At 52.1% G+C, this 278,985-nt stretch overlaps 7 protein-coding genes and 1 non-coding gene across 20 annotated transcripts; 4 read left to right on the forward strand and 4 right to left on the reverse strand.

Moving 5' to 3' along the window:
- Nucleotides 1-23,251: 23,251 nt before the first annotated feature.
- KLHL28 (kelch like family member 28) lies at nt 23,252-33,183 on the reverse strand. 2 transcript variants are annotated; one of them, XM_032112760.1, is made up of 5 exons: nt 33,099-33,183; nt 29,653-30,551; nt 26,921-27,364; nt 25,118-25,326; nt 23,252-24,325 (listed from the first exon to the last, which is right to left on the reverse strand). In XM_032112760.1, the coding sequence occupies exons 2-5, from the start codon at nt 30,549-30,551 to the stop codon at nt 24,162-24,164; spliced, it is 1,716 nt and encodes a 571-aa protein (XP_031968651.1). In that variant the 5' UTR covers nt 33,099-33,183; the 3' UTR covers nt 23,252-24,161. The 2 variants fall into 2 exon arrangements, with proteins under 2 accessions (XP_031968651.1, XP_031968652.1); XM_032112761.1 differs by lacking the exon at nt 33,099-33,183 and adding an exon at nt 32,995-33,068.
- Nucleotides 33,184-33,541: 358 nt separating this feature from the next.
- Nucleotides 33,542-74,496, forward strand: TOGARAM1 (TOG array regulator of axonemal microtubules 1). Of its 5 annotated transcripts, none has more exons than XM_032113269.1 (23): nt 33,542-33,851; nt 33,888-34,991; nt 41,040-41,160; nt 41,663-41,797; nt 42,370-42,666; nt 43,846-44,108; nt 52,462-52,694; nt 54,660-54,760; nt 55,416-55,496; nt 55,768-55,913; nt 56,708-56,882; nt 57,010-57,144; nt 59,301-59,448; nt 60,511-60,616; nt 60,960-61,195; nt 63,946-64,104; nt 65,078-65,204; nt 65,348-65,466; nt 69,426-69,615; nt 71,451-71,670; nt 71,960-72,046; nt 73,508-73,775; nt 74,206-74,496. In XM_032113269.1, the coding sequence occupies exons 1-22, from the start codon at nt 33,552-33,554 to the stop codon at nt 73,756-73,758; spliced, it is 4,734 nt and encodes a 1,577-aa protein (XP_031969160.1). In that variant the 5' UTR covers nt 33,542-33,551; the 3' UTR covers nt 73,759-73,775; nt 74,206-74,496. The 5 variants fall into 5 exon arrangements, with proteins under 5 accessions (XP_031969160.1, XP_031969161.1, XP_031969159.1 ...); XM_032113270.1 differs by having other exon boundaries at nt 33,542-33,843; nt 33,907-34,991; XM_032113268.1 differs by having other exon boundaries at nt 33,542-34,991.
- A 903-nt stretch (nt 74,497-75,399) lies between these two features.
- On the forward strand, nt 75,400-90,442 carry PRPF39 (pre-mRNA processing factor 39). Of its 5 annotated transcripts, none has more exons than XM_032113273.1 (14): nt 75,400-75,463; nt 78,731-79,082; nt 79,448-79,573; nt 80,209-80,327; nt 81,066-81,233; nt 81,909-82,065; nt 82,824-82,931; nt 84,814-84,978; nt 85,287-85,413; nt 85,499-85,767; nt 86,312-86,496; nt 87,744-87,818; nt 88,434-88,554; nt 89,761-90,442. In XM_032113273.1, exons 2-14 carry the CDS (start codon nt 78,753-78,755, stop codon nt 89,809-89,811), a joined length of 2,001 nt encoding a protein of 666 aa, XP_031969164.1. In that variant the 5' UTR covers nt 75,400-75,463; nt 78,731-78,752; the 3' UTR covers nt 89,812-90,442. The 5 variants fall into 5 exon arrangements, with proteins under 5 accessions (XP_031969164.1, XP_031969167.1, XP_031969166.1 ...); XM_032113276.1 differs by lacking the exon at nt 75,400-75,463 and adding an exon at nt 79,919-80,081 and having other exon boundaries at nt 78,725-79,082; nt 79,448-79,815; nt 89,761-90,053; XM_032113277.1 differs by lacking the exon at nt 75,400-75,463 and adding an exon at nt 79,919-80,081 and having other exon boundaries at nt 78,861-79,082; nt 89,761-90,053.
- On the forward strand, nt 85,851-85,936 carry LOC116446232. The gene has a single exon (XR_004241098.1). It is a non-coding gene; the product is annotated as a small nucleolar RNA SNORD127 (small nucleolar RNA).
- A 296-nt stretch (nt 90,443-90,738) lies between the features above and the next one.
- Nucleotides 90,739-94,995, reverse strand: FKBP3 (FKBP prolyl isomerase 3). The gene is made up of 7 exons (XM_032113279.1): nt 94,804-94,995; nt 94,611-94,712; nt 94,418-94,525; nt 93,775-93,910; nt 92,782-92,849; nt 91,715-91,812; nt 90,739-90,968 (listed from the first exon to the last, which is right to left on the reverse strand). The coding sequence occupies exons 1-7, from the start codon at nt 94,912-94,914 to the stop codon at nt 90,914-90,916; spliced, it is 678 nt and encodes a 225-aa protein (XP_031969170.1). The 5' UTR covers nt 94,915-94,995; the 3' UTR covers nt 90,739-90,913.
- Nucleotides 94,996-95,302: 307 nt separating this feature from the next.
- FANCM (FA complementation group M) lies at nt 95,303-150,386 on the forward strand. Of its 4 annotated transcripts, none has more exons than XM_032111524.1 (23): nt 95,304-95,856; nt 96,620-96,792; nt 97,673-97,750; nt 98,219-98,377; nt 118,481-118,612; nt 119,413-119,545; nt 119,742-119,870; nt 120,297-120,398; nt 121,857-122,038; nt 122,755-122,961; nt 125,840-126,074; nt 130,134-130,291; nt 130,834-130,986; nt 138,908-140,810; nt 141,543-141,622; nt 141,723-141,791; nt 142,317-142,439; nt 144,645-144,801; nt 145,588-145,694; nt 146,277-146,828; nt 147,524-147,950; nt 148,331-148,622; nt 150,175-150,386. In XM_032111524.1, exons 1-23 carry the CDS (start codon nt 95,427-95,429, stop codon nt 150,302-150,304), a joined length of 6,111 nt encoding a protein of 2,036 aa, XP_031967415.1. In that variant the 5' UTR covers nt 95,304-95,426; the 3' UTR covers nt 150,305-150,386. The 4 variants fall into 4 exon arrangements, with proteins under 4 accessions (XP_031967418.1, XP_031967415.1, XP_031967416.1 ...); XM_032111525.1 differs by having other exon boundaries at nt 121,860-122,038; XM_032111527.1 differs by lacking the exons at nt 148,331-148,622; nt 150,175-150,386 and having other exon boundaries at nt 95,303-95,856; nt 146,277-146,425; nt 147,524-147,630.
- LOC116445190 (heme-binding protein 2-like) lies at nt 99,663-110,253 on the reverse strand. Its single transcript, XM_032111528.1, has 5 exons — nt 110,000-110,253; nt 106,869-106,960; nt 105,698-105,839; nt 104,143-104,326; nt 99,663-103,171 (listed from the first exon to the last, which is right to left on the reverse strand). Exons 1-5 carry the CDS (start codon nt 110,235-110,237, stop codon nt 103,000-103,002), a joined length of 828 nt encoding a protein of 275 aa, XP_031967419.1. The 5' UTR covers nt 110,238-110,253; the 3' UTR covers nt 99,663-102,999.
- Nucleotides 150,387-151,289: 903 nt separating the features above from the next.
- MIS18BP1 (MIS18 binding protein 1) lies at nt 151,290-165,848 on the reverse strand. Its single transcript, XM_032112851.1, has 16 exons — nt 164,413-165,848; nt 162,970-163,095; nt 162,203-162,714; nt 161,316-161,392; nt 160,571-160,701; nt 159,546-159,636; nt 159,172-159,335; nt 158,346-158,509; nt 157,773-157,878; nt 156,241-157,087; nt 155,232-155,401; nt 153,847-153,986; nt 153,197-153,345; nt 152,512-152,596; nt 151,917-151,959; nt 151,290-151,784 (listed from the first exon to the last, which is right to left on the reverse strand). Exons 1-16 carry the CDS (start codon nt 165,626-165,628, stop codon nt 151,690-151,692), a joined length of 4,116 nt encoding a protein of 1,371 aa, XP_031968742.1. The 5' UTR covers nt 165,629-165,848; the 3' UTR covers nt 151,290-151,689.
- Nucleotides 165,849-278,985: the final 113,137 nt, after the last annotated feature.

A 278,985-nucleotide genomic window follows, 5' to 3' on the forward strand; every position in this document is an offset into this window, starting at 1 on the left:
AGAGTGTCCCAGGCGGGGGCTCCATCTCCTGCAAGAATTCCATGCCAAACCATGGAAAATGCAGCTCCTCTTCCCGTGTTCCTTCCAACCCTGTCCCTCCTAGAGCAGCAAATGACCAAAAAAAGGTGTTCAGAACTCATTCCCGTGCCCTGCAGGCTCTACCCTCGTCTCCAAAAGCCAAGGCTGATGTGTCCCACGCCAGATTAAATGGGAGATGTGTGCAGCAATGGAATTCCATGGAAATGCTCCCTCTGGAGCAAAAGGGACCAGGGTTAATCAGCTGTGCAAAAACAGCAGTGTCAGGGTAACTGAACTTTTCTCCCCAAATGCTGAAGTGTCTCACTGGAGGGAAGGCACTGGCTCGAGATTTGCATTCCAATTAAAAATTCCTCTAACAGAATTAATAATTACTCTTGAAAGGGGCAGGAAGCATCTCCCAAGGGAGGGGACGGAGCAGGGTGGGATCCCAACAGCGGCAACCCCAAAGACACTCCAGGATTAACCCAAACATTACACGATGAGGCATCAACAAAAATTGCCATCACCCTCAGAGCTTTTGCTTCCAGCACAGCATAAAGGATCTTGCAGCTTCGCCTGTGATATCCGACCTATTTCCATGAATTCCCTGCCACTGGCGAGCTGCAAACGAACCAATGGGCACCACCCAATGAGTACCCAAGGGAGGGCAGAGGAAAACAGATCCCAGGCCAGGGGAAGCAGGGATTAAATGCAGTTATTTGGGGTGAATCCCACAGGGCTCGGTGTGAGTCCAGCCCAGTCCAGCCCTGTCCAGCCCCAGTCCCTCCCACCTCAGAGCAAAAGGCAAGGAAGGAAAGGGTAAATGGTATTTTCCTGCGTTTTTGGAGTGAAACTGTGCACGAGGAAGCGGCAAAAGGAGCAGAACCCAGCTCCTGGCAAACCACAGTGAGCTGTGGAGGACATTTAGTGGTGATTTCCCTTCCAAAGGGAAAGCAATATTAGAGATCTGCAGGGCCTGAGATTTGCATCTTTCCCGTCCTCATCTCCATTCCCCCTAAATCTTTTATGGGATCGTTAAAAGGCGTTGTGTGCTACCAGCGTCATCACAAATACACTTCTGCCCATTTCCCAGCGCCTGGGGCACCGCGGGGACTCGGAAAGATCCATCAGAGCCCTGTGCACAGCAAACCTGCCCCGGGGAGAGCAGGGCTGTGAGTGGGGAAGGAATTCAGCCTTGCCCTCCCAAAACCCAGCCTGCTCCCTGCTGAGCTCCCTGCTGCCCCTGGACCCAGGGCTCGGCCCCATCAGCTCCTCTCAATCGCTGCACAAAGAACTCCTTAGAGCTCAGTGCAGCTGGGAGGAAACAGAGTCCTGCGATGGTTTGGGATGGGAGGGACCACCCAGTGCCACCCCTGCCATGGCAGGGACACCTCCCACTGTCCCAGGCTGCTCCAAGCCCATTCCAGCCTGGCTCTCCAGATCGTGGGCTGCACTTGGAGCCTGGGATCCTTCCAAGAGGAGCTTAGCACCAGCACAGGCTGCTGTAACCCCAGTTTGCGCTGTTGGATCCTCCCAAAACCAAGCAAGGGCTTTGTGCTGAGTTTGAAGAGCTGTGCCCGAGCCCAGTGGGGGAAGCACCTCAGGATTTATTCGGATCCTTGCAAACAAATCTTCATAAACTCCAAAAACCTGCCCGTGGGAAGTCCCGCCCTGTCAGTGCTGGGGCTGTTGAATGATTCTAATGAGGCAGCCAGCACAGACAGGGCACCCCGAGCTGGGCTGTGACTGCCTTCCCTCCTCCCACCTCACTGATCAGCGTCTTCAGACTCCTGCAATCATGGCCAGTGTCACGGAATCCTGGAATATCCTGCGTGGGAAAGGAACCCACAGGGATCACCCAGCCCAGCCCCTGGCCCTGCCCAGACACCCCAACAACCCCAGCCTGGGCATCCCTGGCAGCGCTGTCCAAACGCTCCTGGAGCTCTGGCAGCCTCGGGGCCGTGCCCATTCCCTGGGGAGCCTGGGCAGTGCCCAGCACCCTCTGGGGAAGAGCCTTCTCCCAATAAAAGATCTTCCCAGAACTCTGTCCAAAGCTGGTCCGGGTGGTGCCCACCAGCCCCAGCGGCTTTGTGCTGTTCCCATAAATCCTCCCTGTGCCTGGGCTGTGCCCAGACAGTGCTCGGAGCAGTTTAGACCCCTGGCTCAGCTCCTGAGGACATGAAAACCACAAGTTTGTAGCCAGCTTAGCATCCATCATCCGGAATAAAGAAAAAATCATGGCATTATCTTTGCCTCATTTTCAATGCAGTTGACAAGAGCGATTTCTCTGCTCCAGGCCAAGCAAATTACACACGATACAGGATTGCAGATAAAATATTGGGCTGCATTCAAAATTCACTTTCAATTTTAATGCATTTGAGCTTGAGCAGGCAATTCATGGGGAAAGAAATAATAGAGCCGAGCACCATGGTTGGATGTGCTCAGTGCAGAGCCTGAAGGGGAAATGGCTCTGCTTGGAGCTGCTCCTGCTCCCTCTGTTTCCCACAGAGCACAGGAGAGCTCCAGGGCTGAAGCCCCTCTGCTCCAGAGCCAGGCTGGGAGAGCTGGGAATGTTCACCTGGAGAAGGGAAGGATCCAGGGAGAGCTCCGAGCCCCTTGCAGGGCCTAAAGGGGCTCCAGGAGAGCTGGAGAGGGACTGGGGACAAGGCCTGGAGGGACAGGAGCCAGGGAATGGCTTCCCAGTGCCAGAGGGCAGGGCTGGATGGGAGATTGGGAATTGGGAATTGCTGGCTGGGAGGGTGGGCAGGGGCTGGGCTGGAATTGCCAGAGCAGCTGGGGCTGCCCCTGGATCCCTGGCAGTGCCCAAGGCCAGGCTGGACATTGGGGCTGGGAGCAGCCTGGGACAGTGGGAGGTGTCCCTGCCATGGCAGGGGTGGGATTGGGATGGGATTTAAGGTTCCTTTAACCCAAACCATCCTGGGATGATGATTCTGTGACCCTGTGTGGACAGGGGGGTACAAGAACCCCACCCCGATGGAGATGCAGTAAGAAGTAGAATTTTTGGCTTGAAATGTTCAGGTTATTGGAGCCCAGGCCACTTTGGGATATTTCTTCATGGAGAAGATGGACTGGTTTCTCCCAGAATGATTTGGACTGGAAGGGACCTTCAATCCCACCCATCCCACCCCTGCCATGGCAGGGACACCTCCCACTGTCCCAGGCTGCTCCCAGCCCCAATGTCCAGCCTGGCCTTGGGCACTGCCAGGGCTGGGATAATGCCAGAATGATGGAACATCCACGGCATCACCACAGCTGGGAAGATCTCCCAGCCTGTCCCCAGCAGCTCCGAGCCATGATCCGAGCGGCCTCCCTTCCCTGCACACAGCCAGCCCCGTGCCAGCCCTTCCATGAAGCTTTCCATCTTTTTACATTGAAGTGTTTCTCATGCCTGCTCACACACCTCTTCCAGAGCCCTGATATTTATCTAACATATTGAAAAATTATTTTAATTTTCAGGATTTTTTCTTTTCCCCTCCCTCCCTCCCTGGCAACCTGGCAGAGATAACAAAGCCATGAACAAGCCTCATTCATTTCATGCATTTCTGAACATCGTGGCAACCACTGTCAGAAAATTTAATCATGTTGCTTTCATAACATTTATTTTGCATATTTCTGCCGTCGCTCCGTGGAGCGTGGCCGTGGCAAACACGACTTGCCTAAGGTCACAGGCGAGAGAGGGCCCAGCCCGTCAGCACAGCACAGGGCTGGCAGCTCCTGCAGGACTGAAAACTCAGGATGTGAGAAGGAAACACTCCAAACACTCCTTGCACCCTCCTCGGGCTCCGCCCTGCACTGCACTCAAAGCTTCCTGCTGGGAAATCAGTCGGAGTCCACTTTTCCTGCTGTTGCGGGGAAAAGGGGAGCAAATCTCAACAGTATCATGGAATTATGGAATGCTTTGGGTGGAAGGGACCTAAAATCCCACCCAGCCCCAGCCCTGCCAGGGCAGGGACACCTCCCACTGTCCCAGGCTGCTCCCAGCCCCAATGTCCAGCCTGGCCTTGGGCACTGCCAGGGATCCAGGGGCAGCCCCAGCTGCTCTGGCAATTCCAGCCCAGCCCCTGCCCACCCTCCCAGCCAGCAATTCCCAATTCCCAATCTCCCATCCAGCCCTGCCCTCTGGGTTGTGTCTCCCCAGGCCCTTGTGAGCAGTCTCTGCCTGCTCTCCATGAGATAAAACTCCTCTTGGAGCTGCTGGCTCTGGTATCAGATGTGGAAGTGCCTGGGGTTCACAATCAGCTTCACTTACCTGGAGTTGGCAGACAATGATAAAGGAAATAGCCTGTGCCTGCAGCACCATCTGGGCACATTCCCTGCTCAGCACCACTCATTAATTCCATCTTGAAGAGCCTTCTGGACCAGCCACGAGGACGTGTGGGTACCAGTCCCAACTCCCAGGCCACTTTTCCTTCGAGGCAATTCATCTGCATTTTGACATTTCCAAGTTCTCCAGCTCCATAAAATTTATTTCTGACTGGTTTCATGTAAATCAAATTGCTTGAGACTTCTGCCTTCAGATTATAAGTGATCACATTAAACCACAAGATGCTCTTGGCCACAGGGAGACTAAAAATGAGATTTTGTACAGTTGTTCTGTCTCGTTAAATTCTTTTTTTTTTTTTCTTTTGTGGGAACAGACAACTTTGTCATTCCCAAATCATTTGCTTGCACAGTGTTCTGGTGAGATCCAGCTTGGAATATGGCATCCAGCTCTGGAGAAACCAACATCAAAAAGACATGGAGCTGCTGGAGAGAGTCCAGAGGAATCCACGGAGCTGCTCCAGGGCTGGAGCTGCTCTGGAGCCAGGCTGGGAGAGCTGGGAATGTTCACCTGGAGAAGGGAAGCCTCCAGGGAGAGCTCCGAGCCCCTTGCAGGGCCTAAAGGGGCTCCAGGAGAGCTGGAAAGGGACTGGGGACAAGGCCTGGAGGGACAGGACACAGGGAATGGCTTCCCAGTGCCAGAGGGCAGGGCTGGATGGGAGATTGGGAATTGGGAATTGCTGGCTGGGAGGGTGGGCAGGGGCTGGGCTGGAACTGCCAGAGCAGCTGGGGCTGCCCCTGGATCCCTGGCAGTGCCCAAGGCCAGGCTGGACATTGGGGCTGGGAGCAGCCTGGGACAGTGGGAGGTGTCCCTGCCATGGCAGGGGTGGCACTGGGTGGGATTTAAGGTCCCTTCCCACCCAAAGCATTCCATGAATCTCTCCTGGCGTTTGGCACGGAGCTGCCCCCCCTGCCCTGGTCTGTGCTGAGGCTGCGCCCCCAGGATGTTCCCAGTGCCTGGGAACGGTTTTGGGAGCTCCAGCTTTGGGGACAAGTTAGTCCTGAGGTCACACCTGGGGTGGGAAACTCCTGTGCTCAGGCACAGGAACACCTGGATCCTTTCCCATGATCCAGGTGGGATCACCCAGTGCCTGCCCCTGGAGAGGGTCCCCAGGCCCAGTGGCACCAGTCCAGCCTCTGGATGCCCCAGTTCCCCTCACGCTGCTCCAGCCCAGGCTGCCTGAGGCTGCCTTGTTGCTGTTGTTTCCTTTAATTAGGCAGGAAATCATCTCCCTGGGCTGCAGGTAATTGGAGGAGCAGCTCGGGCACTCGGGAACTTGGGGAAAATAAATGCAGGAGGCGAAATTAGTTCCAGCATTTTTAAGTTGCAGAAGTGCAAAGGCAAAATAAAAAAAAAACCACCAAACCCAGCAGCAGAGGCAACAAATATTCCCAGAGAGCCGTGTTTGCTGGAGGCGCAGGAGGGAGGAGGGAAGCTGGAGGAGGATCAGGGAATTCTGGATCCGCAGCTTCCAGCCAGATCAGCACAGAGCCACATCCTGAAATCCAAGATCTCCTGGGCCTGTGGAATGCCAGAGCCAGGGCTCCGGGCTCACCTGCCCTCGGGCACATCCACGGATGGCCTGAGCCACGCTGGCAATCGTTCGCATGGGTTGGAGCCCAGGGAATTCCTGGACGTGGCACTGGGGGCTCCGGGCTGGGGACACGGTGGGCATCGGGCACAGCCTGGACTCGGTGACCCTGGAGAGCTTTTCCAGCCTCAGGGATCCTGGGATTCCGTGACTGACCCTGGGGCAGCCAGAGGGTTCTGGGAGGGCTTTTCCAGGGATTCTGGGATTCTGCCTTGGTGCCTCCTCTCCAACAGCTGCTGGGGAGGATTCCAAGCTCCTGTGGGTTTGCCATGGAAAAGTGGGGCTTCCAGGGGGGTATTGGAGCATCTCCCCTGGGACAGCTCTGGGGATACCGATCCATCCCTGGGGGAGGCAGGGCTGTGCCAGCCTCTGCTCAGCCCCTGGCAAAGCCCATCCCGTGCCCTGAAGCAGCAGTGGGAGCAGGGGTGAGATTCCAGCAGCGCTGCCCTTCCCAGGGCAGCTCCAGGCAGGAGGAACAGTGCGCTGGGAAACAGGGAGCAGCTGGAATGTTCTGCAGAGGAGCTGTGCAGCCAGAGCTGGGTAAATACGCATGGATGGGTTATGTAACACTATAACCACACACAAAGCATGTTTTTACTTTCTCTTATTTGTATTTTGGGGGGAAAACACCGGACACGGTCTCTGGTTATTAAATCTCAGTCCTGGAGGGCTGAGACCCCCCGGGGCAGAGCGTCCCCTCAGGGCCTGGCCGGGGTGGGGCTCAGGGGGCAGAGTCCCCTCCCTGGCACACAGGGACAGCCCCAGCCCCTGTGGGTCTGTCGGGGGCACAGGCTGGGCACGGAGGGGCTGCTGGGTTCCACCTGAACCGTTCAATTGTGCTTTCAGTGAGGCTGAACTAAAAGAGTCCGGGTTGAGTCCATTTGTCAGAGATCACAAAGGTTTCTCCCTCTTAATCAGGCTCTTGCAGCAGCACAGTTTAATTATTCCCATGGCTGCTTTCCCCTGCAGGCAGAGAGAATCCCAGAATCCCAGAATCCCAGACTGCTTTGGGTTGGAGGGACCTTAAATCCCATCCCAGCCCATCCCATGGGCAGGGACACCTCCCACTGTGCCAGGCTGCTCCCAGCCCCAATGTCCAGCCTGGCCTTGGGCACTGCCAGGGATCCAGGGGCAGCCCCAGCTGCTCTGGCAATTCCAGCCCAGCCCCTGCCCACCCTCCCAGCCAGCAATTCCCAATTCCCAATCTCCCACCGAATCTCCCCTCTTTCAACTTAAACCCCTTCCCCCTGTCCTGTCACTGCTGGCCCTCACAGAAATCCACTCTCCAGCCATGGCAAGATGCTTTTATGACTTCCAAACCCACTGAGAACCTTTGATTCCTGAGCTGAGCCACAAAGAATCACCAAACCGAGCCGGCAGATTGCTTTTGTTCTCCTTTCCTGCAGATTTCCCCCGGAACAGACAGAAGCAGTGACACTGATTACTTGTTACATCATTAATATTTAATGGCTTGCCATAATAAAATATTTAAACTCAAATATATTGATTTTTAGCACGTTAATACAGTTGCAGCACAAACAGGATTAGCAAGGTCTCATATGCAGAACTTTAATTAAATCCATAAAGCACACTTTTTTAATAAGCTCTCACACAAAACTTAACTTTCAATAAATGCTTTATAATAGGCAGGGAGGCTCTGCAGGACCTGGAGAGGTTTTATGGACCTGAGCATGTCCCACGCTTGCTGATGGGAATTCCTGCCCTCCTGGGAACCTCAGCTGACATTTGAACCTGCTCCAAGCAACCTAAATGTTGTCTTCGAGAGAGAAATAAGAGTTTTGTCAAGAAATAATAGCACTTTGGCAAGGAGATGAGCTTTAAGGTCCTTCCAGCCCAACCCAGTCTGGGATTTTATGGTTCTCCAGCACAAGGAACGGGACTGGAGAGCTGGGAACACACTCAGGGATCACCTTCCATGGCCCAGGCCAACCAGGACCTTGCACGGGGTCAGCTGCCAGGACCTCTGGGTGATCCATCCTCCCCCTTCTCCAGGGACACCCCAGCTCCCATCCCACCAATTGCCCTGGCAGTGAAAATATCCATTTTCTACCTTTCTTGGAAGATTTTCCTGTGCTGCTCCCACCAGTGGATGCTCAAATATAAAGGCAGCAGGCAGGTGGTGGCTGCAGCCATACTCAAATTCAATCATGAAGCTTTTGAGGGCAAAAAAGGCCATTTTTAGCACCTTGCATTTCCCTGTGGCAGCAGCTGAGGCCTGATGGACACCTGGAGGTCACAGGAAAAGGTCAGAACCTTTCCCCTCAGTCCTGTTCCATCAATCCAAGCTGCCAAGGGACTTCTCCAAGAAGTTTTCCTAAAATCCTTGGTTCTTAGCAGTGCTGGTGCTGGGAGAATGCCAAATTATCCCGCACGAGCTGAATCCCGACCACGGGGCTGTGATCACAGTGTGAGAGAGCCGAGGTTATCCACAAACATCATCCCAGAACCCTGGAACAGCCGGGAAGGAGCCCCTTTGCTCGCCATGGAGCCCTGATTCCAGAGGCAGCCAGCCTCCTGCCCTGCCCTGCCCCTCGCAGGCAGCACCCGGAGAGGGGATTCCTGCCCGGAGCAGGGGTGGGTGCTGATGTTCCCAGAGTTCTGGGAGAAGGAGCAGCCCAGCCGGCCCCTTGGAGCACTTCCCACCGGGCATTGTTATCCCTGGTTTTAGAAAGTCCATCCTGAGCACTGCCACAACCTCTCACAAAGGGGGGGATCCAGGTGGGGGTCGGGCTCTGCTCCCGGGGAACAAGGGACAGGCCAAGGGGGAGCAGCCTCAGGTTGCCCCAGGGGATGTTTAGCTGGGATATGGGGAAGTTCTCTCCATGGAGACGTTGTCCAGCCCATGGTGTGGGTGGGGTGAACACCACCCTCAAATCCCTGAATTCCTGCCTCACCTCTCCCCAGCACTGTTCCAGAAATATTATTTCTGCATTTCAGTTTGTGTTTTCCGGGGTGTTTTTTTTTTCCTAATAAAACGGAACAGTGGGGGGGAAATGACCTTTTCAGGTTTTAGATGTTCTGGAAAGGGGAAAAAACCCAACCAAGTGATTGTGCTTCAAAAGCCTCCGATGGAGGAGGCTCGGGGAGCTGTGGTTACTGCCGTGGCAGGGGTTATTTTTCCTGCTCTTGTTAGAACCTTCTCCACAACTAACAGCCTCCCCCCAGCCAGATGAGATCCTCGGCCGTTACTGTCAGGGCTTTCTGTGAGGAGAATCAAATCCTTGCAACTGAAATGGGAGCCAAACCCCAAATTCCTGAGGGACATGGGCGCCACTCTAGCTCCGGGTGCAGGCTGGGTGCCCCAGTGAGGAGGGTGGAGGGCCCAGCTGGTGGGACCCCAATCACCCAGCACCATCCCAGGGTGGGATTTCAGGGTTTTTCCATAGTTTTCCTCCAGGATAGCAGGAATACTCACTCGACCCTGAGCCAGCAGCTCCACTGGGAGCACTGCCAGGAAAGCCCAGCCTGGCTGAGCCTGCTGGTGACCACTGTAAATCCTAATCCCTGCTGCAGCCAGCCCCGTGCAGCTCCCTGCCAGCACTGGGATGGCAAATCCCAAATAACCTCTTCCCTAAAGCTGTTTAAAACAGCCAGGGACAGTCAGGTGCTGCTGGAAATGCCTTTTCATCTCCCAGCGCTGCTGGCTGTGGAAATCTCTTCCCAGTGCTCGGTGTTATGTTGTAAATCTGCCTGGGCTGGGTTTAAGGGGATCAGGATTGTACTGAAACCCCCTGAGCGACCCCTCCAGGTAAATCCTGGCTCCTCCTGAGCAGCCAGTGTCATCAGTCTGGGATCCATGCCATGGATCTGCTCCATCAGCCCAGGATCCATGCCGTGGATCTGCTCCATCAATCCAGGACCCATGCCATGGATCTGCTCCATCAGCCCAGGATCCATGCCGTGGATCTGCTCCATCAGCCCAGGATCCATGCCGTGGATCTGCTCCATCAGCCCAAGATCCATGCCGTGGATCTGCTCCATCAATCCAGGATCCATGCTGTGGATCTGCTCCATCAATCCAGGACCCATGCCATGGATCTGCTCCATCAATCCAGGATCCATGCCGTGGATCTGCTCCATCAGCCCAGGATCCATGCTGTGGATCTGCTCCATCAATCCAGGATCCATGCCGTGGATCTGCTCCATCAGCCCAGGATCCATGCCGTGGATCTGCTCCATCAATCCAGGATCCATGCCGTGGATCTGCTCCATCAGCCCAGGATCCATGCTGTGGATCTGCTCCATCAGTCAGGGATCCATGCTGTGGATCTGCTCCATCAGCCCAGGATCCATGCTGTGGATCTGCTCCATCAGTCAGGGATCCATGCCATGGATCTGCTCCATCAGCCCAGGATCCATGCCGTGGATCTGCTCCATCAATCCAGGATCCATGCTGTGGATCTGCTCCATCAATCCAGGATCCATGCCGTGGATCTGCTCCATCAATCCAGGATCCATGCTGTGGATCTGCTCCATCAGCCCAGGATCCATGCCGTGGATCTGCTCCATCAATCCATGGTACAGGCCATGCATCTCCTTCCCTAGTCCTGCTCCATCCACCTGGGTTCCATACCATGGACCTTTTTCTCAGTCCTGCTCCATCAATCCAGGACCCGCAGTCACAGAACTCCTTCTCTGGTCCCACTCCATCAATCCAGGGTCCACATCATGGATCTCCTTCCTCACTCCCCCTCCATCAGCCCCAGGTCCAGCCCATGGATCTCATTCCCGGCCGTGCAGCGTGGCCGAGCTCACGCTCCGTGGCCAGAGCGAGCAGAGGCCCCTTTTCTCTTCTGGAAAGAAGTGCGGGAAGCGCTTTTGGGAGCAGTGGAATTGCGGGCCCTGGCAGCGGTGGCTGCGGTGGAGCTCTGCTACCACCTGCAGGGCTCCTGCCGGGCTGCTCCGCATCGCAGCGCCTGGAAGCGCTGGAAGGGCAGGCAGGGCGGCTTTGGTTCTCCCTCGGTTTCATTCCCGAAGGCAAATCCAGTCGTTCTCCCAGCAGAGGCTCACACGCATCCCGGGCAGCTCCCACATCCCGCTGACCTGGTTCGAACAAGACGCCGGCACCAGGAATCCCAGGAAATGCTTTGTTGGTGCCCAGCAAAGCAAACACCGATGCCAACACGGAATGGCATGGAATAACCCCTTCCCTGGCATGGAAACACCCCTTCCCTGGCCCTGCCCCTGGCAGGGGCCACCTGCCCGCTCCAGGCCCGCAGGCCCCCCAGCTCCAGCCCCGCTGCATTCCGCAGCCCCAGAGCTGGCTCCCAGCCCCGGCACAGGGCGAGGGATCATCTCCAAGGAGATGGAGCACGCCACGGCTGCGATTCCACATTTCCCTCGGGAGAAACGGGGCAGGGCGGGGGCGGCGGTGCCGCGGGGCTGGCGCGGCAGGGGATGCCCAGGTGAGCTCAGCCGCGCACCTTTCCATGCCCTGAGAGCCGACGGTGTTCCCTGATTTCCTGAGGCAGCAGCACCTCCCAGCCGCAGGCGTTTCCCTTCCCGTCTCCGAGTGACCGACACCCGGCAGCACCGAGGAGCAGCCCTGCCCCGGCCGGGGCTCTGGGAGCCTTTCCAATTCCCTGCTGGAAGTCAGCCCCTTGCTGCCCACTGCGGCTCCTGTCCGAGGATGGCAAACACCTCCCGCGAGGAAGTTTCCTGGTGCAGGAGGGAGTGCCGCTGGAGTGTCCCCGGCTGTGCCCGGGTCCCCCGTGCCCCTCGCCCCGTGCCCACCCTGCCCGCACGAGGCAATTCCCGTGGCACAAACCCGGATCAACTGGAATGGGAATGGCTACAAGCGAATTCCGGCGGCTGAGCCGACACCGGCGCCCGTCTGCCGGCGTTATCCCCCGGGAGCTGGAGAGGGAATCGGAGAGGGAGGGGGGAAGCAGCTCCTGAACGTCATTGCCCTGGGACTGGACTGGGAATCACCGCTCTCTGTGCCCCGCTCCTGGCCCCCGCCGCACCCCGCACCCATCCTGCATCCCGCACCCATCCCGCACCCATCCTGCATCCATTCTACATCCTGCATTCATCCCGCATCCATCCCACATCCCGCACCCCGCACCCATCCCGCACCCATCCCACATCCATCCCGCAACCCGAATCCATCCCGCACCCATCCTGCACCCATCCTGCACCCCGCACCCATCCTGCATCCATCCCGCACCCATCCTACATCCTGCATCCATCCCACATCCCGCATCCCACATCCATCCCGCACCCATCCGCACCCAGCATCCATCCCACACCCTGCACCCATCCCGCACCTATCCTGCATGCATTCCGCACCCCGCATCCATCCCGCACCCATCCTGCACCCATCTCGCACCTATCCTGCATGCATCCCGCACCCCGCATCCATCCCGCACCCATCCCGCACCCCGCATCCATCCTGCATCCATCCCACACCCAGCACCCATCCCGCACCCAGCACCCATCCCGCACCCATCCTGCACCCATACCGCACCTATCCTGCATGCATCCCGCACCCCGCATCCATCCCGCACCCATCCCGCACCCCGCATCCATCCTGCATCCATCCCGCACCCATCCCGCACCCAGCACCCATCCCGCACCCCGCATCCATCCCGCACCCATCCCGCACCCATCCCGCACCCATCCCGCACCCCACCCCGTGTCGCTGCCGAGGGCGGGGATTGTGCCGGGAAGCAGGACCCAGCCCGTGCTGCTCCTCAGGGCGAGCCCCGACCCCTCTGGGCCCCGGGGTGCGTTCGGTGCCCTCGGAGCCCCCGGCCCCTGCCCGGGTGTTCCAGCATCGCGGGGCGCGGGGTCCCGGCGCTGCTCCGCAGCTCTGCAGCGCCGGCGGCACGGTCCCGTCCTGCCCCCCCGCCCGCCCCGAGCCGGGCAATCGCCGCAGGAACGCCGGGCTCGGTTATTATTATTATTCAGCACAATCTCATCATTTTATCCCTCAGCAGTGACCTTCCGAGAGCGCGTTAAGCCTACAGAAAGAGCACTTGTAATTAATCTATTTCCATAAGATTAGCATGTCAAATGTCACAGGGATCCGTGTAAGATCCTTTCGGAGCCTCAAATCCTTTTGTCCCAAAGGCTTTGAACGCGTGCCGGTGTCAGCAGCGAGCAAACAGCCCGGCGGGGGCGGGGGCTCCCCACGGACCCTCCCCTGCCACGGAAATCCCGGCCTCGGCTCGGGCTGCCCAAATCCCGGCCCTGCTCCATCCCCCGGCGCGGGCGAGGCCGAAGCGCTGCGGAGATCGCCCCGGAGAGGGGACAGGCAGGGCCGAGGCGGGGCTTGGCACCCTCACCCCTGCTCTGCTCCCAGCTCCCCCGTCCCATCCCATCCCACCCCACCCCATCCCACCCCACCCCATCCCATCCCATCCCATCCCATCCCATCCCATCCCATCCCATCCCATCCCATCCCATCCCACCCCACCCCACCCCATCCCATCCCATCCCATCCTATCTGCCCCACCCCATCGCATCCCATCCCATCCCATCCCATCCCATCCCATCCCATCCCATCCCATCTCCTTCCATCCCATCTCCCTCCATCCCACCCCATCTCCCCTATCCCATTTCCCCCATCCCTGCTCTCCCATCCCATCCCATTTCCCCCATCCCAGTTCCAGCACCGCTGCTTTGGGATGAGTCGATGCCATCTCCGACCTCTCCCGCTCCACCACGGCTGCATCGTTTACAAACCAGCAGCAAAATAATTCCAGGAGCTCCAGAGGGATTTATTTTCTCTTCCTCTCACATGCAGACGTCTTGCACCGAGTCCTTCTCACCTGTGAGGAAAATCCCTGTTCCGTTCCAGCATAAGGCATTTTTAAGTTTAATTCTGTGTATTCTCCCGGGGGTTGGCAGGGAACACCCCAGGTCCCACCAGGGCTCTGCTGTCGCTCCCAGGAATTCTCTGCTCATCCCAACATTTACATTTCAGCTCCGCCACAGCTGCTCTGGGCACCCTGTGCTGGGGCCTGCCCACCCTCCCAGCCAGCAATTCCCAATTCCCAATCTCCCATCCAGCCCTGCCCTCTGGCACTGGGAAGCCATTCCCTGGCTCCTGTCCCTCCAGGCCTTGTCCCCAGTCCCTCTCCAGCTCTCCTGGAGCCCCTTTAGGCCCTGCAAGGGGCTCGGAGCTCTCCCTGGATCCTTCTCTTCTCCAGGTGAACATTCCCAGCTCTCCCAGCCTGGCTCCAGAGCAGCTCCAGCCCTGGGAGCAGCTCCATGGATTCCTCTGGAGGAGGAGATGGAACTTTTCATTTGGACTTTTATACTTTTGTGGCAAGAGGAAAAATCTCCTATTCTCTAAGCACAATCTTCCTCTCAAGAACTTCCCCCTTTGATCAGGTTCTCTGTTGAGTGTGGCTCTTTCCTTCTGAGTAATTAAAAGATATGACCTTTGCTAATTAAATTTAATAATTAAAAAGTAATTCTGAAAGCAGATTCCTCAAATAAGGTTATTTATTTCTTTTCTTTCTGCAGAATAAAAGAAGTTTTCTATCATCAGATCCTCACTGAAGGTGATTATGGGGGGGGAATGCTCCCTTCTCATTCCAAGAGGGGGATTATCCCTAATCCTGGTTTCTGTCACCTCCCCGGCCCCAGGCCGTGCCATGGGCAGCCAGGACAGGCATGGCCAGGCCCGGTCACCCACGTGCCACCTCTGCACCCCTTCTGTCCCCCTGCCCTGCCATGTCCCCATCCCAAATCGCCCCTTTCCATCCCTTGGGTACTCCTGGAACATCCCAGAGTAAATCCCGTGCAATCCCACGGTATTCCCCTCACATCCCGCAGCGTGTCCATGCCCCAGGGCTGTCCCAGAGCACCTCTGGGGTCCTGCAGGCCCGCCCAGCTCCCTCCCAGGGTGTCCCCAAGGTGCAGGGGACACCGAGCTCAGCCCCACCCGCTCCCCTCGCCCGTCATTCCCCAGGGACGCCGCAGCTCCCGGCCCTGCCCTGGCACCTCTGATGCCGTGAAGACTTTTTTGCCTTTTCTTTTGTACCCCTGTTATACCTTTTTACAACCTCTGTATTCTCAGTGCTCTTTGCCTCCATTCTTGGACTTGTTTGCTCAGCCAGGAGACTCAACATCTCAGAAGCTTCGTAGCCAGGGATCAGTGTGCCCCAGAGCCCAAGGTCCTCTCCAGAACACATTCTGTAACCTGAGATAGAACCATCCAGGGGAAGGCTCCTTGGGGAGGGGGGCTCACTCGAGCCTCTCATTGGGGAATCTTTGATAGATCTGCTAATTAGTAACACCTCTAATGACATACCCAATCTTTGGGGTGTGCATTGTGGTGTGCATTGGGGCGCATTCCACCTGGGCGTGTGCACCTAAGGATCCTTAAAATAAATACCAAGGTAAAATCCCTTTTTCCCCTTCTAACCATGTCTGACTCTTGATTTTAAGACCAGGAAAAGGCATCCCCACCACAGCCCCTGGAATTCTCCCCCCCACCCTCCGCAGTCCCACCAGGGCTTTCCCAGGCTGAGCTCCCCCAGAGCTGCTGTCACAGTGATGCTGACACGGAGCAGGGCCCAGAGCTGGCTCCACGTGTCCCATATTACCCCTGTGTCATCTCCAGCACCTCCAGGCCATATTAAAATGCTTTTTTCCCCCCCTATTTTCTCCCTCTCCTTCTCTTCCTCCTGCAGGAAATTCAGGATGGCACCGTGCGACAAGCTCTGTCACTTCGAATTAAAGCAGCCGGGCTGGGGTTATCTGCAATCACGTGGGAGCTGATAAAATGTGATATCCCTGGGAAGGCAGGGGCCATCGGGAAGCAGAGAGGGACACAGCCAGAGAACCGGACACTTCCCGGGATTAGCTGTGGACTCTCCACCTAAAGCCTCCCAACAGCTTCTTGGGAACAACAAAAATCAGGTTTTGTTGGCTTCAAATACTCCCAGAGCCCTGTGGGGTCAGGGTTTGGGGTCCCTGGGGAGGAGTGTGGGGGTCGGGAGGCTGTGGGGTCCTGCCAGCCCCAATTCCATCTGCCAGAGCCAGGGTGGGCACCATGTTTGGATCATTAGGGAGTCACTGCCAGCCTTGCTGGATTTGGGATGGTCATGGGAATGGGAATGGGGCATCCAAACCTGTGCCACGCACCTAGGGAGCTGCTCATCCAAAATTTTGGATGGATTTGGAAAACTCATCTTAAAGCCGTAAATGAAATCTTCCACTATCCCGGGCTGCTCCAAGATCTGTCCAGCCTGGCCTGGAACACTTCCAGGGATGGGCACTTCCAGGATGGATTCATCCTGTCAAAGGATGAGTGTTTCAAACGCTGCAGTGATTCCTGGTGACTGGAGAAACTCTGGCAAACGTTCCTTCCCTTCCCCAGCGTCTCCATCCTCCCCGTGCTGACGCAGGAACACGAAGCATTCCCTGCTCAGGATGATGGGAATCCCCTCACGTGCCACGGCCGAGGTGGGCACGGGGCTGGGGGTCCTGCCGAGGCTCCAAGGTCTCCAGCAGGAGCATCCCGTGGGGCCATCCCAGCCCTCCTGGCACGTGCAGGGTCACCTCTGGCCTGGCACAGCAAACCAGTGTCCTCCCAGTGCCCCTCCTGTCCCTGGCGCTGTCCTGCACCCTCGGGCACGGCAGGCCCATGGGAGGGATTTTGGGGAGGAAGGATGGGAGAGGTGCCCTCTCCCAGGAGCCAAGGGGAGGCTCTGCAGGGACCATCCTGCTCCCCTGCCACCCCTCCTCTCCTTCCTGTTCCCATTCCCTTTCCCACTCCCATTCCCATTCCCACTCCCATTCCCATTCCATATCCTGTTCCCATTCCCGTTCCCACCCTGCCAGTGAGCAGGACCCAAATCCAGCCCCCTGGGTCTGGCCACATCCAGCCTCCCTCTCCCAGGATTTCACCACCCTTCACTCCATCCATTATTTTCTCTGCTTTCTCCCTGTGCTGGGTGAGGACTTGGGAGGAAAAGTCGGCCTGTGTTTGCTCCTAGCTGGGCACCAGCCTGAGCTGAATTAGTTTAATCTGAATCACCACAAACCCCTGGGGAAATCCAGGGGAAATGTATAAATTATTATTGCCAGCTCTCTGAATTAATCTGCACAAATGAGTAAAGCACTTTTTCATTTAGGATTTCAAGCGAGCAGGAAGGCAGAGAAAACTCAGCACGCACCTCGTGCCTGCACCAGCACAGCTCCAAACATTCCCTTGGAATTCCAGGGCCGTGTGGGGGTGGAGCTCCAATGGAAGTAGAAACAACTGGCACAGGGTGCCCAGAGCAGCTGGGGCTGCCCCTGCATCTCTGGCAGTGTCCAAGGCCAGGCTGGACACTGGGGCTTGGAGCACCCTGGGATAGTGGGAGGTGTCCCTGGAATGAGTTGGGATTTAAGGTCCCTTCACACCCAAACCATCCCAGGATTCTGGGATTCTTTTGAGATTCACTTCCCCTTTCTCTGTGCAACCAGGAGAAGCAGATCCCAACCTGTTCCCAACCTCTGCCTGCCCAGAGAAAGGCTCTTGGACACCAGAACCCCTTCACTGATAACACTCCCTCATTCATCCATAACCTGGCAGGGAGGAGGAGGAGGAGATGAGCCAGAAACCCAGCTGAGGACTGGAAGAGCCAGTGGAGCTCCTTATGGAAACAGGGATCTGAGGAAGGAGTTCCTGGGGCTCTCAGGGGCTCCCTGGAGCTGTGCCGAGGGCAGGGAGAGCCCCAATTCCACCTGGGAGAGCCCCAATTCCTGAAGTGTGACCTGCAGGGAATTGAGGGATGGGACAGGACAGGAGGAAACAGCCTCAGGTTGCACCAGGGGAAGTTTAGATTGGATATCAGGGAAAATTCTTTCCTGGAAAGGGCCGTCCAGCCTGGCACAGCTGCCCAGGGCAGGGGTGGAGTCCCCATCCCTGCAGGGATTTCGAAGCCCTGTGGATGTGGCACCTGGGGACATGGGGCAGTGTGGCCCTGGCAGTGCTGGGGGAGGGGCTGGACTCCATCTCAGAGGGCTTTTCCAACCTCAACAATTCCATGATTCCATGATGGGGTACCTGCCATCCGTGCCCATGGACCGAAGGGGGAAGTGCAGTGTGGTTTGGATTAATTGAACCCACATCAGCAGGAATTTCCCCATGGAAAGGGTGCTCAGGCCTTGGCAGGGGCTGCCCAGGGAGCTTTGGAGTGCCCATCCCTGGAGGTGTCCAAGGAATTCCTGGAGGTGGCACTCAGAGCTCTGGGCTGGGGACAGGGTGGGCAGCGGGCACAGCTGGGACTCGATGGGCTGGGAGGGCTTTTCCAGCCTCAGTGACTCTGGAATTCCGTGACTGAGCCTCGGGCAGGGGTTCCAGGGGCTCGGGGGGTCAGCGCAGCCGGGGGGGCTGGAACCGCCCGTGCCCGTCCCTGTGCGGGCCGACAGTGACATCCAGAGCCCGTGTCCCTGTGCCAGCCTGCGGGGACATCCAGAGCCCGTGTCCCTGTGCCAGCCTGCGGGGACATCCAGAGCCCGTGTCCCTGTGCCAGCCTGCGGGGACATCCAGGGCGATCCTGCAGTGACATCCAGCGCCCGCCCGGCCCCGCTGCAGCCCCGCCGCCGCCGCTCCGCCCCCAGCCGGCAATTCCAAAGGAAAAGCGGCTTTTCCTTTTCCCGGGAGCAGCCTGTGACAGCCGGGAATGCTCGCGCCGGCTCCGCTCTTCCCGAATTCCCGGGATTAACGCGGACAAGGCACAGACGGGCGGCTCGGAGGAGCCTCAGCCCAGCCCGGCGCTGCGGGGCCGCGGCACGGGCACCGGCACGGCCCGGATCATCCCCGGTACCGGCACTGACACGGCCCGGATCATCACCGGCACCGGCACCGGCACCGGCACCGGCACCGGCACGGCCCGGATCATCCCCGGTACCGGCACTGACACGGCCCGGATCATCCCCGGTACCGGCACTGACACGGCCCGGATCATCCCCGGTACCGGCACCGGCACCGTCCGGATCATCTCCGGAACCGGCACCGGCTGCATCATCCCCGGTACCGCCCGAATCGTCCCCGGTACCGACACCCGCACCACCCGGATCATCCCCGGTACCAGCACCATCCTCATCCCCGGTACCGGCACCGCCCGAATCATCCCCGGTACCGACACCATCGCATCTTCCCCTCGGCACCGGCACCACCGCATCTTCCCCTCGGCACCGGCACCACCCAAATCATCGCACCGGCACCGGCACCGGCACCGGCCGCACCCCCTCCCGTCCCGCCCGGGGCAGGCTCCAGCCCCGTCCCCGCCGAGCAGCGCAGGCGGGATGGGACACGGGGGCAGCTCCAGGCTCTGCCCGGTTTCCTTCGCCGGGGGATGGAGGAGCTGAAATCCCTTCTCCTGTCCGGAAAGGCTGGGAGAGCTGGGAATGCTCACCTGGAGAAGGGAAGGGACCCCTCAGAGCCCCTTGCAGGGCCTAAAGGGGCTCCAAGAGAGCTGGAGAGGGACTGGGGACAAGGCGTGGAGGGACAGGAGCCAGGGAATGGCTTCCCAGTGCCAGAGGGCAGGGCTGGATGGGAGATTGGGAATTGGGAATTGCTGGCTGGGAGGGTGGGCAGGGGCTGGGCTGGAATTGCCAGAGCAGCTGGGGCTGCCCCTGGATCCCTGGCAGTGCCCAAGGCCAGGCTGGACATTGGGGCTGGGAGCAGCCTGGCACAGTGGGAGGTGTCCCTGCCCATGGAAAGGGGGTAGCACCGGGTGGGCTTTGAGGTCCCTTCCAACCCAAACCAGTCTGGAATTCTGTGCTTCTCTCAGCAGGCGCAGCAGAGCTCAGGGATGGTTTGGGCTGAGACTTTGATTGTAAAAAGCATAAACTGGAGCATTTGTAGAATATTTTCATATTCTGCCTCCATCTCTCACTGTGCTGACCCTCCCTGCTCAAAGGGGGGTGTCTGTGAGCCCCCTGTACCCACATCCACACCCTGGGCACTTTGAAGCTGCTGGATCCGGATTTCCAGCATCCCCTGGTGACTCAAACATTTCTCTGCGCTGGGAGCAAGGAAAGCAAACCCTTCCTCTCGCTGTGATTTCCTGGCAGGACACATATCGGTAATTTGAAGACATTACCTTTTAATTTAGAGAATTTAGGGGAATATGTCCATCTGTTCATCCCTGAGACACACAGGGAGGGGCAACTGAAGCTTCAGGTGCATTTTTAACCCCAGAGCTGGGCTCAGCACCTCTCAGCCTCTCCCCATTTAACCCCGTGTGACAACGGCACAGCCTGAGTTCCAACCCCAATCCCACCCCTTTTCCATGGGCAGGGACACCTCCCACTGTCCCAGGCTGCTCCCAGCCCCAATGTCCAGCCTGGCCTTGGGCACTGCCAGGGATCCAGGGGCAGCCCCAGCTGCTCTGGCAATTCCAGCCCAGCCCCTGCCCACCCTCCCAGCCAGCAATTCCCAATTCCCAATCTCCCATCCATCCCTGCCCTCTGGCACTGGGAAGCCATTCCCTAGGTTCTGTCCCTCCAGGCCTTGTCCCCAGTCCCTCTGCAGCTCTCCTGGAGCCCCTTTAGGCCCTGCAAGGCCACACTGAGGTCACCCCAAAGCTTCTCTTCTCCAGGCTGAACAATCCCAGTTCTCCCAGGCTTTCCATGGATATGCCCCACTTCCCAGAGCAATAACCGGAGTTAAAATCCCCATGCTCTGATCCTGTGTGTGCTGGAGCTTGTCCAAGTGCGTTAATAATAAATTAAAGCAGCATGGGGGTAAAAACCAGGATTTGATCGTAAACAACCTGGAAAAGTGGGGCAGAAGGGGCAGCAGCCATGGAATGAGGGCAGAGGTGGGAGCAGCTCCAGCGGCTCCAGCAGTGAGCACCAGACAAACCAGGATTTCCCGGGTTTATTTTCCTAAAGGGCTTTACCTCCAATGAAATCATCACAATAACGCTCCGAGAGCACAAGGACAACACCTTGGGAACTGCCAGAGAATCCCAGCACAGCTCAGCTCTTGTCCCGTGGAACTCAAAAGCTGCTTTTGGAAACAAAACCAAAACAGGATGTGGCTGCTAAAACAGAAATAACATAAAGATGTACAGGTAAAACCACAAAACTCCAGGGATCAAAAATCAGGGAAATTTTTACCCCAACCAAAGCACTCCAGCCAAGCCTAAATACAAAATTCCCTGTACAGTTACTAAACCCTGCTAAAAATCCGAGTTTTCCTTGGGTTTAAAACACAGCACACCGCATAAGGCAAAAATACAAATAAAAAAATAGGAGTTACCATCCAGTTCTTTGTGTTTCGGATCAGTGGAAAGAATTTCAGGCAATTCTGGATGTTTTGCAGCTTCACACAGCGAATGGGGACTTACAGTGAAGTTCACTGAGGTAATGTTATCTCCCAGAAAAAACGTTTGTACCACGGACAAAAACTCCAACCCGTTCCTGGAAGGAAAGCATTCCCAGGGGGAGAGGCTGGCAAGCAGCCCGCACGTGGATATCTTTAAAAAGCAGAAATTCCGAGCTGTATGGACACAAAGAAACCCATTGAAACCCCGCTGTGAAGGGCTTAGCAGACAATCTCAGAGATAAGGAACCGGAACTGGGAGATAACTGGGAGGTAACTGGGAGTTGTGACAGCTCAGCTGCAGGTCCTCGCTTTTCCAGCTCCCAGCCAGACATTCCCAGGGCATTCCTGAGTTTTAACCCAGCTTCACCCTGATTGCTGTGCCTGATCTCCCTCTGCCCAAGCGCTGAAGGGACAGGACAGGGGCACCCGGACAGAAATAGGGGTGGAGGGAGTTTCAGGGACGTGATCCCTGAGCTGATCCATCTTTAGGTAAGGAGTTCCCCAATAACAGCAGGGAAATTCATCAGGCATTGCTCCTGAGGAGTGAAAAGCAGTTCCTGCTGCTCTCTGCAGCGTAGCAGTGTCACATCCCACGGCACAGGGTCAGTCATTCACCTCAGCACCTCCTCTGACCTCATTCCAAGGGAGGAATGCCCCATGGAAAGGGGTGGAACAAGGTGGTCTTTGAAGCGCCTTTCACCCCAAACCATTTTGGGGTTTATCATTCCCACTGCCTGGGGAAAGGGAATAAAACATTTTGCAATTTCCAATGCTTTGACTTCCATAAATGAGAGATGTTGATATAAATAATCACCATAATATGGATTTTTCCTTCTGATTGATGGAGTTTTTTTTAATGATGATTTTGTTGTTTATGGATTTTCTGTTGTGATCCATCCCTGGCAGTGCCCAAGGCCAGGCTGGACATTGGGGCTGGAGCAGCCTGGGACAGTGGGAGGTGTCCCTGCCATGGCAGGGGTGGCACTGGGGGGGCTCTGAGGTCCCTTCCCAGCCAAACCATCCTGGGATTCCAGGATTCCTCCTCCTCCCCACACACTAACCTGCAAACACAGCCATGGAGCCCCTCCTGTCCTGCCCACAGATGCCCTGGAATAATTAAACCAGGCTTTTATGGCTGTCACTGGAATTCCTGGGGGTCAAACGAACAACTCCAGCATTTTCAATGCAGTTTCTCTCATTTACATTCAAAGTCCTGCTCAGTTCCACCAAATCTGAAGGAGGCCTCCCGGATTTTATGGTCTGTGCCAACACCCAGGATCTCTGAATGATGCTTTATGGTGCCAGCACCCGGCTGGACTGGTGAAATCCCAGTGTCTGGGATGGAAGAGCAGGAGCAGCCCTGGCTGCAAGCAGCTCTGCAGAATTCAGGCTAAATCCAGAGCACTCAACCCTCCCCATTCAGCAAAATCATAAAGAAATGGCTTTTAGAGCAACTACTTCAAATATTATTGCACCTTTCAAAATAATACTGTGTGGGCTTGGAAAACAAACCCTGAATATGTCAAAATAACGGGAAAGGAAACTGGAGGCAAAAAAAAAATCCTCAGTACCACAATGGGCAGACAGACACCACACAAATTCAAGGTGACTGAGAGCAGAAGACAACCCAAAAAGGTGCTAAATTAGTTAAATTCCATTTTACATGATGGTTATAACCCACAGCATCACTTTCTCTCTCTCTGGCCCAGTTTTCAGTGAGTTCAGGGCTGTCACCCAGTGGGATTTGGGTTAATCCCAGGATCTGCCCCTCAGCAGGACACACATTTGGGATGAGCCCTGCCTTCACTCCCTGCACTGGAGTCTGAGGAACCCGAGCTGGGCTCCCCCTGTTTGTGAGAATGGCGACAGCGACCCTAAATCCGATAAAAAACCCCACTGAAATACCCAAGAGAGGGAGCTCGTTCCATAGGGGCTGAGGCTGCAGAGCTGCAGAGGCACGGGGGGGGGTGGAGCAAAGAAGAAACCAAACCAGTGGAACAATCCAAACATGCTTTATGCACTGAAATCAGGAACAGCCTCGTGGGTACCCCTACATTTAGCACCATTGTGAGCTGGGAACACTCAGAGGAAGCAATCATACAGCCCTTGAGCAAAGGGGGAACACGGACACGAGTGCGCTGGGGACGAGGACGGGATGGGCTGGCTCGGAGGTTTTATTGGATATCATGCTAGGAATGCTGCTGCTGTGAGCTCTGCTCACATTCCAACTGCAAGCACACAGCAGGATAGAGTCAGTTCATCTAGCACTCGTTTCTCCACAAGGAAACAGAAGGGAAAAGTTAAAAATGCAAATTCTCTTCATCAGATCCAAAAACGTCACAAGGAAGCAACAAATTTGCCTTGTAAATGTCTCCAAGGATCATCCCAGCCCTCCTAGCAGGAAGCAGGTGACAAAGGAGTACAGGCAACATCCTATGGCATTTATTATTTACAAACCTTGAGATACAGAAACAAGGCAGCCCTTGAGTTACTGGTCATAAAAAACCCCGTGAAGCACTGGCGCTTTCCCCACGTGCACACACAGCCAGGGGTCAGCACCCCTGCACTCACCCCACGCTCTCACCCCGCTTCACCCCAGCACAGGGAACTCCACATTCCAGAGGAGGAAGAGACAAAAGCTCTAGGAAGGGTTGGATGGACAAATTCCCAACTGGATCCCAGTTCTCTCCCAAATCCACTGCCACGAGCAGGGTGCCAGCCAAACCCAGCTGGACACTCCGCTTCCCACCCTCTGCTACTGCAGTAACAAAGGAGAACTACGGCAAGGACCGAATCCCTCCTCGTTTCCATGGCAAGGCGAGCTGCAGCGCCGGGGCCGCCGCTCCGCGGGATCGCCGTGCAGCAGGATCAGCTCCGGCCGAGGCCAGCGGCGAGCGGGCAGGGCCTCAGAGGGCGGTGAGGCCGAAGTTGCAGCGGCAGTACATCATCCCCGCCGAGTCCAGCCACGAGTCCGAGATGGGCTCGTACCTCTGCACCGTGTTCAGGTAGGACGAGCCCGAGTGCCCCCCCACCACGTACAGGTGGTTATCGATCACCGCCGCCCCCACGCCTGCGGACGAGAGCACGGCATCAGCACCTCTGGGAACCACTGCCACTTCTGTCCCCAGCTGGAATCGCCCCCCTCCACCCAGGGGCTGACCCCAGAGTGCTCACTGTCTGAATAAAAAGGTCTGGCACTCCTTTTGTGCTCTTCTCATCCCCTTTCCTAGGATAAAACAACATCCCTCTGTCCCAGTGCCCCTTGTCAGGGACACTATGGGATAGGATCAGGGAATATCCTGAGCTGGAGGGACCCACAGGGATCACCCAGCCCAGCCCCTGTCCCTGCCCAGACCCTCCAACAGCCTCACCCTGGGCATCCCTGGCAGCGCTGTCCAAACGCTCCTGGAGCTCTGGCAGCCTCGGGGCCGTGCCCATTCCCTGGGGAGCCTGGGCAGTGCCCAGCACCCTCTGGGGAAGAGCCTTTCCCTAAAATCCAACCTAAACCTGCCCTGGCCCGGCTCCAGCCGCTCCCTGGGTGCTGTCCCTGTCCCAGGCAGCAGAGATTGGAGCTGCAGCACAACCCTGCGCCCCTGAGCCTCCACACTCAACAAAATACAACAGAACAGTGACCAAGAACTGCAGAAACTCATCACTGCTGAAATCACTGATAAAACAGCGGGTAGAGCAGAATTACTACTTCCTATTACTTTTGTTACAGCTCAGCATTAATAAACTGAACTTGGAGAAATCAAGATCCTCTCACAGGGCTGGTGAAGTGACCTTCACCCACAGATGGAGTCCCTGCCACTCTCCCTGCAGCTTCTACCAGCTCAGAGGGTTCATTTCTGCCATGTCCCACCTGTCCTAGGCTCCTTCATGGGCCGGCACACCGTCCACTGGTTCTGGTGGGGGTCGTATCTCTCGATGCTGGACAGGTGGGACACCCCATTGTGTCCCCCCACCACGAAGATGAAGCCCAGCATGACCCCCACCCCAAAGTTTATCCGTTTGTCAGCCATGGAGGCCACGGTTTCCCAGGAGTTCTTGCTCGGATCGTAGCGCTCCATGCTGCAAGGAAAACACAGCTGTGATCCCGGGATCTCAGGGGTGGGGATTCACTGCAGGGGTGTCACAGGCACAGCCCTGATCCTGGGATCTCAGGGATGGGGATTCACTGCAGGGGTGTCACAGGCACAGCCCTGATCCCGGGATCTCAGGGATGGGGATTCACTGCAGGGGTGTCACAGGCACAGCCCTGATCCCGGGATCTCAGGGATGGGGATTCACTGCAGGGGTGATCCTGGGATCTCAGGGATGGGGATTCACTGCAGGGGTGATCCTGGGATCTCAGGGATGGGGATTCACTGCAGGGGTGATCCTGGGATCTCAGGGATGGGGATTCACTGCAGGGGTGATCCTGGGATCTCAGGGATGGGGATTCACTGCAGGGGATTCACTGCAGGGGTGTCACAGGCACAGCCCTGATCCCGGGATCTCAGGGATGGGGATTCACTGCAGGGGTGTCACAGGCACAGCTGTGATCCTGGGATCTCAGGGATGGGGATTCACTGCAGGGGTGATCCTGGGATCTCAGGGATGGGGATTCACTGCAGGGGTGATCCTGGGATCTCAGGGATGGGGATTCACTGCAGGGGTGATCCTGGGATCTCAGGGATGGGGATTCACTGCAGGGGTGATCCTGGGATCTCAGGGATGGGGATTCACTGCAGGGGATTCACTGCAGGGGTGTCACAGGCACAGCCCTGATCCCGGGATCTCAGGGATGGGGATTCACTGCAGGGGTGTCACAGGCACAGCTGTGATCCTGGGATCTCAGGGATGGGGATTCACTGCAGGGGTGATCCTGGGATCTCAGGGATGGGGATTCACTGCAGGGGTGATCCTGGGATCTCAGGGATGGGGATTCACTGCAGGGGTGATCCTGGGATCTCAGGGATGGGGATTCACTGCAGGGGATTCACTGCAGGGGTGTCACAGGCACAGCCCTGATCCCGGGATCTCAGGGATGGGGATTCACTGCAGGGGTGTCACAGGCACAGCCCTGATCCCGGGATCTCAGGGATGGGGATTCACTGCAGGGGTGATCCTGGGATCTCAGGGATGGGGATTCACTGCAGGGGATTCACTGCAGGGGTGTCACAGGCACAGCCCTGATCCCGGGATCTCAGGGATGGGGATTCACTGCAGGGGTGTCACAGGCACAGCTGTGATCCTGGGATCTCAGGGATGGGGATTCACTGCAGGGGTGATCCTGGGATCTCAGGGATGGGGATTTACTGCAGGGGTGATCCTGGGATCTCAGGGATGGGGATTCGCTGCAGGGGTGATCCCGGGATCTCAGGGATGGGGATTCACTGCAGGGGTGTCACAGGCACAGCTGTGATCCTGGGATCTCAGGGATGGGGATTCACTGCAGGGGTGATTCCGGGATCTCAGGGATGGGGATTCACTGCAGGGGTGATCCCAGGATCTCAGGGATGGGGATTCACTGCAGGGGTGTCACAGGCACAGCTGGTGCTGCCAGGCAGAATTACCACAGAGGAATACAGAGGGAAAGGGCTGATGGGCACAGGGATTAATGAGGCTGCCCAGGGGGGTTTGCTGGTGCCCAGGTGGGCACAGGGACCCCCCCAGCACGTACCTGTTCATGTGGGCAGGTCCATACCCCCCGATGGCATAAATCATCCCGTCCAGCACGGCAGCAGCGAAGCAGCTCCGTGTCCTGCTCATGGGGGCCACCAGCTGCCACTCCTTGACCTTGGGGATGTACTTCTCCACGCTCCTCAGGTAGGACTGGCCGTCGTAGCCACCCAGGGCGTACAGCTCCCCGGCCAGCACGGCCACGCCCAGCGTGCTGCGGCTCTCGAACATCCTCTCCAGGGAGCTCCACGTGTTGGTGTCGGGGTCCCAGCACTCCACGGAGCTCTCGTGCTTCCTGTAGCTGATGCCCTGGCACACGTGCGTGGCGATGCCGCCCACCACGTAGATCTTCTGCTCCAGCACGCAGATCCCGAACTCGTAGCGGGGGATGCTGAGAGGGGCCAGGCCGATCCACGAGTCGTTCTGGGGGAAATACATCTCCATGCTGGAAGGGAAGAGCAAGGAGCAGCTGAGCAAAACGTGAACCAAAACAGGAACCAAAACAGGAACCAAAATAGGAACCAGCTGCAAATATGACCCAAAGGGAAGAGAAGAGTAAACACAAAAAAAAAAAACCAGCCACAGAAACGGGAGAGAGAAAAGCAAATTAGAGAGAGGGAAGCACAAGATACCTATACTTAAAAATATACATTTAGAAACTACAACTTGCAGTGTATAAATACGTGTTTTACATGCACTCTATAATTTATAGTTTTTTATAATTAAACAGAATGTCAGCGTAGCACAAACTAACCTGAAAAATCTGTCCTTAAAACGGCTTATTTCTTTTAAACAGCACTTGAAATCTTACATTTAAATCTTACATTTAAATCTTAAAATAGCATTTTCTTTTAATTACACTCCGTGTGAGAACACGGTTGGCCTAGCTTGCCCCATATAAAGTCTAACCAATCCACCTGAATAGTTTAATTAATAAATTACCTAAATAATTAAGAGGCTATCTGGTACAGAGGAAACATGATCTGTTCAAAAACCATACAGGAGCATGAGGCCCCTGGAGAGCTGACAGGCACTAAGAGCCCAGAACCAGGAGCTGCTGAAACACCAGAGAATAGAGATTAAATATATTTTATGTAATTTTGTTATTATGAAGCACCAAAAAATTTAAAATAATCCAAATTATATTGGTAGACTACATTTTTATAATCATTGAAGAAGGTGGGAAAGAAGCAGAGCTGAAGAATATCAGAGAATGACTTCATTCACTCAAACACTTCTTATGAAGCACAAACCCCCTTCATTTTTTAAGGCTATAAACCAAACAATTCCCAGCCCCAACACCTGGTTTAATATCAGTGACTATCATTGGGAAAATAAACTTTAAATGATTTTGACATCTGTGAACACAGGGAAAAGAACAAGCAGCTCTTCCCAGCTTTTTAAATGTGTTTCTCTCTGCAAGCACAGAACTGTCCCAGAAAAGAATATCCCAGAATATTATCCAGAACCCAGCTGTGGAACCAGTTCAGGCAGTCTGGCTGGGCACAGGGAACATTCCTGGGGCTGATAAGGGCACACAACATCAAAGCTCTTTCTGTGTATGTATAAATGTCTGTATGTATGTATGTCTATACATGTACACATGTATATAAACAGCCTCCCCACAGCTTAACCACCAGCTCTGGGAATGTTAATCCCACGTTCTAAGCAAACCCAGCCACACCATCTTGGGGCACAAAGTTGTTTGTCTCTCTCTTCGGTTCCTTCTGCTCCCAGGATGAGCCTCAGGGATGCTCTCCAGGAACTGAGGAGGTTCATTCTGGAATGCAGGTGAAGGAGGAGGGGTCAGAACTCACCCGCTCCTGCCAGCACAGACACCTGCTCGGCAGCTGGGCTTAAAGCCACGGTCACATCATGATCCAGAACTCCTTCATGGAATCCCAGGATCATTGAGGTTGGAAAAGCCCTCCCAGCTCATGGAGTCCCAGCTGTGCCCGATGCCCACCTTGTCCCCAGCTCAGAGCACTCAGTGCCACATCCAGGAATTCCTGGGACACCTCCAGGGATGGGCACTCCAAAGCTCCCTGGGCAGCCCCTGCCAAGGCCTGAGCTCCCTTTCCATGGGGAAATTCCTGCTGCTGTCCACCCTGAGCCTGCCCTGGCCCAGCCTGAGGCTGTTCCCTCTCCTCCTGTCCCTGTTCCCTGCCAGCAGAGCCCGACCCCCCCGGCTGCCCCCTCCTGTCAGGGAGTTGGAGGGAACAGTCCCCCTTGAGCCTCCTTTCTTCTTCACTGTACTGTGATTAAGTCTGTTTTAATTCCAAGGACTTTTGAATTATCAGGAAGCATATTTGTCATATATTGAGTTAATCTTTATGACTTGTTTGAAATAGTAATAAATCGGGGGAATATTAAGTAAAACAAAAATACCTGGAGGGAAGACTAAGAACTGCACAAACTTTAATTAGCCACGTTATTAACTCAATCAGCAGAAGGAAAATTATTTCAGAGCTTTTTGTTTGCACAAACAAACGTCTGGCACAAACAAAACCCCCTCACATTGCAAATTACTCATGAAACAAAAAAGCATTTAAGCATTTTGAATTTGGGGCTTGTCCTTGCCAATAAAAACCTACTGAAGAGGTTTTATGAGGGACAGCAGCACCTACACCTCGCAGACTCTGGTGGGACTCACAGGTCTCTTCCAAGCTCAGTGACTGGGGGGATCCAAGCCCCCAGTGCCTGCGTCCCACTGCCCCCTGGGCCATTCCTCACCTCTCCAGGCAGGCGAAGAGCCCGGCCTTGCCCCCCACGGCGCAGAGCACCTTGGGCGCGCAGCGGGGCCGCGTCAGCAGCATGGTCTGGTGGGACAGTCTGTGCTCGGGCATGAAGTGGTACTTGAGGGCCTCGTTGAGCAGGTGCTTGCAGGTGTGGTCGTCCCGGATCAGGTGGTTGGCCTCGTAGAGCCGCGTGAGGAACTTGACGCTGAGCAGGGGCAGGCGCACGCAGTGCAGCAGCTGCGCCAGGTACTTCTGCCGCTCCTGCACGTCGTACTTGATCCAGGACTCCAGCGCGTAGAACACCGTCTCCTCCGTCACCACGTTCAGGCAGTCGTTGGACACGATCTCGTCCAGCTCTGAGTGCGTCAGCTCGAAGAACTCCTCGGTCTGGCACACGTCCTCGAAGTTCTGGCAGATGAACTTGTTGGCCGCCAGGTACAGCTCGTGGCAGCCGTAGGTCTCGGCGAAGCGCGAGATGCCGATGCAGTTGCCGGGGTCCAGCTGGCTCTCCAAGAAGGCGCAGCACTCCTTCACCACCAGCTTGACCTGCAGCAGGTTGGCGGCAGGCAGCAGTGACTCCACGGTGTCCTGCGAGATGAAGACGGTGCCGGTGTAGGCGTACTCCACGATGGCCTGCAGCGCCGCCTCGTCCACGCACTGGAACTCCACCTCGGCGTTCTCCTTCTCCGACAGGTTCCCGGTGAACATGGCCTTGAAGTAGGGGCTGATGCTGGCCAGCACCACCTTGTGCGCGTGGATCTTGGCCTCGCCCACGCGCAGCACGATGTCGCAGAGCTCCTGGTGCTGCCGCAGGAGGTTGAGGCCCTGCAGGAGCTGCTCCGAGTGCAGCGGGGTCAGCTTGGCCAGCAGGAAGGGCGGGGACGACGGGTCCATCTGGGAAACACAGTTTGGGATGTGTCACTTCACATTTATGTTACTGAGACATGCCACACGTAACAGTTAAAAGGTATTTTTCCATTTTGGCTTTTATCTTATTAAGGTTTGTTACTTCCCAGCTCCCCTTTCAACCCTCACAGGCTGCACTTTTTCATGCAACTTAAACCCAGGACTTCAAGTGTTCATTAACAGTCTATGCTAGATTCGACTCTGAATTAAAAAAACCACACAATCATCTTTTCTTTTTTTTCTGGAGTAAAATATCTCTGATTTGGTTGTTGGGCTGTCTGTGCAGACACAGGAGCTAGATCGATGATTCCTGTGGATCCCTTCCCATTCAGGATATTCTGTGATTCTACATCAAGGATTCACTAGAACTGAGCAGTGACTGAAATAAAAATAAACAGAAATAACTAAAGAATACCACTGGTTTGAGACAAAGTTTTAAAAGTTCTCAAACTCCTTTTGTTCAGTTCAATTCCTGCCTACTTAGCACTCCTGGGGAGCAGCCCAGTCCTGCTGTGCCTTTCTCTGGCCAGGCTCTGGCAGGGAGCAGCTTCCCATTCCCATTCCCTGCCTTCCCTCTGCAAACCACCCCCGCAGAGCCAGCAGGGCTGGAGCAGATTCCCGTGCTGTGGATGCACAGAGGAGCACGGGAGAAGGGGGAGATCTGATCCTCACCTCCCCTCACCCTGGGGCTGCCACCATGACAGGAAATCCCTGCTGGGACGGTCTCAGCCTCTGGAGAGTTCAGGGCTGCCCAGGTAAGCAGGGCCCAGGAGGACAGGCTGAGCACCCTGGAATTCTCAGCATCTCCCCAGCGCTGCCAGCTGCCCACGCTCCCCTGGAGTGCAGAGGGGAGGATCCTCACTCCTCCACAGCTCCACAAAACTCCTCTTCCCCAAAGTTCCCGCGTGCATCGTGACACTGGAGCACTCGGATACCTGCTCTAATTTCAGCTCCATGAACGTTCCCAGGGTGCAGCAGCTCTTTATTCAGCCCCCAGCACTGCACTGGTGAGAGGTGGAGGGTAGGAACGTGTCAGGATCCAGGGCCACGAGGAAAGAATCCCATTGTTCTGCAGGGAACACCGCAACCACCCCACTCCTGAGCTGAGCTGCTTTTGATTCGCTGAATGATCTTCAGGATCTCGCTTCTTTTATCTTAATAATAAGTTCATCATTTGTACAGCTCCCTAACTGACACCTTGCTTGCAGGGGAGCCCACTTAAAAGTGCTTAATTTGAAATAATCAAACGGGTTGCCAACGTTTAAATACAGAACACAATAGCAGTGACAGGGAAGGGAAGGCTCCCAGCTGGGGCTGGAAAACCTCTTACCCATGAAGAGATAAATAAGTTCTCCTATTATCACTCTGTACTGGAAAAAATAACTGAAGGAAGCTAATTTAAGCACATCTGCAAAAGGCAAGATCATAGACAACATTATTCTCCCTGTCACAAATGTGCAGCACAAATTATACACGGAAAAATTAAAAATTTAAGATGATAAAAAAACTGTCCAGTAACAAAACCCCTTTATTCCCCTTTTGTGTTTGTGTTCAGAAACACAACAAACACACAGAAATTAGGAAACACAGGAAGGAAAGCACCACATGAAAAAAGGAATGGTCACAGCTCAGCTGCAAAACCTGCCCAAACACCTAAAAATAACCATATTTAAGTTATTTGGCAGCAATAAAGCTTGATGCACCACCCTGGTAGAACCTCTCACACTCCCTGCACAGCCAGGCTCGCCCATACCATGGATTCGCTGTTATTTATTTGAATGTCCAGCAAGCGATCAGCAGCTGGAACGTGAAGCAGCCCTGCAACTGCATCCCAGCCCGGCGGTCTGTGCTCACGGCACACATCAAACGGACACCTCCGGGGGATCAGATCCTTTCAGCCTTTCAACCTCACCTCGAGCAGCAGCAGGTACTGTAAGTTAAGAGGTTAAGCAGCAGAGGAAGCACCTGAGCGGAGGCATTTGGGCGCGCAGAGCAGCAGCGTGAGCCGGGAGCGCAGCGGCTCCGGCGCGGGGCAGCAGCAGCGGGAAGGGCTGCGGGCGCTCCCCGGCCCCGAGCGCGAACCGGAGCTAGGACGCGCAAGGCTCGGGGCAGAGCAGCCGCTGGGCTGGCTCTGGGAATGCCCACACAGCGCCAGCCCCGAGCACCCGGCCCGGGCGAGAAGGAAAATCGCCAGCAGGACCGGCCCGCGTACGGGATTCCTGCTGCCCCGGCGGCCGTGCCCAACGCCGCTGCCCGAGCTCCGCCGGGGGCACGGCCGGTCCCGGCGGGGGACGGGGCTCGGAGCACCCTACTCTGTGAACGCTGTCCCTGCCCGAGCTCCCTTCCAGCCCAAACCACTCCGGGTCTCTGCGGCTCCGCCACTCTCCGCTCACACGGGGGTCTCCCCGTGCCTGGCTGGCCCCCCGCGTACCGGCAGCCGCTCCGGCTGCATCCACACCCCTCCCGGGGACGCGGCGCTGCCGCTGTGTCCCGGCGGTCCCGGTGTCCCGGCGGTCCCGGTGTCCCCGCTCCCACCTGTGCCGGGGTGCCCCGGGCCCGGCCCGGCCGCGCCGCCGCCTCGTTCCGCCGCTCCGCCACCGCCCGCGACGTCACTTCCGGCCGCCCAGCCCCGCGCGCCCCGCCAATCAACGGCCGTGCGGCCGCGCACACCCACACCCGCCGCTGCCCGGGCGGTACCACACCGCGCACCGCGCGGGAGGGACGCCGCGGTTTTCGCTTCCCCGGCGGTTTCGCTTCAGCTTCGTCCCCGCGGCTCGCGCGCCGCCGCTCTCCGCTTCTCCGCCACCGCATCCGCGCCCCGTTCCGCCCGCTCGCAGCTGGAGAAGGCGGCGGGGGGGGAGGGCACCGTGTCCCCCCTCCTTGTCGCGGCGTGGTCGGCGCCGCGCCGGCGCAGCACGCGGCGCCCCCTGGCGACGGCGGCGTTGCTGGGCGGGGCCTGCGGGCGGCCCATGGCCGCGGCCTCGGGCCATGGCGGAGCCGCCGCCGGGACCCGCCGCACCGCCGGGCTGCGGCCGCGCCTGGGAGCGCGGCGGCTCCGCGCAGGAGGCTGAGGACGGCACGGAGCCCTCCGGCCCCAGCGCCCTGCAGAAGGGTCCGGGCACGGAGCCCCCCGGCCCCGCTTTGAACGGTCCGGGCACGGATGCCCCCGGCCCGCAAGAAGACACGGAGCCCCCCAGCCCCGCTTTGAACGGTCCGGGCACGGATGCCCCCGGCCCGCAAGAAGACACGGAGCCCCCCAGCCCCGCTTTGAACGGTCCGGGCACGGATGCCCCCGGCCCCATTCACAACGGTCCGGGCACGGAGCCCCCCGGCCCGCAAGAAGACACGGAGCCCCCCGACCCGCAGGAGGACGCGGCTCCCCCAGAGGGGCCGGAGCTGTCGCTGGTGCCGCCGGAGCTCCGCGCGCGGCTGCTGGACCGGCAGGACTACCGGAGCCGTGCCCAGGCCGTGGAGCAGCTGCGGCGGGCGGTGGAGGGCTCCAGCCCGGCCGCGCTGAGCGCCGCGCCCGCCGCCGCCGTGGTGGGGCTGATCGCGCTGCTGGACACGCTGCTGCACGACCCCAACTTCGCGGTGGCGCGGGGGGCGCTGGAGGTGACCCGGCTGCTGGCGCTGCGCCTCGGCCGCCGCGTCCCCGCCGTGCTGGCCCCGCTGGTGTTGGCGGCCGCCCGGGCGCTCGGGGACGCGCAGCCGGCCATGCGGCGGGACGGCGCCCGGCTGCTGCTGCGGCTGATGGCGGCGGCCGGCCCGCGGCCCGTGCTGCGCCTGCTGCTGCAGGAGCGGCTGCTGCGGCACCGCAGCGCCCGGCTCCGCGAGGAGCTGCTCAACACGTGCATCGCCGCGCTGCTCGCCTACCCCGCCGCCGAGCTGGACCTGCCCCGGCTGGCGGCCGCGCTGGCGCCGGCGCTGCTGGACGCGAAGCGCCGGGTCCGGCACGCTGCCATGGAGGCGTTCGCCGCGCTGGCCTCGGCGCTGGGCCCCGGCAACTCCGGCGCGCTGCTCCGCGCCCTGGATGCCGTGGAGCTGCGGCCCGGCGGCGCGGGGGTCGTGCACGCCGTGCAAGCCCGGCTGGCCAGGAAGGTGCTGCCCAGGCTGGGCGAGCAGGGACTCGTGGAGTACGGCGTGCCCTTGTCCTCCTCCGGCCACTGCCGCGGGCCCTGCCACCCGCCCGGAGCCGACACCGAGTGGCTGCTGATGGGCAGCAGGAGCCGGAGCGCGCACAGCCACTGTGGCCACCCCGCCGGCCAGGCTGCGCTGCACGGCCCCGCGTGTGCCGAGCGGGGACTGAGCCCCAGGAGAGTCCTGAGTGCCGGCAGAGGCAAAAACAAGCTGCCCTGGGAGAACGAGCTGGCTGCGGACAGGGAAGGTGGCTCGGCGGTCAGGATGCCTGTCACGAAGGGTGTGGAGCAGGTATGTAACTCCCTGGGTGCCTTTATCCTTAAGGTATTTCTAAAGGGAGGAGGGAAAGTTGTCAGAGGCTTGTTAAGTGAGAGGTATTTGGAGGTATGGCTGCTGTTTCATGTTTCCTGGATCTGTACAGTCAAATCGCTCTGGGAGGGTAAATTTGGGAATTCCTTATGTCAGATTCAACCAAGTAACTTACCAGACTACCTATCACTTACAAAAAAATATATGAATCTTTTTTTGAGGTTTGTTGGACTCCCTGAGACACTTCTCAGGTCCTACAGTAATGTCATGATGCTGCCATGTCAGCGATGACAGGTGAACCTCTGGGAATGAGCACAGAAGTGGGGAAGGCATCCTTTATTTGTATGTTTGCGTTGGAGAGCCTGGGACTGACTGCAGACACTTTCCTGTTTGGCGGAAAACTGAGCAATTCCTTCAGCTCAGGCTCTGAAGGCAGAGCTCTGGGGTGGGGTGAGCCAGGGCGCTCTGGGATAAACCTGGGCACTGCCAGATGCCTGGGTGGCTCTTGCTCCTTGGGCTGATCCGAGCAGGAAAAATTCCAGGTCAGGCTGGAATAACGATTTTGGTTGAGTTTGGGTGTAATCACCTACTGACCACGTCGGCAGCTGGAAAGGGGAGGAACCTCTGGAAAATTGTCCAGGTCGTTTTTCCTTTGCCAATGGTTCTGTGACGTGTTTTGGATACCACACGTGGAGGTGTATCTTTGTGTGGTGGTTTTTCTGTTGTGTTTTGGGGGGTTTTTTTAAAGTGGACACGTTTGATTTATCGTAACTTGATCTCCTGTGTGGGAGCTGAAGCAAACAGAAATCCTCAGGAAATCAGAGGATGTGCAGAGGAGATTCCTCAGTGCCACATTTACGCACTCAGATTTTAATTCTCAGTTGCTTGGTAACTTGTTGCTGTGCTGGATGAGGTCATGGACAGCGAGTGCTCCTCTGCAGCCTGGCTGTGGGGCAGGCTCTTAAAATAAACTCAGTGAATGTCTCTGTACTGTCAAACCTTGACGTTCATGCCCAGACTTGGAATGCCGACGTGCTCATCCCTTTCCTTGGTGCCTGTGTTACCTTTCCTGAGGCTCCTAAAGACATCTGTGTCTTCCCGAGCTGATGAATCAGGCAGTAAGTTCCCTTGGGATATCTACAGACAGGGTCTGGACAAGAAGATGTGTAGGAAACACCTCTGGAGCAAGGAGGGTTTCCTTTTTTGGACAGTTTTTCGGTACTAACTAATACAGCCTGTAAAAAACCCAGTTATTTGCCAGTGTTCTCCTGGGAGGCTGGGCCGAGCCCTGTGCTGCTGCTGCTGGTGGTGTTTTTCTGCAGCTGTGAATAAAAAGCAAGTTAGTACAGGCACCAACACCTGGTTGGGGCTTGGGAAGGGGGAGCATTCCCTGCCTGGAACAGCCCCTCTCCAAGGAAGTCAGGGAGGGGCTCTGGAAAGGAATGAACCTTTTGTACATGTGGTTGTGTTTATCCCTGTACAGTGGGAGGAGTTTTCTTCCTCCCCTGCAGGGAGGGAGAGAAAGCAATCAGCTTATGGGTTCTGTTTGGTTGGTGTGTAAAGTGCATTTAGAGGTGGGGAAATCATCAATTCCCAGAATGGTTTGGGTTGGAAGGGACCTTAAATCCCACCCAGTGCCAGCCCTGCCATGGCAGGGACACCTCCCACTGTGCCAGGCTGCTCCAAGCCCCAATGTCCAGCCTGGCCTTGGGCACTGCCAGGGATCCAGGGGCAGCCCCAGCTGCTCTGGGCACCCTGTGCCAGCCCCTCCCCACCTTCCCAGCCAGGAATTCCCAATTCCTGATCTCCCATCCATCCCAGCCCTCCAGCCATGGCAACCTGATTTGGCACAGGATGAACTGGAGTCCTGTTGGCCAGACCCCAGTTACTGCAAAGGAAACTTAAAACATCGGGGTGGTTTAATAGTGGAATATTTACCTGATTGCTGTAGCTGACACCTTTGCTGCTCCTTCACATCCTGTGCTTTGTCTCATCACATCTGACTGAAGCTCTCTGGGGCAGGGGACAGTTTGTCCAGTGATGCTGGTGACCAGAGGGACCTGAGGGAGCAGCTGCAGCTGTGCCAGTCTCAGGCTGGATACCAAGGAAAGGCTCTTCCCCCAGAGGGTGCTGGCACTGCCCAGGCTCCCCAGGGAATGGGCACGGCCCCGAGGCTGCCAGAGCTCCAGGAGCGTTTGGACAGCGCTGCCAGGGATGCCCAGGTGGGGTTGTTGGGGGGTCTGGGCAGGGCCAGGGCTGGGATGAAGACATTCCAGGAGCTCTGTAAGTCAGGCTCTTGTCCCTGGGGCATTCAGCAGTCAGGGTGTGTGGGAAGTTAGCCCTGGATCTGCCCTTAACTCCTTCAGTCAGGAAAATGCATTTATCATGCGTGAATCTCAGGCAGTCCACTTGTTTCTGTACGTGTCAGATATTAATTATTAATTCAGACATTCCTTTGAAATGATTTTGCTTAAAAATTAACTTTTGGAGTCATTCAGTGACTGAAAGGATGCATGAAAGTAGCTTAATGTTTAAAGCTGTTTCCCTGCCAATATTTTTAGGGTCATGTTACACAGTGATTGTCCAAGGCTGTGTCTAGACTTTCCTCATCAGATAAGATGTGAGTAAAACATGTGTAAGTTAATGTGTACTAAAAATAAAAGGTAGATAAGGCACATGGACTTCAGGGGTTTGTCTGGCTTCTCTGGAGAGCTGTGGATTCTCCATCCCTGGAGGTGTTCAGGTGTCTAAGGGCAGGTTTGAATGTTGGCTGTTGCTGGGTAAGAGTTACCCAGGGACACACAGACCCTGCAGGCCCTGGCCCTGCTGCTGGAGATACCTTTTGGTACCCAAAGGTTCCTTTTGGGGGGAACAAGAGCATTTGAACATTTCACTGGACATTTAAGCCTTGTCACAAAGTTCATGTGAACTCTGGGATCTCCCCTAACTGCGGTGTTGGCTACACGGTGTGGAACTCTCCTCGTTTCCATATTGATCTGATAGCTGGAGAGCTTGATAGCTGGGCTTTGTGGAGGCCTCCAAGGGTTCAAATGCCCTGGGGAATCAGATCTATGGAACAAGACCTCTTTGTTTTCCAAGGATCAGAGGGACACAGAGGGTGCCCAGTCTGTGGGAGATAAAGGTGTCCCTTCCTTGGGAGCTGGGGTGTCCCTCTGGGACCTGAGCCCTGGTTTTTCTGGAGCTGGGAGAGGATTTTAGGGGGATATTGTTGTCTTTGCGTGGTGCTGGTCTCTTCCCTGGGAGCAGGTTGTTGATGCTGCTGGTGTTGGATTAGGAGCACCTTTAGTGTCATCCAGTGGCACAGCTCCACAGGGAAGGGATGCAGGAGGGAATGTTTGCATGTGATTCCAGGCCAGGCTGGACACTGGGGCTGGGAGCAGCCTGGCACAGTGGGAGGTGTCCCTGCCAGGGCAGGGCTGGCACTGGGTGGGCTCTGAGGTCCCTTCCCACCCAAACCATTCCCTGATGGGCCACTCTCACAGGCTGTGCTTTGATAACCAAGTTAACAATTCCTGTGGTGGATGGATTCAGGTATTTTCCAGCATTCGTGGAATTTAAAGGAAATCCCTTTCTTTTGAGAAATCCCTTTGCTGGGATCTGTCATCTGCTCCAGGGAAGCATCTGGCAGCCTTGGGTTTGCTTTATTTCCCACCACCCTCAAGCCTGTGTTTAGTGAATTTGCAATGCTGTAATTATAATTTGTGTACAAGGAAGCAGAGTTTTCACTCCTGGAGCTGTGATGGGAACAGCTGAGCAAAGCTGCACAGTCATGGCAGTGTTGGAATTTACTCCTTCTGCACATACTGCTTTATCTGTAGGGAAAAACGGGATGAAAGTTTATCCTGTACCAGCTCCTAAGCAGAAAATTCCCACAACCCCAGCCGAAACCAGGCTGTGGTGATTTGTACAAGGAATATTTCATTATGGACTGGAGGATACGTGGATGGAAAATGTTTGCTGATCACAGGGGCAGGAATGCCAAGGTCTCACCTCTTTTATCCCAGCTTGTCATTACCTGGAATAATCCACTTCATTTTCCTGCTGTTCTTTTCCTCCTGTGTCCCTCGGAGCCTGGTTTGGATGGAGGCTCCCGAAGTTTTCCCTTGTGTGCTTTAAGCACTTGTCCCAAAATCCTTCCAGGGAGAGCCTAATCCCTGCAGGGTGATTGAAAACCTTTAGCTCTGGCTGCCAGGGAATTTTGATGTCAAGTTTTCAGCTTTTGGGCATTTTGGTGGCTTTGCTTAGGCTGCTTCAGGCTGGAGGCTGGGACATCAATCCCGCTGGAGCCTGGGAAATGCTGACAGTAAATCCGAGCATGGTTTTGTAAGCAAAACCAACATTTTGGCCAATTTGTTAAGCACAAAACCCCTCCCAGGCCCAGGGAAGTGTTTCCTCCAGGAGCTGATGTCCACGTAGCTGTGGGCCTTGGAGCTCAGCTCCCTCTGGGAATTGCTTTTTAAAGTACTGGATGGAAAACCAGGGAAGTTGCTGCTTCCCTTATTTACTTCCTGTCACAGGTACCCATGTGTGAGTGAAAGTTTCCATTTTTAAGAGGAACAGTCAAAAAAGAATTGGGAATATGTAATTAAAAAGTTTGAATTGGAAAGTTTATTATTCCAAGAGGAGTCTTGTTGGTAGGATATGGAGATGGAATTTCTCTTGGCGTGGATGTGTATGTGGTGTCTCCTCTTTACTTGGAAAGGACCTGGAGGTTTTGTTGGAACTCTGAGGTTTTTCTCTATATTCCACAACCAGTTCTATTTCTCAGCTCCTCTGTGACACAGTAAATGTTATAAGGAATTAAGAACAATTAGTTTGTGCTCATTGTCATGATTCTCATCCCAATGAGAATCCCATCCATTCCTTTGCTTCATTGTGTGATGCCTTTGTGAAACCCCATTGCAATATTAATTAACCCCTCAAAGATGTTCAACCAGAGCCTTTGGCTGCTGTTTGTGTGTCCCAGGCACTGAACTTGGCAGACAATCTGTTCAGTCACCCTGAGGTTTCTCCTGGAGCAGGGAAGGTTTGGGACATCTGGGAGCTATCCCAGGGGTCTCTCCCTGTCCAGCACAACCTGGGCTGTGTGGGCCAGGCTGGCTTTAGGAGATAATGGAATTATAGGCTCATGGAAAGCTGCAGTTCCATATTCCAGGAGTTTTCCCAGTCTGAGAACCCACCTTTGTGGTGAACTGAGAAATTCAGTGAAATAAAAAAATAAAATATAAACATGTTGTGGATATGTTAGACTACAGATTCCCCCATTCACCTGGGGAATTGGGATAAACACCGAATTTGGAACACCAGGATGTTGGATAAAGGAGTTTTGAGGCTGAACCTGGTGCTGCTCCTCCCACTACTGAATAAATAAATATTTCCATTTCTGCTCAGACTCTTCTGTGTGCCGCCTGCTCTGTGAAAGAGGAGAGCAGAGTAAATGCAGCCTGGGAATGACTTAAACCACTGATTTTACTAATTAAATCAGAAATTTATTTAAAGCATGACCTTTTCTTTGCTAAATACTGGTATTATTGATATTTTCTCCCTACCTGTGGCCAGTTCTCAGTAAAAGCTGCTGGTGTTGCCAGGTACAGCTTTGAGACTGACTCTGGTGTGTGTGGTTTGCAAGAAACTGTTCCATTCTGGGATTTTGGGGTTCTGTTGTCTGTTTAAACCCTTCCCCATCTAAAGCACATAATTCAAAAGGTCAGTGTTTAATTTCTAAAATTTAATTTTTAAAATAGTGCAATTCTCTACCAGGTAATTTTCTTGGGCTTTTTTTCCCCTTTCAGTGTGAGTAGTTTTAACCTGTATTTTAGTAAGATCTGGAAAACAGCTAAAATGCTTGAAGTATTTGAAAATTGGGTAGCTGGGAAAGTAAAATTTGTATCAAAATGTTTGTCATTGTGCTGTTTGCCCGGAGCAGGACTGTGCTTTCATTTCACACACCGTTTATTTTGCTTTTCCCTACAATTCTCTGCATCCAATGATTTCCTTCACTCCCCGAAGCTCCGGCCCTCCCAAGGAATCCCAGCCAGTGAAGAGTTATTTTTCAGCAGGAAAAGAGCTTCCAGGACTTTATTGCAGCCCAGTGTGGAGCTGAGCTCGGAGCCTTCTGCCCGTGGTGCTGGTGAGTGGGGGCACAGGGACGTGCTGGAGCTGCCCAGGCAAAACAGATTTTAGTGCTTTAGTAGCCACAAGGGTCTGAAAAGCCTGGGCAAGACCAGACCTGAGTGATTGTGTCCCCATGGCCCTGGGTTCTGCCCTTGTCCCCTTTGAGGAATCCTGGCCTTGCCAAGTTTGCTCGCTCGCCATGGTTTGGGTTTTAAGGTGTTTGCTCCCCTTCACTGTCACAAACTCAAAGAGGGGATTGTTCCAGGGGGTTCTTTCGCCTCCCTGCAGTTCCCAGCTGGAGCAGTGCCCTGGAAGAGCGGCCAGTCCTTTTCCCTTTTTCCCTCGGAGCTGCTCTGTGAGGTTGCTTAGAGACTCTGGAATTAAGTACTTGGAGTGAGTTTGGGTTTCACACTCAGAGCCACACAGAGTCTCTATTCCCGATGAAGTATCAGTGGATATTCTCTGGTGGACACCACGTGTGAAGTATTGATTTAGTTCTTTGTGTTCCCTTTTGAAAGGTGCTGTGGGCTCTCATCAGCCCCAGATTTCAGGGAAATGTGGGACACTTGGATACCCACAGGCACGTGGGAAGAGTGGCAGTGTGGACTCTGATTTACAGCTTTTGGGATTAAATGACTGTCAGCAGGACAAAGGTATGTGGCTGCTGCCGGTGGCCTAAGGCAGGGCATGTCACTTTGGAGTTGTCTCTTTGTTCCTTTGCTTCCCTAAGAAATGAAAACTGTTACTGAAAGGTTGTTCAGTCCCTCTCCAGATGGCTCCTCCTGTGTGATTTAATTTGTGGTTGTTAATTTCCAGCCCCACCTTTGATCTCTGCCTGTGTCGGGGTGTTAGAGCAAAGGTGCTGCTGTGGGAGAATCAGAGCAGTGTTTGATCTACTTGCATCACTCTTTTGTTTGAACTAGAGTTCTCCAAAACATGCCAGAGAAATACTTTTAAGGCTTAAACTCACATTTGGAGGGGGAGTGCAATTTGCAGAATGAAGTTGTTTGGTTTGTCTGCTTGCTTGGGCAAAGCCTTCAGGCTTTGGCTGCCTAATGGTGCTTTATTTCATGGGACATTATCCTAATGATGTATCATTTCACTGGAAATTATTTTTATGGTGCATTATTTCACTGGAAATCATTCTTGTGGTGCATTATTTCATTATAAATTATTATTACAAGAGCCAGTTACCACAAGTACTGTTCTCTTTTCCTTTGTTCAGTTTGTTCCAGCCTCAGTTTTTTCAGCAAGACCCAGAGAAGTTTTTGCACTCAGGCAGAGCCCACCGTGTCCTTCCAAGGTCCCAGTGCCAGCCAGGGCACCTTCATCCTGCCCTCCTTCCCCCTGTCATCCCCCAGGAACAGCCCCAAGCACCTCTCCTCCCCAGCTGCCTCCCCGAGGAAGTCCCAGGAGGATCCCATGAGCCTCTCCAGCTCCTGGCCTCTCAGAAGCTTCGAAGGGCTGCCTAAGCCTGGGTCCCAGAAGCAGCTGCTCAGCCAAAAGCCAGGAGAAAACACAGGTGGGAACGTTCTCAGTGTGATAAAAAGGGATTTGGGGGTTGTCTTCTGAGTGATTTTTCAGTGGTCAGAAAATCCACAGAGGCAGGTGGGAGGGAATTGGGCAGTGCCCCAGGTGCAGTTAGGAATGGGAGGGGTGGATTGATTGATTGATTGATTGATTGATTGATTGATGGCTTCACTGGTCACATCCCTGCAGGCTTCTCCTCAAAAGTGGAGCCTTTGGATTTGTCATAAAGCAAAATATGCTACAGCTCTGCTTTTCTTCTCAGCAACATCTCAGGGGCTTCAAACTGAACTAAAACAAACCCCCAGAGGAGCACTTTTAGGGAAAGTCAGTACAGAAACACCTGTTAGTGTTCATACCCTGGTTCATACACATGCAAGAACAGGGTTACTCAGTGCATTTTGTCTTTTTGCTTCTTTATTTGAATCATGGAATCCCAGAATGGTTTGGGTTCGAAGAGACCTTAAAACTCATCCAGTTCCAACCCCCTGGGTAAAAACAGCTTTGCTCTCTGTTTTGGTTGATTCCTAATCACTCAGGAGGCTTCTGAAACAAAGTAACAGTTTCCACACCAAATTTTGCACTGATTAAAGAGGCCTGTTGGAAACTTTATCTTCACTGAGACCCATATTTTTGTGCATGTGTGGAAAATTTCCAGCTGAATGCTTTGGGAATTGCCTGTCCTGCAATGTGACTCTGCCTTGTAGATGTATTTATCGCTTGCTTTATTATTGTATTTATTATTTATTATTGTATTTATCACTTATCAGGTTTTGCATACGCATTTTGATTTTTTTCTGGTTCTTTGGAGTACCTTTGTTGTTACAGCAGCTTCCAGGGGAGTGTGGAGATGAGTGTTTTTCTCTTAATGAAGAAAGTTAATTACTTTTTAAAGGGACTAAGGACATGTGCATGGACTTTGATGATCCTTGTGGGCCTCCTCCAGCTGAGGCTATTTTGATTCTATGTTGGGATGCACATGCATGAAACACTGATTTATATTTTCCTAAAGGAAGGAGACACTAGAAGTGGAATAAATTGGTACCTGAGCCTGCACAAGTGTGTTTTTAACACTCATTCCGTGGCACAAGGGGTTTTGTGGACACAGAAGTGAGATGTAAAGTTTGTCCTGGTGCTGTCCCTGCCCAGCCCTGACAGTCCCTGTGTGTTTCAGGGGATAGCCCGCTGGAGAAGCCCTCCCTGGTGCTGGAGAAGCCCTCCCTGCCTCTGGAGAAGCAATCCCTGCAGCTGAGGGCCCCCCTGGGGAGACCCCCGGTGCCCCAGGGGAGGCTGCGAGGGGCCCGGCCCGTGCCCCCCATCCCGCGCCTGCCCAGCCCCAGGGAGCCCCCCGGGGCCAGGGATGGCAGCGAGGGCACGGAGCTGGCAGCGGGGCTGGCAGAGCTGCACGTGGAGCCTGAGGACGTGGACCTAGAAGAGGTGGGTGAAATGTGAAAGATGCACTTTCACAGTGTTGTCCCATCCCTGGAGGTGTTGAAGGGTGGATGGGGCTTGGAGCAGCCTGGGACAGTGGAAGGTGTCCCTGCCCATGGAACAAGGTGAACTTGAAGGTCCTTTCCATCCCAAACCGGTCTGGGATTCTGTGACTTCCTGGCTTTGCCTTTTTGTCTGTACCTTCCATCCTCTGGTTCCCACTTGTGAAGGGTCCCAACCCCCAAATGTCCTCCCCAAATGGGGGAGAAAGTCCTTGCCAGGAATAAGAGATGAGCGGGACTTTTGCATCTTCTCAGTCTTCAGGCTGTTTATTGTATCTTATCAGTGACTTAAATGCCAACAGCACAGCGTGAAGCAGAGCAGATACCAAAAGGCAAATGCAGGAAAACTCAAGACCTTTTAAAGGTAAACTGAGCAATGGTCACTAAAAGTGTGCATTGTTTTGACTCTTCCACCAATGCCTAATGAACTGTCCTGTCACACAGCCTGTGCTGCAGCCTTTCCTCACCAATCACTCTGTGCTACCAACACTGCAGAAAATGGAGTAGGTGAAGAAGAAGGAAGAGACCTGACAAACCCCAGGGATCCTCCATCTTGCCTTCATCTACTTACTGTACTAATAAACCTAAAATCTCTAAACTATGTATTATACTACCAGCTAACTCCCACCCTTGTAGATTCTAATTCATCCCAGAGCCTTGGCAGCCCTCTCCATGGACGAAGGTTAAAAACAGTGTTTTCCAGGGGGGATGGGTCCTTCAGGACAGGCAGAGAAACACTCCCTGCACTTTGGGTTCCAACATCTCCCCCTCCTGTTTGAACCATGAACACTGCTTTAACTGCTCTGTTAGAACATTTTTGGATACACTGAAGCAGACAATGCACAAATACTGTGATAACTAAAATGACAATCAAAACGTACACACCCCATTTCAAAAATTCCCTCCATACTGGAGTGAGGCTTAACCAATCAGACAGATCATCCAACCATGATCCCCTTTCAGCTCTGAGTTTGGTGATGCCTTCTTCTAATTGTCAAATGCTCTTGTGTATTGATACCGAATGGCCAGAAAGGTTCATGCAACACATTCCATCAAAGTCTTTGCATCCATGTCCGTGCACTAACAAAAGATGATCTGTCACTGCTCTGTTTGGCAAGGTTGCATGTCTTACACTTTGAACATCTATTAACAGATTGCTCAATGCAAGAGAAATGGCATGAGAGTTCTTACTTAGCCAACAGCCTAATTGATCCAATTGTTTCAAGGCTGCTCCTGCAGCAGCTTGAGGTACAAAGAGAGCTGCAGCAAACCTTCTTTCAAAATTCCAAGCTTTGAATTTATCATCACAATCGGGTGTGTATTGCTCAACAAATCTTTTTTCTCTATGCTTGTGTTCTTCTATCATTTCTATGTTAGGTGGTAGTAAAGTAAGATTCCCAATGCTACATGGACCACCTTCAGGGTTTGATGGAATGGCAGGCCAAACTCTATCTCCACAAATAAAAAAATCTTCTTGTGGTAACTGTAAGGGAACATGGTTGGGTGCTGTGTGCAAGATTGAGGTGAAACTGCACCAAGATGTCACATTTTCGTACAATGCATGATTTGGAGTGACATCTGTGGTTGTGTTTTTATTCTGACTCAGGAGAATCAAATATTATGCAAGAATCCATTCTTACTGAGCCAAGGATTTCCAATTCTTGAGGTTCATAGGGTGTCTCAGGGAGAAATTTAGTCCACACACCCCATTCCTCTGTGGGATTCGAGAGGAATCGTGAAAGATCTGAAGAAACATTTTTTGTATTGGCCAATTGTCTGCCGGTAATCCAACCAAACAAAATGGCTTTTCTGGACTTGACTAAGTCAAACAAATGGTATCCAAACCTGAGGCATTGGCTAAGGCTACCCAAACATTGGTTTTTGGTTGACTCACGGGCAGAGTCACGTTACTCAAGGCAAATAATGCAATAATAAGGCACAAGTATGGTACCTGACTTAGTTCCATGGTTTTCTTTGGTTTCTTTTCTCAGTCTCGTTTTGAGACACACCAATCATAGGGAGTAAGGCACAAAAGTTATTTCTTTTGCAATCAATTTTGAAAATTTGGACTTTTTTGGATTCACTCTAAAGTTCTCTCCAATTACCATGGAGACAAGGACTATGTCCCCTCTCATAACCCAATTAAAATTTCAGTGGCCTTACACTTTGTATGTAATTCTGGATCATAACACGATCTCACCACACACTTGTCAACAAGGCTTTACAATACCAACCATTCCCACACTATCAAACTGGCACAAAACCCAAAGTTCACAGCTTCTGCATGTGGGATGAAAGATGTTAATCATCAGCTGCAAGCTTTCGGCAGTTCACATCTGTGTGCTTGCTTCTCTGCTCCGGGGGCATCCGGGTATTCCTGTGGCTTGTAGGGCTTCCCGTTCTCTGAAGGAATCCGCTTTGGACCAGCACCTGTAGAGACACAAGCGTACCTTTTGCCCCAGGTTATTAGTTGAAATGCACTTTCAATTTTCCCTGTCTCTGGATTTCTGATCTAAACCAAAGGGTTTGCCTTTAACTTTGCCTATATGGTGTTGGAAAAATGTCTAATTATTGGTGAATTTGATTCTGCAAAAGAGCTGTTTAAAAAATTTGACGTACAGCGCTTTATTCAAGCGCATTTAAGGCGTAGCTTCTGCCTCCCCCTTTTTTTGTTTATCCAAAAGGGATTTTAAAGTGATTGCTTATGATTGCTTACCCTGTAAGAGAATGAGGAATACTGAAGAAGTGACGTGCACCCCAACTCATTAAGAATTTTTGTAGCTCTTTTGCTATGTAAGCTGGATCATTGTCTGGTTTTATTTCTTGAGGAACACCTAATGATGGAAATGCTTGCAGAAAATGCTGACATGCATGTTTCACTGTTTCTCCTGTGTGCAAGGAAGCAAAGACTGCATTGGAAAATGTATCCACTGGCAGATGGATATTTTTATATTTTCCAAAAAATGAGTATTTGGCATTTGCCACTCTGTCAAGGGCCTTTTGAGCCTCAGGAGTAAGAGTCCTGGGAGACATGATGTCACAGTCTCCTCTTAGCAAGTCAAAAACTGGAGCAAATTCATCATTGGTGGTCTGCAAAATCAGCCTGATTCAGTTCATTTTCCCTAAGAGCTGCTGTAGATTTTGCAGGTTGTTGACGCAGGTTCTAATTGCTGCATCTTGCGCTGTGATTCGGTGCTCCTGCATTCTCTGCAGACCGGGCAAAACCTTGTGATGTCTCCAAATTTTTCACACCTGAAGCATGGCCTTCTTGAGAATTTTGTGGCCACCACTTCTGTGGAGTTACTTTGTTGTAAATCTGGACGAAGCTCTGTGAGAGTTTTTGAAAGGAGTTTTCTGATTTCTTGTCCCAAAATGCTTGCTTGGATTGTTGCAATATGCTCAGGTGTGCCCACCTCGCTGCATGCCTCTATCATTTCAGTCACGCTTGGTAGACCAGGCATGGCACTGATTATACACTTGCACTCTGCATTAGTGTTTTCAAATGCAAGACCTTGTAGCAGATGTGGTTTTGCTGCTTCATCACTGACTTGTCTGTCCAAGGGTTGCTTGAGACAATCGACAAATGAGGTGAAGGACTCAGGAGGACCTCGTTTTACTTTTGTGTAAGCGCCTTCTGGGGTTCTGTCTGGTGGAATTTCTAAGATTGCGTTTTGCGCTGCTTCTTTGATGTCCACAAGCACATTTCGAGGCAAGAGCACTGCCTGATCTTCTGGTCTTTCATGAGGTTCATCCCCAGCCAATTGCTCCAGTGTGAGAGCTGCGTGCGGTCCTCCCGCGTATCTTCCTCTCAGCTCGTGAAGCGCTCTCCTCCATCCTGCCTCCCACAGCAGGAGTTGTGTGTCCATAAAAATTATTGAGGCAATATTCCTACAGTCAAAAGGTACCAAATCGTAATTGTTAAATGTGCCTCTTAAAAGCTGTTTAAAGTATGGACTTCCCAATCCATCGTTTCTCAGTGCGTCCGTTAAATCTTTGATGACTTGATAATCCAGAGGTTGCCATGCAGGATTTTGATTGTGTCTCCCATATGTCACTGGCAGTACGATATTATCTGTTCCTGCCATAGCAAAGTCTCTCTCTTTGACTCCTTTTTTCCTGATGCTTGCCCAGTCTGTTAAACCGGACGTATGTCTTGAAACATACTTGTTAAAGGGCACCGAATTCATACCAGCATTCTGTGGATCTGGAACTCGCCAAGATGCAGTTTCTTCTTGACTGAAGAATCCATGCATTCCATCTCCTCTTCCCTCTCCTGGCTGAAGAATGGGGAGGGGTATCTGTAGTGGTGCACCGTGAGGAAGTAGGGGTGGGATGGCTGAAGCCACCATTGCCGGAACAGTAGATGGCATTGATGTAGACATAGAAGGGATATTTACAGTGGATGCAGGTAGGGGCCTGCCATCGTCTTCCAAGGATGAGGGTTGGGGACCCAGTGCACAATGTTGAGGTAGAAATTCTCTAGCACATTCTATGGGTTGGAGAAAAAGCTGACATACAAAGTCTTTTGAAAATTGAAATTGATGTTGATGTGTCGAGGAGGTGGAATGTTGTTGTTGGAAGTGAACTCCAGGAATGGGCATTGAAGAAACTGGAGTGGTACTTGTTACATTATAAAAATAAGGTGAACCTTGCGATGATATAGGAATGCCTTGTGAGGCTGTGATGGTTATAATATTTTCATCACCGAGGTGTTGAGCAGGTACTTGTGGTTGTAAAAGTCCTATAACGTCAGCTGAACGATCTTCAGTAGTTTGCAGAGGATGTGCTGTAAATGATAGGTCTCCCTCCGAGAATTCCCGTTTAACCGGGACAATATTTATTTTATCTTGTTCTCCTGGTGAACGAACAGAAGGAAACGTGGTAAAATTTGGACTCGGCTGCGTTGGCGGCGTCGGCTTCGATTGCGTGGTGTCGAATCTGAAATACGATTGAGTTTGCTGCAGTTCTCGCGCTGTTCCACCGGGAGGCGCTGCCGCCCCACGCCCTGCCTGCCGCGGGTCCGGTGCGGGTTTGCCATGGACGGCCCGGGGCGCGGGCAGAGGCGGGACGGGGCTGGGACCGGGACCGGGGCTGGAACCGGGACCGGGGCTGGGGCTGGGGCTGGAACCGGGACCGGGGCTGTGCCGGGGCTGGGGCTGGAACCGGGACCGGGACCGGGGCTGGGGCTGTGCCGGGGCTGGGGCTGGAACCGGGACCGGGACCGGGGCTGGGACCGGGGATGGGGCTGGGGCTGTGCCGGGGATGGGGCTGGGGCCGGGGCTGGGGCTGTGCCGGAGCTGTGCCGGGGCTGGGGCCGGAGCCGCGGCTGTGCCGGGGCTGGGGCTGGGACCGGGACCGGCCAGAGCTGAGGCTGTGCCAGGGCTGGGACCGGGACCGGCCCCAGCTGAGGCTGTGCCAGGGCTGGGACCGGGACCGGCCCGAGCTGAGGCTGTGCCAGGGCTGGGACCGGGACCGGGACCGGCCCGAGCTGAGGCTGTGCCAGGGCTGGGACCGGGACCGGGACCGGCCCGAGCTGAGGCTGTGCCAGGGCTGGGGCTGGGGCTGGGACCGGGACCGGCCCGAGCCCGAGGCTGTGCCGGGGATGGGACCCAAGCGCGGCGGGGCGGGGTGGCCCAAACGGGGAAGAGATGCAGCGTGAGACGGAGGAATGGCAGTGGCGGGGTAATCGGTAGAGACGGGAACCTCGCAGCCCGTGGCGCGCTGTAGGAGCCGAATTCGAAGTGGGCTGGAGAATGGGAAGGGGCAGCGCTCCGGGACCGTCCCCGGTTGCGAGGGGCCGGCAGGAGCGGTCAGCGCTGCCCCGAAGCCGCCTGCGGTGTCGGAGGAGCGGGCTGACAGCTGCGGGCTGACGGCTACCGAGCCGCTCGGGGAAGGAGGCCGGCAGACGCCGCTGGATGTGCCCCTGTGCCTTGGGAGGGGGAGCAGGGGCGGCGAGGGCTGTGAGACCACGCTCTCGGAGACGAGCTCCGCTGTTCTGGAGGCAGCAGGAGCCACGGAAAGGGAAGAATCAGCCCCCTCCCTTTCCCTCTGAGCACGCGTGGTTGGAGAGGGTTCGAAAAAAATGATATTATGTTCCTCTGTGGGAGCGATTGAAAGTTTTAACTGCGGGTCTGAGACGAGACGCTTTTTTGGTTTTACTGCGGCTGTCCCCCCGCCTTGTACCGATCCTCCCGCCTGCAGGCACGGGTCATCATCGTCCGCGCTTAGAAGGGCGGAGATTTTGTCCCCTATTTCGGGCGGGGTGTCTTCCCCCGGAGCTGGGAGGGGGGTCTGAGGAGCCCCTGCCGCTAGCAGAGGCTTTTGGGCAGTTTCTGCAGCAAGTTTAGAGGTTCCAGATTTTAGTGGAACGGTTTGGAGGTCCTGGGGAGTTTGCAAAGCCTCTTTTTTAGGAGAAGTGGATGTTTCTTGCCTCCTGTATCACTTCATAAAGTACTCTCCCAGGTGATAATAAGCTCGCGGCACATTTGTCATTTAAGGTTGCTAAATGATATAATAGCATATTTACATTTTCCAAAAAACCTGGATCGAAAAGATCCTTTACTGTAGCATTTGGGTATTTCTTTTTTATCCAGGATACCAAGGTTTCTAATTGCTTTCTGGTTATAGTTGCTGGGTGTTTCTTAATCATCGATTCTAAGTTATTGGGAACATAGGTCTCTGTTTTCGAGAGACCCCCTCCCATTTCTAGTTTTGGACAGCTTACCAGCTCTCAGTTGTTTCTTTCGCTCCTTGGAGTCCCAGTCCGGGCTGTGGCCAGCAGGTCATGGCGTTCTGGTCCCTGTGCACCAGTTCATGAGGTCCTGGGCTTCCAATTCCGCCTCCGGACGTATTTTGGTTTTGGCTGTTGGCTGCTGTCCAGTGAGCTCCTGGCAGGGTGCGCCCCAGTGAGGGCACCAGATGTGAAGGGTCTCGACCCCAAATGTCCTCCCCAGATGGGGGAGAAAGTCCTTGCCAGGAATAAGAGATGAGCGGGACTTTTGCATCTTCTCAGTCTTCAGGCTGTTTATTGTATCTTATCAGTGACTTAAATGCCAACAGCACAGCGTGAAGCAGAGCAGATACCAAAAGGCAAATGCAGGAAAACTCAAGGCCTTTTAAAGGTAAACTGAGCAATGGTCACTAAAAGTGTGCATTGTTTTGACTCTTCCACCAATGCCTAATGAACTGTCCTGTCACACAGCCTGTGCTGCAGCCTTTCCTCACCAATCACTCTGTGCTACCAACACTGCAGAAAATGGAGTAGGTGAAGAAGAAGGAAGAGACCTGACAAACCCCAGGGATCCTCCATCTTGCCTTCATCTACTTACTGTACTAATAAACCTAAAATCTCTAAACTATGTATTATACTACCAGCTAACTCCCACCCTTGTAGATTCTAATTCATCCCAGAGCCTTGGCAGCCCTCTCCATGGACGAAGGTTAAAAACAGTGTTTTCCAGGGGGGATGGGTCCTTCAGGACAGGCAGAGAAACACTCCCTGCACTTTGGGTTCCAACACCACTGAAAGGAACTTGAGGTGTTAAACAGAGGAGGAATTTCTGACATGAAAAATATTCAGCAAAAAGAGGGAAGAATGCTGCAGCATGAAACTCTTAATATTTATAGATTTCCCTGCTTATTTGTGTAGGACCTCTGCTTGCTGGGCACTGATTGCATGATTTAGAGGTGGTTAGATGGGATATTGGGAGGGAATTCCTTGCTGGGAGGGTGGGCAGGCCCTGGCACAGGGTGCCCAGAGCAGCTGGGGCTGCCCCTGGATCCCTGGCAGTGCCCAAGGCCAGGCTGGACATTGGGGCTGGGAGCAGCCTGGGACAGTGGGAGGTGTCCCTGCCATGGCAGGGCTGGGATGGGATGATCCTTAAGGTCCTTTCCAAGCCATTCCATGGTTCTGTTTCTGTGATGAGCAGATTTGCTGGGAAAAGCCTGAGGTGCCACTGTGTGTGCTGGCAGCCGTCAAACCCCTCCTTTAATCTACTGAAAACCACGGAGCAGTTGATGCATTTTAGCAGGAATCTGTCCCTGTGCTGTGGGAAGGGCAGCTGGGGTACAGCAGTGCTGTGAAGTTGTATTTGCTTGCAGGATAATTATTCTTGTGAAATAAAACAAGGAATCATTGTAATCCCACAAAAACCGTGTGAGTGCTGATCACACTGCTCAGCAGTGCCTTGTGCACCCCATGGACTGAGCGGAACACTCAGGAATAGACATTATTTAGCTGAAAAAAGCTTTTTCCCTCTGCAGTGACTCCCCCCTGTCATTTTTTCCCTGCTGTCCAGATGCAGAATTCCCTGAGATCCCTGCGGAACAGCGCAGCCAAGAAGAGGGCAAAGCTGAGCAGCAGCATCGCAGACCTGGAGAGCCCCGACTCCGATGTGAAACTCGAATTTTCCGGGGACTGCCCCTCCCAGGGCTCCTCCCCCAGCGCCGCCTCCACCGGCGAGAGTGGGATTTATAGCCAGGAGTCCCTGAGCTCCCCCGTGGCCGCCCTGCCCCCCAGGAGGAGAGTGATGTGAGTGTCACTTGGTGTCCCCTCAGCCTGGAAATCCCCACGCAGCCTTAGTTAAATCATGATCTCAACTGGCACATATTTTATATAGGGTTGCCTTGCTTAATAGCCTGATTTTTCTATGTGAATTATGTTCCTCTCTGAAAATACAAGAGCTGCTTAATGACATTATTCTATTTTTTAATGGCTTTTAACATGAATTTGCAGTGCCCAGGGCAGGGAGGCAGTGCCAGGGGCAATAAATATTTGATAAAGACTTTCCCTGGCACACCAAGAACATGACCCAGAGCTGAACAGGGGAGTGAGAAGGACAAGAGTGAAGAGGAAGGATAAGTTTGGGTTATTACAGCCTGGAAATTGAAGGAGGAATGGCTTGGGTTTGTTGAGAAGAGGAAAACAATGCGTGTGTTTCTTATTGTGGATCGAGATCTGGTTCTGTTTATTCCTGAGAGGTAATTGTGAATTTAAAATGCCTTTCCAGAGCTCTTCTAAATAGAAATTGTGTGGTAACAACTGCTGCTCTGGTTGTAAAGGGCAACAACCCAGCTGGCTATGAGAAGTATAAACTATTGTTCAATGAAATAAAAAGGAGGTTGAGGAATTTTGCAAATTTCCCAGTCGAAAAAATTTCCTTTTCTGCTCCCAGAGCCCATGATGAAGCTCTTTGTAGCTCTGCTCTGAAGGTATTTTTGTGTGTCCTAAAAGAATCTTTTCTAGATTCCCAGAATCCCAGAGCAATTTGGGTTGGAAGGGACCTGAAGAATCACCCAATTCCAAGCCCTGCCACGAGCAGCCTTCCATGTAACTGATGTATGACTGCGTGAACAGAACAGAAAGCAAAATGAGGAACGTAAAAAGGAAAGGGTTTTGAGGCAGAAGGAGCCTGGAATGATTCACAAACAGAAGGTGTTCAGTTGTGCAGCCCCGAACTAATTTATATTCACATCCCTTCCCTGTGTGCATTATTGCTGAGTCACATTTTTAAAATAATCTTTAAAATACCACATTCAAGTGCTGGAATCCTTCAGAAGTCAGGGCTGCAGAGTCCTGGGTGTGCTGGTTTGGGCTAAGCCATGCTCTGTACAGCGTTGCCATATCCATTATCCAGTGCTCAATATTCTACTGGATCCTCAGCCAGAGGAGTTCTGAACTAGCCAGCAAGAGAGGGGACATGTGGCAGTCACACTGAGCTGGGAGAAGTGACAGAGTCCATCCCAAATGACACTGAAAGCCTTGGAATGCTCAGAAAAATGCCAGAGAATTTAGCTCCGGGGGTTTGTGAGCACTGGCACAAACGGGCATTGTCTGTTCACAAAATCTGTGCCTGGGCACCAAGAGTGGGGCTTTTGGTGTGTTTGCTTTTGGAAGGGTTTGGTTATCTGCTGATAAACTGCCATGAGTGATGGGAGCTGGATACAGGAATTAGGGACATTCCTGGAGCAGGGGCCTTCCCTTGGAGCTTAAAAGAGTCTTTGGTTGTGGGGATTGCACTGGCTCTGGGTTCCATCATCGTTCCTATCCAGAGAATCATTTGAAATTTAAAACCATTTAGAAATTGTTCTTGTAGATCGGAGCACTTTCCTGAATGTCTCTGCTGGACATTCTTCACTTCCAGCTCATCCCTGGAAGTGGCAGGAGGATTTGGTCACTGTCCTTGGCCAGGTTGGAGCCAGCACCATCAGTCCCCAGGCCAAACAATTCCTCACTTTATGGATGTATCCTAGATTTACTCCTAGTGTAAGGTTTCCTCATAAGGGCTTTCTTTATGTTGTTCTTCATAATGGACCTGCTCATCAAATAATTCCCACTGAATTCCTTCTCTGCTCAGTGTGAACATTCCTGGAAATACTGGAAATAGTTTTTCCATGGAGAAACTGAAATCTGTTTTTGTCTTTGCTACAAAGTGTTTTTGGCTGGACTTTGACGAGTGTGCAGGACTGTATGTATGAAATGTGTTTATCTGAACAGGTCAGACACTTTCCCAGCACTTGGCAGCAAATCCCACCCTGCAAAATTATCTCCAGCAAGGCCCAGGGACGCAGAGGTGGCAGAGCATCACCCTGGCACAGGTATGTTCCTGTCAGCACTCCCCTGAGGGACCGCAGTGGCCCCTTGATGTGGCTGTTCTCCCTTGGCTGGTGAGTTACATCCCCTCAGCGCTCACCAAAGGGAATTTCTGGCTGCTCTGGGGCCAAACTGGGGTTTCAGGGTCCTCAGGTGAGGAGTTCCAGCCTTGCAAGCTGCTCATTTCCTGTGGGAGCTGAGGTTAAGCGGTGCTGGTGTTTTACCCTCCCAGTGCAGTACAGATCCCTGAAATGGGCAGGGACCAACTGCTTGTGATTATTTGTGTTTCATCAGTTTTGGTGCTGCTGGATGGAGGAAAGGAGCTGAGGGAGCTGTGTCCACAGGCTGTCCCTCCAGGCCTTGTCCCCAGTCCCTCTGCAGCTCTCCTGGAGCCCCTTTAGGCCCTGCAAGGGGCTCTGAGCTCTCCCTGGAGCTTTCTCCTCTCCAGGTGAACATTCCCAGCCTGGCTCCAGGCTCAGTGGGGTATGAGCATCCTTCATATGAGTATTCAGTAAATCCTGTTGACTTCAGTAACCTGACCATACCCCGGTTCAGGAAGGGATCAGTTCAGATGAGGGCTGATGTTTTGGGAGGATAAAACGTGCCCCAAAGCATAACCAACATGATTTGTTCTACAGTGAGTGCTTTTTGTGCTTTCAGGCCCTGCAGAGTCAGTGTCTACTTTTGCACCGAAGAATGACCTGGGCTTCACATCTGAAGATGTTGTTGTTGTTGGTAAAGGTACCACAGACCCAAAATCATCTCCTGTAGCTCTTTGAGTTATGAAATGAGGGGAAATGTGCCTTTTTGGAGTGGGAAACGAACAAATAGATCCATACAATGTTGTATGTAGATTGTTGACAATCCCCAGTTTAATGGGAATACAAAGAGTTATGCATGGAAGTGCTGCAGTTCCTGGATAGACAATTCCAGTCACAGCATCTCTGGAATGAGAAGGTTTAATGTCCCTTCCATCCCAAACCAGTCTTTGACCCCGTGTTCTGCCCCCCAGGTGTTTTTGGGAGCCCTCCTGCCCGAGCTCACATGACCAATGGGGATGACCAGGCTGCCAGGGAGGGAGCTGAGGCAGCCCCAGGGAGAAGCTTCCAGCAGACCAGCGCTTCCCACTCCCATTGCCATGCAGAGAATGAAGGAGAGGTAGGAACTGCCCAGCTTGGTGCCATCTCATCCTGGTCTTGTGGGGGTGAACCCAGCCCAGCACAGCCGCAGTCTCTGTGCTGGGGCAACACGAGATTGATGGGAACAGCCAAAGCCATCGAGCTGCTGCTCCTGGCTTTTCCTCTTGGTGCCACCTGGATGGCAAATGGATGTGCCAGGAGCTTCCCACCACGCTCAGAAATCCATGGAGAAGGGCTGCAGGAGGGAGTGGAGCTGGAAAATGCCCTCCCTGACTCCCACAGCACGTGCAGATGTGGAAGGAGGGATTGGCTGGGTTGGATCAGGTCCTGTTTTCCCCAGGGATGAATTAATCCAGCTCCATTCCTAAATTTTTCTTAAAAGCCTCCCTGAATATCTGCCCATAACCTGGTTTCCTGAGGAGTGGTGCTGTTTGTTCAATACTCTTTACAAGTGGAAATGGAGGAAGATTTATCTGAGTGAAGTGTGACACAAAGGCAAAAAAAATTGAAATGAAACTCTTTCTACAAGCCTTTAAAATAACATTTGACGAATACTAAAACTTGAAGTTAATGATTAACAATGTCTTAATTTTCTGATTTCCACTGAAGATGTGAACCCTTAGAGGGATCAAAGGAGGAAATGGGGGAATGTATTAAATGTGGCTGAGCTTTCCTGAGGCACAAAAAGTGTCATAAACACATGAGAGAGAAGGGTCAGATCAGAGGAAATCCTAATTTTCCGTGCTGACCTTGGCCAGCATCAAGAACTGGGGCATCAGGTCTGGGCTAACTTGTGCATGAATTTTGTTGCAGATAAAAGTGACCTTGTCCAAATCTGCTCAGGAGAAGCTGAGGAAGAAAAGGAAAGAAGACAAAGAGGACAACCATAAAGAGCAGCAGGAAGTCAAAGACTTGGAAGGGAAGGAAGAAAACCCTTGGGAAAGGATTAGACTGAGTATGAGTGAACCAGAGAAACTCACAGCAGAAAGTGAGGATGAGGGTTTGCCTTAAATGAATATTCCCTGTTCAATGCTGCTGAAATGGGCTGGAAGTACTGGTTTTTAACTTGGTTCTAATGGGTTTTATTGTAGTCTGGACATTTCCTTCTTTCCTAGGATTTAATTTCTGTGGGGATTTATTGACATCACCAAGAAATGGATCTTTGTCCTTAGACAATGTGGCCTTGAACCCTTCCCTGAAAAGAACATCCAGTTTGAAGAGGTCAAAGTGTTCATCCTTGCTAGATTCTGGTAAGCTGGGACAGTAAACTCTTAAAATTATTTGGGTAGGTGGAGTGGGACAGTCCCAAATTACAATTTATTTGTGCAGTGGACAGTCCTGAGATGCTCTGGAAGATCAGCACTGTGAGGCTGGGGCTGGAGGGGATTTAATTCCTCATTGGGGATTCAGTTGATCATTTTTCATCTAGAATCTGTTAGGGAGATTCATGAACCATCAGAGGGTTTTTGTTTGATCGGGATCTGAAATGACACAATGCATTAACAGCAAACTGAGTCCCTCCTGTCCCCCAAAACCCTTTTCTGGGTACATTTTGGCACTGAGTTGTCTTTAAAATAAGCAGTAGAAAAATGTTAAAAGCTCCTACTGATGGTGCTTAAAGATGGCCAGAATTTCTCAAGTGTCTCTTCAAGGTTTATGATGTTGTTTTAGCACACTGTGCATCTGTTTTTGCATGAAACAACCACTACCTTTGTGTTTGTGACTCTCAGAAGTGAAGGTTGTGTGCAAAATCGAATTTACATGAATGAAACTCTGAGTGATTGAGGCTTCCCCATCCCTGGCAGTGCCCAAGGCCAGGCTGGACATTGGGGCTGGAGCAGCCTGGGACAGTGGGAGGTGTCCCTGCCATGGCAGGGGTGGCACTGGGTGGGATTTAGGATCCTTCCCACCCAACTCATTGTGGGATTCTGTGTCCTTTGGAAAACCTGCTTCCCGTATTGACACTGAACCGTGCCTTAAATCAAGTCCCTCCTGATGGGAGAGAATTTGCTGAAAGTCCTTGCAAGGAGTTTCAAAGATAAACAGAGACTTTTCCTGGAGTTTCAATGCTTCCAGATAGTTGTGTATTAAGTCTTATCAGAGGAACAGAGCCACCAGCGTGACCCAGGTACAGCACAGAAGACAGAAAAGCAGGAGTGAGCTCGAGTCATCCAGATTTACACAGCTTTTAAAGATATTTTAACCAATAGTTACTAAAAACGTCCATTATTTTCACTTTCCTACCAATTATTCAGTAACACAGGCAGGAACTGCAGAATTCTCTATCCAGTCATTCCAAACCACTTTTACTGCAGAACATGGAGTAGTAGAAGAAGGAGAAGAAGGTTTAGAGAACAACAACAATCCTCCATTTTGGTACTTTTTACTCTTACCTATTTACTACAAAGAGAAGCCCAAAACCTCTAAATTTTTCACCCTGTGACAATCTCACATAGTAGTCTATCACCTAATTAGTCTATCACCTAATTAGTCTATCACCTAATTCACACCACTGTGTTTTCTAGTTCTTGTCTGACTGTTGGTAATTTTTTCCAAGGTTTGAAGCTAAACCAGTGTTGTTCAGGGAGGCAAGAACCCTTAAAAACAGGCAGAGGAATCCTCTCGGCACTCTGGGTTCCTGCACCGTAGTGTTATGAACATAGATTATATTGGCTTTTTGCAAGTATAAAGGTAGATATTATATAATGTTGGAAGTGCTTTTTGCTGTGTGGATGTAGTTTTCTCTCTTTTTAGCAAGAATTTAGCAAGTGTGAGCGGGTAAGAGAACCTCCAAGCGAACAGAGGATGAGGCCCGAGGAGCTGCTGACCAACACTTTGTCCAGAGAACAAAAGGGCCCAAAGGCTGCTCTGCCCGGAGAACGGGCGGCCAGGAGGGTCCGAGAGCCGCTATCACCGCTCTGCCCGGGGAGCAAAGAGGCCCAAAGCTGCAATCAGCCCTGACTGTCTGGAGAATTAAGAGGCCCACTCTACCATCGACTCTTACCTAGCGGGCCCAACCCCAAGAATCAAAAGAAATAAAACCACAAGGCAGAAGACTACGCATGCTCTAAAAAGGCGGACCCAAGGAGTGGCCATGCAGAACAGCTCCGGGAAAAGTTTGAATATGAATAGAGAACAGACAGTAAAAATGGTATAAAAAGGACTCACCTCGAGCATCAGGGGTGCTCTTGGCAGAGCGCCAAGGCACCCGGCCGTTATCCCTTTGCTTTATTTTATGTGTCTCTTCTTGTCTCTCTATTAAACCCTTTAAATTCTCACAGGAGAGTGCAGCTCGTTTTCCACAGCAGCAGCAGCATTTTGCAGCAGGCTCTGCGCTGTGCCCTGCTCTGGCTGACACAGCGTGCAGCGCTGCTGATGCTCCCTCCCTTCCCTTCCGTTCCCGCAGAGGAGCCGTGCCCGGCGCCACGGGGCCGCTGCCGGGAGCCGCCGCTGCCGCCGAGCCCCGAGGTGCTGGACCCCGCCGAGCTGCAGCCCTTCCCCAGGCCCGACACGGCGCTGGCAGAGGCGCTGGCACTGCTGAATGACCAGGACTGGTGCGTGCACAGGGGGCCTGGGCACGGTGGGCAGCGGGGGAAATCTCTGTAAAATGCAGAGAAGTGGGTGCAATGTTAAAAAACAGTGAGGGGGTGCTGTGGGTGAGAGAGGAGAGGAATGGGGGAGTTCGGTCAGATTTGAGATTAAAGGAACTTTGAAGGGCCAGTTCTCAGCCCTCATTTACAGAGACTTGGAGGGTCTGAGTTTAAGGACTGGAGAGGCCTCACAGACACCTTCCTGGTGTTTTGTGTGGAATTAGCAGCATGTCCTTGGTGCTTTGTGTGGAATAGAAGCTCCTTCCCAGTGCTTTGTATGGAATAGAAGCTCCTTCCTTGGTGTTTTGTGTGGAACAGAAGCTCCTTCCTTGGTGCTTTGTGTGGAACAGAAGCTCCTTCCTGGTGCTTTGTGTGGAATAGAAGCTCTTCCTTGGTGTTTTGTGTGGAACAGAAGCTCCTTCCTGGTGCTTTGTGTGGAGTAGAAGCTCCTTCCTTGGTGCTTTGTGTGGAGTAGAAGCTCCTTCCTTGGTGCTTTTTGTGGAGTAGAAGCTCTTCCTTGGTGTTTTGTGTGGAATAAAAGTGTCTCCTGACTTTGGAATGTGGTTACAGAGCTGCTGCCTTCAGTTTGGGGAAGGAAACAGACCCTTTAATCTCCACTGGTGCCAGCTGGGAACAGAACTGTGGGGCACAGCTGAGAGGCTGCTGTGCTAAAACATCCCACAGGAAAGAGTTTCCTGCGTTATTTCCTGGCTGGGAGGGTGGGCAGGCCCTGGCACAGGGTGCCCAGAGCAGCTGGGGCTGCCCCTGGATCCCTGGCAGTGCCCAAGGCCAGGCTGGACATTGGGGCTGGGAGCAGCCTGGGACAGTGGGAGGTGTCCCTGCCATGGCAGGGCTGGGATGGGTGGGCTTTGAGGTCCCTTCCAACCCAAACCACTCCATGATTTCTCATTGCTTTATTTTACTATCTAATTTGTTTGCTGTTTGATTCCTTAGAATTCCACACTTTAATATTTTAATGAAAATTTTCAAATGGATGGAATTTAATTTTTTTTTTTTTTCACACAGGGAGAAGAAAATTGAGGGTCTGAACTTTGTCAGGTGCTTGTCTGCCTACCATGCCCCTATTCTGACTGCAAAGCTCCACGAAACAACTTTGGCTGTGGCTCAAGAGGTTGAATTTTCCTATTAGAATATTCCACTGGCTCTCTGTGTCTATATATGTATTTTATAGCTCTCTGAAGTGATTTATGCCGCTCACCTGTGGTGAGTTTTCCTCAACTGGGTGGTCTCAAGGATGATTTGAGACTCAGAGACTGAGAAAATGTAGATTGTAAGTTAATAACATTTTTATGAGTGTGTATTTTAATTCTCACGCATTGTGAATCAAATTAGAAATGTGTTTCTCAGTTGCTTGTAATGTTACTTAAAAATGACAAAGGGGAAACATGAATATTTATTTTAAAGTCTATTTGATAAACATTATTCATTGTTTTTTGGGTTTTTCCTGTGTGCAGGTCAAGAATTTACGCTCAGGTGTTTCTCGAGCTGCTGTGGTCTGTTTAGGGGATTTGTTCACCCACCTGAAAAAGAGCATGGATCAAGAACTAGATAATGCAGTAAAAGTCCTTTTGCACAAAGCTGGGGAATCCAACACTTTTATAAGGGAAGAGGTAGACAAGGCACTGAAGGCCATGGTTAATAATGTGACTCCAGCACGTGCACTTTGTTCTCTTATAAATGGAGGGCAAAGGTAATTCCTATAAAGACTTTATAAAGAATATTGTGAATAGAGTACATTTATCAAATGTAGGCTTTTTAACATCACATCTGAGTACAGTAAACAGAAATTTGAAAATCCAGTAAATCAGCTCTGCTAAACCTCTGCTAAAGCCAGGGCGATGTTTGTTGGCATAAATTAAATTAAAGCCCCTCTGTTCCCTTCTGTGCACTGTGTGAGAGGCTGGCTGTTGATTTTGGAGCTTGGTGTATTTTCTGGCGGCTTGCACCACTTCAGTAATTTTATTTGCTGTCATTGTATATGCTTGGGGAGCTGCTGTTTTGCTTTGCCTGGTAAAGCTGACATAATGTTCTTTTCCTCCTTTGCTCTGCAATCAGGTCCTGTCTTATCCAGTTCTCAGCACCCCTCTTTATTTGGAAAACTGATTTATAACTTAAAATTCTCTAGCTGCATCTATCTTGCTGGATGTCCTGTTCCTCTCTAGGCTGAGCCTCTGTGTCTGCATTTTAATTTCCTTCTCAGTGCTGCTGGCCATTTTTTTCTGGAGTTAATTCCCGTCTTTCCCTGGCTGTTCAGTCTGTTTTCCTTTTCCATCCTCATTCACTGCTCACCACATCTGAGCTGGGTGCACCCCCTGGTGCTTCCTCTCTTCTCTGCCACCCTTGGTGACATTTCCCAGGCTACATTTCCCTTCATGGCACATTTCAGGTGCTCCATTGGAAATCCCTCCACAGATTTCCTGCACAGCTCCAATCCTCAGAGTTAGTCTTGATTCAAAACGTTCTCTCTCCTCTTTTCTTTCCCTGGAAGCTGGTTGGTGTGGGATACATGGGTTCTGTCTCCTGACAGCTGTACTGCAGTTTCCTGCTCTTTAAACTGAAAGGCAGAAATCAGCCTTGCGATTTCTGTTCTTTATGAATTCCTGGGATTCAAACTGACTTGGGATGGATGCCCCATCCCTGGAAGTGTCCCAGACCAGGCTGGACAAGAGGCTTGGAGCGGCCTGGGACAGTGGAAGGTGTCCCTGCCCATGGATTTATGGTCCCTCGCAGCCCAAACCAGGCCGATCCCATGATTTGGTGAATTTAGGAGCAGCAGGCAGCAGCTACCCCTGGCTTTCATTCAGCATCCAAGGGAAGTGCCCTTTTTGGGTTCTCCCTTCTTGGCTTCAGAGACCCTTGGCCCTCCTGGTCAGAGTTGTCTGTGTCAGACCTCCCCACCTTCGCTGGCAGATTCAAACTCACCTGCTGAGGGGTTTGCTGTAAGGACTTTCCCCCTCCAGTTTGTGAATTTGTATAGGTTTTCTGCTCTCTCAAGGCATCAGAATTGAGCTGTGAGGCTGAATACAGCATTTGGGCACAAATGAATCTGTTCACAGCTCAGACTTTCCTAACTCATGGAGTACAGTATGTTTTTAATGGGTAACACATCAGGCACGGCCTAAAGGTGCAGCTTTTCCAGGCCTGGCTTCAGGAAACTCTGGCCCTGTCAGCAGGGAAGGCCCTGGAGCACAGGGCAGCTCCAGCTCCAGAGGCTGTGACCAGGAATATGGGAATGACCCTTCAAAGGGGGAATTTGTGTCTCTGTAGGAAGTGAAAAGGGTTGTTTGACACAACTGCAATTCCCCAGGGGATGTTCTCTCTAAATTGGGCTGAGTTGCTTCAATTCACCACAACAGAAACCTTCAATTATGGTGACACTTATAATTCATGAGACCTCTTAAGATGCACCTGGTTTCTGCTCAGCTCCTTTCAAGCCTGCTGTGATCATGACTGTTAATTCTGACTAGACAGAAATACTGATTCTTCATCAGCTCCAAAACTGGGTTTGACTTTACCAACAAGAATAATTCCAGTGGGAGGTGTCACTGCCCATGGCAGGGGTTGGAATAAGATGAGCTTTGAGGTCCCTTCCCCACCCAAACCGTTCTGTGATTAGATACATGATCCAAGAGCATGATTCCAGGGACAGAGCTGAGAGTGGCTTTACTTCAGGAATTTAAAAATCCTGCTTCTTGTCTGTAGGAGCTGTGTTTAAGGTGTTATGTGCACACAAATGTTTTCCAGCTGTTTCCATGAGCAGGGGCTTTCCTGGGAAGAAGGGGTTTGTTTGCTTCATGGCGTGAGGTCTTTCAGCCTCACAGTTATTGTTTTCCCTTTGAAAGTGCAGCAGGAGTTACAAACTGTCCTCGAAGTAGGATTTTTAATCCAAGTATAAAATTGGAGACGTTAGAGCTTGCAGGATTGTGTTCTTGAACACAGGTGGGATCAGCAGGGGAGGCAGGATTTAGATAAAAGGGTCGTTTGCTGCACAAGTTTGAAAGCTGATTCTGGCTGTTCTCTCCTTTGCATCAGCACAGGTGTTTATTTTATACAAAACAGGGATCGTGAGACTCCCGCAGGGTCTTTAGAAGTCGATTGAACACTGCTTTAGTCAATTTTACAGTGATGCCAAGTCCCCAGGATGTGTCTCTGAGCACAGGGCCTGGTTTTTCTTAGAGCTCGTTGAAAGAACAGTCGTGTGCTTTGTAAAATAAAATTATCTGAAGGAAAACTAGAACTGAAATTCTAAAACCTCCCTGCCTGTGTCCAGCAAGAATAATTGTAGTGGAAGGTGTCACAGGGTGGGACAGGATGGGCTTGGAGGTCCCTTCCAGCCCAACCATTCAGGATTCCGTGATTCCAAGGTTTTGTTTGGTAGGGCAGGTGAATGCTGTGAGCAGCCCCTCCAGGGCTGGCCCTCAGGCCTGTTTCCCTCCCCAGCCACCTGCACTCAGCCGTGAGGAGATGCACAGCCCAGCACCTCGGGGACATCGTGGAGCGCATGGGCCCGGAGCGCATCCTGGCCGGAGCCAAGCCCGTGGCTGACCGGCTGCTCCCTGCCATAGCCAGGTTTGCCCAGGACAGCTCCCAGCAAACCCGGTGAGTGTTCCCTCCCTCGGGGAGCACGCTCTGCCTGGCTCTGTGGGTGTGCCCTGCACGACAGCATCGCTTAGGCTGGAAAATACCTTGGGGATCATTAAGGGTTGGATGAGGCCTGGAGCACCCTGGGATAGTGGCAGAGCTGGAATGGAATGAGCTTTAAGGTTCCTTCCAAACAAAGCTTTGAGTCTATCCCAGCACTGGCAGCACTGTCGGGATAGTGCATGTGACAGGAATTACCTGGATACCTCCCACACACCCTGGCTGCAGGGAGGAGAGGGGCTCACAGGATGTGCCTGCTGGGCATGGAGGAGATGCAGCCACAGAGGGAATGCTGGCTCTGGGATCCACACTTGGATCTGATCCGTATCTGGCTGACAAGGCTGGAGCGTCCTGGTTAAAGCCAGCAGAAGTGGAAGGCTGTTCTCATTAATTTGGTCAGTTAATTAAATAGTGGTCCTTGAGCACATCCTCTGGGGGAGGATGGAAGGGGGTCTGGTTACTCATGTCAGCAGCAATCTTAGAGTCATGGAATCACTGAGGTTGGAAAAGACCTCCAGTAACAGTGACTGCGGACTCCCAACCTCCCTGGGCAGCCCCTGCCAAGGCCTGAGCACCCTTTCCATGGGGAAATTCCTGCTGCTGTCCACCCTGAGCCTGCCCTGGCCCAGCCTGAGGCCGTTCCCTCTCCTCCTGTCCCTGTTCCCTGCCAGCAGAGCCCGACCCCCCCGGCTGTCCCCTCCTGTCAGGGACTTGTGCAGAGCCACAAGGTCCCCCCTGAGCCTCCTTTGCTCCAGCCTGAGCCCCTTTCCCAGCTCCCTCAGCCTCTCCTGGGGCTCCAGCCCCTTCCCAGCTCCATTCCCTGCCCTGGACACAATCTCCCTGCACCCTTCCACTTTGGAATGATGCACCTGTAGTGACCCAGTGACAAAGCCAGTCCCTGTTCCTGGATGTCCTGGTGCTCTCCCTGCAGGTTCTACGGGCGGAAGATGCTCTTCAGCATGATGGCCCATCCTGACTTGGATAAAACCCTGGAGAAGTTCGTGCCAGCCAAGGATTTGCCTTACATTAAGGAAGCTGTTGGCAGCCTTCGAGAGAAGGTGTGTGGGAAAGCTCTTGTGGAACACCTGGGGCAGGTGGACGTGTCCCAGGGGCTGTTGGGTGTAGACAATTCCAGCACTGCAGCCACATGAATTCCCTGTGATTCTCTTGTTCCATGAATTCCTGCTGTACCTTTGTGCAGGGCCTGGGGGAGGTGCCCTTGGATACACCCTCAGCCAAAGGAAGGCGTTCCCAGACTGGAAGTGTTGGACATTTGAGGTTGTCCTCTACTTGCAGAGATGCTCCCAACATCCCGGACAGGTAATGAGCTCCAGTGCTTATCCTGGGAGGAACCTGGCCAAGGAGGGAGCACAGAAACAGCCACACAGGGCTGTGAAAGTTCAACATCCCTGAAGGAAAAGGAAGGTCGTGACCTGTTCCAGGGAAACTCTTCAACGGAGTGACCAGTTATATTAAAATGGCTTTGTGCATTTTGAAGTTAATTTGTCTATTGACCATCTATGAATACACACAGGACACAAACCACCTGGAATTCCCAGTATGGAATTGCAGAATCATGGAATGGTTTGGGTTGGAAGGGGCCTCAAAGCCCATCCAGTGCCACCCCTGCCATGGCAGGGACACCTTCCACTGTCCCAGGCTGCTCTCAGCCCCATCCAGTCTGGCCTTGGGCACTGCCAGGGATCCAGGGGCAGCCACAGCTGCTCTGGGCAGTGTGGATCCAATGGATCCATGGCAGCATCATCCAAGATGTTGCTGTTCAGACTCACGGAAAAACCAGTCCTGGTTGGAGCCACAGCACGAATCAGTCATTTGTGCACAACTGTGGTCACCAAGGACTTAGACCCTGACTGGGATGCTGAAGGGTTTAGATCATATTCTGGCCATTTTAAGTTTTGTTTTATCTTCTTACAGGTTTTATATTGACTTTTTTTTAGGTCTTGGAGGTACAGTAACAATTTCTGGGCTCAGATAAATGTTAATTACAATGACTTTATGGATTACCCCAGGACATCCCACCCCTTATTCCATATCATCTGATTGATGCACAAATGAGTACATTTGGACTGTAAACACAGATATCTATACATTATACATATAGCTGTGTACAAATACAGTTATTGCAGTGGTCACTGCCCATCCCCAGGGTATGGGCAGAGTTCATGGGGTCCATCACTGCTGGGACTGGAGCAGTCCATGGGAGTTAAATTGTGCAGTGGCAGTGACATTCAGCAGGCATTTTTACAACCAACATTACAGGCCAATCTCAGCCCAAATCAACTCCCCCTGAGGTACACAACACGTTTCTGTGTCACTCACCAAGTGCAGCCACGTCTCTGAGACAAACCATGGATGGGTTTGTGTTTGCTCGAGGCTGGATTAACCCAGTCAGTCTTTCCTAACATCCCCTGGTCTGTGCCACAGGGCCTCCCCATTCTGATACTTAGACCCCAGACCACAGGGGCTTCACCCGCTTGGTCCTGCTTGATCTCAGCTCACGTTTCATGGATCCAGTCATGGATTACCCGGGATACAGTGTCTGTGGTTAAAGCCACCCCTCAGTCTTGAGCCCACTTAGAGGTGGCCCCTCTTCCCCGCTGAGCTGAGGCAGCACGGGCCCACCAAGCTGGAAATCACTCTCCTTGTGTTGCCAGTCCAGATCTGCCCATGACACTTTACTCTTGCAGCCTGATCCCGCTGTTTGTTGTTGTGATGCTCCTCATTATCCCGACTCTCAGGCACAGGATGGCCTTTCACTGTCAGCCTCTCTACCCAGGCACTGATGTCCTGCCATTCTCCAGCAGCCAGAATCAGTTTTCCTCTGCCAATTGCCCTTTTCCCACCCTCCCTGCCACTCTCACAGAGCGTTTGCCACCATCCACCAGCCAGTGCAGAGGGAGAGTGTTGGCCACTTCTCTGCTCAGCATGTCCAGAGCCAGCTGGAGGCTCTCACCTCTGCAGTGTGACTGGATCCACTTTGTCCTTCAGCAGCTTCCCTGACTCCCCATGTAGGGCTCCATACTGCTACTTCCCATTTCCTACTGGTCCCGTGGGATCCATCAGTGAGGAGAGAGTGTCACCTCCCACCCTCTGCCAGCTGGTTCTGGTGGGGCCACCTCAGCACTGTCACCTTGTCTTGCTTTGAGACAGTTTAAAGAGGGGGGCACTCTGAAATGAGGAGCCTCCCCTTGATTCCAATCAATCCCTCTCTGCCAATAAGGAATGAGATATGAGTAGATACAAGTGAGAAAATAACAGTTTATTAACAAACAGAATGCCAACAGGCAGCAGGGGGAAATGTAAATAACTGCTGCATAGCAAAGTGCTACATCTCATGGACTCCACAGGAGCAAGGAGAGACCTGGAAATACCCACTGCTCTCAGGGATGATCTCAGGATTTAGGACAAAGGGACAAGCTGGTGTCAGATCCGTGTTTGGAAGGCAGGAGCCTCCTGGAGCAGTTCCAGCAGCAGACAAAGGCCCGACAGCTCATCCAGGGTCAGCCTCCTCCCCACATCAGGGGACAGGCAGGGCCAGGCCAAGCACCAGGGCTGGGACCACTCTGCCTGGCTGTTTCTGCCCACGGTGATCCAGAGTGGGGCTGCTCTTCTCCTGCTGGGATTCCTCAGCTATGGACGGGCACCCGCAGAATTCATCCTTGAGGCAGCTCAGACCCGCTCAGTGCAGTCCCTCCGAGCTGAGGGAAAAACCACAAATGAAAAGAGAACCCAAAAAGGGACGAAAAAAAGGACCTCTGCCTGGACAAAGAGCAAGCAGCCCACGAAGCCAACACCACACGGGGAAATCCTGCAAAGTGCCAGGGTGGGCGGATTTCAAAAACACTCAGGAGAGCACCACACACACACACACACACACACACACACACACACACACAGAGGCTCCCTGGCTGGGAGAGATCTGGAATACAAGAACGTTATGGATCACCCCAGGACACTCCACTATGTCCTTTCTGTGAGGGTGGGCAGGCCCTGGCACAGGGTGCCCAGAGCAGCTGTGGCTGCCCCTGGATCCCTGGCAGTGCCCAAGGCCAGGCTGGACATTGGGGCTGGGAGCAGTGGGAGGTGTCCCTGCCATGGCAGGGGTGGCACTGGGTGGGCTTTGAGGTCCTTCCAACCCAAACCATTCCATGGTTCTGTGATTCAATGAACTGAAAAAGAAACACTCTCAGATTTAAAGCAAGCCAAAAACTGCATCCAAGAACAGAATTCAGAGGGCTGTGACTGCAGTGTGACTGTTCAGAACCACATTTCTTTAACACACCCTCCACAATTCAAAATAATAACTGATTCTACATGTACTGATAAATTTTGATTGCTTATTCCCTTCCCCACCCAAGCCTTGTGTTCAGGAATTAGGAGTGAGGCAATGACTCTGCCTGGATGGTCTGTAAATACTTACCTGGACAGAGAGGTGATTCCACAGGTTTTAGAATTCTTTCCATGACTCTCTAATGAGATCAGGTCCCACAGGAAATATGTTTATAAATGTTCTAGAAAGAGCTGTTTCCACCTCAGCATGGCACGTTGCTCAGGTAACACCTGGTCTGGGGTCAGACTTTAAAGTGCTTTGAGAAAAAAGAATTAAACTGCAGTAAGTTTTTTGGGAGGGTTGTGACCCATTGATGTGAGGGAAGTTCCCAGTTGTTACTGGTCACAAAACCAGCTGCATTTGGAGCAGAATGGATATAAGACTTTGGGAACAACGATTGCTGTTCGGTGATTTATTTTTAATTCACTGTGTTTAAGGTGAAAGTTTCTGTTTACTCCTGATACTTGCAGTTAGATGGGAAGAGAATGTCTGGGATGAGCCTCCTGTTCCAACGTGGCTCATGGAATGTAGATACAAAAATGCTGCTAGTGAGGGTTTTCTTGTTATTTTTCTAAGTCCGTGAGAGACTTTTCTCTCTCACAGAAGAGGTAGCAGGGAATGTAAACAACCAAGCCACCTGCAACCTTGAAAAGTCTTGTTTATGGTATAGTAGAAAATATTTTGATAATGGATGTTTTAGGATTTTAGCCAATCACCCCAAGGGGTGGCTGATCCTTTGTCCAATTAGACTACAAAGAAAAAAGTCTATAAAAGAGTTTGTAAAATAATTAAATAAATCAATCCTGCTGCACAATTCCTGCCTGCTGGAGCTTCTCTCCTCCTCCTCCCTGTGGCTGTGGGACACGGTGATATACCGTAGGGCCCAGGCCTGCGGTAATACATGGAATAACGTTCCCCTTTCCCACAGGGACAGCACAGAGGCCCACGAAGCCCCAAGGAGAGCAGCTCCTCGCAGTGCCCTGGAAGGTGAGGAATATGTCAGGGACATTATCGGGTCACTGAATGCCAAAGACTTCCGGGAGCGCATCAGCGGCGTCCGGCAGCTGCTGGCGGACACGGAGAGCAACCCGGCCCTGGTGCTTGCCAACATCGTCAAGGTAACTCCAGGGAAAGGCCGGAATTCAAAGGGATTTAGAGCCGGGTCACAAAGTTTTCCATAAAAGTCTTGGTCCTTCTTGGTATAAGGGTGATTAACAGAGAGCATTGAGGAGCAGGGGGTGCGTCTGTGTGGGGCACTAAGGGATGAAAGGAAGGGAAGAGGAGGGAAACATGGAAGGGAAGAGGAAGGAAACATGGAAGGGAAGAGGAAGGAAACATGGAAGGGAAGAGGAGGGAAACATGGAAGGGAAGAGGAGGGAAACATGGAAGGGAAGAGGAAGGAAACGTGGAAGGGAAGAGGAGGGAAACATGGAAGGGAAGAGGAAGGAAACGTGGAAGGGAAGAGGAGGGAAACATGGAAGGGAAGAGGAAGGAAACATGGAAGGGAAGAGGAGGGAAACATGGAAGGGAAGAGGAGGGAAACATGGAAGGGAAGAGGAGGGAAACGTGGAAGGGAAGAGGAGGGAAACGTGGAAGGGAAGAGGAGGGAAACTTGGAAGGGAAGAGGAAGGAAACATGGAAGGGAAGAGGAGGGAAACATGGAAGGGAAGAGGAGGGAAACATGGAAGGGAAGAGGAAGGAAACTTGGAAGGGAAGAGGAAGGAAACATGGAAGGGAAGAGGAGGGAAACATGGAAGGGAAGAGGAAGGAAACATGGAAGGGAAGAGGAAGGAAACTTGGAAGGGAAGAGGAAGGAAACATGGAAGGGAAGAGGAGGGAAACATGGAAGGGAAGAGGAAGGAAACATGGAAGGGAAGAGGAGGGAAACTTGGAAGGGAAGAGGAAGGAAACATGGAAGGGAAGAGGAGGGAAACATGGAAGGGAAGAGGAAGGAAACATGGAAGGGAAGAGGAGGGAAACATGGAAGGGAAGAGGAGGGAAACATGGAAGTTTTCACTCAGCACTTTTGAGCTACTGCCCAGAGAAGCTGCGGCTGCCCCTGGGTCGCTGGAAGTGTCCAAGGCCAGCTTGGACAGGGCTTGGAGCCACCTGGGATAGAGGAAGGTGTCCCTGATGATGGCAGGGAGTGGAATGGGATGGGATTTAACATCCCTTCCCATCCAAGCCAGTCTGTGATTCCATGATTTCTGGAATCCTGTGTGCTGTTTTTCATGCCACTCTTGGGTAAATATCCAAATAGTGGAATAGTTGTAAAAAAAGCAGAAAGGTTTAATCAGGAACTGAAAAACTGTCTGAAGTAGAGTTAGAAGTTTGTGTGTGGGAGAAGGTGAGGGAAGTATTGTGCTAATGCTCAGGATGAGGATCCTGTCCGGTAGGAAAGGGAGTTCTGTAGGAGAAAGAAGAGGTCCAGCAGGTGTGAATTAAAGATGGATACAATGAAAGGAAACCCAAGCTTGTCCTCCAGCAGTGCCGTGTCTGTGTGTGGAATGATGGAGTTCTGTTCTGGAACTTCCTGCTATCTGAACTGAACGGGTTTGAAACCTTTCAAACGTTCCATGTGCTGAACAGAGCCATAAAAATACTGGCTTGCAGGAAGTATGAGTCACAGTGAGAGTTACTGTGCCTGGAGTCCGTTGCACTGCAGGGACTCAGGGCAGATGAGGTGAGATGTGGTTGAATAATGCACGGGGTTAAAATACCAAATGTTGCTTGACTTGCCCCGAAAATGATCCCAGGTATTTGCATATCCCAGAATCCCAGAGTGGTTCGGGTTGGAAGGGACCTTACAGACCATCTGTTTCCAACCCCTGGAGATACCAGAGCCATCATTGCAGAGATGGACAATTAGAGTGTAACAATAAAGCAGGTAACGAGCTTTGCACCTCAAGCACTGATTCCCAATTCCACGAGTGCTGTTTGGATGCTTTTCCAGATCTTTGATGCTTTCAAGCCTCGCTTACACGACTCCAACAGCAAAGTGAACCAGGTGGCTTTGGAGGCCATGCACAGGATGATTCCACTGCTCAAAGACAATTTATCACCTGTGATCAACATGTTAATTCCTGCCATAGTGGACAACAACCTCAACTCCAAAAATCCAGGGATTTATGCAGCTGCCACAAACGTTATCCAGGCTCTATGTCAACACTTGGGTAAGCAATTTATTCTCTCTTAATTTGGAACAGTTTCGGTTGTGGTGATTAAGTTGTAAATTGAAAGTGTTACTCTTTCCAAGAGTTTCACAGAGTTGTTACACTGTGTAAAAACCATTGGGTTTATTCTCACCCTTTTTAAACCACACATATCATCCTGATACGGCTCAGTAGTGCTTGGTCATTTTTCCACAGCATTTTCTTATTTACCTTTTCCCACATTGTGTTTATTTCCAGAGAATTTAATTTCCCATTTAAGAATTTAACGTGTTCTGCTCTTTGCCTGTAGACAACTCCCTGCTCCTGCAGCCGCTCTGCACCAAAGCCCAGTTCCTGAGTGGAAAAGCAAAGCAGGACCTGACAGAAAAGCTGGCTGGTAAAGTGATGTTTTCCTTTGCTTGGTTGGTTGCTTGGGTACCACCTTAATTAGGGAAATTAATTGCCAGGTGGAGATGGCTCTGTACCTTCCCTTCTGTCTCAGGAGGTTGTGCAACAGTTGTCACATTTCAGCTTTTTAATGGAAATTGGAGCTGTTGCTGACAAAACAAAGGATTGTTATTAGTATTATATAGTCAGCTGGAAGATCTAGAAATACCTGGAATTTATAAATATTTATAAATATATTAAGGATTTAATTTAAATTTAAAGACCTTATATATTTAAATACCTTAAGGATTAACATTTATAAATACCTTAGGCTGTATTCCCTCTCCCAGTGCTCATTCCCTCATAGTCTTGCCAGGAATCCAGACTGGTTTGGGTTGGGGGGACCTTAAATCCCACCCATCCCACCCCTGCCATGGCAGGGACACCTCCCACTGTGCCAGGCTGCTCCAAGCCCCAATGTCCAGCCTGGCCTTGGGCACTGCCAGGGATCCAGGGGCAGCCCCAGCTGCTCTGGGCACCCTGTGCCAGGGCCTGCCCACCCTCCCAGCCAGGAATTCCTTGAGAAAGGCTGGGTTTCCATGTTTTAAGTGAACAAGGAGTGTCTTTATGGGAAATATGCTTGAACCAAACGTGTTCCTTGGCTCACTTTCAGAGCAGTTCTGTGTGAAATGGAACTCAGTAACACAATGGACAGGCTGTTCTTGAAATATCCCTAAATTTATGCTTTCTGAGGGTGTTAATCAGCCTTTAAACAGTCCCTCTCTTGCTGGGATTTTTGGAGGGGTTTATATTATACAGCAGAAGAGGCTGTTCTGGCATTTGCTAATGAAACACTGAATTAATGTTTGAGGATCTATTCCAACCAAAATGATTCAGTGGTTTAATTGTCTAAGTAGGGAAAATATTTCATCTTTAAACATAGATATTTATTTTTTACATATATTTTATGTATATATGTGCAGGGCCAGGAGTTGGGCTCGTGATCCTTGTGGGTCCCTTCTAGCTCAGGATATTCCATCATTCTATGATTCTATATTTACAGCATAAGGCTGCTTTTTTTCTTAAATACCTATTGGTTATTTGTGAGATAGAGGGGAAATTGGAAGTACCAGACCTTACACTGTGAGAAATAAAGGTCCTTATGAGAATCCTAACTGAAAAAAAGACCAACCAAAAATCCCCTTTATTTGTTTCAGTTTTTCAGTTTAATGGAAAAGTGTAATTATCAGCAGCACTGGCGCTACTGTGTAAACTGCTGGGAGAGGATAACAGGAGTGATTGTGGGGAAATCACATATTTTTTGTGGGAGCTGCCGGCGTTGCAGCAGCAAACTCTCGTGTACAGCAGCAGTTTGAGGAGACGATTTAAACCCCTCTCAAAGCCGGGCATCACATCTAAACTGTAATTTAAGTGAGTATTTTATGCTGAGCCGCTGCTTGCTGCCCTGCAGAGCTGGTGCCGGAGCTGTACCCGCGGAAGCCGAGTGCGGTGGAGCAGAAGGTGCTGCCTGTGCTGTGGCACCTGCTGGGCAGCACGGCCGGTGGCGGCTCCGTGCCCGGCCCCGGCGGCGGCCGCGCGGCCACGGGCAGCTTGGCCCAGGCCCTGTCCGCACAGATGGGCCCCGGCCTGCTCGCCCACGCTGCAGCCCAGCCCCCGCACATCAGGAAGAGCTTGGAGGAGCTTTTGGAGACGGGAACATGAAATCACCATCCCCGCAGGTGAAGCTGCAGCGCTGCCTCAGCCGGACACACGGACGGTGCTGCCGGGACACGGGCGGGCGGGAATGGCCCCTGTGCTGGCCCACGGGGCCTGGGGGAGCTGTGGGAGAGCCCCTGGAGCTGGGCTGGGCTGGACTGGACTGGGAGAGACTGCAGAGCTGGGCTGGGCTGGGAGAGGCCCTGGAACCAGGCTGGGCTGGGCTGAGAGAGCCTGGGGAGCTGAACTGGGCTGTGCTGGGACAGCCTGAGGGCCTGAACTGGGCTGTGCTGGGACAGCCTGCCAGACCGAACTGGGACAGTCTGCGGGGCTGAACTGGGCCATGCTGGGAGAGCCTACGGAGCTGTGCTGGGCAGTGCGGGGCTGGCTCCCCTCACTGTCACCAGCATGGCCATGGAGGAGCCGCTCCAGCCCATCTGTGCTTCCCTTCAGAGGCTCCAGCCCAGGACCTGACCCTGGATTGCTCATGAAGAACCACATGGTCACATCAGCACTGCACTTTACAAGGAAAATGGAAGAGAATCCTGGACGCAGTGACGCAGTGCTATTTGTGAAAAACATGTATTTTTGTACCCCCACAGGCAGTGGTGCAGTATTTGTTGTCTCAGGGCTGGGCAGGGGGGGAGAACAAACTCCAACCCTTCTCCTTCCCCAGCTGCGGGCTCTGGACACATTGGACACGGGACACAATGGGATATATAAATAAAGGGATTTATTTCTGTACAGGGATGTATTTCTGCAATGGGGTGGGAAGGAGTGGCTCAAGAGCTGCTCTGCTCAAAGGAACCCGGTGACAGCGGCTGAATGTGAGCCCAGGTGTGCCAAGGTGGACAAGAGGCCAAAGGCACCTGGCCTGGACCAGGAATAGTGTGGCAGCAGGACCTGGGCATCCAGACCATCCCCCTGTGCTGGCACTGCTGAGGGACCTCCAATCTTGGCATCAGCTCTGGGCCCCTCACTTTAAGAGGGACATGGAGGGGCTGGAGCGTGTCCAGGGCAGGGAACAGAGCTGGGACGGGGCTGGAGAATTCCTGAGGGAGCTGGGAAGGGTCTGGAGCCCCAGGAGCGACTGAGGGAGCTGGGAAAGGGGCTCAGGCTGGAGCAAAGGAGGCTCAGGGGGGACCTTGTGGCTCTGCACAAGTCCCTGACAGGAGGGGGCAGCCGGGGGGGTCGGGCTCTGCTCGCAGGGAACAGGGACAGGAGGAGAGGGAACGGCCTCAGGCTGGGCCAGGGCAGGCTCAGGGTGGACAGCAGCAGGAATTTCCCCATGGAAAGGGTGCTCAGGCCTTGGCAGGGGCTGCCCAGGGAGCTTTGGAGTGCCCATCCCTGGAGGTGTCCCAGGAATTCCTGGAGGTGGTGACTTGGTTGAGTGGTTTAAGGGCTACAGCGGCAGTGCTGGGTGGACAGTGGGACTGGGTGATCCTGGAGGTGTGTTCCAAACCAAATGACTCTAGGATGTGTTTCCATACGGGGCTGTATGTATTATATTCCCGTTCCGGGCCGTACCGCCCGGCCCGGCCCCTGAGGGAGCGGCGCCATTTGGCGGGAAGGGGCGGGGCGCGGGGGGGCGCCCGGTGCGCACGCGCAGGGGGTGGCGGGCACGCGGGCGGTGCGCGCGCGCGGGGCGCTGTGCGCGTGCGCGGTGCGTGAGGCCCGGGCGAGGCGGCGGCGGCTGTGGCGGCCCCGGCAGGTACCGGCGAGGGGGCTGCGGGGGGCGCGGGGCCGTGGGGAGGAGAGCGGGGCGCTCCGACAGCGGCCGGGAGCGGCCGGGCCGTGGGACAGCCGGGGCGGGAGGCAGAGGCGAGCGGGCGCTGGGCTGGGCCGTGCGCGGGGCGCTCCGAGCGCCGTGTCGGCCTCGCCGCCTCCCGCGGCCGCTCCCGGGCCTTGGGTGTGCCCGAGGGGTGAACTGTGCCGTGGGGGCGTATCCCGGTGTCCCTGTTGTGCCCTTGTATCCCCGTTCTGTGCGTTGGACGGCCGCTGAGCGAGTAACGGGCCCGCGCGGAGCCGCTCCGCGCCTCGCGGCCGGTGACGTGATTGCTCTGACCGGGCCCAGAGAGGCCCCGAGCGAGAGGGAACGGCCTCAGGCTGGGCCGGGGGAGGCTCAGGTGGGACATCGGGAGCAATTTCCCCATGGAAAGGGTGCTCAGGCCTTGGCAGGGGCTGCCCAGGGAGCTTTGGAGTGCCCATCCCTGGAGGTGTCCAAGGAATTCCTGGAGGTGGCACTCAGAGCTCTGGGCTGGGGACAAGGTGGGCATCGGGCACCTGTTGCACTCGATGGTCTTAAAAGGCTTTTCCGAAGTAAACGATTCCGTGATTCAAACCTAATCCCGGCACAGCCGTGCTGGGCCCGGCAGCGCCGGCCCTGCCCCGGGTGGTTCCAGCAGCGCCTTATCAGGGGTGTGAATGGAGCGCTCTGGGCAGGGCTCAGATAAGGCTCCACATTCCTGCCCCTGCCCCTCTTCCCTGTTTGTGTTCCATTCGTTCATTCACGTTTGTGACCGGCAGTTTTGTGTACAGCAGTCTTTTGCTGGTAACAGGGTGAATAATACATGTTGGCATCAATTATTTAATACCAGTGTGTGTAGCTGTCTGATACTCTGATTCAGTTATTTAGCCTGTGTGATATAAAAACCCCCGGAATTAAGGTGAAAACCCCGGAATTAAGTTTCCCTGGTGTGCTCCAGCCTCATGCCCACCCGTGGAGTTTGGTGGCCTGGGCATGGCCTATTGCATTGGCTGGTTTAAACCATGGATTGCTGTCAGATTTTGGGATATGCCAGCGACAAGATTGGAAGGCCTTTTGCTGGAACAGCTGTCAGACTTGGTTTCAGTTTGAAGCCTCGTGTGCAGGTCAGACCTTGTGTGCTGATCCGTACTGCTTCTCCCTCATTCTTTTTTCCCCTCCTAATCTGAAGACAGCTGGATTTGGAGGGCAGTTTTTTTAAGGTGGAAAATGTCTTCTGAATCAGGTCGAGGGAGAAAACATCTGTTAGACATCAGAATAAGTTTAGGTCGTAAATTACTGCATTTCTAAAAATGGTAGAATCCATGGAATCATGGAATTATTAAGGCTGATCATTAAGTCCAAGCATTCTCCTGCACAACCAAGGCCACCACTGATGCCTGTCCCCAAGTGCCACATCCACACAGCTTTTAAATCCCTCCAAGGATGGGGACTCCAGCACTGCCCTGGGTGCCAAGGGTGGAAAACCGTCTTGGAAGAGAAATTTCCCCAATATCCAACGTGAACCTTCCCTGGTGCAACTTGAGGCCATCTCCTCTTGTCCCATCACTAGTTACCTCTGTCACTGGTTACCTCAAATTTTAGAGCTGTAAATGGTGCTGGGGCTGCTGTTTGTGTCACTGCCTCCTCCTACCCCTCGACTTTAGAACCTGCACAAGGTACCCTCTGAAGTGCAGCAGCCTTTGAATTATCCAGATCTCTGCCTGTTGCACTGGTAAAGGCACAGCAATACTCTTTGATACTTAATGTATAATGCAATGTTACAAATGATGTTTTTCTTCTCAAAATCATAGAATCATAGAATACTTTAGGTTGGAAGAGATTTTAAAGCCCATCCAGTCCCACCCTTCCACTATCCCGGCTGCTCTGAGCCCATGGCTGCCAGATGATGGAGAACAGAAATACATTTAAAAAGCAGTTATTAGAGAAGTTGCAGGATAGACCACATGGACTCTTTAGCATTGTGCTGGAGTTCCTTGTCTTGGTGAACTCCTGGGAAAACATGAACTGTTATCCCTGGAGTTGAAGCTGCTGGAGATAAGGGAGAGAGATTTTTTCCTCTCTGGCCAGAACTTCCCCCTCTATATGGTGGTGTTTTACCCATGTCCTTGTCAAAGTGAAAGCAGTGGTCTGGGTGCTGTCTCTTTAGGCTTTCAGTGTGAAAGAACTCTGGAGAGTTCTGGGGTGGGGACTTCTTTTCTTTTTAAAATCCCAAATGCTTTGCCACCTGCTCCGAGGAGAACAGAAGGAGCCAGGAGTGGCAGTGCAGTGTGTGAGGATGACAGTCCAACACTGCCCTTCATCCCAGCTGGACTCACAGCTGGGAGCTGCTTATCCTGCAGGGTGGTGTTCCCTAGGATCCCTGAGCTGTGAGGGGCAGGGAGAAGGCTTGGCTCAGTGCCCCTGCTCCGGCTCCAGGAGGGAAGGCCGAGGCAGGGTGGCATGCAGCCAGGTCAGGCTGGCCAGGCGCTGGCACAGCAGGGCAGGGCCAGGCAGTGGCTCCTGGCAGGGACATCAAAGGAACAGTGGGAGGAAGCAGGAGTCTGTCCCAAGGGGCAGGAGGAAGCGCCTGGCACTGGGTGTGGGGGGGAGTGAGGGGCTGTGGGTTAGGGGCAGCCAGAGCATTTCTGTGGCCCTCTGGTGCTGCTTGGTTTATTTGGACATCGCTAGTGGGGACTGAGTTGGTGCTGACAGTAATTCTTGTCTTTGATTTAGCCTGGCATTGAGGGCACCTTTTAACAGCTGTTATTTCATAAAGAAGTTACTGGGTCGTACTAAGTAGGAGAATTGAATGAATTTAGGGACATGGGTTAGTGGTGGCCTTGGCACTGCCGGAGTAACTTGGACCTGATGGTCTCAGACAGCTTTTCCAGCCTGAATGTTTCTATGGAATTTGAGCATAATTCCTTATTTAAAATAAACTTCCACTGGACTCCTACAGGAAAGCTGTAATGATTCGCTTATATACCTCGATAGGTCCCTGTGACAGTTTTTTAGCAACCCACAACGATTTCTATGTGCAGGTGTGAAAATCTATGACTGCTGTTAATATTTTTTATTGCTGAACAAGGCTGATGTGTGAGACAGATGTAATCAGGGTTGTGGTGAAGTACAGGGATGCCTGGAGCACCTGGGACACTCTGAGCTGCCGATTCACACCCAAGCTCTGCTTGAATCTCGCTACAGGAGCACTGAATCCTTCTGTTCCCACAGGATCCAGTCCCACAGCGGTGCCATGGAGAACTCGGAGAGCACGGAGGAGGAGCAGCCAACTGTGGGCAGTGAGAGTGTGGAGCCCAGCGCCGAGAGCGCGGCCGAGGAGCAGCACATGGACTTCAGCACCGAGATCATGAGTGTCACTGAGATGGAGCAGTCCCCGGACAGCTCCCCCGACCTCAATGAGGATAACACGCAGGAGAGCGAAATTCCAAACATTGAGAGTTTACAGACCACAGATATCGAGGCTGGCTTCCCTCCGGATTTTGACAAGTTTTGGAAAGTAGTAGAGGACAATCCGCAGGATTTCACAGGATGGGTTTATCTACTGCAGTATGTAGAGCAGGAGGTTAGTGCCTGCCCCTTTCTCCTCAGTCTCCTGGAAATAAATAAAGAACTAAAACAAGACATGGGATTTCAGTGGCAAATGCAGAATGGACATCAGGCTGTCACGGATGCTGATTTAAGGCAGTTGTCCTTGCCACTGTTGTCATTTAATCATAAAATGCCAGGATGGTTTGGGCTGGAAGTGACCTTAAAGCTCATCCAATTCCACCCCCTTGCCATGTGCAGAGACACCTTCCGTGAGCCCAGGTTGCTGAATGTCAAAATAACACCAAGCATTTCTAACACTCTGTTAATAATTGTCTGTAAAATAAACTGAAGTTGTTCCTAAGGAAAGAACTGATTGTGCTCACTCTGTGTTTCCCACAGAACCACTTGCCAGCAGCCAGGAAAGCCTTTGACAGGTTTTTCACACACTACCCCTACTGCTATGGGTACTGGAAGAAGTACGCGGACCTGGAGAAGCGCCACGACAACGTCAAGCAGTCAGACGAGGTACGTAGGGCCCAGGGCCAGCGCTGCCACCAGTCCCAAAGCCAACAATGACTGTCCCACTGCGAGTCATTGGGCTGCCAGTGCCTGCCCTGCACGGCCAGGGCTCGAGGGACGTGTTTGCACGTGTCCCAGCTGTGGCATTTGGAGCTAATGTTCTCTCTCTTTGTTGGCAGGTGCGTTAAACCTCTACAGTTTGTCAAGCTTTGCAGTGCAAGCCTCTGTATTACACTGCAGCTTAACAAGTAGGGCAGGGCTTTTCTGTCACTTCCATTTATTACTCATTTTCAAAACAATATAGTTGGTTTGCTGGTCACAATTGCTCCATCTTATTGCATTTTTGGTCAGACGCTGTCAATGATGCTCTAATGGGTCTGTGCCCTATGGTCTGTACCCCAAAGCCTGCCCACACAACCTGGTCAGAATGCAGGGACCGCTGCGCTTTGAAGATCAAGACTCTGCACGTGGAGATCAGAACATTGCCATGTTCTATCCAACCTCCACCCGAATGGTAATGGTAGATTATTTAAACAAAATTCCAGTAATTAGTATTTCTAAGGTTCACCGGATAACACAGTGTTGCCTCTCTCTTAGGACCCCATTAAGGATTTGAAGTACAGTTCATGTTCTCTTCATAGGTCTATCGCCGAGGGCTTCAGGCAATTCCTCTTAGTGTTGATCTTTGGATACATTATATAAACTTCCTAAAGGAGACCTTGGACCCTGCTGATCCTGAAACTAACAGTACCATCCGGGGGTGAGTTGGGAGCAGCCTGATAGCCATGCACACCAGTGGGGTCAGGTTACTGTGTTGTGAAGATAAAGGACAAATTAATAGTAGCCTGGTGTCGCTTTAAGGGCTTCTAAGAGATGATGGAGCCAAATTCCAGAAGAAAGGGGACACAATACAGTGTGGTACTAGGGGCAAAAGCTGTGGCTTGAGAGCTTCAGACTGGATGTTAAGAAATACTAAGTGCAGCATTGGGAATCTTGGAATTTAATTCCTTGGGGTTTCCAGGGTATGGCTAGGATGTGTCTGCTTGCTGTGGCTGGCAGTGGGCCTGGTTAAAGGGTTGGACTAGAGTTTGATCAGAAAGCTTAATTGAACTGGAACTGAATCTGAATCAGGCTGCAGAATTGCTGCACAGCTTCTGGGTGTTACACTGCTGCACTGGTGGGTTTGGAGTAGTTTGTACAAGACAAAAGTGATAAAGGTTGTGTGTTTTCCTAATATCTTGTGTTCTGCAAGTGGCTTTTGCTGTTGCCTTTACTTATTCTGTTGTGGTAGTGCAAGAAGAAAATGAGTGTGAGCTTTCTGAATCTCTAGACACCTTGCTGCAGATATCTAGAGAACACCTTGAAGAATGTAAATAATTAGTATAAGTCTAGTTTCAAATAAATGAGGGTGCTCATAACCTTTAATAAGAGCCAAGACTTTCCTTCCTTGTTCTGTCCCGGCATCCGGAAACCGCTGTAAAACAATTTCCTTTTCCAGAGCCTATGAACATGCAGTGCTGGCTGCTGGGACAGATTTCCGTTCTGACAGACTCTGGGAAATGTATATAAACTGGGAAAATGACCAGGGAAACCTAAGGGAAGTTACATCCATCTATGACCGCATCCTGGGAATCCCAACGCAGCTCTACAGCCATCATTTCCAGAGGTAAAGGGAGTTAATGCCACGTGAAAGGTGGAAATACTCAGCGCAAGAACTTGAAACAGTTTTATGTAGTTATTTACTGACATACTCAGGCAGTTGGACTGGTTGTTTTAAAGTACTGATGCACATTTGAGGAATTTGGCTTTAGCTAAATTCAGATGTTTTGTTGTGGAATAAGGACAGGCATTGGAAGTGTGGGGAAGAAGAGAGGATGTTTTTGAGAAATCAGAATGAGCAGTTTTGAATATTAATTCTGGTGCAATGCCCTCGTGTGGTGAAGCACCGATTTAACTGAATAAAGAGGAATCCTGATTAAGTTCTAGGCAGTGGAATTCTGCATTTGTAGGGAGAGGTGAGCAGCAACCTCAGTTAAATTGCACACAGTCTTTCCTGTAACTTCTACAGATCTCCTGGCGTGGGAAATAAAGTATTTCCTTTATAACTGGTTTTGTCCTTTGCCATCTCTTTTCCATGGCGAGGGTTCTGTCAGCCTGCCGTGCTGCCCTTTCCCTTTGACACACGGCACTGGCGAGGGTGGTGGGTGCTGGCAGCACTCTCGGTGTCACTCAGGAGCCGTGAAGGGAAGCAGAACCCCCTGGGATTTACAGCTGTGCCCTGTTGGGCAGCAGTGCAGCATGAAACAACCCCTTTGCATGCCTGCTTTGTGGCTGTTGTTAGGTTTAAAGAGCACATCCAGAACAACCTGCCCCGAGACTTCCTGACCACTGAGCAGTTTGTGCAGCTGCGCCGGGAGCTGGCGGCCGCCAGCGGCCACAGCGGCGAGGACGGGGACGAGCTGCCCTGCGGCACCGAGGACATCACCGACCCCGCCAAGGTACCTGCACGGGGTGGGCACCTGCACGGGGTGGGCACCTGCACGGGGTGGGCACCTGCACGGGGTGGGCACGGCCGCCCTGGCCTTCCCTGGGGCAGGGGCAGGGATTGCACTGCAGCCAGCTGAGTCTGCTGTAGCTGGGCTGTGCCCAGAGAGCTCGTACATATCAATGTCCTGCAGCCCAGCACATCACTGAGCCCACCAGTGGCCACCCCTGTCCTTCCCTGGGGCTGGGGCAAGGGTTCCCCTGCAGCCACTTGAGCTGTGCCCAGACCACATCGCTGCCCTGTGGCTCGTGTGGTAACAGGACAGCCCCTTCCAGTGCTGGCAGAGGTGTTAAAGAAATGAGTGAGAAAATGAAAGAAGCGCTGTACAAAACCTTAGGAACAAACAGTAATTATTCCAGATCAGCAGATTGGGATCTGTGGTCTAAGAAAACTCCTCATCAGCAGTGGCCTGGGCAGGTTCAGACTCTTACAGGCCCAGGAAAGTGCAGAGCTGTCCGAAGGAATTGCTGATGGTGAAAACACAGACACTGAAACTGGGGCTGACTTGGATCCAAATCCAGCCTTAATCTCAAATGAGCTTTAGCATAAGATAAAAGCCAGTTCAGCTGTGTGTGCCAAGGCTCCATCAGGCAGTGTCCCAGCCCTTCCCTGGCTGCTCAGGGAGAATCCATGCACTTCACTGGCACAGGAAGCAGTTACAGAGGTGATACCATGTCTGCCTGTGTTACATTTGTTAAAATTCTGTTCTAGCTAATCACTGAGATAGAGAACATGAGGCACAGAATCATTGAGATCCATCAGGAGATATTTAACCACAACGAGCATGAAGTCAGTAAGAGGTGGACGTTTGAGGAAGCGGTAAGTGGGGTTTGTGTGAGGCAACACGAGCAAGTGGTTTGGAAACAGGACTGGGAGCTGGGAATTCTGTGAAACAGCCTTAAGCTGTTGGGGGGGGGGGTGGGATTTGAACAGAGACTCAAAGTTGGAGCAGTTTGACTTCTCTGCCATTTTTCTTGTGAAGAGGCACCTGGCACCTGATGATGTAAAGATCTCTGAGCAGTGTTTGGAGAGAGGCAAGGTGCTGTAATGTTTGCTAAGCCAGTGAGTCCTGAGAGTTAGTGCTGCCTCGTGCATCTGGGGTGGTGCAAAGGCATGAGGGGATGGAGGGGATTCCCTTTGAAAGGTAAGCCTGTGCTCAAAGGAGAATGAAATTCCTGTGGTTTTGTATTTTAACATTACACACTTAATCAGGTAACTTTTGTTATGGACCTCCTGTATATAATGTATTAAAAGTAATTAATTGAACTAATAATTTGATCACTGCAAATATACAGCTTTTGCTGTAGAATTAAGTTGGATTACATTTGAGAAAAACAACTTCATAATTTTCTTCCTGGCAAACATGGTCCTTGTTTTAAATTTACTTCTTGTTCTAAAGAATCCTTTGTGTTACCCAGCTGGGACAGAGTTTCAGAGACTCTCTATTGGGCTGGGTGATGTCAGAACTGGTGGGTGATTTATTGCACTGGGTTGGTCTGGGCTGGGTGCCTCGATGGCCCAGGAGCTCACAGACAGAGTGGGGAGCCATTGTCAGGGGGCTCTGTGCCAGTGACCCATGGCACGAGGGAGCAGAGCAGTCAGAGTGTCCCAGGTTCCTGCCCTGGGAAGCCTTAAGCTGCAGACCTGTGGGACTTGGGAGAGCACTGGAACTGCGGGCATTGGGCAGGAAAGGTGTGGGAAGCTGAGTGTCCCCTTGCTCCTGGCCACAATGTGCTCTTGTTACCACGAGAGAGTGTCTGCCCTGGAGCACCAAGGGGCTGGGGGGAGCTGCAAATACAGAGTTCAGCGTGTCTGTCAAGGACAGCAGAGAGGTGGGTGGGCACAGATCCCACCCAGACTTTGGGGGTTGCTTAGAGCTGTTTTTAGCAGGAATGGGACTGTGAGCTGGTCAAAATGGCCACAGAGTGTTGGGTTCCACACCAGAGGTCAGTGAGGAGCATGAAGGGGGGGTTTGGCTTTAAATTTCAGGTGGCCTTGAAGAGTTGGATTCTCCTTAATTACTGTAAGTTCTTCATCCATTTGTGTGGGTTTGGATCTGAGAGGGAATTGCAGCACAGGAGAGACATAATCAAATGCAATTAAAGATGGTGAGGAAAAGCAAAGGATCTCTGGCAGGATGCCAGACAAAGCAATTTAAATGTAAATAGAGCAATGTTTAATTTTCTGTCCCACCAGAGCTCTGTCCCACCCAGCCCCTCTTGCAGCCATCAACAATAACATGATGGTGCTAATTCATGGTCTTGCTATAACCAGCTTGATGTAAATACTTAATAGGAAGTCCAGCTCAGTGCTGTCTTTCCTTGTCATGATTCTCAACCAAATTCTGAGTTTAATTTGTGGGCTGAGTGTACCACAGTGAGCACTTCACCTGTGTTGATGGATGTGGGCAGTGTCCAGTGTGTCCATAATGTCACTGACACGGGCTGCCTTGGGTCCTTCCCCAGCATCTCTGCACTCCAAAAGCTTTCTAGGAAAGGAGGTTTGTAGCCTAGGATGTCAGTGCAGTAAATCCCTTGATCCACACACCTGGGTAACCCTGGTTTGAGGAGATGAGGAGGTGTCACTGGAGCCCTGATCACTGAAATGGCAGTAACTGGATGTTGGTTGTGTGGCTGTTGATTGTTTGGACCCCCTTGGTGGTGTGTTTGTAATCACCAGTTGCATCCTGTGACTCTTGCAGATCAAGAGGCCTTACTTTCATGTAAAACCTCTGGAGAAAATTCAGCTGAAAAACTGGAAAGAGTACTTAGAGTTTGAGATAGAGAATGGCACTCACGAGCGAGTCGTGGTCCTCTTTGAGAGATGTGTCATTTCATGTGCCCTCTATGAGGACTTCTGGATCAAGGTAAGGGAGGCAGCTCACGGCTCTGCTGGTGCACACCTTGACCTGGTGACTAACCCTTGTACCCTGTGGAACGTTGTTCATCTATAACTATATCTGTTGCATTAGGAGATGGTCTGCTTGCAACCAGATTTGACTGCTGCATTTGCCAACTGCGTTGCCTCTCTACGTCCTTCCTTACAGAAACTAGTCTAGTGGTTCCATAAAGGTGCTGAATGGGTTTAAACAAAAGAATTTTATCGTTCTGGCATGTTCTTAGAGACAAATACAAGCTTTAACCTGGCTGGTCTCTGCTCTGTTTCCAACCCTAGTATGCCAAATACATGGAGAACCACAGCATCGAGGGCGTGAGGCACGTGTACAGCAGGGCCTGCACCATCCACCTGCCCAAGAAGCCCATGGTGCACATGCTGTGGGCAGCCTTCGAGGAGCAGCAGGGTAAGGGCAGCCCTGCCCAGGGGGGGGCTCTGCTGGGGGAGTTCTGGGATCTGCCCTGTCCTAAAGCGTCTCCCTGCTGTTCCAGGCAACATTGATGAAGCCAGAAGGATCCTGAAGACATTTGAGGAGTGCATCCTGGGGCTGGCCATGATCCGCCTGCGCAGGGTGAGCCTGGAGCGCCGGCACGGCAACATGGAGGAGGCGGAGCAGCTGCTGGAAGATGCTGTCAGGAATGCCAAGTCCATCAGTGAAGCCTCCTTCTATGCCATCAAACTCGCCCGGCACCTCTTCAAAGTGCAGAAAAACCTGCCAAAGGCAAGAAAAGTGCTGTCAGAAGCCATAGAACTGGACAAAGTATGTGTTCCCTCTTGGCTGTCTTACCCAAAACTCAAACCGCCCTGGTGTCTTTCTCTCTTTCTGAAGCGTTTTGTAAAACATGGCAACAGTGATGACAGGAGTTGTAACTGGATGTAATGTCCCATTACTGCATGAAGACAACAGTCCCTCTAACCTGACGTTGCCAGGGTCCCAGCTTGGAAATCTGGAAGTTTGCACTCTTTTCCCATCAGAAGCACAATGTGCTTTGCACCTTTGTTTTAATTCTTAGAATCTTAAATGTTCTTGGTGTGTTTGGTGTTATTGGTGTGGGCAGTACTTGGTGGTTTGGTGTCAGCACAGAAATACCTGGCACTCAGATGCTACCAGCAAAGTGCAGCACCTGGGTTTGTGCTGTTGGTCACTTCTGGTCTGTTTGTGCAACAAACCAGCCCAGGGAGAAAGGAAAATCCCTTCGTTGTGTGTGGTTGTGTGTATTGATGGGGTGAATTGTGGTGTGTAACAGAGTTAAATACCTGCTGTGAGGGTCAGGTGTGCACCTCCTAATGCCTCTTTTGCACAGGAAAACACCAAACTGTACCTGAACCTGCTGGAGATGGAGTACAGTGGTGACCTCAAGCAGAACGAGGAGAACATCCTGAGCTGCTTTGACAAGGCTGTCCATGGGGCCTTGTCCATCAAAATGAGGATCACATTCTCCCAGAGAAAAGTGGAATTCCTGGAAGATTTTGGGTCTGATGTGAACAAGTAAGATGTCCTGTGGGCAGTGGCCAAACTGGGCTCACGGGGAGAGTGCTGGCAGCACTTGGGAAGGGGTGGGGTCAGTGGCATCTCTAAAATTGTTTCCTTTGTGCCATCAGCTCTCTGTAAGGAAGAGCTGCTTTTCTAAACCAGCCTCCTGGTGTTAAAACAGGAATAGATTTTTAAACAGGAAAAGATTTTGAATTGGAATCTGTTTTCAGATAATTACCCCTTTTTATCTGAAGTGCCCAACACCTCGCTGAGCAGAGCTTTGCTGCCTGCCAGGTTTTCCTGTGGCTTCCCCTTGCTAAGCCCTGTGAAGGCAGGTGCTCCCCAGGGGAGTGGGACAGGTCTGTGACACAGGTGTCCTTTGAGGCTCTGTTCCCTGGAGCTGCTGTGTGTTTCCAAAACTGCCCTGGCTGGGTTTTTCTATGTTCAGCACTAGTAACAACTGTGCACCTTTGTGGGAGAATACACCAGAAATGCAAGTTTTTAATTCAATACTACAATACTTTTTGCCTCTTAATCGTCTATTGTTTTTATTTACATTTTGCAGCTAAATAACCTGGAAGGATTAATGACAAGTCAGTTTTTCTGCTTTGTATGTTTTTAACAATAGCTGTCCTTAAATTCTGCTGCCTCTGCATGGCAGCCAGTCAGTACAAGTTTGGGATCTGAGACAGATCAAGCACAAGGAATTTTGCAGTTCCCAAATGATCCCAGAGCACAGAATGAATACAAGGAACTCTTTTCACCCAGAGCACACTGACAGAAGCTGCAGGCTTTGTGAGATGCTGCAGATGAAGGGGTATTCCAGTACCTGTGGGAATTTTAGCCGGGATGCCTGTGCTGCATTAACCATACTTGTTCTTCCCTGCTGGATGGGGAAAGGCTGCAGGTGCTGCTTTGGGATTGGAATAATTTCCAGTGTTTAAATACTGACTGCCACATCTCAGTGCTGCTGTGGGTGGCATCACCAGCAGGCACTGAAGGAGCTGCTGAATCACAAAGCGCTTGAGAAAACTTCTTTACAAAGGAACTTGATAAAAAGTGCCTCAAGTGTGAGGGGAGTTCAGCAGGTTGGGAACTGGAGCTGTTGTGAATAGAGCTGGGCTGGCTGGCTTTCCCCTGTTGGTGGTGGTCACCGGTTAGAATTTATTCCACTGCAGTTTGCTGTGTGGTTACAGTTTCGAGTAGGCATTGCTCAGGTGTTAGAGATGTTTGCAAGGCCTGACTGGCTGTGCTCTCCCCAGGCTCCTGGATGCCTACGACGAGCACCAGGCGCTGCTGAAGGAGCAGGAGACGCTGAAGCGGCGGGCGGAGAACGGGTACGGACTGGGCACAGCTGCCTGGGCAGGGCTGGGAGAGCCATCTGGGACTGCTCTGGGGCAGTGCAGGGAGCAGCCTCGCCCTGGGGGGGTTCTTTAGCCTGTGAGTGTGTATACAGGTGTTTGTCAGCTTTCAACCTACTGATGTGAGGATAGAATCACTTTATTTTAGTTCTTAAAGTGTGTACTAAATAGAGCTGTAGCCATAGAATGGTTCTCATGGGGAGGGACCTTAAAGCCCATGCAGTGCCACCCCCTGCCATGGGCAGGGACACCTTCCATAGACCAGGCTGCTCAGAGCTCCATCCCACCTGGCCTTGGATGCTTCCAGGGATGGAAACATTTTTGGAAAATAAGTTGTTGAGTTGTTGAATTGAGCCAAACAGTTCTGGTAAAATACCTCAGTCTCTAAGCAGGAACGTGCCTTTGCTGTGTCAGTTTGGGCAGCAGCTTTAAACCCAGCCAGTTCTGAAGCACAGCAGCAGCTGTCCTTCCCTAAGCCCAATTCCCTCACGCCGCTGGGCCAGGGCCCCCAGCTGAGTGCTGTTACTCCCCACACGAGGACAGGCCCAGCGTTTCTCCAGGGTGCCAGTACAAGGCTGTGTTCCCTTGCAGCTCGGAGGAGCCGGACGAGAAGAAGCTGCTGACGGAGGACCCGAGCCTGGCGTCGGCGCAGCTCATGGACGGGGACATGCAGGTCAACCAGGCCGCCTACAACTACAACGCCTGGTACCAGGTACGGGGCTGGGCAGGGGCAGCCTGGGAGCATCCAGCTCCTGGAACGGAAAACTCGGCTCCTGTGGGTTGTTGATCCCTCCTGGGCCTGCTCCACAAGTGTTTGGTGCTCCTGTGTGGAGCGAGGAGCGGTTTGGTGGCTGTCCCGTCACACAGGGAGGGGACAGGGCAGGGCAGCAGGGCTGCTGTGTTTGGTAATGTTTTGGCCAGACTGGCCTTGGGGTGCCCCTTTCCTGTGTGCCTGGACAGTGACTGTCTCCAGGCAGTAATTCTGTAATGGCTTGGAATGGGTTCTGCTGGTGCACAGCACAATCAGCAAAATCAGCTTGTCCTCTGGGGCTCTTCCTCCAGGCATTTTAGTTTGGAATGGAACTGTGGAGGTTGGAAAAGCCCCCTAACACCATCCAGTCCAGCTGTTCCCCCAGCACTGCCAAGGCCACCACTGACCCATGTCCCTGCTGCCACATCCACGTGTTTTTTAAATCCATGGAAGTTTTGAAGTGGTTTAATGGAGAATGTTGTTTAGACTGTGCAGAGCCCCCAGAGCTGGGAGAGCAGTGCTACAGCTGGGGCACAACCCCTGGGTAGCCCTGGTTTGGGATTGCCTGCATCCGGGTCAGGAATTCTTTCCAAAGTCAGGCAGTGGGAGGAGTCTCATCCAGCACAGAGACTGTCCAGTGCTCGGCCAGGAAAAACGCCCCGAGTTTCACACACAGCACTGCAGGAATGGCAGCCTTGAAGCTGTGCCAGGCAGGCTCAGGCTGGAGAGCAGGGAAAGGTTCTTCCCCCAGAGGGTGCTGGGCACTGCCCAGGCTCCCCAGGGAATGGGCACGGCCCCGAGGCTGCCAGAGCTCCAGGAGCGTTTGGACAGCGCTGCCAGGGATGCCCAGGGTGGGGTTGTTGGGGGGTCTGTGCAGGGACAGGGGCTGGGATGATCCCTGCGGGTCCCTCCCTGCTCAGGGTGTTTTGATTCTGTGACTCTGTGATGAGGATCTGTCCTGTGGCTGCATGGTACCTCCATCCCTGCCTGCCTTCCCCAGGGTTTTCCAGAGGGAGTTGGCACCGTTGTCCTGCATTCCCAGGGGTGCTGTGCTGGGCACAGTGGGGCTGGGGGAGCTGTGTGGGGTGGGCTGTGCTGCCTCAGGACCAGGGGCTCCCTGTGGAGCTGGGACACGGTGGCTGATGCTGCTGCTGTGTTTGGTTCCAGTACAACTACCAGAACGCCTGGAATTACGGACAGTATTACCACACAACTTGATCCCCGGAGGGAGTGGAGTTCACTGTGCTGCAGTTTCAACAAAGATGGAATAAAAAAATATATTTTTCTAATTTTGGGCTGTGAAAGAACTGTTGTGCCACCTGCTTTTGGTCCTCTGCATGTGAACCGAGCTGCTGCTCACAGGGTATGTGTGAAGCAAGATTCGTGTGCTGGTAACTGATAAATGGTCTCTGTACAATTCTCATTTACCATAAATGATTTTTTTTAATTCCCTGCACTAATTTATGGAGTATCAGAAGAATTCTCATCGGTCTCATGATTCCATAATTGCGCGGGTGAAGCTGTGGGGCTTTGGGTTGGTTTTGCCCCAGAGCTGCTCTGCTGCCCGGCCCTGGCCCCGGGGCTGAAGCCAAGGCTTGTCCTGCTCCCAGCCCGACTGGAGGGGGCTGTGTTGGGATTGGGGGCCTTGGCAGAGCTGCCATACGGGTTCTGTAGTGTGGGAGGGGGCAGGGATTAAAACCACCTTTGTTCTTTTTTAAAAGCACAAACTGTGTTTGGGATGAGTTTTGTATTTAGAGTTTTTCATGTACACGGTGTGAGCAAAACTTTTTTCATTTTGATCAAAGTGATCATTCCCATTTTTGTAATAAAAGCGAGGAATTCAGTAGCGCTCTGAGCTTTCTTGGACTGCCTCATTCGAGCCAGGAGGGAGAACAGAATGCCTGAGTTCAGCCCTGGTGGTGCTCACAGGAGGGGCTGTGGCGCGGGGACACCTCGGGAGCACCTGTGGAACACCCGGATCTCTGCGAGCAGACTCCTGTCAAATAAGCCATGGAGTGGGAATGCTGTGGGATTGGGCTGCACAGGAGGGAGGGGGCCGGGGCTGGTGTGGGCCCTGCTGCTCCGGGGCTCTGCAGTGCCCCGGCAGAGGGGCGGGGCGAGCACAGACACAAAGAAGGGAGGCACTGGCAGGTACAAACGCGGTTTAGTGGGGGGCTGCCGCTGTGCAGCAGCGGGGCGGGGACAACACTCAGCACTCAGCTCCAGAAAGGCACCGCTGTGACCGGAGCCAGGAGTTAAAACACCACCGGCAGGAAGCTCTCTGTGGCAGAAACAGATTCCCAGCAGCAGGGGGAATTCTTCATTCAATATCCACCAGCTCCACTTCAAAGAACAGTTTTGCATTCGGTGGGATCCTGTTGGCAAGTGTTAAGGAAGCTGAAACAGCCCCTGCAGTGACCCCTCCCGGGGCAGGGAGTCCCCAGCTGCTCCCCGGCCTCTCCCGTGTCCCTGGGATGTCCCTGATCCGGCTGGACACCCTGGATCCAGCAGGAGCTGTCAGGGGACAGGGCCAGCTCCATGGATACCTTCAGCAGCACTCCCTGCTCCTCATTCCCCTGAGCTGCCCCAGCCTTGTCTGCAGCTTTGGGGCAGGGGAGGTTACGCTGTTCCACTGTCAACAGGGGAGAAGCGTCCAGGCAGCTCCTCAGATTACAGGATTCCAGCACAGAACAATCCCTTCCCCTCCTCCAGAAGTGTTGGAAACGAGAAACAGGGCTGCAGCAAACGCTGCAGGAACACTCCTCTACCCCCTACTTCAGCTGTATCCCAGAACCAACTGTAACTCTGTCCCTACAGCTGCAGCAGGTAACTCCCCTCCTGTCTCCCTACACTCGTTAGGATCCCCATCAGGCATAAGCACTTGGAAGCAGCTGGAATAAAAATGCAGGTGGAAAACAGCAGCAAGTTCCCCCTGCACGAGTTTTTCTCCAAAATAAAAGGGCAATTGCACCCCCCAGGAAGTGCCCTGGATGCCCTGAGTGGGAATATCCTGAGCCTGCTGTAACAGGTGAACCCCGCTGTAATATCCCTGTCCATAAAGCGCCTCAGTGCCCCCAGCATTCCCAGGTTCCCTAAGGAGTCAGAGGTCACGGAAGGATACTTGGCATCAGGCTGCCCCTTCTTGCCATAGGCCCACTCGGGCTCGATCTCCAGCTGGGCCTTCTCTCCTTTGCTCATGGTCAGCAGGGCCTCATCCCACTGCAAGGACAGAGAGCAGCTCCAGCCGGTGCCGGGGCAGGGCCCCGCAGGGACAACAGCCACTGCACTGCCCAGCTCTTCCTGCGGCTCCGGGAATCCCCTCACAGCCCCGGGCATCCTCCCCAGCCCTGTGGAACACCCCGGGGGTTGGGCGTGCCCTGCTCCCACAGCTCCCACAGCTCCCACAGAGCAGAGCCGTGCTCCCTGCTGGGATGACACAGGGGGCGACGGGAACACGCCTGTTTCCATCACCATTCCCCGGTTCAGTATTCCCTTCCCAGCAGCCCACCAGGAGTGCCCAGGGGTTGGTGCTGTGTCCCCATGGAGGGAAGGCTCTGGCACCCACAAACCCGGGATAAACACAGGGATAAACCCGGGCCACTGCTGCTCCTGCAGCGCTGCCCACTGCCCATGGGCACTGTCCCCTTCCCAGCTCCAACCCCATCCCACAGCACGACTTTCTCCTGCTCAGGCTGGAGCAAAGGAGCTCAGGGGGGACCTTGTGGCTCTGCACAAGTCCCTGACAGGAGGGGGCAGCCGGGGGGGTCGGGCTCTGCTGGCAGGGAACAGGGACAGGAGGAGAGGGAACGGCCTCAGGCTGGGCCAGGGCAGGCTCAGGGTGGACAGCAGCAGGAATTTCCCCCTGGAAAGGGCTGTCCAGCCCTAGCACAGAGTAAAGCCCAGGGAATGCACACAGGGATGGATGGAGCCCCAGGATCCCAAGAGCCTTGGTTGCTGTGAGAGACTGACAGGAGCCCGAGGCTGGGCTGATCCCAGGGAACAGAGCCTGTTCTCCATGCACTGCCTAAGGAGGGAATCACTCTGAGGACGAGTGTTCCACCCTCCCAGGGTAATCCCTTGCAATTTGCCTCCACCAGAGACAGAACAGCCCAAACACTGCAGCCCAGTCATAAATCACAGAATGAAGCTCCCCGGGGACTCTGAGGGAGCCCTTAATGCTCTACTTACACCTCGGATCACTTTTCCTATGCCAACTTTGAAACTCAAGGGCTTGGCTGCTTTTTTCTTCTTTGAACCTGGAAAAGAGGTTTATGTTCATTTGCTTCAACATCACACCAGCACACTCCACACTTTGGGTAAAACTGCCATTACAATCATGCTTTATACAAATATCTGTCCGTATAATATTATTTTTAGCCCAGTATCAGATTTTCAGGGGAAATATTAGTGCTGTGCACTAAAAACTTCATTAAATGTTCAAGCTGCACCAAAGCATCTTTCAAACCCCACAGACTCATTCCTGAATTACTCAGGTTGACTGTACAAGGCATGGACATATTAAGGAACTGAAGAAATCCAACAGGGAATGTACAGATACAAGGAATTATAGAGAGTATTCCAGTGACTCTGGAATGCTGTTCCTGAGTGTGGCACATCACTGCTGGGAAAGCCTTTCCAGTATTGCACAATTTCATACCCCCAAATCCTCTGATCTGTCACAAAAACACCAGCAGGGAATATTGCACACTGGAGTACTCAAATCCCTCTCAGTCCAGTGCCTCCAAATTTAAAGATTTACCACAGAAGGGCCCCAGGGTGTGTTTGTTTAGAGAAATTAAGGACACTGCTGGTGCCAGAGTTCTGTAGGAACCATCTCACTGCCCCCGCCCCCGAAGCAGCTCTAGCCCGGATTGACTCCCTGCATTCCACATTCCCCAGGCCTGGAATGCCAGAAGCCAGGGCTGGCAGGATGCAGCTGTGTCACTTGACACCAGCCAGTCCTAAAATACTGCCCTGCGCTGCCTCATGGATCCGGGAGCTGCAGGACACCCGGCAGCTCCACACCACCATGATGAAGCTGTTTGTCAGGAATGCCCCCAGACACCTTCCAGAGGCAAACCCCTGCCCGAATCTGCTGGAGGAGCCCAGGTAATTCCCTCCGGAAGGATTTGCAACCAACCCAAACAGTTTATCTGCACATCTATATATCCATAACCTTACTTGATTGAATATTGGTATCGAAGACTGTCCCATCCTGCAGCTTTCCCGTGTACCAGCAATGGACAGTGTCTCCTTTCTTCGGGAAGTTGGTTTTATCGCCCTTCTTTAAAATGGATTTTGTGTACTTTGGTGGCCCCTAAGGTTATAAAAAGAGAGTTAGGACTGGCAGGTTAAATAGTCTCAGATACACTCAAGATTGAACAACCACTGAGTTGAAGGCATAAAAGAAGACACTGTTAGTGAATGATGTATTCATGTTGCTGCAGGGCTGCAACATTTGCAGCAGGTTCAGGTTAAGGTGGGTACAAACACTGGACTTTGGTGTAACCAGGGTTTTGAAGACTTAGGATCACACAATCTCTTGAATGGGAAAAGATTCCCAAAGACCACCCAGCCCAGCCCTGTCCCTGCACAGACCCCCCAACAACCCCAGCCTGGGCATCCCTGGCAGCGCTGCCCAAACGCTCCTGGAGCTCTGGCAGCCTCGGGGCCGTGCCCATTCCCTGGGGAGCCTGGGCAGTGCCCAGCACCCTCTGGGGGAAGAGCCTTTCCCTGAGATCCCCCTAACCCTCACCCCGGGACAAGTGGCCGGGCTAATCTGGCTTTCCACGAGAAAAACGCGAGGTGAGGGCATCACACCCACCTCCTCCACAGCCTCCTCAGCCTTCACCGCCTTCCCCTTGGCCTCCTCCGCCTTGGCCGGCTTCGCCTTCTCCGCCGCCTTCTCGGCGCCGTCCGTGCCCTTGAAGCGCTGCGAGGGGAAGGATGAGGAGCCGCATCCACCGCCCCAGCCCTGCCCGAGTCCCGGCTCCATCCCCGCCGCCCCCTGCCCTCACCTGCGTGTGGAAGAGCTGCGTGTAAGCCGCGATCAGCTGCTCCTTATTCGCCGTCTTCGCCACGTTCTTCACCTGCCCCAGCAGCTTGTGCTCCGCCAGGAACTGCGGGACACGCGCGTGAGATGGTGGGGGGGAAAAAAAACCCAAACCTCCCATACGCAACTCCAAATTATTTATTATCCCCCGCAATTACCGCCTGCGCCGCGTGCTCCTGCAGGAATTTGATGATCTCCTTCTTGGCCAGCGCCTCGCTCCGCAGCTCCTCGGCGCTCCAGGGCTGCGCCGGGCCCGCGGCCGCCGCCATTTTCCCACCCGCCTCCTGCTCCTCCTCCGGAGAGGAGGGCTAGCAGCCGTCCGGGAGGGAGAAGGGGCGGGCCGGGAGAGGGCCGGGACAGAAGGGGAGGGTCGGGAAGCCGCCTTCGGGCCCTCCCCTTCACCCCCGGCCGAGCCTCTGGGGAGGTTTCAGGGCGGCGGCGGCGCCGAGGGAGGGGCAAAATGGCGCCGCCTCGTGGCGGCCGGGGAGCGCCGTGAGCGAGAGCAGCGGCAGCGGGATTGCCTCGGGCTAGCGGGAGCCGCAGGGCAAGGGGAGGGCCGGGACGCGGCCCGGGGGAGAAGGGGAGGGCCGGGACGCGGCCCGGGGGAGAAGGGGAGGGCCGGGACGCGGCCCGGGGGAGAAGGGGAGGGCCGGGACGAGGGCCGGGAGGCGGCCGGGGGAGAAGGGGAGGGCCGGGAGGCGGCTCCCCGTGCCTCTGGGCGGCGATTTCAAGCTTCGGGCAGGGCTAAAATGGCGGCGTGCGGGAAGCGGCGCGGGGCAGGATGAGCGGCGGCCGGCAGCGCACTCTGCCGCAGGTCTGGCGGGCGCCTCAGAGCAAAACCGAGCCGAGGGACGCGGGCGGCGACAGCGATGACGACCTGCTGCTGGCAGCCGCGGCCGCGGCCGACCCCGGCCCGGTGGAGGGGTTCAGCGAGGCGGCGGGGTCCATCTGGATCTACCCCACCAACCTGCCGGTGCGCCCGTACCAGGAGCGCATGGCCGGCGCCGCGCTGCTGGCCAACACCCTCGTGTGCCTGCCCACGGGGCTGGGCAAGACCTTCGTGGCCGCCGTGGTCATGTACAACTTCTACCGCTGGTTCCCCTCGGGGAAGGTGCTGTTCCTCGCCCCCACCAAGCCGCTGGTGGCCCAGCAGATGGAGGCGTGCGGCCGCGTCATGGGCATCCCGGCCCGGGACATGGCGGAGATGACAGGTACGGGCTGCTGCCCGAGGGGTGAAAAGCCACAGCGCAGGGGGAAAAAATACAACGTGAGGGGTGTTTGGAGGGTTAACTGCTGGTTTCGCAGTAGGTAAAACCCCAGGTCATCCGTATAAAGGGTGAAGCGCTGGGGCGCAGCTCCGTGGGTCGCAGCCTGCGGGTGGCTGCACACGCAGAGGGCTCTGTGTGATGGTTAAGCCAAAGAATAATGACGCTTTCTATCCTTTTTCTGGCTTTCCCCCCGCTCCTTCCCTCCACTTGTTGCTTTCCTTGCCGCTTTTTATAAAGTTTTTTCGGACCCCCTGAGCTGCAGTTTGTTACTCACTGGAGCAATAGCCTTAATGACTGAACCCATGAGCTCTCTTTTGGCCCAGACCTTTCCCAGAGGTGCTTTAAATGATGTGTAGGGCAGTGGGCAGCTATGAGACATCTTGAGCTTCCCAGTCTTACCATGCTTCTGGATTTAACTTTTTAATGGAAAAAACCTCTTCCCAGTCATTGTATTCAGTGAGGGTGGGGAGGCCCTGGATCCCTGGCAGTGCCCAAGGCCAGGCTGGACATTGGGGCTGGGAGCAGCCTGGGACAGTGGGAGGTGTCCCTGCCATGGCAGGGGTAGCACTGGGTGGGATTTAAGGTCCCTTTTCAACCCAAACAATTCCATAATTTTATGTGTCTGCCAGCCCTATCGCTCTCAGGTCACAGGCCATACTTTATTCCCAGTAAACCAGTTCCCTGATGTTATTTGGTTTATTTCTAGGAGGAACCCAGGCTCTGGGCCGGCGGGAGCTGTGGAATACCAAGAGAGTCTTTTTCCTCACACCTCAGATAATGGTCAATGACCTTTCCCGTGGGACCTGTCCTGCTGTGGAGATCAAATGTCTGGTTATTGATGAAGCCCACAAAGCCCTTGGCAATCATGCCTACTGCCAGGTAGGGCTGGAGCCACCCCCACTCTTCTCTCCCAGTTACAAAAACCTTCCCCAAAATTATTTACAGGATCTCCATAAAGTGCCCCTGTCACAGCTGTGGGAGATTGTCCTTGAGGTCCTTAACTTTGTTTGAAAGAGATTCAACAGTCCTGTATGTTGTCATTGCCTTGTTTATTAATAATACCTATAAGGTATTTTTTTAATGCCTACATTAGATTGTAATTTTGGTTTAAAAATACTTTTGGCTGGGCAGTTTAAAAAAAACTGTAAGGTTTTTTTTGTAAGGTTCTTTAACAGAGTAATATCAGTTTAAGATTTCTTTTTATATGTGGGGTTAGTGTTGATTAGCCAAGAGTTTGTTGTAGTATCATGGGTTAATTTCCTCAGAGCAATAGGTGGTGTAAGAAGTTGCTTTGATCCACTGGAGGAGTTTACTGGATATTTTGTGGAGTTCAGATTTCATGGGATTAATCATCCATGATTTACTTGTTTTAGAGTTTTTCTTCCGACTCACATTTTGGCAGCTCTCCTGAGTTAGTGGGCTGTCAATACTTTTGTTAAATCAAGGGAGAAAATATTTCATAATTTGCCAAGGTTGTTCTTGGTACATTTCCAGGCTGCCTCTGGATCCCTGGCAGTGCCCAAGGCCAGGCTGGACATTGGGGCTGGGAGCAGCCTGGGACAGTGGGAGGTGTCCCTGCCATGGCAGGAGTGGAACTGGGTGGGATTTAAGGTCACTTCCAACCCAATCCCATTCTGGGATTCAATATTTTTAGTGTGTTTTGTTAAGCCTTTCCTCCTTAGTGGGTATTTTCATTGATGTAGTTTGTACAAGCAAATAATCTCCTTTAAGGGCATTAATGAAACTTTCCTGTTCTTAGGTGGTGAGGGAGCTGAGCAAATACACAAATCAGTTCCGGGTCCTGGCCCTGAGTGCCACCCCTGGCAGTGACACCAAGGTGAGCCCAAGCTTCTTGCAAGACTTAAATAATCAAGGTTGAGTGGAAGCTCTGTTCGTTTGCCTGAAGCCTCTGCAGGGTCCTGAAGTCCATTAGAATTCCACATCAAGACTGAATCTCTCTGCAGTCCATTACTTGTTGAGGCTTGGTGCTTTTCATGCTATAAACCATATATTATTTATTTGTGAGGAGTGCCCAGAGCAGCTGTGGCTGCCCCTGGATCCCTGGCAGTGTCCCAGGCCAGGTTGGACACTGGGGTTTGGAGCAGCCTGGGACAGTGGGAGGTGTCCCTGCCATGGCAGGGCTGGGATTTAAGGTTCCTTTCCAACCCCAGCCAGTCTGGGATTCTATTTCCTGACCTTCCTTTCCTTTTTCATCCCAGGTAATGGGTGCCTTTTCCTTACAATTCTGTTTAAGACCTGCTAAAACATGGAAATAGTTACTTTGTTTTTGTGGCTTCTTTGCCAGGCTGTGCAACAAGTTATCTCCAACTTGCTGATTGCTCAGATAGAGGTGTGTGCTGAAGATTCTCCAGAAATTCAGCCTTATTCTCACGAGAGACAAGTGGAAAAAATTGTAGTTCCACTTGGGGAAGAACTGGTAGAAATTCAGAACACTTACATCAAGGTGAGTGCTGCTTTTCCTTTTTGGTCAGTGGCCAGTGACAGTAAGTGTTTTATCATCTCCATCTAGACTTGCAGAGGTTTATAAAGGCAACACTTTCCTATGTAATTAACATTGATTAGAAGGTAAATTAAGCAACACGGTTTCAGTTGCAGCAGCTGCAGTTTCACTTTGCACCAAGGACACCTTTTACCTTGCAGTAACTTGAAAAGCTCAGGTGGAAAACTTGCAATCCAATTTGTTTCCTCACCCTCTTTCAGGAGTCTTTGCAAAATTGACCCCAGACCTAAACTGAGGTTTCTGCATTTGGCTGAATTCAGGAGTATTAAGATGTTGAGAATGCCTTAAGGAATCTGTGTGTGTGCACTGGAACATTTTCTCTGATTAAGAATATTCTTTAGAGCTTTAAGTCATCTGTGAGTGTAATTAGTTCTCCTGGAGGTTTTTTTAATTGGTTTATTTTGAGCCTATTTCGATGATGATGATATCTTTTTCTTTTTACCAGTCTGTAATGCCCAAATATAGGAGAGATTTTTGGGGGCCAGAGCTGTTTGTCAGTCAGTTGTAACTCGGTGATCTGTGCCTTCCCACTGAGGTACTGGTAGGCAAATGATGTTATATAAGATACCACTTTAAAAAGTTCAGAATATCTGCTCTTTGTTCAGTGAGAGGCATAAAAAATTAGGAGTAAGTTATGTATCAGGCTGTTGGCCTCAGAGCATGGTTTTGGTTAAAGCTGATTGATTTTGGTGTAGTTTTGTGAGGAGCACTGGAAGGCAAAAACTTGTGAGTGCATCAGCTGTTTTCAACCCAGTGACCTGAGAGTGTTTAAATGAGGAACTTCCTCTGATAAAGAGAAACTTTGAAGTAGTTTTGCATCACTGCAGGTGCTTCCGAATGCTCTGTTGAGTGCAGGGGTTTATTTTGGGGGGTTTCACTTGGGATTTAACCTGCAATAAGCATGTTGGTTTGGCTACATGAGCTTTGCCTGCAGTGTTTCTGTTTCCTTTCTCTGGTCTGCTATTTGCATTTGAATTGCTGCTGCTTTACTGGAGAACTCGACTTCTAGTAACACAGGGGGTGAAGGGATGGTTTGCAGTGTGTGCCAAGGCCAAGCCTCAGTTCTGGAGGCCTCAGCACGTGGGGAAGTGGCTCCTGGACCTCAGGTTCTGCTCTTGAGGTGACCATTGCAAATTTAGGGCTTAAATGGCTTTTGTAAAGTCAGAGCAGCATCCAAAGGCAGGAGAGCAAAAGCACCTGTGTCTGCTCCAAGAACGAGAGCCAGGTGTCCTGTGCACAGTAGAATCATTCTCTTTAATTGTGACAAACAGTACCAGTAAACAAGACAACGTTTCAGTGAGAACGAAGGACAGCGTCAAACAGCACAGCGCAACAATGCCAGAGGAGCTCTGTTGAGATGTCTTTACATACAATAAGCAAGGCCCTGAGTATCACAATAGCTGGAATAAACTTTTTAGGCACTAACTCTTGTTTGGAAAATACACAGTATGCAGGATAACACTTACCTGTTAAGGCTACATCATTTAATCTTCCAAAAACAGGGGTGAATGCTGTTTTATTACCTCCTTTCATGAGTGGAAACCTAATAACTTCCCATCAAAACTGAAAATCCATGAGTGGCTCCCAAAGCAGAGCTACGGATGGATAACAAAATACCTATTCTAGGTCATCCTGCTTGACATGATGTTCTCAGATCTGAGTAAGAGTGGTGTTTGCTTGGCATTCACTGGTGTTACAACCACATAAACTGTATTGAGTGTCAGCTAAACACTGGAGCTGGTGGTCCCTGTGCTGGTGAGGGCCAGTGACAGCTGTTGGTACCAAGCCATGAAGTGTATCTCCAAACTGGAGCTGAAGTAGTTTTTGTCTCAGCAGCAGAAGCCATCTAACAGGAGTCAAAAGAAACAAAAGCTATGTTGGAATTCACAGTTTGCCATGAACAGCAGGGAGCAGCGGGCTGTGGGTGGCTATCAGCACACTCAGAGAGCTCTGCTCGTGCTTCAGGGACGCCTCTGGAATGTCCCCCACGGCGAGCTGAGTCTCAGGAGGGTCGGGCTGCCTATGGACAGGGACGTGAGACACAGCAATGCTTTTGCAGGAGAGGGCCAAAATGGAAATGATGGACAAGCTGGTGCTCTGTGGTGAGGATTTCACTGCTTGCAGGAGCTATCCAACGTCTGTTGTGCCAAAGCATTACGAGAATTTCTCTAACTGGCAAAAGCAATCAGATGGCAGAAACGTCTTTAATTTGCCATAAAATCTTGTCAAAGGTGAAAATTACTTTTGTTTGCTCTTATAAAAATCTGGGGGAGGATATGAGAACAAAACCTTTTATTTAATGCCTCCTTGGGCCCTCTATTCACCTCAGGTTTTAGAATATTTTTACTGTTTTTCTCTATTTAAGAGCTTTTAGTTTAATGCTGGCTGGCATTTTTAATTTTCCTTTTCCCAGGCGGTGACACTGTATTGCATTTTAGTTGATTTGGGTGGGGTTTTTTCCCTGCCCATAAAGATTCGTGGTTTGTGTTAAAACGAAGGTTTTTGTGTCTCTCTCTTATTTTCTATTTCCTTTTTCCCCTCTCCTTGCTGCTTCCCAAGGAATCTCCGTGCCCAGCAGGCACCAGAGGGCACCTTGGTCCCACTTAAGCCAGGGCCACTGTGATCCTGCTGCTCAGGGAGAGGTTTTGGATTGAGCACAGAGCCCTGTGGGACCAGGAGGCTTCAGGTTCTTTCAGAAGCCCTCCACAAATCCATTTCTGGAGTTATTTTTTCACCCTGCTGTGAGTTAGCAGCCACTGGCTCTGCTTGCTGGTCTGTGTTGTAATTAAAGAGCACAGAAGCTCTGTTGAAACCCTAAATCCTGTAATCAATAAATAATGCTGGTGATGTACTCAGTGAATTTTATATAAAAAGACATTCACTTCTATCAAGAATAAGCTCTACCCTCTTATCAGTAAGGAGAGACATTAGGGAGGGATTTTGGAGAGCAGAATTGTTTGCTACCCTGATTCTAAAGTGCAGTAGGTGCTTTTGGGCTCTGTGGAGCAGCGGGAATGCTGCTCCCAGACCTTCTGGGGGCTCTGCAATGTGGGAGCTCAGCCTCTGCAGCGAGCCAGGCTGGCAGCTGAAGGGTTATCATAGGGGTGAGGGGCAAAACAAACAACAGATTGATAGAAGAAGAAGAAACTCTCACAGTGAGGGTGGTCAGACACTGGGACAGGGCCCAGAGGGGCTGTGGGCTCCCATCCCTGGGGATGCTCCAGCCTGGCTGTGGTGCCTGGAGCAGCCAGCTCTGCCTGGCCCTACCCTCAGCAGAGGTGGCTGCCCGAGGTCACTCCTGGCTGGGATTTTCTCTGTATTTGTGTCGTTTATCCCATTAATAGCGTGGGGCTGCCAGAGCAGCGTCAGAAGTTCTGAACAGTTTACTCCAGCTGCAGTGTTTCAACATCCAGCAGAGCTGTGAGGATAAACTGTTCAGAAAGCTGGAGTTAAAAGTAACCAGTGTGTCCTTAGGAATGCCAGAGGCAGTCATGGGGTTCCTGGGGGGTGTGGTGAAGGTAACCCGTAATTTTGCTGTCAACACTTGAACGAGCAGTGGGGCTGTGGTGCCTTTTTGGTCTCTTCTCCAGACTCGGGGTGCTTTGGTTGGGAGCTTTCTGAGGTTAGCACTGGGGCTCTCTGTGCCACAGCTGTCAGCACTGGCCTGTTCTTGCTCCGTGCTTTAATCCTAATGGGATAGATCTGGTCGTTCTCTTCAGGAACTAAGACCTGGACATTCTTTCTCTGCCTGTGTGGGGTGGGTTTGGTATGTCCCACTAAAAGCCCCAGCGGGGTCTTTGTGCAGCACCAGAGCAGGCTAGGGCTCCAGGATGTCCCCAGGGACCATCCTGAGCCACAAGCAGGCTAGGGATGCCAAAAAATGGATGAAGGGAGAGGTCTCTGCCTCCCTTACCTTGTAAAAAAAATGAAAGGATAAGATGAACTAACTTTTAAAGTGCTCAAACCCTCCATTAAATTTGTGTAAAAGCCGTCAGAGTTGCCGTAGGGATCCGTGTGTGGGGCGTGACCTCGGGCTGGGGCTGGGCCGGTTCTCCCTCAGCCAGCCGAGAGCCCCTTTGCTGGGCTGGGAGGGGGGACAGGGCTGCGCCGGCTCCCCGGGGAGGCAGCGGGGAGGAGGCTCGGCGGGGCAGCAGCAGCTCAGGGCCGCAGCGGGAGCTCGGCGGGGCGGCAGCGGGAGCTCGGCGGGGCGGCAGCAGGAGCTCGGCGGGGCGGCAGCAGGAGCTCAGGGCCGCAGCGGGAGCTCGGCGGGGCAGCAGCAGGAGCTCAGGGCCGCAGCGGGAGCTCGGCGGGGCGGCAGCGGGAGCTCAGGGCCGCAGCGGGAGCTCGGCGGGGCGGCAGCGGGAGCTCGGCGGGGCCGCAGCGGGAGCTCGGCGGGGCGGCAGCGGGAGCTCGGCGGGGCGGCAGCGGGAGCTCGGCGGGGCAGCAGCAGCTCAGGGCCGCAGCGGGAGCTCGGCGGGGCAGCAGCAGCTCAGGGCCGCAGCAGGAGCTCGGCGGGGCAGCAGCAGCTCAGGGCCGCTGCAGGAGCTCAGGGCCGCTGCAGGAGCTCAGGGCCGCTGCAGGAACCAGATCTCGTTGTGGCGGTTGGCGGCGGCCGGGTTGGTGTAGCCGGCGATGATGAACGTGTCCCGCAGGCACAGCTCGGGGCTCTCCAGGATGGCTGCCAGCACGTTGATCTCTCTCATGATCGAGTCTTCGTTGGTGATCCCTCGGAAGCTCCTGCAATGGTCACCTCGATAGCGAGTTCAGATCCACTGCGGCTGCAGCCCGCAGCTCCCTGACAGGAGGGTGCAGCCCGGAGGGGGTGGCTCTGCTCCCAGGGAACCGCCACGGGACAAAAGGGGACAGCCCTCAGCTGCACCAGGGGAGGTTTAGGCTGGACGTCAGGAAAAAGCACCTCACAGAAAGAGTGATTGGGCGTTGGAAAGGGCTGCCCAGGGAGGTGGTGGAATCGCCATCCCTGGAGATGTTTGAGGAAAGCCTGGATGTGGCGCTCAGTGCCGTGGTTTAGTTGGCAAGGTGGTGTTAGGTCATAGATTGAATTTGATGATCTCAAAGGTCTTTTCTTTAAAAAAGACCGTGGTTCTTTTTAAACCCACTATTTTTCCAGAGACTAGAAATGCCCTCTGAATTATTTGGTTGTGTTTCACCAGTGGTACTGACCATGACTGATCCCAAACAACTTTTTCATAATATTTTTTGTGCCGTGTTGGAAGCTTTGTTCCTGACTACTGAGCATAACCATAAAAATGTGTGTTTTATCACACATTTACAGATGCATCATTTTACCAAGTAATTGATATAAATGTAGAATATCCTGAGCTGGGAGGGACCCACAAGGATTGTGGAGTCCAGCTCCTGTCCCTGCCCAGACCCCCCAACAGCCCCAGCCTGGGCATCCCTGGCAGCGCTGCCCAAACGCTCCTGGAGCTCTGGCAGCCTCGGGGCCGTGCCCATTCCCTGGGGAGCCTGGGCAGTGCCCAGCACCCTCTGGGGGAAGAGCCTTTCCTGGTATAAATAATTAACCATTATTTCCTGACCATCCCATTCATACAACAGGCAGCTTTTACAACTCCTGAAAATTTAAGTTTTACCGTTTGTTACCTTTTACAAGGTTTAAAAATCGTAACGTGCCCAGATTGAGAACTGCATGCTCTTCCTGTGTTGAGCAGAGTTAAAGCATTTCTCACCTGCTGTAGACAATGGTGGCAGGCCACTCCTCGATGATGATGTCGGAGTCGAAGGGGTGTGGGGGCTCGTCCTGCAGCACCTCGGGCAGGTAATAGGCCACTGTCACCGCCTGTGTCATCGCCGACAGCGCCTCGTTGGTGTGCACGATGGTCACGATGGGGACCGTGATCCCCAGGTACAGCCCTGGGCACACACAGTGGCGTTTGAGAGGATTTAGGAGACACCAAGAGAAGGTTTGCACACGGCGCTGGCCTGCTGAACTCGTACTGAATTGTTTAAATGAGTGCACGGGGTTCGTGAAAGGATTTCGTTGGGAGGGTTTAGGCAGTGGGGGGTGTGCTCCAAGTTGGAAGTACCAGTCCAGCACTGGCACAGGATGCCCAGAGCAGCTGGGGCTGCCCCTGGATCCCTGGAAGTGTCCAAGGCCAGGCTGGACGGGGCTTGGAGAAGCCTGGGGATAGTGGGAGGTGTCCCTGCCATGGCAGGGGTGGAACAGGAGGAGCTTTAAGGTCCCTTCCACACCATCTGTGGTTCCATGATTTCAGTGTGCTTTGCAGTTGGCGTGTGTGTGCAAATGTTTGTGCATGTGTGTGCGAGACAGAGTATATAAATATTTGGGAACAGAACTGTAGGCAAGAGAAGGGGCTGCTTTGTGAATTCATGGAGGATTTGCTGTTGTTAAAAATGCTGCAGTATTTTTTTGCACTGTTGTGTGTTTGGACTGCAGGAGGGGAAGCAGAGATGGCTGACAGGGGGAACTTCGCTTCTGTACAGATTGAAAAACTCCCTTTAGTCCTGGAGCTAAAATTACCTTTAAACCATGTTAAAGTGTTAAAAGATTGGGGAGAGTGGGGAAGGTACCTGAGGAAAGAAAAGCTTTTGTGATCAATGTTTGTATTTTCTTGGAAAGACACTTAAGGGCTGACTCAATTACAGCACAGAGCACTGGGCATGGCAAAACTTTGTAATAACTGGAGGATGAAAAATATGAGAACTGATGTCTGGAAGTGAAAACCAGTTTAAATTGGATTGGACACCAGGTGCACATTTTACAGGCAGCCACAAGCTCTCAAGGACATGGTGGATTTGCCATTATTTTGAGTTAAAACTGGAGTATCTTTGTGGAAAACATGCTTTGACCACAAATTGTCTGTGTCCATTGGGACAGGGACAATTTAATATCTTGAATGAAAGGGAAAGAGGCAGAAAACTCTGGTCCCTTTTGGTATCACACTCTGACAGATGATTTCAGTGCTGCTGTGAACATTAAACCCCTAAAATCCTGTAGCAAATTCCAGATTTACAGCAGAGAGCTTGGAGCAGCCTGGGACAGTGGGAGGTGTCCCAAGGGTGGCACTGGGTGGGATTTAACATCCTTCCAACCCCAACCATTCCATGATTTCTATGATTTTTCTGGAAAGGCTGTGTCGTGGAAAGATATCCCTATAGGGTGGCGTATTTGGGAAAAGCTAATCACAGCACCTCCCTAATTAGGAGGAGCTAGTTCAGAAATACAATTTTCTAACTCTGCTGTAGGACTGAGGTGCCCATTACCTGAGGAGTTCTGCTCACAGATGTACCTCATGAGCTTCATGAACCCCAGGCAGATGCTCTGTTCGTACTGCTTCTCTTTCATCTTTATGCAAGCCCACTTGGCTTTCCCATACTGCCTTTTCTCATAGAGCAGATCTCCCAGCTGCAAACACAGAGAGGACAATTTGGGGGGTTAATTCAATTGTCTGAAACCATCAAGCAAACAAATACAAGTTGAGCACAAGAACTGCATCTTTTTTTCAGCTCTCAGTGACATGATCTTGAAAGAAACATGAATTTTAATCCTTCCTCCTATAAACCAAGGAATACACTGCTGATTTTGGATCAAAACTGACTTCAGCCAATTTCTAGGTAGTTCTCCTTTAAAATAAAGATCTGCCATCTTTTGGGCTGGCACTATTAAACATTTAGTTGCAATTAACACTGAATAACCTTATTTTTTAGCTACAGTAATACTGAGAAATTGCTTTCAAGCTTTTCATTACAACATAAACAGTCAGGAGTCCCAAACTGTTTAGATTAAACACACTCAAATGATGGTATTTATAAATGTGAATTATCTAGATCTATTTAAAAGAAATGTGGCCAAGAAGTCCTCATAGATGGCCAGTAAAGGTTTTCATGGTTTGTTGGCGTAAGGTTAGACATTTGTTTGCACATTTCCTGAGCTGGAAGGAATTTGCTGTACCTTAATTTCGGGGTTTTTTATTAGAGAATAAGATGGATTTGCACATTGCTGTTTTGTTTGATAATGATGATCCCTGATACAGAAGTACATTTTTGGTTTTAAATTCAGATATTCATCTCTTTCAAGTACTCTTTGCTAAGGTTTTATTAAATTGATTGTGTAAAGGGGCAAATGCACCGATTTAATTGAAGGAAATGGGCATTTTATTTCAAATGGCAAAGAGGGGATTTTCTTTAATTATGTCACAAAGGCTGTGATTCCTGGCCATCTTCTGGCTTTCCTGACAGTTTCTACCTTGCAAAAAAGAAAATGACACATGTTCAAGGGATGAGGTGTTTCAGAGGAGAGGGAGTGGCACAGTTACAGTGCTTTGCACTTGATGATCACAATCCTAAGCAGTTAAAAGAACTTTCAGAGGAGCCCCGTGCCTGGGAGCCAGGAAAGCCACCCTGTGTGCAGCCAGGCTGGGAAGGGCAGCAGTACCTTCTCCTTGCGCTGGATCAGGGTGAAGGGGATGCTCTGTCTCTCCTGAGGGTTGTTATTCCTGGTCAGCTGCTGGATGGGCTCTGCCATGTCTGCAACAGAACCACACATTCCCACCTGAGACTTGAGGCTGCAGAAACAACACTGAAATGTGCTTCATTCCTCTGGGCTCTTTGTGGCTGGTTTTGTTTGCTCTCTGCTGGGGGAGGACAAAGCTTTTCCTAGGAGAGCTTACCTGGGTTCTGCCCCGGTGCTGTTAGGAGCAGGTTTTCCTCTCCCATTCCCTGTGCTTGCAGCTTCCCAAGTGTCCATGGAAAGCTTTGGCTGTGCCCCATTTCCTGCCTCTGTGCAGGGGACATTCCCAGTTCCAGCAACTCTTTTGCTGCTGGATTCAGGTGTGTATCCACGTGAAATAAGTTTGGGTTGGCTGCTCTTGTTCACAGGCTCAAGGAAATACTGCAGTGGGAATCGATTTCCAAAGGATGTTTAATGTCTAAAGGTGTGTTTGTAACTGTGGTTGCCCTGACATCAATTCGCGCTGAAGGTCATAAATAAATTCTGCTTAGGAGTTGATCCCTGACAGACAGGCTTGGAAACTGGATAGAAGGTCAGTCTTAGGAATGGAAAGTCTTTCCTCCACAAGAGTTGCTCCCTTGCCTTCTGAAGCTGAAGTGATAAGGTATTTGTGTGCTTAGAGGATTACAGACTCAATTTTACGTGCAGTGTTTGACAGTCTGGATGTGAACTCCTGCCCTGCTGCCTCATGGTGTGTACTGGACATGCAGGAAAAGGATGAGTTTCAGCTCCCAGGGCCCTTTTTCTGGGAGTTTGAAGTGCCTCAGGGTCTCAGTGGACGAGGCAGGAAGATGGGAGAAGAGAGTATTATCCATGTTTGAGAGGAGAATTAAGATGCAGGAGAATTAACTTGGCCGAGGTCACTTAGTAAATCTGTAGCTGAGCTGGGAATCAAACCTCCATCTCCTGGCATCCAGTCCAGGGCTTTAGCCTTAAGACTATTTGGAATAGTAAAGGTCCTTAAACAAAGGGGAGGAAAAAAAATAAAAGGGAGAAAGCTACACTGTAGTTAAGTGTAAACATTTCTTTTTCTTTGAAATATATTGCTGGGAAACGTTTAAAATGTGACTAATAACTGACAGGTAAAATTGATCTCTTTGGAGGCTGAGGGAAAAATAAAAGTAGATTGGAGTTCAGCACTGAATTTTCCAACAATTAGGAAAGCTTTCAGGACTCTAGAAAAGTTAACTCTATTTTTAGATTACTTTATCAATAAGTGGGGGGGGTGGGGGTATGGTTTTTTTCATTCCATGTTAAGGCAGAGGATGGGGATTACAACTGATTAAAGTCCTTTGGGGAGTTTTATCCTCCAGTTTGTGAATCTGTGCTTTGTGTTGTCCCAGTCTGGAGAGCTCCACCTGCACAGGGCCAGGCTGGCAGGCAGCAGAGGGACAAGGACGGTTGTGTTTTCTTAAGTCATGGTTTCAGTGATCCACAGGGATCATCCCAGCCCAGCTCCTGTCCCGGCCCAGACCCCCCCAACAACCCCACCTGGGCATCCCTGGCAGCGCTGCCCAAACGCTCCTGGAGCTCTGGCAGCCTCGGGGCCGTGCCCATTCCCTGGGGAGCCTGGGCAGTGCCAGCACCCTCTGGGGGAAGGACCTGTCCCTAAAATCCATCCCAATCCCCCTGACACAGCTCCAGCTGCTCCCTCGGGTCCTGTGCCTGCTCCCAGGGAGCAGAGGCATGGGGCACGGTCTGCTCCTTGGCACGGGGGGATTCCTCCTTCTGGAAAATGCCCTCCATTGCCTCCCTCCTCCTTCAGCCCTGGACAGGACCTGAAGAAAAATTTTGTATTATTCTGTCTTGGTTTTTGCAACGTGTGCTGAGTGCCACGGAGCAAACCTGTAACACTGTATAGCTAAAGTGTGGTCAAACGCTGCTTTTGACATATTCCTTAGACTTTGTATCCCTCCTAATGGCTCTCAGGCATTCCAATGCCAGGCACTAGATAATTCTGTGGGAAGGGCTCTGGTTTTCTGCTGCCCAGAGCTGTCTTAAGGACCGCTCTGCATCCAGGCATTCACACTGTACTCGGGAGTGTTAAACAGGGACCCCCTGCTCTTCCCTCCCTCCGTGCCCTGGGCATCCCGGAGCTGTCAGGTTCCAGCATTCCAGCCACAACCCCGTGGCTGCTGGAGTGAGTGCTGAAACTCTGGGATGGCACTGGGCACCCAGAGACCCCTCCAGGGGCAGCGAGAGCAAGGCAAGGCAGGGAGCTCTGTGCAGAGCGACCTTACCCTTCTTTTAGCACGTTAATTGTCATTGTTAAAGCATTACAGAGTTCAGATGGACTTCAAGGTGTGGCTGGAAAAGGAGGATGGATACAATTTGCTGTGTTGGAGTATAGAAAGGTTTCTAAGAACAGTGATTTAATACTGGTCATGTCCAGGGCAGTCTAGGCGAGGTGTGGCTCTCCCCAGCTCGGGAAGGTGAGTTCCCTGCACGGCAGAGATGCTGCAGATCTCTGCTCCTCTGGGCAGGACAGGGCAGAGTTAAAGTCTGTGACCGAGCTGAGCTTGTATTGACTCTCGGCTGCTAGTTAGGAGTTCTCTGGCTCATCAGCCTTTCAGAGTCTCCAGTCTTTCTTAAAATTGAAAACAACTAATTTCTGACTAGAATGAGCCTGGGAGCCTCGCTGTCAAAAGCAAATCAATCCTTTACTTGTTTACTCTGTGCCCTTTTTAAATACAGCCCTCTTTCCTCAAAGAACTGACTTTTTGGATGGGTGTAGGGGATATTCTTAGGAAGAATGCCTTTGCAGGTAGTCGGTTAATTAAGTCTGAAAACTCGCACTGGTTGTTTTTAGTATGAATAGGTCCCCCCAGTGCTGCTGCAGCCGCTCCTCTCCATTACGGAAAGCTTTGCATCGCCCTGGGTGAAGCTTTAGCCGCTTCAGAGCCACACTTCGGTGTCTCAGACTCCCAGCGGACTTCGCTGGGTGTTTATTGCTGGGTGTTCATCGCCGTGTCCCGCATCCCCAGCCCTATCCCGGGGCCATCCCGCGCGCCCGTCCCTAATCCTGCATCCCGGCTTGCGCCTTATCCCGGCCTTACCGCGGGGCACGTCCACCTGGTGCCCCCGGCCCACGCTCTGCCAGTAGCTCAGCAGCCGCTCCTGCTCCTCGTCGTCCACGCGTTCGGCCGCCTCCTCCTCCAGGCTGCTGCCGTGGCTGTGGTACGCGGAGTCGGCGCTCTCCTCGGCCAGCCCGTCCAGCCCGTCCAGCTCCTCCAGCGTGATCGCGGCCGGGCCGCCGGGCCCCGCGCCGCCCATGCGGCACCCGCCCGTCTCCATCCCCGCTCCGCGCCGCGCCGCCGCCGCGGGCCTTTATAGCGGCACCGGGGGCGGGGGCACGGGCGGGACCCGCCTCGGCCCGCCCAGCGCCCGGCAGGGATGGACAGAGCCGGGCATGGAGCGATGGATGCCCGGTCATGGCACTGGGGAGTGGGGGGGACCCGCCTCGGCCCGCCCAGCGCCCGGCAGGGATGGACAGAGCCGGGCATGGAGCGATGGATGCCCGGTGAAGGGCAATGCCGGGCAGGGATGGATGGATCCGGGGATGGATGGATCCGGGGATGGACGGATCCGGGGATGGATGCCCGGTCCCGGAGCTCCGTGCCTTCACCCCGTGCTGCAGGGACCGAGCAGTGCAGAACTTACACAAGTTGGTGTTCTGTCTGTTTTCCCATTCATTCCCTCCTTCCCAGCTGTTCTCTTCATCGTGTTTTCCCCACTGCTCTTCATGTCCCGTTAGTTGTTCTTTATTGTGATTTTATTTCACTGCTTTCGAACCACACCTTGAAGACACTTCTTTCATTTTATTCAGTTAGTCTCTGAGGTCTTTCCAAAATATTACGAGTGCAAAACCTCTGGGATATTTTGTTACTGAAGTCCAGCTTTGGAAGTTTTCAGCTGCGTAATCTTGCAGTTGAGACAAGGCTTTGTGTGAGCGAGGGGGATGAGCAGCCCCGTTATGGGGTGGATATGGCAATTAAAGCAGGATCTGGATTTCAATCAGGAGTCTGTGTGGACTCTGTGTAGCTGTCTTTCATTCCAAATTTAACATGAAATGACTGTTGTGGCCCTTTTTGTGCGTGCAGGAATGGGGAATCTCATGGCATTTAGGGTTTGGAATAATAGGAAAACAGTCCTTTCCTGTGCCCTGTTGATGCTCACAGGGAAGGCTGGAGGTTGAGGATGTGACTGTTGTGATGCTTAATCTGCCCCCTCCTTTCTCCCTTTTTCTGGTCAGTCCCTTTCTCCAGGCTCAGCTTTGGCTCCCCAGCCCCAGGGGCTGAGCTTGCTGTGGAAATGACCCCTGAACTGCCTTAGCAGCCTGGATGTGCCGGTCCTGACTGTGCTGCTGACAGGGCAGACTGAAATCCTGCTGTGCCCGGGCAGCACTCCTTGGGGAATGTGCAAACGGAGGCACAGCTGCCGGTGGGAATGTCCTGAGAGGGTTTTTGGGATGCAGCGGCTGCAGGGAGGGAAGCACCGGCCACCGAGGGGGTTTGGCCTCTGGGTTTTGGGCGGCTCTGGAATTCACTGGGAAGGCAAATCCTGGAGCAAGGCTGGATCCCACACTTGTTTAAGTGTCTGGGTGCGTGCTGATCTGATTTCACGGGCAGCTGCCCGCAGAGCAGCACCAAGGGCTCCCTCACAGCAGGGAATTTCTGGCAGCGACCACATTTCCCTCTCAGACCCGGCTGAACCCTCAGCACCTGAAGGGAGGCACAGTGGGAACCCATCCCTGCCCCAGGTAAATCCCACATCACACACTCCAGTGCTGGGGGGAAGGAAATTTCCACTGAATTTTGGCAGCTGGGTTATCAGTACCGAGGGAGGGCATCCTGGCTCTTGGAGATTTCTTCCAGGAACTGGCATTCCTGTTTGAGTCAAGGTGTGGAGGTTCTTTTTCTGCCCATCCTGCATAAATAGTTCATGGAAAACAGTCCTGACTCTTTTGTTCAAGCATTGATTATGTGAATTAATGGTTGCTTAAATGAAATTATTTCTGTTTTAAGTATTAAGCATCTTTGTTGGAGATGAGAGAGAAGAAAAAGAAAAACCAACCAGCAGAAAAATAGTTTAAAATCACAGCTAAATTTCTCTATTTGTGAGAAATGCCACAGAATACTAACTATGAGAAAGAATCTGGGAGGAGTTTAAAATCCTGTTTTAAAATTCCATCTGTACAAATTACTCTGTGTGTATTTAATTTGTCTTTGATTTCTGACGAGTTTAGTAATTACTGCATTTGATAGAGTGCTGAAGATGTGATGGTCTGTGTCTGGATAGATAAGAGGAACTTGTTGTTACTGCAGGTGGAAAAAGCTGATTTTTGTTTTATTTGTTGTTTTTTTTTCCCTCAAACGTGCTTTTTTTGTGTATGACTGCTGACTGATAAACAGCCACTCTTGAGATAACACAGTTTTGGTAGGGCTGTGCTCTTGGTGCTCTCCTGGCAGGTTCTATTTCTCAATATAACACAAAAACTAGTGTTCAGCCTTAAAAAATTCAGATTCAACCCATCCTCAGTGTGATGCTCCTTTCTGTCTGACAGTCACGTACTGAGTGGCAGGTTGATGTGGCAAAGCCACTTCTTTCTCAAGTAAAAAGTAAAATTGTTCTTGGTGAAATTAGTTGAAAAGTAAAATCTGTAGGTCTTGTTTTATAAGCTTTAGGAAATGAAAAATGCTGTAGCAGGAGAAAACTCAGCTGTTAGAAAAGGACAAAGTGTTGGATTTTTTGGATGGATCCCAGCTTCCAGGGAAGAACAGTGGATTTTCAGTGTGTCTCATGTCCCTGGAAGACTGGGAAGAGTCAGAATGAGTTAATAGAAACTTAAACCAAAACTTTTGGTGCCAAGATCATTACTGTGCTGATCAGTTTTGGGTTTGGAGAGCGACAATATCAGCTAAAATCCACCCTACCCTGCTGGGTCCCTGCCGCTTTCCTCTCTTTACTGGCCAGGTGAGAAAATGTCAGGAGGAAACTTACACAAAATGCACTTTTCTCCCTGGTTTAGAGTTTGTTTGTCAGGACTCTGAAGTTTTGCAAGAGAAAAACTAAAACTCAGTGCCAGTCAGAGCTCCAAAGCCTCCCCAGCTGGCAGACACTAAACGTGGTTTGTTCCTGGGACTTGCTTCTGGAAGTTACTTCTGGGAATATTGGTTACTGCATGGACACTCCTCAAGGTACCACACTTGGGGAGCCCAAACACTTGGGGAGCCCAAACCTTCCTGGCTTCAGTGTGATGCCTGAAGTGGCCACCTAAAAACAGAGACTGGACAGGAGTAAGGGAATAAGGCAGGGATTTATCTGAAAGGCCTTCAAAGGTACCCCTGGGCAGCCAGAGGCCACTGCCCAGATGGACCCCAAGGTGGACGGCAGGGCACGAGTTCTTCACACTTTTATAGGTTGGGTTCATTTGCACAGCAGGGTTCATTCTCCAATTAAAGCTTCAGTTAATGATGTAATTTCCCCGAGCTTGCCCCCCTGTAGAGGCTTTTGGTTTATACTTTTGGGCCTAGGACGGTCTGGGTGTCCTTGGAGAGCAGGCCCGGAGAGGCTTTGTTCTGTGTGCCTGGCACAGAGAGCAGCAGTGAACAGGGTACAAGGAACTGCAGAGTCACACACCAGGCACTGCGGGATCTGAGAAACAGGAAAGTTAAAACCTAATCAAGTTCTGGAACAAAGCAGGGAATGCTCTGGATCATCCCCTGACCTTCCTTGGAGCAGTGAAGGCTCCAGCTGCGTTCACACCTCCCTGCAGGATCTCTGCCCTAGGACAGCCTGGTCACATCCCTGCTGTGGATCCTTGGGATGGAAACCCCTCCTGAGCCCGATCTCCAGCAGAGCCCCGTAGGCAGAGTCTCCTTTTGCCCTGCACTGCCTTTTTTTGCTCTCTTCCTTGAAAATTTGAGGATGTGGAGCAGAGGGTGGGAGCATGAGGTGCATGGCCACGGCACAGATCTGGGTTTGGCCTGCAGCTGTTGGTTATTCCCTGCTCCTGCTTTGGGGGATCCCCTTAGGACAGACCAGTGTGTTGGACTGTGGTGGGACCTCACTGGCACTACCTGGGCTCATTTCCTTCTCACCAGCTCAGCCCCAGCACGTTGGGAAGGGATCCCTGGCAGTGTCCAAGGCCAGGCTGGACATTGGGGCTGGGAGCAGCCTGGCACAGAGGGAGGTGTCCCTGCCATGGCAGGGGTGGCGCTGGGTGGGATTTAAGGTCCCTTTTCAACCCAAACCAGTCTGGGATTCCATATTGGGCACTGAAAATACGGAGCCAGGGGGCTGAGGAGAGCAGGGGAAGGGTAGAGGAAGGTGCAGCTCTTTCAGCTCGGTGTGACTCCGTAAAAGCCAGTCAGGACTGCCAGGGGAGGCTGGGAGCACTGTGGGGCTCCTGTGGAGGGGATGCACCTTTGGAGTCCTTGTTTGTGGAGGTCCTGTCTGCTTGGCAGCTGGTTTCTGCCACCCCTCCTTCTCCACTGCGAAAGAAAAGCCTCACTAACAGTTATTTATGGGTGTTTTTCTTTGCCGAAGAACCCCTGCAAATCTGCACTAAAATAATTAGGTCAGGGCGTTAGTTTAGAGCCTGTAGAGCCCTGTATTTTGTTGTGCCGACAGAAAACAGATTAGGAGCAGTTTTTAGTGAGGTGTAGCTGGCACAGGACCAGCTTTTTGCCCCATACACAAGTCCTCAGCTCCTGTCAGAACTCCAAAAACTGGTTCTAAGCTCATCGTGGGTACAGGCTCCAAGAACTCATTGTGCTTTGCTGCGGGAGATACCTCAGAACAGAGAAAGTCTTTGTGTTCTCAGCAAGTTCAGTGCAGGATGGGATAACTCTGCCAGTCCTCTTTTGTCTGCTCCTGTAAATCTGTCAGCCCTGAACTCCAGCTAGTGAGCTGGAGAAAGCCACGAGCACTCCTAAGCAATTAATTGGAATTAATTCTATAGCTGTGTTTGGGTAACGTGACACTGCGATGTTTTGGAAAGGCTGAGGGGACTTTTCCAGAAGTATTATCTTTTTAATTAAAAATGAAGCTATGGAGGCAAGATAAATGCAATCAGTGAGCAGTGGGGGGTCTGATTCTCTCCTAAGTAGGTTGTGTTTACTGTTCCCTGTTAGTTCTGAAGCTCCAGGTGACTGGATCCTGCTGTCTTTCATAACAGTGCTGGGTTTGTTTGGCAGAAGGTGATTAAATCAGACAGGGGTGTACATTGAGCAAACAGGGACAATATCATTTTCTTGTATGTTAGAAACTGGGTCAAGGGATGAAACAGAAAAGCACATGTAACGGAGATTTCTTAAAAAAAAAAAGAAGCTCTGCAAGTATAGGAAATAATAAACCAGTGCTGAAATATTAGATTTTGTGGCCCGTACTTTTTAATGAAAACATTAATTTCTTTTCTAGAGGAACATTTATGGAAATACTGACTCCATTTCCACTACTTGAGACATAGTTTAAGCTTCATCTTCAGCACTTCAGGTGTCCTCATGTCCAACTGTTTGGGGTTTGATGGGAGGGTAATGAGCTATTCCAGTGGTATCCATACAAATAAAAAGCACTGAGTTCTTCCTCCATGGTCAGCATTTTGATGTATTTTGTAAATCCCTTTTCCTGTAGCTGGCACCGACATCTCTGTCTCTGTCCTTTTAAGGGGACTTGTCAGGTACAGCCCGGATTGAAGACCAAAGAACAGTAACAAACTGTGATAGAACACAAAGTTCTGAATTTTAAACCCTTAAAACAAAACTACATCTTGGATTTTGTTCTCACTAATATGAGAAATGAATTCCTTGTGCATTCAGCCTTCCCGGTGGCTTGGTGAATGGTTTTGACTGTATTTTGAGAAAACAACATTTGATATCTTCATTTTCTCCCCCCCTTTCCTCCAGAAATTCCTGGCACTGTTGTAGCCTTCAGTTGGTGTTTGCTTGTTGGTGATGTTAGAGGTGTTGGTGGTTTATTTCGCTTAATTAATCCATGAGCCTTAATTAGAAGGAATGCCTGGGGCTGGAGTGTCCTGCCTTGCTTTTCCCGGGAGCTGTGGGATGCCGTGACCCAGCTTCCCGGGGGATAAAGGAGACCTGGGCAGGGCTGGGAAAGGCCTTGGAGCCCTTTGGATGTTCAGTGCCCACAGCTGGGCTGACTCCAGGTGCCCCAGGGGACACAGAGCGGGCAGGCAGGGGCTGCCCCAGGCCTGGGCCCACCCCACGGCCCAGAGCAAAGTCATGGAATGGTTTGGGTTGGAAGAGACCCTAAATCCCACCCAGCCCCACTCCTGCCATGGCAGGGACACCTCCCACTGTGCCAGGCTGCTCCCAGCCCCAATGTCCAGCCTGGCCTTGGGCACTGCCAGGGATCCAGGGGCAGCCCCAGCTGCTCTGGGCACCCTGTGCCAGGGCCTGCCCACCCTCCCAAGGAAGAGGAGGAACCCAAAATGCACCAAAGCCCTCAGAATCCTGGCTCCATTTCTGTGCTTTCCCTTTATCTGCTGTAAGCTGCTTATCCCGCTGGCTCCGGTCTGCTGGTTTGGAGTGACCCGTGGGCATGGATGGGCAGGGTGGAAATTCCCCAGCACATCTCCCCCAGTTCAGCTGGGGCTGTCACAAATTTTCCTTCACCCTTCCAAATTTCTCCTGGCTTTTTTTTTTTTTTTTTTTTTTGATTCTTTGGGGGATTAATGCTGCTGTCATTGATAATGGCAATTATTCCCACTCCATTCCTTAGGATTTTGGATTAGATTTAGATTAGATATTGGGAAGGAATTCCTCCCTGGGAAAGTGGGGAGGGGCTGGCACAGGGTGCCCAGAGCAGCTGTGGCTGCCCCTGGATCCCTGGCAGTGCCCAAGGCCAGGCTGGACAATGGGGCTGGGAGCAGCCTGGGCCAGTGGGAGGTGTCCCTGCCATGGCAGGGCTGGGATGGGATGGGCTTTGAGGTCATTTCCAACTCAAACCATTCCATTCTGTGATTCTGTTTTCATTTTAATGCCACACAGGTTCTGCACACAGACTAAGAAGGTAAAAGAAGACCTATAAATAAATTATATTAGGAACAAAATTATAAAGTAATCTATAGCAACAATCAAAGCAAGCAGACAGAAGTTCAACTAAGCTGCCCCTGCAGTGCCTGAGCACGAGCAGCACGTGCTTGTTAAGGATATTTGTGCATCCTCACAGGATCTGGGAACCCAGCACAGGAGCAGTGCCTGGAGAGCACAAGTGGAATGCTGTTACTTAGGGATAAACTCAGGTTGCATTTTACACGTGGCTTTCTTTACCTGCCAGGACATTTTCTCCCCTCCAGCTCCACTGGGATCAGTGTTTGAAGCCTGACTTAGGCCTGGCTTTATTGGTTTAGTTGGATGCTTTTTAGGGGGCTGAAGAGACACTAAAGGCATTAAGCATTTGTTACACTCCAGCCCTCTCAGGGCAGGGCAGCTGTGCTGCTGCTGGAGCGCCTGGAAAACTTGGGAAACGTGGTGTGCATGGAAGCAGCAATGGGGAATTGCCTCAGCCTTTGGAGCAGCCTGTTCTTGTGCACTGGGATGATTTTGGGGCCCTTGGCCAAGGGGGCCAACAGGTTGTAAACAGTGTTTGTAGGACAAATCTGATTACTGCAATTATGGCAGAGTTAGCGCTCAGGCCAAACTAAGTCTGTGGAAAAATCCTGACCACCTAAGGCTGGGAAACAAAGAGGAAAAACAGGATTAAGATGCATTAGTGCAGGTTATTGTCCTTGCTGCACCGAGGTGGAAAGCAGGTACATGTGATGTTTGAAAACAGGCTGTGTTTTGGGGTGGATTCTGAAGGAAATGGGACACGCTGCTGTGCCTGTGCCCGTTCCTCTCTGCTCGTGTGTCCCAGCTCCCATGCCTTCCACACACAGATTTTGGACATTCTGGCCAGTCTTTCACCCAATTCAGTCTTCTCAGAGGTGAATCCAGGTGTTCTGGGATCAAAATGCCGTTGGAGTGCGAGCAGTGAGAGCGGAGCTGCAGCCCCAGTTCCGTGCCTGGGTGTCCATCCCGTTCCGCTCCCTCTCTGCTCAGTCAGCCCCTGTTCCAGTCCACACCCCAGGGCTGTTTCCCCTTCTCGGTTCCTGGATGGATACAGGGCTGTCCTGGGGGCAGCAGGCTGTTGGTCTGTAGAAAGGGGGGACACAAATCCTTAGGGAACCATGTTCATGGAATCTCCTGAGTGGGAGATCAGAGTCCAATTCCTGACCTTGCACAGGACACCCCAACAATCCCACCCTGTTCCCGAGAGCCTTGTCCAAGTGCTCTGGCAGGAATTTTGAGAGTTAACCTAAAAACATCCTGACTATGGCGAACCTTCCACTGAGGCAGAGCCCCAGGTACGGTAACAAAGCACTCAGAATTCAGCACAGCTCACTCGGAAAAATTCTGTGTTCAAATGAAGTCAATGAGCTGCTCATGTTCTGTTGTGTAGGATCTGTAAAAATAAAATTATTTCAAGGGGCTCAACCCCCCCCCACCCCAACCTGTGCTGGGTTTTGGTTGCAGGTGCTGGAAGCGTTTGCTGGGCGCCTGATTAAGGTGGGAGTGTTATCCAGGAGGGATATTCCCAGCCTGACCAAGTACCAGATCATCCTGGCAAGGGATCAGTACAGGAAGAATCCCTCTGCACAACATGCAGTAAGTTCTTTATTTATTTCATGCTATTAAAGTAGGGAATAAATAGAAATAATCCATCGTTACAACATTTCCTGAGACATTTTAAGCAGATTTCTCTTCCTAGCCGTGGAATAAAATATCATAGAATCACGGCACGGTTTGGGAAGGAAGGGATCTTAAAGATCATCTATGGAACCTCTAAAATATTCCTAATTGTTCCATGTTTCTGGATGCCAGTATAGGAAGGTCAAGGAAAAGATCAGGAGCTCCATTTCCAAAGTGAAGTTGTTGTGAGAATGTACATTGTAATTACTGACAGCCAAGTTTTCATTTTCCCCTCAAAGCTGTATTCCTGCTCCTATATTTTGGTAAATCCTCATGGAATGGTCAGATTTTGTAAACTTAAAGAAAACTGCCTTAAAAAAGACTGTGTGCCTCAAAAAGAGCAGTGGGAAATCTCCTTCACTGTAAGCAAGGCAACTTTCCTGACTTAATTTCATAGCCTGGGTGGATGTGCTGGGAATCCCTTGTTTTCCCAAATGCTGATGGTTCAGCTGTCTGAGTTGGAGGGTTGATGAGCTCATTTTGGGAGGCAGTACAGGTATTTTGGAGAGTATTTTTGGAGGTGGAAGAGGATCACCTTCGCTGAGCATTGTGGAGTCTGTCCCCTGAGGGCTCTCATGGACAAACTGCTCCCTGGGCATCACTCTGGGCTTTGCTCTGCTCCTCAGGTGTCACTCTGGTTCTGGTCAGGAATTGCAGTGGCATTCCTGCTCCTCAGCCACTTCCTAACTCAGTCTGAGTCTGCTTTTCTCCCACAGGGAATCCATCAAGGCATCATTGAAGGAGACTTTGCCCTCTGTATCAGTCTGTACCACGGGTACGAGCTGCTGCTGCAGATGGGAATCCGCTCCTTATTCATCTACCTGTGGGGAATCATGGATGGATCCAAAGGTGAAATGTCCTCGGGAACATCCCTCCTTTCAGCTCCACTCTTCTCAGTTCCCTCACTGTATGGGTGGTTTGGCACAAAACAGCTTAGGGAAAGAGGGGATGCAGATGGAATTGGTGTTTTGTTCCCCTTCTGTTAAAGACAGAGTCTGTTTGGGAAAGCAAATGAAATCCTGAGGTGTTCCAACTCTCTCCAAAGGGTTATCCCGCACCAAGACTGAGCTGGGGCGCAACGAGGACTTCATGGAGCTCTACCAGCAGCTTCGGGACGTGTTCTCAGCCACTGCTGTGGCTCCTGAGAATGGAAGTGTGTGCAAGAGCACAGCAGGTCAGGATTCCCCTCTCAGGGACAGAATATTCCTGGTTGAAGTCCTGCTGCACTGGCTGCTGCTCTTTATTCCAGACTGGCTTCCCAATACTCTCTCTCCCCTCCCTCTCTCTCTTCCCTCGGTGGTTTTAGCTGCTTTCAATCAAGTTTTCTATGTTTGAAGTTTTTTATTTGCTTTCAAGTGAAGGTTAAAATACGACCGTGTCACTGTAAGTCTTTTCCAGTGTGACTCTAACAAAAGTAGCACTTTCTCAAGAACTGGGTTTAACAAATGAGCTTCTGTCAGCAGTTTATTGTTCTGTTTAGAACTAGTATCAGGAATTGGGTCTGACTCGGATAATTGCAGTGGGAGGGAACGAAGTTCACTAAACCTTCCTGCTCATTGCAGGTTTATTTACATCCTTTGTTGCTTTATTTCCTTTCCAGTGTTGGAAAAGAAAAAGGAATTTGTCTACAGTCATCCAAAACTAAAGAAATTGGAGGAAATCGTGATAGAACACTTCAAATCCTGGAAAAGGGGATGTTCTGGTGAGTACCAACAAGTCAAGAGAAAACCTGGGGATGGAAACAAGGAATATCCTCCTGACTGATTTCCAGTCTTGTGCTGCTTTATTGCTTTGATTGTTTGTGTATCTTCCCCTCTAGAAGAACTTAAAATTTCTATAAAATAAAACTTGCTGTAAATTCTCATTATTCATTTGATATAAACTGCTCTAACAGCTGAGTAAAACAGGGATAGGCAGCTCATTCCTGGGGCTACTACGTTTCCTGCTGGTCCTGTCCCAGTTTGTCCTGGCAGCCTCCCCTCAGGGCCCTGCTGCCAGTCCCTTCTGCAGTTACATGAGCACATTTAAGGACCTTAAGGATAAAAGTTCTGATATCTGGCCTGAGGATAAGAATTAAAAACTCTTGAGGCATCAGTTTGAAGTTCAAACCCTCTGGTTACATTCACCTGTCTCTCATTGTTTTTCATCTTTATGGAGAGATGTCATTCAGATCTCTTTGGGTTTGGGATGTTTCAGCTTCTTGATTCCAGCTTTGGGAATGATTACATGAGTAATAATAACATTTGTTTTGTAGCTTGTTCACTTTTTTCTTGCCTGTTTGGATCTTTGTGCTCTGTGACGTTCTGATAATTTCTGACCTGCCCTTCCCTCTTCTTTTTGTATTTTCTTTTCTCTCTTGAATGCACTGTTCTCAGCAAACCCTTGAAAAGACTGATGCTTTCTAGTAGGCAACTTTAAGGTTTCCCAGTTCTGTGTTTGCAGCTACAGGATATGTCCCAATGCATTTAATGCAATTAACTCCTTTTTCCCCCCTTCCCATTCAGTTCTCTCTGTCTCCCAGCCTCCCTCCCTCCCTCTTTTTGCCTCCACTTGAAAAACCCTACATTGGAGATGGAGAAGGAGGGAATTCATGCCCGAAGTCCTCAGCCATATCAGAAGTACCACCAGCCCTTTCTCCTCCATTTATTGCCCAGAGCAGCTGTGGCTGCCCCTGGATCCCTGGCAGTGCCCAAGGCCAGGCTGGACATTGGGGCTGGGAGCAGCCTGGGACAGTGGGAGGTGTCCCTGCCATGGCAGGGCTGGCACTGGGTGGGATTTAAGGTCCCTTTAGCCCAACCCAAACCATTCTGGATTGTGTGATTGTGGTTCTGCTGTCCTGAGGGTCCTAAACTGGAGAAATGGAGACAACGGTGTCTTGAACTTCATTCCAAAACAGTTCCCATCCAACCCCAGCTTTTCAAAGTGACTTTAGTAAGGGCACCTGAGACACAAGACATTCTCACCATGGTTGGTGTAAATCCTCCAAAACTGGAGATGCTTTGATTCCAAAGAGGAATTTTGCAAGGAGATGGATCTTGGAGCATTTTCTGCCCGTGTTCTCTTCCCGTTAATGAGACAAGAGCTGTGAACGTGTAACTTGTGGGGTGCCCCATCCTTTTTTATTGGTAATTCTATTAAAACCTGACATTTTCAAATCCAGCAGATGAAGGCAAGAGTGAAAGTGGGGACACGAGGGTGATGATCTTCTCCTCGTTCCGGGACAGCGTGCAGGAAATCGCCGAGATGCTGGCCCGGCTCAGCCCGGCTGTGCGGGCCATGACCTTCGTGGGACACTCCTCGGGGAAGAGCACCAAAGGCTTCACCCAGAAGGAGCAGCTGGAGGTGAGGAAAGAGGGCACTTGGAGCAGGAATTAGTGATGAAGAGCATCAATGTTGCGTAAAGAACTCCAGGAGCGTTGACTGTGTGGCAGTGGCTGAACTTCAAGTGTCGTTAGGAAATCCCTGTGGAGTGCAGAGGCTTCCAGAGTATCCAAAATTGTACCCACTGAACAAAATATAGAAATAATTTATCGATTCATATTATATTAACAGCTGCTACATTTAGATGGCAAAAATCTGGGGAAATATGCAAATACATGCTAGGGAAATTTTATATTTCTTGTAGGTCAGAAAGATGAGATCTATTAAATTTTGATCTAGAGAAGTTAAAAAAAAAAAGATAACCCCAATGCAAAGTTGGGAAATGAGTTTTAGAAGAATGCCATGGTTGGAGTCAGAATAAGGTGTGCTTTTTTCCCTTTATTTTAGAATCCAACAGTTGAAATGCTGATATTGGCCACACTGGTGTTTGATCACAGGGGCAGCAGCTGGGAAATTCAAAAAGAGTTATTTTCGAATACAATTATTCGAAAATATAATTAGAATCTATTTAGAATATTAATATAACATATATTAATTAATATATTAATATAATACATATAGAATATATTTTAGAATAGTTGTTGTTGTAGTTGTTGTTTTAGTTGTCATTTTAGTTGTTGTTTTAGACTCAGTTTTCCTGGCGGAGCTGGGAAATCCCATTTCCATCGTCCCCGCAGGTGGTGAGGCGTTTCCGGGAGGGAGGCTACAACACCCTGGTGTCCACCTGCGTGGGCGAGGAGGGGCTGGACATCGGCGAGGTCGATCTCATCGTGTGCTTCGACGCCCAGCGCAGCCCCGTGCGCCTGGTGCAGCGCATGGGCCGCACCGGCCGCCGGCGCCACGGCCGCATCGTGGTCATCCTGGCCCAGGGCCGCGAGGAGAGGGTGAGTGGGGGCATGGGCAGGGGGTCAGGGATAGCCTGGCCCACAGGGGTCATCCCAGCTCCTGGCCCTGCCCAGACCCCCCAACAGCCCCACCCTGGGCATCCCTGGCAGCGCTGTCCAAACGCTCCTGGAGCTCTGGCAGCCTCGGGGCCGTGCCCATTCCCTGGGGAGCCTGGGCAGTGCCCAGCACCCTCTGGGGAAGAGCCTTTCCCTGATCTCAGCCTGAGCCTGCCTGGCACAGCTCCAGCTGCTCCCTGGGTGCTGTCCCTGTCCCAGGAGCAGAGATTGGAGCTGTCCCTTGGGACAAAGCTGCAGCCCCCAGTGAGTCTCCGTTCAGCCTCCTCCTTCACTCTGTCACAGGAAACTCCAGCACAGAATCCTGGAATGACTGGGGTTGGAGGGACCTTAAATCCCATCCCATCCCCTGCCATGGCAGGGACACCTCCCACTGTCCCAGGCTGCTCCCAGCCCCAATGTCCAGCCTGGCCTTGGGCACTGCCAAGGATCCAGGGGCAGCCCCAGCTGCTCTGGCAATTCCAGCCCAGCCCCTCCCCACCCTCCCAGCCAGCAATTCCCAATTCCCAATCTCCCATCCAGCCCTGCCCTCTGGCACTGGGAAGCCATTCCCTGGCTCCTGTCCCTCCAGGCCTTGTCCTCAGTCCCTCTCCAGCTCTCCTGGAGCCCCTTTAGGCCCTGCAAGGGGCTCGGAGCTCTCCCTGGAGAGAGTTCACCTTTTCCTCTCCGGGTGAGCATTCCCGGCTCTCCCAACCTCCCGTGTCACCAAATGAAACTCGGAGCATCCAGGGGTTTTCCGAGGGTGCAGAGGAAGGTGTGGGGTGGGGGCTGGAGCTGGGAGGGGACACTGGTGGTGCTGCTGGTGACGCTGGGTGTTCAGACTGGTACTTACTGGGCTGGTGACGACACCGGCGCTCAGAGCTGGCTTTAGTGGCCGTGCTCTTGCATGTGACGCTGAAGAGATCGGCTTAGGTGCAAATCCACTTTGGCTGAGTTCCTGGAGCCCAGCACTCAGGCAGAGCATAATTAATCATTCCTGAGTACAGACTGTCCCTTGGGACATCCATGTCCCGCTGGAAATGTGTGCTGGGAGCTGGGGGGTCCCACCACAGCTGTGCCAGCTCCATCCCACAGCCCTGCAGGGCCCGGGCTCATCCATGGAATGGGACAGGGCAGGATTTGGGCAGCACAGGCTGGGCAGTCCCTGCTGCCATCACTGGTGAAAGGAGGTGCAAACCAATAAATCCAAGACCTGTGCAAACCAATTGTAAACCCAAAATTTCAGACTCTTGGTATTATTTCATTTATTCCAGCCAATGCTGTAGCTCTGGTTTGCATTTGTGGGTGGCAGGGATTTAATTCTGAATGATGCTGCAAAGAATCCTCCCTGACGGGAAAAAAGTTGCTTTGAAGGGATGAGAGTTAAAAATGATAAACCTGAGTAGAGCTTGTAAATAGATATTTTCTCATGCTGCTTACAGAGGCTGGTTACTATTGAAAGCTCTGCTCTGTAATGGGATATAAAATAGTCCCTTAAATTCCTTGGAGCTTCACTTAAGTAGTTGGATTACTCTGTGGTCCAGATTTTCTCAGATATCTTTGAAGCAGAACCTCCCCCCAGGTAGAACAGTCATTGTATATAATTTTGTTATGTTGAGATCAGGAAATAAGTTTAATTGCAAACCAATATTGCCTTGGTCAGTTTGTTTGGTTTTTCTCGAGGGTGTTTCTTGGGGTCGTTGTTGGGTTTTTTAAGTTTAACAGAACTGGAAAGAGACTCAGTGTGGAGATTCTTCCCCATCACTTCATTGGCACCTAAATAATTCATGTCCACGTATTAATTTATGGGAATTTGTTTGGGCTTTGTGTGGCTTTTTTTTTTTTTGTTTTGGTTTTGTGTTTGTTTTTTTTATTTTATTTTCCTTGGTTTAGTTTAGAGGTTGTTTTCAATCAAACCACTTCAAGTCAACCACAAAGCTTTTGAAGGTGTTTTATTGGGAGAAAGGGGTCAGTGCAGGTGTGGAAGTGTGATGCTGGCAGGAATTTCCGTGGCCTCAGTGTTCCTGGGTCAGCTGTTCCACGTGGCAGCTCCCGCATGTCCCAGACCCCCGGAGCTGCTGGGATTGGGCTCAGCATGTCCTGGGGAGCTGCTCAGCCCAGAGAAACACAGGGGAGGGAAAAGCCAGCAAAGCCACAACTCCCTGATGCTGTTAATTTGGTAATACCATGGTTTTTTGCCATAAAAACACTGGGCTTGACTGTTCTAGGATTAAAAAGTTGTTTCTCGGAGTGCCCGGGGGGTTTATCAGAGCTGTGGGCTTCTTCCAGCTTTATTCGAGGAGCATCTTTTATGGTCCCTGAAATCCTCTCTGTCAGGTGGCAGCTGCCCCTGTCCCACTCAGGGCCTTGGCGAGGAGCACAGCACAAAACCAGTTCCACACTGAGCCCCAGCTTCCCTCCTCACTCTGCCCAGCTTTGGTTTCTCTGTTGCACAATAAACCAGGGTGTAATTAAAAGGACTCGGAGCACTCATGACATCAACAAATCACCTTAGGCCTTTTTTTTTGCTTGACCTCCTTTCCCTGTTTCCGAGTAATCTAATTTACATCATCGCTGTATCAGTGGCAGATTGTAACTTCCCCCAGGCACGGGCTGTGCCCCTTTCTCTCTCTCTCTCTCTCTCTCTCCTGTGCTGTGCCTGCTTCTGGACCATTAAAAAACCCCAAACCAAACAACGCCTTGCTGAGGGAACAGAAAATAATGAGAAACCCCACAGGCACTGAGGTGTTCTTTTAGTTTTGATCAAATGCTGTGAAGAACCAATCAATCACCAGGTGATTTATCTATTTATCCTCTCTTTCAGACTTACAACCAAAGCCAGTGTAACAAAAGGAGCATCCACAAAGCCATTTCAGGGAACAAAACCCTTCGTTTCTACCAGCACAGCCCACGGATGGTTCCAGAAGGCATCAATCCCAAAGTCCATAAAATGTTTATCACTGCTGAAAAACACGAGCCAAGCACCTCAAGGATGCTTTCCAAAGAGAGGAGATCCAGTTCCCTGCAGCACAAATCTGCTCCCTTTTCCTGTGTCACTGGTAAGAGGATTATGATGTTTCCAGCACATCCAACCCCTCTGACGGGGGCCTGGGGCTCTGCAGGGTCACTCTGTCAGCTCAGACACTGCTCAGGGCTGCTTCAGCCCTCAGCCTTTCCTGGGCATCCTCACAGCTCTGTCCTTGCCTATCCAGATCCTCAGGCAGGCCTTTGCTCATCTTTCCCCACGGAGTCTCTCACTGAAGGTCAGGAGCTCCAGCTACAGACAGAGGAGGCAGATGTTCATCCCAGAATCCCAGAATCCAGGACTGGATTGGGTAGAAAGGCTCCTTAGAGTTCTCATGGGCAGGGACACCTTCCCCTATCCCAGCTTGCTCCAAGGCCTGTCCAACCTGGCCTTGGGCACTCCCAGGGATGGGGCAGCCACAGCTGTTCTGGGCATTGTGGCTTCCTAAATGACAATAAACCAGAAATGCTTGAAAACAGAAGGATTTTGATGGGAGCCAAAGGAGAAAGCGAGGGCAGGGTATTTATGAATTGTTCAGACTCTCTTGGAGGAAAATTGGAAAATTCTCTTGGAGGCTTTTTAGCTGATGCAGTTCAGTGGTGCTGGAATGCTCAGGAAGCTGAACACAATCCTAAGTCAGGAAAAAAGAGCTACTTTTTATAAATACTTGGGAATTTTCATGCTCTATGTCCTTGCTAGTGCTTTCTGTAAAGACCAACAGCAGCTTCTTGAAAGAAGAAACTCAAAACCTTGAGAAACTTCCTGTTTCAGTACCTGATTAAACAGACACAGCTGCTGGAAAACAACCAGAGCACACCATGGAGTGCAAATAACCATTTTGGGAGCCTTTGTTGGTCTGTCCTAGAGCAAAGAAACGAGCAGGGAGGGCATAAAGAAAACGATAATGCTGGGAACATTCCTGCTGAGGGAGCAGCACTGCAGGGCTGGAGTTACCGGGTGCCTTTTGTGTGAGCCATGGGTGCAGCTCCCCAGGGCTGGGCAGACTCTGCATCACCACAGGGGCCTGCAATGGGTCCCCAAGGTGGCCAGGGGTGAGTCCCCAGAGTGACCAGGGGTGAGTCCCCAAGCTGGCCAGGGTTGATTTGCTGGAGGTGGCCAGGAGTGAGTCCCCAGAGGGTGACCAGAGTTGAGTAGACAAAGGAGGCTGGGATTGATCTGCCAAAGATGCCAGGGTTGAGTCCCCAAGGTGGCCAGGGCTGATTTACTGAAGGTTGCCAGGCTTGAGTCCCCAGAGGTGGCCATGGCTGAGTCCCCAGAGGTGGCCAGGGCCGAGTGCCCCTCCTGGCAGCCAGGGCTGCCCTGTGCAGGTCCCTGAGCACCAGCCCTGTGTTGAATCCCCTTCGTTGCTGGGTGAGCCAGGGGCTGCTCCTGATTTTAGTGACACTCAGGATAAAGCTCCAAAAGAAGACAAAGAAAGGAGTTGACTTCTTTGCATTTTCTCTCCATTTTAGTGCCCGTTCCCATGGTAAGAAATGGGCAAAGCTGGCAGCAGTGAGTGGGCCGGGTGTGTTCTTACCTCTGCTCTCACTTTGTTGTTGAGCTCCAGTTCATCCTCAGGTTTCTCCACGGCAGGAACTGAGCTATCATGGGCTGAATTATCACAGGAATTTCAAGCATTCTCCTTGTTTTCTAGGTAAAATCAATACAATCATGGAATCATTCAGGTTGGAAGACCCCTCTGAGCCCATGGAGTCCAACCACTGCCCAGCACTGCCAGGGCCACACTACCTCATGTCCCCAAGTGCCACATCCACAGATGGATGGAAATGCCCCCAGGGATGGGGATTCCACCTCTGCCCTGAGCAGTTCCAAGGCCTGACCACCCTTTCCATGAAGAAATTCCTCCCAATGTCCAACCTGAACCTTCCCTGGCACAACTTGAGGCTGTTTCCTCTGGTCCTGCCACTCATTACCTGAAAAAATACACATTTCCTGTTCTTCTTCATTTGATCCAATTTCTATTAATATTACACCCCGCTTTCACTTCAAAACCTCTTCCATAAATTTTGTCTGTGAGTCCCAGAAGGATCCAATATCTTGTGCTGCCCCATCATAAACCAAGCGCGCCCTTCCATTTTCAGAGCTCTCCTTCAAAAAGTGCAGCAAAAAATCCCTTTCCTCCATCAGCCTCTTATATCATTTCTTGTATTTTAAGTTTCTTTTTTCTCTCTGATTTTTGGGTTTTATTTGTTTGGGGGTTTTTTTAAGAGTTTGCTAAAGTGAGGAGCATGTTGGTATTGTTGCTCCTGGGAGCTGAATCTCATTTCAAGCTCCCAGTAATTCCTTTTGCTTTTGTCCAGATGAAATCCCATTTTCTTAATTCTTCTGCTGGTTCTCCACAATTCCTCTACTCTCTCCTTTCCAGATAGATCAATTTTGAGTTGTCAATAACTGTGGGCTTTGTTTGATTTTACGATTTCATGTTATTTCTGTAATTGCTGGTTTTATCCCAATGATAATTGGTTTGGACTCACTTTTTAAAAATCTACCAACACCTGCTTTATGTTTAATCCTCTGTGGGGTTTTCATGCCTTTCCAGTGGCTAATTCTTGCTCTCTTCCCCCTTCAAGAACAATGAAAATACCTTGGTTCTGGAGAAAAACAGGGAAAATAACGTGGATGATGTGTTTGTGCCTGGTAGGACACGGCATCCCTAACTCAGAGAGTTCTGGAGGATAATTCCCCATGAGACAGCACGAGCTGCTTCCCATGGAGGGGAGAGGCTGTGCCAGTGACTGCAGGACGTGGTGATTCCCAGCCCTGGATCCTTATCAGCCTCACTGAGGATGGGAATGTTCTCCCTGTACTCTCACTCTGGAGGCAGCAGTCATGTTTGTCATGTCTCTCTTTCCTTACGTTGGGGAAATGTTCTGGACAGCCACAATCCTCCCTGTGCTCCCCAGCAGGACACCCAGAGCTCTGGGAAGCGTCTGTTCCCGAGTTCTGCCAGCTGCTCCAGGGCTCCTTGCCTGGCAGGGTTGCACCATGGATCACTGGGGCTGATCTCATGGGATCATCTTGTCTCTGTCCCACAGAGCGGGGCTGGAACATGGGGCTGAAGTCATCTGTTGTTCTCAGCATTCCCTGATGGGTCTGGATGGCAACAGTTCCTCAGGAACTGGGAATGGGCACAGCCCCGAGGCTGCCAGAGCTCCAGGAGCCTTTGGGCAACATGCACAGGGGGGGATTGTTGGGGTGTCTGTGCAGGAACAGGGCTGGGACTGCATGGTCCTTGTGGGTCCCTTCCCACTCAGGATATTCCCCGATTCTGTGATCCCTGTGGGTCCTTTCCCACTCAGGATATTCCCTGATTCCAAATGCTTCTCTGAGAATTGTTAGTTTCCTTTTCCTTCAGGTCTCTCTTTTGTCCTCTCTGCCAGGTCCTTGGACTGGGAGTTCTCTCTTCAGGGATGTGACATCTCCTACACTTGAGTCAGAAATACTTCACAGTGGTGTTGATCTTCTGGGATCATTTCACGATGGCCTTAAAAGCATCAGTGTTGGTTCATTTTTCCAGGTTTTCCTGAGCACGAGCAGGACTCTCAGGGTTTGATCTGTGCAGACCCAGCCCCTGGCAGCTGGAGCTTGAGAGCATTGAGAGACCCAGGCTGGTTCCTCTTGTGTGGCATTAATTCCCAAAAGAGCCTGGGCTGAAGACTCACCCCAAATCCTGTCTGTACAGACACTGGCAAATTCCCTTCAGTGTTCTTCACCAAGCTTCACACAGCTGGCCTGAAAGCACTCACAGCCTCAGCTCTGGTTCTTTGGAATCACTGCTCACCCATGGCTCTTTAGGGGATTTGCCATTATTTGGGACAGTGATGATTTGTATCTGTCTCTCTCTGTTCTCGTATGATGCCCTTTCCCAAAGCAGCTGTCTAACAGGTATTTATCCATATGAATCATTAACACTCTTGGGATTCTTGTCCCTGGCTTCAGATTCTCTGCAGTTTTGGCTGTGGCACAGAGATGATTTTTCCTTGTGCCTGGCACTACACCAGGTGGATTTATTCTGTGCATCCCTTTTCCCAAAGCAGGTAACGTTTCCCTGTCCTTGTTCTTGCCCCCATAGGCCAAAAGCAAATGCACTCCCATGAGAGCTGGTCCTTGTCACCTGAGGAGTTGGAAATATGGGACAGACTCTACAGGATTAAGGAAAGTGATGGAATAAAGGAACCAGTATTGCCTCAAGTTCAGTTTGAAACCATAGAAAACCTGGAAGAAACACCAGTGAGTTCCATGGAATGTTTCCTGAGACATGGGGCCTGAAGGATGCTGAAAACAACAGAGTTAACTCTGGATTTGGAGGAAGTTTGTGATAAAAATGCCTTTTTGAGATTTAAGTGTGGGTTTTTGAGGTTAGGGATTTAGCAACTAGATGTTTGAAACGTGTCTTTGAGGTTCGGTCTGTACGTTAAAAGTTCGTACCCCAAGTTAAAAATACATTAAGAAGTCTCAGCATCCATTAAGTTCTGCTCCTGTTTTTAAGAGCTCCATGCAGGATGCTGTATTCACAGAGTCCCACAGAGGGTGGTTTGGGTTTAAAGGGATCTTCAACCCATCTCATTCCACCCCTGCCCTGGGCAGGGACACCTAGGCACCTTCCCCTAGCCCAGCTTGCTCCTGATGTTTTTATTTTAGACCAGACTTAAACCTGTGTGATGAAGTTTAAATCCTTCTCTGCATGTCAGTATTCATTGTCCCTGACAGAGAAGTTTTGCTAAACAATTCCTTGCTGAAAATCTCCTTTCCCCTCCCTGTTTCCACTGCAGAAGCCCGAGGAGGGGGCAGCCCGGGAGCTCTCCTTGTCTGAGTGGAGCCTTTGGCAGAACCAGCCCCTTCCCACGTCCCAGGTGGATCACTCGGATCGTTGTCACCTCTTCATCGCTGCCATGGAAATGATGGAGCTAATGAGGCATCAGCAGGTAAGGGGCTGCCTCTGGCTGGCTCTAAACTGAATGTACAGTTAGAATAGTTTAAAAACAATTAAATTAAAAAAGAAAAGAATTGTGAAATGAATCGTGTGTGTTTAACCTTGTTTCAAAATGTCTCTCTCTGCTATTCTGTGATTCCTAATCCTTCCCACAGAAACTGTTCAAAAATATTTCGTGTTTCCTTACGCAGGAAAAAGCCCCACCCTTAAATCAGCCTTTTTTTTATGGATTCCAGTATCAGTTTGTGACAGAATGACATTAAATACAAGAGCTACAAGTGTCAAAGAGCAAAGCCACCAGCAGGGAGATCAGAGTTGTTCCAGGAGTAGGGAAGAGTTTGGTATCGTGTGCACATCAAAATCATCCCAGAAAAGTCATGCAGGAGCACACTGCGTGTTTTAGGGCATTCGTTTTTTGTTTAAAGCTTTTTGGGTTTGTTTTTTTTGAACTGAAAAGAGAATTGTTCCTAAGGGTTAAGGGATAAGAGGAGCTGAGCCAAACAAACACGGATGGAAATGGCTTGGGAGATGGGAATTCTGTTTTCTGGCAGGGATGGATAGAGAGATCCCTATGGAAGGCACAAGGAAGTGGGTGTAGAGGTGGATGGCGGCTTCAGTGGTTCACCACATGATTTTTCCCCTCCAGCTGAGCTCCCCACGTCCCTTTCAGCACGTGGAAGTTTTTTAGGTCATCAGAATCTGTTGCTAAGCTGCCAGAGTTTCCTGAATAATACCAGAACTAATCGAGGAGGAGAATGGAGACATTGTAGTTGTGCTCCTTGCTCGGAGAGGGTGGAAGGGAGGCTGTGAACAGCCCTGCCCAGCTCAGATCAGCTTCTCCATCACACCAGAGACATTCCTGACTTCTCTGACTGTCCCTGTCCCCAGCTGGGGTCAAGGACACAGTGCAGGGGGAGAGAGGGGTCGGGGAGAGGGCAGGGATGGGCAGGGCGAGGACGTCAGGAGGAGAGAAATGGTTCGAGAATCAGAAGGTGCCCCCTGAGCCTCCCTTTCTCCAGGCTGAGCCCCCTCAGCTCCCCTCGTGCTCCTCTATGGGAGTTGCAGGTGGGTTGGCTTCCAGCCTCTCCAGAGTGTGTTAGCCAGGCCGAGGTGGGGCTGTGGAGCTCCCTGGTTGGGAGGAGGAATCCTCCCTGGCTGTCCCTGCTGCGCCCAAAGCGCCTCCAGCAGCACCAGAGCTGACACAAGGCCCAGCACTCACCCTCTGGAGCCTCCTGGGGAGCGACAAAGCACTGGCACCGACTCCAGGGTTTCAAACTTCAGAGGTTCTTGGGCTCCTTTTCATACTGAACCAGTTGGTGCCAGGCCAAGGACACCAAAACTGCGCCGAGACTGTTCCACAGAAAGGGAAGATGCAACTTTGTCCTGATCTCATCTGATCTGTCAGCTCTGACACTGAGCTCTTGTGTGAGAGTTTCATTAACATTCCCTGAAGTCATCCTTGCCTTCCCTGAAAGGCGCTGGCAGTGTTCCCAAGGCAGGGTATGTTCCCACTGGAACGCACCAAAATCTTCACCTGGAGAAGAGAAGGGACCTGGGAGAGCTCCGAGCCCCTTGCAGGGCCTGAAGGGGCTCCAGGAGAGCTGCAGAGGGACTGGGGACAAGGCCTGGAGGGACAGGAGCCAGGGAATGGCTTCCCAGTGCCAGAGGGCAGGGCTGGATGGGAGATTGGGAATTGGGAATTGCTGGCTGGGAGGGTGGGCAGGGGCTGGGCTGGAATTGCCAGAGCAGCTGGGGCTGCCCCTGGATCCCTGGCAGTGCCCAAGGCCAGGCTGGACATTGGGGCTTGGAGCAGCCTGGGACAGTGGGAGGTGTCCCTGCCATGGCAGGCCTGGCACTGGGATGGGATTTAAGGTCCTTTCCAACCATTCCATGATCCTCTGATGGAATGGTTTCCATGGATGTGCTGTGCATCCAGGCTCCTGCTATAAATATTCCATGGCTAAATACACCCAGCTGATCTGGCTGATGTTCATTTACGGTGCTTAATTAACAGAGGGGTTTAAGACCAATACAGGTCAAAGCTCTTTCCTTAAATACCCGAGAGAGGGAACCTCAAACCATGGTTTAATGGATTAGTTTCTTGCTGGGGGGTAAAACATAAAATCAAGCAAATCATTGTTTTACTGTGAATAGCCAAATGATCTGGAAATTTCTGATCAATTATCAATTTCATTCAGAGATTTGTCATGACTTACTACAAGCCTGCACAAGAGGTATTTGTGGGGGGTTTTTGGGTGTTTTCTTTCCTGTTAGAGAAGAAATTCATTGATGTGTGGCTTTCCTTTCCTTGTACTCACTCAGTGATTCAAGAAATTTGTATTTTGTACAATAGCTTAAAAAAAGTCAATTTAAAGGCTTTTTTTTTAACTAGATGAAGTGAAAATGGTTGGCAAAAAATCATATTATATTTACATGCTCTTAAAATCTTAGAGAAGAAGTTGGCCCAGTCAAAAGGAAATCAAAAAGTCAAAGAAGCCCTAAATGTGACCCCTCAAAAGGCACATCCAGCAAAGTCTTTAATGCCCCGGGGGCTTTATTGCTGCAGCAATGCCTATGGGCACATGGGGGGATTTACTCCCCAGGGGATTTTGGGTGCAACATGGGAACAAATCGAGTTGTCCTTCTGCAAAATAATTCAATCTCTTTTAAGCATTTTTTTGCAAATTAAACTGTGCTGTTTGGAAATAAGGTCAGGCAGAGTAATCCTTTTTGTGGGGATGATGTTTGTGCTGGTTTCTGGGGGGAGCAGGGCAGTGCTGGTGCTTTGTTGTTCCTTAGGAGATGAGGAATGCTTCATTTCCGTGTCCAGAGTGGGAGGGGAACTCTGCACCTTTCCCACTTCCAAGCTGGCAGTGTGAACTCGCAGCTTTTCACACAAAAAACAAAATAAATCCCCAAATCTTTGGGATTGTCTCCGTTTTTCACCCTCTGACTCCAAACACCTTGGGAGGGAAGCATCTCCTAACCCTGGGATGACTCTGGAACCAGTGGCCCTGAAATCAGTTGTCATTTATCATCTGTCTGGGTGCCCCAGGGGATGCTCCAGATGAACTCCCTGACAGCAGGGAAGCGATTCCCAGGACACCCCAGAATCCCAGTGAACCTGAAAAGCCTTCCCATGCTTTTGGAGCCTTAAATCAGACGTGTTTTGGGGAGAAATTCGGTGTTTTCAGCCAGCTGGACCTTTTTTCTCAGGAGACCCTGAATGCAAAGTGAAAAATGGTTCAAGTAAGGACAATGAAATGGTTTTATCTGGGTTTTTTAGACCCTCATTGCCAGTAAGTTCTCTCTGATTAAAATCCTCTTCTGAGATGTGTCAAAACCTCTGATTTCAGAGAAGGTGGAAGGAGTTTGGGGTTGGTTTTGGAGGGTGACGTGCCAGGGAGCCCCAAAATATCAGTTCCTTTATACTGATTGTTCTGGTCTTGTTGCCAAACGATTTGGGACCAAGCATTAACTGAGAGCAGGGCTGGGTTGTTCAGAGCTGGAACTGCAGGTGCTTTGTGCTTTTCCTGGCGCTGGGTTTGTGCTCCCAGTGAGAACAGAGAAGTCCCAGTGATTTGGGAGCGGGACTGGATGGTCCTGCAGGTCCTTCCAAGCCCAGCCATTCCATGAATCCACACCCTCAGCTTCCAGCTCTGCCTTCCCAACACTAAACTCGGAGAGAACAGGGGTACCCAAGCAGGGGCAGGGCATGTTCTCAGTAAATGGGATTGTTATCATGGAATCCTGGAATGGTTTGGGTTGGAGGGACCTTTGTGGGAGACAGAGGAGTAAAGACTCCTGCAGTTAGGGGTGGGTTTGATTTACAGCCCTGGAAGGGATCAGGTCAGGCATAATTGACAGAGATTTACAGACTTTAAGCAAGAGAACTACAAACCTGTGTTTTTTATAGTTAAAAGTAAAAATATGCACTGGGTGCTATGGTGAAGGGTTTTGAGTATAATAATGTGATTTTATAGGTTAAGAATTCAGATGTTGTAGAGGTGGTCTCCATGTGGATGTGACATGACAGGCTATTGGGTAAGACACAACCGCACTGCGGTGAGAAGTTCCACAGGTGATGGGTCACAAAGTCAAAACAAAGTTTCCTTTTAGGTGTCTATTGGATTAGAAAGTTATAAATTGCAGTGTAGCCCTTTGCCTTGTGACTATTGGCCATTACTCCAATGTAGTGCAAACCTCACGCCTCGAGACTGCTGCCTTATGTGTTATTTTAAGCAATAAATCCTGTGTAATTGCATAGTCCCGTCTCTCTTTAACAAGAGCTCAGATGAGGTGAAAGCGCTGAGGATAGGCACCAACAGACCCTAAATCCCAGCCCCAATGTCCAGCCTGGCCTTGGGCACTGCCAGGGATCCAGGGGCAGCCCCAGCTGCTCTGGGCACCCAGATTTATCTCCTGATGCTGTTGAACATTCACCTCTTCAGCCTCTTTAATGATGCCAGTTCCCGTGTTTGCCAGGGCAGACACCCTGTTTGTGTTTGTAACAATCTTTCTTTTCAATCAAACTTTCTGGTTTTATTGGGTAGCAGACAGCAAAACCCAACAGAATGAGCAGGTGCATCAATAATGTGATGCCATTAGGGAGAGACTGATCACAATTTGGGAGAAGGAAATGGGGGTTTCTATGTCCCTCAGGCTTCTTCCATGACTCAACTAAATACATTTTTAAAGATCTTCTCATGGAATACACTTAAACCTCCAGAAAAAAAAGTTGTTCTTCCCCTGAAGTGCGTTCTGGAAATGGAGCAATCATGGAACAGGGATTGATTACTCTGCTCATTAACCAGTTCCTGGAAGGGATAATGAGTACAGGGCTGTTCTGAGCTGAGGGTGAGGAGCAGGGCAGTCACAGGGCACCAGGTTTGGGAGTGCTTTGGGAAGTGACCATTTGTGCCGCAGCAAAACAGGAGTTTTGGTAAAAGATGTAAAAGATGATCAGAAAAAATTCCTGGAATCACAGAATGGTTTGGGTTGGGAAGGAGCTTAAAGCTGTTCTAAGCCCCTGGAGAGGAGAGGGGGAATGGGGTGGCTGGGAGGGTCTGAGGAGCAGCATTGGCTTGGCCAGACCACCCCAAAGGGGGAATTCTGCGTGGTTTCACTCAGGCTTTCAATTAAAGGAGTTTTAATTGTTAAAAATCCACACTGTAGCTGTCTACAGATTTATCTTTAATTTCCAAATAGCAACATCACTGGGGTTTCATCAGGCAGATGAATCTTGTTAGAAAATGTGCACCCAAAGCAGCTTATGAGGAGAGAGGGGGTAATTTCAATTTTGGTACTTGATGCCTTAAATTGAAGTACTGGGAAACAGACTGGGTGTATATTTTATATAAATACACATATATTTATATACTAAAAGTGAAAAGTTTAATATCCTAAGTTTACTTTTCTGCTTCTATTTTCTATATTAAAACATATTTTGTTTTGTCAAGTGAATCAGTGGTTCCAGGCAGGGTCATTGATTGAATGCAATAATCTCAGAGGGATGCTGTTTTCCTGCTCCTGACCTATTTTCCGAGGAGCTGGTACACCCTGGAACCCTCTGGGTTAGAGGGGAGCTGAGCAGGTAATTTAAGGTTCCACAAGTTGGGTACGTCCAGGCCAAAATGTGATAATTCCAAATCTGCCCTTTCACTGGCTCAGCATTAGCTGCCCTGGCTGGGACACGGCGTTTTGTTCTGGAGAAAGTGTTTGGAGTGGCCCCGGGAAGTGGAGCAGTTACATAACCCTGGGAGCCCCAAATGAGGTTACTGAGCTTTGGCCTAGATGCTAAATTTGGCCCCAGCAGCGCTGCCAGGCTGCAGTGGGGCTGTTCTCCATCAGAGCACAGTCAGAGGGAATGTGGAGGGGCCTGGGGACATTCCTGGGAAAACTCCTCCCTGATCCTGTTTGCTGGGGGAGAATCCCACAATCCTGGAATGGTTTGGGAGGGAAGGACCTTCAATCCCGCCCAGCCCCACCCCTGCCATGGCAGGGACACCTCCCACTGTCCCAGGCTGCTCCCAGCCCCAATGTCCAGCCTGGCCTTGGGCACTGCCAGGGATCCAGGGGCAGCTCCAGCTGCTCTGGGAAACTTGATTCGTTTGGGGGTTGTAGGTTTTGGGGGTTGTAGCTTGAGTGGTTTTGTATTTGGAGGCTTGGGAGGGTTGTAGTTTGGTTTTGGGGGTCGTAGCTTGAGTTTGGGTTTTGGAGGTTTTGAGGGTTGTAGTTTGAGTTTTGAGTTTGTAAGTTTTGGAGGTTGTGTTTTGTTTGGGTTTGGGATTGTAGCTTTTGGGAGTTGTATTTTGATTGGATTTGAGGGTTGTAGTTTGACTTTGGGGTTTGGAGGTTTTGAGGGTTGTAGTTTGATTGGGTTTGGATTGGTAGGGTTTAGGGGTTGTAGTTTGGTTTTGAGTTTGTAGGTTTTGGGGTTGTAGTTTGAGGAGTTTGAGATTTGTAGGTTTGAGGTTTGTAGTTTGATGAGTTTGGGGTTTGTGGGCTTTAGGGATTGTAGTTTGATTGGTTTTGAGTTTTGGGGGGTTTGTTGTTTGGTTAGTTTTAGGTTTGGGAGTTGTACTTTGATGGGATTTGGGTCTGGAGGTTTTGGGGGGTTGTACTTTGGGGTTTGGAGGTTTGGGGGTTGTACTTCGATGGGGTTTGGAGGTTTGGGGGGTTGCACTTTGATGGGGTTTGGAGGTTTGGGGGTTGTACTTTGGGGTTTGGAGGTTTGGGGGTTGTACTTTGATGGGGTTTGGAGGTTTGGGGGTTGTACTTTGGGGTTTGGAGGTTTGGGGGTTGTACTTTGATGGGGTTTGGAGGTTTGGGGGTTGTACTTTGGTTAATTTTGGGTCACAGGACAATATTAGGCCGAGCCTGATCAGCGCTGCGCTCTCAGAACTGTGTGGGGTGGGCAGGGGCAGCACCTCCTCCTGTTTCACCAGTGTTCAGTGGTTTGGCAGCTCATTAACTAATCCTTAATCCATTTAATTTCTGTCTCGTTTGTGTAAAGCTGAAATGCTTGAATTGAGTCCTTGTGCAAGGGCAGTTGTTCCTTAGATAAACCCAAACAGACCCTTATCAGCCCTGTTATCATCAGCCCAGTGTTCCCCTCCTCAGCTGACACCTGGGGAGGGAGCTGGACCCAGGTTTGTCGTTCCTCTTGGATTTCAGACAAAGAATCCCATGTCTTGAGTCTGTGTTTTGACCAGGCTTGAGGGAAAGGAGTAATTTGGAACCTGCCAGATCAAAATCATCCTTTAACCCTCTCATGATAATTCCTTTCCTCACTGTTTTTATTAATCCTTCTCCTAAGGCAGCTGGTGTAGTCTGGGTGACCTTTAACTAAAAATCCAGACTTGGAGTTTCTTTGGATGCCATTACAAATGGATGGTCTAAGCATCAGTGTGTGTGTGAAATCGGTGTTGAAACGATGCTGATGATTCATGACAAAATCTGTTATCACTGCACAGTTTGCTTTGCCTGCTGCAACCAGAGAGGATCCCCAACCCTGTTAGGGATCAGTCTTCAAGTTCCTGGAAGGTGGCTTTGGATCCTGCTTCCAGAAGTACCTCCAGACAATCCCATCTCTGATTGTCACAGTCATTTTTCTCACCTTCTATTCCATAAAGGTACCTCGTGTAATTTTAGGGGTGAAGGAGTTCAGGGATCCATCTGCCTGAACTGCCAAAAAATGATTGTTCCTTCTGCTCAGATCCCACGTGTCCAGGTGCACTGTGCTTCTGCTTGCCTTTCTAACAGGGCTTTATAGACACCCACGAAAAGTTAATTCAGAGTCCGTGGGAAGTTCTTTAGGAGAACAAAACCTTTGTCCCTTGCTGTGAACCTGGCTGTGAGCAGCCCCGGGGCGCCTGGGTGCGTCTCTGGTAACCACTGCCCTGTGTCCCCAGGGAGACTGCAGCTATGAGCGGGAGCTCCGGCCCCACTTACGGATGGAAGATGTGCATATTCCCGGGAATCAAAGGCATCTCTCCACGGCCAACCCCCCCTGCGAGCAGAGAGGTCGCAGCTCCAGGAAAGACCTGGCAAAATCGAAACCAAAACCACTCTCACCTGATAGAGGTGATAATGGGAGCGAGTTCTTTGCCACCTTTAAAATAACCAAACCCAAGGCTCCCAGAAGAGCTGCTGGACTCAGTGAGGATGTGCCTGTGTTACCTCGGGATCCTTCGGCTTCTCCCTCAGGAGCAAGGCTTGCTCTGGCTGGGCACTCTGACCCGGGCAGTGACAGGGATGAGGGGCTGGAGGTGACATTTGATTTAAATGCATTTATTGACCTGTGTGACCACGGCGAAGGTACTGAAACCCCGGCGAGTCCAGCAGCCCAGGGAAACAGCCCTGCAGGTAAAGCCTGCGGATCCCTGGGGTGGATCCACACGGATTCGGGGTACGAGACCTCTCCTGTGGTCTCGGACCTGTTCTACCTCCCCGAATCCTGCAGGGATTCATTCCCGCTCGTGGGACGGCCCCAGGAGCCCCCGGGGCTGGAACAAGCATTCTCCCAGGTGCAAAGGCTTTTATCCCAGTCCCCTCCCTCTGGGGATAAACTGGAGGGCTTGGAGAGCGCAATGAGAAGTGAAGGAACAACATCTCCTTCCCCAAAGGTTCTCCCCGATGGTCACTCAGCGGCACTGCAGGGCAGCATCTCCCTCGCATCCCCAAAAACTGATCCTGCACTGCTGCTCCTGGAGAATCCCAAAGTGACAGTCCCCAGGGAATTCTGTGCCTCAGAAAGTCCCCGTTGGTCCAAAACTGTGCCACCTCCCAAGGCTGCTGTGGATGAGGAGGAGCAGCTCTGGGACGACAGCTTCGATGCCCTGTTTGACACTGAGGAATTCCCTGAAATCCCAAACAACATTCCCAGCATGAACCAGCTCCTGACAAACGGCCCTGCAAAGGAGCCCTTTGTTCCCAAGGACACGGGAGAGGCTGCCCTTGAGCACGAGGCTGTGGTTCCTGGCGAGGAGCAGAGTCTCCATCTGTTTGAGGATGAGGCTGGCGAGGACACGGGCGAGGGCAGCTCCCTGAGCCCTGAGCCTGCAGCCAGGGCAGGTCCAGCTGGGAGCATCGCTGGGATGGATGGAGAGCCCGGCAGGGAGCTCCCGAGTGTGACCCCCGCCCAGCCCTGCAGGGAGCAGCCCGGCAGCAGGGAATCCATGGGAACATCAGGAGTGGCCCAGCAGTGCCTGGAGAAGGAGGATCCCTACGACTGCTCCCAGGAACTGTTCTCCGTGACCTTCGACCTGGGCTTCTCCATCGAGGAGAGCGGGGATGAAACCTCTGAGGAGACCAGGAATGCCGATAACCCCAAACTGAACGGTGCCCCAGGGGCTGAATCCATTGAGGATGCAAACATGTCCCTGAGTGATGGCTCCAGGCTGGAAACCTCGCCTGGATGGGACTGCAGGAGGCTCCGGAGAAGGGACGTGTCCACACCGATGTCATTCCAGAGCAGGGGCAGGAGTGGCAGGGAAGGGACAGAGGCTCCTGCTGCAGGGCCTCTCCTGAAGTCAGGGGGCAGCAGAATGGGAAGGGAACCCCCTGGACCTTTGCCTTCAGCACTTCTGACCCCAACAAGTAGGAAGGGTGTGGATATCAAAGCTGTCAAAAGAATTCCTATGAAAGTCTTCTCGAATGCCAGGGAGCAAATTCCAGAGGTTCCTCCTGTAGATCAAGTCCAAAAAAGCCCAGGGAGGCAGAACTTTGGGAGCTCAGCCATGGATTCCCCTTCAGGAAGGACAGAAGGCCTGGAAAACACCAAGCTCCGTGGATCCCGTGTGGCTCCTGCTGCAGGTAGGGATTTTGGTGGGACAGGTGTTGGACCTTCACAGTTAGGAAACAGGATCCAGTATCTTTTGGATCCTCACCTGGGTTTTATGACTGGGGTGGGAAGATTGGAAGGAAGAGGAACAGTGGCTGTGTGCTGGAAGCTGGGTCCATGAGGGGACGTTCCCTGGGTCCTGTCCCTCCATGCCTTGTCCCCAGTCCCTCTCCAGCTCTCCTGGAGCCCCTTTAGGCCCTGCAAGGGGCTCGGAGCTCTCCCTGGAGCTTCTCCTCTCCTGGTGAGCCCTCCCAGCTCTCCCAGCCTGGCTCCAGAGGGGCTCCAGCCCTGGAGCAGCCCCGTGGCCTCTCAGGCAGTGACCATTTGCAGGCCCCACTCGGTGCTGTCACAGGGATTTGTGTCACAAAGTGCTGCCACAACTCTGACTCTTGCTCAATCAACTTTTAACGGCTTCTTCTCTTGGTTTCCTGCTTCCCTTGCCTTTTTCTGCCTTTGTGCTGCCTGGGGTAATCACTTCCCCCCCGGGACTCTCCAGGGAAGCAGGATTTATTGTCCATCCCAGCGGGAGATTATCTCTTTCCATTACCAAGGCTGCAGAGAACAATATTCACCCTGTAGATCAATAAATAATCTCCTTTGGAGGTGCTTTTCTGAGAGAGGCACGCTTTGATTGCTCACTTAGAACAAAATTGTGTTGGGAACTGTGCAATTCTGGTGAATGTTGTTTACTCTGCTTTCTGCAGGAGCCAGCAGTGACAGTGAGGAAGAGATCGTTTTCCAGAGGAAAAACAGGATAAAAAAGAATGTTTTGAAGTCTCCTGATGTGAGTCTGAAGGGAAAGAAAATAGACAAGAGAGCAGAATGACACTTAAACCAGCGAAACACAAACGCTGTGTGCACTGACGTCCGTTCTGTTCCCACAGGGGATGGATCAGAGTGACTCGGAGTGTCCAGCTCGGCTCACCAGGAAACGCCGGCGCCCCCCGAGCGTGGTCAGCAATGGAAGGGGGGAGAAATAATGGGAACCCATTCCTGCTCCCCTTCAGTCCCTCCCCAGGCTCTCCAGAGATCCCACAATCCCAGAATGGTGTGGGCTGGAGGGACCTTCAATCCCACCCAGCCCCACCCCTGCCATGGCAGGGACACCTCCCACTGTCCCAGGCTGCTCCCAGCTCCAGTGTCCAGCCTGGCCTTGGGCACTGCCAGGGATCCTGGGGCTTTGATGACTTTGGAGTTGTTGTTTGGCAGTGAAATATTGTACCAGCCAGGAAGAGTAAAATAACCTTCCTGCACAAAGCTTTGAACCAAAAGAAGCAAATTAATGTCCCGTTTTGCCTGATTTTCCTCCCAAACCCCATTTTTCTGTGCTGTTAGTGGGAGGTGTCCCTGCCCATGGCAGGGGTGGCACTGGAGGAGCTTTGAGGTCCCTTCCCACCCACAGCAGTCTGGGATTCAGAGCCTTTAATGGAATTATTCCTCGCTGTGCCCTTGCTCACTCTGTGTGTTCCCTGTTCCAGTCGGACACGTCCAGTGAGGACAGTGGGGATTTCCAGCGGGGCAGGAGCCGCTCCAGAGCCTGGGCCAGGCCCCAGCAGGGAGGAGCCAAGCGGCAGCGGGGCAGGAGCTGCGTGACAGCCAAGGTGTGTGACATCCTGGGACACCAGTTCAGGCTGGGAGCAGCTGGGAGTGCAGCTGGAAGGTGGATACCCAGCTCTGTGCTGGGGAGGCTTCCAGAGGCTCAGCTCTCCCACACCAGCTCATGGCAAACATTGGAGCTGGAACCTTGGAATGCTGGAGAAAGATCTGCACCCTCTGGGTGGCAGAGGGGTCTGCAGGGCCTGGTGACAGCTGTGAGGACAAAGAGCAACTCAGAGGGCAACTCCAGAGATGCCCAGAGAGGATTCAGCCTGGGAGCTCAGGGTCCTGTCCAGGAGAAGAAATAATAATAATAACAACTATTATTATTATTATTATTATATTGTTATTATTATTGTTATTATTATTATTATATTTTTCCTATCTGTTATTATATTATTTTATTTAGTACATTCTATTTATATATTATATACAATATACTATATAATGTATATTACAATATATATAACTATATATATTATTATTATATATCATATATATTGATTATAAATCATTATTTTTATTATTATCCTATCAGTATCGAGCTGCTTGCTCATGTGAATGATCCCTACCAATGGCCTCACCTCTGCACATTTAAGGCAGCAATGGTCCCTCAACCCCACATCTTAAATCTTAGCTCAGCATTTAACACGTCAGCAGGGTTGGAGGCAGGAGAGGAGGCGGCACCAGAGTTATTGTAGCTAAAAAGCTCTTAAATCTTCATGGCTGTGGTGGCTCTGGGCAGAAATTGTCCTAATCAGGGCTCCAGGGCACAGTATGTGGGACATTATAAGATTTTTTAACAATAATCTTCCTTACTAAGATTCCCCAGTGGTATCAGTGGTTTATGTTCTGGAGTACAAAGAATGAGGTGGAGTAAAAGCCATTTCTCGGTTGGATTTAAACTTTTTTTTTTTTCCTTAATGTGAGACAAAAAGGAAGAAAAGTGTGTCTGCTTGGGAAATTGTGGTGTGCCTTCACACAGCACCTTCCCTGAACGGCCCCAGGGAGGGACAAGGCAGAATTCCAGACCCTCGGGAGATCCCAGACATGGAAACCACCCTGGCCAGCCCAGGGAGCTGTGCCTGGACTGGGAGCAGCTCTCAGGGCCCAGAGCTGCAGTTTGAGAACAGAGGGGGACAAATCCAAGGGCCCAGAGCAGCCCCTGGCACTGAATCCAGGAAATCATTCCAGGAGCTGGGACCTGGCTGTTCCCAAGGGTGACCAGGCTCTGGACTGGTGGGTGTTGGTGTCAGGGAGCTTTGTGCTCTCCATGGGCTTTCCAAGGAGGAAGGATTAAGGGCAACTGGCAATAGCATTAAGAGCTCCTTACTATCAACAGGTGACTCCAGTGTGTTCCAAATAATCAGAACAGCTGGGGAAAAGGAACTGTTAATAATTCCTGTCATTTGGGATTATGGCCTGGTGTAAGCAAAGGATTAAAAAGTTTAAGGGAATGTGAAAATCAGGGATGTCACCTACTGCAGCACATGATACCTGAGAGTTCCATGAACTAAACTCAGATTTACAGCTCTGTGCTTTTTATTCCAGGTATTCTGAAGGCAAACAAACCATTCTCTTGGAGTCGTGGAGATACATAATTATTTTGGGGCTAATTTTATCTCTTACTTTAGTACTTCATAGCTGAAATTACAGGAGAAAAATCAGCTTAATGTAAAGTATTTTGGACAAAACATCTTCCTGGGTTGTTTTGTTTCCATGTATGACCTTGGGAAGGTGGTGTTGTCTGGTTTTGGTGGAATTTAGGATCGTGTCTCCTGCACTGCAGTCACCTGGGAAGTGCCTCGCCTTCCCTGGACTGAGCTGCACCACCTGAGGGATTCATGCTTTGATGAATCCTAAATCCTGGGCAGAAAGGGGCAAACCAGGGTGGGGTCTGTGTCTGAAATTCCTGCTGGACTTGGGTTTGGAGGAATCCAGCACTCCGAAATCAAACCAGGTTTTTTAAAGTAAATGAAATGAGTAAAACTGGACTTAGGAGTTACAAAGTGACCTGTTGTGTCTGGGCACCTCTGTGTGGGCACTCTGCCCGTGCCATTCCCTGGCCCAGCAGATGGATTCTCTTCCCAAGCTGGATCCCTGCGCTGATCCAAGCGCTGCTGGAGCCATGGAGCGGCTCAGGCGGAGCTCTCGGTGCAGCAGGGTTTAATTAGAGGCCAGGGTTAATTGTGTGTGTGTGCTGTGTGCAGGCTGCAGCCAGGCAGTTCCTGGAGGAGGAGGCTGAGCTGTCCCAGCTGGACGCTGAGGGGGTCTCGTCGGATGAGAGCGACGGCGCCGGGGATGAGCTGAGCCCGTCCCTGGCCCAGTTCCTGAACGATGACGGGGAGGCCACACAGGCCCTGAACGGTCAGTGGGGAATTCCATGTGCATCCCAGATCCAGGGGATCCCTGGGGTGGGATGGGCATGGCCAGGGGCAGCTGGGAGCACTGACTGCCTCACCTGGGCATCCGGGGCTCTGCCTGCCTGGAAAACCTCCTGTACTCTGAGGGAGCAGCTGGAGCTGGGCCAGGGCAGGCTCAGGCTGGATACCAGGGAAAGGCTCTTCCCCAGAGGGTGCTGGGCACTGCCAGGGATGCCCAGGGTGGGGCTGTTGGGGTGTCTGGGCAGGGAGAGGGGTTGGGATAATCCCTGTGGGTTCTTCCAGCTCAGGGTATTCTGGGATTCTGTGGCAGCTTCCATGACACAGCTGGGCACACTTGGAATCCCAGAATGGTTTGGACTGGAGGGACCTTAAATCCCATCCCATCCCACCCCTGCCATGGCAGGGACACCTCCCACTGTCCCAGGCTGCTCCCAGCCCCAATGTCCAGCCTGGCCTTGGGCACTGCCAGGGATCCGGGGGCAGCCCCAGCTGCTCTGGCAATTCCAGCCCAGCCCCTCCCCACCCTCCCAGCCAGCAATTCCTTCCCAATATCCCACCTAACCATGTGCTCCTTCATCTTAAAGCCTTAGACCTGTGATTTGAGATTTCCAGAGATGGCTGGAGAACTGCACGTTTTTGCTTCGGGAAATGCAGGTTTTGGGGAGGCTACAAAGGAATGATTGGATATGGGAAACACGGTGTAGCAGCTGGGAGTTAGCAATTGTGTCTGCACTAATCCTTGATTGTTTTTTCTCCTGTGCTGTTTCAGACACTGAGATGAGGGGGGTTTACCTGAGCTCCCTGCGCAGCCCCGCCCTCGGCAGCAGATACAAAATGGTCCGTCGGGAATTCAACGCCTCGGCCATTTTCTCCCAGGTGGGAAGGGCAGGGACTGCTCTCCTTGGGGAGTTCCCCTTGTGGGACCACCCTGAGCTTCCTGGCCTGCTCTGAAGGGCAGTTACAGCCTTTTTTTTTGGTAAATTACAAATTCTAACACAAAACTTCAGCCTGGAGAAGAGAAGGGTCTGGGGAAACCTCAGAGCCCCTTGCAGGGCCTAAAGGGGCTCCAGGAGAGCTGCAGAGGGACTGGGGACAAGGCCTGGAGGGACAGGAGCCAGGGAATGGCTTCCCAGTGCCAGAGGGCAGGGCTGGATGGGAGATTGGGAATTGGGAATTGCTGGCTGGGAGGGTGGGGAGGGGCTGGGCTGGAATTGCCAGAGCAGCTGGGGCTGCCCCTGGATCCCTGGCAGTGCCCAAGGCCAGGCTGGACATTGGGGCTGGGAGCAGCCTGGCACAGTGGGAGGTGTCCCTGCCAGGGCAGGGGTTGGGATGGGATTTGAGCCCCTCAGCCCCAGTGTTTTTGTGTGGGGAGGGCTGGATAAGCCAAGGCCTTCCTGGAGAGGAGCAGCCAAACCACTGCAATTTTCCAAAACTTCCTGGGTCTGTTTTCCCCCCCAGATTCCCGAGCAAGACTCGGCTTACGCTGAGGACAGCTTCTGTGTGGAAGATGAGGAGGAGGAGGAGGAGGAAGCTCGGAGTGGCTGCAGTGAGGAGGAAGTGTGTGTGAATTTTGATCTGCTCACCGCCGAGAGCTCCGGCAGGAACCGGTACCTGACTCGCCGCAGGACGAGGCTGCACCAGGCCAGACTGGGAGGGAATGCTCCTGCCCCGCTGCAGAACAGGAAACCATCCCGAATTATTGTCCTCAGTGACTCCAGCGAGGAGGAGATGGGAGCCAGCAGGGAGAAGCCCCTGGAAGGAGCCTGTTCCAGGGCAGGGCAGGGAAAGGGGCTGCTCCCCACGGCCCTGCCCTCAGCCCCCTCTGCAGAGCACAGGAACAGGGCTGGGCAAGCCACAGCTCCTCAGGCTGGGCAGGAGGGCACGGGGAGGCTGCTGGGCTTGGGAGCTTCTGCAGTGCTGGATCTCCCCCCAGGGCAGCCAGGCAGGAGCACATCCATCCCCCCAGCTGGCTCTGGCTGCAGGAGCACGGAGCTGCAGGCTGCCAGTGAGGTCAGTGCTCCGTGAAAGCAGAGAGCTTCCTTGTGGGAAAGAATCCCTGTGGCAGGGCTGTTCTGAGGGCTGTCAGCAGCAGGAGTCAGGGAATCAGAGACTCATGGAATGGTTTGGGTTGGGAGGGACCTTAAAGCCTGTCCCATTCCACCCCCTGCCATGGGCAGGAACACCTTCCATAGCCCAGGTTGCTCCAACCTGGCCTTGGACACTTCCAGAACAGGAAAACATCTCCCTTTCCTTTGCTGCCAGAAGCTTTTGTACTGCCAGGGTAACCTGGACTATCTTGGGAGTGAACAAATAAAAACTGGGGTTTAGACTCTCCCTTGGGTCTGACAGTCACGGGGCGTCGTGGGTCTTTGTGGAACAGCAGCAGCCACTGAAGCTTTGGGTTTGTAGCTATAAAATCCTGGTTTGCTGTCTGCATTCAGTGCTTTCAGCACCTCCCTGAGGTTGGGTTCCTGATCTCTCACACTTCCCAGCCTGATCTCTGTCCTTTACAGGATCCAGGTTCTGTTGAACTTCTTAGTGAAAGCTGCTGCTTTTGTCACTCAAACTCTGGGATAATCAGCTCAGCTCAGTGGGGAGACTGATACAGGGATTAAAGTGTCAAGCTGAAAAGTGTTGATACTGCAAAACATCCTTTTATTGATTTGATTTGAACCCTCATGATATGTTATTTTCAACACTCACAGGTGCACAGCTCTTTGAAGAAGACCCATGGGAGCAGCTCAGGCCCAGCATGTCCTGCTGCCCCTAACACCTCCTCAGCCTGGGCTCAGACTTCCCGTGGCCCTGGGGAGCAGAGCCCTTCCCTGGCTGGGATCTCCCGTGGCCCTGTGGAGCAGAGCCCTTCCCTGTGTGTGCTGGCAGACAGCCGGGAGATCTGCTCGGGGCCAGAGGTGATCTCCTGCCTGCGGGCGGAGCACGGGCTGCGGGTGCAGGTCTGTCCCCTGGGCTCCAGTGATTACATCGTCAGCAACCGCCTGGCCGTGGACAGGCTGCTGCAGTCGGAGCTGCAGAGCCCCGGGAACAGGAATAAACTCAGCCAGAGGCTGCAGCGCCTGCAGGGCTCCTTCGAGAGGATCTGTGTGATTGTGGAGACAGACAGGGTCAGGCCAGGTGGGTGCTCCCAGCTGGGCAGCAGGGAATGGCTTCCCACTGCCAGAGGGCAGGGATGGATGGGATACTGGGAATTGGGAATTGCTGGCTGGGAGGGTGGGCAGGGGCTGGGCTGGAATTGCCAGAGCAACTGGGGCTGGGAGCAGCCTGGGACAGTGGGAGGTATCCCTGTCCAGGGCAGAGGTGGGATGGGATGGGATTTAAGGTCCCTTCCAACCCAGTCCAGACTGGAATTCTGTGATAGGAACAAGCACAATCTTCTCCATGCAGAGACATTTGTTTTAATCCCAAAATCCAAGCTGCAGTGAAATGATTCTGTCTATTCCCAGGCCCATCTAGACAACAACAGGCTCTTGCTTTCCTGTACTTCCACTCCTCAGGAGAAACATCCCGGTTTTTCCAGAGGACTCAGTACTACGATGGAGTGCTCTCAGCCTTGGTCCAGGCTGGAATAAGGATCCTCTTCAGCTCCTGCCAGAAGGAAACTGCAGCTCTGCTCAAGGACCTGGCTCTGGTGGAGCACAGGAAGGACGCTGCCATCCAGGTGCCGACGGAGCCGGAGGGGCACCAGAGGGACATCCTCAACTTCTACCTGAGCATTCCCAACCTCAGCTACGGAGCTGCCCTCAACCTCTGCCACTCCTTCGACTCCGTGGCAGCCGTGGCCAACAGGTAACGCCAGCACAGGGGGTGCCAGGGGTGCCACGGCCCGGCCTTCTGCTTCTTCACCTCTCCTGTGGCCAGGGAGAGCCTTCCTGCTCCTTTCCTGCTGTGATCGCTGCTCAGGGCATCCCTTCCTGCTCCTTTCCTGCTGTGATTGCTGCTCAGGGCATCCCTTCCTGCTCCTTTCCTGCTGTGATCGCTGCTCAGGGCATCCCTTCCTGCTCCTTTCCTGCTGTGATTGCTGCTCAGGGCATCCCTTCCTGCTCCTTTCCGGCTGTGATTGCTGCTCGGGACATCCCTTCCTGCTCCTTTCCTGCCAGGATTGCTGCTCAGGGCATCCCTTCCTGCCCCTTTCCTGCTGTGATCGCTGCTCAGGGCATCCCTTCCTGCCCCTTTCCTGCTGTGATCGCTGCTCAGGGCATCCCTTCCTGCCCCTTTCCTGCTGTGATCGCTGCTCAGGGCATCCCTTCCTGCCCCTTTCCTGCTGTGATCGCTGCTCAGGGCATCCCTTCCTGCCCCTTTCCTGCTGTGATCGCTGCTCAGGGCATCCCTTCCTGCCCCTTTCCTGCCAGGGTTGCTGCTCAGGGCATCCCTTCCTGCTCCTTTCCTGTCAGGGTTGCTGCTCAGGGCATCCCTTCCTGCCCCTTTCCTGCCAGGGTTGCTGCTCAGGGCATCCCTTCCTGCCCCTTTCCTGCTGTGATCGCTGCTCAGGGCATCCCTTCCTGCCCCTTTCCTGCTGTGATCGCTGCTCAGGGCATCCCTTCCTGCTCCTTTCCTGCTGTGATCGCTGCTCAGGGCATCCCTTCCTGCCCCTTTCCTGCCAGGATTGCTGCTCAGGGCATCCCTTCCTGCCCCTTTCCTGCTGTGATCGCTGCTCAGGGCATCCCTTCCTGCCCCTTTCCTGCCAGGATTGCTGCTCAGGGCATCCCTTCCCGCCCTTTCCTGCCAGGGTTGCTGCTCAGGGTGAGCCTTTCCTACCGTCTCCCAGGAGCTTTCCTGTCCCATCTCAACTTTTCACACATTCCAGTCTCCCCCGGCTGAGCAGCCCAGGGCACTGACACGGGCTCTGCTTCTACCCTCCCTCCTGCTGCCCCACCCTCTCTTTCCCTCTGGCATTCCCTGTTTTCATTGCTCAGGCGCGCTGCCAGCCCTCAGACACCAGTGCAGAGCTGACTGCAGCAGCTCCCGGTGCTGCCCCATCCCGGGCAGTGGATCCCAGGCTCCAGGGGCTCCCGGTGCTGTCCCATCCCGGGCAGTGGATCCCGGGGCTCCAGGGGCTCCCGGTGCTGTCCCATCCCGGGGCTCCAGGGGCTCCCGGTGCTGTCCCATCCCGGGCAGTGGATCCCGGGCTCCAGGGGCTCCCAGTGCTGTCCCATCCCGGGCTCCAGGGGCTCCCAGTGCTGTCCCATCCCGGGCTCCAGGGGCTCCCGGTGCTGTCCCATCCCGGGCAGTGGATCCCGGGCTCCAGGGGCTGCCGGTGCTGCCCCATCCCGGGCTCCAGGGGCTCCCAGTGCTGTCCCATCCCGGGCTCCAGGGCTCCCTCTCGCTCCCTCTCTTGCAGCTCCGTCCCGGCGCTGGCGGCGGGGGCGCGGCTGAGCCGGCCCCAGGCCGAGGAGCTCCATCGGTTCCTGCGCCACGACTTCGACCTCCAGCTGCTGCCTCAGCCCCTGCCCGCCCAGGGGAAGAGCTGAGCTCGGCAGTCCGGGCCGGCACTGCACTTTACCCCGTTGGGATTGGGTGTAAATATGTAAATAAACATCACTGCACCACTGAGCCCCGTTTCCAGGTGAAAAAGGGAATTGCCAGGCGTTCCGTGTTCCCGGCACACGGCTGGGGCTCTGGGTGGGCCGGGGCAGCGCGCTCCCGGTGCTTTGGGGCCTCTGCCGGGCTCAGGTGCCGGATCCTTCCCCAGCCCCGCCGCTGCAGCCTCTGCTGCCACCACCTGGAAAAGGATCGGGATTGGTATTCCCGCCCCTCGGACAGCGGCGGGACAGGGAGAAATCAACTTCCTGGAACAGGAGCTGTCCCGGGCAGCCGGGCTCAGGCATTCCCACCTGTCTGCCCCTGTGCTCAGGTGAGACCCCACCTGCAGAGCTGCCCCAGCCCTGGGACACAGGAGGACCTGGAGCTGCTGGAGAGAGCCCAGAGGAATCCATGGAGATGCTCCAGGGCTGGAGCTGCTCTGGAGCCAGGCTGGGAGAGCTGGGAATGTTCACCTGGAGAAGGGAAGGCTCCAGGGAGAGCTCCGAGCCCTTTGCAGGGCCTAAAGGGGCTCCAGGAGAGCTGCAGAGGGACTGGGGACAAGGCCTGGAGGGACAGGAGCCAGGGAATGGCTTCCCAGTGCCAGAGGGCAGGGCTGGATGGGAGACTGGGAATTGGGAATTGCTGGCTGGGAGGGTGGGGAGGGGCTGGGCTGGAATTGCCAGAGCAGCTGGGGCTGCCCCAGGATCCCTGGCAGTGCCCAAGGCCAGGCTGGACATTGGGGCTGGGAGCAGCCTGGCACAGTGGGAGGTGTCCCTGCCATGGCAGGGGTGGCACTGGCTGGGATTTAAGGTCCTTTCCCATCCAAACCATTCCATGATTCCAAACCAAGAGGATGAAGCCTTGCAGGCCCCATTCCAAGCTGGACAGCTCCTGGATTCTGCTGCCCCACAACAACGCTGAGTAATCTGTGAGTAAAAAAAGCTCATCGTTGTTTATTACATTAAAGAAATGTAAAAATCCAAGTTCTCCCTAGAACAAATTAAAAAGCAGTTGCAGTTCCTTCCAGACCGCACCCGAATTTATTTTACAGCCACGTCCCAAAAGATATTTTAGCTTAAAATGAATGAAAACTTGGCAGTGATTGGTGTCCATGTAATTTCTCCTTCCCAGGAGGAACAGGACACGGAGGAGAGGTGCCTGGACAAGGAGGTGCCACTCTGACACGTGGGACAGCCAAGCACTGCTGGCAGGGGGGAACGGGGTTAAAACACATAAAACCAGGGTGGGGCGGCTTTCCCGAACTGAGCTCATCATTCCAGCATTCCCTCCCCGAGGGGCAAGTAAGTGCTGAACAACACAGCCACAAAGTCCATCACATGGAAAAGTAGGAATCCTCCTGCTCCTCGTTGGATGAGTCCGGAGTCTCAGCTGTGAAGAGCTTCCCCAGCACCGGGGCTGGGATCACTCCTGCAATAAAACCAGGGATTAGCAGGGGGGCCCCAGTGGGAAAAGGGGGCAGAGAAGGTTCAGAGAGCAAAGGGCTGATGGGACACAGCTGGTGGCGATGGTGAGGGAAGGGAAGGAGCTGGGAATACTCACTCTTGATTCTGCGGGAAGCCGGCGTCCCGAACGCAGCTCCAGCCTGAGGGAGGGAGGAGAGAGGCTCAGCCAGGGCCAGCACCGGGTCAGGGTCCCCATTTCCCAGAATTTCCACAACTGCTTTCCCTGAGCACAGGCACAAGCTGTATTTCTGCTCCCAGGATCACAGGGTTTTATGGCAAAGCCAGAGGAACCACAGAGCCTGGGAGCGTGGAGGAATGGATACCTAAATTCAGGCACTGGGACACAAGGTCACCGTTGTTATGGTCCTTATTGGGAGTTGGACTGGATGATCCTTGTGGGCCCTATGGGGACCTCAGGATATTCTATGGCTCTGTGATTACTGTTCCTTTTCCCACCATTCAGAAGACTTTAACGGGAACCTAAAGGTCATGGAATTACAAATCCTGACATTAAAGAGCTCCCCCTTCCAATGAAGGAACTTCTCTCCATGGCAGCAGATACCAAGCCCAGGGAGGGTTCCTGTTTTCCATCCCAGGCACACAGGGGCTCTGATCCCGGGATTCTGTCTCCTCTGGCCAAGCTGTGCCTGGCTCAGGTGCAAGTGGGCAGCATCCAAGGAGAGCAGCATTACCGACTTCTTCTTGACCTTGTCCCAGGTGCCTCTGCTGCCCTGCGTGTTCTTCTGCATGCGGAACACATGCCGGTCATAGGCATTCCTGGGATACAACGGAGCACCAGTCAGCGGGGCTGGAATGCTGCCATGGGACCCTCTGGATGCAGCCACGGACCCCACACAGCTCCAGCTCCCACAGGGAATGAGCAGGGCCAGGAGGAAGGGGTGTTGGGCAATTAAACACGGCAGCTGCACGGGGAGCGGGGCTGGGCCATGGGCTCCAGCTGCCACTGCAGGGATGGCACAGAGCCTCGGCCCCTGCCCAGGGCCAGTCCTGCCCAGCAGGCACAACCCCACCAACGCCAGGGTGCCAGAGGGTTCCAGTTTTCTGAGCAGAGCCTGAAGCCCTGGGTGAACAGGGCAGGACTGAAGGCTCTGCTGGGGCTGAAGGCCAAGGCAGGGCCGTTCCCAGGGCCGGGAGCAGGAGCTGCTGGCGTTGGCTGCGCTGCCCACACGGAGCTGAGCAGCTCCAGCAGCACACGGTGGGTGTGGGAAGAGCTTTCCCCAACCAAACCACGGCTGCAGGAGAGGCTGGAAGCGAGCTGCTGTCCCAGCTCCAAGAGCCACAGAGCCACCATTCTCAGAGACACAAAGGGATCTTGGGGCAATGCCAAGGCTGGCAGAGGGTTGGAGGAGCTCCTACCTGTTGATGGGGACCAGCATTCCCGGGCTGATGTGGTCACACTGCGGGGTTTTCACAGGGGGAAAGAGGCCTGAGGCGGGGGTGAGCGGGAACTCTGGAAGGCTGAAATCCTCGGCATCCTCATCCCAGCTCCCTTGGAGCGCTGGCAGCTGCAGAGCCACCTCAGAGCCATCAGTCACCTGAGCCCGGGGTGCCTCTTGCTCCCCCTCTCTGAGCAGTCCCTCCATTCCTCCCTGCCCTGGATCTGCCTCCCCCTGTCCGTGCAGAGGCACAGCCCCAGCCCTGTGCCCAGAACTGGACAGGCCCACGTGGCTCCACCTCGCTCTGAGCGCTCCTCCAGACCCTGCCCAGCACTTGGCTGAGGGGTTTTGGTGCTGCCACACACCCAAAAACTCATTTCTGGTTACAATCCCAAGCTCCAGGCTGCCCAGGACTGCTCAGAAGGATGATTACTTAGGGAGTGCTGTCACCACGGCAGAGGCTCCTCCCACCCTGCCCAACCTTTCACTGGCACAAGCCAAGAGCTGCTACAGCACATGAAGGACAGAAGCCTCTTCTCACAGATCCACAGAATTTTATTGGTGGAACTGGAGCAGCCCTGGCACACCCAGCAGGAGAGCACTCCCGCAGGTTTATTGTCCCAGGTTTACCTGGACCCTCCTGCTCTGGAAGGGCGTTGTGGTGAAGACGTCGTCGTGGTTGTCCTTGGGCAGCTGCTCCAGGAACTCCCTCATCTGCTGCTTCCGTTTGAGGGTGCCCACCTTGGCAGTGATCACTGCCTCCTTCTTATCTGTAGGATCCAAACAGGAATTGCCTGAGACAGCAGCTATGGGGTTAAAATTCACTGCCTGCAGCCAGTGCTACAGCCCAGTCAGTCCTCCGGGGAAATCTCTTACAGCTTCTTTAGGATCCTTTTGAGTTCTCACAGTTTTTGCTTTCCAAAGGAATTCCCCACTCCATCTTTGGGGGGGGTCACTGCAGAGCCCCACACAGCCCCCGCAGGGTCACACCTCAGGTTCGTTGTGACTGTGACAGCACTGTGCTCACATCTGCGTTGCAGAGAGCAAACCCAAGGTGTGTCCCTGTGTCAGGAGGCATCAAGGCTCCAAGAATCTGCTGCTCAAACACTTTATCCGTCCCAGAGCCAGGGAACACCCAGCTCAACTTGTGTCCTCGGCAAACCTCAATCCAATCCAGCCCCCAGCGAAGCTGCAGCGCGGGGATGGCAAACACCAGGGAATGGGACTGGCTGTGCTGACTCCACGCTGCCCTTGACCATCCAAGAATCCAAACCCCATCTGGAAGGAGCTCTGCAAGGAGCTCATGACCTGCTGGGCTCTGAGATGTCAAGAGCTCTTTGCCCTGAGGGGGTAAAGCCAGTGGAAGTCTTCCCCTCATGCCAACAACATGAAAACTCTACAAAGAACCTTCCTCTTCTTGTCACCTCAGCCATTGATGGCACCCTCCACCACACACCAGAAGGTGACCTGGCTCAGTATCACACCCTGATGGGCCCTTGTGGATTTATCTCCTGGAACCAGAATTGGTGAGGTTGGAAAAGCCCTCCCAGACCATTGAGTCCAATCATTCCCCAGCACTGCCCAGGCCACCACTGCCCCATGTCCCCAAGTGCCACATCCACAGGGCTCTGAAATCCCTCCAGCGATGGGCACTCCAAAGCTCCCTGGGCAACCCCTGCCAAGGCCTGAGCACCCTTTCCATGGGGAAATTCCTGCTGCTGTCCACCCTGAGCCTGCCCTGGCCCAGCCTGAGGCCGTTCCCTCTCCTCCTGTCCCTGTTCCCTGCCAGCAGAGCCCGACCCCCCCGGCTGCCCCCTCCTGTCAGGGACTTGTGCAGAGCCACAAGGTCCCCCCGGAGCCTCCTTTGCTCCAGCCTGAGCCCCTTTCCAGTTCCCTCAGGAACTCTCCAGCCCCTTCCCAGCTCCGTTCCCTGCCCTGGACACGATCCAGCCCCTCCATGTCTGAATTCAAATTATTTACCAACCACAAAACACCCAGAACCAGGATGCTGGTACCTTTCTGCTCAGATCTTCCCGATGTGGCTTTCCTGGGCTGCTGTTTGGAGCCTTTCCCCTGCTGCTCCTCCAGGTACTTCCCCTGGCATTCCTCAGCCGAGCGGGACCCCACAGCCATGGCCACCTCCTGCCAAAAGCCGCTCCTGTGCTTCGGGAACGATACGATGGCCCTGCCAGGACAGCACGGGCACAGCGTCACCAGGCAGGGCACCTGTGGGCACAGCCCCCGGAACCCGCCTGGGAAGGACTCTGGGCAGTGGAGTGAGGCTCTGTTATCTCTGGCCTCTTGTTGCTCAGAGCTGTGGCTGCCCCTGGATCCCTGGCAGTGCCCAAGGCCAGGCTGGACATTGGGGCTGGAGCAGCCTGGGACAGTGGGAGGTGTCCCTGTCCAGGGCAGGGGTGGCACTGGGTGGGATTTAAGGTCCCTTCCAACCCAAACCATTCTGGGATCCTGTGGTGTCTTCTCCTGACACTTCAGAACAGGCAAATTTATGCAAGCACCTCAAGCTGACAGATGTGTCACAAGACAAATCTCCTCCTCACTTGCAGCAGGTCCCCTCAGGCCTGAGCTCCCGCTGGTCTAAAAGAGCTAAACCCAAACATGGCCATTTTACACTCAAAGCCTCTATTAAATACTGCCCAGTGGTTTAAGTAATTAGACGATGGATTAATTAAACATCCTTGCAGTTAATCTCCCCTTACCAAACCTGCTCACAGAAACTCAACATGTTTAACAAGTGATTGCAATCTCAGGAGGGAACCTGCTCCCCCCTCAGCTGTGGCCTTTACTATGGTATGCTGATGTTTCATTTGTGAAGAAAATTAATAGGGAATAATAATTCTAATTATTATTAGGGAATAAAACCAGCGAATTAAATAGGGAATATTTCTAATTAAAACATAAAGGAAACATGGCAAATCATGAATCTGAAAACCCCAATCCAGATCATCCAACCCCTCCCGATGCCTGAGGGAAACTTTTCCCTCTGAACACAGAAGGAGCCCTTACCTGTGAAGCTTCTGTAATTCCTTCTCAGACCAACCATCAGCTGCCCTTGGAAAAAGTTCCAGAGATTCCTTTCCCTTTGCCCTCTCACGCTCTCTCAGTTTCTCTGCTGAAGCCTTGGCACCGCTGGAGCCTCCATCGCTTGTTTTTATCCGGGATACTCTGGCATTCCTGTCCTTCCTGTGAAATTCCTCTTTCCCAGCCTTGGGCTCGGTGTCGGAATCGAGCCAGCACCTGCGAGGGTTGGTTCTGCTGTGTGCCCTCGTGGCCTGAGCAGGCAGACGGGGACTGGACTCAGCAGAAGATGTTTTCCCTGCAGGAGGGAGCTCAGACTCGTCACTGGACTCGGGCCCGCTCAGCCTCAGCAGCACATCCCGGGAGCGCTTTCCTGCCCTTTGGCCACAGGACTTGTTTGCATCACCCTGGCAACTTTTAGAGCCAGAGCAAGGCTTCCAGTTTTGAGACTCTGGTTTTAATATAGATTTCTTTTTCCTCTTGATCAGCAGTGGGGTCTCCTCACTGGACTGCTCCCCCTCATCCTTGTCTGAGGGCTCCTGGGTGAGGAGAACCCTCTCCTTTCCCGGGAGAGGCCGCTTGGCTGACCTCAGGGAGTTCCTGTAGCCCTGCTCGTACATGCTCAGTCCTCCAGAGCCTGCTGCTCTCTCCTTTGCTGTCCCTGGGGTTCTGCTGCTGTGTTTGTTCAGCACTTTGGCAGGGAGCTGGGATCTCGTTTTTGCGCCCCTGATTCCAGGATCACTTTCATCCTCGTCCGAAAGGAAGCGCCGGCCCCTCCTGCTGCCGGCAGATGAGGAGTCTCGTGCGGCAGTGGCTCCTCTCTCCCTGCTCTTCCCTGCAAGAGACGGTGCCAGGGGGTGCAGGGTGGGTCCTGGCTGTGTGTGCAGCACAGGGATCTGCAACCCCCTGCCAGAGCTTTACCTGCCACAACTACAAACTCAGAGCTGCTCTCAAGGGCTCTCCGTAACTCTACTGACTGAGCAGGCACATCCCCAAAGCTCTGCTCGTGCTCCAGAGAGCTTTTCTGCAGGAAACATTGCAGCTGCTTTAAGAGAGAAACTTCTGCTTTATATTGCGCATTCTTTTCAGGCTTCTATCACTGCTCAAATCCTACTAAAACCAAATTTTTATTAAAAACTCTGTTAATAGATTTTTTTTTTTTTTGGGGTCAACATTTCATTTCTTTCATCCAAGTTAAAAAGCAAAGCCAGGGCCCAGCTCACTGGACTGGTGAACTCCAAAAAATCCCAGTCCCTTCATTTCAGTTTCCAGAATGAGATCTGTGCGTTCCCATTACGTAATTAACGAAGTGATTTACAAGCACAGTTCTTGTTTGGAGCTGTGAAACTCCACATGAATGCTACTCTGATGATTCTTCAGAGAAAAAGCAGTTGATCATTAAAATATTTCAGTAATTTCTTTGCATTAACAGACCCCACCCTACTGTTCCAGCATCCAGCTCACAATCCCACTGGTTCCATCAATAACTTGAAAATAGAAAAAAACAAATTAGTTTTTACCTTTACTTTGGCTTTTTGGCATTTCCTCTGTTGTCTTCATGTCTTCCTTTGGTTTATCCTTGGAGATGGAACTGGTCTTTCTTTTGGGTTTTTCACTACTAAACATCTTCAAAATAAAACAATTGACTCTAAAACTAATTTAATCTCCTTTTCTCCAGGCTGAGGCCCCCCAGCTGCTCCTGGTGCTCCAGCCCCTTCCCCAGCTCTGTTCCCTTCCCTGGGCATGCTCCAGCCCCTCAGTGTCTCTCTTGCAGTCAAAGGCCCAGAACTGACCCCAGCATTTCAGGTGGGACCTCACCAAATTCCTGTCTGATACAATCATCTTTCAAAAAAAACCCCAATTTTTTTCCCCAGAAACAATTCCCCATTATGTCAAATTTACAAACCATGATTATATGACAACATGGACATGAGACTACTTTTTGGTGTGTTTTTCCAATATTTTGATCACATTTCCAAGACTTCCTTCCTCTCCAGGTACCTCTAAGAGCTGCACCCGTTCTGTTCCCCTGTGGCTGAGCTCAGTAACTCTATTTAAGCCACACTCGAGAACCCCCGTGCAGAGGATCTTACCAGGCTCAGATAATCCACTCCCCCATTTTCTATGGTGACGTTCAGGTTCTGATCCACAAACTCCCTCTGCCCACACCAGAAGTTCAGGGGGGGTTTGATGAGGCGCCCGCTGCGAGTGTAGACCCTGCTCGAGTCATTCCTGGAGCTGCGCTTTGGTGTTATGACTGCAAGGGGGAAAAACCCAAACAAAGAAGAGTTTTGTCCCAAATGTTGCATGGAAAATTCAGTTTGGCAGATTTCACAAGCAGAGGGACGATGTTGTGTTTAAACTGGACTACAAGGGAAATGTAAAATGTACCCAAAGTTGTTCTTTTCAAAGCATTGTGACAGAAATAACAGGACTGAAGCAAGAATCTTCCCAAATTATAAGATTTACTGTGGGGAACTTTTACTTTGTTCAGAAGGTTATAAGTACTGTGAAAGTCATTTGAGGAGGGAGAATGATAAAGAAAAGTTGTCACATGGAACAGCTGCTCACTGAGACAAATGAGAGTGAAAAATAAATGGGATTAATGAGAGAAAAACATAAAAGCTTTTATAGTGTGAGCAAGGAAATCTGATTACAGCGGTAACAAACAGCACAGTGGGGTTTGGGAAAGGCCCATTGGACAAAGATCCCAGAAAAAGGCAGAGTTAAACCCCAAAGCTGTCAGTGCCCATGGCAAGGCAGGGACTGTGCTCCAAGGCTGAGCCAAACCAGGGGCTCAAGAGGCTGTGGCTTTACAGCCATTTCCTGGAAACACAACCAACATCATGAACCTTTCCCTGACCCATTCCAGCCACCCCCAGGTGTGTTTTCCAAAGGATGGGATTGTTAAATACTCACAGATGTTCTCATGATCCCCTGGCGATACTTCATAGGTGGAGTTCCTCACTGCAGGTTTCTTTGCATCGTTCACTGAGCCCTCTGTGGTTTCCAACACATCAGTTCCCCCCACTGAGTCATTCTCTTCATTTTCTTCCACACCACTGCCTTGATTTCGTTCCTTCCTGATGGTTTTGAGACAAGAAATAATAACCATCTGAGGAAGCTGTTTGCTAACAAACAGTGTGGAAGTGAAGCCCTGGTGGGCAGGAGCCCAGTGGCTTCATGGCCACATCTAAAACATTTCACACTCCTCTGGTGTAACAGCCTTGGAAAGCAAAGTCTCAATGAACACTTAGAACACTGCAATGAAAGAGAATCTCCAAAGAAGTTACCTCCTCCTTTCCTCAAGAAACTCCTCCACGTACTCCTTCCACTTTCTGGAGAAACCGAAGGTGAATTGCTTGATGAAGCGGTAGGGGAACCCTGAGGGGAGCACAGGTGGCATTAACAGCAGCTCAGCAGGGCTGTCACTCACTCAGGGGACAAAAGAACCCCACCAGAGCCTCTTAAATCCGAACATCAGAGGAACTGACCCAGGCAATTCCATCCAGCACAGCCCAGTCACTCTTAGGCTCAGGAAACCTCTGCAGCACTTGAGCCACTCTGCTCACAAGCCTTATGCTGCCGCTTTTCCTTCTCAGAATATTAAAATAAAAACAAGCATAAGTTCTTAGCAAAAGAACTAATAAAATCTTCAAGTCAGAGAGCAGCCAGATCAGGTATTTATCAGCAGGGATCCCAGTGCTGCAAGTGAGAAGGAAACACTGAAGGCACAGACACATCTTTGGGCCTGAAGGAGCCAACAGTGAAGGTGTGTTGGGTAAAAAACTGTAACACACCCGGGGCACACCTGTGTCAGGGGAAGTAAAGCTGAGGGAATGGCTGGAGCTGGAAGGGGGTGGGGGCTCAGGCTGGATCTCAGGGAAAGGCTCTTCCCCCAGAGGGTGCTGGGCACTGCCCAGGCTCCCCAGGGAATGGGCACGGCCCCGAGGCTGCCAGAGCTCCAGGAGCGTTTGGACAGCGCTGCCAGGGATGCCCAGGGTGGGGTTGTTGGGGGGTCTGGGCAGGGACAGGAGCTGGGCTGGGTGATCCCTGTGGGTCCCTTCCAGCTCAGGATATTCCATGGTTCCAAGTATTTATTCCACCTATGCCACAGAATATCTTTGTGTCCTCAGAGCTGCCTGTGAGCACTGGCAAGCACATTCCCAGCGAACGTGCCAGAGGAGCACACGGAGCAAGGAGAATAAAGCCTGTATTTACATCTGCATGCAAACCCCATTTCCTTACAAATCCCACATGATCCAAAGCAAGCTGAAGCAGTTTGTAATTTGTAAGGCATTCAGAAGCAGCAGCTCACCTTCCTTCCTCATGGCAGCTGAGTCTATTTTGCCCTGCAGCAGGTAGACACCGCCCGAGGAGGTTTTCACCTGGTTGTGTGTGACGCGCTCCGTGATGGCACTGCTGTGCCAGAGCAGCTGCTTCATGTCCCTGGCAAAGACACAACAGCAACCACAAACATCACTTCCAGAAGGGATTCCAGTCTGGAATGCTGACACTCCACGAGGGAGTGGTGTGATCCATGTTTTCTGAGGGATACAGGTGCTGGCAGGATGCGCTCTGTGCTCGGTTTTCCTCTCTTAGCCTGGAACTGACCCAGCTCTGCCTCACCTGACACTGGGGCAGGGGACAAACTGAACGTGTCACTGCTGCAGTTGTCACTCATGCGACATCAGCTGCACTGAAGCCAGCTCATCACTGCAGCCCAGCCTGCTGTGCAGCTCGGATGGGGCTGGGAGCAGCCTGGGACACTGGGAGGTGTCCCTGCCACGGCCAGGGTGGCACTGGGTGGGATTTAAGGTCCCTCCCAACCCAAACTGTCCAGAGCTATTTGATATTTGATTTATTCCTCTGAAGTTTTCTGATTATCTCAGGACAGGACTCTGAAATGATTTCACCAGGAGTTCCCTGGATGCTGGCTCTGTCCCTCTTGCCCACACAAAGGAATTGTCTCTTCCTTGATAAAGCAGTTTAAGCTCTGCACCATCACCTGGTGTTTGGTGTCAATGGGTTACTTTGCATTTAAATAATAAACTGGTTCTTACTTCCTTTTCCCTTCCACACAGATTGCCGTGTTTCCAGTCAGCACCTTAATCCTCCAGCTGCTCAGGCAGATGTTCTTCTGCTCCAGAAAAGAAAAAAAGAAAAGAAATCATTTAGAAGCATTTATTAGCCAGCACCTCCTCATTGATCAGATCCAACAACAAAATCATCTCTCTCAGCATCTTCTGAGCTACAAATCTGGAATATTAGAGGATATCTGATCCTTGGCTCAGTCCTGAAGGTAATTTGTTTTAATAAAGGAAACACATCAAACACTCTTGGTCACAGTGAGGGACAACAGAACAAGTCACCTGCAATCCCAGATTTCTCCAGGGAACAAGGGAAACCTTGGGCAGGTTCCTAGGGAACCCCAGGGACGCAGCACTGCTTTCCCAGGATTCACTCAGAAAGGGAGGAATACTGCAAGCTGCACACTGCTCTCCCAGGAAGAGATTCTGGTCCAGTTTAATGGAACAGGAGTCTGGATGTTCCATAGGAGAGCCAAGCCTTTCCCTTCCCCATCAGCAGAGCACACTCCTGGATGGATTCATGCCCAGCTAGGAAAGGTGTCTCCTCCCTGGATTTGAGCAGGCAGTGCTCATGATCACACCAACACATGGAACCCCTGAAGCCCAACCATGGCTTGTGCACACTAAAACAAAAGTGCTTCTTTTACACAAAAAAGCCCAAACCCTGAACATTTGTCATCATCTAGGAGTATGGAAAAAAAGAAACCCGTTGGATGGGAGAATTTACTGGTAAAATCTAATGAAGTAACAGTTTATTCTCTTCTGAGTGTTCGTTGCTTTTGACAAGAACAGGAATAACTCTGAGCTACATGCAGCCCAGAGGAATTTCTCATTTTCCCTAAAGGATTAATTTCTCCCACCTCTTTGTGTGCTTTGCCAGCAGGTTGATCAGAAGGAGGTTTATCCAAAGGGACCTTGAGGTCTTTTGTCAGGTTCTGCCTCCTTGGAATGTGGACTGGAGAGGAAAGCATGATGCTACAGAAGTACTGAGAGGGCTTTTCAGGATTAGTCACTGGTGCCTCTTCCCCTGCTGGAGCTGCTGGCTTTTTACTGGGCTGCAACTCTCTTCTGTCTTCATGAAGCTCTGTACATTTTGCTTCTCCATTTCCACACCTTCCTTTTACCTGATCCCCATTTTCCCACGGGGTGGAGTTTATTTGCACAGGACTGGTCACTGTATTCTGAGACATTTCTCCATCAGCATCTACTTCTATAGATTCCACGAGGAAAACATCCACATCATCCTTATCGGAGTCCACATCCTCTGCAGGCTCATTCCCTGGCTGCTCAGCACCAGCAGGTTTGGCTAAAGGCTGCTCTGTAGTTATGGAGGGAAGAATATTCTGCTGGGTTGGGGTTGAAGGTGGTGTAGCTGCCCATTTAAAGAAAAAGAAAAAGGAATAACAAAGAAATTAGTGATATTTAAGCATAGGAACAGGCTGCCTGTTCCATGCCAAGAGGGATTTAAAGCCATGTGGATGTGGCACTTGGGGACAGGAGTCAGTGGTGGCCTTGGCCATGCTGGGGGACCAGTTGGGCTTGATGGTCTCAGAGGGCTTTCCCAAGCTCAGGGATTCATGGTTCTCTGACTGCAGGGAGTCTGTGTTCTCCAGAGCAACCCCAATACCTTTGTGCTGCTGCTGCAGTTGCCACTTCACCCGCAGGAAGAACTTCTGGGGGGTTTCCAGCACGGGAGGCTCTGCAGGGAGCACTGCCAGGGGTTCGATCCCAGGAACCTGAGGCCAAGCTGACTCTGGAAAATAACCAGACAAAAACCCCCAAAGCCCTCCTTCAGTTTGGGGAAGAAAAACATTTTCATGGGGGGGGGGAGGGGGGAAATGATTTTTTAATATGCTTTTTATTAAAAAAACCCCACAGAATCCCAGAAAGGTTTGGGTGTTGGAAGGGACCTTAAATCCCATCCCATCCCACCCCTGCCATGGGCAGGGACACCTCCCACTGTCCCAGGCTGCTCCCAGCCCCAATGTCCAGCCTGGCCTTGGGCACTGCCAGGGATCCAGGGGCAGCCCCAGCTGCTCTGGGCACCCTGTGCCAGGGCTGCCCACCCTCACTGTAGAAAAGGGTCACGTCCAACTCTGTGTCAGCTGCAAACCTGCTGAGAGTGCGCTGGATCTCACCACATCATGGATAAAAACATTAAAGGTGTCTTGGAAAAGCCATCAGGGAGTGCTCAGAAAAATGCCCCAGTGGGATTTCAAACCCCAAACAAGTTTTCCATGAACCTTTCTCTTCTCTGCACAGGCTGTATGGAATAGTTACAGTAATTTGTTTAGATGTTTTAATTACAAAGTGGTTTTGAAGACGTTGCATGGGTCAAGCCCAGTCATGAACACAACAGAGGGAACAATTAGAACCAGACTGAGGCAGAGAGGGAGAAAAACCAAAGGGAGGGAATCGTCTACAATATAGAGCAGGGGAGAGACATCAGCAATGCTACAGACATTTCAGCACTAAAAAACTTCACCATCCGACATTTTTTTTAATCCCAGCCATCTGGAGGCAACCAGTGCTGGTGCCAGTACTTTTTACACCCACCAAAGTGCTCTCTCTGGCTGCTTTTCCAGATCCTGAAAGAGCCATGAGTAGGACACAGAGGGAAAATGATCACACCTGAGACGGCTCTCCCAGGGAAGCTGTGGAACAATCATTGCTTCCCAAGGGTGACCAGGCTCTGGACTGGTGGGTGTTGGTGTCAGGGAGCTTTGTGCTCTCCATGGGCTTTCCAAGGAGGAAGGATTAAGGGCAACTGGCAATAGCATTAAGAGCTCCTTACTATCAACAGGTGACTCCAGTGTGTTCCAAATAATCAGAACACCTGGGGAAAAGGAACTGTTAATAATTCCTGTCATTTGGGATTATGGCCTGGTGTAAGCAAAGGATTAAAAAGTTTAGGGGAATGTGAAAATCAGGGATGTCACCTACTGCAGCACATGATACCTGAGAGTTCCATGAACTAAACTCAGATTTACAGCTCTGTGCTTTTTATTCCAGGTATTCTGAAGGCAAACAAACCATTCTCTTGGAGTCACTGAGGACCTGTGGAACTCACCTCGTCCCGGCTGGGCGCTGCTCCCCGCCGCCGCCTGGGCCGTGCCGGGCCAGCGCTGCCCGGCCCCGGGGCTCAGGATCAGGTCGGTGGCGGCCCTGCGCTGCTGCTCCGCCCGCGCCTTCATCCGCTGGAAGATCTTGGCCGGCGACTCCTGCCCGGGCGGCTCCGGAGCGGGGCGCTTGGGCAGCCGCTCGGCGACGGGGCCGGGCCGGGTGTCGGGGACAGGCCCGGGCCGGGTGTCGGAGCCATTCTGGTGGTTCGGCCACTGCTCAGCGACGGTACCGGGCCGGCTATCAGGGACAGGCCCGGGCCGGGTGTCGGAGCCATCCCGCTGGTTCGGCCACTGATCACCGACGGTTCTGGGCCGAGTGTCGGGGACAGGCCCGGGCCGGGTGTCGGAGCCATCCCGCTGGTTCGGCCACTGATCACCGACGGTTCTGGGCCGAGTGTCGGGGACAAGCCCGGGCCGGGTGTCGGAGCCATTCTGGTGGTTCGGCCGCCGCTCGGCGACGGTGCCGGGCCGGGCGTCGGGGCCATCCCGCTGCTTTGGCCACTGCTCAGCGACGGTGCCGGGCCGGGTGTCGGGGCCATCCCGCTGGTTTGGCCACTGCTCAGCGACGGTGCCGGGCCGGGTGTCGGGGCCATCCCGCTGGTTCGGCCACTGATCACCGACAGTTCCGGGCCGAGTGTCGGGGACAGGCCCGGGCCGGGTGCCGGGGCCATCCCGCTGGTTCGGCCACTGCTCAGAGACGGGGCCGGGCCGGGTGTCGGGGACAGGCCTAGGTCGGGTGTCGGAGCCATTCTGGTGGTTCGGCCACTGCTCAGCGACGGTGCTGGGCCGGGTGCCGTGGCCATCGCGCTGGTTCGGCCACTGCTTACCGACGGTGCTGGGCCGGGTGCCGGGGCCATCGCGCTGCTTTGGCCACTGCTCACCGACGGTGCCGGGCCGGGTGTCGAGGCCAGGCCCAGGCCGGGCGTCGGGGCCAGCCCGGCGCTCCGGCCCCGCGAGCTGCGGGCCCGACGCGTGGCTGTCCCCGGCTACGACGCTGCCCTGACCCCACAGGAGCTGCTTCAGCGGGGTGAGAGTCCCCCCGGGTATGCTGCTGAGGGACACCGAGCGGAGCGGCGGCCCTCCCCAGGGGGGGAGGCGGCTGGGGGTCGTGATGATGTCGTAGGCTCCCCCGCGACAGTCCTGGGTGGGTCCCGGTCCCCTCATGGCTGCGGATCGGCCCCGCTGCTCCGGCGGCGCTCCTGGGCCGGCCCCGCTCCCCTCCGCGCGCAGATTCGAGCGCAGCCGCCGCGCCCGCCGATTGGCGGAAGAGAGCGCAGCTTCAGGCCGCGACCATCACTCGACGGTGCGGGGGGTGTAGGGAAATAAAGCCGTGGCGGGACGGCATTGAGACAGGCGGCAGCATGCCGCAGCTCCGCCCGAGCTCCCCTCCCGTCTCCTCGGCGCGGTGGTTCGGTCCGCCCGTGGGCGGGCTCCGCGGCCGTTGGCGCTGAGGCGGGGCCGGGGCGGGGCGGGGCCGGCGCGGAGCCGGCCTGAGGCGGAGCCGGCCTGAAGCGAGGAGGGGCTTCGCGGGGATGTCTGGAATTCACCAAGAGCCCGCGGTGCGCCTCGTGGAGCTTTCCCGGAGCCGCAGGCGGGTGGGAGGCGGAGGTCGGATCGCGGGAGGGACGGAGCGGGGCCGGGCGGTGGCACAGCCCGGCTGCCCTCAGCCCCGAGCGCGGCCGGACGGGCAGGGGCCGCCGCAGGTGAATAACGAGAGGTGCGAGGGGCCGGGCACGGCTGAGCAGCGTCCTGGCCCGAGTGGGTGTGCAGGGCTGTGAAAACAGCGATTAATCCACGCTATTAAGTGATAAAAAGCGGATTTAATTAGGGCTATGGGCCTGGGCAGGCTCTGGTCTGTTCTGGCTGAAAGATTCTGTAGTAGGGGTTTGTCGTTTAAGTGGGAAACAGGGGGAGTTACTTGAATAATAACTAAAGTATACATGATAAATCACAGGTGTACCCAGCTGTACGGCTCTCCCTGCTAACAAGCAGCCACAGTGGGATCAGGTGTGTCTGATTCCTAAATTAGTCCCAGCAGGAGGGTTAGAAACTCAGCTCTGAGTAAGAAATTACTTCACCGTGTGCCTGTTAATAACAAGCAGCTGCGTTAAAAAACCAAGTTGTTATTTTGGGGTCCCATTTGCTACTTTGCAACTTGTTGAAATAATGAAAGCCTTTGGGTTTATTACTGGAAATGCATGTGGCATTTAGCAGCCCAGTTAGTAGAGCAGACAGGGAGCTGTGCTTGCTGCTCCCCCGACTTTCAGAGGATTGAGGAGGAGGAGCCCCCAGGGATGCAGTGTCAGGATCAGAGGCAGGTGAGTGTCAGGGGAGCTGCTCAGAAAAGAGAGGGGATCTCTGGATTTCCTCTCCTGCCATCTGCCACTGGCCTTGGCTCCTGCGCTGGTCCCAGGGAAGGAATGGGGCTGGCAGATCTGTGGGTGGAAGAGGGAAGGAGAACGTAGAAAAGTTAAAACAGGAATAACAAGGAACAGCTGTGTTTAGGTGTTACATCAGTTAAATGTCCACTTGTGGTTTCTGATCCACTGACTCCATACAGATGGCATGGCTTCATTTGGTTCACTTGTCCTTAAAAAGCACAAAAAAACCTGTTCAGTCCATAATTTACTCCTTATAATTAGTGGTATCTTAGTGCTCCCATAGTTTCTTAACTCCTTATCAGCTCAACTTTTCCCTAAGTCATCAGAAGCAAAGAAAGTTCGTTTTGCTCCAGTTCCTTACAGAAACCACTGTTGTGTTTTTTTTCAGGAACACAAAAGGATACACAGAAAGTCAAGTGGGGAAATTCCTTCTTTCTAGGATAAAAGTGTGTGAGATCTGTGTGTGTAATTTGGGTAGTTGTGGAATTCATACAAGTTTTGTTAAGGTTCCTGAGACTTGTTACTGCGACAGAGCAGGTCCCCTCTTGTTTGTATTACCAGATGCCAGTGGAGCTTCCCAAAGGGAATCCCAGACTGGTTTGGGTTGGAAAGGACCTTAAATCCCACCCAGTGCCACCCCTGCCATGGCAGGGACACCTCCCACTGTCCCAGGCTGCTCCCAGCCCCAATGTCCAGCCTGGCCTTGGGCACTGCCAGGGATCCAGGGGCAGCCCCAGCTGCTCTGGGCACCCTGTGCCAGGGCCTGCCCACCCTCCCAGCCAGGAATTCCTAATTCCCAAATATCCCATCTACATTTCCCCTGTAGCAGAAATACTCTTTTTTTCATAAATAGCATTTCTTGAATCATTTTTAAGCTTGTTTGCTGTCCCTTTGTTCCACAGAGGAAGAGATCAGCTTCATTATTCAGAGAAGACAGACTAATCCAGACTGAGTAGGAAAAGCTGGTGAGGATAAAGCAGTTAATTAGATTTTTGTTGAGTGTGTGGTTGGCCCAGCAGCTGGGGGTGATTCTGGGGCAGAGCAGGTGCACCTGGAGACAATAAATCCAAATTTAGCTCGGGGCCACACCTCCAAGTGACTTCTCAGCCTTATCAGCTGCTTATGCTGTGGGCTGAAAAGGAGACCAGGGGATTTTATTGGGGTTTATCCATGTGGATCTCAGCAGTTACCAAAAAGGACCTGAAACTGGGTGTCCTGATGGTTCTCTTTGGGAAGATGGTTGATGCCAGTTAAAATCTAAATGAAAAAAAAAAAAAAAAGAATTAATCATGGGACACAGGTCATGATTTCATTGTAAAGGGTTTTCCAAGCCTCCCTTCCAGATCTCTGCCTCTTTAGTTGCCAGTGGAGATGCAATCCCTGCAGCTGAACTTTCCTGCTTTGGGTGGTATCAGCTATTTTGGCAGCAGCTGCAGAAATGCAACCCAGAAAGTCTGGTGTAGATTGTACAGCCCAGACACCTCGGTGAGATCTGTGGTGTGGGGTTAGACTGAGGAAAAAAACCCAAAACACTCCTTGCTTGCTGCTTGGCTGAGGGATGGTGCTTTGCCATGGGTTTTTCATGGAGATATTTAAGGTTTTTCCCTTTTTTTGGGAGGTTCCTTTAACAGGTCTTGTTAATGAATCAATCCTATAAATTATTAAGTATAGAGGTATGAGAATAAATGTTTCTCCATTCAGCTTTTTGGGATCTGGAAGAAAATACTCATATTTCATATTTTATCTGTATATAGGTGTGTTCAGGATGGTTTATTAGTGACTTTAAAGGCAGAAATAAAGAATAATCTTCATTAAACCTAAGGAAACCTTTTCCTGCTGCAAATTCCTGCTGGGTTTCGTCGTATCTCGGGCTGACAGAACGCCCCACCCTGTGCTTGGGGTGTCTTGTTCTTATTTCTTCATTTCCTACTCTGGTTTAGTCTTATTTAATTTCTCAGCCAGCAGCTCGGGGGGTGGAAGCAGGGAGTGGGAAAGGCAGCTGTGGTTTGGGGATATCAGAAAAATAATCAACAAAGTCGCTCTAGGAGCAGCTGTGCCCGGGCTGGGATTCCCCTTGCGAGGGAACATTTCCCTCGGCATCCCGGGGGCAGGCGGCGCTGCCCGGCATTCCAGAGGGAAGGAGAAGCGCCGAGGTGCGATGTGCGAGCAGCGCTGTCCCCACGAGGTGGCAGGAGCTGCCTGCCCGCATCCCTGCCTCTGCCAGCGCCGCTCTCCCGGGCGCTGGGCATCCAGCACTGCCCGTGCCCCGCGGGGATGCTCGGCTGCGGGACAGCGGCTGGCGCGGGGCACGGCTGAGCCTGGGTCGGGAAAGCCGGGCCTGCTCATCGCTCACACAGGGCACTGCTGCTGCTCTCCTGCTCATGGATCCCACACGCCTGAGGAGCATTTTGGCTGAATTTTGCTGCCACGTCGGGCGCAGAAATGACTTTCCCAGGGAGCGGCTGGAGGTGTGTCAGGGAACTTTTGGGATGGATCTCAGGGAAAGGTTCTTCCCCCAGAGGGTGCTGGGCACTGCCCAGGCTCGCCAGGGAATGGGCACGGCCCCGAAGCTGCCAGAGCTCCAGGAGCGTTTGGACAGCGCTGCCAGGGATGCCCAGGGTGGGGCTGGTGGGGGGTCTGGGCAGGGGCTGGGATGATCCCTGTGGGTCCCTCCCAGCTCAGGATGCTCTGGGACTCTGTGAATGATTTCTAATTTGAGAAGGAACCAGCCCCAACCCTTAGGGAGTTGTTCTGGTGACTGTCAGCTCAGTGAGAGAACTGTGCCTTCCCTCCTACCTGCAATGGTTTTGCTTTACAAGATTCCAGCTGCTCCCCTCGTCAGCTTTCCTTAGGATCCTGTACCCCCAAGGGCTCCTGAATGCCACCTTCAGTCCTCTCCCACAGCTCTCATAACCTGAGCTCATTTTTAACTCACCTCTTGTTTTCCCATTGCTGCAGGAGTGCATTCCTTGATATTCCCTTTAGTGCTTGGCCTCTGCTTTCCTGTTTCAGTGTACACGTGGTCCTGGCTAATTCCTAACCCTGGTTCTCGTGCTGGCCCTGCCTTTTACCCCACTGATTCTCTCCTTTCCCGGAGACTCCTTCCCTGCTTGTCCCTGGAGAACAATCTCAGCCCCCAGCCTGTCCCAGCTGGAAGCACTGAGCCTGGCACTGCTGCTGCTTCTGGACCCGTTTGTCCCTGCATTTGGGGTTTGGCGCTTTGCCTGTATGGGAATTCCATGTCTTCCTGATGAGCATCTTCCCCTGCATCTCCTCAGAATGAGAATTTCCAGTTTGGTTGTTAATTATAAGATGTTTCTATGGGGCATGCAGGTCTAGTTTTTCTAAAATCCAATCACCATCCTGGTAATTAATCTGCCACCCAAACTCCTTCACTGCCAGCCTGCCTCGTGTTGCCTGGCTGGTCTGTCCCATTAAACATTCTGGAGCTTTTGGGGGCTGCTCACAAAAAGTTTTGTGAAAATTGTCTGTGATAAGCTCAGGTTATAGTCAGTTAATAATCTTATTTAACAGTGATTGAACAGAAAATATTTAGTTATTGCCATCAGAAATGAATGTTCCCCTCAGCATCTTTACAAGCACGAAAGATAAATATTTGTTTTATGCATTCTCTAGGAGTTACTGTATTGATTCCCAATGACAGATCCAAGCTATGACAATAATTTCCTCTGTTATTCTTTTAAAACATCCTTGTTGCCCATTCCCTTATTGGTAAGGATTTATTTTTACTCATCTCTGTAACTTCCCTAATCTTTTGAGTGTTTTTGCTCAGTGATCCCTCTGAGTAATCTCCATTGATTTCAAGGCTGATTTTTATTTCAAGACAGATTTATTGTGCCTGTTATTAATGAATGACTCATTGTGATGATGGAAGGTCTTGGTTTGGGCTGGGATGGAGTTAAACTCCTTCCCAGTAGTTGGGACAGGGATTTGGCTTCAGGATGAGGATAATGGGGACCTGGGGTTAAGCCACCAGAGGCTGACCTTATTTCCCTGCCAGGTGAGATGTTTTCCCAGTGCCATAACCTGCCCCAAAAACTCTGGTGGCTCATAATTAAGGCTGTTTTAAAGAGGATTTTGCTGTGGTGGTCATTTCCTGGCAGTGAAATTGCAGTGTTTCCATTCACGGAAGAGAAATCACCTCAGAAATCACAAATACATCAAACTTGTGCATCTGAGCAAGCCCTGAGCTAAAATGGTGTAAAGTAGGACAGGGCTTGAGGCAGAGCCCTCTGCTTTTCCTGTTTATTTTGTTTTTTGTTCACCAAGGCCTCAGCCACTGCTGGAAACACTCCCTGTGTAATTCCCTGCCACCTCAGCTCTGCTAATTGGAAATGGCAAAAAAAAATGTTCCCCTCAGTTCTTTAAAGCAAGAGCTGGTAATTTCATTCTCTCCTGGAGTGTTGCTCCAGTGGTGATGAGATTTAGCCTAATCTGCATTAATGCCGCCTTTTAGCATCGGTTTAGGAAGGAGCCCAAAACCCCACCTGGAGCTCCACGGGGCTGTTCTGGAACAGTTGCAGGCACAGTGCTGGAGATCCATCCTTTATAGGGAATAATAAATGTTAATGCACTCTTTAGCATTTCAATGTCATGATTAAATATTCCAGAGCCTTATTAATTGAATATTTTATATTCCTGCAAGTGGCCTTGATCCTCACAATGGCATACTAATTCCAAGGGAAGGGAGAGGGAACATGTTCAGATTCCTGCGAGGAGACACTGCAAACGAGGCTTCTAGAGCTGACTGCGTTAATGGGTTCTTGGGTAAGTTATTGTGTGTGACGCAGGGACGTGGAGACCGTGTGGGTATGATTGCATTTGGGATTTGTGGGGTTCCAGAGTCACACGGGTGCTTTGCTGTTGGTACTGCAAGGAAAAGCTCAGTAATGGATTGTCCCAGGGGATTAAAATTCTGTGGGTCTCAGTCACCGTCCCATCAGCGACACCAGCGTGGTGATTCTGTGCTGCAGAGCTGAGCCTTTCCCCTCTCCTTAGAATTTAAGGAAGTTCCAGGCTTCTTCTGCCCTGAAGTCACAAAGAGTGGGAAGGTTTGACAAGGTCCCAAAGGGAATTCATGACCCTGTTCAGGAGATGAGGGGGAGCAGCTGAGGGAGCTGGGAAGGGGCTGGAGAATTCCTGAGGGAGCTGGAAAGGGGCTCAGGCTGGAGCAAAGGAGGCTCAGGGGGGACCTTGTGGCTCTGCACAAGTCCCTGACAGGAGGGGGCAGCCGGGGGGGTCGGGCTCTGCTCGCAGGGAACAGGGACAGGAGGAGAGGGAACGGCCTCAGGCTGGGCCAGGGCAGGCTCAGGGTGGACAGCAGCAGGAATTTCCCCATGGAAAGGGTGCTCAGGCCTTGGCAGGGGCTGCCCAGGGAGCTTTGGAGTGCCCATCCCTGGAGGTGCCCAAGGAATTCCTGGAGGTGGCACTCAGAGCTCTGGGCTGGGGACAAGGTGGGCATCGGGCACAGCTGGGACTCTGTGATCCTGGAGGGCTTTTCCAGCCTCAGGGATTCCAACATTCCCAATTCAGTTTTCTCCTGGCAGAACTTCCATGCAGGGTGACAGGGAGTACATGTTATTATAAATTTCAAATACATTTCTTGCTTCTCTTCCTCACATACTACAAAAATAGTAATTAACAAATAAATAAGTCATTAAGACTCTGCAGGATGCAGCCAATTCTGCCTCTTCTCTTGTGAGGCTGAAGTTCATCAGTCCATTTATGGTGAAATTTAGTGTTGGGTGTGGAGTTTTTGCCCCACACTTTCATGGCTCTACCAACTTTCCATCCACTGAGACTCAGCACTGATGGCATCTTTTTCCTGCCCATCCCTCCTATTTTGATAAAAACTGATTTTACTGCAGCACTTTCAACACAATGAGAAAAAAAACCTGTTAATAAAATTATTTTCCAAGAGCACTGGTGTCCCAGCTGGGCCTGGAAATTATCCAGGAGGCTGGAAAATCAGCAGCTGACAGGGAAGCAGTGATGCAGTGAGAAGGAAAGCAGGGAGCCACTGTGGGTTGCCATGGCTACTCCATCCGTGTGGCTCCAGTGTCCCTTTGGATGGCTTCATTCCAGAGCTGGGGCACTGGTGGCAGGTCCAGGCACACTTGGTGGCCCAGTGCCACCAGTGGGGGCTGCGAGGAGCAGGAAGGGCACGGGGGGTGTCCAGGAGGGCACGTTGGGGTTTGTAGATGCTCATGAGGGTGAGGAGCAGCGCAGTGGGACAGGGGAAGGATCCCTGAGCTGGGGCTGCTGCCCAGCACTGGCACAGTTCCTAGGGGAGCAGGGTGACACTGGCCAGGTCTCTGGAACCCTCAAGTTTCAGGGAATTAGGTTCCCTTTAATCCTTCTTCATGCAGGATTTGGACTCAGTTTGTTACTGCAGTGATGCTGTTACTGATCCCCCTTCCCTGTCGGTGCTGGCATCGCTGTGCTCCAGAACAGAATCCTGAGGCCTCCAGAAGGCTCTGTTGTTGCTAAAGAATTTCGGGAGAAGATGCTCCCAGGAGCTGGAGTGATTACACAAAATAGGAGTTCAGATGGGATATTGGGAAGAAATTCCTGGCTGGGAGGGTGGGCAGGCCCTGGCACAGGGTGCCCAGAGCAGCTGGGGCTGCCCCTGGATCCCTGGCAGTGCCCAAGGCCAGGCTGGACATCGGGGCTGGGAGCAGCCTGGGACAGTGGGAGGTGTCCCTGCCATGGCAGGGGCGGGTGGCACTGGCTGGGATTTAAGGTCCTTTTGAACCTAAAGCATTCTGGAATTCTATGAAAGTCAACTTTGCCAATGAGCAGATAATCAAGAAAAGGGAAAGAGCAGAATGTGGATATTGAACTAATTATAGAAAATCACTGGAATATTCTGCCTTCTTTTTGAAGCATTAGCAGCAGGTTTAAAAAGACACTCTGACATTTTAGCCTTTCAGAGGCTGCAGAAGGGGAGGTTTCTGTGTTAGGAAGTGATGGATGATCCTCCTTGCTAAGTGGTTTTATTCTCTCAAGGTGTCTGGTGCAATAAAGCCAAGCCCTCCCTTCTCTCAGACACTTCCACCTCGCCTGGTGCTGCCCTTGGAGTTCCTCGCCGTGATCCCTCCTGGCCACAGCAGGGCACGAGCTCTCGCCTGATTGATACAGATGCTGACAGATCAAATCTCTGTTTGCCTGCTGAGGGGAAAGCATCCTTTGTAAGGTCTCTTTCCTCAGGGTTGATGGGTTAAATTGGGCAAACAGCTCCTTTCCTCCGGAGCTGTGAGGGATTTCAGAGCATTGCAGCTTCATGATCTGTGCTTTTCACGGGAGTTACTGCTCTGTAACCCCCTGAAATGTATTTACCTCAGCTCTCACTGGCAGTGTTCCCTTGGAGCACAAAGAGCAGCAGGAACAGGGCTGAGGAAGCAGAAATGTGTCGTTTTTCAATTCCCAGCCCCAAAATGTAGGATTCAGGCAGTGCTTCAGCTGGACAGTGCTGGCTGCTGCCAAGGAGGTGATTTTTATCTCCTGTCACAGTGCACTGGCAGCGTTTGACACTGGGTGGATGTTGCTGATCCTCCTAAGGATAACTGCCATTCCTTACAGTCCGGGAGTGGTTTGGGTTGGAAGGACCTTCAGTCCCACCCAGTGCCACCCCTGCCATGGCAGGGACACCTCCCACTGTCCCAGGCTGCTCCCAGCCCCAATGTCCAGCCTGGCCTTGGGCACTTCCTTTCCAATCCAAACCATCCCTGTGGTTCTGTGACTGCTTCCAGGGCAGGGGTGGGATCTTGGAGCCCATTCCCTCTTTCTGCAGGAGTGGACAGGCAGCTCGGGATGTGCTCAGTGCATCCTGTAAGGAAGGGGCAGGAACCGAATGCATGAACCCAAGTGGCTTTGGGATGATTCCAGCCTTTCTGTGTTAGTTCTCTCTGGAAAACAAAGCCAAGAATCCCATTCCTTCCTTTTGTCCCTGGAGCCTGGCTTTGTTCGTGTGTTCCCAGTGTCCATCGCTGTGTGACAGGAAATGTGCCGTGGAGTGGGATAATGATGCTGGGACAAATCCCTGCCTTTTCATGTCTCCCCCTGGGCTCCGGAGTCGTGCCTCGGTGTCCTGTCTGAACCATGCCAGGCCCTGCACCGCTCCTGAAGGAACAGAGCCTTTTCCAAACCAAACAGGATGTGGATTTCCACAGGATCTGCTGTCAGTGCTTCCAGCAGCAGGGAAAACCAGCCTTCCCCATGGTGTATCCCCCACTCCTGGCACACCTGCAGGAACAGCACCTGAGCTGCAGTAACGACACTTCCCAGGTCTTTATTCATGGTGACATCTGGCAGGACAAGGAGGTTGTTTCATCCTTGTGTTCCCCTCATCTCAGGGTGTTCTCCCTTCCCAAATCACTGGGCATGCTCGGAGTGTCACAAGTGAGTTTAGCACTCAGGACTGGGAAGCAGCTGTGAAAACAGTGCTTAGGGAAGAGGAGACACAAGTGGGCTCATGGGGAGAGGGAATGGGCAGCAAGGAGGTGACTTCCTCAGCTGAAGCCTTTCACAGCCTTGGCCACGATAAAAATGAAAGGAAGAAAGAGTGCAGCGCTCCCTGATAGTGCTAAGTTACATTATTGAGGGATTTTTCACCACCTCATGCTGTGTATCATGAAATTACAGCGAGATAAGCAAAGTTTTATTTGCCCACTGTCTGGGAGACAAAGTCTTTTACTTGAGGTTCAATTTCTACCACCCACGTTTCTGGAATTATAAATGTAATTAACTGACTGTGGTGTGACAATGACAGCTTGGAAGTGCTAAACTGCTCAGGTTTTGTGGAAAAAAATCCATCCTTGTGCAAGCTGGAGGGGGCCTTTGCTGGCTGCTCTCCCTGGAAAAAGAAAGGCAAAGAATCCATTTTTTTGCCATAAAGGAAAAACAGTTTTGTTGTTTAAAGGCTCTGGGACGTTTCCAAATTGTTCTGTTAAGAAGCTGGGAAATAAATTCATACTGTAAAATGAATTTAATTTGGACTGGCACTAAAGTTCACGATGGAGCAAGGATCATAAACAGCCTGTGAGAACTCAGAATGGACATTCCCAGGCATTTCTCTCTCCATGAGCTCCATCTTGCCTGGAAAAGAGGAGTGATTTTGGGAAGGGCACAAGGTAGTGCCCAGTTTATTGCTGGAAGAGCCCTGGAATGCAGACCCTGAGTGTGTGCAGCACCCACCACCTGCAGCTCCCACACCCACCGTGCCACAGGTGAGTCCAGGGTCACCAATCCTGTTTTCCAGTGCCCTTTGGAAGTGAGGGATACAGGAGTGACCATCCCAAAATCATCTGCTGCACCTGTCCTGTCCCCCCACGTGCACCAACCATCTCCGTGTTGGCATTTGGTGCTTGGGGAACTTCCAGAAGCATTTCAGTGCTGCTTTTCCTGGCTCTGGCAAAGTATTTGGAGCATCCCATGAATTTGGGATGTCCAAGAGCGCCATTTCCATGCTGATGGGTGACATTCCCATCACAGGGACAGTGGGAAGAGCCCATGTACAGCTTTCTAGGGCAGAAGGCAGATGGAAATAACATTTCTGGAACAAACAACAGAGAGCAAGTGTTGTGTCAGCTTCCACTGGGACACTGGGAATTTGCTGGGAAGCAGAGCAGGATTTGCCCTGCAGATCCAGGAGTCACCAAGAGCCTGGCTGGACTTGCACAGCCCAGGCCAGGTCTGGGGAGCCTGCAGAAGGAATCGTGCTCGTGACTGCGTCCCTGGATCCCTCAAGGCAGTGGCATTGGAGAGCCCACATTCCTTCAGCTCCAGTTGGTGTTCCAGGGGTTTTTGGGTTGTAGAACAGTGTCATTCACAGATGTTTTACCACAAGGGACTCAGCCTTGTACAGAACAAAAAGACATTACAGACTATTTCTTCCTACAGGGGATCTTGGATTTGATTCCATGCTGGATGCTGTGCTCCATTCAGCACTGCCCTCTTCCCCAAAGCCACGAGCTTCTGGCTTCTCTTTGCTTGTCCTCATCCTTCCTTATCATTCCCTGCTATTTTCTGCTACTCAGCCTGGTCCATCCAGGTTTTTTGAACTCAGTTCCCATCTCTATTTTCCAGCTCCTCGGCCAGACCTTGCACCTTCACCTTCCCTCATGTTTTTCTCTGCAATTGTCTTTAGAAATAGAATCCCAGAATCCCAGACTGCTTTGGGTTGGAAGGGACCTTAAATCCCAGCCAGTGCCAGCCCTGCCATGGCAGGGACACCTCCCACTGTCCCAGGCTGCTCCCAGCCCCAATGTCCAGCCTGGCCTTGGACACTGCCAGGGATGGGAACACTGCAGTATCCTGCTTATTGCAGTGGAAATGTTCCAGAAGGTTCGGCTTGGGACTGACCTGGCATAGAAAATGTAAACCTTGTCCATATAAGCAAAGAAAAGGTCCTACAGGGAGAAGCACCAGATAACTTCCTTAAATCTAATGGTGTCCTCCTTTTTTCAGTCATTCTTCCTTCCAGGGAGCAGGGTCAGGCGCTGTGGGGCTGTGGGAATGCCCAGGCAGGGATCCCAAATTCCACCTCAAGCTCTCTTTCCCGGGATCCTGCCTGCCCTGAGCCCAGGGGCAGGGGGAGAACACTGGAGCACTCCGGAGATGAGCCTGGGTGTTAACCGGACCTAACTGCTCCTGGCCTCAGTCAGCAGGGATCCATCCATTCTGTAGAAAACCTTGGAGACATTTAATGGGAAGTAAATGTAGGAGTGGGTGCCCAGAACAGCTTGAGAGTTGCTTGCATGGAGCCTGGTTTTGTGTTTTGCTCTCAAAATCCAAACCCCATTGCTCCAGCAGCGTTTTTATTTTGTGTATGCATAAACAAGAATCTGATCCACACGAAACTCAGCTGCTGTGAGCTCCCCTCTGCCTTCCCACAGCTCACCCCAGGGTCCAGTTGGGCTGGGGTTTGCTGCCCTGACCTCTCTTATTCCACTGCAGGGGAGCACAACCACCCCTGGGTGTTCCCTCCACATCCTCCAGGTGTGCCTGCCCCAGAAACTCCGGGATGCAATTCCCCACCATTAAGCACAGGAGCAGCAAGTCAGGCCTGGAAGTTTATTTATAGATCCTGGAGATGCACAGCCCTTGCATTCCATTAACCAGGGCAGGAATGGGATGAATTCTTGGTGCAGTGCTGTGTAAAATGCTGTGGATTTTTGCTGGAGTCTCCACTGGTTCAACCTGTGACAGGTGATTAATGATCCAGCCACCACAGGTTCACTGCTGGCTGTGTAGGGCCTGTGTGGAACATGTGTGCTCAACCACCTCCTGCTCCTTCAGTGCATTAATTTAGTCTCGTTTATAATAATTAATCCAAATGTTCAGCGTCCCCACGTTTGCCAAGAGCTGTGAAACCAGCCTTGTTCATCCAGAGAATGTCTGGAGCAGCAGGTCCTGCGAGGGGATGAGGCCAATGCTTCCTTCTTCCTTCTCCTGTTCTCCTCCCATCTGTATTTTGGGCACAGATTTGGGCTGCAGGGCTGGAAGGATCTGCCCGGGCTTCCCTCACTGCTGCCCTCAGGAGCATCCCCGAGTGATGATCACGGGAGGGTGGGATTGGTTTGCTCCCTGCCCCCCTGGGCAGCAGGGTTCTGCTGACTCTTCACTAGAGATTTGTTAACTTTTTTTGGAGGTTACTCCCAGTTTGTTCTGCTGTGTTGATGTAAGAAAATGATGCCTTAGGTTTTACCTTTCCTGTTTCTCAGACCCCGCAGTGCCTGGTGTGTGACTCTGCAGTTCCTTGTACCCTGTTCACTGCTGCTCTCTGTGCCAGGCACACAGAACAAAGCCTCTCCGGGCCTGCTCTCCAAGGACACCCAGACCGTCCTAGGCCCAAAAGTATAAACCAAAAGCCTCTACAGGGGGGCAAGCTTGGGGAAATTACATCATTAACTGAAGCTTTAATTGGAGAATGAACCCTGCTGTGCAAATGAACCCAACCTATAAAAGTGTGAAGAACTCGTGCCCTGCCGTCCACCTTGGGGTCCATCTGGGCAGTGGCCTCTGGCTGCCCAGGGGTACCTTTGAAGGCCTTTCAAATAAATCCCTGCCTTATTCCCTTATTCCTGTCCAGTCTCTGTGTCCAGGAGGCCTCTTCAGGCATCAGTTCCACAGATCTCTTGTTTAAGTGTCAGAATCCCAGGATCATTGAGGTTGGAAAAGCCCTCCCAGCCCATCGAGTCCCAGCTGTGCCCAATGCCCACCTTGTCCCAGCCCAGAGCTCTGAGTGCCACCTCCAGGAATTCCTTGGACACCTCCAGGGCTGGGCACTCCAAAGCTCCCTGGGCAGCCCCTGCCAAGGCCTGAGCACCCTTTCCATGGGGAAATTCCTGCTGCTGTCCACCCTGAGCCTGCCCTGGCCCAGCCTGAGGCCGTTCCCTCTCCTCCTGTCCCTGTTCCCTGCCAGCAGAGCCCGACCCCCCCGGCTGCCCCCTCCTGTCAGGGACTTGTGCAGAGCCACAAGGTCCCCCCTGAGCCTCCTTTGCTCCAGCCTGAGCCCCTTTCCCAGCTCCCTCAGCCGCTCCTGGGGCTCCAGCCCCTTCCCAGCTCCGTTCCCTTCCCTGGACACGCTCCAGCCCCTCCAGGGCTCTCTTGCCGTGAGAAGCCCAGAACTGCCAGGGCACTCGAGGTGCCCCAGCAGTGCCAGCTCAGGAGACACCCCAGGCATCGTCTGTGCTTCAGGGAGCGCCATCAGCAGGGTCAGGGTGGCAGCACAGCAGTGACAGTCCCCTGCCAGCGCTGCTGAAGGACCCAGGGACATGGAAATAGAGCCATGCTCTGAGCACCGTGCTCCCACGCTGCAGTCATTCCCACTGGAGCAGAAGGAAGGGGGAACGGCAGTCAGGGCACTGGGAATGTGGCTCTGGAGCAGCTTGCAGGAGTTTGGAGAAGGAAGATTCTCCAGTCACACCATGTGCATGGAGACTCGGGCCTCCCGAGATCTGAGAGCCATTAATCATTAATCATGTGGAATTAAGGCAGTTAATCAAGTCTCAGGAACTGACAAAAGATTGTCCCTGAGGCTTTTTTACCTCCAGTCTCTTTGGAAGATGATGGTTTCAGCTTTCCACTTGGCTGCCCCCGCGGGCGGAGCCGTCCCTTCGGCAGAGCCCAAGGTCAGCCGTGAGCCAGCGCTGGCACTCGCTGAGCCCGGAGCCCCGCTGGGGCTGGCACTGCCATCCTGGGGTCACCGAGGTGCCAGCAGGGATTCCAGCAGGAGCAGGTGCTGCCCACAGCAATTCCCTGTCTGGAAGCTGAAGTATTTCCCAGCCGGTGCACCGGAGGAGCTGTGGGCAGGGATGTGATGGTGCTGAGCTCGAGGCTCAGGCCCTGGTCACGCTCTCCGAGCTCGTGCTGGAACACTAATTCAGCTCATCTTTCCTCATTACATAATTTATGTAATTAATTTCAAATTGAATCGCTCCAGATGCTGATTCTGCCCTCCTGGCTGGCTGCTGCTTTCTTCCAGTCAAACCTGGCCAGGGGCCGATGTCCCAGCCCAGGGCTGCTCCCTGCGTGGAATTCTGGTGGTGAATGCTCCAGGGGCAGATCCCACATGGACAGAGAGGGGCCTGAGGCCACATCTGATGCAGCCTTCCCACCTCGAAGCCCTCTGGAATGTGGGCAACAGCAGTCCTGGGGCCAGTCCCAGCTGTGCAGTCACAGCACAGAGCTCATGGACCCTGGAATGAAGACATTAAAAGCACTGGAAATGGGGAATTGGGGAAATCCTCAGGATGTCACTGTCACCTACATCCACAGGGCTCATGTTGAGAGGTCCCCGTGCGAAGCTTCCCCTGCAGATCTCTGGGGTGTGTGGGCTGTGCAGCTTGGGAAGAGGGACCCCGGGAAGGGACATGGGAATGCAGCTGGGCACTGGAGACTTTGCTGAGAGGCCACGGACACAGGAATGGCTTCCCAGTGCCAGAGGGCAGGGCTGGATGGGAGATTGGGAATTAGGAATTGCTGGCTGGGAGGGTGGGCAGGGGCTGGGCTGGAATTGCCAGAGCAGCTGGGGCTGCCCCTGGATCCCTGGCATTGCCCAAGGCCAGGCTGGACATTGGGGCTGGGAGCAGCCTGGGACAGTGGGAGGTGTCCCTGCCATTCCCTCCTTCCCAAACGGAGCAAAGAGCAGCAGCTTTGTGCCCTCTCCCGGGACTGCACTGGAGCGGGGTTATTCTCTCATCATTCCCGTGTGGGTCAGGGCTCAGGAGCACTCTCCCCGCCCAGTCCTGCTGGTGACGGTGACAGCAGCGCGGTCCCAGGCGCAGCTTCCCCGCTGAGGCAGAGCGGGACATCCCATCCCTGCTGCCCTGTAATCGCCACCGGGCGCAGCAGGTGGCGTGCCCAGCCTGGATTTCATTCCTGCCGCCAGCCGCAGGAATTCCTGCCGGGAGCAGCAGCACGGCCGCCCTGGAGCTGCTGCTCCGTGGGTGCGTCTGCCCCGCGCAGGGCGGGGGGACACGAGGGGACAGCTCCTCCCGTGCTCCTGATCCGAACGCTCTCCTCGGATTTGCCGGGGACTTGTGCTGCTGAACAGACTGCCAGCCCTTTCCAGCTTGGCAAGGGACGTTCCAGTGTTCGTCCTGCCGAGGACTGGGATTAAAATCAGCACAGGCCGTGAATGTTCTCCTCAGCTGAGTGGGGGAACGCGGTGTGGGAGGTTCTCGTGGATGCTCTGCTCCAACTGCTTCACCTCATGCCTTCAAGCCTGGGGCAGGGTTTGGAATTCACAGAATCCCACCGTGGTTTGGGTTAAAGCGACCTTAAATCCCACCCAGCCCCACCCCTGCCCTGGCAGGGACACCTCCCACTGTCCCAGGCTGCTCCCAGCCCCAATGTCCAGCCTGGCCTTGGGCACTGCCAGGGATCCAGGGGCAGCCACAGCTGCTCTGGGCACCCTGTGCCAGGGCCTGCCCACCCTCCCAGCCAGGAATTCCTTCCCAATATCTCACCTAAAATTCCCCTCTGTCAGTTTGAACCCATTCCCCCTTGTCCTGTCCCTCCATCCCTTGTCCCAAGTCCCTCTCCAGCTTCTTTGCAGGCCCCTTCAGACACTGAAAGGATGAATTACCAGGGAGTCCTTGGAATTTTTTGCTATTTTAAGCCTCTCCAGTGATCTGACTTGCTGTTTTTCATATTTTTTATCAGTCTGTGGAGAATAAATTTGCTCAGGGGGGAGATGTGGCTACAAGGAAGATAAAGAGGTCAGGGACTGCCCCTTCAGGTCCGTGATACCTGCTCACAGCCCTCCTTGACCTCAGGAAAGGAAGAAGTTGGTAAAAATTGGAGTCATTCAGTTTAACTGAGAGAAATAAGCACACACAGCACAATGAACCTGCCTTTGGGGACAAATTAATTTGAATTAAGTTACAGGAATAACTTATATTTTTCTGTGGGTTGCTTCAGGGGGGAAGTTGAAAACATTTTTTGCAGGATGTGGCAAGAGATGGCTTCAGCACCTCCTGGGAAAACCTGAATGATGGAGACACTTGGATGAGGCTGGAAGTGCTGCCAGGGCACTGGGCCGTGCTGAGCGTTTGGACAACGCTCCCAGGGATGCACAGGGGGGATTGTTGGGGTGTCCGTGTGGGGTCTGGAGTTGGACTCCATGATCCCTGTGTGTCCCTTTTCAGCCAGGATATTCCACGGTTAAGAGCAGGATTTGCGTTGGAATACTCTCCCATGATGTTCTGTGCATCCCTCCCTTCCTGTGGGAGGCATCCATGTGGAGCTGGGGGTTGGAGCACAGGAGGGGTGACCCTGGCAGCAGTTTGGGTGGCTGTGCCAAGAGATGAGAGCGAGATCCTGATGGAGTGTGTTCTGGAATGCTGCATCCAGGCCTGGAAAGACCCTTTCCAAGGAGGGCTTGTCTCTCCCAGGTCTTGTGTGCCCATCCTGTGTCCCAGCCCAGCCCAGCACTGGGAATGGTTCCCCTGCTCCAGAAGAACTTTGTGGATTCCTGCTCAATGCATCAAATGCCTGAAGTCCTCTGGGAGAGCACCCAAGGGAAACAGAGGTGCTCTGGAATTTGTCCACAGAATCACCCTGCTCTGAGCACAAATCCAATGAGGGAGCTGGGAAGGGGCTCAGGCTGGAGCAAAGGAGGCTCAGGGGGGACCTTGTGGCTCTGCACAAGTCCCTGACAGGAGGGGGCAGCCGGGGGGGTCGGGCTCTGCTCGCAGGGAACAGGGACAGGACCAAGGTGGTTTAGTTTGGATATTGGGAAAATTTCTTCACTGAAAGGGATGGTCAGGCCTTGGCAGGAGCTGCCCAGGGAGGTTTGGAGTCCCCATCGCTGGAGGGATTTCAGAGCCCTGTGGATGTGGCACTTTGGGGACATGGGTCAGTGCTGGGGAATGGTTGGATTTGATCTTGGAGGGCTTTTCCAACCTCCTTGGAATTCTGTGATCCCAAGATCGCTCATTGGCAGCGCACCCCGCAGAGCCCTGATTTCCTGGCAGTGCCCCCGAGCGCTGTCAGTGCGGTGTGAGCCCCTCTGCTCCTCGTGCCACGTCCCTCAGGGCACAGCCCGGGCAGTCCCTGTGTGCTGGGGCACAGCACGGTCCTGCTGGGATGTCCACCACTGCTGGGGGGCACACAGGGCACTGGGACAGGGGACAACAGCAGGGCCCTGCTGCTCTGGGACCACTCTGGGGGTGCTGAGGGGCTTCATGCAAGGGGGGCCCACAGAGCACGGGTGCTGTGGCTCCACCTGGGTGAAATGCATTTTTCTGGCTGCTTGCTCTCTCTCAGGGCAGCCTGGGTGAGTCCAGGATTGGTTCTGGAGGTTACAACGCTGTTGTTTTCAGCACACGGCGCTTCTTCTCTGTGCTGTGGCTCGGTGGAGAAGGCAGGCGAGGCTGCACTGCTCCTCCCTGTTCCACCTTCCCCCCCAGCCAGAGAACAGAGCAGCACAGCAGCAGCAGTAATGGCCTGAGGAGCCATTTGGAAGGATTTGAAAGCCCTGTCGCGCATCCGTCTGCAATGTCCTCACTCCATTAATATTCCGGGGAGAGGAATGTAACAGAGCTATCTCGTGATTACTCTGCTGATTACGGGGCATCATTATCTGTCCCTCTCCGAGCTCTCAGCCAGCTCTGGGCTTTGAAGCTGGAGACAAATAATGAAGGTGCAGAGCAGAGAGCACCCTCTCTCTGCCTCTCCGCAGGTAAAACACCCTGTGTGATTTATTACCCCCCCCTAAGAAAAGCAGGACATGAATCATGAAGCGTTGCTCAATCTCTCAGCTCTCACAGACAAGGCTATTTGCTAAATAGTCCATTTGAAGGTCTTTTTGATGCTGCCAAACATCCTGACAGAATTTACCTGGAAACAGGAGTTCTTGATGAGTTTCACTATTCATATCTAGAGAGGAGTTTCTTTTCTTGCTCAGAGGATGTGTCTGAAACGGAAAACACAGCTCAGAGCTCTCAGCTGCAGCCACTGACACAGGCTCCGAGAGTTGTGTTACAGCACCGGTTCCTCTTGCCTTGATTTAGAAGGGATCTGACCATGGGATTTATGGAGAGATCTGTGCCTGGGTTCAGTGTCATTCTGCAGGACAGAAGGGCGTAGAAAACAGTGAGAGAACTGAAAATAAACCTGGGCAGGTGTTGTCAGGCAGCAGGGACGTCCTTATCCCTCACGTGCATGGAGCTGGACATGGCACTCCAGGAGCTGTCCTTAGCGTCACCCAGCTCTCCTGGGCCCCTTCACCCCCCAGGGACATATTTTCATCAGTTAGGCTCACAAAGAGGCTGAAATGATTTCCTTCTGGGGCCCATGGTTCTATTTCCACTGCTTATCTTGCTCTCTCCTCCGAGTGCCTTGAACTCCACGTTTTCCCATGGTCACTGTATCCAAGGCTGCGTTATCCATGAGTTCTTTCCTGCTCTGAGTTCAGGTCCCACAGAACATCTCCCCTGCTCATTTCAGCAATCGCCTACATCAAGAAATGATCTTTTCTACACTCTACAAACCCCCTGGATCACTCACATCCAGCCTGGCACGGGGTGCCCAGAGCAGCTGGGGCTGCCCCTGGATCCCTGGCAGTGCCCAAGGCCAGGCTGGACATTGGGGCTGGGAGCAGCCTGGGACAGTGGGAGGTGTCCCTGCCATGGCAGGGCTGGCACTGGGTGGGCTTTGAGGTCCCCTCCAACCCAAACCATTCCAGGATTCTGCTCTATGGTGGTGCCCACCTGGCTGGCACTGAGGTGGTTAAAGCCACCCAGGGGTACCAGGGCCCGTCTGTGGGGAGGCATTCCAGGCAGGAATTAATCCCTGGGTCCATTGGCCCCTGGCTGAGGCTGGGCTGGCACGGCTGGCACTGGTGACCCTCTTGTTCACCCTCCCCAGAGCACTGCCTGAACAGCACATGCACATCCTCAGGGAGCAGGAGCAGGGCCCAGTACCAGCTGACACAGGGAGGGCTCCCCCAGACTGATCCCATCTCTCCATCCATCCATCCATCCATCCACCCATCCATCCATCCACCCATCCATCCATCCATCCATCCATCCACCCATCCATCCATCCATCCATCCATCCCTCCATCCATCCATCCATCCATCCATCCATCCCTCCATCCATCCCTCCATCCATCCATCCCTCCATCCATCCATCCACCCATCCATCCATCCATCCATCCATCCATCCATCCCTCCATCCATCCCTCCATCCATCCATCCATCCATCCCTCCATCCCTCCATCCATCCCTCCATCCATCCATCCATCCATCCATCCATCCATCCCTCCATCCATCCATCCACCCATCCATCCCTCCATCCATCCCTCCATCCATCCCTCCATCCATCCCTCCATCCATCCCTCCATCCATCCATCCATCCATCCATCCATCCATCCCTCCATCCATCCATCCACCCATCCATCCATCCATCCATCCCTCCATCCATCCCTCCATCCATCCATCCATCCATCCATCCATCCATCCATCCATCATCCATCCATCCATCATCCATCCCTCCCTCCCTCCCTCCCTCCATCCATCCCTCCATCCCTCCATCCCTGCAGCCCACCCCTGTGGCCATGGGTCACTGCCCAGAGCCTGCACTCAGCAGCTGAAGGTGGGCAGAGCTTTGCCAGGCCAGGCCTGGAGAACACGTGAAGGCAGGAACGATGGCAGAGGATGGAAAGGGAGAGGGACGCGGTGCCGTGGGGGGGCTGAGTCGTCAGCTGGGGTTCAGGGGTCAGCGAGTGATTTATTTTTAATTTGGGCGCTTGACAGCTGGGATTTCATTTGTTGGCTCCGCAGGCCAGGCTGTGCCACACCAAACAGAACGTGTCAGCTGATGTGTCACATCACATCAGAGCAGCGCTGCCTCTGCTGCGCTCAGAGCCACCTTGCAGCGACTCCCTGCACACTCCCAGCTGGGAGGAGGGAGGGCCCTGGAAATGGAGCCTGGAGCAGCCTGTTCTGTCCTGGGAATGCAGCAGGATGGATCTGCCCCCCTGACACCTCACAGGACACAGCAGGGCCTGTTCAGGCCTCACCATCTGAAAGAGCCACACACCAAACCTGGCTGCAAGGCAGGGCCAAGTTACACCCTCCCCACGGTCCGGAGGGATCACTAAATGCAGAGACAATGGCTTGGATTTATTAATGGAATGAATGGCACATAGTGAAATTAATGCTGGAGCTGGGCCAGGCAGGCTCAGGCTGGAGATCAGGAAAGGTTCTTCCCCCAGAGGGTGCTGGGCAGTGCCCAGGCTCCCCAGGGAATGGGCACGGCCCCGAAGCTGCCAGAGCTCCAGGAGCGTTTGGACAGCGCTGCCAGGGATGCCCAGGGTGGGGTTGTTGGGGGGGTCTGTGCAGGGACAGGGGATGGGATGATCCTTGAGGGTTCCTCCCAGCTCAGGATATTCCATGATTTTATGCCAGCTGCTCTAACCCTGCCCTGCTGCCAGCTGGGGGTGGATCACTCCAGTCACTTACAGAAGTTCAGTGGGAAGAGGAGACTCAATTCCTCTCCAGGTGTCTTTTCCTGCTGGTCTGGTGTGATGCTTTCAGACCTGTTTGCATCAGTGTTAATCCCAGAATCCCAGAATGGTTTGAGTTGGAAGGACCTTAAATCCCACCCAGTGCCCCAGCCCTGCCATGGCAGGGACACCTCCCACTGTCCCAGGCTGCTCCCAGCCCCAATGTCCAGCCTGGCCTTGGGCACTGCCAGGGATCCAGGGGCAGCCACAGCTGCTCTGGCAATTCCAGCCCAGCCACAACCCCTTTTTGCCTTCCCCTGTCTCCCCAGCCTGTGCTGCTGCAGCAGCTCCTGCTCCGTGCAACACTTGGCTCTCCTCAGTTGTTTCAGTATAAACTGAAACAGTTTTTCCCAATCTGTTTTCCAGTTGTCACAAACCCTTTGAATTCTCAGCCTGGCCGCCCCAGCTGCTCACAGACCACCCTGACTGTGCCTGTGGTGCTTTTCCTCACTAAGGCTGTTCAGGGAAAGGCTGGACAGTCTCAGGGAGATGCAGAGGCACACTCGGCTGTCCCCTGGTCACGGGGAGCTGCTCTCTCGGTAGGATGTTCTGGCTTCCTACCTCTGCTTTGTTTTATCCCTGTTTTCCTGGCTCGCTCGGAAATGTCACGCCAAAGAGCCTCAGAAGCATTATTAAAGTCAAAATAAATGACATTTACTGTCTTCTGCTTTCCAAAAGCCTGTTAGCCAGTCACAGGAGGAAATGAGGGGTTTTTAAATCCTGGCTGCCTGATCCTTTCCCTTTTATTACCATGTCTCTTCCAAGGATAAATCCTCTTTGAGTTTTGCTGGGATAAATAATTGCTAAGTTCATGTAATTGTTGTCTGCAGTGCTGGGCACGGGGGCCCTGTGGTGCTGAACTCACGGAGTGAGTTCTGCTCTCTGGTACAAACCCTTGTCACCCAGGGGCACCAGGACAGCCCTGGGGGGGACTGGGAGCCTCACCCCAAGTCCTGGAGGGGATTCCTGAGAGCTCCCACAGCCCAGGGCCAGGCAGAGCCTTGTCCTCATCACCAGTGCCATGCCCAAAAGGCTTTAGGCTCCTTAGGATCACGGAATTGTTTGGGTTGGAAAAGCCCTGCAAGACCGAATCCAGCTGCCCCCCAGCACTGCCAGGGCCACACTGCCCCATGTCCCCAAGTGCCACATCCACAGGGCTTGGAAATCCCTCCAGGGATGGGCACTCCAGCACTGCCCTGGGCTTTACTCTGTGCCAGGGCTGGACAGCCCTTTCCAGGAAGGAATTCTTCCCAATATCCACCCTGAGCCTCCCCTGGCCCAGCCTGAGGCCATTTCCCCTTGTCCTGTCCCAGACCCTGATCCCCCCCGGCTGCCCCCTCCTGTCAGGGACTTGTGCAGAGCCACAAGGTCCCCCCGGAGCCTCCTTTGCTCCAGCCTGAGCCCCTTCCCAGCTCCCTCAGCCGCTCCTGGGGCTCCAGCCCCTTCCCAGCTCCGTTCCCTGCCCTGGACACATCCAGTGGGAATTTCCCCAGGACACACAGGTGACCTGGCCATGGGCTCTCCCATTCCAGAACCACTTCCCACCTGAGCAGACACAAGGAATAAATAGGTTTGGGTTTGGGGTTCCAGCTCCTCCCCAGCATTGACTGCACGTGCTCAGAGCAGCCCAAGGATTGCAGCTGTGGCAGAGTTTCCTTGGATGTGATTTCCCCAAAGCTTTTAGTTCTACCATGGCAGTTTGTCTCTAATTGCAGAAATAACAAAATGCCTTTGAACATATTTATTCACTGGAGTTTGATTTTAGTTACTCATTATACCAGTGTTAATAACAGCCTGGAGGGAAGGAGCAGGATTGAATTTGAGCCACCAAGAGCCAAAGATGAGTTGGTTTGAATTTTTGCTTAATGGACCGTTCTGTCCTCGGAACAGCTTTTCTTTCCTGCCATTTTTATTTCCCCTTTTGCCACTTGATGTCTCAAACCCAGAAATAAAAGGCAACAGAGTTATCTAATACCACAAGTGTCAGATCTCATAACTTGGTGAAAATCAGTCCTGCAGGGAAATCGAATTTATTGCCAGTTGAAAAATGAATGCTTTTATTTGCTCTGGAATGTGAGCCTGGCTTTGTTAGCAAGGCTGACCTATTCTCACTGAAGCCAAAGGTTGATTTTGGCTGCTCACAAGTTGTTCAGGGATGGAAGAGAGAGAAAAGACTGCTGGGAGACTCAGGACAAGGAAACTGATGATGGAATTGCTGTTTTTTGCCAGAAACAATTCTTGGATCCCCCGCCAGCCCCTGACTGAGTCCTGCACGTTACCGAGGCTTCAGTTCTGCAGCTGCTGGTCTCAACCCTCACTCCTGGCCCGTCCAGAACAAGGATAAACCCCAGGATTATTGCAGTAGGTGCCCTGCTTTGCTTCTTAGGCAGGAAAATCCTGATCCTTTAGAGCAATTTGTCCTTTTCCACACCCAAAGGAGGCTGCAGGTTGGGAGGGAGTTGCTGTTTGTGTCTGTAGGGGAGCAGGGGCACAGAGAGAGCAGGTCTCTGTTTTGGGGGTGTTTCCAAGAGCGAGGGACAATTCTACAATCCCAGAATCACAGACTCATGAAGATGGCTCGGTCCTTCCTGGTAGGAAGTTGGATTTTGCCAGGCTGGCTCTGACCCTGGGCTGAGCAATCCCCGGTGGGGCTCTGCCCCTTGAGCTGGGATGCAACGGCTTTGGCACGAGGGGAACTGCCTGAGGATCTTCCTTTGGGAATTGTTAATGGAATCCAGACCTCTTGGAGTATTGCTGCACCCCCTGGACCCAGCTGAGCCCGGCTTGCTTAGGGCAACATCAACCCAGTGCCTCTCACACTCCTTTGGGTGTGGATTTAAACCCGGGCGTTGTTTGCCCGGTGAGTTATGATTGATACAACGGGGCTGTTCATCTTCCTGCAAGGCTTCAGGGTTATTTATACCTCTAGAATTTGTCAGAGGGAAATTTCCAAGTCGTTCAAACAAACATGTAATTTATTCGTGGCAGCACAGAGAGTCTGAAGAGTTTAATTTCTGTGTAGATTAAAGGTGCCAGGAGCCCCATTTATCAGGTCAGACAGGAGAAGTGATGCCAGGCTGGACTGAAGATCCGTGCTGCAGCATCCTCAGGTGACGCTGGTTTAGGCGATTTGGTTACCAGGGCAGCACAGGGAGCTGGCTGCTGCCTCCCGTTGTCCTCAGGCACTTGAAAGGGAATGGTTTTTCCAGGGAGTGAAGTTACAGCTGGCTTTGAAAACAGACAGATGAATAAAGATCCTCATTGGAGACTGTCTCCCGTTCAAAGTGCCTTTCTGCAGTGTATTGGTTTTCCATTTGGGAGGGCGATAAAGCTCCTCCTGCAGTTTAACGCTGGCTTTGATCCTCGCTGATCGATAACAATTCCCTGCAGGACACGCATGGAGGGGTGAGGGGAATTCATGAACTCGGAGGCTGCAGCTCAGCCCACGCTGTGTTTGCAGACACTGCAAATCACTGCCACTTTGGGGTCTCTTGGCACCGCATCTTTATCAGAATTATTCTCTTTCCAGTCTGCCAGCTCTTCCTCCACCCCAAAACACAGCGGGAAGTCCATCCTTAAGCTCTTCCCTGTGAGAAACCTCCTCCTACTGCTCCAAGAGGCTCTTTGAGCATCAGAGCCACAAGAGCTGAACCCAGCACAGGAATCTCCAGCTTTTCATTTTAGCTCTGGGCTTTTTTGAGTTTAAATCTGCAAATTTGGGTGTAAAACTCGATATTCTTGGGTAGGAGACCCCACCAGTGTGTTCCTCCACAGGGCTGACACAACAGAGCTGTTGGCACATAAAAATATGAAGCTGCAAATTCCCTGCCAAGGTCTGGGAATGATGCCTTTTGCTGGTCTTAAAATCAAGAGTCAAACACGGTTAGAAGGGGAAAAGGGATTTTACAACAGGAGTTGTAAAAAAGGTAAAACAGGAGTATAAAAGAAAAGGCAAAACACCTTCACGGCATCAGGAACACTCCACCCTTGTGTCCTCCTGCTGAGAAGGGCTGGAACGAGCTCCATGTGATCCCAGCACTGCTGCTCGAGGAATGATCCTGAGCAACCAGGGGAGAGGGAGATGGTGGGACTGAACTTACCCAGACCTGGGATCACTCCATGTCTTGGTGCTTTCTTGATGCCTGAAGCTTTCCTGTGCCTTTTAAAAATGGTCTTGGAGTTGTTCTGGGAATGGATGAGTCTTGGCAAAAGTTCTGTGGATCTTCAGGGACCTGACATCGCTCTTAAGAGACTTTGTGACCTCCTCCTCCTCCTCTGGCAGGGTCAGCCTGGGATAAACCCTCCTCCCATGGATAAATCACCGTGCCTGAGGATGGCTTCAAACATAATTACTTGGTTACATGGAGACACTGGGTTTTTATAATGCAGGGGAACAGACAGCGGGGCAGGATAAAGATGAAGAGCCTGACAGTTTTTTGTCTTTAAAGTGGTCATTTTTCACATCAGGTGAAGCAAAACTGGGCCTGAGTGACATTTCTCTAATGTAATTAATTATTTATGGATTTCTGCAAGCAGCAATCAAGAGGAGCTGCACTGAAATGGAATTTATATCTCAATTGATTTGTAAAGAAAATTCTGCAGTGAGTGCGGGGTCTGTGCCAACCCCAGCTGGGTCTCCCTGGGCTTTAAACCCCCTGGTCCAGCAGGGACACACTTGGCCAGGAGCTCCAGCACGAAGCAGCCAGGTGGGAGCTGCTACTTCCCGGCCACTGGGGAGTCCAGAGGCCAAAAGGCAAAAAATTATAAAATTCCAGACTGGTTTGGGTGGGAAGGGACTTCAAAGATCAGCTCATCCCACCCCTGCCCTGGCAGGGACACCTCCCACTGTCCCAGGCTGCTCCCAGCCCCAATGTCCAGCCTGGCCTTGGGCACTGCCAGGGATCCAGGGGCAGCCCCAGCTGCTCTGGCAATTCCAGCCCAGCCCCTGCCCACCCTCCCAGCCAGCAATTCCCAATTCCCAATCTCCCATCCAGCCCTGCCCTCTGGCACTGGGAAGCCATTCCCTGGCTCCTGTCCTTCCATGCCTTGGAAATCCTCTCTCCATCTTTCCCATCAGCTCCTTCAGGCCACAGTGAGCTCACCCCAAAGCTTCTCCTCTCCAGGATGAACACCCCCAGCTCTCCCAGCCTTTCCCACAGCAGAGCTGATCCATCCCTCGGATCCTGGTGCCTCCTCTGGACTCCCTCCAGCAGCTCCAAACCCTTCCTGTGCTGCGGGACCATGAATTAATTCCAAAATAATCAAGGCCTTGCCAGGGTAACCTTTCATTTCTATATTAAAGTTTGGATGGGGCACTTGTTCTCTTTCACATCTGGAGCTGAAAAAATACAATTCCTCCTCACAGGTACCATTTGCTGCTCCCTTGGCTGTGATTTTACTCCACTGACTGCACGGACTTCTCTTGCTGAGGAGGTGCTGCCTGAATTGCGGCGCCAACAAACTGGAACAAAACAACATTTTGTGCCATCTTTTTATCCTTCATGCTCTCCGTTTCTATTTTAATTACAGTGTGCTCGGCTTCCAGACACACGAGGGAATTTGCATTTGTTGGTTTCAGTTTTAATGATGATGTTGTGTCTGGCGTAATGAAATGTTTCCCATATGCTGGATACAGTGGAAGTGCTTTCCCTGGAGATCTCCGGATGAACTCAGCTTCCAGGCGCCAGCAGGAGTTCGTGTGGTTGGGCTTCACAGGACAAACACCGGCTTTTAATTTTATATCCATGGTTAGAAATGCCTCTGATTTCCATGGGATGAAGCCAAGGATCTGAATGGATGGAGCAGGCTCTGCTCCGGGGGCACCAGAGCCACGGGCAGGGCCTGAGCCCGGCAATTGCCCCGCACAGGAGGCAGAACTGCTGCCCTGGGCAGGGCCCGGGCTGGAACAGAGCCCAGAGAGGGGCTGGAGCCTCCTCCCTGGGATATTCCAGAGCCCTCTGGACACGCTCCTGTGCCCTGGGCTCTGGGATGGCCCTGCTGGAGCAGGGAGTGGCACCAGTGACCCTCTGAGGTCCCTGCCAGCCTGACCCATCCTGGCATTCCGGGATCGTATAGCAGCTTCGGAGTTGTGCTGGAGGACAGGGAAGGCTTTGGGGAGCGAGGTGACAAATCCTGGCTCTGGGCTCTGCAGATGGATTAAGTCTCAAACAAGGAATTACAAAAGGAAAACGTAAGAAACCTGAAAATCTAAAAAACACAACAAAAAAGTTCAATTATTTTGGACACAAAACCCACACAGCAGGCTGAGTAAAATTCCTTTAGAATACCTGTAAAATCCCTTTATTTCTGGTGCTTTCTAGTGCCTTGCACTCCTTTGGCTTCTTTATTCTCAGCTGTGAGCACATTTAGGTCTGATTCCATCCCATTCTCTGCTGGTCTCCAGGATTTTAGGGCTGTGGGCACAGCCTCCTGCCTCGCAGCCATTCCTGGGAGTGGGAATTCTGCAGCGGCGCTGTTCTGAGCTTTGTTGGCTGCATTGCTGTAAATCAGGGTGAGCTCCCAGTTTAATCGTTCCCTGGAGCAGGCACAGCTTTCCCTGTTCTCCCAGCACACAGCTCCAGCCTGGTGCTGGATGCTGAAGCGCAGCTGGAGAGCTGTGGAGGGGAAAATTCCCTTCACTCCCTGAAAACCCCGTGAGCCACGGTCACAGCACGGATCCCGCTGCTCCCACACTGCGCTGGGCTTTGGGTTTTCCTTTTTCCTCTGTGCTACCAATCACTGAATCAACTCCAACAGAAACTGCTGGGGTTGTGCTTTTAGTCTGGAACTGGTGTTGGCAGGATTAGGAGCAGGAGGAATTGCTTCCCTGAATGTCTGCGAGGTTCTTTACTCACAGCTCGATGCTGGCTGGATGAAGCTGGGAACTCTGGGGAGGCGTCCGTGATCCAGGGAATCTCTCCCACTTTGGAACCCAGAACAGGGCCTTTGGATTCTCTTCTGCCTGTGAGGGCTCTGTGACAGTATGAGGATTTCTTAGGGCCAGGACATGGAGGGGCTGGAGCAGGGAAGGGAACGGAGCTGAGAAGGGGCTGGAGAATTCCTGAGGGAGCTGGGAAGGGGCTGGAGAATTCCTGAGGGAGCTGGAAAGGGGCTCAGGCTGGAGCAAAGGAGGCTCAGGGGGGACCTTGTGGCTCTGCACAAGTCCCTGACAGGAGGGGGCAGCCGGGGGGGTCGGGCTCTGCTCGCAGGGAACAGGGACAGGAGGAGAGGGAACGGCCTCAGGCTGGGCCAGGGCAGGCTCAGGGTGGGCAGCAGCAGGAATTTCCCCATGGAAAGGGTGCTCAGGCCTTGGCAGGGGCTGCCCAGGGAGCTTTGGAGTGCCCATCCCTGGAGGTGTCCGAGGAATTCCTGGAGGTGGCACTCAGTGCTCTGGGCTGGGACAAGGTGGGCATCGGGCACAGCTGGGACTGGATGGGCTGGGAGGGCTTTTCCCACTCCTGGCCTGTCTCTTGGCCAGGAATATGATCCATGTGATTTTCCCTGATTCTCTCCTCCTTCCCTTGAACAACTTCCCTCAGTTTTCACTTCCCCAGCCCCAACACTCGTGTCTCATTGCACCTTTCAAACTTCCCAAAGAGACATTCCAGGATGTGAAGTTGGCCAAGGAGCGCTGATGTCTCTGTGGATTTTGGTGTTTGACGTGCCCCATTGTGGATCACTCTGGAGTGCTGCCTGTGGCAGTCCCTGTGCTGATAATCACCGTTATCACTGCCAGCAGCCCCGGAGAACACCAACAACTGAAGGGGGCAATCACCTTATTTTAGATTCAATTTGAAAATGATCCACACAGGGAGAAAAGTTTGAATGTGATCAAAGGATTCATTTCAGTAAAAGCTCCTGGCACTTTGCTCTGAGGAGGGATTGATGCCTCCAATGAGAGTCAGAGCCAAGTTGTTGGGGAGTCAGGGGGTGATTCCATGACCTGGAATTAAGGAGGAAAGGCTGGGAGAGCCGGGAATGTTCACCTGGAGAAGGGAAGGATCCAGGGAGAGCTCAGAGCCCCTTGCAGGGCCTAAAGGGGCTCCAGGAGAGCTGGAGAGGGACTGGGGACAAGGCATGGAGGGACAGGACACAGGGAATGGCTTCCCAGTGCCAGAGGGCAGGGCTGGATGGGAGATTGGGAATTGGGAATTGCTGGCTGGGAGGGTGGGCAGGGGCTGGGCTGGAATTGCCAGAGCAGCTGGGGCTGCCCCTGGATCCCTGTGGATGCCATCTGAGGGGTCAGCACAGAGCGGCTGTCGCACTGACAAAACCCATTTCAGAGGCTTTTATAATTATTTTCTTTAAAAGAAATTCTGCTTTCAAGATTTTTCCTGTGTCACAGGGAGCCACTTAATGCCACGAGAGTGACTTTAATTATCACCCTGCTAAATTGAAGCAAAGTTGAGGGGTGCCTGCTCCCATCTCCTTTCAGCGCCGGCTCTGCCATGGATTTGTGTGAGAGCAGGAAAGAAAGGCTGGGAATTGCTGCTTTTATGTGCACGGAGCTTAAGTGAGCCCGAAATTAAAATGATGAGCATATCATGGCTCCCAATTAACAGCCTTAGCAGCTTAAATGACACATTTGTAAGTGAGTTAAATATAATCTGGGTTCCTTTTGCCTCTGCCCTCAACAGCCTGGCATTTTCCATCGTCTCCAAGACAGTGATTCCTGCGGCATTTAATGGAGCTGGGAGCAAAAGCACAATAAAATCCGAGACAGGAGTGAGCAGAGCAGTGAGGAAGAGGATAATGGGTGGTTAATGCTGTTAAATACCTTGTGCTGAGTGCTGGCAGCTCCAAGCTTTCGCCAAGAAAAAGTTCTAAGTGGTTGCAGGTCCTGACTGATGGGAGCTTTTCCCAGAAATCATCCCCACCGCTGTGCTGATGTGGAAATCTGGGAACAGCGGGGATCGGGATTTAGGGCCCCTTTCGGGCTGGTTTTTTGTGTTTTAAAGGGTTGAGGTAAAGAAATTCAGCCCAATTAAATTTAATAAAGAAATAGATTTTATTCCAGGACCAAAAGATTGGTCACACAGAAAGCCACGATGGAGGAAAGCAGCCCCAGCCCGGGGTCGGAGCTGGGTGAACACGCACAGATCTGATCTCTATCGCACCAGAGCTCCCAAGTTCACAGGTGCTGCTTCAGCTGGTCCCTTCTTATGCAGTTTTTGGGCAGAGTCCGAATTAATTCTATTCTTCTCGTAATTTAGCATATTCATGATGTTTTCTTTTCCCGAAGTTGGGCTGCACAAAGCATTTCCTGGGTCTGATGAATTGTCCATCTTTGGTGATGGATTTGTCTGTCTCCCATTCCTGGAACCCTCAAAGGAGTTCCCGGAATGTCCAATTCCTTATCAGATGAGATGTAGCTATCAGAAGATAGCGATCAAGCCATCATAGTGTCAGTGTCTCGGTGATAAGATCCAACCCCACCTGGGGTGGAATCCTCACCTATTGATTACTTTTATGTTGAAAGAACTTCCCTTTTCAACTCCTCCAGTGTTGTAAAATTTTCCTCTCAGCCAGGCTGGTGGGGGGTTTGAAACTCTGGCTCTGTATAGTTTCATTACAGTTCATTTTTATACATAACAGCACCAATTACAGACTTCATTTATAACAGGGTCATGTGTGTTCTCGGGGTGCTCTGTTCTCGGCATTGGGGCTGCGTTGGGAAGGAGGAGAGTGCTGGATCCTTGGAATGTCCCAGGCTGCTGGAGCGGGCCAGGACAGCCTGGCTGGGGAGGGACTCACATCTGGCCGCAGCTGCCCCGGGGAGGCTGGGCAGGGGGACCTCCTGCAGCCCATTCCCAGCGTTATTCTCCTCCGTTACGGAATCCCAGACTGGTTTGGGTTGGCAGGGACCTTAAATCCCATCTCGTTCCAGCCCCTGCCGTGGGCAGGGATGTCGCCAATTTTTAATCTTATCAAAACGAACCCCTGGAGCCCACACTGTCCGAATCCAGCAGCAGGACGTGCTTCCCTCACTGCCACCGGGCTGTGCCCCCAGCCCTGCCCTGACCCAGGTGACCCCGCTGGGAGTGCCACAAGGACTGCGCCGGCCCAGAGGCGTTCTCCAGGCCAGGAACTTTCTCCAGAGCTGGAGTCGGGGTTAATCAGCACTTCAGAGAGCCGGGGCAGGCGGGTCTCAGAGCCACAGCGATTAATCACGGAGCACATCCAACCTCGGAGCGCGCCCGCAGCCGTCCCAGCTCCCGGCAGTGAAGGGGCAGGAGCCGAGTCCATGCGCGGCTCCAGAGCTCCGGGAGCAGCCCCTGACAAGGATCCCGGCCCTGGGATAGGAAACTGGGAACCAGCCCGGGGTGGGAAGCACCTTGTTGGTGTCTGTGGCCTCTTCTGGGGCTGCCCAGAGCAGCTGGGGCTGCCCCTGGATCCCTGGCAGTGCCCAAGGCCAGGCTGGACACTGGGGCTTGGAGCAGCCTGGGACAGTGGGAGGTGTCCCTGCCATGGCAGGGGTGGGATGGGTGGGATTTAAGGTCCCTTCCCACCCAAAGCATCCCGGGATTCCATGAATTAAACCCACTGCAGTTCCCGAGGGTGCAAATGTGGAAGGCTGGGATTCAGCAGAGCTCCTGGAGCAGCTTGAGCCGGGCTGAGCAGTTTAGGCTTCGCTGAGCTGGGTCTCACAGATCCAGGCTCGTCCAGAATTTCACTGCGGCAAAGCGGATTGATGAACACTTAAAAATATTTTAGAATCTTTCAGCTGCTGCCACCGGCTCCGTAGTGTGAAAGATGAAAAGAAATCTGGCGAAGCCTTCCTTGGTTTGGTCAGGTGCTTGGAAGGTAAAAGTTAAATAAAAGGGAAACCAGGCAGCCTCCTTTACAGCTCGTTTGCAGGAGCAAGGTCTAATTAAGCACTTTAAAGGGCGGGACACTGAGGTGTGAAGTTTATTGAGCACTTGGTTAACTATTCAATTAGTCTGTGTGTTTTGCGAGCTGGTGTAATTCTAATTCATGGGAGGATCAATGGCTCGATTTAGAAGAAAATATAACATAAAACTTGAATTCCGAGAGCGGTGGAAGGTAAGTAATTATCACAGATGGATTTTGTTACCGTAATCATCCCCAATATCCTTCTAATCAGATAAATACTGCTGGAGAGCTCTGAGGAGGCTTTTGGATTTGCCATTAAATGAGGTTTTGCTTCCTCAGATTATTATTTTAAGTGGTAATTGATAAATTTAATTAAACTTAGCTTAAATATCAAAGGGTGATTCCTTAGGAAACACCAACCTTGTGTTCCATGGGCAGGGACACTTCCACTGTCCCAGGCTGCTCCAAGCTGGCCTTGGGCACTTCCAGGGATCCAGGGGCAGCCACAGCTGCTCTGGGCAATGGATGAGGAAAAATGCGCCTGGGATAACAGGAGGAAACTCCTTCTTGGGAGTCAGGAATCAGCCCCAGGTGCTCTGAGAGCTCATCCATGTGTTTCCAGCTGGGGAAACTGAGGAACGAGGGATGCCAAGGCCTTGCAGCAGAGCTCTGGCAAGGCTGGGATCCAGCGCTTGCTCCCTTTTTCCAGCTGCTCTTCCCTGGCTTTGCCAGATCCCTGTCACCCCCGCCAGGCAGGGACGGGGAGTCAGCCCTGCCAGCCGAGAGAGGCCTCTGGGAGAGGAGCTGCCACAGCTGAAGGGTTTCTTTAAGGAAAAAGCCTGAATGATTTTGCTGGTTTTTTTTTTCCTCCAGGAAAAGATTGGAATGAAGGGCAGGAGAGATTTGGGAATTAATCCCCTTCTCCACGGAAGCTGTTCTGATGCTTCCCGTGCCATAACAAATCAGTGGGGATTAAAAACCCTGTCACTTGTGTAAAACTTCTGCCAGGATTGGATTCACCTCTCCAGCTCAGCTGGGCCACAGGGATGAGCCTGATGGACACACAGCCGAGCTTTCCGTGTCCTCCCTCAGGCAGGGATGTTCCCTGGAAGCACCCAGCCCTTCCCAGGCAGGCACACGGAGCAGATGGAATCAGGGGGTTCCCAGTTCCTCAGTGGAGCAGAGTGGTTTGTTCTGGCACAGGGAGCAGCTGCACTGGGGAATGAATGTGGATGCTGCAGGAGATGGGAGATCAGGGAAAGGCTCTTCCCCCAGAGGGTGCTGGGCACTGCCCAGGCTCCCCAGGGAATGGGCACGGCCCCGAGGCTGCCAGAGCTCCAGGAGCGTTTGGGCAGCACTGCCAGGGATGCCCAGGTGGGGTTGTTGGGGTGTCCGTGCAGGGACAGGGACTGGGATGATCCTTGAGAGTTCCTTCCAGCTCCATGATTCTGTGATCTCGCCCAGGGGAGGAAATCCGAGTGGATTTCCGAAGCATCCATTGCTCTTGATTTCTGGGGTTGTGCAAATGGTTCAATGAGCTCTGAATGGGTCCTTGTTCTGCTCATGTGGAGTTCATCCTTCCCTGGGAGGGTGGGCAGGCCCTGGCACAGGGTGCCCAGAGCAGCTGGGGCTGCCCCTGGATCCCTGGCAGTGCCCAAGGCCAGGCTGGACATTGGGGCTTGGAGCAGCCTGGGACAGTGGGAGGTGTCCCTGCCATGGCAGGGGTGGGATGGGTGGGATTTAATTTCCTTTCTGGGGAATTGATCCAGTCTCAGATGGCCCCTGAGAGGGGGAAGAGGATGAGGAGAGGAGGAAGCAGATGAATTCCCGGTGCCACCGTGTTGGAAATTCTCCCTTTGCTCCTCCCACACAAAATGATCTTGGGGCTCATCAAAGCCACAGAGTGGCCACTGAAACCAGGACCTGTCAGATGGGGCAGCTTTAGGTACATATCCTGATTAAATCTGATGGAATATTCCTTTTTGCCACGGGCCCCACATTCCTGACTCCATCCCGAGGGCTGGAATCCAGGCTGAACCCGCTGCATTACAGACTGTTCTCCTGAAGGTCAGGAACAGAGCAGCGACTGAGCTCTGCCGAAAATGGGCTTTAATTCCCCCCTTTCAGCCCTTTGATTGGCCTGACATTTCCCAGGGTGGGAGGCGATGGAGAGGTTTATGATGGATTTCTGCTGAGGACGAGAACATTTAAATGCCTCGAGAGGAAGGGCCCGGCAGCGATCCCGGAGCTTGCTGGGAAGGAGGAGGCAGCAGCTTCTTGCTGCTAACCAGAGCTGGAATGATTGGCAGCACATGGATCAACAAAGGGAACTCGGAACCGTGATGCATGAAGGCTTTTGCCTCTGTTGACTGTGGTTTGCTGTCAATCACTTGCTCTTCCTTAGGCTGGGAAGAGATTCCGGGCGTTCTCTCCACGGAATCTGTCTGTCCTCAGCAGCTTTTGTATCCTAAGGATTGTGTTGGGTTGGTTTGATCCCACACTTGAAAGCCTTCCTGTGATATCTGAAACTTCTGAATATCCATAAATTAATGAGAGTTGGGAAGAGGAACAGGAGAACTTCCATCTCACAACTCCTCTCTGCACGTTTCAGTCTTTTCACTTAATGGGGTGAGGTAAAATTCACATTATGATGACAGCTGGATGAGAGGAAACTCTGAAGATCTTTCCTTGAGCTTCCCCAAACAGACCCCCAGGGCAGGGGTTGGAACTGGATGGGCTTTAAGATCCTTCTCACCCCAAACCCTTCTCTACCTTCATAAAAACAGTGTAATTTATATTTTCTTTTGGATATCAGGAGCTGCTTAAGAAACTTTCCTGCTCTGCTGGAGGAGATGCTTTCTGGTGCTGTCTGAGCTGACTTTACTGAACTCAAATCCAAAATTATTAATAGAGGATCACACTTGGTAAACTCTGCCTTCCTTCTCTTGGAATTCCTCTGCCAGGCAAATACGTTGGGATAAAAAGAAGAAAAGAGTCCTGGATCAGGTCCCAAGGAAACGCAGCTCATTGTTGAGTATAAAGTTACAGCTCAGGCTTCAGCAGCTGATATTTTATTTTATTTATTTTAATTTATTTTATTTTTCCTTGCAGTAGTTGTTCTGGCAGCTCATTTAGTGCATCCAAAAGCTTTTGGCAAAGCAGGGTCTCTCAGGAAGGTGCAAATCCCAAGGAATGACTCCCAGGGTGCTTGGACACCTCCTGCTCCAGTGGTTTCATGGAATCCCAGACTGGTTTGGGTTCAAAATGACCTCAAATCCCACCCAGCCCCACCCCTGCCCTGGCAGGGACACCTCCCACTGTCCCAGGCTGCTCCCAGCCCCAATGTCTAGCCTGGCCTTGGCCACTGCCAGGGATCCAGGGGCAGCCACAGCCGCTCTGGCAATTCCGTTTATTTCTGAATAATTCCCCCAAATCGAGGGAAAGCTGTACAAGTATGAGCCCAGCTTGTGCAGTTTTAAGGATCAGGAGGTAAAAAACCCTCCCAGAACCGTGGGAGTCTCCCCAAAATGCCGCATTTTCCATCCCTGGCTGGTGGCAGAGCCCGGGCTGGGTCCTGCCCCATGTCCCCCCTCTCATGGCTAATTAAGCACTGGGGCTTCATGGCTAACGAGGGCAGGTTGTAAAGTGATCCCGTGTTTCCCGAGGAGCAGACAGAGTTCCGTGGAGCTCAGCCGTGTCTGGAATACAGGATTTGGAGGTCGGACAGTGGGATTTGGAGGTCGAGTGCTGTGAAATGAAGCGTGACCGCTGCAGTGACCCCTCACCTGGCCTTGTCTGGAGCATCTTTTATTCTCTGCTAATTTATCTGGGAGTGACAGGGATGGCTTGGGAAGGGGCTGGGTACCGGCAGGGCTGAGCTCTGGCACTGGGGTTTGCCAGCTCCAGTTCCAGGTGCTCAGGACAGCTGAGAGCCTCTCCTGTGGGATCCTCAGCTCTGGGACGTTTGGTGGGGCTGGCTGGAGAAAGACTGAGTGGGGGGCGTCTGCAGGGTGACATTAATGCTGGCTGGTGAGGGAGCGTCTGTGCCCCTGGAATGTTGGGAATTTCACCGGAGAGAGAAAATGGCTCTGCTCAAGTGAACAGAGAAGATTATAGGCGATGGCAGCAGCAGCTGCAGGTAATTGTTGTTTTGCTAATATCTGCCTTTAGAAGTAAGAGTTTCTGTTTCAAAGAAAATTCTTGCCTGGCCAGAAGTGTACAGGGAAATGATCACTCTCACTAAACATTTATTTGTGGCTTCTGAGCAGAACAGAGGGAGGAAAAACATCAGGGACACCTTCCCCTCTCCCAGGTTGCTCCAAGCCCCATCCAGCCTGGCCTGGGACACATCCATGGTTCTGGACCCTCCTGTCCCCACCCAGTGCTCTCCTAACTTAAAGGATTTGAAGAACACGAGGTCTTGTCTTGTGTCTGAAGCTGGTTGAGCTCGTTGGACTCAATATTGGGTAGGTTTGTTACTTGTTTTTAATTCATGGCCATTGCTGGGAGCTGCTGCTGCCCCAAGCCCCCCGAGGAGCAGGGAGGAGCCTGCAGTGAGCTCTGGGGGTGTCACACCTTGGCTACACCACCTCAAGGGAGCAAGGGCCAGCTGGGAGGGCTTCCTGTGGGATTTATCCATTCCCAGCCATTCCTGTAATGCTGGCACGAGCCCCTGCTGCTCCTCTGACTCAGGAATAGCCTGTCCTCACCTGGAAACTGGGAGGAAGCCAGGAAAACCCCTGACCCAAATCCCAGGGACAGTCACAGGGACACCAGGGAGCTCCGTGTGCCATGCAGGTTCCCGGCTGGCAGATTGGGAATTCTGTCCTTGGAGTTGGGCTGACTGTGCAGCCAATGCCAGCCCCGGTTTGGAGTGGAATGCTGAGCGTTCCAGCAGTGATCCTACATGGATAACAGATGGGTTTGCAGTCCAGTCTGAGCTCAGAGAGCAGCTGTGAGCAGTGGCTGGGTTTGGGAAAAGCTAATCCAGGCTTTGGGGGCTGCTGGGAAGCAGAATTCAGTCAGTGCCTTCACACAACCACTCCAGGTATCCCTCATCCCTTCTGGGTGTTTAACAGCTCCTGATTTGTCTCTCAGGTGACTCCAGCTGGGATCTCTCTGGCTAAAACTGGGAAACCCCAACCTCATCAGCCAGGGTGTCATCTGTGCTGGGCCCGTGGAGGTGCTCCCCTAAGGCATCCGGGGAGCTTCCTGCTGCTCCCTCACCCCCTGAGCCCATGGGCTACCACGGGCTTTGCTAGCTCATGGATCTGGGCACCCTTGATGTGTCTCACACGGAATTTCACCGGATCACAGGATAGCTGGGGCGGGAAGGGAGCTTGGAGCTCCTGCAGTCCCCTAGCTCACAGCCAGGCAGGCTCTGAGTCTGTGCCCAGAGGAGCTGCAGGGGCTCTGTGGGAGCCTGCTCCGAGCTCTGTCAGCTCCCACACAGCGACAGCCTCAGGAATGAGCTCATTTAGCCAGCACTGCTAATCACTGCTCTTGGTCTCATCTGCAGCATCGTGCCTTACCTTTTATTGGTGCTGGTGAGCAGGGGGTCCTGCTCTCAGCTGGGTTCTGGGGAAGGGCAGATGTGCAGGCTGGGGAACATTTCCTCTGTGTGATTGGCTTTTGGATTTGTTTTAACACTGAGCAATAAAACCGGTATGTGCTGGCACAGCCTGTGAAACGTGGGGTTTCTTGGGTTTCCGAGTGCAAGCTGACCTGTGCTGTGTCCATCCTGCCAGGTGCTGCTGCAGGAATCACTCTGTGTCCCTGGCTCTGCAGAGCCCTGCTCTCGGCTTCCTCATTTCTCCCATTAAACAGGTAAGGGGTGTTCCTCTCTGACCAGAACTCAAATCCTTTCATTCAGTTCAAATCTCAAAAGACTGCAGGTACCTCGTATGACATCCAAGGCCCTCCCGGCACCCAGCAGCTTCCTTGTCCTGCTGTGTTTGGGGTGGAGGGCTCTCAAAGGGTTGTGGAATATCCTAAAACCTACACACAAGGCCCTCCTTCCTCTGGTGGCTTCTCCTCTGCCCAGGAATTTCTGGGAGGGGTACAGGAGCTCAGCTGCTGTGCTCAGTCTCTTTACCTGGGTCTCGGTGTCCAGATATGTCTCCAAACCCTGAGAAACTTTTCAACTGCTCTTCAGCAGCTTCAAATCCTTTAAACCAATCCCCCAAAGCATTTGCTAGCCCAGACTGTTGGTGCTGATGGATTCAAGTGTGTGATTCAAGTGTTTGAGCACCACAGCGGCAGGCCCTGATATTCACAGGGTTCCAAACATGAGCAGAGCCACAAGATTTATTTCCATAACCCAAATGACGGTGAAATGTCCCCGCCCAGCACCAGTTTGTCCTGGAGTTTATTTTAGTAGAGGATTTCTGTGTGAGAAGCTTGTTTGTTCCCCATTTCTGTGCCATCCCTCCTTGGGGCAGCACCTCAGCCCTGCTCTGTTCCTCCTGGCATTTTTGGCCGCACTTGCCTCATGCAGGCAGCAAATTCCCTGCCACAGCGTGGTTTGTTCCACCAGCAGTGGCTGCTTTACACTCCTGAGAGCCCTGGGAATGCTCCTGAAATCCCACTGGAGGCCAGAACAGCCCCCAGAGCTGGTGCTGAGGGTGAGGGCTCTCTGGGCAGAGCTGCATCCAGGTCTGGGCTTCTCTTCCTTCCATGGGGCTTCAAGAGCCTCATAAATAAATCTTTGCTCTGTGTTTTGGGAGTGGGGAAGGGTCCCTGCTCCCTGCCCCTGCTGTGGTGGGTGGTGCTGGGTTCCTGCTGCCCCTTGGGGTCATGGCATGGGAACCTCTCACCTGCTTGGAAGCTCCGTGGTGGAGAACGGCCCCGCTGCTCCAGCAGGATACAAATAACTGGGAAGGAATTCCTGGCTGGGAGAGGCTGGGCTGGAATTGCCAGAGCAGCTGGGGCTGCCCCTGGATCCCTGGCAGTGCCCAAGGCCAGGCTGGACATTGGGGCTGGGAGCAGCCTGGCACAGTGGGAGGTGGCCCTGCCATGGCAGGGGTGGGGCTGGGTGGGATTGAAGGTCCTTCCAACCCAAACCATTCTGGGATTTGTGGATGCAGCTTTAGGTCTCTCCGGTTTTTAGGGATGTGTGGCCCCCAGGTTCCTTTGGCCGATGAGGTGAGGAGCAGCTGGGCTCCAAGGAGTAAATCCATGAATCTCTGTGTGGCTGGTAGGAAATACTGTAAAGGGAGGGGAAGAACCTGTATGGGGGAAATCAACGTCCTCTCATCCCAAAAATGCCTCTCGTTTTCCTTTGAGCTCCACAAAACCAGTGCAATTGTCACTGCTGCAGTTAGGACTCTTTTTTTTTCTTTTGATCTGTGACATGAATTAATGCTGACACGTGGCTTTGGAGTTTTGCTTTTCCTGTCACAGCACATGCAAGCAGTGAGTTGTGGCTTCTGCCTGTGATTTTGGTGACTGATTAAAAAAATCCCTTGCAAAGGATTGCCTGGGAAGATGCAGGCCTGACTTCAGAGACATCAAACAGGAAACATTGTTCTCTTTAGTGGGGAACACTTTATTCTGACCCTTGTGGCTTTGTCACTGGTTTAGGGCTTTTTAATTGAAAAATAAATACATTCTGTCTGTGCACTCGAAACGTTTCCATCGCTTTCCTGGGAAGCTGCTCTTCTTCACACATCTTTCTGAGGAATCTGACAGCTGAAGGTGTTTTGGAAGCAAATTCAAACCCTTGTGCTCTCTTGCTGGCAATAACCTCCTGAAGTGCTGGGAACAGTAGGAGGTGGAATTAATAATTCCCTTCCATCCTGCCCTTCCGAGGGGAGGGAGGGAGCTGGAGCCACTTTGTTTTAGTCCTCGGATTCGGTGGTTCGGCATCAAAGCAGAGCCTGAGAGAACTTTCCCCACATTGTTCAGCATCAATTGGCTTCTGGTCTGCTGTGGGGAGTGGAGGGAACCGATTAAATCCTGGGAAAAGGCCGGCAATCAATCCTGCACCTCGGAGGGATGGAGAGCAGGGGTGAGGTCTCCCCTCATGTGAGCTTGTGTTCATTCCCTCCCTGGGATGGGGATACAATTTCAAGCCTTCTCAGATTGCCCGGGAACCCCTCAGCCCGTCTGGGTGGTGACTCCTTGTTTTGGGGAGTTTGAATTCATCTGGATCAAGACGAAGCTCCTGGAACTGGGATTTCAGTGGTGCTGAGCTCTTCAGCAGCAGCACTGAGGAGGTGAAGGCGTTTGAGCAGCTCGGGGCAGCGTTGCAGCTTCTCCTCAGATGCTTCCTGCTCCAGCAAGGGGCTCATTCCACGTTTCTTCCAGAGGGTGAATCCAGAAGCCCTTCATCCCACAGAATCATCAAGCTTGGAAGAGACCGTCAAGATCCCGGAGTCCCACCAGCACCACCAGAGCCACCCCTCAGCCACGTCCCCAAGTGCCACCTCCAGGTGTCCCCTTGATGCCACGATGATTTTTTGCCTTTTCTTTTATACCCCTGTTATACCTTTTTACAACCTCTGTATTCTCAGTGCTCTTTGCCTCCATTCTTGGACTTGTTTGTTCAGCCAGGAGACTCAACATCTCAGAAGCTTCGTAGCCAGGGATCAGTGTGCCCCAGAGCCCAAGGTCCTCTCCAGAACACATTCTGTAACCTGAGATAGAACCATCCAGGGGAAGGCTCCTTGGGGAGGGGGCTCACTCGAGCCTCTCACTGGGGAACCTTTGATAGATCTGCTAATTAGTAACACCTCTAATGTGATACCAGATCTTTGGGGGTGCATTGTGGTGTGCATTGGGGTGCATTCCACCTGGACGTGTGCACCTAAGGATCCTTAAAATAAATACCAAGGTAAAATCCCTTTTCCCCTTCTAACCGTGTCTGACTCTTGATTTTAAGACCAGGAAAAGGCATCACCCTGAACACTTCTGCAGTGGAACAAGATGGGCTTTAAGATCCCTTCCAACTCAGACCATTCCATGATTTCATGGGGAAATTCCTGCTGCTGTCCACCCTGAGCCTCCCCTGGCCCAGCCTGAGGCCGTTCCCTCTCCTCCTGTCCCTGTTCCCTGCGAGCAGAGCCCGACCCCCCCGGCTGCCCCCTCCTGTCAGGGACTTGTGCAGAGCCACAAGATCTCCATCAGTGAGATGATGGCACCAGTGAGGGAGCCCGGCCTCATCCCACGGCCTGTTCTGTGGGAATGCCTTGTCCTTGGAGCGGGAAGGGACCATCTGGGGTGGCAGCAGCACCTTCCTGGCTGAGCCGCAGGCCCGGGGTGTCTGTGTGTGCTCAGCACCTCCCAGGGACCATGGATGTCATGGGAAGCCCCCTCAGGGCAGGCAGGGGTGAGGGGAGCTGCGGGGACGGCTCGGGGGACACGGAGGGCACAGCACGAGCTCTGCAGCTGCATCCCAGATGAGCCCTGTGGGATGGAGAGGGCAGGGCCCGACCCCTCGGTGACACCACGAGCACTTCCCGGATCGCTAATGAGGGGTTTGATGGACTCTCCGCGCCCTGGGAGCACACACAGGGAATCCAGCAGCGGCAGAATGCGGCACTGAAACCCCCGGAGCGTGGGGATGGTTGGGGATGTGTCCGGAAGGAGCTGCGGGGCCTCGAGGTTCACACAGGGAGGGTTCTGGTGCCACCAGTGCCTTGAACTGGTGTTGCCCCGTGCTGCTGGGGCCGGAGGTGCCCAGGATTTCAGGGTGCAGGGTACACGTGTCATGGAATCATGGAATTGTGGAATCATGGAAGTGTGGAACCATGGAATCACAGGACGGTTTGGGCTGGAGCAGCCTGGGACAGTGGGAGGTGTCCCTGCCATGGTAGGGGTGGCACTGGGTGAGCTTTGAAGTCCCTTCCCACCCAAACCATTCCAGGATTCTGGGATTCTCTGGAGTGGTCCTGCTGCTGAGGGGGCCCAGGGAGGTTTGGAGTGCCCATCCCTGGAGGTGTCCAAGGAATTCCTGGAGGTGGCACTCAGAGCTCTGGGCTGGGGACAAGGTGGGCATCGGGCACAGCTGGGACTCTGTGATCCTGGAGGGCTTTTCCAGCCTCAGGGATTCCAGGACTCTGTGATTTCATGCCAGAGCAGCAGTTTGATGAGGTGTCCTCCTTTACAGGGTGTTGGAAAATGCTGTTTTGGAAAAATGCAAGCGCAAAGTGTGGAGAACGCAGAGGACAGACACAGCGCTGCTCTCTGGGCTTCCTGGGGGCAATGCCCCACGTTTGGCTTGGTTTCATTTTAATTACGAATTGCATTCCCATGTTTCCAATTCCCAGCCACAGAGGTGGCTGAGAACACCATGGGATTGTGTTTGATCTGCAGGCTGAAAACAGCAGGTTCCCTTTCCAGAGAGAGCAGCCACCTCTCGAAAAACTCCGAGAATGTTTATAAATATTTACAATACTTTCTGTCAGAAAATACATAGAAACAGCCCTTTTGGGGATCATTAGGAAGTTAAAATCCAGGTGTCACTGCTGTCATGGTTAAGTGAAGGGCACTGCAGAGCTCCCGGAACAACTTTTGGGAATAGAGCATTCCTCTGCAGTCTGGTGTTGGCTCCGTGGGAATGTGGCACCAGGATAAAATTCCCTCTGGCAAAGCATGGCCGGGCTGGATCTGCTTTAACAGGGAGGGAGTTGTTATCCAAACCTTTAACCGGGAGGGTTTTGGGGAGATTCGGAGCCGTCCGTCATGGAGAGGTGGGAAATGAACCCTGGATGTGCAGACAGGATCTGCACTGAGCACAATCCCTGCCGAAGCTGTGCAGTGGATCCAAGAGACCCGGACTGTCAGGAATAGGGCCAAAACCTGGGAAAAGCATCATCCAGAGCTGGCTGCACAGGAGTGAGGAGGGGAGGTGCTGAGGGCTCCTGTGCACAGCGACTCCATGAGATCCATGGATGGCTCTTCCTTGGTTCCTGTTTCCCAGTTAACATCAGCTCCTGCGGTTGCATCCTGCGTTGACTTTCCGCACATCTCCACCACCACGAAATCAGTGAGGCAGATTTGGGAATAATTCCTTCAGCTGCTGTGATTTTTAGGCTCCAAGTTTGTTCACCCAACAAATCCTTCATTATCTTGGGGTGGTGGAAATGCTCTGCCAATCCTGGTGCTGCCGGGGTTATTCCTGGGAATACTGCACAGCCCGATCTCCTGGGAGGGTGTTGAGATTCCCAAGGGTTGCTAAAGGCTGCTCTTTCCCACATCTGCCGATTTAGGATTTCTGGAAGCCTTTCAGGGCGTGTGCCTGACTCTGGAGCGCGAGAAAAGTGCTGCTTCCGAGGCTCCCTGGAAGTGGCTCCCTGGCTCCCCTCGTGTGCTGCTCTGTGGCTCCGTGAGGGAAAATCATCCCAGTGTGCTGGGCAAATCCATGGGAGCTCTGTTCCCAGAATCAAACACTGGTGTGTCCAAGGCCAGGGTGGATGGAGCTTGGAGAAACCTGGTCTATGGAAGGTGTCCCTGCCCATGGCAGAGGTGGCACTGGATGGGCTTTAAGGTCTTTTCCAAGCCAAACCATTCCAGGATTCCGTAAGAGCTGACTCTTGGGGGGTCATGGAATCACCACAGAATCCCAGTGTGGTTTGGGGTGGAAGGGGCCTTAAAGCCCATCCATTTCCAAGCCTTTCCCTCTATCCCAGGCTGCTCGGAGCTCCTCAGATATTCCCTGCTCCGATCCCTGTTTGTGCCCAAAGCTGGGCTACCTCAGGCTGTGGGGAAAGTGTTCCCTGCCTCCCCTGCAGCTTCCACTGAGCACCTCTTTTGTTATTCACTGAAGGCCTAAATAAATAATGCACTGCTGTGCTGCTCCAGAGCCTTTTCCTCCTGATAATTTGCCTATGAAAAGTTGGAAAATTAAGAAGTTTTGCTCCCTCACTGGATATTTAATCCTCTCTCCAAGCCTGGGTGCAGGTTTCCTACCTTAAGGCTCCGCTGCGTAATTACCATGCCCTGCTCCCATCCCGGGCTTTTGTTGGAGAAGGTTCTGGATGTTATCAGAAAACACCTTCTCTAATTTCAGGATGCAGAATTCTAATTACAGCATGAATTTTTTATTTCTCAATTCTTCACCGTTTTCATTCGCCCTCTGGGTACCGGAACGTAATTAATTCCACTTTGCTTTTTTTTCTAATAGATTTATGTGTATTATCATATATATTAAATTTGCAGTTCTGTAACTTTTCTTTTTTTAAACTTTTATTGCTTCCCACACTGACAATGTTCACTTCATTAACAGCATGTAATCCCTGATCTGTGATCAAGACATAATTGCACCTTTTTTGGGTACTATAATAACACACGTTTTTCTTATTTTATTACTGAAACCCCTCTTCCATCCATGACTTTGAGGAACCTCCCCAAACTGAAGGGGATTCCAGGCTGGAATTCGGTCATCAGGGCTCAGTTTCCATGCAGTGAAATGGTCACACTCCCAAAAAACAATAAAATACTGCTTTTTGCCCCCTCAATTCCCTTCCAGTGCTCACAGAACCCCAGAATGGTTTGGGTTGGGAGGAATTTTAGGGATTATCCACAGGCAGGGACACCTCCCACTGTTCCAGGCTGCTCCAAGCCCCAGTGTCCAGCCTGGCCTTGGACGCTTCCAGGGATCCAGAGGCAGCCACAGCTGCTCTGGGCAAAGAACAAATTGTGCGTGTGGGGATGAGTTTGTGTTAGTTTTGCATAAATAGATTTAATTGTTGCCTTTGGAGCATCCAGAGTGGAGATGGAATTTGCTCTACAGGAATTTTGATACGTAGTTAAGAAATCCTACAGGAATCCTACAGAACTATTGGCTCCAACATTAGTAACTAAAGGTAGAATGGAAGAATCATGGAAAATGAGTGTCCAGGTGAATTCATTCCAGTTTTTGGTGTATTAAACCAACTTCATCATTTCCTGGACTTCCAGTGGAGTTCCTGCAGGAAGAGGTGGCCCAGCCAAACGTTCCCAGCCATTTTCTTCTGAAAGGGAACAGTTGAAATGAATTCTAATGAAACTCTATCCGAAATCAATTCGAATTGCACTTTGGAAGGTGGGGTAGGAGATTCTGCACCAGCAAATCCTTCCCAAATAGCTGTTGGAGAGACATCCGGGAGTTCCCAGAGTGCTAAACGTGCTCACTCCTTTTCCTCCTCCTTTCCCCATGGATGATACCCTGTTCTGCTGAGTCTTTAAATAAGACCAGAACGTGTCTGCAGAACAATGAAAAAGAAAGAAAAAGAGATGCCGTCCCTGCAGCACGAAGGGAGCGATTCCAAGCAGAAACTCCGTTTCTATTCTGAGGTTTTCCTCTCTTTCCCTTCCCAGCGGTGCCCGTGCGAGCTTGTTGGAGCATGTGAACAGCGAAACGGGAGCGTGCTGTGTCCGTGACCTCTCAGTCCTGATCCCCGCGGGAGCCTCGGCTGCAGCTGCCGGGAGAGGCTGCAGCAGCTCCGAACTCTGCTGGAGAGGAGAGCCGAGACCAGCGCTGGAGCCCTCCCTGGGGTGCTGCTGCTCCGGGGCAATTGGAACAGCTTAATTACAGCGCCGCAATTAACGGCTCCGAAAGCGCCTCCCTGTGCTGCTGCCCGCAGGAGCAGCCGGGTGCCGGTGGCAGCCCCGGTGCGGGGCTCTCCTGGGTCTGTGCCTGCAGGGACACCTCCCACCGTCCCAGCCGCTCTGGGTCCCCCGGCCCCTGCCCAGCTGGGGAGGAGAAGGAACATGCACTTCAAGAGGAGGATTCCTTTAAAAGGAGGCAGAACACGGGCACAGAGAGATGAAGACGACGGCTCCGGAAAAGGGCACGGCCAGACAGGAGCAGGAGCTTTGGGAACAATGGGAATTTCACAGATGTCAGATCAGAGCACCAGCGAGGCCGCTGGAAACTTCAGCACAGGCAGAAGGGTGAAAAGTGCCAGACTTTGCTGGGTTTCTTTCTTGTCGTTTTATGGAGAAGGGGGAGGGGATGAGAGCCAGCAGAAATAACCAAGAATATTCCAGTCAAACAGGGCTGTACAGAACAACTCTGTCATCCCTGTTTTCCCCCAGTCAGGCAGAACCTTCTGCTGAGCTGTCTCCCAACAGGAATTCCGTAACCCAGATGAGTTTGCAGGTACAGGGGGTGACAGGCCATGGAGGATAAAAGTTGGATTTTCAGGGGATGGGATCCTGAGGGAAACATCAGACACAGCCCTCGGGGGGGTTGGAAAATTTTAAGGCTCAATATAAAGATGACTTTTTATAGGTGAGGTGTCTCTGCTCTGGAGCCAGGCTGGGAGAGCTGGGAGTGTTCACCCGGAGAAGGATCCAGGGAGAGCTCAGAGCTCCTTGCAGGGCCTCAAGGGGCTCCAGGAGAGCTGCAGAGGGACTGGGGACAAGGCCTGGAGGGACAGGAGCCAGGGAATGGCTTCCCAGTGCCAGAGGGCAGGGCTGGATGGGAGATTGGGAATTGGGAATTGCTGGCTGGGCTGGAATTGCCAGAGCAGCTGTGGCTGCAGAAATGGGTGGGGCTGAAGGTGGCACAGCTCAGAAGGATCCATCCCAAGTTGGCTCTGTGGAGGAAAGGGGTTGTGGAGGTGAAGGTCCCCAGAGGTGCCAACAGCGACTGTCTGAGCTGGGATCTCCCAGGCGGCTCCTGAGCCGGGGATTTCTGGAGCCAGGCGGCTCCTGAGCTCCTGTGGCAGCAGAGCTCCATGAGGAACAAACATTATCGGGGAAGGGCTGGAACTGAGTGTCCTCTGTCCGAAGTTCAGGGCCGTAATTCCCATTTCAGAGGTGGGTTTGCACCTCCTCCTTTGAGGTTTCACCTCAGTGAATGCTCAGCCCTTCCCAGGGAGCAGAGAGGACCCACAGGAGGATGCCAGGAGCTTGCACAGACCCAGAGCTGCTGCCAAGTTGGTTCCATCCCAAAGGAAGGTGCTGTTTGTCCATGTGCCAGGCCGAAGCTCCTCACCTCTCTGCCCCTGTCAAACACCTGGGGCTGAGCTCTCCCCTCCACCAAACCACTGAGAAACCTCAGCTGAAACCTCCAGGAGGGTCTCCCATCTCCCGAAGCTGCTGTTCCTGGTGGATGCTGCTCTGAAGAACAGAGAGGGGAGCACGGGAGGAGATAAAAGAGAAAAATTAAACTGTTTCTGAAAGTTTCATCAAAGCCCTGTTTGCGATGCTGAAGGAAATCTTGGCTTACCTTGACACAAACTTCATTCATAAACTCAGCTTCATTATTTCCCAGCCTGATTTCTGAGAGACTTTGTCAGCAGCTTGGCAGCTCCGAGAGACAAGCTCATGATCTGCTTTCTTCTGTGACTAATCCAGATACTAAATACTGGCATTTATGTGCCTCTCCTCAGCCCAGATCTCTGTGCATGCCATTTCACTGGGCTTGAGCAGGGGGGAAAAAAGTAATAAATAGGAATATTAGTGCTGGAGTTCCTTCCCTCTTCAGAACATGAAGCTTCTCAGACAGTCCAGACTCTCCAAAACAGCGCTGAGAAGTTGAACAAGAAGCCTGAGATCAAACAGCTCCAGGAGAAGCTCTTGGAATGATTTGGAAAGCTGAGCATGACTGGTAACATCATTAAGCTGAGCCCGGGTTTGATTGATGTCCTGGGAGCAGGGATCCACTCTCCATCCTTCCACACGATTTGGAAAGACTGGGATTATCTTTGGATTTTTTAGAAATCAGTGGTTTTGTTTACTCACAGGGAATAAAATTGCAGGATCTTATTCCCGGTGGGAATAAGGTCTGCTTGTCCCTCAGGAATGTCAGAGCCCTGCTGGGGCAGCACTTCCTGTTACCTTTGATGCCACAATTCCAGGTAAAATGCATCCATTGGATCACAGAACCATGGAATGGTTTGGGTTGGAGGGACCTTAAATCCCATCCATCCCACCCCTGCTGTGGGCACGGACACCTCCCACTGTCCCAGGCTGCTCCCAGCTGGCCATGGACACTTCCAGGGCTGGGGAGCCTCATTATCCTCCATGGAAGAACGCTGGGGGTTTGTCAGGAGCTCTTGGCATGATCTGGTCCCCCCGTCCTGGCAGGCTCAGCTGCAGGGGCTGCCCAGGGCCGTGCCAGGTTTTGCCTGGCGTTGCTGCCTGTAATTCCTGCTGGCATCCCAAGTACTGGCCATCCCAAGCTTTGTGCTCTGAACATTCCTTCTTCCCCGAACTTTTTATTTTCTTGCTGGAAAGAAAAAAAAAGCTGCAGTTGTCAGGCCAGGCTTGTTTTGCTTTCCCAAAGTCGAAGCAAGAAGAACTCTCCCATTCTGTTTGATTAGAGTGATAAATATGGATGTGCTCTAGCCTAAATATTTTACGGGAAAAAAAGCTCTGTTCCCTTAATGCTCCCATTAGTGGCACAGCAGCTCCACAGCCCACCTGCCACAGCCCTGGCCAGCTGGGATTTGTACTCCTGGAATTCCCGGGAGCTTTGCCGAACCCCTGCTCCCACGGGACCGGCGCTTCCACAGCGGGACTGGGACAACTGGAGAGGGACTGTGAGGATGGATCTTTTAGAACCCAAGTAGGTCCCTGGATTCTTCCTTCCTGTCATAACCCAGCAGAGTCTCTCCTTTTTCCCAAACAATGAATGGTTTGCAGTGTTCCCGATGAAAAACAGGGACAAAACCTCCACTTGCCGTGTTTGTTCCGCTGGGCAGGACCTTGGATCACCTCAGGTGACAGGCACTGGGTGCCAGGACAGAGCCAGCGAGGTCAGGTGTCCCAAGGGAGGTCCCTGTGTTACCCCTGAGGGAAGAAAAAGTGAAATCCTGGATTTGGGTGGGCACCTCGGAGGTGGTGTGGTGGCTTTGGGGTCCATGCTGCTGCCTTGGAGAGCTTCCCAAAGCTGCCTGAGAAGATTCCAGGCCTGGGAATTCCCATCTTTTCTTACCCAGACTGGGGCTGTGCCCTGCTTTGTGTGCCTGGAGAAGATCTGGGAGGCGTGAAGGGCTGGATCCTTTTCCCAGTGGAGCTTGGCCTGGTGGCCCGGCTGTTCCTCACGGATCCATGGTGTCCCTGGGCTGCTCTCAGGGGAAAACCCACCTTGGGAAGGAGCCATCCGTGTCCTCTGGATGCTGCTCCCGCAGGATGCACAGACCAGGACCGGCATCTTCCCACCACAAAACGGGAGCGCGGTGGATTCCGTGGAAACATGGACTTCTGCACCTCCCTTTGGGACAGAGTTGGTTTTTACTTCCCTCAGAAGCATCTCCAGCAGCTCCACGGATGGGATTTGCAGCTCCAGGCACTTCCCATCCAGAGGCCTTAGCCCTGCCTGGGGTTGGGAGAGCCGGAGCTCGAGCCCAGGGTGTCATTCCAAGCCACATTCCCAAGGCACCGACAATCCAGGGACACCTGGAGGGCAGAGCCGTGGGTTGAGCGTTGCTGGAAGCCCCCAGAGATTTCTGTCAGCCAGGGGCTCTCAGCTCTGCACGCTTGGGTTCTTTGTGCCTGCAGATTTCCACAGAAAGGCTCATTCCAGCACAAGGAATAACAAAAACTTGCTCCTTAAAGAAGAAAGGATGAAACGAGACAAAGAACCTCAAAGCAGCTGCCATCACTGGGTGTCTAGAAAGGAGCAAGAAACTCCGAGGCGGAATCCGCTATTCAAATCTCCTAAGGTTTTCCAGGGAGAACACATTGATCTCGTGGACAATGAGGCTCCGAAATTTCCAGCTTTGTGCCAGTGAAATGTCCAACAAAAGCCCCGGGATTTAACAGCCGGACTTGTTGCTTGATGGTTTCAGATCTCGCCATGGGTTCAGCAGAAAAAGAGGGTTCGTTGTAAATTAAAACTGAAAGTTTCCTGTCACCTTAGGAAACTTTTAAAAATACTTTGCACCTTCAAAGGGAAGCTGGAAGTTCAATGGGAGGTTTGGAGATGACGCGTCAGGGATTGGCCTCAAAGTCTTCGCTTCCTCAGTGGTTTTGAAGATTAACACAAAACCTGTAATAAATTAATCTGCGTTCATTGGGGTTGGAGAGAATAAGGAATTAATCTAGGAACGAATCAGAAGCCCTGTGGATCTCTGGAAGGACATGGATACAAAGGGGTTTGTCTCTCTCTCGTCAGTCCTTGGGTTTCCCAGAGCAGCTGTGGCTGCCCCTGGATCCCTGGCAGTGCCCAAGGCCAGGCTGGACATTGGGGCTGGGAGCAGCCTGGGACAGTGGGAGGTGTCCCTGCCATGGCAGGGGTGGCACTGGGTGGGATTTGAGGTCCCTTCCCACCCAAACCACTCTGGAATTCTGTGATTCTTTCCCTGCCTGCTCGGTCTGATTCCTGTCACTGACACAAATCAGGGAAATGCCAAGCTGAGGATGCAGAGGAAAATGAGATTTCCCAAATTTGACCTTGTTTGGACTCAATCAATTGGCGTCTCTTTGACTTTTTCAGCTCCTCAGAACCAGCTCCCAACAGGTGCCGCTGACCAGTGGCCCAGTGGCATCGAGCTGATGGAGCAGCTGGAAAGTGGAATGTTGGACAGCCCCCAGCCGGAATCATCCCTGTGGATACTCCAGGGGAAGCTGCTCTGCTTTGTTTCAGTGACACACAACAAACTGCCCCTTCTGTACCTGCCAACCTGCTGCTCTTGCTGGCAGTTCTACTCTTCTCCAGAACCGTAATCAAATTCACAATCTTATTATAAAACACAACGTTTGGAGCACACTAAACAGGTGTCAGGTGCTCACTGCAGGAATGAATTTAACAAGCATTTAGCAAACCAGCTGTATTTGGAGTCTGAACTAGAGGAAAACAGCAAAAGTCGAGGTTTTGATCATCATCAGTCACACATTTTGTGAGCGGTGAGCACACAGAGCCCTGCTCCCAAAACACAATTAACCTGCAGTCCATGTTTCTATCCCAGGGTTTTGGTGGCATGGGGTTAGAGGGGAATCTGCTCAGGTTTCTCAGGAGTGCAGCTCCTTCGTTGTGCAGCATTTGTGGATTCTGCAGGGATGGTGGGCAGGAGGTTTGCAGTTATTCAGGACCAGCCCTGAGTGACCTCTCATTTAAACCGAGTCCTGGCAGAACAGGGATTTGAAATGTCAGGAATGTTGTGCTGAAATAAAGGGGGAAACCGTGGCATTTGGGATGTTTGAGGCCATCACCAGATTTCTGCCTGGGGCAAGGCAGAGTGAGCTTTCCAGTGGGGGAGCTCGGTCAGGCTGAGTCCTGCGGAGGTGGAAGGGATGTGGCACTGGATACCGGGAAAGGCGGAGCAGAGGACAGGGCTCGGAGCATCCTGCTCCAGCGGGAGCTGTCCCTGCAATGACCTAGGAGCTGGATGATGGTGGACATCAGGAGGAGACTCAGCTCCTCCCGACCCAGCTCGCTCTGGGGTTCCATGACTCCATGATAATGTGTTCTCCCGGGAATCCAAGCTGCGTGAGATGGGATTGAAAGGGAATTGCAAGGGAGGGGTTTCCTGCCTCCTCAGTCTTTCCATCACTGCTGGGGTGGGAACAGGCCCTGGGGGCTGATGGCACCACTCCCTGCCTTTCCAGCTGCTCCTGGAGGGAGTTTGGGGCTGGAGCGTCCCAAACCTGGCAATGTCACCCTTCCTCTGACTGGTGGAGCTGCAAGCTCGCCAGAAAGTGGGAATTCTGACTTTATAAATGAAGCTTAATTGATCATCAATCTCCTCCCGTAGTGAGAGACGCTGTTTCCATGCTCTGGGCTCCTCCTGGCTGTGCCTGTGGGATTTTCCAGGTGTACATTCCTGCCTTTCAGCCGTTATCAGTGACAGGGTTTTCACAGCTCTATCAATAACCCGGCGCTTCTCCATCCTTGAGTGGACTTTGAAGCTCTGGCTCTGCTGAGCAGCCCAATGAAGGGGCACAGGGAGCTGGAATTCACTCATTAATAATTAGTGACGAGCTCTGCTTCAGCGTCTGAAGATCGAGATCCACAAAAAAGTTGGGAGAAAGAATCCAGGCTGCCGTTTGATTTTAATGAGGAGCTCCAGGCATGGTGCGAACAGAGCAAACCCCACACGATTCCTGTGAGGATGTTCCTTTGGAAAACACATCCTGAAAGCCCAGTGAACTCGGGCTCACCTCGAGGATCCTGGATGAGGATCAGGGTCTGGATGAGGAGCAGCCCAGGAGTCACCGAAACTGCGGGAAAAGCAAAAACTCTCTGATAACATTTTAGGGTTGGAGAATCAAGGCATTGCTTTATTCTGGCCAGGGCGTGCAGCAGAAATAATTTCATCCACGCATTGCCCAGATTGTGCAGAGAGAAAATCATTCCATGGCGCATGGATTTTCCCAGACTTTTCCCAAACTTTATACAGCCCAAACCCCATAGAAATCCATTGGTTCGGCGTTCATGGGTCCCAGGTTGGGCAGTTCTCAGTATTTGGTTTCCTGTTGGTTACAGATGTCTTCACCTCCGGCGTTAATTAGGTCTCACTCCTTGATTTCCTTATCAGCCTTTTCCAGGCCGGGTGTCTCCAACCCTGCCAGGGGCAGTGTCTGGGGTAGATGCTCGCGGATGTTTTGTTGATGGCCGTTATCTTTTTGGGGATCTTTTGGGTTATTCCCACGCTGTTGAGATGTTAAACTCATCTCCCTTGAGTGGTGTAACATCCCTTAAAAAAACCGTCTGGAATTCCTTTCCCCGAGGCAAAGGCAAACCAAGCCTGATTAGAGAAATAAAATAAAAACCATTTCGAACTTGGTGTATTTTCCAACACAGGGAGCTGGGAAAGGGACTCAGCCTGGGGAAAAGAAGGCTCAGGGGTGTGAAAAACGAGGTTCACTCTTTGTAAAATTTGAAGGAAAGTTTAAGAAAAAGGGACAATTAGGAGACAACAGCAAAAGGGGCGGTACGGCCGGGTGCTCCGGCAGAGAGCCAAAGGCGCACCTGTACAGCCAAAAGATCGGCTTTAAAAGTACATCGCTTATTTTTATTCATCACCATCATGCATCATTCATTAATTCTTTGGAGTTGCTGAGTTATCATCTTACCAGTCTTATCTTTTTCCTTGGCTCCATTCCGTCTGGTTTCGGGTTCTTTTCTTCTGATAAAATTTTCCAGGACTGTGAAGACCCCCCCCATCCTTCCCAAACTGAGCACCCAAACTACAGACATTCTACAGCGTTACATTACAGAACCCAGGCAAAGCTTCTCTCACATTAAGGAACGTGAAAAAACCAACATCACAATCCATCCATAACAATTATGGAACAGGCGAAAAGCCAACATCACAATACCATTGATAACAGGGGAGACCTTGTGGCTCTGCACAGCTCCCTGACAGGAGGGGGCAGCCGGGGGTGAACATTTGATGGTTGTCAGATCATAAAGCTCTGTGGAAATGGGGTGTGGGGTGGTGTGAGGAGGTGTTGGGGCAGGGGCTGTGACCTAGGCACGGAGGGGTGCACTGAGGGTGCTGCTGTGCAGCTCCCAGCGCTGGGTTTCACTTCCAGGAGGTCGTTAAAGCCCCGCAAAAGCCAGACCAGAATTACACCGGTCCTCGTGTTTCCGATAAGAGAAATCCTTTGAGCAAATTCAATTAGGGAGCTGCAAACGTTTGTTAAAATTCAAATGAGCTCCTTGACAGCGAAACTAGAAATTATAAGTGAATAGATTACAGCTTGTTTTCAAGTATTAATCATTGTTTTCTCCATCGAAGAATGGGATGGATTGCTTTGTGTAGTCTGGCTAAAAAAGCTCTGCTGTGTTCCAGCGTTTGGAATCCGGTGGCACCGGGCAGAGCTGCTCAGGGAGAGGGGACTGGGAAGAGATTCAGGGGGTTTGGGGGGCTCTGAGAGGCCACGGATGAGGGAATGGCTTCCCACTGCCAGAGGGTTAGATTGGGAATTGGGAAGGAATTCCTGACTGGGAGGGTGGGAGGGGCTGGGCTGGAATTGCCAGAGCAGCTGGGGCTGCCCCTGGATCCCTGGCAGTGCCCAAGGCCAGGCTGGACATTGGGGCTGGGAGCAGCCTGGGACAGTGGGAGGTGTCCCTGCCCATGGCAGAGGTGGGCTGGGATGGGATTTACGGTCCCTTTAACCCAACCCATCCATGAAAGCCGATTTGCCTCCATGACCTCTCTGTGCAGCAGTTCAAAGTTCTGCGTTCTTGCAATCAGCGCCTCAGACCCGTGCTTGGGAGTTCATCTTTGAAGAGCTCACTTTAAGAAGCGTTTGCCTCCCGGATTTGCTCTCAAGTGCCAGCTCCGGCGGCTCCTGAGTTCAGCAGCAAGATAATGACCTGCAAGCCACCAACCCTCCCTGCTCTGCAGTCCGTCCACTCCCTCCGAGGCAATTATTCCCTGCTCTGGATTCAGGAGGAGAAGAATTCTGATGGAATCTGTGACCTGAGGGGCAGAGGGAAAGGAGTTTGTTCGTTTAATGTTCCAAGCAAAAAGCTCCCAGTCCTGCCGGCAGCTCTGCCTGGGGAGCAGGGATGTTCCAACCCGGCCACTCCGTGAGGTCCTGGTGCCTCTTTCCTCCAGTCTTGTTCCACCTTTTCCTTGTAAATGGAAAAACCCCTGGCACAGGGTGCCCAGAGCAGCTGTGGCTGCCCCTGGATCCCTGGCAGTGCCCAAGGCCAGGCTGGACATTGGGGCTGGGAGCAGCCTGGGACAGTGGGAGGTGTCCCTGCCATGGCAGGGCTGGGATGAGGTGACCTTCATTGTCCGTTCCCACCCAAACCACGGGGTTCCATGAGTGGGCACAAAGCAGATTTCACACTCCAACAACAGATCATTACAATAAAAATCTAAGGTTTCATTGTGTTAATTAAGCAGTCAGCTAATTGGCATCGTTTTTAATGCCCACTCTAAAACCCCACAGGCACCCACGGGCAGCAGGGACAGCTGTGACCCTGGAGGGGCTGTCATGGCCTTGGCTGTTTCCCAGTAGGAAATTTTGGGAAGTGCTTGTGGCTGGAGCACCTGGAGAGGTGATTCCATGGCTCAGCTGAGCCTGCCCCGTGCCTGCAGCTCCTTCTCAGACCAAATCGAGCTCTCAGCTCTGCCCTGGGAGCTTGTGCTGCCTTTGAGCCACCCCAGGGTGGGCCTGGGCTGGGGCTGCTCCCTCATTCCTGCTTTTCCCCCAGCCAGGAGCTGCCTGAGCTCCTCAGGGGTGGCACAGGGATGAGGGAGCTGTTAATGGTTCCCAATCCATCGGCACAACGCCTCAGGAATCCTCTCAGCTGGCTGTGGAAAGGCACAGAAACTGCAGCAGGGCCAGGACACCCTGGTTTGGGTGGAAAGGGACCTTCAATCCCATCCAGTTCCACCCCTGCCATGGCAGGGACACCTCCCACTGTCCCAGGCTGCTCCCAGCCCCAATGTCCAGCCTGGCCTTGGGCACTGCCAGGGATCCAGGGGCAGCCCCAGCTGCTCTGGCAATTCCAGCCCAGCCCCTGCCCACCCTCCCAGCCAGCAATTCCCAATTCCCAATCTCCCATCCAGCCCTGCCCTCTGGCACTGGGAAGCCATTCCCTGGCTCCTGTCCCTCCAGGCCTTGTCCCCAGTCCCTCTCCAGCTCTCCTGGAGCCCCTTTAGGCCCTGCAAGGGGCTCGGAGCTCTCTCTGGATCCTTTTCTTCTCCAGGTGAACATTCTGGGTGAACAGCCCCTCAGGCACAGGATTTAGGCAGACCTAGGCTATCAATCCATGAACTCGTTTGTGCCAGGCTTTAAGGCTGACTTTAATCTGGTAGAAAGAAGACAAGAGGCCCATGGGGAGGAGAAGGGAACACAATGGGATAATTGGATCGGGAAATGTGGGGCTGTAGAATTCACACTGAGCCAAGACAAAAGCTCAGCCTGGCCCAGGTAATGAGGAAGGAGACACAAAGGGGTGAATTTCCTACGTGCATCCATTAAAAAAGTTCAAATGAGAGCGGCACAGTTGGGTGGAGGAGCGACAACCTTGTGGAGCCTTTGCGGTGCACGGGGACACGCGGAGAGTTTGTCTTTGGGAAAAGTTTGGAAGAGTCTCCTGTCGGGAAGGGCATTACCTGGAAATGGAAACTTCTGAGTTCTCCAAGACTGGCAGAGGATCCCTCTTTCCTCCCAAAGCGTTGGAGTGGTTTGGGTTTGGAACTGGCACAGGAGGGATGACATCACTGTTCGCCTCCATCCCAAATGTGAGGGAATTCCGTGGGCTCTGGGAGCAGCCTGGGTTTCTGGGAGGTTGTAGCAGAGGAGTTGGTGGAGTCTCCACCCCTGGGAGTGTTGAGAAAACGCAGGGATATGGCATGGGCACCATGGAGAACACGTGGGGCTGGGACAATGCTGGCCTTGGTCTGGGAGGCCATTCCCAACCCTGAGGATTCTGTGATTCCCTGCAAGGGCAAATCAGCCCCAAATGCAGAATTCTCATCCTTTAAAGCACTCGTTGTTGACCACAGCCACCCCAGCAGCTCTGCCTGCATCCATCCCTTTCCCACACAGGGATTGCCTGGATCCCCCGCTCTCAATCCAGGGATTCCTTTGCCATCAGAACAGCCGAGTTTCCTTTTTCAGCTGCATGTTCCAGGTCCCTGTTTGCTGTCCAAGGCTGCCTGAGCTTCCATCTGAGTCCCATCTGTGGGATCCCATGGGAGCATGGCGTGGTCAAGAAGGCTCCTGGGGATCCCATGGGAGCACGGCCTGGCCGGGAAGGCTCTGCCCGTGCTTGGGAAGCACCAGGGATTGCCCAGTGCCACTCATTTATGGCCCCATTCCAGGCAGGGAATAAAAAGAGCCCGGAAGTGCCAAGTGCTCCATGTGCTGTTGTTATTCCAGGCTCTGTCACGGTTAATGACGGGCAGCAAATCCCCGGCAAAGGAGATAAAACAATTCCTCTGCCGCTGGAGGTCGAGTGCTCCTGCTGCAAACGCTTTGATGGGCTCCATCCCACATTTCAGTCTTACAGCTGCCCCGAGGTTTCCTCACCAGCACTCGGCTGCTGAGCTGGAATTTTAAGCAGGGCCCATTTATGGGACAGTTGGAAGCTCCCAAATGTCAACTTTGTCCCATGGAAAGGCTGGAAAGACACGGAATGTGGGAGCACAGGTGGGGACCCTCCAAGCCCTGGCCCCTGTGGAACCCATCTCTTCCTCCTCCCCACATTTGGTCTTTTAGAAAATGTTTCAGGTTCACCCAAATGATCCTTTTTGACTCACCTGGGCCAAGGGAGTAAAGCCCAGCAGGAAAAAACAGGATAACATCCTTCCCTGAACTTCCCTAGGCTTTGGTATGTAAATAAATGAGCAAATATGGAGAATTTTCTGTCCCAAATCTCTGTGCCTGACCCCACCTTGTCCCCAGCCCAGAGCTGAGTGCCACCTCCAGGAATTCCTCGGACACCTCCAGGGCTGGGCACTCCAAAGCTCCCTGGGCAGCCCCTGCCAAGGCCTGAGCACCCTTTCCATGGGGAAATTCCTGCTGCTGTCCACCCTGAGCCTGCCCTGGCCCAGCCTGAGGCCGTTCCCTCTCCTCCTGTCCCTGTTCCCTGCCAGCAGAGCCCGACCCCCCCGGCTGCCCCCTCCTGTCAGGGACTTGTGCAGAGCCACAAGGTCCCCCCGGAGCCTCCTTTGCTCCAGCCTGAGCCCCTTTCCCAGCTCCCTCAGGAATTCTCCAGCCCCTTCCCAGCTCCCTCAGCCTCTCCTGGGGCTCCAGCCCCTTCCCAGCTCCCTCAGGAATTCTCCAGCCCCTTTCCAGCTCCCTCAGGAATTCTCCAGCCCCTTTCCCAGCTCCCTCAGGAATTCTCCAGCCCCTTCCCAGCTCCGTTCCCTTCCCTGGACACGCTCCAGCCCCTCAAAGTCCTCCCTGAACTGAGGGGCCAGAACTGGACAGAGCCCTCGAGGTGCTCAGCAGTGCCAGCCCAGGGGACAGTCCCTGTCCTGGTCCTGCTGCCACACTGATCCAAACAGTTTCCTGTCCTTTCCCTGCTTTTAGCTGCAATTCCTTCTCCTGTCTCCACACAGCTGTTTCCTCCTGGAGTTTAGCAAGGCGGTTTTGGAGCTGATGGATTTCCACATTCTTTATTCTCCCAGGTGCCCAGGTTGCAGATCTGCCCCTGTGGAGTCTCCCTGCAGGTAACTCTCATCTCAAATCACTGGCAAAATTTGCTTTAAAGCTCAATTTATGGAATTTATCAAATCAATTGCATTGCTTTGAAAGGGTTTAAGTCGAGTCCTGGAATAAGCAGTGAGCATCCCACCAGATCCTGCCTGGAGAGGACTCCCAGCATCTCCTTTCCCACAGTAAAGCCTCACAAAGTCCGGAACTTTTTGGGTTTGACCACTACTGCATCTCTAGTCTATTTCCATCTTGATCCAGAGGGATAACAATTGTCCTGAAATCCTATTTCCAAATACTGGGATGGATCAGAAACCCACTGGAGCTGGGATGTGCTCTGTGAATACCTGGCTCCCTCTTTGGCATTGGGGATGTTGGGAGATGAAAATAAAACCCATCACTTGTTATGAGGCAGTTTTAGCTTCCCCGGATGAATCCCGGCGATAAAGCCGGCGGATCTGTGTACATTAAACTCTGGCAGGCCGTTTGTTTCCCTTCCCTGTGGCGGAAATCCATCAGGAGTAAACAAATCCCTGCTCTTATCAGGGTGCTCTGTGTGGGCTGCGCTTGGAGATAAGGCCACACTTATTTATCACAGGGTGATGGTGCAGCCTCAGGGAGCTCCAGGTGCCCCCAGGGACTGGGAATTCTTCTGGAACACCAGTGCTTTGTGGCTTCTTCTGTACTTTTCCTTCTCAGCTCGGTACAATCAAATCGTGGGATTGTGGAATCATTGAGGTTGGGAGAGACCTTTGGGATCGTGGCGTCCATCAGCCCAGCACCTCGTTCACCACTGACCCGTGGCCTCAAATGCCACACCCACTCCTTTCTGGAACATTTCCAGGCATGAGGACCCCACCATTGCACTCAGCAGTTGCTTTATAACCCATTCCATGTTTTTTTTCCTGAATCTCCAATGTGAACCTCCCCTGGCACAACGTGGTGCCAATAACACCAAGGTTGTGGGTTCAATCCCCATTTATTTAAGAGCTGGACTCAATCCTTGTGGGTCCCTTCCAGCTGGGAATATTCTGTGAACCTGAATCCTGAGGCCGTTCCCTCTCCTCCTGTCCCTGTTCCCTGCCAGCAGAGCCCGACCCCCCCGGCTGCCCCCTCCTGTCAGGGACTTGTGCAGAGCCACAAGGTCCCCCCGGAGCCTCCTTTGCTCCAGCCTGAGCCCCTTTCCAGCTCCCTCAGGAACTCTCCAGCCCCTTTCCCAGCTCCCTCAGGAATTCTCCAGCCCCTTTCCCAGCTCCCTCAGGAACTCTCCAGCCCCTTTCCCAGCTCCCTCAGGAATTCTCCAGCCCTTTCCCAGCTCCCTCAGCCACTCCTGGGGCTCCAGCCCCTTCCCAGCTTTCAGCTTTCTGGGAGTCTGAGCTGTGCCTTTGTTGCTGTCCCAGTGAGGGCAGAGGGGTCCCACAGGGACTGGGAACGCTCTGGGCTCCAGGCACGGCTGCTGCAGCCCCTTGGAGCTGCTCCAGAAGTATTTGGGGATAAACCCATCAGAATTCCAGCACTCAGAGCTCCCCCCCCACAGCCCTGCTGCCCATTTGCTCCCCTCATTTCACCAAGGGAATGTGATATTCCCTTTTTTCCTTTCAAATCTGCAGGGAGAGGCTTCCCTGTGTCCGCTGTTGTTCAGGTGTGACACAGGATCAAGGGAAAGGCTCCCAAGGTAAAATATTCCTCCACGGGCAGGACACAGTGGGCACCAGAGAGCAGGAGAAAGGAATCTGTAGAGGGAAGGGAACTGGAGCACAGTGAGGATTTTCTTCCTGGCATCCTCTGGATCTGCAAATTTATTCCGAGCGCTGATAAAAGGGGGATGATCTGCTCCAGGCAGGGGTTGGGGTTTGTTTCTGTTCAGCTTCTGACCTCGCCCGGGGTCATTGTTCCCGGGGAGTTCACATCCCTCGGTCTGGGATTGGCTTGGAAAAGGAGCTGAGCTCTAAAACAATTCCTCAAAAAAAGAGAAACCCAAACCCAACTTCACTGGGAGCAAGGTCTGGGAGTGCCAATCCCAGAATTCCAGAAGGGTTTGGGTTGGGAGGGACCTCAAATCCCATCCAGCCCCAGCCCTGCCCTGGCAGGGACACCTCCCACTGTCCCAGGCTGCTCCCAGCCCCAATGTCCAGCCTGGCCTTGGGCACTGCCAGGGATCCAGGGGCAGCCACAGCTGCTCTGGCAATTCCAGCCCAGCCCCTCCCAGGGAGGAAGTGAGGCCCTGGTGTCCTGTGATGCCCCTGGCCCCAGCAGTGACAAACGTCCTCCCCCTGCCTGCCCTGGACTGCAGAAAGGGTTCAAGATCCCTTTTTTCCCTTTGCCTTTTTGAATTCCCAGATAATTGGTTGATGAGCACTGACATGGCTGAGTTATTCCCAGCTCTCCTAGATGAGCTAATTTGGGAGTTATTAACAGTGAACAAATATCACTCTGGAGTTGCAAAACCTCCAGGAAATCAATCCCTCCCAGAGCCTGAGCTCAGCCAGACTGTGAGACATAATTACACACTCAGCTAATTACTGGCTTTGACCTGGGCTGGAATAATTATGTCCAGGCCATGAGATGAAGCCAGTGGTGAGTGCAGGGACTCCCAGTGGGAATTTTGGGTGTTGTGGGATCCATTCCGGATCTGGAGCCTGCCTGGGGCGGCTGTAGCAGGGCAATTCCACAGCCCAGCTGTTCGGGTGGGCACTGACTGCTTTTCCTTAGGTCACTTCCATGTTTTTTCCTCTCAGAGTGGTTTATGCTCAGCTACCACAACTTCCCAGAATTCCCAAACCACTCTGGGCAGTAATTTGGGATGCAATACAGAAGCAGCTCAAACCTGGACAGTGTGGGAGCTGCCTCTCCAGGTAATGGCAAAATGGGACATTTCTGGTATCCCAGGACACCTGCAGTGCTCCTCGGGCTCCTGCTGCCTCCTGAGCTGCTGGAATCCCAGGGGGCTGTCATCCCCCCTCCGTGGAATCCCAGGATTGCTCTGCTTCCCACCTCTGCCATCCCTTCCCTGCCCTCCTCACTCCCAGACCACCTCTCATGGTCCCTCTTTATCCTTTATTTATTCACGGCCTCACCCAGTTCCTTCTTCCCAGGTCTCTGCTGCACTTTGCAGGATCATTCCTTGGTTTTTCCTTTCTTTGGGATTCCCTGGTTTATTAATTGTTATCCATGGCCTCTATCCTGCTATTCCCAGCAGTTTTCCTGGTGATTTCTAATCCCACTCTTTATTCCTTCACACATTTCCCCCAAAACTCTCCCTCAGCTGGGCATGAACCTCCAGGCCCTGGATCCAAGGATTTCCAGGCTTGGAGCGGCCTGGGATGGTGGGAGGTATCCCTGCCCATGGTATGGGTGGAACGGGATGAGATGTAAAGTCCCTCCCAACCCAAACCACTGGAATTTTATCCATGGAAGCAGCAGGGACGTGGAGCTGTGGCTGCTACATGGCACCTGATTTTCCATGGAATTGAGCTTTTCCATGCCATTTTTGGGAAGTTTTTGAATGAACTTTATGAAGGAGTGACAGTAAACCCCAGTAGGGAAATGATGGGGTTCGAGAGGGGACTTGGCTCCACTTGATGTGCAAGAAGCAGGAGAAGTTCCCGATTTAGAAACTCCCTCCCTAGATATCCTCCAAGGCGTTTCCTTGGAATAACCAGGAGCCAGAAGTCAATTTTTCCATCTCCGTGTCAAGTGATGTGTGGGATATGAATAAAATCACAATATTTGGCTTCTATTTTTATGACTATAATAAAAGATTTATGGCATTTCTGGTCCAGAGGAGGAATCTTCAAGGTCATTTCATTTCCTGAGGAATTCCAGCAGAGTCAGGGCAGGGGCTCTGGAACAGGAGAGTCCAAGTTTATCCCTGGAATGGCAAAGAACAATTTTCATGTGTCTGCAGCTCAATTCCAAACTTTAATTGTGGTTGGCTGCGTTGTAGCTCAGTGGAAGGGGAGAAATTAATGCTGGAGAGCCTGAAAATGTAAAAAACTCTCTGGGAATTCTGTCAGGAGCCTGTGGGACACAAGGTAGGAGCAGCTCTGGCTGATGGAAAACCACAGAATTCCCTCTTAGCGGGTTCCAACCAACACAGCCTCGTTTTCCACTTCAATTCCAAAGCAAACAGCATTTTTTAACGATAATTTGAATTTTTCTGAGCTCCTGCTGGGCAGTTCTGTGTGGTTTTACTGAGCCAACACGGAGTGATCAGTGATGGTTGGGGGGCGGTGCTGCCTTTTTCCCAGTGTGCAATTTTCAATGGAATACTTGGTTGAGATATTAAATTGATGGAAAACTTCAATATCCAGCAGCTCTTCTCTCCCAGGATTAAGGATTCTTGCAGCTCCCACCCTCGTGGTGCTCAGGTGTGGCGCTTAAAATAGAAATGTTCTTGTTTTTCCCCAAATTACTGGGATTCGGTGGTGATTCCTTAAGTTTTAATGCCCAGTTTATGACAGAGAAGAGAATTCTCCTCCTTTAGCCTCAAAATCTCCCTCGTGCCTGTCAAATTCCACATCCCAGTGGCAGGGGATGGGATTCAGCTCCCTCCAAAGGAACCCTGCAAGGTTCCAGAGAAGCAGGCCGAGAACAACGGGGGTCCAGGGTTATATAGGGCAGCAGAGAGGGCATCAGGGACCGATGATCTGAGGGCAAGGGGCCGTGCACAGGCAGGGCCAGGGCAAGGGAGCCAGTAGGGAAACTCGGAAGGCGAATCAGGTAACAAGGGGCGGGGAGGCCAACGGAGCCAAGCAGGGGAGCAGAACAGGGTACAGTAACCGAGCAGAACAGAGCGTTCTGGGGAAGCTTTTTCAGTCACCCTAAGCTGGAAAGGAGCCTAGGGCTTGTCCCACCATAGGACTGCCCTCGTTCCTTGCCCAGCAGGCCTCTGCTGTTTCGGGGCTCCTTGGCCCCTCAGCCACCACAATCGCTGGCTCAGCGGCTACAGCAGTACCCCATTCCCAAATCCGATCCTAACGGAAATAAAGCTCTCCTTGGATAGGGGAGCCCCTTAAAAGGCTTTGGGGACCTCAGTCTGCTCCTGGTTTTGGATTCCAACCTATTCAGGTGGAAACAGCCGGGTCAAACATCCCGGAGGTGATGCCTTTTCCTGGTCTTAAAATCAAGAGTCAAACACGGTTAGAAGGGGAAAAGGGATTTTACCTTGGTATTTATTTTAAGGATCCTTAGGTGCACACGCCCAGGTGGAATGCACCCCAATGCACACCACAATGCACACCCAAAGATCTGGTATCACATTAGAGGTGTTACTAATTAGCAGATCTATCAAAGATTCCCCAATGAGAGGCTCGAGTGAGCCCCCCCTCCCCAAGGAGCCTTCCCCTGGATGGTTCTATCTCAGGTTACAGAATGTGTTCTGGAGAGGACCTTGGGCTCTGGGGCACACTGATCCCCGGCTACGAAGCTTCTGAGATGTTGAGTCTCCTGGCTGAGCAAACAAGTCCAAGAATGGAGGCAAAGAGCACTGAGAATACAGAGGTTGTAAAAAGAAAAGGCAAAAAATTTTCATGGCATCAGAGGTGACCCAGCTTGGGAGGGACTGTAATTCCAAATAGAATGTTTAATCATAGTAAGAACTACAAAAAACACATTTCACACACAATTTCAACCTTACCCAAAAAAGTCCCATAATTCATCTAATATAATTTTACAGAACAAAATAACTCCTCATTTCCTGCGAACCATAAAATCATTAAAACTGATTATTGTTCTTACACAAATCAAAATGAAAAAATAATTAAAAATTTTGTTAGAATTTAAAACCAACTTCAAATTCCACATTAAACCTTGAACATACCTTCAATGTACTCACTTCGTAGTTACCAAACCAAACTTAAAGAGAAAAAAACATTCGTAATAACTGTAATTATAATTAACACCTATAGAATACCCAGTAGTGTAATTAAATATGAACTAAAAACTAGATAAAATAAAATCTTATTAATCTCTAAAAAAAGACAGAAATAATGCCCTTTTGGTTTTTGCCTTCTTTCCCTTACATACTCCCTGTACTCTTTACACAGATGTTTATAACCTGTTCTATTAACAGCTGATTTTCCCAATAATTTTCCATGACCTTTCCCTGGATTTGGTCACCAAGAGCTTTTTTGGCCTCCTCTGGACTCGCTCCAGCAGCTCCACATCCTCCTCACTCTGGACAGGGCTGGACCCAGCATTCCTTAGACACATTCCCAGCGTGTCCGGGGCAAGAAAATCCCTCTCGTGAATGTGCAGACTTTAAAAGCTCATCCCAAAATTGGGCGGTGACAGCAGGCGTTCGATAAATTCCTGATGTTCCGGGTGGCACAAACCAGCGCTGCAGGATTCCTTCCCATGGGATCAAACAACACATCCAGGCTTGGTCTTCCAAGGAATTGTGGCCTGGTGATGTCCCTGGGTGTGTGGAAGGGAAGGGGGATATTGGGACACTTGTCACAGCCTGGTTGGGCAGGGGAGAGTGGGAGGAAATCTTGCCCTGGCACAGAATTCCCAGAGCAGCTGTGGCTGCCCCTGGATCCCTGGCAGTGCCCAAGGCCAGGCTGGACATTGGGGCTGGGAGCAGCCTGGGACAGTGGGAGGTGTCCCTGCCATGGCAGGGGGGGCACTGGGTGGGATTTAAGGTCATTTTGAACCCAATCCAGTCTGGGATTCCCATGATCCAGCAGCATCCAACACCGGCAGGAAGAGAAGTGGCCTGGCTGAAGACTCCAAAGCGTTCCTGTGCATTCCAGCCAGAGGGACACGCAGCTGTGGGGACCATTCCTGCACCCACTGGGGACACCCCGTCTGCTGCAGGGGAGAAAGGGAATGACAGTGATGCCATGAAGATTTTTTGCCTTTTCTTTTATACCCCTGTTATACCTTTTACAACCTCTGTATTCTCAGTGCTCTTTGCCTCCATTCTTGGACTTGTTTGTTCAGCCAGGAGACTCAACATCTCAGAAGCTTCGTAGCCAGGGATCAGTGTGCCCCAGAGCCCAAGGTCCTCTCCAGAACACATTCTGTAACCTGAGATAGAACCATCCAGGGGAAGGCTCCTTGGGGAGGGGGGCTCACTCGAGCCTCTCATTGGGGAATCTTTGATAGATCTGCTAATTAGTAACACCTCTAATGTGATACCAGATCTTTGGGGGTGCATTGTGGTGTGCATTGGGGTGCATTCCACCTGGGCGTGTGCACCTAAGGATCCTTAAAATAAATACCAAGGTAAAATCCCTTTTCCCCTTCTAACCGTGTCTGACTCTTGATTTTAAGACCAGGAAAAGGCATCAACAGCACTGGGACAGCACAAGGACGTGGAGGTGCCACCAGGAGCAGGTCCTTTGGTGTCACCTGAGGCTCCCGAGCAGTCCTGTGGAGTAACCACTGCTGAGGTGAGGGAGCTGGAATGTGGCTGGAACTGAGGAACGCAGAATGTCTTCTGGAAAGGCAATCAGAGGAGAAACAGAACAGCTGCCGAGGCAAAGGCAGTGCCCAGGGTACCAGGGAGACAAAGTGGATCCTTGGAGAAGTCAGTCTGGTGAGCCAAAAGAACTGGAGCTGTCCCTTTGGAATTTGGATATCTGGTCACTTTAACTCAGGTGAGCTTTTCCTGGAGCATTTGCTCATCCACTGCCACATGAGTTATTATCTTTAATTAAACCTCGAGTTTTTAGGCAGCAGGTGGAGGGAGAGCTCAGTGAAGTCCCAAACAGGTCCAGGGGAAAGCTGCTGGCCAAGCAGCAGGAACAGCAGCTGGGCTCCGGTGAAAGCCGAAGGAATAAATCCCATCCAACACTTACAGACAGGACAGAGCCGCCCCAGGCACGTCTGTGCTCAGTGCCTCCGTCAGAAATGAGGAATTCCCGTTAGCCCGGGAAAAGCGTTTCCAGTGCGGCATGAGGCCAGTATTGCCGAGCTCTGAGTTGTGGTGGCGTTAATTGGGCTGGAAACCACACCAGGCTCATTAAGCTCAGCTTAAAGGAATATGAAGAGAATTGAGCTCTCTGAACGGGGCTGGGGCTGGTTCCCAAAGTGCCCTTTGGAGCACAGTTCCTGTCCCACAGCAGATGAGAGCAGCAGGAGGAACAGGTCGAGGTGGGAAGCAGCAAAGCCAGGCAGGAATTCTGCCGGAGCTCATCTGGAATGACAGGGTGACTCCTCTCCCGAGGGCTTCAGCAAAACACAGCCAACCTTCAGCCTGGAGCTTCCTGGGATTTCCTGGGAGGTTGAACTCTCCCAGGTGAATTCCTGCTGCTCTGTTCCCGCCCACCTGATCTGGGCTGTGGTGCTTGTGCTGCAGGAGGACAATAAAACCTCAGGAACAACCTCCACAGGGATCCCTTGGGAGAGATTCATTCCAGAGGAGTCCAGGCCATGGAGTTCCAGGATGTTTCAGGTGTTGCTCTCGGCTGAGAGATGGGAGAAGGGTTTGGAATGTGTTATCTAAAACCCCAGCTTTGCTCCTAAATACCTTCATTTTGGGATACCTTCCGTAGGAAAAACCTGCTCATGGAGGACCTTTGGAAGGTCCCTTCCAACCCAAACCATGCTGGGATTCTGTGACAGGTTTAATAAAGGGGCTGGAGCGTCTTTCCCACAGGGAGAGGCTGCTCGGCCTGGAGGATAAGGGAGGTCTTGTCCCTGTGGATAAATAGGGAAGGAATTCCCTGTGGGAGGGAAGGCTGAGGATGGAGCTGGCCTCCTTTCAGTGGTGCCCACAGGAGGCGATGAGCACACAGAAACAGTGCTGATATTCCAAGAAAACCCTGTTTTCCCACCCAGACACCGGCATGGGTTGCCCAGGGAAGCTGTGGAGGCTCCATCCTTGGAAATACCCCAAACCCAACCACCCCTGGCCCTGAGCAACCTTGGGTGACCCTCCTGGAACAGGGAGGATGGATCAAATCCCCCTGGAGGTCCCTCCAATCCCAGGAATTCCCTGAGGGCCCAAACCGCTCCATCCTGCCAGCACACCCCTCTCCAGCTGACCTTGAGAGCAGCCATTCTTGTACCAAGACAAGGAAGAATTCGTTTTCCACCTTAAAAAAACCTGGATCTGCTTTTATGTGAAGCTACAAAAGGATTTATGGCTTGAAACCCACCAAGAAAACCTCCCAGCCACGCAAACCGGACCCACAGCTCATTTTATTATTTCTCTTTTTAATTTTCCTCCTGCCACATGGCTCCAACTGCGAGTTAATGCTATTCATAAATGCAGGACAAATTGGAATAAGACCAGTTAGAGCAAAATATTCCTCATCTTTTAAATCTCCAAGGTTCTGGGGAAAGCTGTTCCCGTGCAAATTTAATATCTTCACCAAAACCACATGGGCTGCAGGGTTTGACCTCTGCCCTGGGCTTCCTGTCGAGCTTGCGATGTTTTGCCAACAAATTAACAAGGGGAGGATTCCAGTGAATTCTGATGAGCCAGAGGGAACGTGCCACTCTCCGTGAGTGATTTGGAAGGCTCCAGCTCAGGGTTTGTGCTTTCCCTGCTGTTCCAGGAATGTGGGAATTGTTCCGGGCACTCTCCAGCCCATGGGGATTCTCCTCTAAAGCCTCGATCCTGCTGGATTCCCAAGGCCTGCTCAGAAACGAATCCCTACGGGATGATTCCATGGTGTTCCTGGTATATCTCCTGTGGTGGCCACCTGGATTTGCCTCACATCCCAGCTCCATCTCTCCCAGCAGCCTCAGTCCCATCGGGATTTAGGGAAGAAGAAGCACAGGCAAATTCAGAGGGATCTTTCCATGGATCTCTTGCTGCCAGACATCTGCAGCTGGGGAGTTCCATAAGCAAAAAATCCTTATCTGCAGTTTCAAACTTGAATTTTCCTGGATTGACCATCCTGGATAAACTCCTGCATTGCAGAGGAGGGCAAGGGCAGCGCAGTGGTCGGGGTGGGGTTTGGAATTCCGTATTTAGGGACAGAAAGAGAGGAGCCTGTTCCTCTTCTCCGGAGACAGAGAGAGCTGGGGTGGGACAAGGGATGGAGGGCCGGGACACAGGGAATGGCTTCCCACTGCCCAGGGCAGGCGTGGATGGGATGTGAGGGTGATTCCCTGGCTCAGCGTGGAGCCAAGCCAAAGATGTCACACTGGACAAATCCCCCCTTTTTCCCCCTTTTGGGCAAGGGAAGATCAAGGAAACCAAGGAAAATGGCTTCCTGTAGAAGCTGAGACAGCCTGGCAGGGATCAAATTCAGGATCCCACTGCAGATGCAGCCCCATGGCTCTGTTTAATCAGTGAAACCAAGTGTCTCCATCTGAGAATTCCTGAGAAACCCAGGGACCACATTTGGATACCCAGAGCTGCTTTAACGAAGCGAACTGAGGGAAGTTGTGAGGGACAGCAACAAAGCCTTTCCAGGAAAGGAACCAGTTCTGGCATGAATTAATGCCATGTGCTGCTCTGGGTGTTGGACACACTCCCTGCACCAGTTCCAGCCACAGGAGAGGGGATGCAGAGGAAAATGGGGTGAAAACCAAATAATGCATCACTTTGGAGCTGTACTAAAGCCTGGGCTCCGAGCGGCTCTTTCGAATCTGTTCCAACACGCAGGGATTGGAAAGGGCATCACCAATTTCCCATAAAGACTTCCTTTGTTTTCTTGTTCTGTTGTTATCCCACCCAGTTCTGAGGCAGAACCTCAAGGTTCCCAGCCAGGCTTTGAGGTGGTTTGGTTTGAAATGGAAAATATCTGTGTGAGCCTTGATAAACTGCAGCGAATTCCTGGGGGGGAACACGCACTGGGACAGGAGCTTTCATTTCTCCTCCCTCTCCAGCTCCAGTTCTTTGCAGCTGGAGTTTTCCTTGGAAATCCTGCTCCCTCCCAGCCATTTGGATCCTTTTTTGCTCTGAGTCTGGCTGAAGTTACAGGGTTCAGTCACTAAATGTGGTGACCTGTGGGACAGCCAGGACTGTGATGGGGGGTGTAGGAAGTACCTGCTCAAAAATTCCGTGAATCCCATCCTCTGGCAGATGTTAATTCCTTTGGCCTGTGATAGGAGAGCAAAATGAGCTGTGGACTAAAACTGATATTCAGACTTTGGGTTAGATCTCACCGCTGATTCCTTGATTTCATAGAAAAATGGAATCATGGAATGGTTTGGGTGGGAAGGGACCTCAAATCCCATCCAGCCCCACCCCTGCCATGGCAGGGACACCTCCCACTGTCCCAGGCTGCTCCCAGCCCCAATGTCCAGCCTGGCCTTGGGCACTGCCAGGGATCCAGGGGCAGCCCCAGCTGCTCTGGCAATTCCAGCCCAGCTCCTCCCCACCCTGGCAGGGAAGGGAAAGTGACCTCCCACTGCCACTGTGCCCCCATCCCTGCAGCCCATCCTGCTGGATCCCCCGGATCCTTGGCTGTCTGCTCCTCTCTGATATTTATTTTCTGTTGTAACCACTGGACTCTGCCGAGCAGGCTGCTGCTCCCTGAAAGCTCAGCGAGGGTTTCCCAGGGCCATGCGATTCATCGCATCCCGGAGTCCATTTTGGACAGCCCTGTGGTCTGGCTCCGCAGTGGATGGTAAAGAAGGCAGAGAAGGATCTCTCATGAAGGTTTGAGATGGCTTTAATCACATCTTGTCCCCGTGATGTTCAGAGGTAGAGAGACAACGTGGTCCGGGTGTGGGATGGTTTTGTCAGGGGCCCAAGGGTGGTCCCTGGGCGGGGTTGGGGTACAGGAGCAAATAGGGAGAAACCGAGGGAGCGCCCAAGGCCAGGGAGGGAACAGGGGGAGCATCACAGAATCAGGGGGTTAGCAGGCTACCACAATTTTCCTTCTCTTTTAAAAGTCTCTGCTCTCTGCTCTCTTTCCTCGTCCGGGCAGGATTAGAAATGCTCTGTTTGCAGCTCAATTAAAGCGGCCTCGCAGACACCGCAAAGTTCAAGCAGTTTTAGCTTTTGCCTAAAATACCTCCGTGTGCATTTAATGGGCTTTGCAGGCTGCATTTCAAAGGGGTTATTAATGGGATTTGGCCAAGGAACTCTTGCTTCGTGCTATTAAAACAAACGAAGGAATCCTTGCACGGGCACTGAATTCCATCCATCCCGGCCTGTCGGGCAGCAGCTGCTGGGTGTCACAGGAGGCCTCGGCCTGTCTGTGACGGGGCCACAGCACAGCTGGCACATCCAGCAGCCTGCTAATTAACTGGAATTAGTGCCTTTCCCTTTCTTTAATGCTGTTACTGCTGTTATCCCCTGGAGGACATGGCCATGGAAAGCTCCCCTGAGGGATGAAAGATAAGGATGGAATTGGCAGCTGGGAAAGAATCCATGAGGGAGGTGGGACATGGACCCTCACCTGGGAATTGCTGCAACTCTACGGGGGTCTGGGGCATGGAGAGCTCAGGGAATGGGGCAGAGACTCGTCAGGGTGGGACAGGAAAGCTTAGGAAGCCTTTTCCAGAGGAGACCCAGCTTTGGAGTCCCCGTCCCTGGAGGTGTCCAGGGAAGGTCTGGAGGTAGCACTCAGTGCTCTGGGCTGGGGACAAGGTGGGGATGGGGCACAGGTCTGGGAAGGCTTTTCCAGCCTAAATGACTCTGGAACTCTGTGCTGTGCTGGTGGTGAGCCCAGAGCAGTCCCTGCTTTGAGCTGAAATCCCGGGAAGAGGGTGACGGTCCCTGTGGGAAGCAGAGTGTGTCCAGGCAGCGCAGTTCCCTCAGCCTCTGCACAAACAGGGGGCATTGACATGCAGCTGTCCTTTGTTAATGAGCAAACCCCAGTGGCGGCCCCAAATGAGGGGAAGCAATTAGGATTTGCTCAGAGGCATCGACTGCAGCCCTCCCTGCCCCTGCCAGCCCACAGCTCATTAAAACGTGCCGCCTCTGGAATCGGCAGCAGCGCATCTTGGAATCGCACACAGCCCCGAGAGCAGCGCTGATGGAATCTTCCTGAGGAATGACAGGCAGGAGGAAACGTCCTTCAGCATGATTTATACCCCAGATTAGGCTCAGCTTGTAGAAATACACCGAGTTTAAATCACTGTCAACCTTGGAACAAGAGCAGAGGAGGTGGCAACCCCGGAAGAAAGTAAACAAACAACGGTGTTGCTGAGTGGGTTGAAGTGCAGCTGTCTGTCCAAATAAAACCTGGGATTTAATGTTGGCTGCTTGGGAATTCAATGGGAAAAGGGGCTGGAAATTGGGCATTTCCCAATTACAGCTCAAACCAGCTCGACGGGGAACCAAAAGCTGGACAAAGACTCGAAGGACATCAGGAACTGGTGATAAACTGCTTAAACTGGGAAATACTGGAAGCTAAAACAGCACCGGGCTTGGCTTTGCTGGGAGTTGGCCTCGATGATCTTAGGGGTGTTTTCCAGCCTAAGTGATCCTGGGATTCTGATCCAGGTGCAGCCTGGAGTGCAGCTGCCATGGCAACACCCCCATCATCAGGGCAGTGGTTAATTAGACCATTCCCTCGTTAGGTGCGGGGTCACTGCTGCCTTCCCTGAACCTGATTATTATTATTATTATTATTATTATTATTATTATTAAGCAAATATCATTAATTTGTGATCAGCTGCTAGAGATTGGCCTGGACTTGCAGCTCTGCAACCTCAGCCTTTCCTGTCGTTTCATCTTCTTTGGGAAAAAGGAATCAAACCCCCAAATCTGAGAATTCCTGCACTAATTCCCAACCATGGCAGTGCTGCTGGACCTTGGCAGCCTGCCTGGAATTTGGAGAATATTTGGGAAAGAGTTCCAGGCCAGGCTGGATGGGCTTGGAGCAGTGAAAATGGCTGTTTTCTCCCCAAAATTCATTATTTTTACAGTCCCTGCAGACGGGGCAGTTCGGGATGTAACAGGAATCCTTGGAAGCAGCGGGAGGAGCATCCCAAGGCCCTGAGCACACAAAGCTCTTCCCAGCTCCCCATCCCTGCTCCAGGACAAGATCTCCAGGCTGTTACCACAACTTTTGATCACTTTTCCATGCAGGAATGCAGCCAAAGTGTAAATGAGTCGATAGTGGAGTCACAAACGCAGTAACCAGAGAGGGTAATTAGCTAATGGCAGTTAATTACTCTGACAACGAAGTGCCCAGGCCCAGCAGAGCCTCGTACAGAAATGATTTTGTCATTTCGTGTCTAACAGGGCAAGAAGGACCCAGCGATTCCCTCCAGCCGATTCTTTGTTTGCTTTACAGGCTGATACCTGATGATAAGATGCTTTCCTTTCAAGTGATAAATTATCTTAATTAACTTTAATTGTTTGCCGACAAATTTATGCAAACGGAGCCATTCCAGGAGCAGCGGCAGGAGTTTGGCTGTGGCTTGGGAGGTGCCGAGAGAACTCGGAACAGGACTGTGCGCCCTGCAGTGAGGGGGGACAGCAGCGAATCCCTGGGCCTGGAGTGGGATGGGGAATGGAATCACGGAGTGTTTTCCCAGCCTTTCCTCAAAGAATCATGGAAAGGTTTGGGTTGGAAGGAATTTTAAGGATTGTCCAGTGCCACCCCTGCCATGGCAGGGACACCTCCCACTGTGCCAGGCTGCTCCCAGCCCCAATGTCCAGCCTGGCCTTGGGCACTGCCAGGGATCCAGGGGCAGCCCCAGCTGCTCTGGCAATTCCAGCCCAGCCCCTGCCCACCCTCCCAGCCAGCAATTCCCAATTCCCAATCTCCCATCCAGCCCTGCCCTCTGGCACTGGGAAGCCATTCCCTCTGTCCTGTCCCTCCAGGCCTTGTCCCCAGTCCCTCTGCAGCTCTCCTGGAGCCCCTTTAGGCCCTGCAAGGGGCTCGGAGCTCTCCCTGGAGCCTTCCCTTCTCCAGGTGAACATTCCCAGCCTTTCCTCATAGATCAGTGGCTTCCCAGCTCCAGCCAGGACACTCCGGAGTCCTGTTCCAGCCCCTCCTGAGAGTGTGGAACACTTTCCTTGTACCTTTGTTTCCCCACCTGCTAAATTTGTTTTTCTTGGGGATTTTCCCTTTGTTTTTCTCTTCCATCAGGCCCTGCCTCATGCTGGGAACTCTGGGACCTGTCCAGGGTTTTCACCCTAGAAGGGAAGCCTGTCCCAAGAGCCCCCATGGCACAAACCCCCCCTTTCCTGTGTTTGTTCAAGACCAAGAAAATACTTGGATTTCTCTCTCCTCCCATGGGATGCGCTGAACATCCCAGGTGAGATCCCGAATTCCAGGAGGGTGCCAAGCACCCCGAAATGTCCAGCAGGACACCCCAGGGGCTGCCCAGCTGCAGCGGGTTGGGGCAGTGACCCCTGCTTGCAGCAAAGCTCTGCTGGGTAATTAAACCCAGGTGTTTCCAGGGTTAATTAAGGAAACCATATAATGAGCGGTGGGAGGTGCAGGAGTGGGATGGGAGGTTTGGGGTGGAGTGAGGGGGTTTCTTTTGTCCTGCAGGAATGGGTGAGTGCTCTGTTCTGCTTTGTGCAGCTGTTTTTTTTAATTCACTATTTTAATTAATTATTTTGGTTAATTTCTCTGAGGTTTTTGGCTGAATTTTCTGCTGCTTTTTCTCTGGCGTTTCTGCTTTCCCAGTTCTGTGCCTGCGACAAATGAAGGGTTGGGTTTAACGGGAGGGGCTGAGCTCCCTGAGAAGCGTTCCTTGCTGCTGTTGGGTTGTGTTGCTGTTCCTAGGAGCAGATTAAACGGTTTTAGGGAATTCCAGCCCTTTTCCTCTGGAATTAAAGGCAGGCACCAGGAATATCATCCCTGGTGCTTTTCTTCTTCAGTGAAGGATCTCTGGCTGTGGCTCTGGTGAGCTGTGGCACCGCCAGCCCTGGGGCTGCCTGCTTGCCTCCTGGGATGGACTTCCTTTAATAATTGCTGGAAATGAGGTTATTCCAATAAATTGGGAGGAAAATCCAACTTTAAGGGGCTGGAGGGGAGGTGTCCCTTTCCTGGATTTCCCTGGTATCCTTTCCCAGGAATTCCCTGGTATCCTGGTGGGGGGAGCTGCCTGGAGCTGGGATTTGCTCCGGGCTGGGGCTGTGTGGGAGATGATTTGCTGACTGTGTGGGAACTTGAGCTTGGAATAAATGGGAATTCTGGTGGCTGGAATTGGAGCTTTGGAGAGGCCCTGTCCTGCAGGGGAAGCGGCAGCAGGTGAGGGGTGTTTGGGTTCGGTGAAGGCTGTGGTTGTTCCGTTTGCCTGCAGCAGGTCCCTGAACCCTTCCATGGTGCCAGAGCAGTTCTGTGACTCCAGAGTCAAAAACTGGACCTGAAACCCTGCTCTGGCAGGGAGGAGTTGGATCCTGGATTCTTGGGAGCCTTGGGGTGATGTGGGGAGGGCTGGGAGCAGCAGAGCCCATTTGTGCCTCAGGGAGGTTCCTGTTGTTACCCAGAGCAGGAACAGCTCAGTACTGGGAGTGTCACAGAATCCTGGGATGCCTTGGGTGGGAAGGACCTCAAATCCCACCCATTCCACCCCTGCCATGGCAGGGACACCTCCCACTGTCCCAGGCTGCTCCCAGCCCCAATGTCCAGCCTGGCCTTGGGCACTGCCAGGGATCCAGGGGCAGCCCCAGCTGCTCTGGCAATTCCAGCCCAGCCCCTGCCCACCCTCCCAGCCAGCAATTCCCAATTCCCAATCTCCCATCCAGCCCTGCCCTCTGGCACTGGGAAGCCATTCCCTAGCTCCTGTCCCTCCAGGCCTTGTCCCCAGTCCCTCTGCAGCTCTCCTGGAGCCCCTTTAGGCCCTGCAAGGGGCTCGGAGCTCTCCCTGGAGCCTTCCCTTCTCCAGGTGAACATTCCCAGCCTTTCCTCATAGATCAGTGGCTTCCCAGCTCCAGCCAGGACACTCCGGAGTCCTGTTCCAGCCCCTCCTGAGAGTGTGGAACACTTTCCTTGTACCTTTGTTTCCCCACCTGCTAAATTTGTTTTTCTTGGGGATTTTCCCTTTGTTTTTCTCTTCCATCAGGCCCTGCCTCATGCTGGGAACTCTGGGACCTGTCCAGGGTTTTCACCCTAGAAGGGTGTTGTTAATTCTTGCTGGAGTTGTGCTCACCTGATTTTGTTTAATATCAGCCCCTCTTAACTTCCTTCATTCTCCACCTTCCTGGGGACAGAATGAGGCAGCCACAGCAGGAAACTGCAGCTTGTGAAAAGTGAAAACAAAACTGATCCCTTAAAACCAAGGTCCTGTTTTGGCAGCCCCTGGAACCTGTGCAGTCGCTTTTTTCTCACTGTTTTCCATTTGTTATGAGCTCTGCATTTGGCCTGTTGGTGCTTCCGGGGATATCTTAAATATTTTTTATAAGGAATCACAGAATCAGATTGGTTTGGGTTGGAAGGGACCTTAAAGAAAATCTCATTCATCCCCAGTTTAGTCCAGACCTGTTCCCCAGCTGGGTTCCTCTGACAGCCCCAGGTATTTTCCAGTTTGAACCCCTCCTGCTGCACTCCGGTTTTGTTTCCCTGTGCTCTGGTTTACCCTGTGTGAGCAGCTGGTACCAAGTCTGGACCAGAACACCCCAAAATCCTGCAGAAAATGGGAATAAGCTGTGCCTGGGTATCTCCCACAACACTGATTCTCCCACTACAGGACCCTCCCTGCTCCTCCACGGTTCAGTGAGACTCAGAAAGTTTGGCAGGTGCTTCGCACAACCAGAATTTTCATCTCTGTAGTATTTGGTGTGAATTAGATCTGGAACTAAACACCCTCTTTAATTCCTCCCACTGTGAACTCTTTTTTCTGCCACTTTTTCTGATTATTTCAAGCAAAAAAAAATAAATTTCTCCTGACCTGTGATCTTTTCTTGCAGCAATTACCTCGCTGACCTTTTCCTGGGGTTTAAAGATTGAAAACAATCACAGTTTCTCAGCCTTTGCAGTTTGTAATCTCTGCTTAGGATTCAGGAGGCAGAGCTGTGATTTATTCACTGAGCCAGTGATGGATGAGCCTCTCCTCTCCCCTTTTCCTGACCCAGAGCCATCAGAGCCTGCCCAGCCTCAGCTCTGCCTCTCTAAATGAGCTCATTGGGATGTTGAGCAGCTCCCCTGGCTGGAAGGAGACGCTGAGAACCCCAATTTCAGGCAAATGGGATGTGATTTTTAATAAAATTAAATATTAGTGAAGGCCGAAATGGAGAGAAGTCAATTCTCACCTGGTTCTGTTTGGGTGGAATGCAAAGCTTTAATTGCAGAGGGAGATGCGCAGTGGGACCCGGGTGTGCTCCGGGGCTTTGTTTATCACTGGGGCCTTGTAGGGTTGAAAAATGATTTGCATCAGGTCAAGAAGCAGCTTCTGATTTCTGGAGGAAGCTGTAAGATTATTTTCTCTTCTTCTCCTCAATCAGAGTTGTTATAAAAGGCCCAGTTGGAAACCAGTTATTTTATTTCTTTTACTCACTCACAGTTCTTGCATTGCCTGAGGTTTTATCTGGAGCCCTTGGCTGTGACTAAAAATCATTTCAGTGTTGATTGGGATCAGGCAGACAAAAAGAGATGGAAAACCAGAGGGATACTGTATGTGGCCAGAGGAATTTGGTGCTACAGAGCAGGAAGGTGATCCGAGGGATGGAGCAGCCCTGCTGGGAGGAAAGACTGGGAGAGCTGGGAATGTTCAGCCTGGAGAAGGGAAGGATCCAGGGAGAGCAGGACCTCAAGGGGCTCCAGGAGAGCTGCAGAGGGACTGGGGACAAGGCCTGGAGGGACAGGAGCCAGGGAATGGCTTCCCAGTGCCAGAGGGCAGGGCTGGATGGGAGATTGGGAATTGCTGGCTGGGAGGGTGGGGAGGGGCTGGGCTGGAATTGCCAGAGCAGCTGGGGCTGCCCCTGGATCCCTGGCAGTGCCCAAGGCCAGGCTGGACATTGGGGCTGGGAGCAGCCTGGGACAGTGGGAGGTGTCCCTGCCATGGCAGGGCTGGGATTGGGATGGGATTTAAGGTCCTTCCTCCCATTCCATGGTTCTATGGTACCCAACCGTTCATCACTGCTGTTTCTGTGTCTCCATCACCTGGATGGGACTGGGGAGCCTGGAATTTGTTGGGAATCCCTGAGGTGCAGCCTGGGCTGTCCCAGCACCTCCCAGGAGTGGGGAACAAACCCCGAGGAGTCAGTAAATTGAGACTTTCCTGCTCTGCTGTTTCAGGAGGGCTCGTTTCCATCGTCCAGGGGGGCTTAGGAAAATCCCTGGAGCTGGGGATGGAGTTGTTGGGGCTGCTGGAACAGAACTCTGGGAACAGCAGCGATGGCTCTGAGGTACCTGGAGGGGTCCCATCCACTCCCATCTTCCCATTTTATTCCCTAGGAATGTCCCAAACCAGCCTGGGATCCCATTTTCCAGTCTCCCAACATGTCCCTGTTCACCTGGGGAGTCTCTTACCTAAATTCTCTCCCAGGTGGATTTGTTTTATTGTGGCTTTTATTTAAAGGCAGTGTCCAACAGGAATTTCTTCCCAACGTGCTGCAGTCCTGCTCCAGCAGTGATTTCATCCAGGTGGATGTTTTCCCAGAGCCTTTAAGGGAAGGGATGGAATATTTCCATTGGGAACCTGCACAAGGAATATTGAAAGGGCTCTGCTTTGATAAATCCCTCCCAAGGATGTATTCCCGCTCGGCACATCCGGAGTTTGTATCCAAACAAACACTTCAGGAACGATTTCCCCATGCCAGGATGGTTTTTTGTGCTGATTTGGAATCAAAGGACTTTTGGATAATTGCTTATTCAAATAAGAAGCCTGTTGCATACTGAATATTTTGATTAATTGGGGAATTAATTGCTTATCTCACAATGCTGAAATTATCATTTCGTGATTCTCCTAGACGAGAACGGACCTCTCTGAGGACTCCTGAAATTAAGAAACTGCGTGGCCTTGAAGGTTTGCTTAAGTTTAAAGGCTCTATTTAAGAATTATCAAAGGAAAACCCAAGTCTTGCAGCACAAAAAGCCTTTGGTGCAGGGAATGGGAGCGTTTGAAGAGAAATTCTGCTGCTAAAACCTCCTGGAGCTCAAGGGAAACTTTAGGAGATTGATGTGCTCGGGCTAAATGTGGCTAAACGGAGGGAGCTGCTGTGAATTTCAGAGTTTATTTACTCCCCCTCCCCTTTCCAGCCCGTTCCTGCAGTGAGGGGCTTTGTTTCAGTTAAGGTTTTGCTGGGTGATGGCTCCCTCATAAATGACTTTTGAAAAGCAATATTTACCCAGGGTGCTTTGGCTTTTATTTCTGGGGTGACTGCAAGCTCCCCATCTGTACTAGTCTGAAAACAAACCAGTGGGAGGCACCAAGTCACAATAAAAATTTCATAGGGAAATTTTAAAAAGGCAGAAAAGACTGGTTCAAAGGGACAGAGTCGGGACACAACCTGACACCCTGTTAGTCAGGGGGGCCGTAGCAGTCCCATAAGATGGTGGCTGCAGTCCTCCTCAAGTGCTGGATGTGGTTCTGTTGGAGCGGTGATCCTGTAGAAGGGGCTGCTCCTCCTCAGAATGTCCAGTGGTGGCCATGTGCCGGCGTTTTCGTCGACAAACGGGACAGGGAGCTCGGACAGGCGTTCCAGGAGCTTTTTATTATTTTATTCTGTTATCAGTCTCACAGAGTTGAGACGGAGATGGTACAAAGCTCACGCCGTCCCAGACATCCAAAGACTTCCTGGTTCCAGAGCATTCTTAAAAGCTGCTCAGCCAACAGCGTGCTTCTAAAAGTTACAGAGAACTGTCTGAACCAATCCCCAACAGCGCACGTACCTCTGGTGTACACGATGCTCGCTTGTTGTGCCTTTATATAACAATGCACAAGATTCCATTATTAAGCTTAAACTTTATCTATCTGGCTAAGAGTATTTTATGCAACTTCAAAACCTATCTCAGCAAAACCGAGCAACTCCAACCATTGTTTTGATGTCCTTGTTTGCTATATAAGTGTATCTTCTTCTATCTCCAAGTTTTCACAGCTAAAGCTGATCTCTAAACTCTCCTGCTTTATTCCTGAAACCTGCTTGCTTCTCACACCTAAGAGCTTTTTCACCTTTTGTGTTTCCCCACAGCTATGTAGCTCCTGTCCTCTGGGAATCCAGTGGAAAGGGTGTCCGTGGTGCTGGGAATGTCAGATTATATCCAGGATGGGATGCTTGGTTCCTCCCTCTGGGTGGAGCATCTCACAATGGGGTAATGAGTCATGAGGCCGAGTGTTGATGGGCTCATTAAGAGAAGATGGTCCGGAGGGAGTTATCTGGGAGTCATGGGCAGGGCATGGATGGGCCATTAACAGAGGATGGTCCGGAGGGAGAAGGCAAGGAAACCCTGCCCCACCTGGTTCCAACAGCTTGTGGGGATGGTAATAGAACACACTGCAACCCAGGACAGCATCCCTGCAGGATGAACATAGCAAAGCCTGGCATGGTCAGGAGGGAGCTGGGAGAGGAACTGTGGATCTCAGGGGGATCATGGGACCAAAAGGGATAACTGGGAATTCCGTGTTTCTTCCTGGAGGGTTTGGTCAGCTCCGTACCTCAGGAGGGGTTTGCACACCAGTGATGAGCTCAAGAGTTTTTGTGGATTATTTGGCTATTTCCACGTGGATGTAGGGGTGGAACTGTGGCACTGGGGGCTGTAAATATGGCAGGAAGGGAGATTTAGTTGGGATACTGGGAAGGAATTCCAGGGGTGGGCAGGGGCTGGGCTGGAATTGCCAGAGCAGCTGGGGCTGCCCCTGGATCCCTGGCAGTGCCCAAGGCCAGGCTGGACATTGGGGCTGGGAGCAGCCTGGCACAGTGGGAGGTGTCCCTGCCCATGGGAATGGGATTTAAGGTCCTTTCCCACCCAAACCATTCCAGGATTCCCTGATTTCCTCACCAAAGCACCTCTGAATGGGTCTCATTTCCGTCCTTGGCTCGGCCTCTGGAAGCAGCACTAGGCACATTCCCTGAGGAACATTCCCCGTTTCCCATGCTCCTTTAGGAGGTTTTGGAGCGGCCCCCACTCAGTCAAACATTAAACAAATCCCGTTCCCTCTCTGTGTTCACACAACACCAATCCCTGGAATTTTCCAAGCTCTTGGGTTTGGCTCAGATAAAGAACACGAGAATAACAGCGAGGAAGCGAAGCCTCTGAAATTCCCTCTTCCCTCCTCTGCTTTCCAATGCAAATGGGGGAATAAAGGAAAGCAAAATGGATTTATTGTGTACCAATCAGCACCACTGCTGGTGCTGAGCTCCCCAGCATGGCCACAGCTCTTTGGGCACCCCAAATTTGAGCCACCCCAGACTCCAGGAGTGATGGAAACACCAAAATGTTCGACTTTTCCCAGGAGAGAATCCACCAGAGATTCCAGTGGGAAGCCATTCCCTGTATCCTGCCCCTCCATCCCTTGTCCCAGCTTCCTCTCCAGGTTTCCTGGAGCTCCTTCAGGCACTGCAAGGCCACAATGAGGTCACTCCTGGTCTCCTCTCCAGGCTGGACAATCCCAGCTCTCCCAGCCTTTCCTCCCAGCAGAGCTGCTCCATCCCTCTGCTCATCCTCTGGGTTTGCTCCAGCAGCTCCATGTAATTCCTTGGAGATTTTGGTGGCCCCATTTTGGCTGAGGTTTGAGCTGACTGAGGCCCCTCTGTACCCAGCTCCTCCATGGTGCCACATTCCTGATTTCCCCCTGCTCCAGCAGGACACAGCTCCTTTGGATCCTCCTCTAGGGATAAATCTGATGGATGAGGAATCACAAATTTGGGCTGGAAGGGACCTTAAAGCTCATCCAGTTCCATCCAGCTGCCAAAACTGTTTGTTTTGGGCATGGAATGAGCAGAACCAACACCAACTCCAGGGAAATCGCTGCTTTTCCCACATTAGCAGCCAACAGTTCCCGAACAACCAGTGCAGGGTGGTTATTGAGGAGAGGAGAAGGCTCTTTGTTATGGCTGGGAGCCTGTGGAATTGGAAGAGGTGGGAAAAGCTTTGTAAACAAGCAGGAAATCAAAGTCACAATGAATTCCAGCCAAGAATTCTTCAAAAGGAAGAGTCAGGAAGTCACTGGTGCGTTTTAACAACTGCTGAAAGGGAAAGGATAAACACAATATTAATTTTATGGCTCCTTTTCTCACCCTCCAGTGCACATAAATTTGGGTAATTGTATTTCCTGGGCTTGGCTGTCTTGGAAGATAAGGAATAATTACATCCCTGCTTGGTGGGATGGAGCCTGCACGATGATCCCTTTTTAATGCCAACAATCCTGTAATCTCGGAGTTGGGATGGGATTAAAGGGTGACAAGAGAAAACACCAGCAAGGAGCAACTTGTACTAGCTTGGTGTGATCGGAATATTTGGGGTTTCCACGTCAGAATTATAATTTTACTCAAACTGAAAACCCCCAGCCCACTTTCCCTGGGTTTCCATGGGCTGCACTGAGTATTTCCCTGCCTTTCCCGGTTTTTATTTGCTTTCCCAACAGTTTCACTGCCTTTTCCCCACCTTGGGGATTTCTGTCCATCAGCAGGAGATGTTGGGAAGTTCCCTCAGAGAACTTGGAATTGGAAAATTGTGCAGAAATCCTCATTTTGATGGTTTTGTAGTGAGGAGATTCCAGGGAATCCCACATAACCTAAACCTGTTGCACCTCCAGGCAGCAGGACAGAGGTGCGGGGATACCTGTCCTTATTCTGGGAATGTTTTGGGACCAAGCATCCAAAGGGGAATCCTGGTTTTCCTGTACCTTATCCCAGCAATACCCTGAGGTTGGATGTGCCAAAACTCTCTTTATTTTCCTGTTTCTCTTGCCTTGGACCATTTTGCCCCCCAGTGACACCCAGGTTTTTCCTGGTGGTGCAGGGAACCCAGAGTGCCACACCCAGCTGGAATTCCTGTGGGATTTAACAACCTGCTCTGCAATCAGCTCTGGTGGTCCCAAAGTAGCTGTTGGGACTTCACGTGACTCTTAAATTTGTCTCCCATATTTCAGCAGGAATCGGAACCAGCTTTGCTAATTCTTAGCTTTTTTCTTCAGTTTTGAACACTGAGGTGTCTTTTACCCCATAAATTCCTGTGCTGCTTGGAAGCGCTTAGGAACAGCAGTTTTAGGAATATTTTTAGTGGTTTTGTTATTATAATTAGTGCCAACCCCTTAATTGCCATGAGGAGTAAATCATTTGAATACCTTGGTTACCCAATTCTGTTTATCTGCCCTGTGGAAATAGACCAAGCGATGAGAGAAAACGGCCTCGGGTTGCACCCAGGGAGGCTCAGGTTGGATACTGGGAATATTCCTCATGGAGAGGGCCAGGGAGGTTTGGAGTCCCCATTCCTGGAGGGATTTAAAAGCCCTGGGGATGTGGCACTTGGGGACCTTGGTGAGCTTAGAGGGCTTTTCCAACCTAAACAATTCCAAAGGGTGACTCCACCTGCCCTGGACAGTTCCAGAAACTGATTTGCTTCCTAAAACTCCCTTTTCCAGGCTGGGACACCCCCACTCTTTGCCTTTAGCAGGGAGGAGGAAATGAAGGTTTGCTGTGATTTGGTGGCAGCCAAAAGGCAGAGGGGGATTGAATGCCAGGAAATCCCTGTTGACATTCCTAAACCCTTCCCTTGGCTGGCAGGAAGCCAATAACGAAGGACAAAGAGCAGGAGGCTTCAGCAAACCCCTGCCTCCTCCTGTTCTTTAGAAAAGGGACTGAACTTTATCCAACTTTGTTCTGAAAGTGCTGAGGATCCTCCAGCCCCTGCTGCCTGAGCAGGAGCACAGGATGACTTGTCCAAAAATCAACAACCTCTCAAGGCGTGACCTTTGAAAAGCTGAGCTTTATTTTCCACATCTTCCGATTTATTTCTACGTGAAAGAGCAGCTGGAGTGAATCCCTGGTTTCCCTGGGCACGGCTGGGGCTGGGGCTGGGGTGGAGGAGGCAAAGGTGAACAATGAGCAGTGGTGCCCAGGAGAGCTGCCCTGGGACAGGGATTGCAGTGCCAGGGGCCCTGGAGCACCAGGATTGGGCAGAGCAAAGGGATAACGAGGGACAGGACACAGGGAATGGCTTCCCACTGCCAGAGTGGTTTAGGTGGGATGTTGGGAAGGAATTCCTGGCTGGGAGGGTGGGGAGGGGCTGGGCTGGAATTGCCAGAGCAGCTGGGGCTGCCCCTGGATCCCTGGCAGTGTCCAAGGCCAGGCTGGACATTGGGGCTGGGAGCAGCCTGGGCCAGTGGGAGGTGTCCCTGCCATGGCAGGGGTGGGAATGGGATGGGGTTTGAGGTCCCTTTTAACCCAAACCGGATTTGGCTGAGGCACTGCCTGCTCCACGGGCATCTCCAGAGGGAATCCCACATCCCAGATGGGCACAAACCCTGCCCCTCATGGGTTTAATTAACAGAGTCGAACCAGTATTAATGGGAAAGGACACAGAAGTGTAAGGGGGGAACCCACACCCTGCCTCAGTTTCCCCACATGAGGTCTTGCAATTGGTGGGTGCTTGGAGATGACTCTGAACCCTCAAATGCTGGAACGGTTTGGGTGGGAAGGAGCATCCAATCCCAGCCCTGCCATGGGCAGGGACACCTCCCACTGTCCCAGGCTGCTCCCAGCCCCAATGTCCAGCCTGGCCTTGGGCACTGCCAGGGATCCAGGGGCAGCCCCAGCTGCTCTGGCAATTCCAGCCCAGCCCCTGCCCACCCTCCCAGCCAGCAATTCCCAATTCCCAATCTCCCATCCAGCCCTGCCCTCTGGCACTGGGAAGCCATTCCCTGGCTCCTGTCCCTCCAGGCCTTGTCCCCAGTCCCTCTCCAGCTCTCCTGGAGCCCTTTCCAGCCCCAGGCAGGGTGGGGAGGTCCCTGCAGCCCCAGGAATGGGTCACCCCAGGCAGGAGCTCCAAACCCCCCTGGAAATGTTTCCTGAGGGCTTCCGTGGACCTGGGCATTCCCAGTTTTATTTTGTACTGGCTGTGCTGTGGGTAAATCCTCCCAAACCACTTCTTCCCTCCCAAGAAGTAACAATTTCACCTTTTTAAAAAGTTATTTTAAGAATATGCAGGCTTAGCTGGAAGTGGCAGTGAAACCTTTTCATCTTGAAGAACTTCGAGGAATATTAAACTTTTTATCACTTTAATGCTTTTTAAATGACTTTTTTTGCTACGTTTGCAGTAAAGGATGAGAGAGATCAGTCAGGGAGATTGGGCACAAGCTGATGCAGAATCCAGCAGGTTGTTAAATAGTGCTGGAAGACAGCAAATCTTAAGATCTTGTGTATTTTTATACAATTTATTCTATATTTATCACTCTTTTCATGGCCTGCTGTAATAAATCATAGCCTTACACATCAGGATGAATCCAAAATAAAATTATGGGCTCTATAAAAATAATAATTTGGAGATTTTAGTCCAGTTCTGCCTTTCTCAGATCAAAAATACTCGCGTTTTCCCTGTAAAATGAGTCTCTAATTCCGCCATGAATCCCAATCTGTGGTTCCGTCTTTCACCTGGAAAGGTTTTCTTTTCCTTCTTGAGGGGGGCAATTATTTCTTCCAGCGTGAGAAGTAACAGGCTGTGCCTTAAAAATATTCCTCTTTTCATCTCCCAAAGCTCTGCCACTAATGAACCTGCAAGTTCAGTGCAAACACTGAACACGAATTTAATTCGCATTTGGAGACAGATTTGCTTTGCTTAGAACTCGATATATTAAATATTTTTGGTTGCTGCTTCTTGTATTCCATCATTTAAGGGAGAACTACACTTTTAGGAGTATTTCACATTTTTGAGCTTTGATATCGAAGGTCCTTGATGTGGAAAGTTGTTGAGCAGGTGGGGAAATGCAGTTTACAGCCTAAATATCTGAATTTAAGGTTGAAAGTGGCAAAGAACTGCAGTGTTTGGGCTGGGATGGAGTTAATGAATTTGATTTTAGCTGGTGTGGGGCTGTGCTTTGGATTTGTGCTGGGAACTGTTGATAATTCAGGAATATTTGTTGTTTCTGGGTTTGCGCAGCACCAGGGGCTGCTCTGCTCCTCTCCCTCCTCACCAGTGAGGGGCTGCTGATCCCAAAGGATCCAAGGAATATCCCAGATTTTTAGCACGCTGATTTGTGTGAAGGAACTGCTGCTCAGTGAAGTTTTCTGGGACAAATCCATCACTGGAGAGACTTATTTGGGATCAAACCCGACCTTCCTCCTCCAGCCTCCCTGATTTGTTCTTAAAGATGAGATTTCCAAACTTTCCTCCAATTTATTGATCCCAATTCAACCTGTGGGCTCGGATTTGTGGAGTCCCAACAGCTTTTGGTGTCCTTGGTTGGCTTTGGGCATCCAGGGATGAAGGACAGAGTTTTCCTGGAATTCAGTGCAGCATTCCCACATGGAGCTTCTGTCATCCTGTACTTTCTTCTCCTTGGTTGCACATTTTTTTTTTATCCTGGTTGCACAAATCACCAGATTCTTGCAGTTAATGGCCCAAATCCATGCGGGATGTGCTGGGATGGGAAGGGCAGATGGAAGGACACAGCTGCCAGGCCCAGCTCAAGCTGGCACTGAGCTTCTCCATCTGAGGACACCCAAGTCTATTCCTGCCCTTCAAAAATTCCTTTCTGTCCTTCCAAATCCTTGGTTTCCCCAAAAGTCCAAGTGCTGTGAAATAATTTTTCCTCTTGTCATTATTTATTAGGAAGTAGGAGCAAATCACGGCCCTGAGTTTGTATTTTTGGGGCTTTTTATTGCCAGCCCCATGGTGCAGATTGAGCTGAAGATAAACCAGCGCTGCCCCCTTTATCTCCTCCATCACCAACTTATCTCACCCCAGCTGGACCTTTCCACACAGAGAGGTTGGGAAAAGAGGGAAAAGCAGTGTTTTCCCAAGCCGTGCTGCCTTTGGTGTCCTTTTCCCCTCAGCTCATCACACACGGTGCTGCTGCAGTTGGCTTGTGGAAAATGCTGTAGGAGAAAGTTGCTGTTGGGGCAGGAACCAGAAAATGGCTCCTGGAATGGCCTTCCATGGGAATGTCCAGGGAGGTTTAAAGGCTGCTGGGTGGTTCAAAAGCTTTCAGAGACGGGGGCAGTCATTAGTTCAGCGGCTGGACTTGGCTGAGCCCGCAGTGATCCCATTTGGAATCCAAAGGGTTGGTGGTGGTGGAGAAATATCCTTCAGCATCCACAGTGGTCCTGGGAATGGCTCAGTCCTGCTGCCCTATGGATCAGAAAAAGGGGGAAAACGAAAAGATTGGGGTTTCATTGTTATTTTCCCCTCACATTTCCACCTTTTGGAGGCTTCTGCGAAGTCTGATACTGCACAGTCCCAGAATGGCCTGGGATGGAAGGGACCTTAAAGCCATCCAGTTCCAGCCTCAGCATTTCCTCCTAAAACATAATTTAAATCTCTTTTGGTGTAAAACTCCTCTCCCCTGCCCATGCACAGAGTTGATCTCCCTGGCTTTCCTAAGCCCCCTTTAGATACTGGAAGTCTCTTGTCATGGTGTTCTCTTCTCAAATTAGGGAGTAAAAGTTGTTCCTGGGAAGATACAAAATCAATTTGAAGGCCCTGCCCTGGCATCTTCCTTGGATCCCAAACATTCCGATCTTTGTGGCCAAGAACCCACAACTCCTCTGAAGCCTCGTGAGGAACCGGCACCTGCTGCTTTAGCCAAGACCTTCTCCTGAGGATTTCAGAGCTGGAGCCACCTCCCATCCCTGGAGAAGGCTCCCTGCCCCCAGCCACAGCAGCAATGTCATTCCCAGTGGGATATTCCATTGGAATTGTGCTCCACGTCCTTCCAAAGCCTGGTTGAGGCAACGCAGCCCAAATGTCCCCAGGGTCCAGGGCCATGTCCTTGGTAACCCAACCCCTCACGAGCAGCACAATCATCACTTCCCACATCCCAAATCCCAGCAGGATCCTTCCAGCATCTGTGGCACGTTCCCAGTTCATGTTCACCAGTGAACATTTTCCTTCCTCTAGAAAAATGACTGCTGGAGATATCCATGGCTATGGAAAACTGACACTGGTTGGTGGATGCCGGACCCTGTTCGTGCCTCGTTGGGCTGATGGCACATCCTGGATCCTAAAGCCACTTGGAATTTGTCTCCATCATGAATGTGGAGGGATTTTGTCACCCAGCCTCGGGTTCCTCTCTCATGTTCCCTCATGTTCCCTCACTCCAAACCCATTCATTTCCCATTTACATCTTTTTTTACCAGCACAATGATCTGCAAAATTCAATTCATTCCAAGTTTTTCCTGCCCTCAATCCCATGTCTTTTCCTGGATTTATTGCCATGACTGGGCTGATATTTCACCAGGAAGTGTTTCACAGCATATTAGGAACTCTCTTGTCTTTCATTCCTTGTTTTCCCTTTCCCTCCTCATTAACAGATCCATAATCACCACAAGAGAGTGGCCCAAACTCTTTGGTTTTTATAAACCTGTCTAAAAAAATAACCTTTTTTTTTTTTTTTTTTGGCAAATCCCTGAGGGCTGGGGGATCCCAGCAAGTTCAGAAGATTCCTCAGACCATCTGTCTTGTGCTTCCTTACGCTCTTCATGTACCAGACTGAACATCTGAGCTCCAAATTTCCCCCAGCCCAAGTTATTCCTTCTTCCCTGGTTATTTCGTGAAGGTAAAACCAGAGTTCAGCACAGAAGGAGCTTTGATGCTTCCCTAAAAATAGAGAAAGGAAATTATGGCAGTTGGATTTCAAAATCCAACCAATATCCTCAGTAAAGCTGAGCTTGAAACATGAGTGGTACAAATATCAGCCTTCTTTCTGTGTAAAGACACAAAACCGGTGCAAAACCAACCCAAAGCGGGGCTGGAAACCAAAAATCAACATTGTAGGAACTCAATTTTAAGGTTACACCAAGTCCCTTAAATACGGGACAATTTGGAATGGGATTGAAGGGAACAGAGCAGCGAGCACAGGGAGAAATGTGTTGGAAGCTCTAAGAATGGGCACTGAAAAAAAGAACTCAGAGTAACAATCTTGTAAAAACCACTTTAATTAACCATAAGTAGATTGAAAATCCACACAAAGCACCCTCCTCCTATCCCAGAAGTCAGAAAGAGATATCCAGGAGCATCCAAGCCACCAACTTCTAGTGAAAGTCTGGAAGTTTAAGTGAAAACTCAACTTGCCTAAAAAATTGGAAATAAAGCTGGTCCTCCCAAAACCCTGCACCGTTTCTCCTCCCTTGTCTCCAATTTTAGTGGCCTAATTTTCACAATCATTTGAAATTAAAAGAGCTGAGATGTAGGTTGGGTCTTAGGAAGGAATTCTTGGCTGTGAGGATGGGGATGCCCCATCCCTGGAAGTGTTGGTGATTCCCAGTCCAGCTTGAACTGGGCTCCCTGCCTCAGTTTCCACTTAAGAACTGGGAAGAAGTCTCACGTTTGTGTCTTATTCCTGAATTCCTATAGGTAAATGTCTCCAGATTGGTCTTGTTCCTAAATTCCCCTGCTTAAATGTCTCAATATTTGTGTTTTGTTCCTGAATTCCCCCTTTATGTATAAACCCCAAAAAGTTACTTAAGGGTGGATTAATGAGCTGTGGCCCAGAAATGTTCCAAAATTCAGCTTCCAACCCCATTCCTAATCAGGCACTGGAGCCACTAATCCAATTTGAGCCGGCGACTGACTCCGTTCCTGGCGGAATAAAACACACTTTAAATCTCATTTAAAAGCCACTGAGATGCTCCTGACAAATTAAAATCTGAAATTAAAAATAAATTCCGTTTGTTTCTGCCTCGTTAAGGCCCCCCTCGGCGTGGCTGAGCCCAGCTCTGCGTCCCTGCCTGCCTTTGAAGGGTTTTTGCTGCTGAAACGAGGAGCGGAGCCCTGTTGGCCTCTCTGTGTTTTTGGGAAGCAGCTGCTGGATGTGGGACAAGGAGAGGGAAGAGGAGGTGTTTAAGGGATGAGGAAGGAACTGGAGCGGGGAAGGGATGAGGACAAGGGAGCTCAGGTGTGTCCCAGTGCAGGATTCTGTGGAACCAGTGCGGAATCAGCACCGGGAGTGGCCGCCTTGATGGGAACGGAGCTTGTAGAAGAAATACACAAATAAAAGGAAAATGAATATCCTGACAACTCTTTTGGGCATTTAAGTGATCAAAAAACGAGGAGATGTGGCACTTTGGGATGTGGTTTGGTGGACACAGTGGGACTGGTCAAAGGTTGATGACCTTGGAGGTCTTCCAGCATTAATTATTCCATAAATTTATTTATTATATTGAGTTTTAATATATTTTTTATGGTGGATATTATATATAAACTATAGATATTGATACAAGTGTTTATTATTTCAATATGTTAATACAAATAGATATTAATAAAATTTGTATTGATGATACACATATTTATGACAATATATTGATAGATGCATTTATTGACTAAAGTCACCCCTCTGCTCCGTTTTGTACATTGCTATCCAGCGTGGCCCGGATGAAATGAATGATCTGATTTTCCTCTGGAGCCCAGAGCAGTTCAAACCCCTCTGGAATGCTGGGAATGTTGGAGCCAGTGCTGAGCAGGGGAGGGCTGAGCCAGCTCATCCCGTGGGAGCTGGAGCATCCTAGGGGCTGTGACCCCTTCCAGGGATCCAGGGGCAGCCCCAGCTGCTCTGGCAATTCCAGCCCAGCCCCTGCCCACCCTCCCAGCCAGGAATTCCTTCCCAACATCCCACCTAAACCACTCTGGCAGTGGGAAGCCATTCCCTGTGTCCTGTCCCTCGTTATCCCTTTGCTCTGCCCAATCCTGGTGCTCCAGGGCCCCTGGCACTGCAATCCCTGTCCCAGGGCAGCTCTCCTGGGCACCGCTGCTCATTGTTCACCTTTGCCTCCTCCACCCCAGCCCCAGCCGTGCCCAGGGAAACCAGGGATTCACTGCAGTGCTTTTCCTGGGAGGCTGGACTTGGGAAGCACCTCCAGCCTCTCGTTCTCTTCTCCCCCTGATCCTGGGGCAGAGCTCTGCTCCTCGTCCCGCCTGGAAACCGAGGTTCCGCCCTCTGGGTGAGGGGAACCAGGCAGATGCTGGAATCTCTGTTAATAAAGTCTCTCCAGGGAGAGAATTCCATCTTCTCTCTTGGTTGGAAGTGTCCGGGAATGTGGGCAGCCTGAGGACCCCCTCGAGCAGGGCTGGTAGGGGGTCCACAGGTGGAGCTGGTCCTGAATCTGGGAAGAAAAAGCCTCTCCCGGCGTGCTGTGACTGGAAATGAGGGAAGGCTCCTATTCCTGCTCACCAAACCCCTCTGGGAATTGAGAGAGAGCTTTTTTCCGGGTTGGATGTGGAAAGGAAAAGCACCCAACCTCAGAATTCCTGGGAAAGCTGAGCTCTGAAAGCTTTATGTCAGTAGCCAAGCTTGTTGAAACCACTTTAATTAACCATAAGTAGATTGAAAATCCACACAAAGCACCCTCCTCCCTCATCCCAGAAGTCAGAACGAGATATCCAGGAGCATCCAAGCTGCCAACTCCTAGTGAAAGTCTGGGAGTTTAAATGAAAACTCAACTCACCCAAAAAAAAAACTTGCACGTGGTTTTAACTCCCCAAAACTTGGGCGCTGGTGCTGATAAGCCCCCGTTTAACTCCCCTTTGTCCTGGAGGGAGGAGCTGGACGGGAAGGGGAGGCACCCAGAAGATCAGCTGGCATCGGGGGCAGGAGAAGAGGATGGAGGGAGCAGGGAGAGCAGCTGTTCTGGTAGAATGGCATAAAAATATATTTAAACAAATTCCACAGAGGAATCCGAAGTCAAAAAGCGCCGCTGGGTGGATCCTGTTGGCTTTTCCCTGCTGTTACCCTCTGGAAAAGGTGGCAGCCGAGTGTCCCCTGTCCACAAATCAGGGAAACTTCCTCCAAGAATTCTTAAATATTTTGCTTTCCCCCAGTACTGGAGAAACAACGAGTTGGCTTTTCCTGGCAAACCGAAAGCACGAAATAGAAGTGAAAATGCTGGTTTGTGTCTACTTAGAGAAATGAGATATAATTCTGTGTAATATCTATCAAACAAGGGGACAGCGAGAGGTTTTTCCTGGGAAGCAGGTTTCTTGGGAAGAGGGTTGTTTATTCCAAACTGGCCTGGGGGAAAAGGTTTGTCTTAACTTGTCTTAGTGCCATTTTTTCCAAGTCGGCTAAAATTCAGCTTCGTTTAATTTATGTTAGAACTGGTATGAAAATGTTGTGATTAATGCATCGAAAAAATATATTTGGAAGTTGGGCAGCTGTGAAATAAGGAATATTAATTGGGAAAAGAGTGGGAAAAATCCCTCAAGGGTCACTGTGAGAGCTGCTGTCTGTGGGATGTAGAGGAGGAGCAGGGAGAGGGTGGAGCTGAGGATGGTTTTGTTGGAGAAAGCCCCGATTTGGGTCTCAAACCCCAAATGCTGGGACATTCCGAGCTCTCTGGTGGGTGTTGGAGGTTGGGATCAGGGCAAGGATTGGGATAGGGCTGGAAAACATCCCCCAGTGTCCATGGGGCTGCACATCCTCCCGAATTCCATCTCCACTGCTCACACTGGAAGCCTGGAAAAGTTTCCAGAGCCTGGATGAGCTCTCCCAAACCCAAGCTCCTGCTTCCCTCTGTTAATTAACCTTTCCCAGCGTGGAAGGGATCAAATCCCTGATGTGAGAGTCATAGGGAGCAAGGAGCTGTAATTCCCTCCTGGATTTATTTGTGTGGCTCCAACTGCTAATTCCGATTTTTTATTTGAGCTGGCTGAGCTGTTTGCAGCAAGTGCGGGATAAACCATGAGCCACTAAATGAAGAAACCTCCTGAGATTAGGGCTGCCAGCAGCAGCCCTGAACTTTTGGGGTGTCTTGTGTGCTGCCGTGCACACAAAATCCAAAATTCCTCCCCAAGCGGAGCAGGAAAAGCTTCCATGGATGCAAGCAGAGAGCAAGTACGGAATTGTGGATCAATCCCAGGGCAAAATGAGCATTTATTGATGCTCCAAAGAATTCGGAGGGCTTGGATTCCCTTGGTATTGATTTCTCCATGGTTCTGGTACAGCCAGTTCCAGGCGTGGAAAAGCTCCTGAGACACATCTGAAAATCCATGGAAGTGCTTGAAGGTGGGAAGTACCAATGATGGGAAGTCCTGGGTTTTTTCATTCCTGGGTTCCCGTTTCCTGGTGGGATTGGGTTGTGCTGGGCTGGGTGGGGACAGTGCTGGGTTTGCTCTGGCTCCAAGCTGCCCCATCCTGCTGGGACACCTGGAGTGCCTGTGCCCTTGGAATGGGCTGTCCTGGGTGGAGAGAGCTCTGGGAATGGGCTGCGGCTTTGGGGGCACCTGGGAATGTTTGATGGCCTTTGTGGTGGGAATTCCAGTGGGAATTCTGGAAAACATCCTTGCTGCTGCCTTAAGGGAATAATCTGGGCGTCGTTCACTGGCACAGGGTGCCCAGAGCAGCTGTGGCTGCCCCTGGATCCCTGGCAGTGCCCAAGGCCAGGCTGGACATTGGGGCTGGGAGCAGCCTGGGACAGTGGGAGGTGTCCCTGCCATGGCAGGGGTGGGGCTGGGATGGGATTTAAGGTGCCTTCCATCCCAAACCATTCCATGATTTTCTGAGAGTATTTATTGCAAATGATGATCCCAGATCTTGGTAATCTTGGGTTCTCCTGGGCCTGCTCTCATCCTGCTTTCCTCAATCTCCATCCCACTCTCCCTGCTCTCCATCCCACTCCCCCTGCTCTCCATCCCACTCCCCCTGCTCTCCATCCCTCTCTCCCTGATCGCTCCCTCAGAGCCATAATTTGGATTTTTTTCCATGAGCCCAATTCCCCACTTGTTGGGGTCCCTCCCCTGCCGTGTAGCCCTGGGAGAGGGGCCCTGAGGGCACAGACACGGGGCTTCCCTGCCCCTGCTCAGCCTCGTTCCCATGGGTTGGTTTGTGTTCCCTGCGCGGGCAGAAGGACCCTTGGTCCCGTGACTGGAGCAGTTCCTGGGCAGAGCTCCGGCCATGCGGCTGGAGAAATAAACATCTCTGAAACATCTAGCAAGAATCTGTCTGTCCATATATATTTCCTTTCCACGGGACGCCTGGTCTGATATACGCATGTTGCAGTATCCCTACTGCAACATAATGGTGGAGAATTGAGAGCAGAACGATCCCCGATCCCTAAGCGACTGATTTGTGTGAGTAAACCCTGGAAACTTTGGATTCCTCTTCTTGGTTTTGCTTTGCTATTCCGTATCTAAACTATGGAGGAACCGTGGGAAGACTCTTGGCTCTCAGAGCCGCATATGGACATTTATCTTAAAATGATTCTTGAACAACGATTTGTAAATTTTAGCTTGATTCAAGCTCAAAAAGAACTGAAACACTTCCTGGCATGGTTGTTTAAGAACTTTTTCTATGTTTCTTGGGATTTAATTCTTACCAAGGGCTTTTGGAAAACCGTTTGGACACGGTTAATACTGGAGTCAAAATATATGCCGATGGAAGAATATTTTCGTGAATATTATTTAGTTACCGAGACGGTTGAGCAATGTCAGCTGTGTCCTGGCGAAGGGAAGCCTGGCTCAGGGACCGTGCGGCCCAGGCCACGTGCACCGAGCGCTCTCCGAGCAGCAGCGAGGCAGTTCCCGTGCGCGGGCGGAGCCACGCGAGCCGCAGTGTCGGCGGCGGAGCGAGGCGCGGCGGGAGCGGCGGGACCCGGCGGTGCCCGCACGGCCGCGCGCAGCGCGTGGTGGAGCGAGCCCCGTGAACGCCCGACTGAGAGGGGAGGCGCGCAGGCGGCGGCTGGCGGCAGCGGCGGTGGAACGGAGCCGCGCCCAGCCGAGACGCGCGCTGGAGCAGGGCGCGGGGGGATCGTCGCCCGGGGGCCCAGCCGAGACGTGGGTGCAGCGCCCGGCATCGGCAGCGAAACTGCGACCAGAGGAGGCGACGCACGGAGAACTGAGCGGCCCGGCCCGGCCCGGCCCGCGCAGCCCCGAACACGACCCCGGGAAGAGCGCGCAGGCACCAGCAGCCCCGACAATTCCAACACGGGAGCGACCGAAGGAGAGAGCAAAGACGCAGCGAGACAGAAAACAGCAGCCACTCGGAAAAAGGAAAAGATCGTAGTACCTAAGACCTTAGGGATAGTAAAATGGTATAATGTTAAGCAAAACTATGGTTTTATAACAAGGTGTGAAAACCAGCAAGACATATTCGTGCATAGAACTGCTATTAAAAAGAATAACCCTGAAAAATGCATCCCAAGCTTGGGAGATGGAGAAGTCGTGGAATTCAAAATTATACGAGGTAGAAAAGGGTTACAAGCATCGCAGGTCACTGGGCCTGATGGTGTTCCTGTAAAAGGCAGTATATATGCAAAAATCGTAGTCATGTTAGACAATATCTCCATTGTAAGTCCCCCCTACAGTCTCCCTTTCCTAATCCCACCTTTCCCTTTTACCCTATGTCCTATTACCCCCAGTGTATTCCCAATCCGTTTTTTCATCCATGGTTTCCCTCACAAAACCATGCTTTTGCCAACTGTTTCCCCAAAAATCCCTTTCCAATGCCGAGTGGGGGATGAAAAGGGGGAGGGAAGAAGTTAAACCCTCTCCTGCCTCAGTTTCCCCACAAAGCATGCTCAGAGTTCTGTCTCCCTTCTGTCAGCCCTAAGATGTTCCAGAGAATCTGTTTGGACATTTAAAGACTCAGGAGGGTGGCTTGTTTTGTTTTGAAACTGTTCTTGTTATGTTTATCCAGTTGTTTTCATTCTCCTTTTATTAAAATAAAACGGATGAGGTGTTGGGGTCCCTCCCCCGCCGTGTAGCCCTGGGAGAGGGGCCCTGAGGGCACAGACACGGGGCTTCCCTGCCCCTGCTCAGCCTCGTTCCCATTGGTTGGTTTGTGTTCCCTGCGCGGGCAGAAGGACCCTTGGTCCCGTGACTGGAACAGTTCCTCGGCAGAGCCCCGGCCATGCGGCTGGAGAAATAAACATCTCTGAAACAGCTATCAAGAATCTGTCTGTCCATATAGATTTCCTTTCCACGGGACTCCTGGTTTGGTATATGCGTGTTGCAGTATCCCCACTGCAACACCCACTCACAGTTATCTCAGAATGTTTGGATAACCTGGTCAGCCTTTCCATGAGCTGGGAGGTCACTGCTGGAAATTCCCGCTCCTTCCCGAGGAGCCAGGAGAGGAACCAAGAGCTGCTTTCCCTCGCTGGCATTTTAAAAGCTGCACTTTGGGGCTGCTGAGGAGATTTTCTCACTTTCCCCAGACCAGAAGAACATTCCTGGGAACGGGAAACTGGGAATTCTCATTTCTCATGGTGAGGGAACGCTTTTATTCCTCACTCCTTCCTCAGGGCTCTCCAGATTTCTGCAGGAATCACAATTCGTCCACACACATGGAGCAACCACCAGGTCACACTTGCACAGCATGTTCTGCTCCCATTTTCCTTCCAGCTTTTCCTTTGGATTGGGAATGAGGATAATTAGGCAGAGCAATTCCAGTGAATTCCTCCCCAGCTCTGCCCCCACACAGTCCCAGCCCCTCTGGAAGGGACAGCAAATGCTGAATATTTTGATTTATTCCTTTGAATTCCACCCAGGAACTCACTTGAAAGGAGCTGCTCCACCTGTTGGAGGTCTCGTGGCTACTGGAGGCAGTTTGGCCACTGGGATGGGAAATGACAGATCCTGCAGAAAATGGGAGATTTGGCTGGAAAAAGGAAAATTATCATAAACACGCATAAAGCACGTGAAAAAAGGAATAGCAATTACTTTGGCCTTAAAAGCTCGGAGGAGTTCAGCAGAGCAGATGGGCTGCATAAATCTGGCAAAAACGAGGGCAGGAGGGATTTGTGTGTGGAATGCAGCACGGGATCAGAGCAGGGCTGGAGTGATAAAGAATTTGCTGGAGCTTGGAATTTGTCCATTTTCCCGCGTTTTCGGAGGAAAAGCAGTGCCTGGGATCCCGGGACAAGGCTCCTCAGCAGTGCCTGGAATTCACTGCAAGTTCCCTTGAGGAAACAGCTGATCTCCAGCTCCTGGAACGTCTCCAGCTTGGGAAGTCTCCTCTCTTTGCTGCTTCCAGCCTCTCCCAGTCACGGAGAATCCCAGACTGGTTTGAGCTGGAAGGGATCCTAAATCCCATCCCATCCCAGCCCTGCCATGGGCAGGGACACCTCCCACTGTCCCAGGCTGCTCCCAGCCCCAATGTCCAGCCTGGCCTTGGGCACTGCCAGGGATCCAGGGGCAGCCCCAGCTGCTCTGGCAATTCCAGCCCAGCCCCTGCCCACCCTCCCAGCCAGCAATTCCCAATTCCCAATCTCCCATCCAGCCCTGCCCTCTGGCACTGGGAAGCCATTCCCTGGCTCCTGTCCCTCCAGGCCTTGTCTCCCTCATGGAACAGGTTTTATAAGCCGAGTCGGGTACAGGCTTGCACAAAGAGGTGGATCCTGTGTCCTATTGATCTTGGAATTACCTGAGTGATGCCAGAAATCAATCCGAAACCTCTCCTGGGCAGCTCCACGCTGGATCCTTTTTATTAAACCTTTCCATGATTTATAGGTTTGTCATTAGTGTTAACGTGGAGTTAAAGTCCATCCTTCATCCTTCCCTGGGGCATCGATTGTCCCTCCTCCAAGCTGCTCCTTTTCCATGGACCCTTCCAAAGCAGTGCTGGGCTTCCTGCTCCAAACCACGGAAGGAATAACCCAGGATCAGCTTCCCAGGCCTCTTTTCCCTGGGGGAGGGCAAGGAGGCCCTGGCACAGAATTCCCAGAGAAGCTGTGGTGATAAAAAGTTTAATATTCCTCGAAGTTCTTCAAGATGAAAAGGTTTCACTGCCACTTCCAGCTAAGCCTGCATATTCTTAAAATAACTTTTTAAAAGGGTGAAATTGTTACTTCTTGGGAGGGAAGAAGTGGTTTGGGAGGATTTACCCACAGCACAGCCAGTACAAAATAAAACTGGGAATGCCCAGGTCCACGGAAGCCCTTAAGAAACATTTCCAGGGGGGTTTGGAGCTCCTGCCTGGGGTGACCCATTCCTGGGGCTGCAGAGAACTGAGGAATCTCTAGACCATGGCAGGTCTGAAGTAAAGCAGAAATTCATGATTTAATTTATATAATTACGTAATTAAAGCTCCAATAATTTGCTTTGATCTTGGGATGGGCTGAGTTGCTCTAAGGCACCTGGACCTTGGCTTTCCGTGGCCAATGGGTATCCCGAGCCTGGCAGCGTAGAGGAATCCGAGCATTAAGGACCTGCTTTAATTTTGGGTCAGCCCTACCATGATTGCTGCAGGTCCTTCCCAGCTGGAATGCTCCAGTCTGTGGCTGGAAAAAAGGATTTGAGGAGCATTCCTCAAGGAATGTTCTCTCCGGTAGGAATCAGTGGAACTGTTGGATGAGGGAACATCCAAGAGGCCCTTGGGAATGACAAGACCCACGGACAAGTCTGGAAGGGATTCAATAAATTCATGTTCAGAATTTGAGATCCCTTTTTGGAGACCAGACTGAGCTGCCCAAACTCTGGATTTCACACTGGTTTTCCACCCCTATGGAATGTTTGTCTCCCCCTGGAAGAAGCGAGGATGGGTTGTCCCAGAGCAAACCCTGGTGCTGTCCTGACCCTTTTTGTTGAGGGTTTGCTCCTGGAAAAGCCCTGGTGCCGAGCTTGGGCCGTGTCCTGGCTGCTGGGAGGGTGAACTATTCCCTGTAGCCAGGATTTCCAGCAGGCAGCAGTCATCCCACAGTCCCTGTCTGGTTCAAAGTCCGTGGAGAAGGGTTTAAAAACCAGCTGGAAGCGTTTTAGTCCCTGCAGCTGCCTCAGCTGGGCACAGAGGGCAGAGCCACCAACCTTGAGCTGGAATCTTTCGAAGGAGAAGCTTTTATGGATCTGACATCTTGTGGTGTCTCTGGATGGGAATCCCAAACATTCCAGAGGTTTGCAAGCCTTTTCCACATCCCTTTTAGCCCTGGGCTAAACTTCACCCTCTCTCTCCCACCCTCTGCCCCTGCCCCTGTCCAGGGGCCCTTCCAGGAGCTCAGCTCCTGCTTCCCGGGGTTCTTGCAGCTGGAGCGCTCTGTGCTTTGGGGGATGTTCTGTTACTCCACAGGCATTTATTTTTCCCTCAGTGCGATCCCTCCCTGTCCTTATCCCAGCTCCCACTGTGGATGTGGCAGCAGCTGTTTTACACTTCCCTGCTGTGCCCGGGGCAGGGGTCACTTTTTATTTGCTGTTACCATTCAAGCCCTGCTTTTCCAACCTCCGATTCCTGTAAAAACGGGTTTCTTGTCAAAGACTCTTTTTCTTGGAAAAAGCAAACCAACAAACAAACCCCGCCAGGATTCATTTTTACTTTTAGAATTCCCAGCCTTTCTGTCCCTCTGCTGTCTCCTGGTTTTCCCTCCCAGCACTCCTGGCTGGAGCTCTGACTTTGCTGCCAGCAGCAGGGAGAGGTGCTGGGAATGCTGCTGGATGGGGCTGACCTCAAATCCTGCCCCAGAGCCTGTGCCACACCTGCCCTTGGAAGCTTTTCCCACAATCCCACTAATTCGTGGAGAGGGGAAGGCAATGGGGTGAGGATCTCACTCCTTGAGGAGCAAAGAGCTCCAGGATGGGAGCTGGGAGATTTCTGGGAATGGCCAGAGGCAGCCTGGGATGAGCCAGGCCTTTGATGCCAACAGCAGCCATGAAGTCCCTCCCTGGAGGGGTTGGAATGGGATGGGGATGAGCTTTAAGGTCCCTTCCAAGCCAAACCAGTCTGGAATTCCAGGATTTTTTGGAGCCAAGTGGTTCAAGCAGGAGCACCTCCAACGGAAACGCAATTCCCTGGTTTGTGTGGCCTCTTCTGCTGCTTGGTGAGCAAATCCTGTTCATGGCCTTGCACCAATTTTTGGCTTGGATACAGAATTCCTGAGGTTGGAAAAGCCCTTCCAGCCCATGGAGTCCCAGCTGTGCCCGATGCCCACCTTGTCCCCAGCCCAGAGCTCTGAGTGCCACCTCCAGCCCTTCCTGGGACACCTCCAGGGCTGGGCACTCCAAAGCTCCCTGGGCAGCCCCTGCCAAGGCCTGAGCACCCTTTCCATGGGGAAATTCCTGCTGCTGTCCACCCTGAGCCTCCCCTTGCGAATCTTCTCACATCCCTGGAGTCCCCTTTTCTTCTTCCAAACTTTAGGTGCTTGTTGGGTCCTGGGGTTGTTCCTCTTTCCTTTCATTAAATGCTGGGATTTAACCAATGAAAGGCCTTCAAATCCTTCAGGATTTTGGATCCTGAGGTTCTCCTGCACTCGATGGGAGAGGGAGTTCTCATCTCGGAGCCATTAATTAGAAATAAAGGAGGTTGCTTAATGAGGCACATGAGGCTTGGAACACTCGGAATCCATTCAGCAAAAATAAAATCAGATTATTTTTGTGCCCGTGCAATTTTGCATCGAGCGCTCCAGGCGTTAAAAAGTATTTCATGCATCATTTGCTCACAATAAATTAAAAATCTCCAAGTATTAAAACACTGGAAAAATCCTGTTTGGAATAAAATGATTTTTATTGCTCCCTTTCTGCTGCAAGTGTTGCTGCGGCACAAAGTGATGAAGATCAAAAGGGGTTTGCTGAGCTCGAACATTTTCTTTTCGAGGTGTTTGTGGTGGGTTAAAATAAACTCTACTTAGTGAATGTCTCTGTCCTGCCCTGGCGCTTCAAATCCGTGGCTGGGCAGCAGGCAGCAGGGTTTTTTTATCTTAGTGTTTATTATTTATACTTAAAATGCATTTATTCTTCGTTTGGTGCAGGTTTAATAAAGATAAAAGTGGCTCTAGGGGGTGAGAGCAGGAGGGAGGAGGGAAATAAGAGGGATCCAGGTTTGTTGGGCTCTTGGATCAGTTATGGTGTGGATGGAAATGAGAGTGAAAAATGATAATTCTGGTTCTGAGTGCCCCAGCCCTGCTGTGCTCAGGAGGGTTTGGGGTCATGGGGAGGACAGAGCTCATCAGGATTATTGCTGGAGCTCGGAGATCTGGGGCACAACCAGCTCCGAACATGGGGAAATTCAAAATTTCCTGACTTTTCCACTTCCCGGGGCAGTCTGGAGTTGCTGTTCCTGGGGTGTTTAAAAGCCGTATGGGTGTGGCACTTGGGGCTGTGGCGCAGGACTGGGCTTCCTCTTGGGAATGGTCTTTGGGAGAGAAGAAAATCCCAAAATTTCAATGGATCTGCTTCAAAACTCTGCCCTGTCCAATCCCAGGAGGCAGCCCCTGGTGCTCCGGAAAAGATCCTGAGGAATGAGCGACTGGGGTGGGATCTGCCAGGTCCCACCTTGGAAGGAAGAATGGATTTGATGGCACCATGTGGCAGCTGAGGACGCCTGAGTGGTGGTGCCAGGCTGGGAATGTTCACCTGGAGAAGGGAAGGCTCCAGGGAGAGCTCCGAGCCCCTTGCAGGGCCTAAAGGGGCTCCAGGAGAGCTGGAGAGGGACTGGGGACAAGGCATGGAGGGACAGGAGCCAGGGAATGGCTTCCCAGTGCCAGAGGGCAGGGCTGGATGGGAGATTGGGAATTGGGAATTGCTGGCTGGGAGGGTGGGGAGGGGCTGGGCTGGAATTGCCAGAGCAGCTGTGGCTGCCCCTGGATCCCTGGCAGTGCCCAAGGCCAGGCTGGACATTGGGGCTGGGAGCAGCCTGGCACAGTGGGAGGTGTCCCTGCCATGGCAGGGGTGGAATGGGTGGGATTTGAGGTCCCTTCCCACCCAAACCATTCTGGGATTCTGGGATTTTTGGATCCCCTCATCCCTACAGCGGAGGGAAAGCAGCCAGGGACCCTAAATCATCCCAAATGGTGTTTGGTATCAATGTGTGGGATCAGAGCTGAGCTGAGCTTCTGGGAACTCTGATTTTGGGTTTTCCCACCTTTCAGCCTTGCCTTTGACCTCCTCTGTGTCCCTAAACTCATCCACACTGCAAGAATTCCATCTTTTTTTAAATTCTGACCGTCCTGCTATGAATGTTCCAGCTCATTCATGAACCTCTGTGACCCCTCGGAAATCCCTCCTGTTCTCTTTAATCCCAGTTTTAAATCTGCCTGTTGAGGTCAGTGCCCAAACTCCATTTCCATGTTTGGAAAAGCCAATTTAATAATTGTGCCTTAAAAAAACCTGTGCACATCTTTTAGGATTAAAATGCTCTTTGCCCTCTAATAATTTCTGTTGGATTTTTCTGCAATCCAAGGAATCTTCACCATGAGGCTCCTTCATCATCCTTCACCTGGTTCGGTGCATTCCCTGTTCCAAAGGGTCGGCTTAGGAAGTGAAAACATCAGTATTTTATTTTAATTTAGGTTTTATTGTGCGTTCCCTGCTCCTCCCTGGGACATCCAAGTTGTGTCTTTGTCTGCTGCCGGTTTCAGCAAATCTCTCCAGAGCCCCTGCTCTGTTTCCTGGAGAAAAAAACGGATTTAATTCCTGTTCTTGGGTACAAAAGGGGCCGATTTTATTTCTCTGGCAGTGGCAGGTTCTGAATTTCATCCACCCATTTATTGCTCTTCAAAGCTTCCCTCAAAGCCAGAGTAATTGGATTATTTGGAATAAACTCCCTGCCTGCCCCATCTTCCAGATCCTCTCTGCTGATCTCTGCTCTCATTTCCAGCCCCTCGTTTAAGGACATGCCAATATTCCAGGCTGGAAATTCCAAGGGAACTATGGGCTCTGTTTCCTGACACAAATGATTTGGGTGTCTGGGGTTTTTTGCCTCTTTACAGTCACGGATCCACTCGCTGTGGAGCAGAGCAGATCGGGATCTTAGAATAAACGAAGGGAAAAACCCAAAAGAGTGACAAAAACCCATCAGAAACGTGGAAGAAGTGGGAAGGCTATGGGAGACAAGGGATGAACATCTAGGAAAAGGGTTGGATTGGAAAAACAAAAGCTGTTTTGAGCTGGAGAGGTGCAACTGCCTCAATAGGCAACGGAATAGCTTGGAATAACTCGGGAATTTGGGAGAGGTGAAGGAGGGGTTCGAATTTTGTCAGTTTTTGTTCAAGTCCCTGAGGGTGGAGCTCCGTGGTTTATTTTCACTCTAAGGAGGATTCCAGTGTTTCTTTTGCCGGATTGCTGACAGAGAGAGGCCGTGGAAAACCCTCAGGGAGCGGGGAAGGCGCAGCCGGGGCCGCCAGGAGCACACGGCACAGGTTGCTTCATTCCTGCTTCATTCCTGCTTCATTCCTGCTCCATCCCATCTATCCCGGGCTTTCCTGGGAGCGTTTTGGTTCCTCTCCTCGCTCTCAGCCCTGCCACAGGACTGTCCCAAAGTGCTCCTCACAGTTTTATTCCGTTCATTGCGGCATTCGCAGGAAAACACGGGAGGGAAACGCCAGGTGCTTCCCTGAGCACCCAACGGCTCCGTGTTCCAAAGATTATGGGGAAATAATTCTCCCAGAGGGAGAAAGAAGTTCTGGAGGGGCATCCTCAAACCTCCTCGCTGCCATTATCCAGCCCGGGAATGGCTTTTGGAGCATCCCAGTAGGATAATGCTGGCTCGGTGTGAGCTCCGGAGTGAAATCCCAGCTCTTTATGGGCTTCAGCATCTGGAGAGCTCCAGTTCTGCAGCGAAATGACTTTTTTCCCGCCTGGCACTATTTTATTTTTCATTTTGGGTAGATTTAATCCGAATTCTGTGGTGTAAAAACAAAGGAATCTGTGTTTGAAGGACACTTCTTGCCTCAAAAGGGCCGAAATTCTTTATTTCAGGGCTTTCAAAGCAAAGCCTTTGTGTTGTTTTTGATCTGTGCCTAATGAATCATTGCAGAGCGCATTTGCATTTTGGTTAAAGATAATCTGAGCTCAAATGCAACATCTAAAGCCATTAGAAATAATAATAACAGTAATAATAATAATAATATAATGTATTTATTGTTGATTTCTTTATTGCTGCTGCTTTGCTGGGCCTGCTTAAACCTGGGAATTTTTTAGTCACTGGAAAACCTTTTGTAACCATTTAAACCTGAAAGTTCTCAGCTTTAGCCATGGACAGACTGTGGGGTTCCTTTGGGAAATCCCTTCCCATCTTTTGCTTGGGGTTTGTTTTCCTCGCCTTCCCTCATTCGCTGCCCTGAGCCCCAGGAATTCTGGCCGAGCCGGGCAGGGAGCGGGAGGAAGGAGCTGTGAGGGCAGGAGGGCTGAGTGGATCCTTTAATGTGACTGAAAGATGTCCTGTTGGGACATTTCCTGTGCTGACACACCACAAACTTGGGGTTTTGGAGGCTTTTCCCATAAAAAAGCAGCTCCTTGGCTCCCTATGCCATCAATTCCATGATATTTCTTTGTTTTGGTGTAAAGCTGGGCTGCTCTCAGCATCCCTCAGCAATAACGAGATCTTCTGAACTTCTCACACTCCTAAAAATCTTATTTCTATTCTTGGATTATAAAACCCTTTAGAACCCCATATTTTTAGCTCCTCTGAAGGTATTTACCTACTTAACCAAATAGATTCATTTTTTTTCCCCCCAACACCGCACTGCAAATCCTTTATTTAACAGCAGCCGTCGCAGAGATATTGCCTTGAATAAATATCTCATTTCCTCTCCATGCCTGACAATAACAGGCTGCTGCTGGAAGTTTTATTATCCCATCCAGGACCTATCAGCAAATAAAAATTACACTAAACCTGACAAGAGAATTAGGTTCATTATGTTTGGGTACAGACTATTTGCAGCCCCTACAGAAATGAATCTTCCCAAGTGCCCCTCGAAGGTTTTTTATTTCATTCTTGCACGAGGAATTCTCTTGGAATTACGGTGAGCTAAGTGGGACCGGTTGGTTTTGTGGGTTTGTTTTGAAGCTGGCAAGAATTTGAGAAAATGTTTCCATGTGGAGCCCCCCTGCTTAGATGGAGTGGAATTATTTAAATGACATAAAATTATTTGCATTTTGATACGAGGAACGGGAGGGAGGTTTAGTCCTGTTTGCTTGGTGCTGTTCAAGGGGCAAAGTAAAATTTGCTGCTGAAAATGCTGAAAATTGAGAGGGAAAATCTGCTGAGGGCAAGGTAGGAGGGGTGGAATTCCTGTGGGATGGAATATCCTGAGTGGGAAAGGATCCCAAGGATCATCCCTGCATCCCAACAGTCTCACCCTGTGCATACCTGGGAGCGTTGTCCCAACACTTCTGGAGTTCTGGCAGCCTCGGGAATGTGCCCATTCCCTGGGGAGCTGTTCCAGTGCTTATCCCACCCTCCTAAAATCCATCCCAAACCCCTGGCACAGCTCCGGCTGGGAAAGGGGAATGAGTGCAGATTGGAGACAGCAACATTTGGGAAGAGAAGGGGAGCTGAGGAATCTCTGGAGCCTGTGGAAGTCGCTTCCCTGGTTTCCCTTTGGAGCAGGTTTGGGATGTGGCTGCAGAGTCTCATCCTTTGGGAGAAAATGCGGTGGAACTGGATTAAAAGGGAAAAACTTCCTGTCTGCTGAGGGTGAGGAAAGAGCTCTTCGGGTTCCCTGAGAATTATCAGCTGGCAAGGCTTGGAATCGAACCCCTTTGGATCTGATGTCGGGAAATGGGTGTTGGAGTTCCCACCAGGATCTGTTTGCAGATCCCTTTGGTTGTGGGGTCAGCAGAATGTGCTGCTCCCCCGGGATTGACCCAACGTGGGAACAGCTCTGGGGGCTGCAGCTCCCAAATGTGGCCAAATGCAGAGGAAAGAAAGGGGAAAGGACGGGAGGAGCTGGATGTGAGCAGGGTTGTGCCCACCACGCTCCTGAGGATCCCGTGTGGGATCCCTGGATTGTGCAGCTCTGGGAACAGGGAGGAGGTGACGGAGGTGCCTCAGTACAGCTCGGCCTCTGCTGGGGGCTCCTGGTTTATTCCCAGCAGCTGCGCTGCCTGGTCTGGTTTTTGGGATTGCCTTTCCCTCAGTGGCCTTTTGGGAAGAGTGGAGAATCCTCTGGGAGCAGGAGCTGCTCCTCACTCCCAGAATCCCAGATTGGTTTGGTTGGAAGGGGCCTTAAATCCCACCCAGCCCCACCCCTGCCATGGCAGGGACACCTCCCACTGTCCCAGGCTGCTCCCAGCCCCAATGTCCAGCCTGGCTTTGGGCACTGCCAGGCTGTTCCCACACAATCCCAGTGCTCCTGGATCACTTGCCAAAGCCTCCTCCGCTCCTGGTGCTGGTGCTGGATCTGCCAAGAGGGACGAGCCCTTGGAGAGGGCATGGAGCCCTCATCCATCAGTGGCTGCTGCCCTTTGGCTTGGAATTCCCAGCTCTCCATCGTCTTAGCCAGGAAATAAATCCAAGTCCGTGCTCTCCCCATGGAAGGGCAGCAGCTGGAAGCATTTTGAGTGGCATTTGGAGTTTTCCATCAGGGATTCCTGATATCCTCTCTGAGCTACCAAATGCTTTGTTCTCCATAAAAAGCAAAATCAGCTGGGAAAGGAGGGGTTGGGACCCAAAGGACAAGCCAAGCATTCCCACATTTCTGGGGCAGGCCTGGCTGGTGCCTCATTCCAGGTCTCAAGCAGCTGTTTTTCCAAACAAAAGAGCAGCCGAGTGCTGCACAACGCCCTCGCTTTTCCCGAGAATGTCGAGGATTAGGGAAGGAGGCTCCTGCTCGAAGCCACTGCTCTTGTTCCCAAGGAATTTCCTGTAATCCAGAGCCAGGTAGGAAAACTAAAACCCATCTGGAGCCACCAGCTTTGGGAGAGCTGTTGGCATTAACCCTTTAAGTGCTGGCTGGCACCTCATTCCAGGTCTCGAGCAGATTTTGGTTGAGATCAGATGAGTTTTGGTTTTCCTACCCGGCTCTGGATTACAGGAAATTCCTTGGGAACAAGAGCAGTGGCTTCGAGCAGGAGCCTCCTTCCCTAATCCTCGACATTCTCGGGAAAAGCGAGGGCATTGTGCAGCACTCGGCTGCTCTTTGCTCTGCTCTTGTGCCATTGGGAGAATTTGGCTAAAGGTGAAACGTTGCTGCATCCTGAAGGGCACAACCAACATTCCCAGTGGGAAAATGGGATTTCCTGAGGACAGCTGGTTGGGTTGAAAGGCTGTGCAAGGGCTGGAAGTGTTCTCCAGGTGCAGGGTTTGGGATAAGGTTGGGGTTGGGGTTGGGTTTAGGATTAGGGTTGAGGTTAGGGTTGGGGTTGGGGTTAGATTAGGGTTAGTGTTGGAGATTGGGTTAGGGTTGGGGTTGGGGTTAGGGTTAGGGTTGGGGTTGAGGTTAGGGTTAGGGTTGAATTTGGAGTTGCATTTATGCCTCGGTTTGGGGTTGGATTTAGGGTTAGGGTTGGGTTTAGGTTTTGGTTTATGGTTTGGGTTTATTTTTAGGGTTTGGGTGTTGGTTAAGGTTCAGGTTAGGTTAGGTTTAGTTTAGGGTTGGGTTTGGGTTGGCATTATGGCTAGAGTTAGGATTAGGTTTTGGGTTAGGGTTAGGTTAGGGTTAGGGTTAGGGCTCGACAGAGGTTGTTTCTCTTTCTTTGTCCCTGCGATCCCACAGTAAGCGGGGCTCTTTCCCTCCCTTCTCCTCTCCGATCCTGCTCGCTGGCAAAGCCCCCATGCAGTTCCTACATGGGAATTTTGGCTTTATAAAAGGGAAGAGTTCTCTCCTGCGCAAGGTGGAGATTCCAGTTGCTTCTGAGCATTCCTGGGATTTTCAGGGTGGAAAAAGTCTTTCTAGGGATGGGAAGGAGTTATTTTGCTGCCAAGCTGGAGTGGGCCCAGGGTAATTTTGTGGAATAATTTGGACTGGAGTATTCTCTCCGTTTCCCATCTCTCCTGGATTGGCTGCAGTCCATCACTGTAATTGCCTTTCCCTGGTCAGTGGGATTTATATGCTTGTCTCCCTCATATTAAAAGATTGTAGGTACAACCTTTCTCTTTTATTTGAATTAGGAATCTTTTTTTCCGTCTCCGGGAAAGGTCACCATGTCCCTTTTCCCAAAGCTGAGAGTACATTTTAATTTGGGAGCATTAGAGCAGGAACGGGAGGCAGTTTTCCTGGATTTCAGGTTTATTATTCCCATGCCCAGGCTCAGCTGATATTGATGGGAAGGGGTTTTGTGGATGGACAGAGCCAATCCTCTGAAATTCAAACCAGATCCCACAGTTTGGATCTGTTATCCAAGTGACCTGGATTCAGCATGGAAAAGAAGGAAAATGTGCAAAGGGCTCGTTGCTTCCCCTGAAATTGCTCCGAGAGGCGTTTCCCAGATTTCTCTGAGGGGCTGCAGCTCTCCCAGGGTGGTTCCTGAAGGGATTTACTGACATTTATTGGGAGCAGCTGGATTTGCCCATCGGAGTGATAAGAGCCACCCAGCTGGGCATTGATCCAACCATTGGAGGTTGGATTGTTGGGAAAAAAATCAATTTATAAAATGATTTTCCTGAACTGGTAAAGGTTCTGCACACGAGGTCTGAGCAGCAGAGGAACAATGGGACAAGGAAATGATTTGGGGATTGAAATAAATCCAAATTCCCTTCAGATTGCACTTCAGCAGCACTCTCAGCCTCTTGGATTTGGGATAAGGATGAGTTTCCAGTTCTGGATGCAGGAGCGATCCCTGCTGTGACAAACACAGTGCAGGTACCAGAGGCTCCCTGCTGCATTTTGCTTTATTTTGATGTATTTTCAATAATTCTGTCAGGCCCACTGGAGCTTTGCCTTTTGCTCCTTTCCGTGTTTTTTGTGGAGTTCTTTTCAGCTGTACCAGAGAAAAATCCCAGCTTGTATTTCACCAACTCTACAAACAATTAACTCCTCAGCCCAGGCTGACTTAATGTGCAACTAATTTATTTTGTATCTACTGCAGAGGCAGCAGAGGAATCAATAAGCCAAATGCAGTGGAATTTTAATTTATTGCTTTCAGAAGAGCAAAGCAAACAAAAACCTCATCAAAGTTTAATATTTCACCGTTAGTTTTTTCAATAATGGATGCACTCCGGAAAGGCCGTGCTGGAGTGTTGGTTTTCCACGGATCTGAGTGCAGGGAAGATGTTTCTCATCTATAAATCAGAGCAGCTGAACCCAAACAAAACCAATGCCCTCCTCTTAGTCTTGGTCTTAGTTCAGAACTTGATTTAGCAAAAATTGTCTTGGAATCTTTTTCCCGGAATTGTTTTGCACCTTGAGGTTTTTATTTCGGGTTTTCAAGGAAAAATCTCTTCCTGTTGATTTTTCACATGAAAGGTGGGATCCCACTGGGGTGGTTATCAATAAATAAATCCAAATTTAGGAGCATTTATCACTGCTGACCCTCATGATGTCAATCTGCTTGGATTGATGGAAAAAAACGACGGAAATATCCACAATGGGATTTTCAGGGAGATTTCAGATGCAGGCTGGATCAAAGCTGGGGCAGCTGGGATAAAAAATAAAGAGAATTTCCAATTTTTTTGCCTCGCTGACCAGGTGAGCTCCAGGAGTGCGGAGAGGAACTGCTGGGGGGGCTCAGACCTTTGGGAGATGATGAAATTCCAGTAAAAGCTGGAATGCAGAGCAAGGATGTTGTCCCAAGGTGGCTGTTCCAGCATTTTTTTACCTTTTAGCTGGAAACCCCTTGTATTTTCATTGCTGCCTCTAAATCCTGAATCTCTTCCCAACCCCTCTCACCCTGTGAGCCCCAGCACATGGAGAGGAGCCGATGATCCTGATTTATCCAGGGTTTTTTACATTTTAGGGGCTGTTTCCCTTCCCCTCCCGTGTGACTTTTCCAGTTTTCCCTCAGAATCCAAATCCTCTAAGGCCGTCCCCTCTCCTCTACTCGACGCTCCCCAGTTAATTTGGGTTTTGTAGGGCTGAGAGCTCCAGTTAATAAAGCTTGACCTGGTAGTTCCTGCTGCTTTATGAACCCTCTTCCCACAATTCCTACCACTAAAATTCTCCATCCTCTTTCTCCTGAATATTGAATTTTATTCAAATGTCGAGTGGTGTTTTGTGCTTATGGAATCCCACTGGTTCCTTTCTGGATCCTCTCCACTCCTGATGCACCTGAGGTTTTATTCCTGGTCTCCCAAGGTGCCCATGGTGTGTCCTGGTTTTTTGTCTTCCACAGTTTTTGTAGTTGTCCTTTTTTATTCCTTTACTTAGGTCATTTGGGAAAGCAGGGAATGAAAGCACAAAAATCAGGAAATTCCACCTCTCCTTCCCCCACTCTGGCAGTTTAACAACATTCATGGAACTGTCTCCCAAAGTATTTTGGGGGATGAGGATGCAGGTGATTGAGTTGGAAAATAATGAAGTATTTTCTACTTTTCTGACCACAAGACTCAGTGCCAGGAGCAAAGGGAGTTAAATGCCTTAAAATACAAACATTTGGGTTGGAAAAGAGCTCCAGGATTGAGTCCAAGCTGGGACTGTCCCCACCTTGTCACCCAGCCCAGAGCCCTGAGTGCCAGTGCTGGTCATTAATGCCACATCCAGTTGCTAAAAGCTGTCCCCGAGTGATGGTGTGAAGATTATAAAGAGATCAAGGTTCTCTTTTAACACAGAAAAAAGCATTTCTGGCCATATAATCTGCATGTCATTTGCATTTCATTTTCAGCTGTGCTTTATGGTGCAGGATAAGCAAAAGGTTGGAGTAATAAAATGAAGCTTCGAGGAGAAGGACGGGGATTGAGGGGAGGATTGTGTGGATCCATCCCTGCTGGGAGTGACCTGCAGGGCTGGGAGCTGCAGGGATGGGGCTGCTCCTCCACCCTGGAGCCCAAACCCAGGGCGGAGTTAATGGGCTGTAAAAACATGGATGGAATGGGAGCAGGATCCATGCTGGGCATTGTCTGAGGGGTGAAGGATCACGGTGAGAGAGGGGGAGGTGAGGGAAGAACCGACTTCGGGAAGTGCAAAGAATTCCTGAGGGGAGGATGTGGAACAAGAACAGTGTGAGCTGCCCTGTAGGGCCCAGCTCCGAGTCAGGAGGGCAAGAATCCCACAGGGAATATCCCATGGCCCTGGGCAGGAATCCCACAGGGAGTATCCCATGGCCCTGGGCAGGAAACCCACAGGGATATCCCAGGGCCCTGGGCAGGTGTCCCACAGGAATATCCTTCCCTTTATCAGCAGTCACAGCAAATGGCTGAAGAGTTTCCAACTGGAACATGACCTGTCAGGAGCAGATTGCAGTTTCATGGAATCCCAGAATGGTTTAGGTTGGAAAAGGACCTTAAATCCCATCCAGTGCCACCCCTGCCATGGCAGGGACACCTCCCACTGTCCCAGGCTGCTCCCAGCCCCAATGTCCAGCCTGGCCTTGGGCACTGCCAGGGATCCAGGGGCAGCCCCAGCTGCTCTGGGCACCCTGTGCCAGGGCCTGCCCACCCTCCCAGCCAGCAATTCCCAATTCCCAATCTCCCATCCATCCCTGCCCTCTGGCAGTGGGAAGCCATTGCCCCTCATCCTGGCACTCCAGGCCTTGTAAATAATCTCTCTCCATCTTTTCTGTTGGATTCATCAGGTCCTGGAAGGTACAACCATAGTCATGTACATGTCTTTGCCCAGAGAAGCTGTGGCTGCCCCTGGATCCCTGGCAGTGCCCAAGGCCAGGCTGGACATTTGGGCTGGGAGCAGCCTGGGACAGTGGGAGGTGTCCCTGCCATGGCAGGGGTGGAATGGGTAGGCTTTGAGGTCCTTTTGAACCCAAACCATTCCGGTCGTAGGAAATACTGAAAATCCAGACTTTCTGAAGCTGAGGCTCAGGGCTGCCTCTCGGAGGAGCCAGAAAGGGGAAAATGGGCTGCCAGCAACCCCGGGAGATGCAACACCAAATAAAGGCAAATTCCTGCCCTGGGAAGGGACAACCACAGGCACCAGCAAGGGAAGGGAGCTCTGCAGGAAGGGACCTGCAGGAAAAGTCATTGGAGTCGTTGGAGTTTTGGGATGAGATGCAGGGGAAACAAGTTTGGGTGAGGGAAGCGCTAATCAGGAATCGGGAGAATTATATCACCCCTGGCAGTGCACAGGCTCAGACAGGGGCTCGGAGCTGAGGCTTGATCTCCAGCCCCGAGATCAAACCTCGGCTGGACGAGGGTCTGAGCAGCCTGACCTTATTTCCAGATCAGATCTGACTTCAGAGCTGGCCTTGCTTTGGGTGAGGGCTGAACCTGAGACCTCTGGAGGTCCCTCCTGCCCTGGATTTCCTGATTCTAAGGGAGGTGCTGGAAAACCTCCCCGTCCTGAGGGCTCAGAGGCCGTGTGCTGGTTAAAGCTATAAAATAGTCGGATATTTCCTCCCAGTGAATGCCCTGTCCCTAAAAATCAGGGATTACAGTGCCAACAGCAGGAGGGGCTTCCAGACCCCAGGACATCTCTGTGGCCAAGGTGGGGTGGGCAGGATGGGCACTGTGACCCTGGGCAGGTGTCACCTGAGTTCTGTGGGGACAGAGATGATGCCCCTCGATGCAGATCAAGCAGAGCTGCGCTTGGGGGAACAGGGAGTCAGTGCTGGGAGGAGCAGCCCAGGGAGCTGGGAAGGGGCTGGAGAATTCCTGAGAGAGCTGGGAAGGGGCTGGAGAGTTCCTGAGGGAGCTGGGAAGGGGCTCAGGCTGGAGCAAAGGAGGCTCAGGGGGGACCTTGTGGCTCTGCACAAGTCCCTGACAGGAGGGGGCAGCCGGGGGGGTCGGGCTCTGCTCGCAGGGAACAGGGACAGGAGGAGAGGGAACGGCCTCAGGCTGGGCCAGGGCAGGCTCAGGGTGGACAGCAGCAGGAATTTCCCCATGGAAAGGGTGCTCAGGCCTTGGCAGGGGCTGCCCAGGGAGCTTTGGAGTGCCCATCCCTGGAGGTGTCCCAGGAATTCCTGGAGGTGGCACTCAGAGCTCTGGGCTGGGACAAGGTGGGCATCGGGCACAGCTGGGACTCTGATCTTGGAGGTCCTTTCCAACCTCAGTGATCCCGGGATTCTGTGGCTGCAGGCCTGAGCCTGGATGTTCTCCTGGATGTTCTCCTTTCCCATGGAGATGGATGCTGAGCTCCACACTTCCTCGGGAAGCTGCGTGGGGATCTCAGTCCTGCTGAAGCTCCGGCTGCCCTCCTGTCCCTGTCGGGGCGTTCAGGGCTCTCATCCCGCATTTCCTGCAGCCCTTTGGGGTGGCTGTTTAATGAGCAAGCCGATTATTGGTGTAATTATGTTTTGGAGAGCCTGCCTGAGTATTGTTTCAGAGCAGCAGCACAACCAGACTCCCTGAAAATGCGGTGCTTCCGAAGCAGCGGGGAGGAAACACCTCTCATCAGGTCATTGGCTAATTAAGCAGGGAATTTGAGGATTTCATGGATTCAAAGGCTGCTTTTAAAACCGTTGCACAGCCAAGGTGGGGTTTGGCTTGCTGTTGTTTGCCTGAAAATAAAACATGTCTGGAGTTGTCTTGGATTTCATTTGTTTTTGTGCCTTGTGTGTTCTGGAAGATTGGCTCAAGGGAATTGGGAATTCAGCAATGGATACGAGGCTTGGATGAGTGGGACAGTACAAGACTGCGTTGTTTTCCTGCACCTGTGGAATTTGTGTATGGATATGAATCTTTTCTGTTGTTGTGATGAGTGGAGAGCTATAGAAAAATAAGGAACAGCTCCAGGATCCCAGAAAAAAAAATAAAATAAGAATAAAAAACTAAAAAAAAAGTAAAATAAAATAAAATAAAGTAAAAGAAAAGAAAATAACATAAAATAAAATAAAATAAAAAATAAAACAAAACAAAACAAAATATAAGAAAATAAAGTAAAATAAAACAAAATAAAGTAAAATAAAATAAAACAAAATAAAATAAAATAAAATAAAATAAAATAAAATATTTACTTGGTACCATGATTTATGGGATCATTGTGGAAGTGAACCAACTACAATCCCAGGGTTCTTAGGGGATGTTTTGGAGCTTAATTTTAAGGAAGAAGGGATAAATAGCCGAACGAGGACAAGGCTTGGATGGATGGAGCTGGTCTCCGTAGAGTTCATCCAAAATTCAATTTCATGTTTGCTTTTAGTGGCATTCACTTCTTCCTTCCTTGGATTTTCTGGTGGAGTGTGTTTAGATGGACCCTGGCCAGCTTGTTGTGTATGGAGCCTTTTACAGGGGCAGGGACAAAGCCCAAAGGCAAAGATTCCAAGCCCAGCAGTTTGTTCCCAGCAGAATTACTGGTTTGTTCCTCTGCTGGTCTGGGCTTATCTGGAATATCTCAAACACTGAAACATTCAAGGACCTTTGCCACAGGGGTTGGAGGAGGGGACAGGGACATCCCCAGGCAGCCTCGAGGAGGTCAGGTTTGAAAGCCAAAGGAGTTGGCCAAGATCCCAAAACCATGGAATTGTTTAGGTTGGCAAAACCCTCGGAGATCATGGAGTCATTAAACCAGCATGGCCAAGCCACATCCACAGGGGACCGGGACTCCACCACTGCCCTTGAGGAGGAATCAGTGAAGGAATTTTCCCAATATCCACCTAAACCTCCCCTGGCACAGCCTGGGGCCGTTCCCTCTCCTCCCGTCCCTGTTCCCTGGAATCATCCCATCATTCCCCTGG

This window comes from Corvus moneduloides, chromosome 6 (assembly GCF_009650955.1).
Source record: "Corvus moneduloides isolate bCorMon1 chromosome 6, bCorMon1.pri, whole genome shotgun sequence".
NCBI lineage: Eukaryota > Metazoa > Chordata > Aves > Passeriformes > Corvidae > Corvus > Corvus moneduloides.

Bases quoted from the DNA above. Each gene is read 5' to 3' on its own strand.
- TOGARAM1 (XM_032113268.1), top strand. From the start codon at position 33,552: ATGGCGGAGCCGCCGCCGGGACCCGCCGCACCGCCGGGCTGCGGCCGC. The intron at 55,914-56,707 runs GTAGGAACTGCC...ATTTTGTTGCAG, and splicing joins ATGCAGAGAATGAAGGAGAG to ATAAAAGTGACCTTGTCCAA. The intron at 72,047-73,507 runs GTAAAGTGATGT...GCTGCCCTGCAG, and splicing joins CCTGACAGAAAAGCTGGCTG to AGCTGGTGCCGGAGCTGTAC.
- FKBP3 (XM_032113279.1), bottom strand. From the start codon at position 94,914: ATGGCGGCGGCCGCGGGCCCGGCGCAGCCCTGGAGCGCCGAGGAGCTG. The intron at 94,526-94,610 runs GTGAGGGCAGGG...TTCCCCTCGCAG, and splicing joins CGCAGCTCTTCCACACGCAG to CGCTTCAAGGGCACGGACGG. The intron at 90,969-91,714 runs GTATCCTTCCGT...ACTTGCCAACAG, and splicing joins AAGGGGCAGCCTGATGCCAA to GATCCCACCGAATGCAAAAC.
- KLHL28 (XM_032112761.1), bottom strand. From the start codon at position 33,015: ATGCAGCCGGAGCGGCTGCCG. The intron at 27,365-29,652 runs GTGAGGAATGGC...CTTCCCTTCCAG, and splicing joins CTCTTCGCCTGCCTGGAGAG to CATGGAGATGTATTTCCCCC. The intron at 24,326-25,117 runs GTGGGACATGGC...TCTCGTCCGCAG, and splicing joins CATGAAGGAGCCTAGGACAG to GCGTGGGGGCGGCGGTGATC.
- PRPF39 (XM_032113273.1), top strand. From the start codon at position 78,753: ATGGAGAACTCGGAGAGCACGGAGGAGGAGCAGCCAACTGTGGGCAGT. The intron at 79,083-79,447 runs GTTAGTGCCTGC...TGTTTCCCACAG, and splicing joins TGCAGTATGTAGAGCAGGAG to AACCACTTGCCAGCAGCCAG. The intron at 84,979-85,286 runs GTAAGGGAGGCA...TTCCAACCCTAG, and splicing joins ATGAGGACTTCTGGATCAAG to TATGCCAAATACATGGAGAA.
- MIS18BP1 (XM_032112851.1), bottom strand. From the start codon at position 165,628: ATGAGGGGACCGGGACCCACCCAGGACTGTCGCGGGGGAGCCTACGAC. The intron at 160,702-161,315 runs GTAAGAACCAGT...TGTCTTTGCCAG, and splicing joins TGTGTGGAAGGGAAAAGGAA to GGACATGAAGCAGCTGCTCT. The intron at 155,402-156,240 runs GTAAGGGCTCCT...CTGTCCTGGCAG, and splicing joins GAATTACAGAAGCTTCACAG to GGCCATCGTATCGTTCCCGA.
- FANCM (XM_032111524.1), top strand. From the start codon at position 95,427: ATGAGCGGCGGCCGGCAGCGCACTCTGCCGCAGGTCTGGCGGGCGCCT. The intron at 96,793-97,672 runs GTAGGGCTGGAG...TCCTGTTCTTAG, and splicing joins GCAATCATGCCTACTGCCAG to GTGGTGAGGGAGCTGAGCAA. The intron at 146,829-147,523 runs GTCAGTGCTCCG...CAACACTCACAG, and splicing joins AGCTGCAGGCTGCCAGTGAG to GTGCACAGCTCTTTGAAGAA.
- LOC116445190 (XM_032111528.1), bottom strand. From the start codon at position 110,237: ATGGAGACGGGCGGGTGCCGCATGGGCGGCGCGGGGCCCGGCGGCCCG. The intron at 105,840-106,868 runs GTACTGCTGCCC...CTGTGTTTGCAG, and splicing joins TGATCCAGCGCAAGGAGAAG to CTGGGAGATCTGCTCTATGA. The intron at 103,172-104,142 runs GTGAGAAATGCT...TGACCATTGCAG, and splicing joins GCCACCATTGTCTACAGCAG to GAGCTTCCGAGGGATCACCA.